This window comes from Leptonotus elevatus, chromosome 15 (assembly GCF_054856555.1).
Source record: "Leptonotus elevatus isolate MCC_2025b chromosome 15, RoL_Lele_1.0, whole genome shotgun sequence".
In the NCBI taxonomy this organism is placed as follows: domain Eukaryota; kingdom Metazoa; phylum Chordata; class Actinopteri; order Syngnathiformes; family Syngnathidae; genus Leptonotus; species Leptonotus elevatus.
The window spans coordinates 12,641,497-12,924,037 of record NC_141253.1 but is presented as its reverse complement, the minus strand read 5'-3'; the positions used below and the strand labels follow the sequence as shown (position 1 = coordinate 12,924,037).

Below are 282,541 nucleotides of genomic sequence, written 5' to 3'. Positions count from 1 at the left end.
ATTTAAAGTTCCTTTAACACCACAATTTTTTCTAACACACGATTAACGACTTGGAAAGCCTGTACTGGGAGAATACAGTCGCAAAGCTGCAGACACGTCCATGTCAAAATTTTGCAGTTATAAATTTAATAATAATGCATATGTTTGGAGACTAAGTTGTATTTTACAATTTTACAAATGTGCAGAATGTCACAAGTTGCTTCATGTTAAAGATTAGATAGATCTTAATATGAAAAGAAAAATGCACTAAGCTGTCACCAATGTCTTACAAATGCAATTATGCCATCTTGTAGCAGAATATAGATAGATAGATAGATAGATAGATAGATAGATAGATAGATAGATAGATAGATAGATAGATAGATAGATAGATAGATAGATAGATAGATAGATAGATAGATAGATAGATAGATAGATAGATAGATAGATAGACAGATAGACAGACAGACAGACAGACTTTTATGTGTTTTGTCTCAATCCAAATAGCTTTCAAAACGATCCAAATGCGTTGCATTGAACGCGTTCAAAACTGCGCGGCGCTGTAACTGCAAACGAAGCCGTTTTTTGTTTTTGCGAGGCTTTCGGGTGCACAAAAGCGTTCCAGTGCTCGTCCTACTTGCAAAGCCCTTTCCGCGTGCACGCGCAGCAGGGCGAGTGTGCGCGCCCCCGCCACTCTAGTATAGACAACAAAGCCTACCGTCTTCCATAACAGCGAAGGCTGCAGACTTGAGGAACAGCCGAATTTATTCGGGCAACGTCGCACTGAATATGGATTTACAGTGGGTGTAGCATCGCTGGAGACCGAACCTTCTCTGCTGGGGGGTGACGGACGGCAGCAGAAAAAAACGACGAGCGTAAACAACGATTTGCGTTGCTGTTTCAGGGGGTGCTTTTGTCTCGTCAACCTAACCACAGCAACCCCCATCAGTGGAGCCGCTTCAAGTGCGCGATATTCGGCTAGTGGCTCGGCTAGCTGCTGTCGGGATGCATCACCATGTTGTCACCGACTAGTAGCCTCTAGGGCGACGGACTACGAGGGAAACGCCGAAAGAGCCTTCCCCCATCACCCACACACCCCTCTTGATCGAGGTCCCAACGGGTCGTCGCCGGGGACCCCAATCCGCGTGAGCCACAGTAGCTGAGCCCAACTGTTGTCGGCGCTATGGCGGAGCAAGGCTACACATCTTGGTGAGTGCGCACGGACACCGCGCTACCCGCTAGCATTAGCCTCCTGTGCTCCTGGCAAGTGCCGTTCACCAGGGGACGCATTTTGACGTAAACATTACTTTTTTCCCCCGCAGCGAACTGTCGTATATTGCCCCCAACTTAAAAAAAAAAACCATGTCACTCGTTTTAATATTTTTGAGAGCAGCTAAATAAATGCGATTAGCCGGCCGCGGCTAATGATGCTGCCGTGCTAACGCCATTCAGCTGAGGTCAATTCCAACGGTGCTATTGTGAACGAATGCTAAGGAGCTAGCCAACCAGCTAACTGACCGGATAACCCCACTCACTCGGATTATCTGTGCTTAAATATGTATATTTTACTATATTTCTTGTGAGTTGGTTTACTAACCCTGGGGGCGACTCGACATTGCACGGGAGCGTTAAGCTGATTAGTGGTCAAACAAATTAGCGTTAGCTGATGTGTGAGAGAGAGAAAGAGAGAGGCCAGCATTCATCGACGAGCCGCACGTAATAACGATGGCTCAGTTTGTGGGGGGCTAAAAGCTATTTGCACCACAGTGGCAATCGTGTCCCAACTTGACACCCCTTTTCACATGGCGTGACACTCGACAGGTTGCCGCACATCGCAGTTTGAACAGGTGGTGGGAGATACGAGCACCTGAAGCTCCCTTGAATGTTGACACTCGATTCAGATGACGTGATCATTCAAAACGCCTCTTGAATGAAAATCACTTGCACTTTGCTGTGGCCTTATAAGATAAGCGTTTTACTAGCTCAGCAACTTTGTGTGAAAATGAGCACAATTTGCTCGTTAATAACATTATTTTTGCATTTAAGGTTTAGCTATCCCCCAGCTCAATGAGGAAGGAGACATTTTCAGACGCCTTTTGAAGTCATCCATCGAACATAAAAATGAACACAATTAAGGGCAAGATCCATGAGCATATAGCTTTTGATCAACACCAAGAAAATTACCTTGTTCTTTTTGCCAAGGGAACGACTAAGAATAATCCGATCGAACCCTAGTGGTTTGGTGAGTCAGTCTCAAGGGTTCGGCTTAGGTCAAGACAGAAGACACTCACTTAATTCAAATGATTTGGGATGATACACCCCACTTGGCCATCATTGGCTGCAGGTGATCATGCTATATTGCTTGGCCTATCTGTGCTGCAGGGAATTTGGTGCACTCAGTAGTAGACTTGTGGCTGTTGTGATGGTACATCGTGTGATTTTGTTATTATTGTAATCCTTTCATACTGACTATGTTGAGCAAAAAAAGGGAAGTGGTTGGAGGAATTTTTGCAATATGAATTCCCAGAACGTATGGTGTTCTACTGCGTTCAATTTTGGGTCCTCTGCTGTTTTCATTGTAATTGCTGCCCCTAGATTCCATCTGAACCCTTTAGGGCCTAAAGCGCCTGGCAAAACATGCCTCTTCTAAAATCTATGGGTGACTTTTGAGCCCCCCCAAAAAATACCCTGAAGTTTTCCTGAAAATTCCACAATATTAAAAATAATTGATATCTCGGCTCCTGAAGCAGATAGATACATAATTCCAATTTTTGTTAGAGCTTAGACCTGTGGCGTTCACAGTTTAAGTTTCTAAGTTTATTATTATAAACCTTCAATATATATATTTTTTTAAATCAACAAACAAATGTCGCATTTGCGGAGATATATAATAATAACCTCGGGGGATCGAGTGGTATTTATTTGTTGTCCATTCCGTTACAAAGCCGTTGAAATTTTCAACATCCTCATTGTCTACAAGCATATTTCTTAACAGTATGTACTGCCGACTGGTTACACTGATAAGAATTCCTCCCGCGCCGTTGTCAATCGTGTCATTTATTTCATAACTCCCGCGAATCTGCGTCGACCATAAATTCTTGAATAAAATTCCAGGACACGCTACGAGGCTCACATCACCCTCTCATGCATATTCTGATGCGTTTAATCGGCTAAGAGAAGAATTGGTCAAAACAAAACAAAATGACATATCCGCTCAATCTTACAGTGTACATGTACAAGTTTAATGATTAGTATTTTCTAAATTTGAGGTTTTTTTTAAATCGCAATAATGGACCTATAGATTCGTATCAGGATTAATCGAATCAAATCGTAACCTATGAATCGTGATCCAGATTTCGCTATTCACACCCCTATGGTCCCCATGGTCATAGTCAGGATGATACACCTCGGCCTCATTTTGAGCCAGGAAAAAGCCTGATGGGAATCTGCGTCCTAACTGAATGATTTACAATGCCAAGTTGAGCAATTCTAGTCCAGCACAACGAGTTATCTAGCAAAAGAGATTCAGGACTTAAGCATATTTGTTTTGCTAATGTGTCTGTTGTGTCCTGAAGCTCTTCTTTGCAAAGTGGCAGAGAGGACGGGTTTCTTCCTAGGACCTCTCAGCCCCTTTCTTGAAAGAGTATTTAAAAACTGCCTGAACATGGAGTACGTGTTGTTTACAATAGGCCAGCAGTTCATGTAATTTCCGTTTAATGTTGGAGTCGTCATCTCCGACTGTAATAATCCCACTTTTTCTATCTCGTTTCATCTCTGGCGCATGGTTTGAGCCACAGCATCACACATCAGTCCCACTCTTACACCTCCAGCACTCTGATGTGTCACACCGCCATCTTTTGCTGTAGCCTTCGGTGACATTTACTCAGCCAACAAAGTGCAGGAGTGTTGGTGCTTGTTCATCGTGGATCTTGCGCTCGTTCTGCTTGGAGTATTATACCCAAATCAATATTTTCGTCGAGAGCTCATGAGTGGATTCCTTTTAAAATATTTTCCATAGGACACTCTAAGAATCAGCAGCTCAACTTGCTAGTAGAGGAATCAACACATTTTGCTGGATTGAGTGGATTTCTATGGAGAGAGTTTTATTGAACTTGTAATTATCAATTAGTAGCGTATTTACAAGGGTGTTATGGCTTACTGTTCTAATGGCGGCAATGTAACCTGAATTTGTATGCATATGAATCAAGTAGCAGTTTTTATTCAACTCGGGGGCGGCCATTTTGCCACATGCTGATGACTAAAAATTACGTTAGAATTGCTGAGATAAGAACCAATCACAGCTCACCTGTTTTCTGCGTTTGGTCATGTGACGTTTGCGAGTTGCTTGCGAGCGTTTCCTCTGGGCACACTGGCTTCGTCTCACATTCCAAAAACATTGTAAGCGTGAATGGTTAGCTCGCCTTTCGCCCAAAGTCAGCTGGGATCGACTCCAGCTCACCAATAACGCTAATGAACACAGGTGAAGAAAGTGGGGGTGGCATGGCTCAGTGGTAGAATGAGCAGTTGTGGGTTCGGTCCCTGGACATTGTGACCATGTGGAAGTCTCCTTCAGCAAGAACCTCTAGTTGCGCCTAATGCTGCGTAATCAGTAGATAAAAGGAAGAAAAAGTATGAAAGCACTTTGAGTACCAAAGGTAGAAAAGTGCAATAGAAGTGAAAGCCCATTAACCAAAATGGACAGATTAGACTCTATTCGATCAGCTTCACCTTTGCGAGGGCCACACTCATCAGTTTTGCATCATTCTTCCTTTTCTTTGTTTTTATGCCTGCCAAAGGTATTGCTCGCACAATCGTAACGTTGCAATTGCAAAGTTTTGTAACAAACGGCATGCAACCAATGATGGTCAAGCAGAGCCTAAACGTCGCGAATCATACGAGTGGGCTGAACCGAATAGATATGCACATTCCGCGTCTGTCTTCTGTTCTTTCTCTATTCCTTCCACTTTCTTCTTCTTCTTCTTTTTTCAACTCCACCAAACCCCTAAGATTGAGTCATGGAACCCCTGAATTTCAAGCAAATCCAGGTTACAAACTACTGTATAAGAAGATGAGGCGCATCAAAAATTCGTCATTAATCGTTAAAGTTAAGACTGAGCGGATTCTTTTGTGTCTTAACATTAACAGCAGATTTGACATTTGTGACCATTTAAGATTGTTTACAAATGATGGGAATCACTGTTTCTTTTGGCTGTTGTCAGTTGGCTTCAAACAGCTTTGTGTAGAGGTGCAATGATTAATCGTCAACTAATCAGTTGTCAAATTCATCTAATTATGTTGGTAATTGTTAATTGATTAGTCATTTAGGTACCTTGTTTAATTTCAAATCTTCCCAATCCTCGGAGTTTCAGCCTCTAAGCAGTAAATATTCTGAAATTTCTGTAGTCCTCTGTGAAAGTAGACTTGTGTTTTTGATTTATTTTTTTTAAATAAGACATTTGCAAACATCTGCCTTTACTTTGGAAAACAGTGATCAACATTTTTGCCTGATTTTTTTTTTTTCTGGCATCTTACAGACCAAACCAGTAACTAAATCATAATTAATTTGTTTGTATATTTTCTGCACTGTCAATTTGAAATAATGCCCTGTTTCAGAAAAAAGGGATCGATGTTTAAATAAATAAAATAATCGACATAATTGATAGATTAATCGATGATTAAAATAATCAGTTGCAGCTCTAGTTTTGTTTTTAATTTAATAACCGTGCTTAACTTATTTTACACATGCATGACAGTTAAGAATGCTACTTAAAATTCCTGCACAGGAATCCCCCCCCCCCCCCCCCCCAAGTGGAAAGCATTCTGCAAAAAACAGTTTGACCTTAGAAGATCCTCTGTAGTCAACACATTGATAGTATGTTAAATTTATTTATGCTACAATTGATTTAAAAAAAAAAAATCTGTATTGCAGCAGTGTGGCCATCTTGGAGTACTGGAATGCGATGTCACGTGGTAGATTGCAGGGGTTTTTTCTGACCTGTGGCACATAAATCTGAATTTGGAATACAGTTCAAATTGTGAGAGGAAAAAATGTAGACTTATTCAACACTTATAATCCTGCAATTAATTAATTACAATGAAAAAAACTAGTTGAATGAATTTAACTTAAATGCAATTAAATTTAAAGTAATGATGTTTTGTTTTGTTTTTACTCTCCCCTTTCCTCTTTTGAAACAAATATGGCTGTTGATGACTACAAGTACCACTGGACATGGGAAGTGGAATTTTTTCTCTCTCCACTTTTTTTCTTCTTTTTACTACTACCCCCACATTGTAGTCACGTCTGCACTGAACTTATTTTCAGGCTTGAAGTCAGCGAGCTGAAGACGTGGCTTGATGTAGACATTCTATGCATAGAGAACATGAGTGTTGGTTCACATTGTCATGATCTTTCACACATGCCTGTACGCCATCTAATTATTATTTTTAAAAGTGACTGCGCGGCGCAAGAGTTGTGCTCTTGTAATTGCAGCCTGTGATACAAGGCCGAAGACCATATTTCCAAAATTACAGTTTTTGGATGTGAGGGAACAAATGTTGTTCCCATGTATGCTTTGTGTTGTTTGGCCAGCAGTGCCTCTGTGTAATCCATCATCATAATCATCATCATCATCATCATCATCACCACCGCCACCGCATTCATCACTGATGCGATCTGGCCTTGTTGTGCCACTGTTTCACCAGTCTATCGAGGCTAATGTCACAATTTGTGTGGCACTTCTGACCTCCTCCAAGGAGGTGTTGTTTTTGCTTGTGTGTTGTGAGCTGGGGTTTGATCCAAAGATTAGTTTGAATTTAGTTGGGGAATGGCTTCAAACAACTTAAATGTGCTCCAAAACTGTTTGGTCAAACAAACTACGAATTGAAACGATCACAATGTCAAACTTCAGCGCACGTAGCCCTCATGGTGGCATGACTGCTAGCTTAATTTACCATTCCAACGTTTCGGATTGTCTTATTGCAGTTTTTATTGACATGACATAGTTGCGACTTACATCAACACAATGCCATCCTGAAACACTAATTTAGGACGCTAAGAAGCCGCTGATGAATTACGCCGTCATTGTATGATACGGCACAAGTCTCCAATGTTAGTGGCTAGCGGCTAGCTGTTAGCATTAGCAAGTATCTGGCTGGCAACAGGAGTTCAAAAGCTGTTACTTGGCTTGCTTTCTTTACTTTAATCTTTTTCTATATTCTGGACCTAGGCGACTTTGTAATTCACTCTCCATGTTTAAAGGAAGGAAATGTCCCGTAAATTGCACTCTGACGTCTTTTTTATTAGTTAAAGAAAAAGATAAATAAATAATCTTTGTCTAAAACGCTTTTGTCCATTAAAAAAAAATTTACAAAAAAAATTCGACTGAAAATGTCAAATTTAGCCTTTTAGAGTTTAGGAACACAACTTTAAGCAATTAAAGCAACACTAAGGAGCTTTCAGTTTACGTTGATTATGGCGGTGCCATATGGACAAAAGTGGTATTGTTATGTCTGAAAGAAAATCACATTTCCTATGAGGACAAGCGCATTGCATAATTTTTTAGCTCACACCAGCGAGTGAAATCCGGGCTAATGTTGATCTTTGACTGTCCTTTTTTCTGGGACGCATCCATCCATTTTCTTAACCGCTCATTCCTTTTTTCTTTTGTTGCATCCTCAGACAAAACTTTTCAGTTGGTTTGCACCTTCTGCCAGGAAAGCAGTCGATGTTTCATCAAAAGAGTTATTTATGAAAACATTTTATTGAGGTTGAAAAGTTTTAGTGCTACATTAATACCTTGTTATTTGAGACAGTCCAGGTGCACGAAACCATCCCGACAATATCTTACAGCACACTTATTATCTGAGCATGTTGATCAAGTTTTGTTCTCATACAAGAACTTCTACATTTGGACAACACTCACTAGCTAAGTACATTTGAATTGACTTAAACCTGTCTTTTGGGTTTTTGTAGCAATTCATTTTATGTTTTGCCATTTGAAGGGATTCTGTGCAAAGTATTTAGTTTGAAGTAATGTTCATGTTTTTGTAAGTAGGGGCTAAAAAATGTTGTTACAGTTTGAGAATACAATTGGGTCATATGTACAGAATTAGACATTTTATGTAATGCAGGACAGGCTTTTTATTTTGCTGAAGATGAATGTACTGTTGAGCTGCAGATACAGAAACTGCAAGGGATTAATGCTTACCCAGACAAACAGAAATGTTTGTTGTAAAAAAAAAAAAAGAAAGTGCATCAATATAAATACATTAAAAAATGCATCAATAATCGTTTTATAATCGAATCGTGAGGTGTCCAAAATTCTCACCCCAAATCAATAGCGATACACTTATTATCCACTACACAACCTTTATTCCAGTACCATGTGCCTTTAACGTTCCGTTGGGGGACCGTATCGGTCTGCTCCATCTCCATGATGTGTCTGTGGTTAACCTCACTTGGATGCTAGAAGGTAACCTAAAATACCTTTTACAGTAACTAAAGGTTTTGGAACATTGACATTAAGTAATAACTCTGAAGTCAACAAGTGCCACAGAACTGATTGTGGTCATAAAAGTAGAACAAGATGTTGGTCGCTCCAGCAGGGGATTTGGTCGCACCTTTTTTGGGGCAGGTACAGCACAACCATTTTTGCCGATGGAACGTTGTCTTAATAGGCATACTGTTGATAAATGATGTAAAGATTGACAGTAACTCTATATATTTTCATATTTACTGTAGTAAGAAGTTTGTCTGCGACAAGCATTGCTTTATATAATAGGTCCATTCTTTTGCTTGGTATTAAAAGAAGATATAACAAAAAACAAAACAATTTTGTGTTACCAATAAGTGTTGGCACTTACAGTATTCTTACAGTATTCACACAAATAACCGCAGTTTTCACATGTTTTTCAGATTATGTCTGTGATTTACCCTTGTTAAAAAAAATTTTTTAAAAAAAGGTATGCATGTGTTTATCTTGACTTATCCATTTGTAAATATTCAATTCAGTTTGTGAATTATTGAATGCACGTGTGTGGATCAGAAATCAAGGAAAAGCCTGGCAAGCCACCAGGCTAAAAAAGTGCTAGGGGAAACCCTGAATATCTTGGCAACGTGAAGCTCGTTAGTAAAAATTAATAACTTAACCGTGTCACATTTGAAGATGCAGGGTTCAAAGCGTGGGGGGTGGGCAGCGACTTGTAGTCCGGAAATTGAATTATACTTCATTTCATTAAATATAAATTACTGTCTGCATATGAGAAAGACTTGAATGAAAAATGTAAACTAGTTCATTACCCGTGGTTCGAAGCCTCGGACCGTTGTGTGTTCATGCTGTTGTAAACGGACGACCCGCTTGTGCAAATGCCACATGAGACTGCGAACACGCCATACATCCAAATGACAGGGAAGGGGAGGTGAACATGTTTTAATGGAGGCAAAAAGGTCGCAGTTGATCACAAATTACATTCCTGTTCCTAGAGGCTTTAGCCCATTATGTCCATAATTGGATCAGACGATGGAGGGAGATGAATATGAATCCTCAAGGCAACTCCACCCTGTAGCTACTGCGAAAGGGTGTTAAATACAGCACAGTTACTACGTTCGATGCGGCAACGTATCATTTTCCCGGACACCCATTCCAGACTCGCTGACCCTTTGTGGTCAAGTCACGCATGTTAGCTTGTTGGGAGTCAGATTTGGAATTGTGTTATTTGGAAGAGAGAGAGAGAGAAAAAAAAAAAGAAGCAGCAAAAACGAGTCTGTCAGTGGACAAGGAGGGCTTATGGCTCCTTGGGCTTGCGTCCAGGCCCCAACAGTCCAGGATTGTATTTTGTTTTTAAATGTTCCATTCATCTATCTTGCCCATGTTCTGCGGGCATCTGTGCGTAGAATTCAGACGAACCAGCTTGGTGCTAGAATATGAATTAGCTCCGTGGTGGATGAAACTCGGCGTCTATCTAGCTGCTGCCGTGACATCATTAGAATCGGAGAGGAACAAGGTCAGTCTTTCTGAAATGCTCTCAGTAAATCTTCCAGACTCAGCCTGTTTTTTGTTTGTTTGTTTGTTTTTTTAAATCACCCATTTAAGATGACATCTGAATTGATGTCATATTTGAATCGTCCTCCTTGTCATGAATTCATTATGACCTACGTATTTCTTCAGGTACACTGAGCCATTGTTATTAAGGCGACGGTAAAGCTACTTAATATGCTTTCTATATATTTTGTCCGCTCACTCCTTTACTGTGTATTAAATAAATATTATGCAAAATTCTTGAAATATAAAAGAAAATACAGGTAACAGAAAATAGGGCTGCTCGAATATGGAAAAAATAGTAATCACGATTATTTTTAGCATTAATTGTAATCCCGATTATTCAAACGATTTCTTTTTTTGGGTACAAAACAAGAAAATGTTTAAGCATTTAAATATTAAGATCAATAAAAAAAAAACTAGGAACACTATAATTATGTAAGTTATTTTTGGACCAAATAGAAATTATGATTTTTTTATATATATATATATATAATCTTGATCACACTTTTTTGGACCCGAGTCTGAGTCACCTCGTTTTGAGATCGGCCGATTCCAAGTGCTGATCCAATCCCTCTGCATGGGGTGTGTATTATTCCTTTCCTCATCTCACATATTTCTCTTAAGACCCCCTTTTAAGGCAGTTTTCTTCTTTTAAAATAAGTGCATAAAAATCGATGAAAAAGCAAGCCACACACCTCTTGACTTGACCTTGCCGCCAAACTGAGGTTGCAGGATTTATGCTGACATCTGTTGAAACACTGCAATTTTGGAGGCAACTACAATATGCCCCAAAATATTCTAAATTAACTGATTTAAAGGATTTTACTCTGTTTATTATTGCTGTAGCTTGGAGTGGTGTCAAACTCTGCGTGGGCATTATTTTTAGAACTTTCTCTTAGGTATGTAACTACGGTTCTATGAGTCCCGAACGACCGCCAGCATTATTCGTCACTCAGAGCCTTTGTGTTGATGTGCGCGAGAAGGTTCTGAGAGACTCGGTTCCGGCTACGATCCCCTTTTATACATGAGAATCACGTCAGCCGGAGTCCTGGAAATGTCCTTTTATGAATTCTCGAGTGACGCATGCACCTTATCACCAAATTCTGATTGTTCCCATATAGCAACATGAGAGGCAAAATATCAAAAGCATTCTTTAATATAATGTGCTGGAGTTCTGCATGGCATTTCACAGAGTTTTACAAGAACAGTGGTCCGATGGCCAAAGGCCACGAGGTGACTGTCGGGCCACCTAAAGTTCACATTTCTTACATAAATATGATGAATTCAACACATTCTTGCTTTTTTGAAGGCTATTAGTCAATATTTTGAGTAGGGATGTAACTAATGATTATTTCAGTAATCAATTAATCTGTCAATTATTTTTCTCGATTAATGGATGAATTGGATACCAAAAAAAAAACATCCCATTTTTCAAAACAAAAAAATTACAGTGCACAAAATAATTATGATTGAGTTTCTGGTTTGGTCTTTAACAAGAGGAAAAGTAGGCAAATATGTTCATCATTGTTTTGCCAAAGCAAAAGCAATTGTTTTATTTTGGATCAAAACAAATGTAATCAGTCGGCTTTCATGGAAGACTACAGAAATTGGAAACTATTTTTTACTGCTGAGGAGCTAAGTATTTGGACTATTTTAAATTTCAAAAGATGTCTAAACAATTCAGCGTTTATCAAAAATAATTATCGATTAATCTGATCATCAATTAGTTGTCGATTCATTGATTAAATGATTTTCTTCCTCTCACACCTTTTCAGATTATCTTCCTCCCACTTTTCAGGCTAGGTTTAGTTGAGTTGAATATTGTCTGGAAAAATGTATATATTGTTTGTATTGGTTGCTGCCTGAAATAAATGAACAAATGAAATGTCACAGGTCAAATTTTAAGTTTTATCCACCTAAATTGTTCAATCATCATTGATCCTTTTACTCTATTGCAAATGTATATCTATCCTTCCATTGTGACTTGAACAAGATATTTAGCTTTAAAAAAGGGGAAATATTCAGTAAAATTTTGTACTGCGAAAAAAATTAATTAAAAAAAATGTATGCTAGAAGGCTTTGATGCAGCCTCTGAACTGAAGAGAACGGTTGAAGCAATGGTAGTTATTACAAAAACGGCCAGCAAGTGGCAGCAGAGTATAAGAGAGCAACCAGGGCTATGTTGCAAAAAGCTGTTTTCTCCACAGTTTTAACTCATTCACTCCCAGCTATTTTCACAAGCAATCCCCTTCGCTCCCTGCTGTTTTGCTGGATTTTGACTAATTTTGCAAGGCCCATAGAATATTGTGCTCTATTGCTATAAAAACATGGATCCTACCAAAAGAAAGATTAGAGTCTCTTCTTTCATCAGGAAAAAAGTACATTTATATCTGTTTCCATTTTGCGGCAATTAGCATTAGAATATAGCTACAGTCCTGCTCAATGTTATTGGCACCCCTTCATTTTTTGCATACAATATCTCAATATGTCTGCAATATCGTCTGAAATAAATTTTAATGTACCAAGTTTATATTATGAGAACCTTATAATTGGATGTCCAACGTTAATTCCACAAAATAAATTGTTTTTCAACTTGCATAATGTAATTCCATAGAAGAAATAAATATATAGCATGTGCAACAATAATGGCACCCCTCTTCGATTGATTGATTGATTGGTTGCACACTCTTTGGCAGTGACGACAGCTTTCAAACGCTTCTTGTAGCTATCTCTAAGCTTCTTGCACTTCTGCGCTGGTATTTACCCCCACTCTTTCTTTGTAAATTGTTCAAGCTCTTGAATGTTTGCAGGTTTCTTTTCCCAATGGCACATTTCAGCTCATATCAAAAATGTTCAATCGGATTGAGATTAGGAGTCATTACTGGCTATTTTAAAACAGTATTTTTTTGCTTTTTAACCATTACTATGTGCCTTGGGTCTTTGTCCTGCTTGAGGACCCATGACCTTCGACTCCTACCAAGTTGTCAAACACTTTGTAGGACATATCTCCCTACATTATCTTGATAATTCTCTGGTTTCACGATTCCTGTGATTATGATCAAGGCCTCTAGTACCAGATGTAGCAAAGCAGCCCCACAGAATGATGGGTCCTCCACCATGCTTAACTGTAGAGAGGGTGCTCTTTTCCTTGGAAGCTTCATTGCGCTGTCTGTAATAAAACTGTTGGCGCGCATTGCCGAAAAACTCTTATTTTTGTTTCATCCGTCCACAGGACATTTTCCCAAAAGAATTATGGTTTGTCCAGGTACTCCTTTGCAAAGGTTAGCTATTGTGTTTTTTTTTGTTGTTTTTTTTATGTCTGTCTCAGAAATGGTCTTGATCCGTGATCCATCTTTGGGACACTTAAAACATTTCAAATAGAACGTATTTATATGTTTTTGGGAGCAAATGAGTTAAACAGATTTGTGAATAATGATGAAACTTAGCTATATTGTAACGCTAATTGCCGCAAAACGGAAACCGATACAAATATTATTATTTTTTCCTGATGAAAGAAGATACTCTAATCTTTTGGTAGGTTCCATGTTTTTATAGCAATATAACACAATATTCTGTGGGCCTTGCCAAATCAGTCAAAATACAATAAAACAGCCGGGAGCGAAGGGGGTTGCTTCAGTGAAAATGGCTGGAAGTGAATGAGTTAATAATAATAAACATTTGTTCAATTGTTGCATTTTTTTTTCTTCAAAAATGTAGTAAGGCCCCCGAAGGATTTTCGAGAAACTAAAATGGCCACTGCTTACCAGTGGAGAAAGGGTTTGCCACACTTTGTCTGAGGTAAGGGATGTGGTGGTTATGCACACACTCCATAAAGTGCAATGATAATGTTATATAGAACATAGAGGGTTTACATACACTACCGCATTCCTCCCCCAAGAAGGGCGAGTTTGACAGGCGACTGACAGGTCAGCATCTCGGTCAGCGCGCCCGGGAGAAAGCAGTGAGCCACAATGGCCCCTTGTCTTTTTCCTGAGCACCAGGGCCTGCATTAGAAGGTTGCGGGTCAAGTCCAGACTGTGTCAAAAACATTCAACACTTCAATCAAGGCGCTTGATCTGATTTAAGCCCCCTTTGCGCATTCACACTCCTGGATGCCAATCTGAAAGGAAAGTCCTTGCATTAGTTCAAGGCGGTGCTCGGAAGAGAAACATTGTGGTTTTGTGTTTCCATTAGTGTAATATCTACACTAGAAGTTGCAATTCCCACAAATCGTCTATGCGAATGCTGAGAGATGCTGTCACCAAGCCAAGATGCCAAAGAATGAAATGAATAGAGAAGCAGAGCACTTGTTCATGCGTCACAGCAGGATATTGTAGCATTCCCTAGATGCCATGCAAATGTGTCCTCTCGGGGCTCGGAGCACGAAGACAGCAAAGTGACGACTGATGGAACTGATCGGACGCTTGGACAGTTACTGAACTTTCTGTAATATGTAGCTATGATTTCCCCTTCCCCCCCTCTCTTCCTGGAGTCAAAGTAAACTACTAGCGTTCCAATATAACCCGTCGCCAGTGAGCTAGAGGTTGTGTTAATTGATTGTAATCCATTCAGGATTGGAGCCGCTGTTATGTCGAGTGGAGGAACAATAGCGGAGTAAATGCTGAACGTGTGACTGCTTGTCAGTCTCGTCTGTTGCAATCGTGTTTAAAACGTTGTGTACTGCCAGTGCAGCTCTTAATTTCCTGACAAGGCCTTATTGATTGATTGCAGTCATTTTTAACCTCTCGCTTGTCCACTGTGCCAGAGGGGAGGCCAGCTATTGTGGAAGGGAAACTCCTACCGTTTGAAATAGAGATTGACATGCAGTATTTTTAGAAGACTTGCCTCATCTCACCAGTTCAGAAGGCCTGTCAGGTGTCTTTCTACTTCCCAAAACATACTGTTTGGAATTTTAAAGGCTGTTGAGAAAGTTGGAAACTTGGTCTTTAAAAAGGAGGAATGCGATTGATAAAGGATGCTTAAAATGTTCCAGGCATTTTTTTCCCTTTTTTTTTTTCAATTATTTTTCTTGTCAGTGATAGTAGCAACACCCTTTTTGTGCTTGGAGTTGAATGGGTTGGGCTAATTGATTTTTACAATCAATTCATCAGTTATTACTATTATTTTACTACACAACAATTTCTGCTTATTGCTTGCTCTGAATAATAAGGGCCAGTAGTCTCCCAGGGGAGAATGATATTTATCCTCACAGCAGCTGTTTTTATAGTTGGAAGTGTCACACTATGTGCTTAATCTATAGTGGTCACTTTTATGCTTATTAAGTTTTCAATTGAGCATTTCGTTACCGTGCTAATAATAGCTCAGCTTCAAATTGAGCTTTCCCAGTAGCTTTCATAGTACAGCTTCTTACGGGGGTGCTTAACCTGGTGGTCTTAGTGGTGTTGGTGTTATTCGTGTTGGGGCTGCAAGCTTAAAGCGATACTTGACTCATTGAGCCATTTTCAGCAGTAAAAAGATAATATTTTGAACATAATTAATTTAATAACTTCATTATTTTTCATGTAAAATTAATACATAAAAAAAAAAATCCAACTTGCTGTCGACAGGCGACAGCAAGTGGCAAAATTATTTTTTAAAGGTTTTAATTGTTCATGAAAAATAATAGACGTTATCACATTAATTATAGACAAAATAGTATCTTCTTACTGTTGAAAATTGTATCCCTTTTGATTAAAGCCTTGGAGGAAACCCTGATGACATTGATATTGTTATTTATTGTCATCTTAATCCAGTGGTGTCCAAACTATGGCCGGGGGCCATTTGCGCCCGTTGTACCATCTTCTAACAGCCCTCAGCATATACAAAAAAATAACTTTTGGCACAGCCTGCTTTTCTGGATATGCATAGAAACTATTTAAAACTAAAATAGAAATATTTGTCTTTTTAATTTAATTAATGAAGTCAGATATTTCAGTTTCAGAAGCAACAATGTTTTCTTCCATGTTCCACTGTCTGTGTCAAGGTCTGATTTGTTAACATATCACATTAATGATTAACTAGGATCCTCAAGTAAACACTACTTAAAAAAAAAAACATTTTGTTACCAATTACTCTTCCTTTGATTCTGAATGTAGAGATTGGCCCAGGGCTGGGGCGGATCTATTCTAGTGGGATATTGGTGTGTGGGCCACCCCAAAATCGCGAAAAATCCCAAACTGTTTGTCCCGTCTAAAAATAACTAAAAACTCAGCTAAAATAACTATAGTACATCATTTATTGATTTATTAGTTTTAGCGTGTTAAATAAAGTCAGACAATGTCAAAGTGGACCTGGCATCCTTCGATTATTCTGTATGAGGTCCTCAAAGGAAAAAGTTTGGACACCCCTGTCTTAATCGAAAAAGGAATAATCCATCATTTTAAAACTGTTTTCTTCTCTTCAGGGCGTACTCTTTAGTTGACTCCAGCCAGGTGTCCACCTTCCTCATCTCCATCCTTCTCATCGTCTATGGCAGCTTCAGGTAAGTGACGCTTGGTAAAACATCAGATTGTTTGTCAAGATGTGGCTCTGCATTTCTCTGAACACTTGGGTTTTACTTGGATTTCCACTGCATGGTTCAAGTGACACAATCATTTCCTACTCTCAAGTGTCATAGTTGAGATTTGCCGTGGAGGTGTAAGCGCAGAGCACAACATATAGGTGGAATGAGATATTTTCAGTTTGTATTCTGGTTTCTTCCAAATGGAGATAAAAATCCGAAATGTATCAGAAGTGCGGCGTAAACGCACAGATCAAATGTACGCCATCAACGTTACGTAAGCATTAATACCTGATGTTAATACATTCGCATCCGTCCAAAAATAATTTTAAAGAAAGAAAAAAAAGTTTTGGGAAATAAACTTGATGTTTTATTGCTGCAAAACTCTACCAACAGTATAGACCCTTAACGATGTCTTCTGGAGTTGCCATGGCAATGGCCTGCTTGCAATATAAGTTAGCGCATCATCAAAAATGATGCTCTTACTCTAAGGTCAAATTACTTTTGAGTTTGTTGCTCCTTTATCTGTATTTTGTTCAGATGTGTGTGTGTGTGGCCAGTTTTTCTCTCATTGGAGAAATGTTACTGCTGGGGAAACCTTGCTTAGTTGTTGCCATGTAACAAAATGCACTTTCACATAGCAGTATGTGTAATAAAATCAAGACCAGTCAGTTCACATAGGCCTTGTGAGTAGCTATGTGTTGAGTAAGGATTTATGGTGCTAAGGCGTCTTTTGGTTTTGCCACTGCATTGTGAAAATGTGCTGTATACACTTCCTGGGCTTCAACCACTGAATGTACATTTTCAGTTACATCTGTTTGCAAAGCTCTCACACAGCCCAGCTGCACCCAGCGCTGTAGTAGTTGTGTTGTAACATGATTTTGCTACATTATGAGCACGCCGAACCGCACCTGTAATGATGTTTTGATGGATTTAGTTGCATTAGGAAAAACACCCATAACGCGCTGATTTACAGCAGCCTCAATGGCAGGTACACGGCCTCACCGAACTTGGAGCCGCATACTGAATTTGGCTTTCCTTCATTTTGTCATCGAGCACACGATCAGCCCAGCGTCCGGATAAACTGCGTTCATCTATGTAAGGACACTGTGTGAGGGAGGCGGTCCCTTTTTTTTAATAATTATTTTTTTAAACCGATTCAATAAAGCAAGAACTATTGCTTGCTGTATAGTATTTTTTTACCAAAAACTAATTGTGCATAAATGTAAGACCGTATGTAAATGATTTTTCTTATGAAGTGATAAGTGATTAAAAAAAATGTTTGCATTATTGTTGGAATCTGACTCCAGACTTAGTGACTTATGTTTACACCATACTTTTGTGTGTGCGTGTGCGCGTGCGTGTAAAGCACTTTTGAGTTGTTTCTTTACATAAGGTGCTATATAAATGAAGTTGGCTTGGCTTGATTGGAGTTTTGTGAAATTGTTGTAGTGAACGCTTAAAAGACTGAAATTCAGTGTTCGTAGTAAGTTTAACAATTCATAATAAAGTCGATCAAAACCACTTTTATAGTAAATCATGGTTCATTTGCCTTTACTTTTTTTCCCAGTGTAAGCACATTTCTGTATAGGACCTGATATTGTTTATTGTTGTCATGTGTGTGGGTGTCAAGAGTCTCCAATAGGAGATCTATCATTTGTGCTATTACTTGCTTAAATCCATCAATGTGCAAATAACCAAGTAAACAAGAAGCCCGCCAACCTGTAGTGTGTCCGTGTTTATTGTCATTCTATAGCCATTATCTCGCCCTCATCATCATCCAATATTTCATATCTGGCATGCTGTTGTTCTAACCTAGATTAGTCCTGTTAGTGTCAAGCATGTGCATCCAATTGGCTTTGCTGTCTCTTCGAGTCTACCACCGAGGCTAACAAGTCAATTGCACTTCAGACCTCAAGTGTCAGTAATTGGTCCCAATTAAATTGAGAGCTGGGTAGTTAAAGAAGCTGTAAGTATGAGGCCTTCCTCACAGCTCTCTCATCCCCGCTGCAGGTCATTAAACATGGACTGTGAGAACCAAGAGAAGGACAAAGATGGCAACCCCATCGCATCGGGCTCCTTCAACGGCAGCAACACAAACAACAGTGAGTGTGGGTCTTCACACTGTTACATTGTTTTATTTGTGCGGTGTAATTCCAATGGTGGTGATTTTCCGTGTTGCTTTGCGCTGCAGGTATTCAGACTATAGACTCGACGCAGGCACTTTTCCTCCCCATAGGAGCCTCCGTGTCTCTGCTAGTCATGTTCTTCTTCTTTGACTCGGTCCAGGTGGTCTTCACCATATGCACGGCAGGTAAGCGCCGCATAGGCAAAAGCACAGCAAATGAGTGCTTTAAGGCTTACGCATACAGTGGTGTGTGTGTGTATTTTTTATTTTTTTGGTGCTTCTCTGATGGAAGTGCAAAGATCATTAGCTGCTCTGTGAAGCGGACACAAAAAAGGATGAGAACGAGCTGACTGTATCTCATTGCTGTTCTGTGCTCCCTCTTTCTCATCCTCAGTGCTCGCTACAATTGCTTTTGCTTTCCTCTTGTTGCCAATGTGCCAGTATGTGACGAGGCCCTGCTCCCCACAGAATAAGTAAGATTACATTTTTTAAATATCACTTCTTGGTTCAACCATCTGCATACCCTGGACTGGTCGCCAGCCAGCCACATAGCATAAGCATATAGAGAAGTGCCAAATATTCAGATTTTGCTAAGAGCAGCTGCCGGCCTAGTCCGTCATCCCATCATTCTGTCATCGTTATTTTAACCGTGTTTCTGTCATCGCTATATTTCAGTTCGTCACCGTAATTTTAGGGCTGTCACTTAAAAAAAATATATAATAAATTTACAAGGGTAACAGCACATTTTATTCATTTAGAAAAACATATAAATTGTTATTGTTCTTTGAGACTCGATTTTAATTTTTTATTATTATTATTTTTTTGCATTTGTAGAGCACTTTTGTGAATCAATGACTTTATTTGAGGAGCATCTTTTTTTCCCCACATTAATCCCAGGCACCTGAAATAAGGTTTTGCAATAAAAATATGACCATATAACGAATGAGCAAGTGGTTTTCTTCTTTATGTAAACGCAAAACAAAATTTATAAAAAATAAAATAAAATAAAAAATCTGACATAATGTATTTTGAGAACATTTAAAGTCAAAATCAAAACTCAGGACTCTATGAAAACAAACAATGTTACTGATATTATACATAATGATTTGAACTACGTGTATATTTTTCATTCATTTTCCAAATGGCTTATTAATATATTTTTAAGTTTTGTCTGTGAAAAGTTGAAGTTGCTCATTAGGGGTGTGAATTGCCTAGTACCTGGCGATTTGATTCGTATCACGATTCATAGGTCACGATTCGATTTGATACCGATTTATCCCGATACGACTCTATAAATTGACTATTGCGATTTATTAATTAAAATTTTTAAACTCAAATTTGGAAAATACTTATCAGTAAACTTGTACATGTACACTGTAAGATTTGTATGAAAATGTATTTATTCATCTGAAAATGCAGGCTTATAACTGAGCCACTGCATTTAACAAACAGGTTGCAGTCTGTTTCATGTTTGAACAGCGCTGGATAAAATATTAAGACTTAATGTTCCATTAATATAACATTCTTCCATGCTTAATGTCTGAATCCTAACCCCAAGTAAGATGTTTTGTTGAATATTTCTATAAAAAATGTATGTTTAAAAATCGATTCGGCCGCATATCGATTCGAGAATTGCACGCTGTAATATCGCTTCTTCTATCGATTTTCTCTAACACCCCTATTGATCATGCCAAGCCTTTAATTTCGGTGTTAAACACGCTAGCCGTGTCAATCTTTGGTTAGCTTAGCAATTAGCATGGTTTCTCCATCTTTCCACATCATCCCTTCGTGAAACCGATACTTGTCAGATGTGTAGCTTATTCACCGTCGAGGAGGTGATGATTAGTGACTCATTAGTGAGTCTGCAACGTGTTTAGCCACACTAGTAGCCAGCGAAGCTTTTTGGAAGCTAGCTGGTTCAAAATCAACTCGCTGCCCATACAGGTTAAGTTTAGCATGGTGTCTGGACTCTGCTGTTCCATTGCAATGGAGAACCACAAGGAGTGGCAACAACCCACCCACACAAAAATTCCAAACCTAACTTGCATTGTCACTATTAACCTGGGTCTTTCCACATGACATCTTTAGTGATCGCACATTGTTGTCAGTAATGTTGTCTCTAAATGTTTTTCGCCTGCCATTGATTGCAGGATTTCATTTGGCTGCTGTGGCCGCTTCACTCTGGCTGAGCTGCTGTCCTTCTCCCTCTCTGTTCTGTTGGTGCTCATCTGGGTGCTGACCGGACACTGGCTCCTCATGGACGGTGCGTCACCCTGTCACCACTCTTGTCCCAGTTGGGATGGTTCGCCACATCCAAGTTTACATAGCACTGCCCATTACGCACAACGCCTACCAGCATCATCACGGTCAAAATAGTTTTGGTTGTCTCTCTTAGTTAGCCACTATATTTGTTGTTCTGCTTCATCATTGCCCACACATAGTGCAAGAAATTGTGTTTTGATAACCAGTTTTTGAAATTCAAAAGATTCAGCTGATTCAGTTTACTTTGGGAAGGATTTTCAACATTCACACATACCAACAATTTCACATTGTTCACAAAAAAATTCCAAATTTGCACCCAAAAAATAAAATAGAAATGTATTATGTTATTCACCTCTATTTCTACATATTTATTCATTCATTTATTATTCACTGATTTACATTATTGCAATTTCAACATACTCCAAAAAATGCAAGTTAGTGCTGCTATTTTGTCATTCCAAAAATTCAGATATTTCACAAAATCCAAAATTTCTACTCCAGAAATTCCCAATTAATTCCCAATGCCATATTCAATTGGTTCCTATTTGAAATTTAAATGATTTAGCTAATTTAATTCACCTTGGGAGAGATTTTCAACAATTTCCCACTTGCATTTCCCACAAAAAAATCAAAATTTTCAACATTAAAATATCCACTAAAAAATTCAAAAAAATATGATTCATTATATTTACATTTTTTGTGTTGTTTTTCTCCCTTTTCTATATATTTTTTGGCCAATTCAAACCATCCCTACAGATTTTTTTTTTTAAACTAAAAGCCAAAAATGTGTTTGTTGTTTTTGTTCTTCCTCTAATTTAAATTTTTGGGGGCTGATCAATTCAACCCATTCCAACTTCAACCTGATCAGCTCATTCCAGATCATTTATATCATACTTTGTCATTCAATATCATGCCAAATCATGACATCCTTTTTCATTCAGCCTCTCTGCCTTCATATGCAATTTCTCCAGAAATTGCATTCTCTTGTTTATTTATTTATTTTTGGGGGTTTAGAGAAATATGCACAAAAAATGAAAATTGTTTTGTCTCTGAATGATGAACGCCTTAGAACGCAAATCAAGAGTGAGTCAGAATCGGCCCTGTTGAATCACTCTTAACTACCAGTAGTTTGCTTTATAAAGAACAACAACATGGTGTGAGCCTCGGGGAACCAGGAATTCTCTGGTCCCTTAAGAAATCCCTCTAACTGATCATGTAAAATTTGTCAAATGGCCATTTCTATTACAAATCTATGGATGACATCATATGAGCTCACACTGCCATTGAAATCATCTTAATAATTAGCCAGAGCTGTATAGTTACGAGTTCTTATTTATAAATAATGTTGCACTTTTTAACGTGTGGTTTCCCATCCCTGTAGCATTGGCCATGGGCTTGTGCGTGGCCATGATAGCCTTTGTGCGGCTGCCCAGTCTGAAGGTGTCGTGCCTGCTGCTGTCAGGACTGCTCATCTATGACGTTTTCTGGGTAAGCTGCTGACACACACTCGGGCTCATACACGCACAGTGCCGTGAGCAAATACATGAGGACAAGCTCATTGTCATCAGCTCACTGTCTCCCAAATTAGTTTGAGCAAAAACATTTGGATGCGGATGTCGCTGTGATTTATGAACCTCAAATGGCGTTATTGCTTCTGTCGATCATAGACGAGCCTGATTATGGAACATTAAACAGCAGTCAGTGAACAGTAGGTCTGCCATCTGATCCTTTAATATACCGGGAGATCCCTTTTTCTTTTTCTTTTTTAAACAATGGTATGGCATCACCATGTTTCGAACAGTAGCGTCACAAGATGGCATGCTACTTGCTGGTTTTCATTGGATTGTTTTATGTCCGCAAATATTTACTGTAATGATGACATCTTAAGCTTACAAACGTCACACAACAATTTTGTGTGTGTGTTAAGATCACATCACATGGCAAAAGACTGCACACTCAGCTGACAACATACTTTCTGGCTTTGGCGTTTGAGTGTTTTTAAATTTGTGGCCATAAGGTGTTCTTCATTTGAATATTTACTGTAATTGCGACTTTTCTGCTTGCTTTAGCATAGTATAGTGAGGATGAAACGACTGCATGCACAACAGTGACGTATTATCTGATTCATTCATTAAGTAATGAGTATTTTTTTTAATTGTTTCCTATAGAATGTAATTTGGGAGATTGTTGTCATCATTTCCATTCATTTTTACTCCAGGCTCAAATCTTCCACATCAGATAACATCCCCAAAAGATTTAGATGCCGTGCTTTCTTGTAATTAGGCAAATTGCATCATCATCATTTTCTTAAACACTGATTACCAACCACTATGCCGTGGCACATTAGTGAAGGATTCAGGTATGCTCCAGGACATTATCCAATTTCTCCTCAAAGGGTAGTTTTTTTTTTCTCCTGTTAAATATAAATGTGACCTTTTTTCCATCTGAAATATAGACGGAATATTTAAATTATCTTCCACTATAGATGGCAGAAGGTACAATTAACCTGTGTGTCCTCCTGTTGCCATTCAGAATAGCAGCTTTGTGCTCAACTAAAACCGTAAACATTTCGTGACCTTCTATATATGACCTCACTAGTCTAAACATTACATTTGTGGAATACGAATTATGCAGCAAAATCCAGCCATTTTTATCCATCTCAAGGGGCGGCCATTTTGCCACTTGCTGTCGACTGAAGAGGACATCACAGTTGCTCAAGCCAACGACCAATCAAAGCTAACGTGTTTTCTGAAGCTGAGCTGTGATTGGTTGTTACCTGAGCAACTGTGATGTCTTTTTCACTCGGTGGCAAGACGGCCGGCCACCTTCTGATATTGATCAAAACTGCTGGATTTTGCAATATTAACCAGAATACCATAAGACTAGCGGGACTGCATAGAACATATTATTGTCAATAATTTTTTTGGGGGGTTGACTTGCCTTTTAAACCTTGTTGGAGGTACTGAAACCCACCAGTTTCCTATTCGGATTCACCAAACCCTACTTTATTGGGGGGTGATTTTTATTTTATTTATTTTTTTCAAATTCAAGACCTAGGTATAGGGTTTACTGATGACCAAAATGAACAATAACAGTAGCCTTTTCAATTTCATGGAATCTGACTCTTCACTTTGAATTCAGAAAGTGTTGTGTTCCTTTATTCTCCTTCTCCATGCATCTTAAGGAAATGTTCCTTTATTTTTGCTAGATAGCTAGTTATGACATTGCAAATCATGCAGTTAGGACAGTACTGACTCCCATCACTCAACTATATTTGCAGAGCAGTTTAAAACAACCACAGCTGTTTTCTTAAGATGGAACCCAGGGGTAGCAGATAGAATGAAAACATTAGAGGCCCTAGAATAGAACCCTGTGGAGCGCCATACGTATCGTTATACATGTGAATTCATATCTCACATATTCCTCTGACCACTTTTTTTTTTTTTTGCCTAACATAGTTAATATGAAGGAATTACAATAATAAAGAAATCACACGATGTACATCGTTATGCCAGTACATATACTTTTTGGATTTTTCTCATTCAAATTGTGATTTGGCTCAATAAAAGAACAAGCCTAAATGTAGTTTACTTTTATCTGAGCTAGGTTTGTCTTAAGATAACTTATGCACACAAATGATGAAGGAATGTTTATTTCCAATGCATGATCTTAAAACACAGACGAGTTCTGTTGGCGCGTATACTTTTTGGCTCGTTTTAAGCTGTTTGCTCATGTCTTTATCAACAAAATGTGTTTTACTACTGTTGCTTAGTAAATTCCACAACAGTCGCGGAATCCCTGGAGCAAACCAATACTGTGTTTTAGTGTCGCATTAACATTAAAGTGAATTGGAAAAAGGATGCATCACACACAGTCACACACCAATAAAAGCAAATGATCAATCTCGGCCGCTGTAGTGCGTCTCGCATTTTCAACATACGCGGGCGGGCGCCTAGCAACCACCAATGGAAGCAGAGGAACATAACGTGCCAGTGCCTGTGTTTCCCTTTAGGTGTTCTTCTCAGCCTACATCTTCAACAGCAACGTGATGGTCAAAGTGGCCACCCAACCTGCTGAGAACCCCATTGACGTCCTGTCCAGGAAGCTACACTTGGGGCCAGGGATGGCCCGTGACGTCCCCCGCCTCTCCTTACCCGGAAAACTGGTCTTTCCCAGGTAGGAATGACAATAGATTCCTCTAGTTTCTTTTTAGTGCTGATTTTTTTGTTCTTCTTTTTTTTGTATTGAATTTATTTTTTTCTGCTTTTCTCTCCACACAACTTTTAATTTTCCGCTACAATGAGCATTACAGCCTCAGTGGGCTGTTAAAGAACGTTTCTCCACCAAATTGGTCTCTTTGTCCTTTATTTGCACACAATGACAAGATATTGAAGAATTTTAACATTCCAAACATGGCTTGTTTGTCCCATCTGTGTCGCAGCTCCACAGGAAGTCACTTCTCAATGCTGGGAATTGGAGACATCGTGATGCCCGGCCTGCTCTTGTGCTTTGTCCTGCGCTACGACAACTACAAGAAGCAAGCGAGTGCGGAGGCCTCGGGGCCCGGGAACGGGCCGGGACGCATGCAGCGGGTCTCCTATTTCCACTGCACTCTCATTGGATACTTTGTGGGTAAGTGAGTGATCCATGGGCGGGTGGCTGGATGTAAAAGACTTAAGGTGGGCATACATACTCTGTTAATTAAGGTTATTTCTAGACTCATTACTCACTCTTGAATGTCTGCACGCTTGACATGTCCACACACATCGTGATACGGCAAGCATGTTTTGCTGTTAGCATTGTTGGAACGTCAGCCTCCTTTAATTAAACAAAGATTCTGCAAACTAGCTGCAAAAGAGCCACCGCAGAAGAACTGCAGTTTTACGAGGGATCCAGTGAAAGGAAGTATTTGACTTGCACACAGTGACACAGGATCCTGAAGCCAGATGAAATTTTATTTTGCCTTAAAGGTGAAATCAACCTTAGACATTTCTTGACAGTTATATGTGGCCTCACTAGTCTAAACATGACATTCTGATTCATATTACAATTGTGGAATAGGAGTTATGCAGCAAAATCCAGCCGTTTTTATCCAGTCAGGCCGACCTGAAGTGCCTCTAAGGCGGATAGGGGTTGGGCTTGCCACTTGCAGCTCACCTGTTTTCTGAAGCTGAGCTGTGATTGGTTGTTACCTGAGACCTGAGCAACTGTGATGTCATTTTCATTAAAAACTGCTAGATTTTGTTGCTTAACCCGTATTCCGCTAACGCAATATTAACCAAAATACTGTATTTAGACTAGTAGGGCTGCATAGAACATATTGTCAATGAATTTTTGGGCGGTTCCCTTCCCCCTCCATACTATGTCAATCACCCCACCTAAACACAATAGAGCATGTATTTTACTTCAGGAAGGGGGAAACCCACAGAAACAAACAAGAACTCTGAAAGAAGCTGCAATAAAGGCCTGGAATAGCATTTCAGTGTTCACTAAGTTCATGTACCGTATTTTGACGACCATAGGCGCACCATATTAAAAAGAGCAGTCTTAGTTACGGGTGCTATTTCTGTATTTAACACACACATAAGGCGCACCGCACTATTGGGCGCAGGCACGGTTAAGCATACGATGGCTCAAAACATATGGCAGCATGCTTTCGCGCTAAAAATGCTAGCGTATGTTTTAAAAAAGGCAGCGGAGAAAAACTGAGTTCAGTTGTACTTTATTGAAGTATTTCACGATGTAAACAATAAGATCGGTGTGAGTATTTAACAATGTACTCGCGTTACTTTTAATCAACCCTCATCCACAAATCCCTCAAAGTCCTCATCTTCTGTATCTGAAACGAACAGCTGGGCAAGTTCTCCATTAAACATGCCAGGTTCGCTCTCGCCATAGTAGTATTGTAAGAGTCAGTCTCGTAACCGTGCGGCTCCTCAGAAATGATGCCGACTTTTGCGAAAGATCGAACATTAGTGCAAGCAGACACGTTTAGCCCAAGCATGCACAATCCATTCACAAATCGTGGCGTTACTCACTCGAGCAGTTCCATAAAGCGAAAGCAGAGAGCACAAAGACGTCCAAGTGTATCTTACAGGAAATCCGGCCCTGGTTGAAGATTGGCAAGACTCAGTCATCTTTCAGTTGAGTCTTTTGGTTTCTCATGCCTGCCAGTCTTCAACCAGGGCCGGATTTCTCGTAAGCAATAAGCAATGTGTCAGCAGAAATGCTTCCAGACAGACAGTCGAGCGGAACGCTTACCGAAGTGGCACAGCAACATATACAGATTTTGGAACTCGGCGCACGCAAAAGACGCACCTCACTATTGGGTGCACATGTCATTTTTGTGAGAAAATGTAAGACTTTTAAGTACCATGAAAATACGGTAATAATGTCCGTTCCAATACTTTTGCTCAGTTGAAAAGTGGGTGGGTTCAAACAAAAGGTGCTCTGTCCTCATTTTTAGCACATCTAGATGTAAATACTGTGAAATAAAAACTGGAATTATTTTTATGTGAGACCCTAATCTCTTCAGTAAACAACAAAAACAAAGGACCTATATATTTACTGTATATAAAATATAAAGTAACTGACCGACTGCAGCCTTTGCCGTTTTAAAATTACTTTCTACTACATTGTGATGTCAATTTGGATTTGATTAATTGTCCCCCCTACAGTTGGCATGGTTATGCAAATTAGGTACAGTTACGTAGCACAGCAGTGTGTTGGAGAACGAGCCAAAAATATAGTACAACAATAATGAATGCTCACAGACACATTTGCGGGAAAAAGCATGCAAGAAAAGATGCTGATGATCTATTTTCACAATCGAAGGCCCTCAAGATCACCAACAAGTACGCGTTCTCCTTTTCCCAGGTCTTTTGACGGCCACCGTGGCATCCAGGATCCATCGCGCTGCTCAGCCTGCTCTGCTCTACCTGGTGCCCTTCACCCTGCTGCCTCTGCTCACTATGGCCTACCTGAAGGTACGTCCGCGGCCAGTCCACTCGTCGATTAATTTGATCGATTGAGATGCGAGGCAGCGCAGCAGCAACCGGTGACTTCATTTGAAAGTCCGCAGTCGAACTCTTCTTGTGACTATTTAGAAAGAAAGAAATAACAAGCTACAAATCTCTTTTTTTTTCAGGGGGATTTGCGGCGCATGTGGTCCGAGCCCTTCCACACCAAGCCCAGCTCCCGCTTCCTGGAGGTATGATGCACCCAGGCAATTAGCGACCAGCAACCGGGGGGGAGGACAGCGGACCCCCCCACTCCCATGGAAGAGCGGGGGATGGAAGGGTAGAGGGGGCGCCCTCACAACGAGGCCATGTCGTCACCACTCGTTCATGCTTTCCACCCATCTGCGGAGAACCCCCAACCCCCCAACCCCCACCACCACCACCACCACCACCACCCCCGCTCAGAAGGACACAAGTGTGTGAGAGTGTGTTTGTGATTGTGTGTGTGTGTTGATCACAAACGCCCCAACACACATCTCATCTTCCTCCTCTTCATCATCATAGCACATCCTGCTCATGTTTCACTTCCCCTTCCTCCCGTCTTTCCTACGCATTGATTTGTCACACGAGATCACATGACCTCCCTCCTGCCACTCCATTTGTGGACTTGCAGTTGTGAGACATGGGGGGGTTATATATATTTTTTTAGCGTTGTCGTGGTCATTACTCTTGACATTATTATTCATATTATTTTGGAGCGATGTCAAACAAGCACGGAGCGTCGCCGTGGCGACGGGAGGGGGTAATGCAGTGAAGGAGAGGAGAGGAGTGGAGCACACACACGCAGACTCCTCCTCCTCCGGTCATCTGCTATCCTCACTCCCCATTCTGCACAGACAACAATGTATTTTATTTAGAAAAAGGTTTTATTCTCTGCATATACAGAAAAGGATGCATTATTAAATTGCAAAGCACACACCCGGCGGGGCGTGGCTTGCGTTTGTATATATGTGTACACTTGTATTTTTGCCATCTCTTGAGTTTGTATTTGTGTTTGAGAGCATGTTGAGCAGCGGGGGACTCGAAACTGACGGCCGCTTGACTCGGGAATCCATCGCGTATTTGCGTGTGTGATAGAAACACAAATGAAAAGGAAAAAGAAAAAAATCCATCAGTGTCGACGGCGGTTGGTTTCCTGTTCCTGATTTCAAGTGTGTTTGTGAGAGTGAATGATCATGATGTGTTTTTATTTGCTTTTAATTTGGACTGGCTGTGACAATAGTCAGGTTGGCATCCATGCGGTTGGACTACTCTGTGTAGACTTTTTTGGGGGGGGGTAAAATATGTACTAATTTCTTTATTTTTATTTTTTCACAAAATCGGGGGACAAGTCCAGACAGTTTAAAATATAAAAGCTTTTTTTTTAATATATATATATATATATATATATTTCTTCAAATAAATGAATGTTGAACTAATTTGAAGGTATGTTACGTTTATCCAAGAGACCTTTTTTGTCCAACTTTTCTCCTAATACTTTTTTTTTTGCACATCTTAAAGGGACGTTAAAAGGCCACCAACGCGGTGACGTTGGTACAGAACAAGCAAGCGAGAGCGATGAAGACCTGACTATTGTGATGAGTCGGTGCGAGATGAACACGTACCGTGGTTACATGTATAGATACAGCTGAATGTGTGTGTGTGTGTGTGTGCGTGCGTGTTGGACCTGAGGATGGGAGGAAATCACTTTAAAAATCAGAAATTGATCAATGGTAATTAGAACTAAATGCAAAAAGTAGGATGTTTTTACTGTAACCATTTTTTTATTATTTTTTTGTCTTACCACTGTTTGGTGGTGCTCGTCAGTTAATTTCTAATTTATACCGCAAGAGGCTAGAAAGCCTGCAAAGTTGTTGTTTTTTTCTTCCTCGATGTTCTTTTTATTTTTTTTACTCTGGACGTGCATGTTAAGTGTACATTGTAATCATTTTGGAGGGCTACTGCAGAACTTTTTTGGAGGCTGGACTGGACCTATTCTATGAAGCCCCCAATGTAAACAGCAGAGTTTGTACTCGGGACATTTGTGACTTGGGGGGGGGGGGGGGGTGGGAGAAAAAAGGCTCAGTATTTGGGACCTGAGCACCCTCTCTAAGCCTGAACTGTCGAAACCACAAACCCCATCACCTCTCCATGGACATGGCAAGAAAATATATAGATTTATATACATATATAAGTATGCATATATACGTATATATATATGTGTGTGTATATGTGTATATATACATATATAAATAGCTGAAGACGATCGTTGTGGACAACTTTTTTTATGGATTTTTCCCCCCGGCCCTTTCATTTTTTTGTCTCCAACAGAAGATTGCAGCTCTCTAGATATTGCGACTGAATGGATTCTGTATAGACAAATGGTGACTAAATAAATTAAGAACAGTGTTGTGATGAAACATGAATCCAGATGTGTTCTATCCACACACAAAAAAAATTAAAATTTTGTCTCCCTCCCTCGTTCAGGATTGTGCTGTAAATAAACATGACTCTAACTGTAAATGCCGTTGTGTCTTCATTTGGGTCAGATCCTGGAGGGTGGAGCCAAGCCAGCTAAGTAGATGGTATAGCATCACCACGCGGGAACGTGTTTGTAACCAGTCAAATAATAATAATAATAAATCCGCTGTCCATGAATTCATTGTGAAATTGGCAAAATTGTTCATTTCCTGTTCAAACATATAACTCAGATGGGAAGTGAAGCAGCAAGTAATTAGTAAAAATAACAAGGTTCAACAGAACCACCCTATTGGTAGATTTACTCGACCAAAAGGGATGTGGTTATTGGGAAGTGTTTGTTCTGTCGCTCTTAAAATCTTTTGAATTTTTTCCCCCCTACACTTGAAATATGCATTCTGATTTATTTTACGCAGCCTAATGTATTTAATACTATTTTACATATTGCTTGTGTTGGGTAGAATATTTTTATTGCAGGGCCTCCCTCCAAAATCATTACTTTTCAAGAGGCCCAAAAAAACGTTTGTTCAACCATTATTTTGAATGCATCATCAGAGACCGTTTTCAACATTTTAGATTGGTCAATGTGTAACTGTTACCAACATAAGTGGGCTGACCAATATTACAGATTTGAAGAAAAAATATTAAATTTCCCAAATTATAACAACTTTCGTCTCAAAGCCATCAATATTACATCGTTTTGCTTTTGCTGGTGACAACGCAGATAAAGATTGAAGAAAGGCAAACAGTCCAGTGCAGCCTCCTTTTGAGTGCCTGTGACAGCCTCACTGAAGGGGGCGTACGAGAGCACAGGTTCACGTTGGTGGAATTCTTCTACGCAGGCACCTAATTAGCTAGCTTAAAGGTTCTTTGACTTTGTAATATTAAAGACTGTTAGCATAGCTCAAATAAATGCAAAAATTCCCAAAAAGAGTTATATTTTGGGCTGAGAAGGATTTGGTCTTGACTGTACCAAAGGTGACAAAGTTACTCCACTTTACACTCAACTGTGCCAGCTAAAACCTTGTCTCTGGAATGATCATTGTCTGCATTAAAAATACTCCCAAGTACCATTTTGGAAGGCAAGGAAGACTTTCTTTACTGGATGTAACTTTCTCTATTTCGACTGAGAGACTTTTGAAGCTGAAAGAAAAAAAAAATAGGACTACAAGGAAGAGGTAAGACAATGAAACGTTTTTAATTTGACCTATAATGTGATCAGACTATGAAACAAAAATTCCAAAAACTTTCCTTTAAATTAGTTTTTTGTTTGTTTGTGGGGTTGTTGTTGTTGTTTTATAGAGGGGGGGGGGGGCTACATTTGAAATATTTGAGCATTATAATAAAATAGTTTCAAATATGAATGTAATGTTTCAGTAAAAGCCTAAATGAAAATGTATTTTTAGCAAAACATTTAGCAGTAATTTGATGAGTAAAATTTTAGAAAATAAATTCCAATGACTAATAAACTCTTTAAGTTGCTGGAAATAATGTTCTTTATGGCCTACCGTGTGTAAGTAAGAATGCACAATGCTGGTGTTTTATTTTATAATTATAATTATTTACAATTTCAATGGCTCATAATTTAATGAGTATGTCAAATACGCTCTGTCCGGATCATGTCAATCTGACTTTGATACCTTACCAGTTATAAACCTCACGCACGTCACGACAAAGACGGGCTGAAAGGCTCCTGGTAGCAGATGATGCGACCACTAATAAATAAATGTTCTTGTAAACTAAAGTACGTTGCCTGCCGCGTCGTAGGTTACGCTCCAAGAGCCCTGGCTGAAAATTAAACGGCAGAATTTCTCCGCACGTCTCTGGTCGTGAACAATTAAAAGTCTCTCATTTGTTGGAAAGATATACCACTGTATTGTGCACTGCATTAGCGCAGATTCCGACTAATTAAAAATGTCCGCCGTAGGGTTGATACTACGTCGTAAACCGGGACACCCTATAATCAATACTGAACTCTATATATAAGGTGAATGTGGTTTGGTTGTCCAGCAGAGGGAGACACAATACAAATATCCGCTTTCGACCGTGACAGAAATGGCGGAATCTCATATATACATATTTTAATGATTTAAAATTCGGCAAGGCCTACTATTATCACTAAATTATCATCCTGTGTATAAACATCTTAAACATCTTAGTCAACCTTGTTTAAAAAAATAATAATAAAAAAATCAGAATAACTTTGAATTTTTAAAGTGCCGTACCATAACAAATGTAAAAGCTTTTACGATATAAAGTGACAAATAAAAATAAAGGACAATGATTACGTTGTTAGAAATAAAACAGTCTTTGAATATAGTTGGTTTCTTCAGGGAGTGTAAAGTTGGCATCGGGTGGAGGGAGGGGTGTTGACTTGTCAAAGACTTCATGAGCAGAAAATGGCCGCAACAATGACAAAGCAAAGACGCTGAGTCAAGCGCTGCGTTTGCGTTCTCCTCTTGCGCTCGGTCGCTCACTGGAAATTCTTTCGAAAATGTTTATCGACTTAAATCCACTCAAGTGATTTTTTTTTCGTTCTTTCTTTTTTTTTTTATACCCCGCTCAATTCTTTACAAAACTATTAAGATTCCGCCCCCACGGAATCATAATCGTACCGTCCATCTGTTCGTCATCCTCCATTAATCTTTTTTTTTTTTATTAGTCACATTTGTCGTCACTTATCCCTTGGTGGAAGCCTGTGCTGTGTGAGAGAAATTGTAGGTAATATTGTGTATGTGCTTATTTTTGCTCACTATAGCCTTGATTAAAAACATTTTGTTTAAAAAAAAATGCAGAAAGGAATCAATCTAATGGTGGCCTACAGTATTGTGTAATATGACAACTTTATTGATCCCACCAGATAGGACACTTGGGTTATCACTTGGGTGTACAAATTAAATATGAACAATGTAAAGTGCTTAATGTTGCAGTAAATAACGTGCCAAAAATGTCTCATAAATAATTTTTAAATAATTAAAAAGTTATAAAATAATTTAAAACAATGAACTAACAAATATCTATGGTTTTGAAAAACAGCTTCAGTTCTACAGAGTGGTTAAAAATAGCAAAGTCCTTTAGCACAGTAATATATCGGTAAAATATCTGTATGAAACACTTCTTTAAAATTCTGTTCATATTAAAATACATTTCCAAACTTTCCTCTTTTAGCCACTCTGAAGCAGGAAAATGTAACAAATTACATGCTGAATGCATATTATACAACTCAGTTATGATCTATACACAAATATGCAAAACACAAAATGTCATTAATAACAGTAGCAAAAGTGTCGTAACATTTACCAGTAACCATGATGAATACATTACTGAATGATGTTATTTAACTTTAGTTATTGTAAAATTTAATCATTTAAAATTCCAAATATAGCTCTAGGGTTTTTGCTATTGTACATCCGTTTTCATGACCAATTTGCATGTCAAATATAACTGATAAAATATGATTTAAATCTGAGTTTCTGAAATTCTTTCTGTAGTTTCTGTAATTACGCTCTGAATTTGTCTCTTAACCTACCTATTGTAACCTTTTTAACCATCAATGTTTCCCAACCCTTTAGTGAGGCATGGCACATATTTCAACATCAGAAAAACTTTTGAGTTGTTGTTTTTTAAATACAAGCCGTAGATCAGACTTTTGTTTTCTTTTGCTTTGACTTGCATTTTACAAGTGGCAGTTTGGCAAGTATAATTAGTAAATAATCCCTCAAAAACAAGGCTTCAAGTCTCTCATCTGAAGTATACTGCCAAACAAAACATTAGAGAATTACACTTGTGTATTTTAAACAAATACATAGCCTCTGCTAGCTTAATGCTAACATACAATGGGAAACACTATAAAAGAAGCACACGAGCTAACAATTAGCATCTTTGCGGTGTCTATGTTACCAATATCCTGACACAAACGGTGCAGCAACACATGAACAGATATTTTCATGATACTCACAGGTATAAAGGACTCTTACTATTTCTACCGTATTGAAAAAAAATTGCTAACTAGCAACCTAGTGCTCTCACATTCTTCTCACATGTGGAGATGTACAGGTAACAGTGTGACTTGGAATCACAACTTCGAAGAATATTCAGAATGAAGAATTTCACTATAAAAAGCTACTTTCTTTCTTAGCAATGTTATGTTTGTTTTTTACTCTAGTTTTAAAAAGAAAGCTTCCCCATTGCATTTTGTTTTAAAGTGCTTGATAAAGTTGAGTTGAGTATGTGAGCTCCCTCTAGTGGTATACAAACGTATCACTAAATTAAATGTTCAAACAATTATTTTTTTTTTAATCGGGTTCATTACATTTATTGTGCATTGTTCAGCTGTATTTAACTTTTAGGCACAATATATTTGCATTTAATCTTTTAAAAGAACATTTATTTAGATGCATTTTTGTAGCTTAACCTTTAACCGCACTGGGCTAGAAGTTAAAGTATTATAGAAAGATTGTTATGAGCACCAGCATAATTGAAGTTCTCTCCACAACAATTTGTGGAAGGCGACAAAGAAATAGAAGCAAACAAACAAATACAGGTCAAATGTATGTTTTTTTTAAAAGCTAATTTAGCTTTTTTGTTTTGTTTTGTTATGTTGTTCTGTTGAGCACACAATGGACCTGTTGTCCATTCAGTCCTAATCAGAATTTAGTCCAGTGTGCAGTGATGTTTTTTTTCTCTTCACAGTATGAACACTTGCAAGTTAATAAAAGGATGCTATTTTGTGTGCAAATATAAATACGTTTTTATTTTCGTTGTGCCACGTTATCAAAAAAGGCAATTGTATATTATGTAAGTAAAATAATAATTTAAACTTTTGTACATAGCCATTTCAGATGCCATATTTTACATTTACTTAAGTAGTTTTGCCACCTTGGCTTCATGTTAGACCGCGAGACTTTGTACAAATTCCGATTACACTGCTGTAGGAACGGAATGCCGTCGTAAACTGAGGAGCCCCTCTCTATTTGTGGACAAATTAGTTTCAATTGACATAGCCTATTGTGTCAAGTAATTGCGATAAATTAATTGCAAAGCCTGTAATTGATTAGATTGCTTTGTTTGGTGGACTGCCAGCACTGGTTCAAAGTGACAGATGTTGAGATAGGAAGGCTCAAGTGACCAGTCATTAGCTTTTGGTGGCTTTACTGGCATGGAAGGTGGGGGGTTGAAGAGCATGACACTGGGTGGTGGGACGGCCGCACGGCAGAGCGGGACGGGGGTGGGGAGGGCGGACGGGGTTGGGTGTAAGGTCGGGGAGGTCAAGGCAGGCAGGGACCCGCCCCTCGTCCATCATTGGCCGCTGGGCCCGCTCGGCCCTGCGCCGCTTTGAAGTGGCCAGAATTCCACCACGGCCATGGGGATTGTAGCATGTCATTTGAAAGGAAATTTGGCGAGGTGGTCCTAAAAACAGAAAGGGGTGGGCTGGGTAGGGGGGGGAGGTAATGCTGGGTTTTTGTTGTCCAGAGGTGTCCATAAGTCACATGACCAGGCAGGCCAGGTGATGACGGCCAGCTGCTTTTAGATGCATTCATTTACATTTAGAGCACTGTTTCATTCATTGGATACTGACACCACTACCACACCACCCCCTGCACACCACACACACCACACACACGCACACACACACTGCCATTACCCTCAGCCCACACACACACGCAGCAATCAGTGAATTGATTCTTGAATTAATTGATTCATATTGTTGTAAGCTACAAGAGGGCATTTTTTTAATTGTATTCGGAGGACAAACAAAGTGCAGAATCAACTTAATCATTTAATAAAATAACTCATTTTGATATAATTGACTGTATAAAAATAGTATGATACACACAGCAGTGATATTGAATTCAGCTTTCAGTATAGGTGTTAAAGCGGCCATTTTGTGTAAAATCGGTTCACACCTAATACTTGACAGTTAATCCTGGAAGCTTTGTTCTACACGTTTCTAAATCAATCGTAAGTATACTCATGTGTATATATTAGTTATTATTTACTTTATTTTATTTCGTATTATAATGGGGAAAGATGGAGAAAGTAGTTTTAAAAGCGGCAGTTTCCTGCGTATGTGGTGTAAATGCACTTTCCACTTCAAATTAAAAAGAAACACTTTTTTTACACTTTTTTTTATAATGAAAATATAATTTATCACTATATATCAACAAATCTGATGGTTTTCTAATGTCACACACTATTGTTTAAATTCAAAAAGTCTTCCAAAGAGATTTAAGTTTAAGAGAGTATATAAGTTACAATTTTTTTTGCTAGTTATATCATAGTAAAAAGACTGAGAAATAATTATAAATCTCCATATTGCCCACTATTTTTAAATATAGGCAAATAAACACTTTTTGAATGTTTATATTTTTCTGATGCATTTTCTGTTTTTATATCTGTTTATATAGTAATAATAATAAAAAGAAACAGAAATAACCATATCCATTACATCACATCCAAACAACAAATTAAACAGTGTCCTAATATGTTGCACAATATACAGAAATTCATTCAAATGACTTTTTGTATTAACCACAATATTCACTTTAATGTGATGTTATTGAAGTTTGACAAACTCTCTTGATCAAAAGTGGCTGGTGTGTGGTCTTGGCATGAGGGCCTCTTTGAAAGGGGCCCATACCTCAAAATGGCTGATTCAAGGTCCAGAAATTCCAAAAGTGACACAAAGTGCACACAAATGAAAACAAATTTATCTTTGTGTGCAAAAATGTGAAAAGAGGATCTTCAGCAAAACCTGTTGTCGGGATTAAATTAAACAGAAAATGGCACTTATTGCTTATTGAAAGAAGAGAGTTGAATCAGTGATAATGCTAAAGAAGTGAGGCAATGTTGCATTATTTGTTGGGAACAATTTCGCAAGATATTTTGAAGCATATACGGCAACAAAATGGCAGTTATGAACAACAGCAGACAGTTTTATTGCTAGTTCAGTCACCGGCCACTTCATTAAGTACACCTGCACAATCAAATGAGATCCGGTACCTCAAAAATATGCTCACGATTGTAAAGTACCGTAATAATAATGGTTTAAAAACGGTTTGAATTGGCATTATACTTTGTGTAAAATTGACCCTATGTTGGAGTTAAAAATAACAACTCAAGTCATTTTTTTTCAGTGTGAAACTTCTGCTTACCTTGTGGGGTGTAACGATCCTTCTGTTCAGTTAATAAAAATAAAAATAATTGTTTTATTACATTTTTGTTTGTTTGTTTTGTTTTGGACGCTTGTAAACAACATTTTCAATGGGTCAAAACTGACCCAGGAGCATTACTGGTGTTTGTGACAAACGTAACACAAATATAACAATATGTTTATAATTGTAGCTTTGTACAATTGTACTGTGAGCTGCTTTCAAATATTTTGCAGCTTTAAAATCACTAATTACGGGGGGGGGGGGGACTGTGCAAAAAATGTCAATGTCAAAAAATGGTACATCATTTTGTTCCCAAAAATACAAGCACAATTATAAACACGTACCTCAGTGACAGTGTCAGACAAAAGTGAGCGTTGTGATCTTTTGCATTAGACGTGAATGTCGTGTTGAGCATCGACGCTCTCAACCAGGCATCACAGGTCATTTAAAGACTGCTGCTATTTATTGGCCCCTCGTGTTCCTGTTAATAGCAGAGAACTTCCTTCCTTCCTCCTCTCCTTCCTCTTCTTCTTATTCTTCTTCTTCATCTTCTTCCTGCACACCAGCTCGCAGGCATTCCAGGCTTGTTTAAATAAGGCCGGCCTGCCTGCCCGGGCCCGGGTGGATTCCCCTCTGGCCCTTTGCCCTTCGACCCCGAGTGCATTCCATATGTAAAGTGAGGAATTCCTCTGAAGTTCACTTAATGGGCCTGAGGGTTTTTTTTTCTCTCTCTCTTGGACTCTGCTCATGCACTATAGTTGAAGTGGAAAGGGGGGAGGAGGAGCCATGTGTGCATGTATGCATACCGCATGGAGGATGTAGACTGCATTGTGTTATGGACAAGGCTTGTTGATCACGTGCATCGCATGCACACTAAGAAATAATCGATAAGTAATCAATGCGCTCATCAGTAAGTGAGCTCGGGAGGGTTTCAGGGTGACTTTTGCTCCCTGGTCGCACTTCTCTCTGCTTTAAGTGTTTATTTTACCTCTTAAATGTGACGGCAAGGTGCTGTTATGTATCAATTGCACTTCATAGAGGTATACCGTATGTATGTGTGTTAAAGAGTCGACGAGAAGGCAAAAACGGACTACAATTGTTCTTTTCTATCTATCTATCTATAGGGGGCAAAAGTATTCATACTAAGTACAGAAATGAGAACATACTATGGTAACATTAGAAATACTGAACTCAATTTCTTTACTTAAGCAAACCGATTAAAATGTACCTAAAGTCCAGAAGTAAATGTGCATTTTTGTTGTTGATTATATACAATATCCATTTCCCTAACTTGGCAAACCAGACAATAAACTGTGCAGAATATAGTTACCTTCTTTTGGAAGTAATAATAAGAATTATGGGTTTATATACACAACTGAACTAGCTAAACACGTCCTGTATAAGCAAAACAAAACAACATAGCAAAAATGCTAATAATAACAACTGGAGAAAAAACAACAACACTTTACTTGCATGTTTTTTTTCTAATTGGATGGGGAACTAGTTTTAACTCCCGGTGCTTTTGATTTTTAGACATGACACAATGCATTCCACAAATGATTCTTTGACAACATTAAAGCAATTCTTTAAAATACCGCCATGGAAGCGGTCTCCCTTCCTTCTACGAATCGGCGAATCTGCTACCGTTGTGGTTAACGCTCTCTTGCTCACGGTCCTCCACGTTGCCGCTGTCACTGCCAGAGACCCCAAGATTTTAATCAATCCAGATCGTAACCGTGGTTGCCGTAACGTCACTCTCTTTATGTCATTTTCACATTGTCTTCTCAACCATAGAGGTTGACTATCCTAATTTGAGCAATGCGAGGAGTAGAAGCACAGACACTGTTCGGGGCAAAAGTAAAAAGTCGTCATCAGAAAACTATATTATACACATACGGCTAAACTTGTGACCGGGATGAAAGTTCATTTTGCAGTTGATGTCACGCATCATCATCTTCATTGGATCTATCTATCTATCTAGCTAGCTAGCTAGCTATGTAAATCAATGTCTAATAAAACTAGGCATTTAATGACATGGGTGTGTATAAAATGTCTATAGCCTACAAATATGAGTTTGTCTAGTTTCAGTGTCAAGAGGGTAATGATATGCAAGAGTTTTTCATGAGCGGTGATGGCTAATGTAGCTTCTTCTTTTTTTTATCCCCCAGAGAAAATGAACAAGTGTGGTATTGCGTGTTAAAACTAAACCCGAAAGATTCTTCTCTGCTTATACTTCTTACGTTTTGCACTTTTTCAGAACTTTTTAAGCTCTTCAAACTGCATTAAGTGTATTCTGTTTGTTTTTAAATGGACATTTCCTTTGTAACATTTTTGTTTACGTCGAGTTTTGGCTATGACTCTTATGTCATTGCAGCAGCACATGTTACTGAACGGTGCAAAGTATCACGTTGATGAACCGCAAAGCTGAAGTACATCAACTATATCTTGACTCTATTGTATATAGAAACAGCCTCTTGCTACATGAAAGACGACGTCAAAGAAAGGATTCAGCTCATCCAGACTTCTTATAGCTCTTCAAAGCTGATGAATGATTTCTTAATACTTGTTGTATGTTGTGGTTGTTTGATTTAAGTGTAGGAGTGCATCCACAATGTACTGATGTTTTTTTTAAGTGGCTTATATTACCCAGAATGCATCCTGTGTGCTCAGATAAAAAGGTTAAGTGTTTTCAGTCATTTATTTGTTGAAGGGTTAGGGTTAGTCAATATATATGAGTCAGTCAATACTGTATATATATGTATATATACCCACAGCCCACAATATTAAGTACACCTCTAAATAGATTAAATACAAATGTTATATACAAAATTCTGCATTGACAAAGATAATAATTCAAAGTTTTGGTAATGTGCAGAGGTGTAGAACTGTACCACGTGCCTCCAATGGATATTTCTAATATTTTGATCACTTTGTATGGCAAATATATACCCAACAATGCACCATGTGTGCTCCGGGGAATTCAAGATTTGAATAATTTCTCAAGAGAAGAATTGCATTTTGATATATTCAATATATTACTCACGTGTGCCCAGACAAGGAACATGGGGTGCCCACCAAAAAAAACAAACCAAGTTATCTTTTATTTAATTACGTACAAATGAACTAATGTAACTACCTACACTGAAAGCAAACATTTGGCATCAGATGCACGTTGACACCAATATTCTTGTTTTTTGTTATTTTTCTTATTTTACTTCCACCCTCCTTTTGTTTGTTTTCTTTTTGCTTGCCCTGATGATTACCTCACTTTATTTTCTTGTAATGAAGGTCGGTTCCAACGAAACTGCTAGAATGAAACACGAAATTCTAATTAATGTCGTTATTGTGGAATTTGAAATAAACAGCCAAATCCAAATATTTGTATCCATCTCCGGGGGCGGCCATTTTGCCACTTGCTGTCACCTGAAAATTACATCACAGTTGTTCAGGGCTCAAGTAACAACCAGTCATGGCTCAGTGTCTCATGACCAAACTTAGAAAACAACTGAGCTGTGATTGGTCGTTAACTAAGCCATGAGAGACTGTGATATCATTTACAGCCAACAGCAAGTGTCAAAATGGCCGCCCCTTGAGATGGATAAAAACAAGTGGATTTTGCTGCTTAATTCATATTCCACACACGTCATATTAATCACAATACTGTGATTATGCTAGTGGTGGAACATAGAACATATTTTAAGGACAATGTTTGGGTTGACTAAAGCAGTGATTTGTCAATGATTTGCGTTTGATCATTTCAAAGTTAACAAAAGGTTTACCATCATTTTTTTTGTAGCGTTGTACAACTGAACTGCATCATATTGAACGTGTTGATTTCTCTATAGTGCAAAATATTCCACATATGTGCTCTCAGTAGAACGTGCGGGGGTACCTAATGTTGTGACTTGTGAGGTTATTTTCAGCCGGTTAAAGAAAGGCAGGCGGATGTCGGGGCGGCGGCGGTTCCCGTGCTGTTGGGAGCTTCAGGAGTTGCTGTGTACTGTTGGAGACGTAGTTTCAAAAAAAAAAAAAAAAAAGTGCCACCCACACAGCTGGAATGTCATGCATGCAGTCCATAGAGTCTGTTTCAAGGGGGGAGGTGAAGGTGGTGGAGGGGGAGGAGTGGGGCTCGAGGTGGGGTCCAGTCACTGCTCCTTCACGAGAATGGAGAAGAAACCTCCCACAGCCACCCAAAACGTCACCATTAAGCTTCTTCCAAATTATCAATGACGATCCATCACACTGGTTTGGCCTGATGGGAGGAGGAGGAGGCGGCGGCTGTGTGTGTATGTATGCCGACGTGTGTGTGCGTGTGTGTGGTAGATGGAAATGGGGATGGGGGAAGGGAAGAGGTCAAAGTGCAGAGGAAGAAAGGAGGTACATTTTGGGAGGATGGGAGCTGGAGCTACTACGTGGAGGGAAATGCAGGAAAAAATAGACAGAGCGAGAGGGGCACAACAATAAGCAGCATCTTTTAAAAGGCTTTTCTCACCCGGCGCCCACGTGACACCTCTCACACACACACACACACACAGAGCTATACTACTACTACTGCATGCATGTTTGTAGCCTTAAAGCCCCCCTCCCAAACCTCCCCACCTTTTTACATCCCCTTAGGCTCCTTTTAAACAGAAACATTTCCAAAACATGAAAGTGATTTTTTTTTCCCCTTCCTCCCTCCCTCTCTCTTTTTCTCTTTATTTTTTTTTAAACCTCATCTGCTGGAGTCATAAAAACAACTTTATTTCCCTACAAATCTTTACTTATTCAATAGGTGTAAATACTTCCAATCTAACACTATCTTGTATGACAATTATTTAAAATATACTTGTGATAAAAACACACAGTCTTAGCTAACACATACTAAATAACACATGTAAGTCCTCTTAAAAAAAAAGTTGCAGAAAAGAAAAATGCATGTGTATTTTATAGGCGTAGTCCACCATTAGCTACTAAAATGTTTTACTTAGTTAAAAAAAATGTGCATTTAAACACACAAAATACACTAAAACAACTATTTAAATCATACTTGTTGTCATTTTTAAAATTTTACAATTATTACCCAATCATTTTAACTACAAAACTGGACCCTAATGAGAGCACAAGAATCAGTTAAACTGAATTCTAATTTGTGTCTAAGCAAATGAGTCAGAGTGTAGGTTTTTTTTTTGTATCAATGCATTGTTTCATTTTACATTTAGTTGTATTAATTATGTAATGCATATTACATGAGTTGACAATAAAGCAAATGTAACATTTTAAAGCAGGCAAAAGTCTATTTCAAAGCAGATGATCCATTTTTTAATTTCATTGATATTTTTGAAGTTATTAAAACACTTCTTTTTTTTAAAATACTGGATAAATTTTTGTTGTATTTGTATTCAAAAAGCAAACCTCATTCCTTTGCAACACTTATTCATCAGTTTAAAAAAAGTACAAATTGTTTTTATTATCTCATTAGTTTAATACAATTTCAACACTTTTAACATACCATGCTCAGTTTAATGACATTATTTTAGATGTGGAAGTTTTTTGTTTGTTTTTATACCAGCTTTCAAGTGAGATTATTGTCCAACAAGGTGATTTTTACCCCTCCTGTTCACATTTTCACTTTCACCATAGTTCTTTCATCTGATTGCCATCCAGTATGTGTGTGTGTGTGGGGGGGGGGGGGGGGGGTGAGCTCCCCACAGTAATGAATGAGCTAATCTGGCGTTTACAGCATTAATTCTCTGCACGAGTGTGCGTACTGGTGCAGTTTGTGTATTAGCAGCAGGACGCTGTGGACCACCAGCCGTCACTATCAGAACTTATTATTGGAACTAGATAGAGAAGAGAGAGAGCCAGAGTGGGTGAGTGCGTTCTTGTGTATCGGTTCCTTAAATTAACTTGTGTGTCTTGACGGGACACTTTTAGGAGGAGGACGAAGAGGAAAGTCGAACCTTCACGCTCCGCCTTACGTTAAAAAAAAAAAAAATGCACCGAGTGGCTGCACATTCAGATCCGAGTGGAGGGTAAGGGGGGAACGCTGCGGGATAATGCCATTATTTCAGCTCCTCTGGGCCAGGAATGCCAAATTTCACAGGCCGCTTCTCCTCTCTGGGCGTCAATCAAAAAAAAAAAACGAGAGAGAAAGGGGGGTGGGGGGTGCTGGCCGCGCTTCCATTTTGTGCACCGACCAGGGTGACAAATTCAGCCGTTCGATCGGTACAGTTTGTCACTGTGGTGGATTCTCCCCCGCGCGCATTTTCTCGAAAATGTTAGTTTCTATTATTGTTAATTTTTATTTAATCTGATCGGTTGCTTTAATCCAGATTTGTTCCGGACGTAAGAGAAGCGAAGCCATAGTTGGTGAAACGCCCACCCTCGCTAATGTCAATTAAGGCCTGATTATAATATCACAAGACATCCTCCTTGTTTTTTGAGCGCGCCCACCCAAAAAAAAATGAATAAAATAATTAGGATACCGAGACGGGGGGAGGAGGAGGAGCTTGGTTGGAATTTTGTGAATGGGACACAGTTAATCGGGGATTCGCTGCGCCGGCTGACGCGTCGTCGCTCTCGACCAATGAGCGCCGTGCAAGAAGCGGGGCGGGCGCCGCGTGCCGGCCAATCGGCGCGGACTAGCGCAGGAGGCAGCCAATGGGCGCGCGGCAATGCAAAAGCGGCGACTCGAGCCTCGCCAGCCTGTGAATGTCAAGTAGTCAAAGATGGAGTCCGGTATGCTCGAGGGCCGTGTGTGTTACGTGTGCGTGGAAGACTTTTTCCTCCACCACCCCCTAATGAGGAAGAAGAGGAGGTTTGTGCGGGATTTGATGCGCGTTTTCGGAAGCTTTTCGGCTCCGTTTTGTGCGGGGTTATTAACGACGCGGGGACAACGAGTACCGAAGCCATAGCTCCCCCCCCCTTCCCCCCCCCCCCCCTCCACCACCAGCTTTCCACGCGGCGTGATTTCGAGGAAAGGGGCTCGTTTTTCTCTTGTGTTCGTTGTTTTTCTTGGCCTATCCACGGATTCTCCTGCTGATAGTATTCCGTGGGAAGACGAGAGGTAGAAAAAGGGGGTGGTGTGTGTGAAGAGAGGAGGGGAGGAGGAGGAGGAGGAGGGGTTGTCTCCACGGTGAGTTGTAGCTTCTTTTTATGCGTAAATCTTGTGCGCAAACTTAATTCCACGCGTGGAAAACAGAGCGAGGTTGGGTCGGTGGAGTGGAGCGGGTTGAAGAGGATAAAGTGCACCTTATTTGGCCACCTAATAGGTATCCGATGATTGGGAGGAAGGGGTGGGAGTGAGGGGGGCGGGGGTGCCGTGCGGTGGGTGTGGGGTTACATTTTCACGTTGCGGGCGTGTGCATGCAGCCAAGCCTGTTGTGCAATCTAACAAGTCGTCAGTGTTGCGCCGTGGGCTGGCAGGAAAGAGACTCCGGGCTGGTTGGTTGCTCGGGTGTCTTGGCGTGGAGTGGAGGAGGTGCATAGGCCGCGCGCACTCCTTCTCCTTCACCTCCTCCTTTTGTAGACATGGCGGAGAGAGAGGAGAAGAGAGGGAGGGAAAGCAGGTAAACAGCACCATGCGACCACATTTGCTCTCTTTTTTTTTCGCCGTCCAATGGCTGTCGTCATGCTATGGATTGTGTAGGTTGTGTAACAGCCACGGACGGCGTTGCGCAAACGCCTCACGTGCACTTCTCCACTTTTTTCATTTTCTCCTTTTTCCAACTTTTTACGCCCGCCTTCTTGCTCTCAATACACTTTGTACTCGGTGAGCTGCAACTCGGGACCATGTCGGACTAATAGTTTAATAGTCAAGGTGTGGAAGGCTTTAATGTGCGCCCCCTCCCTCTGCTCTCATTTTCTTCCTCTCTTTAACCCCCACCTCACTCCTCCTCTTCCTCCGCCTCCTCCTCTTCCCCAAATTAGAATGCATGTCATTGACTGAAGAGAATAGTATGGGCCCACATGCTGGGAAATTCCCATTCTCCCAGGGCGAGAGTATAAGCAACGCTGTTAAATGTAGGAAGTTAATTCAACACTCAAGCAGCTTTTTGTTATTGTGCCCCTTCCTCAAACCACACACAGACATGGGCTATTTTTTTTTATATACAAAATGTATTTTTTTTTTCTGTCAGGTTTTTCTGTGCAATGGAGGCTCCATGGTTGTTGACCACTGCCCTTTTTCTGTTGCACTACTGGCCATTGGGGATGAGCAGTGCAATATTAAAAGGGCATTGGTTGATGGACCCACACCACTCTTTGACATGTGTATAGAAAAAAGAAAGATTGTATGTGTACCGGGGTGGGGAACCTTTTTATGTGTGTTGAATTTTCCAGTTTTTCAGTTGAAAGCCCAGTACTGATTTGATCTGAAAAATATGACTTTACAATCAAACACAAATGGTTATTTCATGTTGTGTGCATTTATTTATATGGTAGAGATGTTCAACACCATTTTTTTCCCAGGCTGATACCAGTATGAGTACTCAACTCTTGAGTAGTCACTGATACCAAATATGGATACCACAAGTACTTTAGATTCATGAAATTAAAAAATAAATAACTATATATCTCAATGGCTAATTTTATAGTCTAATAATTTCTCATTTCCTGATTGTAAAATTGGCAGCCATCATGAGTACCATCCCTATAGACGACTTTTTGTGTTTAGTGTACTATAGCTAAAATAACTTCTTACACATTATTTCAATTTTGGGTTAAAAGTTCAGACTGACCGCAAAAGATCCTCCAACCATAGCTTCCCCACCCTTGTTGTATTAGCTAAAGCAACCTTCCAAATAGCCTCTGAATATTTAAACACCGTCCCACCATTGCAACTAAACCTATTTAAATGTAGATTGGCAGCAAAAATAATGGCCGCCCCAGCCCCCAAACCCTCCTCTCTATCTCTTTATTCAGTCCGTGTGCTGACACATGCTGAGGTCAGCTGCTTTGACAATGTTGCACTACTGTACCATCCATTCTAGCAGTGCAATAGTATTGTCATAGCATTTGGCCTCAGAACTGGCCAGTGGAAGCGGACTGGTTGATTTGACTTGACGGCTAACGACAGGTGGTGGAGCCTCCTGCACTGTTTACTCACTTTTTTCCTTTTTTTTTTACTGTCCAAACTAAGCGAGACACCTTTTTGATGATCAATATCTTTCGGACCGATACCAATAAGAGCACTCGACTCTTGAGTAGTCACTGATGCCGATACCAAATGTTGATGCCACGTAATTTTTCTCCTCCAGCATAAACGAAAATATTTTTTAGATTCATGTGTTCAAATAAAATCTTTGAGATCTTACGGCAAACAAAAATTGGCGGCGGAAAAAAAAATCCTTGATAGGCACAACCAGGATTTTCACTAGTAAAACGTTTTTAAAAAGTGCTACGTTGGTATCATTATAAATGCGTGATATGAGTAAATTCTGTATAATTCTACAAACTAACAATGAGAATGTAATGAAAGTGTCCATACAATATTAGCAATAATGATAAATTAAAAAATACCCACAGTCCCACACCTTAGTTAAATTTTATTTTATAGACGAAGAAGTTATATTGACTGATTTTATGCCACATTTACAAAAAAATGAAAAAGAAAAAAAAAGCCACTTGGCGTTTGCCAGTGTTGGTTTTCTTGAGTGGTTGGGAATCCACACCGCAAAAAAAGAAAGTTTCGCGCGACTCGAAGTAGTTCTAGAGTGGCCTTAACTCCCAAACAGTGTAAACATGACCTCCTCATCTGAGGGAACCGTTTAGTTCCCTCCATTAAACAGTAACACGAGGTTTATTTACACCAACTGTGTGTTGTTGTATCATCAAACACGCTGACACGGGAGTGTGAGCTTATGCTAAAAGGAAGCCGAGGAGGGTGAGGGTGGTCCTCTGTGCTTTTGAGCATCCTTGTAGCGGGTCTGGGAGGGGGGAGGGGGACGTTCGGGGAGGAATGCGGGCCCCCTGGCCCTCCCCCCCCCAAGCCGTCCCTCTCGTCCTGCTCTTCTCTCTCAGGTTGTGTTGAGATTAGGTGTCAGTGCTCCCGTGTGCGCCTCATGTTTGAACCCTGAGGGCAACCTGCCGAGCAAAGAGCCTTGTTTGTTTGCACCGTGTTAAGAGACCCTTCTTTCCAGACCACCAGTGCATACTCACGGCTTAAAACCCCCCAAAACAAAACAATGTTTTTGTCACGACAAAAAGTGACTCATTTACTTGTTACTGCGATTGTACGTGGCCAAGGGAGAGGAAGCGTTGGTCGAGGGCCCCCACCCCGAAAAAGAAAGAGAAGCCGCCTGGAGTCGCTTGACTGTGTGAAATTCCGCCCCAGTGCAAGAACGTGACTTGTTTGGGCTCGCTTGCAATGCTTGCTGGGAAATCCTGGAATGTGTGGAATGGGGGACGGTGGTGCTTCTGCATCTGCAGGCTACACAAGAGCACACACTATCCTGCCATGCGAGCCACACATGGCTGCGAAGAAGCACTTTCAAGTGCAAAAGATTGACACAAACTGTTTTGTTTTTTTGTTTAAATAAAAACCTCTTTTAACTTTTTGTTTTTTTGTTTGTATTTTCACTTTTTTACGTGTACAGTGTATACTTCAATAAAACTATTAAAAAAAATTGCCTTCTGAGTGCTTTCAAACTCCTTGTTACTTATAAGTTAATTCATTCTATTAAAATATGTCGTAGACTCTGACTCATTAAAATGACAACTTTTATTTTCTTTTAATGGCCAATTAAATAAAACACACATTTATATGAGATAAAGTCCCAGGCAAATGCCACAGAAAATGGCTAACTTGCATTGAGAAAAACAAAAGAAATGATTTATTTGCTGAAAAACTGTGGATCGTTGAAACTCTTGCCTGATGCAACTAAATGCGATCTTTTTTTCTTACTAACTTCTAAAACACTCCAATGGTGATTATTCAGGATATGTACCTAACATGTAACTCCAATAATTGCGGAAGGGGGAGAAAACAGGGTGAGGACTGGGTTGGTAAAAGCAAAGTCCAAAGTGTATAAAAAAATAATAATATGGCCATAATTTTACTGAAGAAGAGAGAAGTGAAAGATTTTTGTCCTATTGCACTGCCATTTTGGGCCCCCGCCCCACCACCAACATACAATTTTTTTTACACGTTTGCTTGTGTAAAGTATTTTTAGTCTCTTAAATAATCCACAAGCCTTTCAAGAGTAAAAAAAAAACCCGAAAAGGAATCTTTATGTTGAAACATAAAAAAAGTGTCTTTTTGCACATTGAAAGATAAAACAATCTCGATTTTTGTATGTCTATGTACACTAGTGGCTTATGTGAACGAATCCTAGTTACTAAAATGAATGAATGTTTAAAAAGCAGATACATCATTTTATGTAGGTTATTGTTCTGTGATATTTACCTCCATTAATGCTTAAAGACAGTTAGTTGATATGCCACTAAAGTCAGATTAGAGATAGACAATTTCTTCTAAACAAAGGACTAAAATATATTTTTCTTGGACGAAAGTATGCAGAATCCGTTAAATGGTGTATCAAAAGAAGTGAATACAACTGGAAAAGTTGTAATATATATATATATATATTGAAAAGGAGAAGCAAAAACTGAAATGTGTGAATTTAACTCAAGTGGTACTAAAATAAAACAACACAATGATTATTTAAAAAGCGAGGGAAAAATGAAAGCAAACAGTAACAAAATAAATCCCGCCGACAAGCAGACAATGAAGAGGGAAATCCAAATAAACCGAAATAGCCCCTGATACAGGAAATGAAATCATCTGGGAAGTGTATGTGTCTGGAGTGTGTGTGGTTGTAGAAGGAGGCGGAGCCAAAAAAAAAAAGGGGGGGTATCCTCTTGAAGACTTTGCTCTCAACTTAGTGAAGAAAGTTAATTAAACCCACATTGCATCACTCTTATCAACTTATGATGTGTTCAGATGAAGGTGCCCACTAAATGAATCCACCTTGAAATAAATACAATAATAAAATATTAAGCTTACTTTTGGTTGTAATTAGCCACCAACCGCTTTCAGAATCTCAATCAACATGTCTCAGCATCCTCACCCACAGCCGCTGTTTTGTTATCTCTTTGTACACTAACTCCTGTTATAATCGTCAAGATTATTATTTGTATTGTCCCTGCATTATTATTTTGATTACAAAAAGACACTGACAAACTCCCACGCGCGCGTTGGAGACTTCCGCAGATGGGACACATTCCATGTGAGCACTGAACCAGCTCCCCAAACTCGTCTGGTGAAGTTTTGCAGCACACGTGAACAAAAAAAAAGGGAACGTCTCCACCCATCCGTCCATCCGTCTGTCTGTATATCTGTTTTTTTGGGGCGACACATTGTAATTGTCATTTTCCTCATTGGCATTGTGTTAGATATACACAACAAATGGATGGATAACTAGTTTTCAAGTCAATCAATGAAAATAGTTTGTTCATCTCGTTTAGTTAATTTTACAAGGGTGGCTTTTTAACGAAACAAAAATGCTTGCAATATTTCAATGTTTCTAAAAGTGAAGAACATTTGCAACTTTGGTACGACTTTTATTTTAGTGAAATTAGATGTGGTGGCCCCAGTATCTATTTTCAGTATCTGTCTCTCTGCCGTCACAATATTACAAAAGTATGAATACTGAACTAATTATGATCATGTCTTAATGTGCTGTGTCTTAATCGCTAGCCTCGGGCATTTATTTGTAGATGTTAACCTTCCCTTGGCCAGCCCCTAGTTTAACTAGTATAATATGTAAATCATTGTTGAAAATGCTTAAAAGTGACACATTTTTTATTGTTTTTTGTATAAAAACATTCATTTTAATAGTATGTATCACTGCAATATTACTATAATTAAACAAAAAATACGAATATTCACTCACTGCTATTTGCTTAATAACCTAAGGAGCTATTTTGAGTTAGTTTGTTTTCCTTGTTGCACTTTAAAATTGAGTTAGTTTGGCTGTGTTTTATTTAAATTAAACATTTATTTATTGATGTAAAATTGATTGTAGTCTGTTTTGCTCATAAAGTCTTAATAGATTGTGGTATCTTGGGAGACCATCTAAAGGGTTAGGAATCTCTTCATTGTAGTTTTGCAAACTAGGGCCCCCCCAAACAGCATCTTACCTAGGGCCCCCATGAAGCTAGAAATGGCCGCGCACATACACACAGGAATCCCTGACTTACTCTGTTGTATCTCTAGCAACAGGTGGATACGCAATTATTCTATCATCATTAATTACAGAAAAAAAAGCTTTAAAATACACTTTTCTAGTTCTGGATTTAGGTTTTGTTTACTTATAAAAAGCTCGATGGATGAGGTGCAACAAAGAAGGTCACAAAACTTACACCATAGCCTCGAATGTAAAACAGCTAGCACGGACACTACGGCTAATGTTAGCGCAAGTCGTTCTAGTAGGAGCAAGGCTAGTTCCGCTTCATACTGATCTCGAATGTTGAATGATTGCTTTCGTTAGCAGTGTTTTTAGCATTCGCTGTCAGTGTCCACTGTAGGTCGAAACTACCTTTTCATTTATTTGGAAACAATTTGAAAGTGTATGGCTTGAGTGGAACAGAACAGTAACAACCGATGTTTAAGTTCAAATTCTACAGGTAAGCCTCTCTTTTGTGACATTTCTAAGTTACAATGAAACACTTGTTGTGTATTTATGGCCTATATTTTTTTTCATACACTATTTACCCTGATTAATTAATTAGTTTAGTGATAGCCTATACACGTTCTGCCTTCTGTACAAGCAAATTACCTCTGTATATTGATTTCATTGTGTGAAATGTAAAAAAAAAAAAAAAATCATATTAGCTGAAAATGTTCAAAAGAAAACTGTGATATTAGCAGCATATACAGTATTTATGTATCAAATTATACTACATGCTCTACTCCCTCACACATACTAACTACCATGTAGTGTGTGCGCCTGTGCTAATGTGTGTATTTGAGATACAATTGGATTGCTGGGCAGGTTTGCTTCAGAGGTGATTTACCGCCACCCAGTGGACACCCAATGAACAACAGAAAATTATCTCAATTGTGGTTTTATCTGGAAATAGCCCCCTATCATTAATGTGAAAGTTTTTTTTAATAATCAATGAGTTCATGCTTCAACTTTTACAGCACCATAATTTAAAATGTATGTTTATATTCTGTGTTATTTCATTTCCACACTGTTTTTAAGTACATTGTAAAAGTGTGTCTGTGTGTTTAACTACAGCAATAAATAATCTTTTCTGCCACACTGACACTTTATTTAGCTGCACCAGTATTTTGGGGTTCACTCAATAGAGGGTGCATAGCAACTCCCATCCCACAGGAGGAGCCGTACATTTAGGCAGCATGTCGTCTCCTCAGGACTGCCAAACCATTCCAACATGCAAAGTCTTCATGCACCGGCTCTTTAGAAAGTGTCCTTCTCATGTCCTCTTGTTGTTAACGCTGTTAGAGACAAAAATATCCACAATTGTACTTAAACTGATATTTGAAAGATTTGGTGTGAAACAAAACAAACGCACGCTACCTTAGCGCCCGCTCACACTGGCAGTTGGTGAGCGGCGTCGAAGGAAAGTCAGCAGAGTTGAGCGTCGGGGCCTCGTGGGGCATCTGGGAAGAGCGACACATGACGTTTGCGGGAGAAAAAGGCTGCTTTGTACTTCTGCTGTAAGTAAAGGAGGACTGACCAGCACGGGAGAAGCCATGAAAAGGTAATTGAGGGGGAAGTGCAGCAGGCTGAGGCAGCTGGCCGCATAGAGGTCGGCGTAGCGCATGAGCTGGCTGGCAAACAGCGTCTGTCTGGAGCCGTTCCGAAGTAGGCTGCCCATCCGGCCATAAGACATGTCCATCCAGGTGGTCAGAAGCTGATTTGGAGGGGGGGGTGCACACACACAAATCATCATCAATTTCAACAATTGTCTAGCGCAAGTCAGTTGCAATACAAGCAAGGCCTAAACACTGACTTACATTTGACACGAAAATTCTATTTTTTTCTTGTATTAATTTATTCCCAGCCAACTATTTTTATTTATTCATTTATTTTTCATTTGATGTGTTTTCCTTTGCGGCACTGTTTTGAGTACATGCACGTATCCAGATTTCACCCTCTGTTACCATGTCAATCTTATCTGCCCAGGGCCTTCAGAACCACAATCAGATTTCTACTTCCTCTCAAGATGACATCATCATATTCAGCCCTGTGATTGGTTGCTCAGAGCAGCCTCTTGGGTGAGTATGACGAAATTTACAATTTTTTAAACAATTTTTCATCAGCTTATTCCAGATGCTGATTGTAAACTTCTCCAAACTGATATCGCACAGTTGTGTTCTGTTTAGCGCTGTCAAAGTTAAAGTGTTAACTAATTAATTAATCACAAAAAATGATCGCATTAATCATGTATTAACGCATTTTATATTATTATTATTATATTAATTTTGACAGCAGATGATCCTTTAGCTGACAGCGGGTGGTTACATTAAAGGTAGCACAGGTTGTGTTTGGGAAATAAACATAACTACATGCATTCAATTAAAGCATTTAATAATTGTTTACATATGACATTCAGAATATTTGTTCATGTCAAACTACTGGGGTCATTTTTTTCCATTTTAAATTATGTAAATAATTAACTGGTTAGAAAACAATGTGGATGAGAGTGTGCAGTGGATCAAAAAATGTTGAAGACATCCTCATAACATTAAATGTCGAAAGAATTAACACATAACAGATGCTCTTTAAAAAATTTAATTTGGTAGGCAAATTTTTTTGTTTTAATTAAGTGATTAATCGTGATTAATCAAAATTCCAAGATGTGATTAATCTGATTAAAAATGTTATCGTTTGACAGCTCTAGTTTGGTTATATTGTGTTTATGTTTGATATAGATTTCTATCATTTTAACCTAGTAGTAGTGTATTAATACACATCCTGCCTTTGATGGACACTATGGATAATTTAGTGTTTGTTTATCCAACATATGTGTCTCCAACCCAATTTGGTGTTACATGCTTTGAATTAAACAGATATACAAGTGATAAGATTTTTTTCTTCTTATGCAAAAAAAAAAAAAAAAAATTTGTGTCTTCATTTAAAATGACCAAATATCAAAAAAATTTGGAGATTATATTTATTTTTTTCGTGTTATTCAATCACCAAATAAAGCATTTTTATGTTTTAAATTTTTTTTAAATCTCAAAATGTAGAGACATGCTTTTGTTTATTTGTTTTTATGTTATTTGAAAAACAAAACCATTGTTTTTGTTTTTTTTAAGATTACGGTAGAAAAAAAATCATGACGTGTTCCTTTTCCCAGAATTGTTGTATTCTGAGAGTTTCTTTAATCCAAAAAAATAAAAAAAAATACTTAAAAAAGTATAACAAAAAACTAGCTATTATTTTTCTTTTTCTTTAGTGATTTAAATGTAAAAAAAAAAAAAAAGAAGTCACAAATGATCATTTATGCTTTTCAGTAGACAAAGTTTGTCTTTTTTTCTTTTCTTAAAAAAATATTAACAACTCATTTGAGTATACCTAAAAAATCATTTACTGTCTTTCAAATAAAATTACACTTTCACTGAGGGGATTATAATTATTATATTTACATTTTATCGTAAATGAATAATCACAACAAATTATAATTTCATGGTTTTCTATATGTGGAGAAATGACATAGAACTGATTTCAGTAGTTAAAGATGTGTTGTCAATGTAGCTTTGAACTCTTTGGAGGTTGCTTGCATGAGGTTGGTGATGATTTATTTTCTTAGTAAGGCCGACATTGTATGCATATTATGTAGTGATTTGAATAATTGTTTAACTTCACTGAAGACATGTAGGGAAAAAACGTAATCCGACCTAATATGTGTACGGTACAGTAGTGTGCTTTTCCATGTACAGTACCTTACCTTCATTCGGGTCTGAATGCTGCTGATGTCAGGAACGTCATCACTAGCACTGTCCAGGTGCCTGCATGCAAAATTCGAATTGAACCAGTGTGTTGGTTGTGTTGCTCGGTTGTGATTTTGCCATTTGGCTACTAGTTGTGCAAAAAGTACTGATTGTACAAAAGTACTGTTGGACATGTGCATTCCAAAGTTTAGCGAAGGTGAAATTATAGCCCAATAATCAGAATTTTATGGCAGTCTCCTGTTGTCACAATTCACAAAAGGCTCGGGTTAAAACTTAACCTACTTGTAAATCTCAGCTAGGAAAATGTCAAGACCTTTCAGCTCTTCAAACCAATCTGAAAAAAACAAGCAAAACCGTCAACAATTCAATCACAATTAATATCAGGAGCAAAAAGCGGCATACTTTTCTTGTCCTCCCACACTTGTATCTCTTTGGTGAGCTCTGGAACGACCAGGAACGTTTTCCAACCTTGGCGCTTCTTCGACTTGAGGATGTCGCCAAAGATGTGATCCCCCACGTAGAGGATGTCCTTACCTTTGACGTCCAGCAGGTGGGTCACAAGGTCCGACGAGCCTGAGGCCATAAAAATGATCCAAAGCCAATATACAAACTGACAAGAGCTGCTTGAGTGACAATTGAAAAATAGCAAGTCCTTAGTCTCACCTCCGGAGTACACGGTTCCATGCTGGAGTGCGCCGGTGTACGTCCCGATCCGAAGTTTCCCCGTGTTCTGTATCCCAAATAAAGTTACAATTTCAAAAGTTAATTAAGTTATATATCACTGATATTATATTCACAATGTTACAGCGGTATAAACTTTTTGTTCTTCTTTTTTTTGTGTGTTTTTTTTTAAGTATTTTAACTTCTTCCCCTAAGCATAGTTCCTTACTCACATACATTTACATGAATGCAATGTACTACTTTCCTATTGTACGGGGCTTTTTGACTTTGTGATAGTGAACTGAAATTATGCAGTACAATTGACTCGAAATTAAATTGATCTCAATTTGAAATGTATTTTTTAAATGGGCCAAATTGAGATTCAACCCACATTACGGCACTCTAATGTACTTTGCGTGATGCAAGGCATCAAAAAGGAATGACTTCATACCGTGTCGACTTGTCTTAGCACCGTGCCCCCCGCGAAGAACAGCGGCTTCCTCGTATCCACAACGATGAGGTCAAAGAAAGAGCGCCACGACGCTGGGGAATCTCCAGACTGCTGTGGGGCGAAAAAGTTCAGCAAGAGCATGTTTCCTCAAAATAAAAACTTTTAAGCCATGTTACATACTTATATATCTATTTTTTAAAGACCCTTTATGTTGTTGCCATGGTGACAATACCACACCCAATTAAGCAATATCTTTGATTGGTAGACTAGTCAGGATATAGTTTATGTGGCATTAGCATTAGCATTGGTGCTAACCTTACCAGGTGGATTTTTGTGTGTTTATACACCTAGCGAAGCAGTATCTTTTATTGGTAGACTAATCAGGAAACAGTTTATGTTGCATTAGCATTAGCATTGGTGCTAACCTTACCAAGGTGGATTTTTGTGTGTTTATACACCTAGCGAAGCAGTATCTTTTATTGGTAGACTAATCAGGATATAGTTTATGTGGCATTAGCATTAGCATTGGTGCTAACCTTACCAGGTGGATTATTGTGTGTTTATACACCTAGCGAAGCAGTATCTTTTATTGGTAGACTAATCAGGATATAGTTTATGTGGCATTAGCATTAGCATTGGTGCTCACCTTACCAGGTGGATTTTTGTGTGTTTATACACCTAGCGAAGCAGTATCTTTTATTGGTAGACAAATCAGGATATAGTTTATGTAGCATTAGCATTAGCATTGGTGCTAACCTTACCAGGTGGATTTTTGTGTGTTTATACACCTAGCGAAGCAGTATCTTTTATTGGTAGACTAATCAGGATATAGTTTATGTAGCATTAGCATTAGCATTGGTGCTAACCTTACCAGGTGGATTTTTGTGTGTTCATACACCTAGTGAAGCAGTATCTTTTATTGGTAGACTAATCAGGAAACAGTTTATGTTGCATTAGCATTAGCATTAGCATTGGTGCTAACCTTACCAAGTACACATGTGCGTGTGTTTATTTCAAGCAGATTTCTAGCCCAGATTTAGATGAGAATCCAAGCACCCCCAAAATCAGTTTATTATTTGATCATTTTGATGTAAATATTTGTACATTTTTGTGATCTATCTTCACATTCAAAACCACAAGGATGCTATATCTTCATTCTAGGCATCTTTATTCCTCTTAATAACATGATTTGCTATTTGCTTTATGTTGAGATTTGACGATTACAACCTTGTTTCTTATCATCAAGCCTTACCTTGGCACAATTTTCAAGAAGGTATGTCATTACGGCCTTGATGAAGAGAGGAAGACGTTCACAGTCATCGTTGCAGCAGTGCAGTATGGTTTGTGTCTTTTTGGACGACCTACCTCAGTGTAGTTGTAGTCACTGTTGGTGGCAAGAAAAACCTTGGCCACCTTTTTAATCCGGGTCAAGAGAGCAATAATATTGGGCTGTAAGAATTTTTTTTAAATATTTAGTAGGTTGCTTTATTTGTTTATTTGAATCAAATATATATATATTTTTTATGTGCTGTCTCACTAGCCAGTGTGTACTACATGTCTTGCTCTATATTATTTATTTGGTTGTTACTAACATAACTATGAGATTCATTTTTCAAAAATCATTTCCAGTTTAATACATTTTGTATTAATGTGAAACGCCTGTAAAGAAAGCAAGGTAAGCCTTTGTAACGTTCCTAAAGGGACGTTCAAAACTCTTGAATCTTTCAGGTGAATGACGGCGTGGGGGAGGGTGACTCTCCCAATCACATGTTGTTTCTTTAGCAACGCTACGAGGCTTACTTTGCTTTCTTTACAGACGTTTCTTATTGCTCAGCAGAGAGCCTGCCGCCATTCTACGTCACTACGCACTTAATGCGTTGCGACGTAAATAACAATGGCGGCGCACGTCCAAATAAAGTTTCTACAAAATGTATTAAACTTGATTTTGGGAAAATAAATCTCATAGTTAACCAAATAAATAATATAGAGAAAACTTGTCATGAAAGTTGGGGTGAGTCAAGTTTAAAAAAAATTCTTAACACTAATAAGTTATATGTGCACCCACTAGTCTAAACACTGTATTTTGATGAGTATAATCTTTGTGGAATATGAATTAAGCAGCAAAATTCACCCGTTTTTATCCACCCTTTAAGGTGCGGCCATTTTGCCACTTAGAAAATTACATCATAGTTGTTGTGCAAGGCTTTCAGCTTGCGAACGTCACAGAAAACAGGTGGGCCGTGATTGGTCGTTAGCTCAACAACTGTGATGTCATTTTCAGTTGACAAGTGGCAAAATTGACGACCCTGAGCTGGGCACTGGCATTGCACAGTAGTTTAATAATTGATTCACTCTCTTACTTTCATACTTTGTGTGTTTTCATTTTTATTTTACTACTCACGTCTTGGACAATATATTTGTCAATATTCTTGATGGTCTGGTCTTTGAGGATGCCCTGCACAAACAAAGAGAATGTAACTCACGCGTAATTATGCGTCCGAGGGAAAAGGCAACCTTGTTGTTGCGTAAAGGTCACCGTGTCGTGAATGAAGTCCATCGCGTCTCGAACATCCTGGAACATGCTTCTGTATGACATGAATAGGTCGCCGTGGTGGTAACCTTTTAGCACGCTGAGGGACGGGAAGTTGCGTTCTCTATCATTTTGGTTTGCAAAAGAAGGTGGTCGAGCAAGGAGGTTAATCGCAAGGGCGTGCTCACGGTTTGTATCTGCTGCATTTGGTGAAGAAGTCCACCAGGCAAGAGTAGAGATACGTCTCTGCAAAAAAAATAATAATAATAAAATAGGGAGAAAGTGCCGTTTAGCTAGGGATAGGCGTTTGTTTGTCCAAACGCATTTTTTGAGTAATAGCAAATAATACATTGCATCAGGCAGATGAGGGCAGCCAGGTGGTATAGTTCCCTGGAACATAAACATGGACACACATATACACACACAAGATTGTGGAGCAATCATATGCGAGTCTTTTGAAATGTTCATCAAGTGTCCACAATTTTAAAGTGGCTTAAACGTTTCAATCGGGCACACTACTTGATAGTTAATATTTCTATATTTAAGCGTAGTCTTGTAAAAGGGCAGTTGTCATCGTTTAGTAGATGTTAATCTTGGTCTCATCTGTCCGTAAAACTTGATTTCAAAACGTTCAAATAGTGGATTGAGATGTCACTGACTGTTGCTCTTTCGGTGTTTCTTCACAACTCCCACAATGTTTATGTCACCAACTGCTATTGATACCCTTGTTGATTCCAAATTGCTCTTGTAAGTTCTATGCAACCCCACTTGTCAAAACGCGATATTTTGGTTAACTCATTCCCTGCCATTGACGGCTATAGACGTCAAAAATTCATTTGAACTATTTCTATTAGTTTAACATTTATTTTTCCACTTTTGTTAACAAGAGTGTGAAACCTCAATTTTTTTTATTGTACATTTAGAACAGATATAAAATTTGTGATTAATCGTGAGTTAACTAGTGAAATCATGCGATTAATTACAATAAAAAAAAAAATCATCGCCTGATGCCCCTTTTTTTTTTTTATCTCATCAGGCGATAATTTTTTTAAAATTGTAATTAATCACATGAATTCAATAATTAACTCACGGTTAATCACAAATTTTATATCTGTTCTAAATGTACAATAAAAAAAATGTTTTAGGTTTTCATACTCGTGGAAAAAGTGTAAAACTAATAAAAATAGTTCAAATAAATTTTTGACGTCTATAGCCGTCAATGGCAGTGAATGACTTAATATTGCGTTAGTGGAATATAAATTAAGCAGCAAAATCCAGCAGTTTTTATCAGTATTACAAGGCGGCCATTTTGCCAGTTGCTATCGAGTGAAAATGACATCACAGTTGCTCAAGTCTCAGGTAACAACCAATCACAGCTCAGCGTCAGAAAACAGGTGAGCAGTAATTGGTCGTTACCTGACCCTGAGCAAGTGTGATGTCATCTTCAGTCGACAGCAAGTGGCAAAATGGCCGCACCCTGAGGTGGATAAAAATGGCTAGATTTTGCTGCATAACACCTTTTCCACAAATGTAATATTAATGAAAATGTCATGTTTATACTACTGAGGTCACCTATAACATATGATTGCCAAGAAATATTTAAGGTTGACTTCCCCTTTAACAACAAATGCTTCTTCTTCTTTTTTATAGTTTTCGCTCAAAAAGTGGGTGGGTTCAAACAAAAGGTGCTCTGTCTTGTTTAAATTAACACATTTAGCTGGAATTCTTTTGTTTAATATTTATCTTTTGAACTGAAACCCAAATGTCTTCAGTATACAACAAAAACAAAGGAATTGACCCTCCAGACCTCGCCCTTCCAATTCTATATATAAAATATAGCCTCTGCCCCATTTTTGATGTCTTTTTTGATGAACCACATTACTACGCTACTATGAAAAGAGTCATAAATGTGACACCTGAAAGGTTGAAGAGCGTGTTGAGAATGTAGAAACGGTCTGTGTCGTCTCTCTGGATGAACTTGTTGGGGTAATAGCGGTGAATCTCCTCGCTTTAAGGCACACACAAATAGAAGGACGTGTCGTTGTCGGAAAACCCCCTCGCCGTTTGTTTTCACATTACCCTTTGAGGAACCAAAAGCCGTGACTGCAAACAAGAATGTTCCCGTTGGAGTCCACCTTCAGGAGGTTGCCGTACGTGGTGTCGATCACTAAGCCCCTGAATGAAGGCGTTGAGACATGATTGGTGGCGGTAATGTGATTGAAGCCAGCCAATCACGACTGAGAATGTTGCTTAAGTGGGAAAACAACCTTGTGGGAAAGCTCGGGTCGTACGTGTAGCGCAGAATGTCATGAGGGTAGCCGACAGACACCATCCTGTCCCTTATGAGCTCGAACCCCAGGCTCTCATAGTCCGGAGACTTGTACACTATGATGAGAACATCAAAAGACTGAGAATTTCATCTGAACAGATTTTGCACACAAAGGCATGGAAGGCCTATCTAAGGGGTGTTGCATTGTGTTAGCATTAAGCTAGCAGACATCGCAAGAGCGAGTTAAGTGTGGGTTTGTTAAAAACACAATGTACAGAGTTAATTCTGTAGAGTACATTTTACTCTAAAGTCTAAGTCTATTTGGTTCCACTCTAAACAGAGTAAAATATTCAGAGTACATTTTATTCCAAGTATTTTTAGTACGTACAAGAGAATTTGCCTATCCCATGAAAAAAAACGATTAATAATTTTTCACTCAGAAATTCTAAGTACATATTGCAAGGAGAGATTTTGACCAAAATTTTACTAGTTTATTAAAAAAAATACACAAGGGTTGAGGAACAAATTCACGACCTTTAGCTTGAGAGACTGCCACTTTACCACCTAAGCTATACCACTCTTACTATTTGCTTGTATCCAAGAGGAGGCCAAAAATATTGTTTTTGGTCTCTTGGAGTTACAAAGATTCCAGCTGACACGAGCGATATACTAACACACAGTAGGAGCGGCATGGCTCAAGAAGTAGATTGGCTGTTGGTTTCTCAACCCTTAAGTGTCTTTTTTTTTCTCATGTAGTTTTACATTAAACTTCAGTTGGGAGTGGCAATAAACAAGAAGCCAGCACTTAGTTTTTTTTACTCAATTTTACTGTAGTAAATGTCTTTAATTGTGAATCACGTTTGGGAGTTATCCCACGGTTAGCATGTGAGTGAACGGTTAGCCCGCGAGCTAACAGCTCGCGAATTAGCAGCTATTTGGGAGTTAGCGTGCGGGTGAATGGTTAGTTAGCTCGCGAATTAGCCGTTATTAGCCCCCGAGCTGACCGGCTAGCTCGCAAATTAACGACTATTAGGTTAGCTCGCGGGCTTTTTTAGCGGCTATTTGGGAGTTATACCGGCGTTAGCGTGTGGGTGGATGGTTAGCCCGTGAGCTAACAGTTAGCCCGCCAATTAGCGGCTATTTGGGAGTTAGTGTGCCACATTATAGTTGGTGCAAAAGCTGATGGCAAACAAAAAACCTTTAACATGTTGCAAATCACAAAAGCTGTTTAACTATACTATATACTATAGACGTCATGAATTCATTTGAACAATTTCTATTAGTTTAACATTTTTTTCCACTTTTGTTAACAAGAGTATGAAAACCTAGATTTTTTTTTTTGTACATTTAGAGCAGATATAAAATTTGTGATTAATCGTGAGTTAACTAGTTAAGTCATGCGATTAATTCAAATAAAAAAAATTATATTTGCCTGACGCCCCTAATTTTCACAAATCTAAAAAATAAAATTAATTAATTTTAATTATTTTTTTAATTTTCAATCTTTTATTTTATTTTTTTAAGAAAAGATTATTAAAAATTAGGGGCGTCAGGCGATTACAATTTTTTATCGTAATTAATCGCATGACTTCACTAGTTAGCTCACGATTGATCACAAATTTTATATCTGTTCGATTACAACAAAAGTGGCAAAATGTTAAACTAAAAGAAATAGTTCAAATGAATTTTTGACGTCTATAGCTGTCATTGGCAGTGAATGAGTTAATAAACATGTCTTTGAAGGCATTTAAGCAGTCAAGTGCTGGAGTTTTTATTATAATTTTATAATCGGTATTGTATCGGCTCTGAAAAAAGCATATCGGTCTATCTCTAAATGTGAGCATACAGATAACGGTGATAATTTTGGTCACTATAAACGTTTTATCTCTGAAGGTCTTTCGGAGGCCAGCCTGTACTTACTTGCCAGCGTGTAGTCCATGTCGAAGCCGTAACATTTGATATTTTCCAGCGTCAAACTTCTGTTGACAAAAATCCTGTGACGAAACACAAGGACATCCAGTAGATGAGGTTAGCCAACGTGACAGTCCGAGATTTGCTGAGATGAATTGGGAAATTATTTGGGAAAGTCTGCCGGTATTTTAGGTTAGCCCGTAGATTTTCAGCGGTATTTCCCTTTTTTTTTGTGATTTGAATGTATGCCCTAAAGCGGAAAAGTCAAATTGCTGTTCAACTTTAGCTTGCTACCAAATGCTAAGAAATGTAGTGGCCTGTCTGTTAGACTATTAATATAAAAGTATGAAATTGATTTGTGACATTTCATATTCCGAGTTTTTCTTGCAGCGTTATGATCGCCTGCAGTTTTTTTCTTAGGTAGTCTTGGGCGGAGACAATACCTTTTATCATCTCCTCGGCATTCTCGGCCTCTCCTCAAATGACTGACAGTCACATATAGTCAAGAAAGACCGTTGTGTTTACCCCTTCGGGGACCAGGATGGTCCAGGTTTCAAGGTGGCTATGAATATTCAACACGCACACTTTTTGAGCCCTGAGGATCTTTCTTCCAAATGTTCCAGAGCATAACTTGAATTAGGTTGAGTATAAGATGATGACAGATGACCTTTTAAGGGCATGGCGGTAGACAACTGAAAGCAATAATTGGATTATACGAGTTACGTTGAGTGAAAATAAAGAAACTCTCCCAAAATGTCACTCACTCTTTTTGTCCATCGCTCCTGGTCACCTTGGAGTCATCGCAGGAACAATTTTCTGTGTCCATGGCGTCTAAAATTTCGGACAGGCAAAAATCAGCTTGTTGCGTTGATGACGAGGGATGCAACTTGACCTCAGTTCACATTTAAATGATCCGAGTGACGTAAATTGCAGAATGCCGCGACTCCTCCCTCCCGCAGTTTGTTTACTGCTGCACATGAGCGGGTTGAGAGGTATGCGGCCTTACAGATTGTCACGTCGATTGTGTTATCAGACTTGCACATGCACGTACGTGGTGGGGGCTGCACCCTTGAGAGGCGCCTGAAAACGAGGAGTTTGCCTTTTTGAAGAATCGTACGGCCGATCATAGATCCCTTTCAAACTTCGAGGAACTGTTTATTTACATTTTCTGTTAACTTTAGAAGAGATGCTATTGATCCCTTGTTTGAAATTAAAAGCTAAGATAAGTCAAACTAAACATTTCAGATGTTTAGTAATTTGGGAAGATTTTATTTACTGTAGAAAACAAGAGGGATCTATTTTGAGTTTTTATTTAACTTTTTAACTCACTCACTGCCATTGACGGCTATAGACGTAAAAAATTCATTTGAACATTAGTTGAACGTTTTTTCCCACTTTTGTTAACAAAAGTATGAAAACCTAGATTTTTTAAAATTGTATTAGAACAGATATAAAATTTGTGATGAATCGTGAGTGAAGTCATGCGATTAATTACGGTTAAAAATTGTATTGGCCTGACGCCCCTAATTTTTAATAATCTTTTCTTAAAAATAAAAAAAAGATTATTAAAAATTTAAAATTATATATATATATATATATATATATATATATATATATATATATATATATATAATTGAGAAAAGATTATAAAAAAATAGGGGCATCAGGCAATTAAAATTTGTAATCGTAATTAATCACAAATTTTATATCTGTTCTAAATGTGCAAAAACAATCTAGTTTCATACTCTTGTAAACAAAAATTTAATTTTTTTTTTAACTAATATAAATTGTTCAAATGAATTTTGGACGTATATAGCTGTCAATGGCAGTGAATGAGTTAAGATGTGCTAATGACCCTCGGAGTTGAAAGATGTCTATTGACAAGATAATAAACATAAAATAATGAGTTTTTAAAAAATTCAACAAAGAGTTTGGGTTTTTTTACGCCACATTTTTTTCTTTTCGTAAACATGAAAATCGGATCCAAATATCGGCCTCTTTCATGACTAATAATGAGTAAAAAAAACAGATCGGTCTATCTCTATGTTGTAACCAGGGTCAAACTATGCATAGCTTGAAGCTAAAGAATTAAGTTTGTCCTGCATGTAATGGCGTTCAAGATATTGATCTGTGTGATTGGTTAAGCATGATGAGGTTCCGCATGACAATGTCAATGACAACAAAGGCATTTATTGTTCCCTTAGATAAATCATAGTATCACATTGGATGACAAAATGGAATAAAATCACATTTATGCAAAGAAAAGCAGACTAAAAGTCATGTTTTATTTAAAAAAAAAATGGTGTCAACGAAACAATAAATTTGCCAAGCAAAAATATCTAACCTCATGTAAAGCATGCTGCGTACATGCACATACCCCCCCAAAAAATTCCTCGCTAACAAGAAGCATATTTGGTCGAATACAAACATTAACAAAAAGTTATTTTATTAATTTGTTCAAAGTATAAATAAGCAATTGCAATCATCTTAAATCATAGACATCACTGTATAAGTTTAAAACTGGTGACAAAATGCTAACAAAAAAGAAGATGGTTTCCTTCAGCCATATTTAACATTCACCGTTTAATTATATTAAAACACGTAACACTGCCACAGGTTGTCCTGCGAGATAATGTGACAATTTAGTAGCTATGAGTATATTAAATCATTTATAGTGGCTGATTAATTAAATCATTTTTATGCTGTGTTTGTATCCTGAAATAAAAAATGTATTTCGGACAACAAAATTTGAATTAAAAAAAGCAATATGTAGACAATTTAAGGACAATGGGAAGTTCACGCATCAAATAAGGCAAAGGGTTATATCATTAACTCATTCACTGCCATTGACGTCAAAAATTCATTTGAACTATTTCTGTTTAATTTGTTTCCCACTTTTGTAAACAAGAGAATGAAAACCTAGAATTTTGTTTAATTGTATTTTAGAACAGGCATACAATTTGTGATTAATCGTGAGTTAACTAGTGAAGTCACCCGATTAATTACGATTGAAAAATGTAATCGCCTGTCGCCCCTAATTTTTAATAATCTTTTTTTTAATTCATTCACTGCCATTGACAGCTATAAACGTCAAAAATTCATTTTGACTAATTCTATTAGTTTAACATTTAAGAGTATGAAAACTTAGAATTTTTTTTATTGTACATTTAGACCAGATATAAAATGTGTGATTAATCATGAGTTAACTAGTGAAGTTAAAGTTAAAGTTGTCGCCCCTAATTGTTAATGATCTTTTTTTGGGGGGATGAATTTATGGCAGTGAATGAGTTAAGAATTACAAAAAACACTCATGTAAAAAATAATACCATAATCTAATCTCCCTATTATCTTTATTGTTGAGATTTCAGTTTTGCAAGATGAACTTGACGAGTAAAGCTAAAATTTGGTCTCGTACGTTTGACAGTCTTCAAGTGGCTTTTCATCCCGTTTCCCCCACTTGGACTTCCCAACCTTGCTGTGCATCCTTTCATAGTCATCAGCGATCTCCAGAGCGGTTTTATTCCTAGTCTTGGGCACGTTGAAGTACACAAACAGCCCAGAAGTCAAGCTCACCAACAAGAATATGAGAAAGCAGAAGGAGTCCAAACTCGCCTAAAATGGAAGCAATTGCATCGTGGATGAATTTGCAATCCCGATCTGCATAATACACAAAGACATGAATGAGCTCACCACTAAGATTGGGAAGATCATCCCCACCGCAAACATGCCCGCCCAGTTGATGGCGAAGCCGACGGTGTATGCGCTCGTTTTGAACGCCTGAGTGAAAAGGACGCCCGGAAGAGGAGGTATTACTCCGCCTACGGGCAAGAACACAAACACAAATGTGTACCTGTGAGTATCGTTATGTTACCCGTGTGTGTCATTCATCTGTGAATATTCGTATTCCAAGGAATAGCACTCCTGAAGTCGATGCTAATTTTCTGCTAGCATGTCAATGGGATGTTACATTGACTTTAGCATTAGCGCTAGCGATGTTTTGAAAACGCACGTCTTGTATTTGTGGGGAATGCTGGAAGCATTTTTATTCTCCGCAATTTTTTGCCGTCAAACAACTCCCACATAATACTTTTACACCATTCAAATTTCAACTCCCTTCAAAAATTCACACTTTCCGGATTATTTATCTTCTGGTTGCACATTACTTACAGTATTCGCACAATTTATTGTTAAATATAAACTTTTCCCCATTCATTTTCAATGGGACTGACATCGAACTTTTTCTAAATCCCACTTTCCACACCCACTTCCATACATACAGCTGTCTGATACTTTTAATTGCCTTGTCCAGTAACCAGATGGCCGCAGGTTCGAATCCCACCTCAGACTGTACATTACAAATGTATCCATGGCAATTATGCGATTAAGAGATAAACATGTATACCAACTGACTATCATAGTTCCACTTTTCCATCTAAATGAATGGAGGGTACTGCATGGCTAGGTGGCGCTATTGAGTGATTTTTATTCATTTACATTGTATTTACACTTTTTCCATCTAAGTTACAACTTGCTTCAAAAATTCACACTTCCCGGGTTCAAGTGTTCTTTTTATTCATTTACCACAATTAATACTTAAGACAAATTTTCACATAATTTATCTTTCAATTGACTTCATAAGCGTTCAGCTATTAGCATTCCCACGCAATTTCTGCAGAAATTGCACTTAGTCTAGTTACATTTACAATTTGCGCAATTATTTTTGTGGCGTGTTTAGATTTACAGTCAACTCCAACTGGGCTGTGCCACAAGATGGCGGCAAAGTAATACCTTGTGTCAAAATGAAGCTCCAAGCCGACTTAAAGTGACATGTCATTTCACATAGTATCGCAGGACACTTTATTAGGTACACCTGCCCAGTTTACTCTCACTCTCATCCCTTTTCTTAAAAACGTACCTAGCCCAGTGGAGAAAGTGGCGAGCAGGGTGAAAACGAGGGCCATGCTGCAGTACGATAACCAGGAGATGTGAGGCTAGGTGAGAAACAAAGACATAAATGTCAGTTGTAGCTTTTTGCTTTGAATGTCTTAAGATAGAGAAATCCCATTTTTGGTGTGGCTCACCTGGAAATACAGCGTGATGGTGAGGAGGGTGAGTAGAACAGTCATGGCCGCATATCCTGTGACGAGGAGTACTTTGTTTCCTGTTCTCTCAATGATGATCAACTGCAGTATCAGCAAAGTTTTGGAGTACAAACATTACACGGAGACAAACTACTACGAGCTCCTGCTGTGTGTTTGTATTTGGCTCGTGTCAGCTGGAATCTTCCTACTCAAATAAATATTAGCCTACTCTAAAAACGGAGTCTTTTTGCTCCCTCTCTAAATAGAGTCAAGTGTACAAGTTGGGATAGAAGTTTAAGAAACCTCATAAAACGTCGAAACCTGTAAAACTCTTAACATGAATTTACATAATACAACCACAGGGTCATTTCTCGCTACAGTATAAAATAATAGCTAGGGCCAGGGCCAATATATAATCAGCTGATATTAGCTCTTAACTCATTCACTGCCATTGACGGCTATAGACGTCAAAAACTCATTTGAACTATTTCTATTAGATTCGTTTTTTTCCATTTTTGTTAACAAGAGTATAAAAACCTTGATTTTTTTTTTGCACATTTAGAACAGATATAAAATATGTGATTAATCGTGAGTTAACTAATGAAGTCATGCGAATAATTACGATTATTACCAGGCGAGTAGTATTTTTTAATCGTAATTAATCGCATGACTTCATTCACGATTAATCACAAATTTTATATCTGTTCTAATACAATATAAAAAGCACACTAGGTTTTCATACTGTTGTTAACAAAAGTGGGAAAAATGTTCAACTAATAGAAAAAGTTCAAATGAATTTTTGATGTCTATAGCCGTCAATGGCAGTGAATGAGTTAAAATGAGCAAAAAATCTGCTTTTTACTTCATGAGACAAAGATAATGACGTTCAAACATTACCAGTATTTTGTTTACAAAGTTCACTTACAACTGCAAGGTGAATTAACAAACAAATAGGCTGGGCACACTGTTTTTGTATTTTTTTTATTTCCCCGTATGTCTGGTTTGCTCCCCCTGCATGTATCTTAACACACTGCAATTGTATGCACAGAATAGCGATGAGGTGGCACTTACACACACTATCGAGAAGGTCATCTCACTCATCCCCGTTCCCAAAGTGGCGTATCCGAGCTGGTCTTCGTGAATGCCTGCTGCACGGAACACTTCGTAAGAATAGAAGTACACCTGCAGTAAAGCGTAACAGCGGAGGTTTATTTACGCGTTCATCCACTTCATAACCCCCTCCCCCAAAAGAAGTTATTGAATCTTATGCAACATTTCCGGGGAGACGAGACAGCTTAAGCATTGACAGGTATCTCTATAATGATTGCTTGAAATGGATCAACATTTAAACTATGCATGGACGAGTACTGATACGAGGTATCGGTATCGGGCCAATGCCCAGCCTTATTTCAAGGTATCGATACCACTCCAGACCAATACCAGTTCTACTCTTGAGTAGTCACCGATACCATGTACCGATACCACTGTACTTTTGATTAATATCATTTCCCCATCTCCCTCACTCCCCCATCCCCCAAAAAAACAATGACAGCTAATTTTAAAGAAATATCTCATTATAGCATTTTCTCGTAAAATTGCATGAAATTAATGCCAGTTTTCTGTTCTCATAATTTCTAATTCCTGATAGTAAAATGGCCTGATCGTAAAATTGTCATGGCCGATATCAACGCCAATTCTCATTAGTCAAGGATGCCGATAACCGATATTTATATCTAAAAGGGAAGATATTTGCATGAAAATTTAAAAAGAATGCTGAACATCTTTTAAGATTTACAAAATACGTGAATTTTTAAATTTATTTAATTTTATATTATTTATAAAAAATAGAGATACCCCAAAAAATTTGTCAGAAAACAGGACTTTTTTTTTTTCAAGTGAATGTAATTCCGTAGCTCTCTGTTTCCAAAAAAGTTCTGTTTTAGTTCTTCACATGACGTGACTCACCGCGTTAAGGCCACAAAGTTGCAGCGAGAAGAAGGTCACGACGACGGTGGCCAGCTGCCAGCGAACGCTCCTTTCCCGAAACAGCTCCATCACAGAGCGACTTTGGATGTTCTCGAGCGCGGCTTTCTCCGCCAGCATCTCCTGCACCTCCCCGCTGTGGTCCTTGTTACCCCAAAGCCTCGTCAAAGCTAAGCGGCCGTGACCGGACCAAGACGTGAATACAGTACGCGTGACTCCGAACGTGCGGACGCACCTTTCTCGCAGGCCCGCTTGTCTCCTCGGTTGAGCAGCAGGTATTTGGGAGACTCGGGCAGGAAAGGGAGGGTGACCAGCTGAAACAGAGCGGCGAATCCGCTGAAGCCGAGCAGCCAGGGCCATCTATCCTCCGTGCCAAGTAACTCTCTGCAAGGAGATCGTCTATGAGTTCGCATCAATGTGAACGACAACGTGTGATTGTGTGGCCACAGTTTTCCAAGCCCGAGCGTCCATTTTCTGTCCCATCCCGGCACATGCGAGGATATGTTACGGTCCGATCATTCCAAAAGGTATGTTTGGTGCAAACTCCATATTGCTCATTATTAAAAACAACACTGTACAGTGAGGCAACATAAAGTTGGGGGCTTAGTCGAGGTGGAGGGAAAATAAATGAAAAGGCTACTAGAGAACCCACGGGGTCAAATTTGGCCCCTATAAATTCTGCTACTCAAATAACAAAGACCTTTTTTTTTTTTTTTTACAAATTAAACTTCAAAAGTCCAGAGTGCCACTTCTGACCCCTGCATGGGGCCATCTAGTGGATGAATATTGCACTTACATGAGCCAGAGTGGCGGTGACAAAATGGCTAAAATGCAACAAATAAAACAAAAAAATTATATTGTTCAATGTAGCTATGTATTTGATTGATTATTTTCTTAAATTCTAAATAGTTTACTGACAGTTTTTGTTATTCTGATTTTTCGAAATGATACCCCTAAATCCCAAAGGGTCAAATTTCGCCCTAATCCTAAATTAGGGAATAAATTGAAAAAAACATTGAAAAAACATATATTTTGGTGTTCAGTGAACTTATAGCAGTCATTTAATGTATAATTCATAATTTTCCAAAGAAGAAAAGGGTTCTTGGGTTCTCCAGGGTTAAAAGAGTGTTAAAGGATGGCAGGTGTGCGCTTCGCACCTGAGCCCCAAAATCTGACCGCTCAACTTGCCCACGGCAAGTAAGGTGGCGATGGTCACCCCCAGCGTTCCTTGCAGAGTCTTCGGGGTGCATTCGATAATGTACAAGGCGTGACCAGAGAGACCGATTCCTGCAAGTACACAAACGGAACATTTTTTAGCAGATGTTTGTGACCAAAAAGAGGGTTAACAAAAGAGAAATGAAGCAGATTTAGCAGTGAATTTAAAAAAAAATAGTCGGGAGAGGCTCCAACTCACTTGTGACGATGAGCTGCATTAAAAAAAACAGATGGTTTTATAACCAACATTTTCTTTCAATCTCTCAACAATATTGTAACAAACTAAGTGTGTTGTGTGTGTATTTTGGGCTTGCCATTTCTGCTTAGCACTCTTATGTCTGACTGTTGGTGAACGCAACACAGGTCCCGCGGGAGGGGAGGGACGAGTACTCCAAAAAAAACAAAATAATAATAATTTGTGAGTTGTACTGTGTTTTCCGGCGTCGGCTATGACCAACAGTGGCGTTTTGGTGGAGAGAAAAAAAAGGATGACATCCCGATCAACACGTGCTGGTGGCGTTCTTACAAAACGGTACAATATTAAAAGTGAAGTCAACCCAAAAATATCTTGACAACAATATTATATGTAGCCCCGCTAGTCTAAATACGGTAGTCTGGTTGGTTAAGCAAGAAAATCCAGCAGTTTTTATCAATAGCACAAAGCAGCCATTTTGTCACTTTTCGTCGAGTGAAAATGACATCACAGATGCTCAGGTCTCCTGTAACAACCAATCACAGCTCAGCTTCAGAAAACAGGTGAGCTGTGATTGGCCGTTGCCTGAGCCCTGAGCAACTGTGATGTCATCTGCAGTCGACAGCAAGAGGCAAAATGGCCGCCCCTTGAGATGGATAAAAACGGCAGGATTTTGCTGCATAACTCATATTGCACACGTATTATTAATCAGAATGTCATGTTTAGTCACATATAACATAGTATTGCCCCAAAAATTAAGTTTGTCTTCTTTAAGTTTTACACCATGTGCTAAGGGATCGTCGTACTTTTCATTTTAAAGTGACCGTTCGGCACGTCACATTCCTATGTCCTTGTTCTCATACCTGCTGACATGCATTGTTTTATTGGTTTGGTTTGGTTTGGTTTGGTTTGGTTTTGTTTGTAAACGGACACAGCGTGAGAAGTGCGGGATTTGAAACATTTGATTTGGAAATGTGGGATGGCTGCAACACCAACATCCCTTACGGATACGATGCCACTACTATTAATGTTCATACTTGTAATACTACTACTAATTATAAGACTGCTAATACTACTAACTAGTCATACTAAAACTACTTACACTACTAACACTAGTACTACTACTACTAATAATAAAACGAATCATTTATTTGTTATTTAATTTATTTACAACTAAAATAGCAACAAAAAAAAAGAAACTAAATGATATTCCTAACACCCCAATGACTAAAAATTCAGTTACAGTAGCAAGCAGTAAATGGCTTTTGTTTGCTTCGATTATCAGATTAGTCGTGTTTACTCCTGTTGTAGTTCTGAATGAAGAGACAATTCAGGCGCTGTTCAGTTCAGGGGCAGCTCTAGTCACAATCTTTTCTTTGGAATAATATAGTATAAACACAACATTATGATTAATAATTGCTTTGGTGGAATATGAAGTAAGAAGTGAAAATGTACTGCGGCCATTTTGCTTACTGGCTGTCGACCTAAGCAACTATGAAGTCATTTTCAGTCAACAGCAAGTCACAAAATGGACGCTCCCTGAGATGGATGCTGCTTTATTTATATTCCACAAAAAGCAATATTAATCAGACTATCGTGTGTAGACGAGTGGGGCTTCATAGAACGTTTTAAAGAAAAATAGTTGGGTTGACTTGCCCTATGAAAATCCATTTCGACCATAAAAATCACGAGGCGTGTTTGCTTTTGATTCTCACCTGCATTGATACCATACAGAAATCGCCCCACCATGACCATCTCAAAGGACATGGCTGTTTGGCTCAAGAGCATCAGCACAGCTCCCATTATAGCCACAAAATTGTTTAACAAAAGACACGTCCTCCTAGATGGGATGGGAAAACAAAAGAGCTGCATGAATGCCAAGTGGAATTGTGAAAAGCCAAGCCTCAACGTGCGCGCTAACCTGCCTGCAACCGAGAGGCACGGCGCTGCCAGGAGCGAGCCCAGCAATCCCCCGATGCAAAAAATGGAGACGGTGAAGGACCAGATGAGCGAAAGCTGCCAGTCTTGCAAGTCGACGTGGTATCTCTGTATGCATGTTTGGTTCACCAGCTTCTTGACGTGCTGCAATTAGCACTTGGAAAATGAGCTCGCTGTCGATACTTTCGCAAACATGTCGGACTCACGGCAGACGCGGACGTCATCGAAGATATTCCAAATCCGTATTGGAATGTCCCGCCGATGCCCGAGATAAAAATGGCAACAATAACGAGAGGACAGTCCAGCTGCAAAGAAAAAGCAGGGATAATAACGATAGAAAATTCCAATAGGAAAAAGGAATGACCTACCAGGAGTTTTAGGTGCTGTAGCATTGTCGGTCTGTTCGCGGCCAACATGATCAATCACTGACTGGTGACTAATCTGGTGTTCCACCTTCAGAACGTTGCCCTGAAATGATTAACCTCAGCGTCCGTCAGGCTACGAAGAGCTCCCATGACACTCGTGTGTGCATGTGCGTGCGCAATTGTCTTGATAAACACTTCTACGAGCTGTAAGTAAAAAGTTATTTAAACTGTAGGCGGGGTAACACCCTGAACTGGTTGCCAACCAATTATTTAATCAACATCTACATATTCAAAACAAAATGCAAACAAAAGCCATCTGAGGATAATCTTCAGGGCATGTTGGAAAGCAGTCATGGAAATTAAGTCGTTGGCTGTACTTTTATTCAAAAGCATTTGACACTTTTCATGCCTGCCTTTGCTGTTGTTTGAGTTTGCAATATTTGCATCAGGTTTAAGCAAAATTTGATGGGACGCTTATTCCTATTTCTTGAAGTATGACTTTCAGCTGGTTACACATGACTAAATCAATTGCAAAATAATTTGTGTGATTCGCTCGCTGATGTGGCACAGCGGAGCCCCCGGTCCCAAATTGCCATGTCGGCACTACAGCAAGAGTAGGGGTGTGCCCAAAAAATCGATTCTCATCAAAAATTGCCATTCTCATTTAGTACAATTCAGAATCGATTTTAAATGTCCCAAAATTGACTGTATTGAAAATATTTTGCACTGTTTGTGTGTGCCTTTATTGGGCGCGTTGTTCATGTTGCTCACGATTTGGCCACTTAAAGGCTGTGTGGTTCCACACGTTCCGATACGCTGTTAAGTTGTAGCCACATTGTCAAAGTCACGATCAAGTTATTCCAATAAAAGTTGGGTTGCTGTTTTTTGCAGCGTAGGAAGAGCATATGCCGGTGAGTAACGTTAAGATGCTTCTCTATAGACATTCCTGAAGCATTTTGTATGAACAGCCGTTCTTTAGAGTGATAAAAGTGCCGCGACCAGCGCGCTAATTAGCATTAGCGAGTCAGACTGGAGTAGATTATGACGATTCTTTGCCCATCTATAAATTGAAGCAGAAATCATTGTCAATCAAATCCTTTTGAATCAAAAATCACTTCTGAATCAAATCACAGACCCAAAAATCGGAATGGAATCGTGAGAAAAAGAATTCCCTCCCCTAAGCAAGAGTGTGACTAAATTGTTCATTTTGTTGCTGTACCAGGACTGACCTGTGAGAGGCAGCATGGTGCCACAAGGTATTTAGACAGATAGGATATTGAAGTAGTAGAAGAAATGGAAGAAGATTGCCTTTTGGGGGGGCATGGAACCTTAAAGTAGCACTAAGGAACTTTTTAACCGTAATAAAATATTTTCATAATTCTCCTGATGAAACATCGGCTTAAAACGAGTTAAATTGTGGCCTGAGGGGGGTCTCTATCATTTTTACTGGCACAAAACAATTTTGAGTAGGATGGTAGGAACACTGCCACACAAAAAACTACAAATGTGCTGATTGCTTTATGGCATACGTCACTTTCCCCTTTACCCATTTATTACAAAGATGGAATTGAATGTAGTCGACGCACGATTACTGCTTTCCTGGCAGAAGCTGCAAAACAACTGAAAAGTGTTGCATGAGGAGATAAAAAAGGAAAAAAGGAAGCTACCCGGATAAAAGGACAGCCAAGGATCAACATTGGCCCGGCGTTCACTCGCTGGCGTGAGCTCAAACGTGACGCATGTGATCTTCCTTCAGGCATAACATTACCGCTTTTGTCCATATGGCGCCGCCATAATCAACATAAACTAAGAGTCCCTGTGCTTTCAAACTAACTTGCCTCCAAATGCAAGAGCATCAGTGTTGTACGAGGGTGACCAGACGTTGCATTTGAGCAGCATTTTTTTTTATAAATTTTTGTGCAGTAACAAGCCACTTATTCAAGCCGTGTGTATTTCAGTCACACAGTTGTCATAGCGATTCATACGATAAGCCATTTAGAACTTCCTCTTTGCATGCAAATAATAACAAAACTACCAGTCACAACATAGATTACATTTGTTATAAATAGTTCCCGGTGAGCATTTATTGCATATTTGATTTTCAGCAAAATGTTTGTGTCCCGGCTTTTCACTTAAAAAAATCTGATATACACACACACACAGACAAGCAAATAATAGTCGACTACTGTATGCGGTTGCATGCAAGTGAATTTGAAACTGTTGGGATGCTTAATATCAGCCGCCCACATCCAAAATGATGCGCTGTTCTTAAATGCTCCCCACATGCCCGTAACTGCTGCTGAAGCCATCTCCATGCTCCAGGCTCTGCCGAGCGTGCGCTTTTAAAGCAGATAAAAGTGCTCTCTCTCTTACGTTGTCAAGCGAAGCCTACATTTCTGGAGCTCTCTAAATAAAAATGTGAAGGCAGCAGCAAAGTGTATTTACTGCTAAACAGCGCTGATATGTAATGTTCGACCCGGTTTTACGCTCTCCCTGGCGCTGTGTATTTCAAGTCAGTGGCCAAGAAGCACCTCTGGCTTTTGGAGAAAATGAGTGCAATCTGTCCTGTCCCAATCGCACCCTCAAAGCTCTGAGGTGATGATTAAACCCATAAAGAGTTTTCATTCTCAGGGATGAGTGACATTGACCTGAAGAGATGGTTAGTAGATAAGTCAAAAGTTCAAGATTTCATTATTACGACAGCAATTTACGTATAGCATTAAATATAATGATTATCTGGTCTTGTCAGTTTTTATTAAAAGTACAACAATTTGTCCAGTATCTCTCTGTTCATTGTGTATGAATGTTTATATTAATGTGAAACATTCACTGCTGGTTAGCTGCGTTTTTTTGTTTTTTTTTGCTTACCCTTCAGTAGTTTCACAACTGGCCGAAAGGTTAGTAAAAATACCGACTCATTTCAACAGGGTTCTTTATTTATTAATATCTCTCATTAAAATTAAAATAGGTGATATATTTATATGCAGTTGTCCTGCTATCATTAACTCATTCACTGCCATTGACGGCTATAGACGTCAAAAATTAATTTGGACTATTTCTATTAGTTTAACATTTTTCCACTTTTGTTAACAAGAGTATGCAAATCTAGAAAAACAATTATTGTACATTTAGAACAGGTTTAAAATGTGTGATTAATCGTAATAAAGGGAAGTCATGTGATTAATCGAATCGATTAAAACAATTTATAACCGTCAATGGCAGTGAATGAGTTAAAATGAATTATTGCTGTCAAAGTTAAACCGTTAACTGATTAATTAATCACCAAAAATTATGGCATTAATTATGAACTAAGACAGATTAATCACACTATTAATTTTGACTGTAGATGATCCTTTAGCGTGACAGTGGAAAAAGATAGCACATGTGTTTGAGCAATAAACATAACTACATTCATTAAAGTAAATTATTTAATAAATGTTTGTTTATTTCATGTCAAAATATTGGGGTCTTTTTTTTTCATTTTAAGTTATGCAAATAATTAATTAGAAAAAGAGGGATGATGAGAAAATGCAGTGGATCAAAAAACTGCGGAAGACGTCCTCATAACATTAAATGTCAAAAGAATGAACACATAACGATTCAAATTTGGCGGGAAAAAAATCTTGATAAAAAGCCTTTTTTTATTAAGCGATTCATCGTGATGAATCAAAATTCGAAGTTGTGATTAATCTGATTTAAAAAAAATGTAATCGTTTGACAGCTCTCAAATAAATACACGCTAACCGTTTTGAACGTTACCTGTTATTTAAAACCTTGCCTGTATAGTAAGTAAAGGTTCCAGTACATAATTATCCAAGTTCACTCTTGGGGCGTCCATTCTCTGCCTACGGCCCTTCTTGCGAATTTGAATTTAGCAACACATCAGCACAGTGGCCATACATCAGTCTGACAGTGGATATAAACCTGCGAGTCCAAATCCCGCACGGTGCCATCAAGGCCTTGAGCGGGACATTTAATGCAGATTGACCGTAAATCTTCTGCTCAACGTAAATGGCTGTTATGTCAGTTGCAACGTGACTAAAAGCCAGCTGGATTTCAGGTATCAGACACGATATAGCAGGGGTGTCAAACTCATATTAGCTGAGAGGGCCACATGGATTACCAAGTGGTCTGGATCGGTAAAATCATTGTATGTAATTAAAAATAAATTTTGCCATCAATTATACGCAGATTTTTGCTATTTGCAAGCCAGCAGCTATAAATATATTGTCCCAAAAAATAACGCGAATGAAACACGGCAACACTTTGTCCATATGAGTTCCGGGCGTTATATCTACCTATTTTGCATAAACCTGTATATTGTTCACAGAATGCATTGTGTGGTGCCGTTAATGAAGTTATAAGGACGTTAATCCTTTTCATATGTGTCTCTTATTCAGCACGTTTGTGTTTGACTTATGTTTTTTTTTAAACAAACTAACTTTAAATTGCATGTCAAATAACGACATCCACAGCAACTCCGTGTACAAGTTGCATTGCTCATCTGAGGATTGCTTGTGAAATTACGAATTGATATGCTTTGATTGCGGCCGTCTGATTAATTGCCCAAGAGCTTTATTCTGACTTTGTGTTCCAAATTCCTCTAGCTTCGTTTCTTGTTTCTCACGTGAGTCTTTTGACACGTAGTTTTATGCCGTTGTTTCCTCGGCTTATTGCCCGAGTGCTTGTTAACCGCGCGATATTTTTGCCACGTCGCTTTGTATAGCTCGTATTGTATTTTGGGTTTTCTTATTGGCGTTGTGAGATTCTACAGCCCTCGGGTGTATTTTTGTTTATTTTCCTCGCATACTTTGCAAGCGACGTCTGTTTTTTTTCTCCTGGCTTCGTCCAGCGCTTTGTGTTGTAGAATTCCGTTGTGTACTATTACCATTTGTCAACTCGCACCCTTTGCGTCCCTGCGTTTGTGGGATTCACGAGCCGGTTATTCCGAAAATCATCACAGCTCCAGCTTGGTGTCTTCCGGCACTTTCAGGTGTGGCCTTTTATTAAAAAATACCTGATCACTTCCTTTCAAGTCTGCAGGCTGGAGAGGTGTTAATCCCCCCCCCCCCCACCACCACCACCTGTGCAGGTGTTAAACATAAGGACATTGTCACACACTTCACTAAGTCACCAGTGACACGTTCATGGTCTGTCAGCCAAACGTTAAATGTCTCATAAAAAAAAGAAAAAAAAGCAAGAACAAATTTGACAGGGGTGACCGTCCTGCCGCTTCGTCGGTCATCTCAGTTTTCAGACAAATGTCAATGAAGTACAGAGAAATAATGAACTTCATCATCGCACTCTTTACTCGCTTGGCTGTCGCGTCTCGTGTTTTAACTGATGCTCTTAATCTTAATAGCGATTATTCCTCTCATCCAGACTGACATATGCGGTCTTAATCATCCCGTTCCTCGATCTCCTTAAAAAGAAAGCCTCGAGCGAAAGAAAGGTTCTGTGCATAACAAGTGAAAGTAATTACTTGCCATCAAGGCCCCTCCCTCTACCGATAGCAGCGTCGGAATCGGACCTGGCGACATATTTAGTGATAATGCGCAGGTTTCATGATTAGACTTGGTCCGTTTGCATTGTGGCCGTCTGTTCCTCCTGCAGCATCGGAGTGTCATCTATTGGTCGTGAAAGGCAGCCATTTTGAAAGAGCTCTTGCGTTGGGAGAGCATCGTATGTTCTACTTGAGTTGTCCACATTTAATGCAGAGGTGACCGATCGATCGTGTAAGTTAAACAGAAGGACGGGACGTGATTTATTAGGCTCGATTGCCGTTATTTGAATTTTCCCATCAGTGTGTTTCAAAAGACGAATGAACAAACGTCTCTGAAGTGACAAAGTGCTTGGAAAAAGTGCTTTTGGAACCAAACGCGTAACTCTCGCTACTAAGCCTGCCTTGAGGTCAAAGGGTTCTTTCTCATAATGAACTGATACAAAGAGTAAGTAAATAACTCAACTTTTTCTCCCCCCTTATCTCAAAGCTTGTCCGAGCACGTCCACCTGCGTGTTTCTTCCCTTCCCGATTTTATTATTAATTGTAAACTTTTACTGACCTGTGCCATTCAAATCACTAAGCTAACTATATATATATTTTTAGGCCTATTTGTTTTGGCCATAAATGTTCTCTGCCTACGTCAGTGTTCAATTCAAAGTGGGGGGGGGGGCTATGTCAACACATCTGCCTTAACGGTAAATTGACACCAACAATTATGGACGGATGATTTTCACACACGTAAAGAGAGGCAGTGTCACATGATGTGATGTCCTGATCCAGCCAATCAGGACTGAGTGCCCAATACGACGCTGTGCAGAGGGACGCTCTTATGATCAATGAGCGAGCGTGTGAGAAGTTTGTTTGTTTGTGTACTGCACGTAAGCAACTTCAGCGGGACAACGTAACTGCGGAGAACCACAAATTGTAACGGCAGAGGGCGACGCAGTTGATCCCGCTTCCCTCACCCGGAGCCCTCATCATAGCCCTCGGTGTGATCGACGTAAACTTCACTTGCAATCGGTGTACGCAACGGCCAGCAGGCTGCAGCGGTCGAGTCAATTCGGGGTCCGAGCACTGGCAACTGAGCAACGCGCCTGCTCGCGTGACCAGCAGCCATTCAAATGAAATAAAGTCGCCATGGAAGAGGCCGGACAGGCGCGCGCTCTGTGGCCAATAAATGTGGGCGCGTGTGGAATTTATGAGGAGCCCTTGATGGGTGCTACATGCTAAACGACAGGTTGTATTTAAATTTGTCATCTATATTGATCAAATACGGCATTTGGTAAATTAACGATGGTTGAAAAAAAAGTTGAAAGTTAGAGTGGGATAAATAGAAAGGGCTTTATTGGGATGGATAGCAATATAAACAACTGGGTGGACAGATAATGGATACATATTTGATACATTTCTTAGATGGATGGATTAATATTTCATATACTAGAGATGGATAGATAAATAGATGGGTTGGTCGATTGCTAGATGGACATAGAAAGATTGGCTACTTCATAGCTAGATGGATAGATAAATATAGTCCTAAAAGAAAACAAAAGTTTTTATTGCGATGGGTGGAGAGATAGGCTAGATGTAGATAGGTTACTGTTTGTAGATTAGCCTATATCTTTTTTTTTTTTTTTAATCAATCAATCACCAAACAAGTGTTTTGGAGTTTTAGGGCGTTTATTGATACAATTTGGGAACAGAACTCCTCGTTAATTCATATATGTAGGCCTATGTGCAGAGCAAATTAATCCGCGTCTTAAGCGTTTCATGACGTCAAAACAGTTTTAGTACTCGTTCCCCAATCGAATCTGCTGTCTTACAGGAGCCGACATGGCTCTGTCCTGGTCCGAGTAGCACACCGCGGGTGCTCAGTGGTTGGCCGACTGCTGCTTTAAAAAAAAAAAAAAAAAGAGCCGTGACATGGGAAGCCCGTTGCAGCTGCGCAACCATTTCTACCAGGAGCAGCAGTCGGATCCGAGTCAGTGTCACCGGCACCCCTGCGGACAACCGCCGCGTTCCACCTGCACCTGCACCGACTACTGCACCTGCCATGCCCGGGAAAGCTGCGTCCTCGGCGGGCCGTCGCCGACGTGTACCGCGGTAACTTTGAGGACATCTTCGGAGACGTCTTCCAGGCGAGGCGTCCGCGACCCGACTCCCTCTAGTCATGCTACTTCCTCCAGGCATCCCCCTCCTCATCCTCATCCTCATCCTCCTCTTCCTCGTCGTCAGCAGCAGCAGCAGCATCCGCAGCATCCCGGGGCCAGCCACGCTTTCGCCTCCCGCCATGAGACAGCCATGAGTAGCTGCAGATACAACGGCGGCGTCATGCGGCCGCTCAGCCACTTGAGCTCGTCCCGCAGGAACGTGCACGAGTTCGATTCCGAGTCGCAGCCCCTCTCGGCCGCGGACGCGTCGGACACCTTGGCAGTCTCCAAGCCGGAGAACCACTCGGCCACGCTCATGCCGTACGCGTCCGGGGACGGAGGCGGGGGCTGCGGGAAATCGGGCAAGAAGAAGAACCAGAACATTGGGGAGAAGCTCGGCCACAGGAGGGCCTTGTTCGAGAAGAGGAAGCGGCTCAGCGACTATGCTTTAATCTTTGGGATGTTTGGGATCGTTGTTATGGTTATAGAGACGGAACTCTCCTGGGGAGCGTATGGAAAGGTGTGTATCTTGAAATTTTGGCAACTTTTTTGACAAACCAAAAAGTATTGCAGGGGTGTGTTCTGCCCCTCGAGGTACACTAAATCGTCATTACTGGGCTCCAAGGTTACTCTTACTCACTTTCCAGAGATGTTTACGGAGTGTCTAAGGCTTCACAAGCAACATCTTTAAAGGTGATGAGCCATTAATTGACTCGTTTTCCCTTGGAGCAAGCTAATTAAAGTGCTTTCCTAATCAGCCGTCATTTTGATTTATCCAGCCGTGTAACATAACGCTGTGAAATTTCTCCTTTTATGCCACAATGTTGTCTTTGGTTTTAGTGTTTCCGCTCTCTTCCAGGAGTCCCTGTATTCATTAGCTCTAAAATGCCTGATAAGCCTTTCTACAATCATTCTCCTGGGACTGATTATCATCTACCATGCAAGAGAGATCCAGGTAATGAAACACACCTTGTATTTTGTTTTTCTTTTTTTCCCACACTCGTTTACATGTTGATGTGGCCAAAGGGGATAGAGGTTCATATGGGATCGTCACAACTGATTTAAAAAAAAAAAAATATATATATATATTTTTTTTTTTTAATGGAACCTGACAACTATTTGTAGAGAAGGTACACCAGATTTCCATAAATAGTGGTTAGAGGCATTTCTATACTCAACTGCAGATGGGGAAGGCATATATTGGGGTTTGCTTCTTGTATAACGGCATTTTTTTTAGAGTGTGTTCCAATTGTGTCAAGTGAAAATGGAGCTAAAACTGCACATAAACATGGACACACTTTCTGGAGGGAGAGTACTGGAATGTTAATCATTATAATCATATACTTCACTTGGTGCTGCTGTTTTGGTTAGCAAGTTCTAATGGGCTCAGCATAGAAAAACACAAACACATGTATTGGGGAAAAATAATGATAAAAAAAAATAATTATTAGTGAATAGTGCATCCGGCGACTATTAGAGGACATCATTTGAGGAAATGCGGTAGTTTTATTTATCACAACTCAACATGCTCATGTTCAGGTGTCTCTTTAGTTGTTTCAGTTTTCATCTCTGGTCATTCACAAGCTAGCAAAGACCACTTTACAGTATGCGATGCCAATTGAAAAACAGATTCCATCTGATTCAAGAACTTAATGTGTTGAGTGCGTGAATAAAGCCGCCCAACCACCTTGAGAGTTTCCCCAACGCGTGCGGACAGTTTAATGACCTTGCCCAGAAACGGTGCTGCAACAGTTCATCTTAAGCCGCAGCACTTGTGCCTTTTGTCGAACAGCCACAAAATCAATAGTGACACATTCTGCAGCGAGAATCTATGTAGCTTTCACATATGCAAGACTTCTCCGTTTTAATTAACTTGAGAGGGAAACAACTTGAATGCAGGCCGCGTCGCCATCATCACTTTCAGACGTGTTTGTCCAACAGTTCAATACTCAATTCAGATTGATTGTCATATTTTGCGCCAGGCTTGTATTTTTGTAATTTACAATTCTGTGGGGAATATCTGTCATTGGAACAGCCCAACAGTAAAATGTCCCGTTGTAAAGCTTTCTTTTGTGAGCGATGATAGAAATGTTCGTAATGTGTATCCATTCCCTCAGAGAGCTTACGTTTGCATGAACGTATCACATACATTGTTTGCACCCTTTCTATATGTGTAAATTATTCAATTCATAAATGAGTCCTCCCTGAACCTTCTGTGCGTCATGTGGGGGTTTATTTGTGAATGATATCGTGCCTCTACGCATTCTTCATTAAAGCAGGTTTCCATTACTAGCATATAACAGCTTGGCTGGAATTGTTGGCGATGCCTCAGTGCACATTTATTGGCTCCATTCCCCATAAACACTTTCAGTGCATGTGCACTGTTGTTTGATAGTCTTTGACATCGTTATTAGTGAAGTTTAGGTTTTTTTTTTGTCATAATGGAAGTGTACTGATAAATATAGTCAGCATGCACACCTTGAGATCCAATGAAAATCACATTTCTGAATCATGCTATATATATATATATATATATATATACATAACGTACGAAAGCAAACAACCCAAATCCTGGGTCCTCACGTTAATCAACGACAAGATTGAATGGATTTGACCATTGACATGCAAAATTGAGGTAAAGTGGTTTTGCATAATCCTGCTCACGTACAGGTATAAGTAAGCAAACAGAGATTAAAAACGCAGCCTTATCATCGGTGGAATAATTAATACGCTAATGAAAAAAAAAACTCTGCAAAGGCTGCAAACTATATCTCCAATAATAAAGTATATGTTATCATTTTACAAGTAATCTCACATTTATCAGTTATCCCAACAGAAACACCCAATATAAATTGTATATATATATATATATATATATATATATATATATATATATATATATATATATATATATATATATATATATATATATATATAGTATATATGAGTCACATATAATCACATATAACACAAAGACAAAGGATAATTAAACTTTGTCCTGGAAAACAATCGTTGCTTATACGGTCTTTCTTTACTTGTTGTTGCCATCTACTGGCCTGGCATTCTTATTACAGAATTTGTAGTCATTAAAATACTGAACAATTTTACTGCCTGGAATCGTACGCCAAATGCACGTTCGTATATTCGTTTACCATTCAACCAGCAAATCCCGAATCCATCAGAATGGGTTACTAATTGCACTTTTGCCGAAAAACACGTTATAGTAAAAAAGAAAAATCCAATTTGATCAGAACGGTAAATGTTAAATGCGCTTATAAAGCATTTTATCTACAAAATATGTTGTCCAAAGCGCTTTGCTTTTTTTGAAGACATATCCGAGTGCACATATGTGACGGACGCGCTAACCCAGTCGCGTCAACCTACAAAAAGGTTTTAATTTTTAGTTGAAAATAACTTACTTTAACCCCCAGGACACCTCGTCGTACACTGGCCAAAGGGAGAACTCTTTTGGTCAAGTTTTTAATCCATCCGTGTTATGTTGTACCTGCTAGCTAGCTAGCATGAAGCTAACCTAGGAGGGTTTTGTCTTTCCGATCCAATGTCCAAGATGTGATATGCTGCCTAGATGGGCTTTGTTGACTGATTACTTGATGAAAACACTTCCAGACATTACCATTTAAATCATTCGTGTCACACTCGTACACACGACAATATTCTGTGATTCATCCTCACTCAAATCTGAAAATTCTGATTCGGCATCTCAATTCGAGTCACTGCTGATTCGTTCGGCCTTAGTCACAGTCACTAGGTTGCTCCAACCTGCTTTTCGTTGCCAAGTAAACTCCAGTGTTGCTGGTTTTATGAACCAGTAATTTTAGGCCCACCGAGATGTTGCCCCCCCTGCAATGAAATTCATTATGCATGCACGTCCCTGTGTATTCACAGATGTCTGTCACACACTGAGCCATAATAAGTCGTCGCTATGAAACGTTGCCCTCACCACTCCCGGCCCCTTAAAACTGATTCACTTGTCAAGCTCAGTAAATATTACTCCCGCTCGTTTATCTACTTTCTAACAACGTGAAATGTTTTTGCTCGCTGGAAAAGGTCACGTCGGACAGGGATGGATGCAACGGCAGCCTACCTGCTGTCACGGGAATGACTAGTTTGGGAATCGTCTGCCGTGCGCAGGTGGCCTCCAAAGGCAAGTGTGATATCACAAAAAAAAGAGGCGGGATGTCCGTGAACTAGATTGGTCTCGTCATCTCTAATCGCTTTCATGTGAAATCCTCCTTTCCCAATGCTGATGTTGAGCCTATTTTTAGTCCTCCTTGAAGTGTTAGCAGATGATCAAGTTGCCTTGATGCCTCTTGTTGACATGTGGCCATCCGCCAAAGGAATTTTTAGACTTTTTACTTTAGCTGCGGTTGCTGCGTTGGCAGGCAGCGACTTAGCGTACCAAAGGAGATGGTGTTGCGTCTCCCTCGACTTTGATTTGTCATTGTCAGCGTGCGAGCGTCATTCTGCTTTGTGATGGTCAGCGGGTTCACCTTCCTCCCCATGAGGGAGGGAACTGACATGTTCAAGTTTTTATTTTATTTTATTACTTGCACTCAATCAAAGGGTTTTTATTTGTATTTGGCCGAGGGCCATTTGTGTTCATGTTATCGTTGTGACGCTTTGTGATTGATAGTTCTGCTGAGTTTCTTAAATGTGGTCTAATGCTAAATTCTTTGGGGGCTCGTATGTCCTTGATGTCCATTTAAAATGTGCATACTATTAAAAGTTATTCTCACAAACAGCAGAAAGACAAAGGGCACCTTCTAATTTGGTGATTGGAGTAAAATTTAAGTTAGCTTGCAAGCAAAGCGACAGATTAACAAATTGACTTAATTTTCCTTGCTATGTTTACACAGTAACATGTTTCCTACGCAGAATTTGTGGGACATACCCTTTGTTTCTATGGCAACCTCGGTCTCTTTTATTTTTGTTTTGTTATTTATGTTTGTTAGCTAGCTAGAAAAGTGACAGATCAACAAATTTACTTTATTTTTCCTTGCTTTGTCACACATTTGCACAGTAACATATTTGCTGCAGAATTTATGGGACACTCTTTGTTTCCTTGGCAACTTTTGTTCTAGTTAGTTAGTTAGGTTGGTAGTTAGGTAGTTAGGTAGGTAGTTAGGCTAGCTACAATAGCGACAGATCAACAAATTGACTTAGTAGTTATCCTTCCATGTCACATTCACACAGTCACATGTTTGCGCCGCAGAATTTCTGGGACACACCCTTTGTTTCCTTGACAACTTTGGTCTCTTTTATTAGGTAGTTAGCTATCTAGCAGCTAGAAAAGCGATAAATCAACAAATTAACTTCAGTTTTCCTTGCTATATTAGAATTACACAGTCACATATGTTTGCTACGCAAAATTTGCGGGGCACCCTTTGTTTCCTTGGCAACTTTGGTCTAGTTAGTTAGTTAGTTAGTTAGTTAGTTAGGTTGGTAGTTAGGTAGTTAGGTAGGTAGTTAGGTAGGTAGGTAGCTAGAATAGCGACAGATCAACAAATTGACTTTAGTTATCCTTACATTTCACATTCACACAGTCACATGTTTGCTACGCAAAATTTGTGGGGCACCCTTTGTTTCCTTGGCAACTTTGGTCGCTTTTGTTAGCTAGCTAGCAAGCAAAGCGACAGATTAACAAAATGACTTTATTTTTTCTTACCGTGTCGCACAAATTTACTGTTAGAAATCGTTTCTTTGATTTGTGCGTGTTCAAAATAAAACTCAAAGTTGAAGTCTCATGGAGAAGTTTTTTGCCAACTTTATTTTTCAGAATTCTGAAGTCACTTTAGAACCTTGCTCAAACAGCATCTGGTCTAGAAGTGTGTCCTCTCTTTCCGCTCTCCCTTATTTATACAAAAACAGTTTACTTCCCCCTGTCATCTTGTTCTGTCAGCAGAGTGAAATACACAACTTGATTATCTTACTTCAGTTCCTATCTTAGTCCACTCCAGATGTGGGTAAACAATTGGCCCCCGGCGCCTCCTCGCACAAGGGATTTTTATGGACCGACCTCTGATTGCATTTACAAACATCCCCTCATTTAGATTGAATCAGAAACCTTACTTCCCCAGGGAAGAGAACAAAGACTATAGATTGACTAACATATGAATTAACTGTTGTCTTATTATTACACAGCTCTAACTAATATCAAAAACAATTAAAATATAAATTGAAACAGAGAAACAATGTTAATAATCTAACATTACACAGTAACATGTTTGCTCCGCAGAATTTGTAGGACACTCTTTGTTTCATTGGGAAGTTTTGTCTCTTTTATTAGTTACTTAGCTAGCTAGCTAGCTGCTAGAAAAGAGACAGATCAACAAATTGATTTTGTTTTTCCTTGCTAAGTCACGTTTACACAGTAAGATGTTTGCTATGCAGAAGTGGTGGGACAAACTTTGTTTCCAGTTCGGAGAATGAATGAATGAATGAATAAAGGAACAGGGCAAAGGATAAGCAGAGTGGACAGAGACAGTAAATCAGATGTACGTATAGTAGAAATTATTACGATTGCAATACCACGACATGGTTGTGGATTTAGGACAGCCCGACATGAGGTTTCAATGTTACGAGCAGCCCACAATGAAGTAGCATGTACAATGGCGTGAGTTGGAGTACAGCACCACTCGCCACACAAAAGCACACTCATTTCATTATTCTATAATTGATGGCCTATATTTGATTTTCATACATCTTACTTACCGTAATTGTGACATTTACTACTATTTTAGTGTGGGTAAGTAAGTGCGGCGCGTTCAGACTTATGTTTACATTATTTGCTGCAGTCATGGCAATCAGGTTTCAGTCCATCATGGACAAAATGGGAATATGAGATGACACGGTGGATAGGAAGAGCAAATGTCACTTCAGGACGATTGTGCAGCCAGAGGTTGAGGGGTGCTGCTGTTCCAGCCAGGAAAGTTCAATTGAAACATTTAATTTCATTCCCACAATTTGGAAAACGTAGCATAACACGTTTTGCTCACGGGCATTCAATCAGTTAGTTTGTCTGTAGCACCTTGTCTTTAATATTTAACAGGACATAAAAGCTAGCTTCTCCCATTCCAATTCAAACAGTGATGCTGTCTCGGACTACCTGAAACCTTTCCCAGCTAACCGTATTTAACAACATAAACGGTGAGCTCAAATGAAATCCTGAGGACTAGTAATGATAGTAAAGTGTCGATAAGGCACAGGTTGGAAGGTAAGAAATGTTCTAATAAGTCCGTTTTCAGGAAGAGGAGGTGATAGGTTTGAGTGGAACAAAACATTTTTGAGGAGGATGGGTGTTGCTGTATTTTTGTTGTTAAAATAATTTCTTTCAATTGCATGTACTCTAGCTTGTTTATTAAATAATGTATTTTTGAGTGGGGCTTGTTTTTTAATTATGGGTGTTTGGGTGCACTTTTTGGGTTGTTTTATACAAAATGACCCAATTTTTTGACCAATATTTATGAGTTGTTTTACGCTGAAAGACCCATTTCTTGACTCAAAGTTGGATCAAATCGACCCAAGTAGAGGATCGGTCCATTTTTCACCCATAGTTGGGTTATTTTTGACCCAACTGTTTTTATGCCTATAACCTACACCTTCTGCTTCCTTGAATGATGTTAATTTTTCCTGTCAGTAATGTGATACCATTGGTATGATTATAAAACACAGACAGACATTTTAAACTGAAAACCAGTTTAATGCGGTTTTGGAGCTTAAAAACAGAAAATGGTTTGTGAATCCAGTTGCCTTAAATGCTCTTGTGAATTTTCCTCTTTACTGTACTTGAGACTTCAGGCTGGTGTCAGGTGACGTCATTGGTTGCTGACCTCAATGTTTTCTCCGAACATACAAGCTTTTGGAGCAGACATACTTCTTTGCCTCCCAACCAGAAACCTAAAGATTATTTATTGATGGCGTCCTCTAAACCGTGCTCTGCAAGGCAATGTCAACATGCGGGGCATTTCAGTTTACCTGCTGTGTGCATCTGGGCTGCAACAATAAAGGAAGAGAGATTTATTCCGGTGCTTACTTTGCTTGATTAAAAAGAATTTATTTGCATACATGAAACTTGATTTCAGAATGGCTGCGGAGGGGGGGGGGGGGGGGGGGGGAATCATAGAGAATGTGCGACAGTTTCAGATTTACCGAGCAAAGTGGCCCCTTAGTTGCTCGCTTTGATATCATAAATAAAGCATTGCGTTAAAGTCTAATTGGGCCGAACCTCTCAACTTTGTTCGCTAATGAAATTGAGCGATTTCATTCTGGATGGCAAGATATACGTTTCCCACTCGACATTACACAGATTAAATATTGAGCTGGACTCCATTAGTTATATTGAGCGTGGTGAAGGCGGTAACCAGCCTAGCTAGCAGAACTGGTGAGCTGTCCCTAAGGAAACCAAAACTAAAATGTTCCCACTATCAACTATAAATGGCACTCAGTAGAATGCAGATCTCTGCTAAGTTTGACCTGTTAGCAAAAGTCTGCGCTGTTTTTTTGTTTTTTTTTTCGTCTGACCGTATTGTGGACAGCATGATGAAGTTGCAATTAACGCGTTGGCCTCATTTTTTGGTTATCTTGACTTCCTGTGTGGATTTTCATTGAAGATTCTAAATTGTACTGTACTGTAGTATCGCACAAAGGGGAGTAAACATCTCACATTTCAATGTACAGCTAATAAAAGGAGTGTACATTTTAACTCATTCACTGCCATTTACGGCTATAGACGTCAAAAATTCATTTGAACTATTTCTATTAGTTTAACATTTTTTTCCACTTTTGTTAACAAGAGTGTGAAAACCTAGAATTTTTTTTATTGTACATTTAGAACAGATATTAATGTGTGATTAATCGTGAGTTAACTAGTGAAGTCATGCGATTAATTACGATTACAAATTGGAATCGCCTGACGCCCCCAATTTTTAATAATATTTATTTTTTTTAATCGTGAGTAAGTAAGTGAAGTCACGCGATTACTTACAATTAATTTTAATCACCTAACACCCCTAATTATTAATAATCTTTTCTTCTTCTTCTTTTTTTTTTAAAGAAAATATATATTTTTAAATGATTATTAAAAATTAGGGGTGTCAGGCGATTTGAATTTGTAATCGTAATTAATCGCATGCTTTCACTAGTTAATTCATGAATAATCACAAATTTCTGTTCTAAATGTACAATAAAAAAAAATTCATGCTCTTGTTAACAAAAGTGGAAATGTTTTAAAATATAAATAGTTAAAATGAATTTTTGACGTCTATAGCCGTCAATAGCAGCGAATGAGTTAAAAACAAACAACTTTTTTTTGTTAATATATAAATGAATTAGGTTGTGCAGTTTTTGCCTGATCCTGTGGCCAATCTCTTTGGATTTCACTTCTATGTCTTTTAAAACTATGTTGTACAATGAACGGGATTAGCGTACGTCTCAGGTGAGGGAATGTGTTCTTCGTGAACACACGTCCACTCTTTACTCAGCTAAACTGCCAAGTGGATGTTACTGGATCCAATTGTGTGTTACAAAGAGTCAAACATGAGTGTCTGTCGTTGAAGCTAAAAGGATAAACCACTCACTTTCCTAATAGGCTGCCTGCATGTACAGTATCGTCAAATCAATTGGACTTGATACGTTCCTCGCCCCATGGGCCACAGCAACAATATTTCTGTAAAATTTTGATTTTCTTCATGTTTATTTTCTCTTATAGAAATAGAAGATGATGTAAACAATTTGGAGACAGATGTTTTTGTTTAAATGATAAATGTGTTGGCTGCCCCTTTAAATTAATCAGCACTGAAGCATCTATAAACAAAGCTATGGCATATGGCCTTCATGCAAATGTGCTGCGTTTTGTCGTTCATGTACGCAATTCATCAGGTCTGTGTTCAGTGCAGCTTGAAAACAATTCTTTTGCTTTCTCCTGCTCAAGTTGACGAGCTACACCGTTACAAACACACTCTATGAAAAAAAAAATATTTAAAAAAAATACATTAATTATTCTGCTGATGTGTGCAGATTCTTCCAGCCCGTAAACAAAAACATGAATAAGTGATTTCTCAGTGTTTCCTCACGCCACATCAGATTTTTACGGAAGGTCCCATTAGAATTTAATAGGAAGTGGTTTACACACGCTATATTGTTTAGTGTGTGTGTATATATATTAACTCATTCACTGCCATTGACGGTTATAGACGTCAAATATTCATTTGAACTATTTCTATTAGTTTAACATTTTTTTCCACTTTTGTTAACAAGAGTATGAAAACCTAGAATTTTTTTTATTGTACATTTAGAACAGATATACAATTTGTGATTAACCGTGAGTTAACTCATAAAGTCATGCAATTAATTATGATTTTAATTGCCCAACGCTCCTAATTTTTAATGGTAATTAATCGCATGACTTCAATAGTTAACTCACGATTAATCATACATTTTATGTCTGTTCTGACTGTACAATAAAAAACAAATTCTAGGTTTTCATACTCTTGTTAACAAAAGTGGAAACAAATGTTAAACTAATATAAATAGTTCAAATTAATCTTTGACGTCAATAGACGTCAATGGCAGTGAATGAGTTAATTTAAAGTTCCTGTAACGCCACTTATTTTTTAATACGCAATTAATGACCACCTATTTGGAAAGACACGTCCATGTCAAAACACGAAATATTGGTTCCGGTTCTTCCAGGTCGCGCTAATATGCTTTGTAAAATTACTGTACAAAGTATTTTGATGTAAACACAAATCAATATTGCACTCGTTTTTTACAGTACAGTACATCTTTTTAATTTGAACTCCATTTTATGAGTTATTATGAAATTACTGTATCAATGACTAAAAGGTACAGCCATATTTCCATTAGTTTAACATTTTTACCACTTTTTTGTTAATGCAAGTAAAAAACTTGGGTGGGGGGGTAATTATTTTGTACGTTTTATTGTACATTTAGAACAGATATAAAATTTGCGATTAATGCTGAGTTAACTATTGAAGTCAGGCGATTAATTACGATTAAAATAATGAATCGCCTGACACCCCTAAAATAACTAAACACATGAATAAATAAAAAGGGAAGGCGGCAATTGTTCTTTGATTCCAAATATACTTTTTATTTGATGATTTTACATGAATTCAAATTTTACTCAAGTAAATATCTATTACAAGCGTTGAAGAAAAAAGTAGAAACAGTAGTAGAAAAAAAGTGAATAATCGCGATTATTATGGAAAATTGTGCCTACTTTAAAGGTTTGATTAACCTCATAGATGGGGGGGAAAAAACAGTATGTTAGCTTGCACCCAACAGGACGACAGACTCCTCTTTTAGTGTTTGACTCCATGCTTTATGGCTTGATATGCACCTGTGTGTCATAACTGTTGTTCTGGTGCCACCCTTCAATACTTGATGCTCTGTGGTAAAGGGCCCTTGAGTGTTGTATTTCAGGTCAACCATTACTTTAATTGCTTTCAGCCACCATGTAGGCCCTCCTTATGCAAGCGGGGTCTAAATGTTTAATTACATTGTTTTGAGGTAACAAGCTCTGTAAACGCTTCACGCAGGGATGTGCGTTGTCTAAAATGTAAAATAAAACGCAGCTTGAGCTGCGTAGAAAACAGTGCATTTAGCTGGCGTAAAGTAAGTAATTAGGAGGCGGGAAGCAGGACGCCGGCCGCCATTTGCGTGTCTGCGTGTCTGCGTGTCTGCGTGTCTACGTGACATCGGGCTGGCTTGGCAGGTTAGGGTTACACACTTCTCTGACAGATGTCTGCTTGTCAAAAGAGCTCGGTGTCACACTGCTGATATGAACAACGGCCACTGAAAATTTAATTGACCCGTCTTCATGTGTGTGGGGAAACGGATTGTGGCTTTTAAATAATTATAGATGAGTGGAGCAGCCTTTGTGGGGCCACTCCAGGGAACTTGTAGCTTGCTCTGTTCTCGTTGTATCATACAAAGCAGACTTTGACATGCGTGTTGAGGCAAAGCGGGCGGTCGGTTGTGTATCCTCGTGTGAGGAAAGTAGCATTACTCTATTTTATTGATTTTTCTATAAAAAAAAAAAAAGAAGTGTCCTTGCCTTGAAAATGATGAAAAGGAGCTTCCAATTTCACATGGGGGGAGGGGGGGGGGGGGCTATTCAGCAATTTAATTTTATGTATCACTGCTAAATTTACAATCTAGGTCGCTGATCCCATTAGGCCTCCAGGACTGTTTTCACCTCCATAATGAGAAATCTCAAATTAGACTAAATGGAAAGTTGCTGGCAAAGGTCCGACATGAGCTTGCAGTGAGTGTTCCATATGATGGATATTACTGTATCTGCATACTCAAGATTGCTGTTTTGACCTCTTTTCAACATATTTTACGTGTGATTATAATGTAGGCTATGCCGCATAAGTCAAAGTAGTTTTAAGTGTGTTTGTGTACGCCTGCTTGGCTCAGCTAAGGCCAGGAGTTGTAAATTAGCAAAAAGCTATAAAGTCTTTGTACAGCGCCTCAGTTTCATGACCTGTCTTTGAACTATGGTAAATTGCAATGTCCCTATCAAATAAATGCAAGATGTAAAATACAAGCACAGCAGCGATCGTACAAAAAAAACATATTCATTCTTTTCTGATTTTAATATAGGAAATAACAAATAAGAATAGCAAATATTTTCTCAGCATCTACTGTCATTTTCATAAAACCTTTAACAATTGTACAGGCCTTGTTTGAAATTAGCGACTGTAAATCGACACAGAGGCTGGTTAGACCGCGTATTAGTAATTTGACACAATGGTTGGTTTGCACCGTTGTGGGCGTTAGCATAACCGGCTCAATTTGCCGCTAAACAAAGCAACTCATCTTAGTCCCTTTAAATGTGGCATGCTCATCTCAAATGGAGAAATCTTTGTGTAGAAAAGAACACAACCGGCCGGTTTGACAGCATAGAACATAAGCAGGTATAAATAAATAATAATAAATACAGAATGAGCTGGTGGTAGCGGACCTCGTGTATCAATCACTACCCCCAATAGGTGCGTGCTGGCCAGTAAGGGGATTTACCAAGTCAAGTCCAGTCAAGTTTATTTATATAGCCCTTAATCACACAAGAATCTCAAAGGGCTTCACATGCCCACAGTTGACAAATATTGATGACATCCCCCGATCGAACTACAAGAGGGCAAGGAAAAAAAAAAATTTAAACATCAGAGGAAAAATGAGAAACCAAGTACCGATAGCACTATAAGTTTTTATACATAAAATTTCCCCAAAAAAACAATGACATAATTTTAAATGAACAACTATATTTCCCAATATATAGCATTTTCCCTTAAAACTACATGAAATTAATGGCAATTTTCCATTCATCTAATTTTTATCATCTAGTTTCTGGTCGTAAAATGGCCACGAGATGCCTCCATCGCAAGTACCGATACCTTAAAATAAGGAAGCTAACGGCATCGATACGGATTGATCCTCGCCCATCCATAATAATAATAATGACAATTATTAGATCAATGAATTGATTTCTACAATGACTCAGAAAGAGGGCTGTTGTTATATTTATGAATAAAATACATTGACATCCACCACACACGTCCGTTTCCTTGAACAACTGCTCCACAACTTAGACCTTGTAGATTCAAGTCTAGTTTGTCACCAAATTGTCAGGTGAGCCGGGAGCGTATAATTGAAAACGTCCTCGGAAAGCCCAGCGAGGCGCAACGCGGTCGGCCAAATTCCCAAGCATGCTCATTTTTTTCCTGCCTTCTACTTCTACTGCCCACCGGGAATCCCCTTTAATTTTTGCTGACAGATACATTTTGTGAAATATCTGCTGCCAGTCCTGATAACATGTACATATAGACAGAGGAGGACCTTAATGGGACCTCCAATGGGAAGAGGAGGGAAAATCTATTTGCAGAGGTAGCAAATCCAGGTCCAGAAAGTAAAAACCCTGCCACAGCTACTAGTTTGGCTTTAACCATTGATACTAGCTAGCTAGCTAGCTCCCTAGCAGGTAAAACAAGCACCATAGGAGCTAGCTAGGAAGCTAGCATCCCACAGTTTGGCTTTATCCCCAGGTGCTAGCTAGTGTTAGATTATTAACATTGTTTTTCTGTTTCAATTTATATTTTAATCGTTTTTGATATTAGTTAGACATGTGTAATAATAAGACAACAGTTAATTCATATGTTAGTCAATCTATAGTCTTTGTTCTCTTCCCTGGGGAAGTAAGGTTTCTGATTCAATCTAAATGAAGGGATATTTGTAAGTGCAATCAGAGGTCGGTCCATAAAAATCCCTGGTGCGAGGAGGCGCCGGGGGCCAATTGTTTACCCACATCTGGAGTGGACTAAGATAGGAACTGAAGTAAGATTATCAAGTAGTGTATTTCACTTTGCTGACAGGAAAAGATGACAGGGGGGAGTAAACTGTTTTTGTATAAGTAAGGGAGAGCGGAAAGAGAGGACACACTTCTAGACCAGATGCTGTTTGAGCAAGGTTCTAAAGTGACTTCAGAATTCTGAATAAAAGCTGGCAAAACTTCTTCACGAGATCTCAACTTTGAGTTTTATTTTGAACACGCAGAAATCAAAGAAACGATTTCTAACACTAGCTAGCTCCCTCGCAGGTAAACGAGCACCATGGGAGCTAGCTAGGGAGCTAGCTAGCTAGCACCTGGGGCTAAAGCCAAACTGGCAGGGTTTTTACTTTCTGGACCTGGATTTGCCACCTCTATCTATTTGACAAATGTTGTGGAAGCCAATGCAATTTGATGGTCTTTAATCTGCAACAGGGTGAGTTCCAGATCATGTGTAAATGAGATAAGAGAGCACAATGATCGGACCGCCGCCATTAGTTCAGGGTGAATACGCTCTGTCTTCGTAGGTAGCTGTAAATTGCACTGAAAATGATGAAGAGTAGGGAGGAATGTGTGTGCGTGTGTTTGGGGGAGTGATGAAGGGTGTTAAATTACAGCCACACTGGAGTCCCCGGAGAGATGACTTCACTGGTGGTCACTGGCACCGTCCAGTCGGAGGCAAGCGCTTAATGTGGCGGCAGCAGATGTTCGCATCAGTGCAACTCGGCGTGCAGCTGAAAACGCTGACTGCACGCTGCTAATGTTGCACCTTTCTCTGCTCTTGTTTTATTTAAAGAGTCCAAGCGGTGAGAGAAATCACAGAAGTGGAAGAAAGAGAAGAGGGCCATTGGCGTTGGAATGCATGCGCATGCATTTATTGCATTTGAGTGCGAACGCCACTGGCCAAAGTGCTTATATGAAATATAGAAAACATGATTTAAAATTGCAAGGATTTTATTTTATTTTTGTCAGGACAGGGGTGTGAAATTTAATACATCACACTCACCTCTCCTGGCCTGTTGTGTTAAAAGCAATTGTGGCTGTACGACAAGTATTTTATACGTTCCAAAAGACTATGGCATCAATCAAATGATTCGATTGCAGGATGCCGTGTCTTTGAGTCAAAGTGCACACAGTTACAGCATTATCCCACTTGGGTGCGGTGTGCACAAAAGGCACATGTGGATTAATGGTGGAAGTGTGATTATCCAAATGTCACGATGCAATATTATTACAATATGAACCTCACGATGCGGTAATTATTACGATATTGTGTGGAGTTTGGCGATATAACATTTATTTATTGTAAAATCTCATGATATTGTTAAAAAAAAATCACAATATTGACAAAGAAAAAAGCTTGGCCAGTCATTTTATTATCATGTGCTCCTATTGGCCCAGTGGCACAAAGCATCATGGTCTACGTAGTTCACAATGCTGTGTTACGCTGAAGCGGGCGAAAAAGTCATGTTAAAAATGATTTGCAGGTATGACTGATTTATGGGAGCGATAACCGCTGCAGTATGTCCAGTTCGAACATATAGTAGCTTTGTCCATGTGAGCAATACTCAGACCAGGTTTTCTCTTTGGATTTAATTTGCTTGTCTGGGGGCGTGTTTGTAGTTTGGGGTTTATGCAGAACAAAAAAACTACACATTTTATTATTAAAAGAGCAAAATTGCGTGTAAATGTTTCTATACAATGCTAATTATTTATACATATAGCTGAGATAGTACAGGTAAGGTAACATTAACCTCAATGTACATAAACGACCTACAATTACTAATAAGATTTCATATTAAGGCACTTACTAATCGAGTCCGTTTGTGGAGGAAGTCAAACGTGTTCCGTTACCCTTCATCTGCGGTTAGCATGAGCCTTAAATTTAGGTGGCCAAAACATGCCTAATTAAAACACCAGAGGGTTTTGGAACTGCTCAAATGAAAAACAACTTGGCCTTTTTAACAAATTTGCTGCTTTAAATATCTTCACATCACATGACAATGACGATATTGTTGCCATTTTAATATCGCGATATCGCGACATTGCCTTTATCGTTACATCACGATATTTGACTAATACGAATAATTTATCGACACAATGTCAAAAAAAAAATTACAACTATTTTCTTGACTGAATTAGGTCATATCCTTTCCACCAGATCCGATCTCTCTTCTTCTCTGGTGGATAAGTACTGTACAGTCTTGGGGTTGTGTGTTCTTAAGTGGTCTTCCATCTAGTGGCGAATGTTATTATTACAACTAAAAACTGCTTCGCTACGGTAAGCTCTTAGTTGCCCTAAATCATAATTTTCATTTTATTATAATAATAATTTATATTTTAATAGTATTTTCAAAATTTTCAATTCATTTTTCATTTTAAATCACTTTTATTGATGTAATTAAAGTCAAATGCATGCCCCAAACATTACAATAACTACAATAATAAAAAATAAAACAATTAAATAAGAATTTATACTTATGTATAACATTAAAAATAATTATACTGTTAAAATATCCTCTTCCTGTGACAAGCGAATATATGCAAAATATGTATTGCACCATGTCGATGCAATATGCAGATTTTTTTTCCTTCATATATCTTAGATTTCTTTTTTTGCTGCCTTTCCTGAACGCTGGCTTGCATTTTTATTGGGTTGCAGATTGTCAGAGTGAAATGCTGTAAGCGGTTTTATTGATCATCAAGCAGGCACGCGATTTCTTGACGACGGGCTTTTTTGATTCCCATTTGTTGTAATACATTGGTGTTCTTTTCCATTAATTTATACGCACCTGTCGATGTTGGATCAATATGTAATTTATTCGTGTAAGTTAGACTTCTGGTGGGGAAATTTCTAATTTGGGTTTTGACCTGAAATGCTGTTTGTATTGGCTGCTGGGCAGGGATGTCGTGCTTACCCCCAATCAATTGTCTCCTGCGTATTGTCTTGGACCAAATCAGAAATCAGAGTAATGTGAGGTGAGAAATGTACTTTAATGACCCGAGGCCATTAGTGACATATTGTTTAGAGTCTTGAATGATTTCCTGTTGCCTGCTGTGTCACAATGATGAATATGTTGGCCGCTGTCCTCGCAGTTATTTATGGTGGACAACGCGGCCGACGACTGGAGGATAGCCATGACCTACGAGCGCATCTTCTTCATCTGCCTTGAAATCCTGGTGTGCGCCATCCACCCCATCCCGGGAAACTACACCTTCACCTGGAACGCCCGTCTGGCCTACTCCTACACGCCATCCCAGACGGACGCCGACGTGGACATCATCCTGTCCATCCCCATGTTCCTGCGCCTGTACCTCATCGCCCGCGTCATGCTGCTGCACAGCAAGCTCTTCACGGACGCCTCGTCTCGCAGCATCGGCGCGCTCAACAAGATCAACTTCAACACGCGCTTCGTCATGAAGACCCTCATGACCATCTGTCCCGGAACGGTGCTGCTGGTCTTCACCATCTCGCTGTGGATCATCGCGGCGTGGACCGTCAGAGCTTGCGAGAGGTTTTTTTCTTTTCCTGTTTTATTTTTCTCACGCTATGCTGCGCCTCTCAGCATCAAACATAGATAAGGCACAAAAATAGATCATCTCCATGCATCCAAGAGCTCAATTAGCATCCAGCAACATTTGAATCTGAAAGGTCTTCCGTTCTGCTTTAGTTATTTCATTTCATGATTCTGAGGTTTTTTTTACTGAGCGTACGGAGAGGTCTGAGCCAAGATTCAAACTCACAACCTCGGAATTGTGAGGTAGAGAAATGCAAAAAAAAAGAAGAAGAAAAGCTGCTCAGCCTGTTGCATGCATTATGTATTGCAGGTACCACGACAGCCAGGACACCAACAGCAACTTTCTCGGGGCCATGTGGTTGATCTCCATCACCTTTCTTACAATCGGATATGGAGACATGGTCCCAAATACGTACTGTGGGAAAGGAGTCTGCCTCCTGACTGGCATTATGGTGAGAACATTGTTATGACTTAGGTCAGAGGTCAGCAACCTGTATTGTCATCGGAGCCATTTTAGGCCAAATAAATAATAAAGAATCTGTCTGGAGCTAGCAAAACATTTGAACATAGTGATGAAGGAAACTGTGTGGGGCTTTAGAGCGCCACCATAACATAAAAATATGCAGCATCGAATACGTAGAGAACTTGTCTTCCCTTTTGGGATTTTTTGTTGTAATTTTTCATATTTTGTTTTTCACACATTTTTAGGCTTTTCTGTTAAATTTCTGACATTTTTAGCAATTTTATGAACATGGTAATTTTCTGCTTCTCTTCTTCCTTTTTTGGACAATTTTATAGCTGTGGTTTTTTCTGCCTTTTTTTGCTAGTAATTTTCTGACATTTTTGTGTACATTTTATGGCAATTTTCTGCTTTCTCTTGTTTTTGGACATTTTATTGTTACTATTGTAACGTTTTCTTTTCTGCCTTTTTTTTACTTCAATTTTCTGAAATTTTTTTTATTTCATGGACATTTTATAGTAATTTTTTTTTTGCTTTTTCTCTTCCTTTTTGGACATTTTAAAGTAAATTTTAAAACGTTTTAATCTATCTTTAGCCTTAAAATTTTTTTAACTCTGACATTTTGGGAATATTTAATTATTCTTTTTTTCTTTGAAATCAATTCATTAAAAAAATATTTTATCTAAAAAAAAATTATTAAATACAAATAATAATTTCTACAATTTTTTTTTTAGAAATCCACAGGGAGTCATGGGAGATATGGCCTAAAGAGCCACATGTGGCTCCAGATTAATAGGTTGCAGACCCCTGACTTAGACAAATAGGACAGCTAGAAATTACATTTACCGGAAGTGAGAATCCAAGAGAATGTGGAATTGCTTTTCACTCCTTTCCACTCCTTTACAAGATGTCGGCATGTGTGGGAAATGTTGTCCATTCATCCAGGGCAACATTTGTGAGGTCGGAGCAAAGGAATCTCTGTTGGAGTTCATTCCAAAGGTGTTTGGTGATTTAAATTCACAGAAAAGTGCCCTCCCTTAACTTCTGGCACAAATGAATGAACAATTCAACAGTCTGACACAACCCTAGATTGATTTGTGGTTGGGGGGAGAAGGGGGTGGGGGGTGCAGGATTATCACCATTAGGGATTATCACCATTCTCTTTAATATCAATCTTAGAAAGTTTATTGCAATTTATAAACAGCAAGTTATAGTTTGTTTTTATTTCGTTTTGACTTTTGTTTTCTAAATTCAGTTTGGTTGTAATTTGTTTTAAGAGCAGTTTTATTAGTTTCTGTTTGAGTTTATTTTTTTTGGAAATGCTTCATTTTAGTCCAGTTTTTAGTTTTAGTATTATAAAAAAATATATATGGAGTATTTGTCAGGTGCAATAATATTATTATTATTAATGTTATTTTTGTGTGTATGAAGTAAATTACAATTATTCTTCTCTACGGCCGTGCATTAGTACTGCAGTAAATGTTGTACATTTAAAGCGAATCCTAAAAGCTCATGCATGATATTAATTGACAAAGACAAAAAACGAAGTACATTTTCGCTATAATAGTTAATTTGAATTAGTTTATAGACGCAAGATAGTAGAACGTAGCTAATTTAATTTAGTTTTGTTGTTTTTTTAAAGCATTTTTATTTTGTTTCATTAACAATTTTTTTTTCAATTCATTTGTAATTTTGTTTTCGTTAACTAATGACCTTGGTCCAAACTATAGCCCGGGAGCCATTTGCAGCTCGCTGTCCAATTTGTAATGGCCGACGGCATATGCGGGACTAAAAATAACATTTCACACAGCTTGCATGTGATTTAAAAAGAGGCAAGTGTGAATAGTGTAGCTGTTGAAAAAGTGCAGAGGTTGCAAGAAACACATCCCGCATGCGTACAAATCCTCAGATTACTACTACAACTATTAATAATAATATAATAATAAAAATGTAAATAAAATAGTAACAAATTTGTCAATTTAGCACAGATTGCTGTTGTGTTGATTCCACTGATCTGAATATATAGCCGATAGCCCATGCACGCCGTCCGTGCAAGCCGTTGAAGCGACAGGGCGGCCTTTTTCTTTTATCGCTCAGTTCCTTAGACCCAATATTAGTTAGATTTGGCAGAGGCATCTCTTATTTATGTTTAACAAATTTAAAACATCATAAATCATGCTGTTTCTACTAAGTACTGTCTCAAATGTTCTCCAATTTCGATCCTGTAAATGTATAGGATCGTATGCCGAGAAACGTTTTTTGGGAGGAGCAATATGGCGGCCTCGCGGCTTCAAAAGTCTTGGCCTATTGGCTATCCAGTCGTATATTCAGATCAGCGATTGATGGATATAATATGTAATTTGGCTGCTGTGGGGCAAATGATGAAAAATCCTGAACTACTTACTGTTAAGCTTCGACAAAAATCTGTGACTTAGCAGTTTTTCAAAAGATCTAATATATAAAAAAGACTCAAGATTTGCTTGAGAGATTGACTTTTGTGTATTTAATAAATCAGTGGCCCTTGCATCCTTTGATTTTTCTATATGAGGCCCTTGGAGGACAAGGTTTTAGTAAATACTCTATACTACATCCACTACTATAGCACAGTTACATTAAAAAATTAATAAATAAATGAAATTGAATCAACCTCCACCCTACACCACTGCTTTACTCCACTTGCCTATTAAACTGCATGAAACAATGTAGAAGATACCCAGTTAGTGGTCATTGCATTGTTAGTTAATGAATTGAAAATGAGTTGCATCTTAAGTTTCTCTTTCCTGCCTTTTTCCCCAGGGTGCCGGCTGCACCGCCTTGGTGGTGGCTGTGGTGGCGAAGAAGCTGGAGTTAACCAAAGCTGAAAAGCACGTTCACAATTTTATGATGGACACCCAGCTCACCAAAAGAGTGCGTCACTCACCCCTCCGTGCCCGCTTCTGATCGCTTGCATCGGATTATGGGTCATCTTGTGCTTTGCTCGGCCCTTCAGGTGAAAAACACAGCTGCGAATGTTCTCAGGGAGACGTGGCTCATCTACAAAAACACCAAACTGGTGAGGAAGATGGACCACGCCAGAGTCAGGAAGCACCAGAGGAAATTTCTCCAAGCCATTCATCAGTAGGTGCCATGCTTCTCACACGCTATGTCCGCACCTGTCGTTCAGCCCAACCTGAATCCTGAATTGTTTGACACCTGTAGCAAATGAGCTCTCACATGTATTTGAAGATTTTTTTCCCCCTCCTTGACTCATTTTCATTTCACAGCTGAGGAGTTAACCTGGCTTTGTGTGGTCTCTGCATTGCAATATGCGTTCGAATATGCAAATTCCATAAATATATGTAAATCACTCGCCACCACTTAAGAGGTTCTTGTAATTAATTTATATTAACTCATTCGCTGCCATTGACGGCTATAGACATCAAAAATTAATTTTAACAATTTCTATTAGTTGAATTTTTTTTCCCCCACTTTTGTTAACAAGTGTGAAAACCTAGAATTGTTTTTATTGTACATTTAAAAGATTATAAAATTAGTGATGCGATTATTTTTTTTTAAATTCTAATTAATCACATGACTTCAATAATTAACTCACGATTAATAAAAAATGTTATCTCTGTTTTAAATGTGCAATATTTTTTTAAGGTTTTCATACTCTTATTAACAAAAGTGGAAAACTAGAAATAGTTCAAATGAATTTTTGACGTCTACAGCCGTCAATGGCAGTGAAAGAGTTAAGGGCAGCGTTGGAGTAGTCAGCGTAAAAGCTGTTAAAAATGCTTATTCTGGCAATGAGATATGTAAAAACATCCTTGCTGTGTGTGCGAGAGTGGTTGCGCAGATGAAACACCATCACAACTCATTTAGCCGCAGATTGATTCATGTGTTACTGTCACTCCCGAAGCGTGGAGTCCGGCGCCAGGCTGACCTGAGCGTTTTGTTTTGATGCTTTTCCTAACGGGCTCATTCACACTCCTTACCCGGCAGCCGCTCTTTCAGCCCCAGCCTCCGAGGACAGCCAAAGTGCGCTGTGACTCCACTAAAATATCGATCGTAGCCTCACCTTGCTGGTGTTTTTTCTCCATTGACACCGAGGCTTCTTTCAGCGGCAATCAGCTCAGTGCTTTGTTCAACTCAAGGTGACTGACTGTGCTCTTGTTTAGTTTTAGAACCGCGCTATGTGCTGCTGTTTGTATGTTTTGGTTGCTCCCTGTAGTTTGATGTCTGTAAATGGGCCTTTGTGTGTGACTTTCATTTGATATAACCGTTTGTGTTTTGAAGGCTGGTTACAACACAAAATGTCTGCTGCTGCTGCTGCTGCTGCTGCTGCTGCTGCTGCAACCCACGTCCACATTTTTATGTCCTCGCAGTTTGAAGCGATGACGTGATGATGACACACAGACCTCGCGCTCTTCTAATTAAGGAGTTCCCTTGGCGTTAAAGCGAAATCTGTAAAGGAAAGAGGCACGTCCAGCTCTGTGTGCTAGCGTAGCGCTCAGCATCCTGTACAGATTGTTACCCGCGCGGGATGTTGCGTACTAAATGTGTGTGTGTTATCTCGGAGCGCCTCAAGTATTGGCTGAACTGAGTGCGAGTGTGATGCTTGTATCAAGATGAAGGTAGGACAGGAAATGGCGGATCGAAGTAGGGAGTTAGAAAAAGACTGTGCTGCCCTGTACAGTGCATTCAGACAGTGTTCAGACGCCTTTCAATTGTAATTGTATTATATCAAATCCAAATTCTTTGCAATAATATTTTCTATGCGCCCCCACTAGTGCAAACACGGTGTTCTGATTAATTTTGTGTTTGTGGCTGGGGGCGGCCATTTTGTCACTCGCTGTCGACGGAAAATGACATCATAGATGCTCAGGGCAAAGTGGGAAGTCGGATTTAGCCCACTTGGATTGTCCCAGTTCGAGGCGAATGTAAACAACAAAGATGGCTGATAGATTTGTTGTTGTTCTGGTTAAGGCAGGCAGTCCAAATCACGTTGTTGTTTTTTAAGAAAAGTTACTTATTTCTAGGGCTGCCAGTTGATTACATTTTTAACTCATTCACACGTCCATTGACGGCTATAGACGTCAAAAAATCCTTTGAACTATATCTATTAGTTTAACATTTTTTCCACATTTGTTAACAAGAGTATGAAAACATAGAAAAAAATTATTGTACATATTGAACAGATAAAATTTGTGATATATACTATTGAAGTCATGCTAATAATTTTAATCGCCTGACGGCCCTAAATTTTAATAATCTTAAAAATAAAAATAAAAAAGATTATTAAAAAAATGTCTAGGTTTTCATACTCTTGTTAACAAAAGTGGGGAAAAAATTAAAACTAATAGAAATAGTTAAAATGAATTTTTTACATTTATAGGCGTCAATGACAGTGAATGAGTTAATTGTAATTAATCTCATGACTTTAATAATTAACTCATGAATCATCACAAATTAATCACACATTTTATATCTGTTTTAAATGTACAATAAAATATTTTGTCAAATTTGTCTTGCTAACTAACATAAAAGTGGAAAAATATGTAAATCTAATTCAAATATGGTTGTATCTTTTAGTTAATTCATACAGTAATTTCCTAGTATTTCATAAAGTTATTTGAAGTTTTACAAAAGAGAGTGATACATTGGAGACGAAATAGTCCAGCACAGCAAAGAAAAAGTATCCACTAGTGCTTGTGGTGTCAGGAAACAAAAATTCTGGAAAAAGGAAGAGGTCCACTGCACAGAGTTAAAAATTTAGCCAAAATTAGTTAACTTACACCAACATCGCGTTTTGCCTATGATACATTGATTTGTGTTCAGTTTATTTTTCTACCACTAGATGGCATTAGCGACCATACTGGCACTGTGGCATGGATAAAGCAGAAAGCTCAGAGGTTTATATATATAGTATTAGGAGCTTTTTTTTTTATATTGCCAACACCACCACAATATCCTGATAATTATTGTATCGTGAGGTTCATATCGTGATATCGTATTGTGGCATTTAGATATCGTTACAGCCCTAATATGCATTAGTATTATATCTATTACTGCTAATTGTGTTATAGTGACTCCTTTGCACAGCCTTGAATGCCTTTGATTTTGTTAAGTTTAAGTTTGACATGACGGGTAAACACTTGGCTCTTGGCTCTCAAAGGGATCTGAAGGTGCCCATGTAGACCTCTTTGAGAGCTGTAGCAACCTAGCTCGCTGCTAACTGCTAGCTGGGCAATACCAAGTGCGTTCTTTTGAAGCATGGAAGCGGTGCCAAATGGATCCTCCACTCTAGTATTCTGCTCTTCCTTTTGACACTTATTCCAAATAACTAAATTAATGTTATAACAAATAAAGGGAAATGTATTTCTAATCGTGTAAATTATGCTTTGTCATTAATGGTCTGTGTCTCATCCCATGCGTACTTCCTGGTATAAAGTCCGACTTCCCACCTTCCTAGAATGCAGCAATAGGTAACGACCAATCACAGCTCACCTGTTTTCTGAGTTTGGTCATGTGACATTCACAAACTGAGAATAGTTTAGACTAGTGGGGCCGCATCGAACTTAGTGGGGACCCTAACTCCAACTTAATCCACCTTTTAATATCACTACTATCAAGTTGCAGTTATACAAACCAACAATACATTATGATTTTTGCGACTAAAATACTTTTAGAAATAAAGCATTTGTGCCTTTAAAAAAACTAGATGTACGCTCAGGAGTTTCTAACTTAAATGTCACATTGTCACAAGCATTCGGACGCATTTCCATTGCCAAATACAAGCTCAGCTCTTCTTGCAGGTAATTGCAAAAACCATGTGGCTTTGAACGCATCGGTCAGAATGAGACACACTTAACAATCAACAGAAGTGAGGGAACAGCTTGTGTATTTACATCTCGGCGTGCGGCTGTTGTTATGCAGAGGAGACTGAGAGAAATATGAAAACGGACCGCAAAGTGGAGATGGTGGAGTGTAATTCTGCAGTGACGGCATAAGCTACCATTAGTATTTATTTTTATTTGACATTTCTAAGCATGAATTCCGAGCGTCGTGAATGTGCAAGGACGTTGTTGCGTTTCATTCATAAATATGACAACAGTGAGCCTCAAACCATCTGAATCATGGGGGGAACAAACGATCGATAATAGATACATTAGGTCCTCTGACATATGCAAATCACCAATTATCACAAGTTATCAGCATCTCATTTCATTTTAACAATGCTCCGTTGCGCACGGGTTGCTGCGTCCTTTTTCTCCCGGAGATGCACATTTAAATAGAATGAGACCAACCGCTTCGATTAGCCGCGAAAGGAGGCAGCTGTGTTCACACCCACAGTGGTGCAAATAGCCCTCCAGCTAGACCTGGCCCATCCCGCCTCTACACAGATTTGACTTTGAGCAAACGTAAGTCTCTAGCAAGAGGCTACTATTTTGAAGATGGACTGTAAAAAGCGCTCCTTCACACCTTGCATGCCTGTCATATTTATTTCAATAAGTTGTCACCAACAGTACCAATCACTCACAAGCCTTGGCTTACTAGTCTTTCCTAACTGTTAGGTTGTTTTAGTAGAATGTATAACATGAACAACAAAATAACTTAAATGATGTTGTCTAGAATTAACAAAAAAAATAGTGCTTCTGTATTTTTGAGCATCTTCATGTAGAAATAGAAATATTATTGGTGGCATGTTGCTTAAAATATTGCTGCAGTGAATAATTATAGGTAACACTAGATGGCATTAGCGATTCATGTTGCACATTGGTGACAGCACGGTGGTACTTCATCAAGTCATCTAGCTTAGATAGGAAAGAGAAGTTACTATGGAAAAAACTGAATCGCAAGTCAAGTCTAGGTTTCAATTACCATTAATACTGGCTGTCACTTGTAATGAGCTCTTCTTTTCTTTTGTGAGGGGATGTCTAAGCAGGGCAAAATATGATTGGCTGCCTTCAGACTTGAGTAAATGAGCTGCCTCTCGGCGAGCAGTTACGTACAGAGGAGGTGGGGGGGGGGAGCAAGACGGAAGAGATACTGCAAACATTGGTGCCTTTTTGCTCTGTGTGTTGTCCTTAAAAAAATAAAAACAATAATAATAATTTTTAAATCTGCCAGTGGGTACTATTTAGTCCCAAGGACAACATGAGTAGCCCTTGGGTCTGTTTTAAAAATAGTTCACCAGTGATAGGACACTATAACTTACTAAAAAGAATTATAAAACAGAATAATGTTAACTTATTTATTTATTTAAAAAAAAACTGTACCAAATAATTCTATATTTCACCCCCCCCCCACCCAAAAAAAAAAATTAAAGGTAATTTTAGAAGAAGAATTATAAAAGAGAAGGATGTTAACATTTATTTATTTATTTAAACATTATTTCTGTCCCAAATAATTCTATATTTCACCCCAAAAAATGTAAAGGTAATTTTAGAAGATGAATTATAAAACAGAAGCATGTTAACATTTATTTATTTATTTATTTAAACATTTTTTTTCTGTACCAAATAATTCTATATATTCACAACAACAACAAAAAATTTAAATGTAATTTTAGAACTGTACTTTTAATACCGCAATATTGTTGCTTACGGTCATCAGAATCGACAAGACTACAAGAGTATTAACACACTTTGAACCTGAATAAAATAGTAACTCGTAATACTTAAAGTAGTAGTGGATAACAAAAGAAAAGAAAAAGCTGAAGGAGTTTGGACTACTTGGAGAATGCACTGCGACGTGTGGAGCTGCAATGTGAAACATCAAATCACGTCGCTGTGAGACGTCCTCCCCTGTGGCAGTAAAGGATGCGAGGTGCAAACAGCTGTAAGGCCGTTAACGCTTTGAGGCACCGTCTGTCTGTTTGGCCAAGCGTAAGCGTCCTGACGTCAGCAGCAAGGTTGTTTTCCTTGCTCCGATGTGTGTGTGCGTGCTGAGTGTAAGAGGGGGATTGGATGCAGTGAAGAGATACAAGCGCAGCGGCAAACAAGTGAGACTGCGGAGAGATAACAGCGTGGTTGCTGAAGCAATAAGTCAAGACGTTGGAGATGAGGTTTGCGCAGCAGCCAGACTCAAGAGAAAGCGATTGTTTTGCCATCTGAATATATGTCTATAATGTTGCAATAATTCATTTGTCTACTTCATGTTTCCTTTTTTTTGTCCTGTTTGTTGTCCACACTCAATGCAATAGAGCTCGAAAGTAAGTGTTCGCCTCCCATTTAGATCCAGACCTGTTGTGTGCATGCTTACGAGAGCTTGTCCTCCGACACGATAGTGTGACGACAAATGACACACCCTCATTTGATAAGTGAAATTCATGCCACGGTTTGTTTCCCCTTGTTTTTATAACACATTTTGTGCTGCAATCAAATGGCTTCTCCACAGATGCTCGTCAAGTGAATTTCAATTATCAGTGATGGAGGGTGTTCTTCTTTCCATTTCTGCATGGGTGTGATGACAATTTGATCTTTAATCAGAACGCCACTGATTAAACTCCAATCAACTGTGCTTTCATGTACCAAAGGATGACGACTAGAGCTCTACAGTTAGCTTGCGCAACATCTTTTACCCAGCATACCCCTTGTGTTTCGTTCAACAGCCGGATCAGGGCTCGGGGGTCATCTTTCGGTGTGTGGAACCATTGTTTGGCCTGCTCCTGCATTTGCAGCCTACATTTCCTCTGTTTCTTTGTTGGATGGCACGGCCGCAAAGATGATCGCGGCACTTGTCATGCATTTCCCTCTGTTGAATTTTAAGTTTGAAGAACAAATCATTTTGTAGAAAAGGTTAATGTTACGCTCAAACTGGACTATGTGCATGAATAAATTAATCACCTGTGGATGAGCTACAGTAAAACATTTGATTCTGCCAAGTAAAGACGATGTTTTTCTATTATTTTGAAGCAGTGAAGTGGTTAGGTATTTTTTTCTAAATTCATCAGCAAAAATACAAAATCTTAATAACACGTCACTAACCAGGGTGTATTCCGCCTCTCACTCAAAGGTCAGCTGTGACCCTAATGAAGATACGCAATAAAGAAAATGGGTGGATGTAAAAAAATGCTATTAACTCATTCGCTCCCAGCCATTTTCACTGAAGCAACCCTCTTCGCTCTTATACTGAATTTTGACTGATTTTGCAAGGCCCACAGAACATTCGGTTCTATTGCTATAAAAACATGGAACCTACTAAGATTAGAGTCTCTTCTTTCATCAGGAAATATATATATATATATTTGTATCTGTTTCCGTTTTGGAGCAATTAACATTAGAATATAGCTAAGTTTCATCATTGTTCACAAATCTTTTTAAAACACTGGGGAAAAGAGCCTTTTTGCATCATGATCTCTTATACTCTGCTGCCACCTGCTGGCCGTTTTATGTAATAATTACCATTGCTTCTAGTGTTTATCTTCAGTTCAGAGGCTGCATCAAAGCCTTCTGTATGCTCTAGCATGAAGGGAAAAAAAACATTTAAAAAACGTATAAATACATTTTGGGGCTAGTGTAATATTTAAAATAGAACGTATATTTATACGTCTTTGGGAGCAAATGAGTTAACAGTTAATGTGGTTATCGTACAAACAATTTAACAATCTGGGCTCTATTTTCACAAATCTGGTAATGCGCAGAGGCATCTTAGACCTGGTGTTGGTAAAAAAAAAAATAAAGTTGATTTTGCGCCGTTATGGGAGTGAACACAGCCAATTTGATTCAGCCAATCGAATCCTCTCATTCCCTTTAAATTGAAAATGAAAACGGCACAGCGATCCGTGCATGACCGGAGCATTGTCACTGCTCTTGGTCGCTGTGGCATCAGGTCATGTACTGTATGTAGGCTAAATAGAAAATGAGCCGGTGATTACTGCCGGCAACTTAAATATGTTCACCGACCTCATGTATCTATCATCACCCTTGATCGTTCGTGTTCAACCCTTCACACATAGCTGCGTGCTGGCCAGTAGAATGATTTTAAAACTATAATAATGACATTCGACCCTTCTTAAAATGATCGCCTAAGTCATTGTTTTCAGATTTTTCGGGAAACACAAAAAATGTAACTATTTGCATAATGAGGAGATGATTTAGGCAAAAAAATAAATATTTAGTAAAAACATTCAGGCAATTATTTTAAGAGGGTGACGTAATAATATTATTAATAGTAATAATGATATTAATGTTTTAATAATAAGAAGAAGAATGTGTTCAATTAATTGCTTTCTACAATGATTCAGAGGGTTTGATGACTATTGTTATCATATTTATGAATGAAATATGATGCATTCAGAATCTGTCTACTTGCACTAATAATTAGACGTGGTCTGAGCAGCCTCAGGCATAACTTTATTCCAACTTTCTGCCATCATTGTCATTCCTCTGGGCGTATCTTCAAAGCCGTCACAACCCCGAAACGCCCAACATAACGAAAATCAGGTTACGCCGCAATTCCAAATGCGCCATCTACGAAAATAGAGCCCTTCATGATAATGTTCCAAATCTGAATTGTACAACCTCTGAGCTGTTCGACTTTAGAGGTTCCATTATCAGAGCCGCTGTCCCTTCCCGTTCCCAAGGTTAATGCGGGAGTCAAGGCAAGGCGAGAGCCACATCAGTGAAATGACTATGTGCCTTTTAGCTGCGAGATATGCGAGGAGGAACGTGACCCGAGAGGAAGGTCAGGCCAAAGCCGGCCGCCCATCATTTGCACGGCCGAGTGACAGATGTAGTAAAACTGTCAGCTAAGATAAAAATATAACTCGGTGGCGCAAATGTCCATGTCGTCCTTTTATGCGCGAGACAAAATAATGAAGAGGGCTACGATAAAAGCTTAAATAAATAAATAGCAGGACAGCACTAACTGGGAGTGACACGCCGTGATGCTTTGTGTTGCCGCGCTGTCCTGGTGAATAGCAAGCAGATTTAGAGAAGCCGTTGCCATGCACAAGCGCCCATGACGAGTGATTGACGGAGGAGAGGGGACGCATAGGTAATGAAAGGCAAGGCGAGGCGGACTCCGTGGGTTGACCTCCACAGCGTTTTCACTGATGTCGGTCATTCAGCCGAGTCCTACATCAATTGCAGTCAGATTCGTGTAACACTGAACGTTACATATGGTCTGCCACACATTTGATTCATAAAGAGCGCAGGAAAGGTCACATTTTTAGTTCCATGTGAGGTATTTTGGAGACGGGGTGTCCTTTGGCGCCCCCTGGTGGCCATGTGCGCCTCTGTCCAGCTTTAACATAAGAACGCGTATCAGCACATTGAATTCCCATGTGGTTGTTCCCCCATTTACATAACCAGATGATCCCCGTAAATACATTAAATTCATCTTGTGGGTTATTTATGGAGGAGGGTGTTTTTTTTTTTCCAAAGGTACACACGCGCAAAACTCAACAGCTGTTTTTAAGGTCACTGAGAAGACAATAGCGAATTAATAAACAGGTCAGGTGAAATGTAAAGTTGCAGTAGGCATAGTTCAGATATGAGAAATAGAAGTTTGGGGTGAACATTTAAATAATGTGTTCCTGAGAAAGCAAATGAAAATTAATTAATAATTAATTAATAATTAATTAAATATCAGATTCAGTTTGGTTTTTGCATTTATTAATTTTTAGAAAATATAATTATATACTGTAAAAAAAAAAGTATGAATATAATTACTCTTAGCTTTACTTAGATTTATTATTATTATTATTATTATTATTATTATTTATTGTTATTATTTATTTAATTTACATTTATTTAAATTATTTTTTACTCTAAATTAAAGTAAACTAAATTTCAGGTAGAGATTGGGTTTAGTTTTAGTAATATAATTAAACAAATATGTAATAACGCTCAATATATTTTCCTGAATCCTCCAAAAATAATGTCATATAAAGGAGCAGATGCAATATCCGTATTTTCCTCTCTTTAAATGAAATTGATGAGCATATTTAGTAGGGATGTTCGATACCAATTTTTTCTGACCGATACCAGTACAAGTGTTCAACGCTTAAGTAGTCACCAATACCGATACTAAGTACTGCTACCACAAATATTTTCGATACATGAGAACCCCCCCCCCCCCAAAATAACCAAACCAAACAATGATAGATCATTAAAATAAGACCTTTAGATCCCATTTTTTCCATAAAATGGCATGAAATGAATGGCACTTCTCTATTCTTCATCTTTTTCACTTATATTTCCTAACGACCGCCATCGCAAGTACTGATACTTTATCTGGTATCAGTACTCGCCCATCGCCAATATTTCGTCATGTGTTTGGATGCACTTTGCTTAAATGAGGTCATGTCAAAACGTCATACACTGTCAATTTTAGCAAACCTGAGGGCCGTAGATATTAAGCCATTGCATTCAAAAATGCACATTTTAAATGGCTTTTCTAATCCTCTTTGTCAAGTGTCAGTTGGACCTGTGCCACACTAAAGTGCACTCATGCCCCCATTTGAGTCCACTTCATCGCTGCATTAATGAAGCGATGGGCCGGCCGTAGAGTCACTCGCGCGTCCCCTTCTTTTCTCGGCTCCTTCCCACTTGCATGCAGCTCCAAGCAAACAGAGTGACCCCTGCATTCTCTCTACACACACACACATCCTTGTGCATGTCCCGGGACCGTGCTGCGTGTGTATGCTAACCCCACCCCACTTATTGATGGCAGCGTTCATTTACTGGCCTCTGGGTGGTCTTGTGTTCAGATTGAGAAGTGTTAAAATGGAGCAACGCAAGCTGAATGACCAAGCAAACTCTCTAGTGGACCTTGCCAAGGTAAGCTATATGGACTCACGGTTTTCTGCTGCATTGCACATGAGGAAAGACTGACGCTTCTCTCCCCGATGTGCGTGTTGTTGTTGTTGTTGTTGTTGTGACGCATGCTGCTTCACTCCTCAATCAAAGTCTACAGGTGTCAAATGAACAGACAGGCCTTTCACATGTGTGCCAATTTACTCACCTCTTGTCTTTTCTTCCACAATGTTTTGACAAAACAACCCCCCCTGTGTGTGTGAGTGTGCGTGTACTGTGTGGGTAATCTACAAAAAAAAAGAAAAAAGTTTATCTCCAGATGCGCTAAACAGAACCTTTAAGGCAAAGACCGGGCAACGAGCCAACCTGACACAGCAGAACCAGTAACCTGGGAAAAAGACTTTCTGGGTACACAGATAGAAAAAGAAGGAGAGTGTTTGACATTCAACAGAACACTGCAGTCAAACTGGATCAGGGCCAGCCAGTGTGTCATTAAGTCTAATATTTGGCAATGTATTCCGCTATAAGAACAGCTACAAGATGTTTTTTTATGCACACAGCCGCTGATTTTTGGCCCCATTGTTGGAAGAGTGTGTCGCCACAAGAGGGCAGTATAGATGACACCAGCCTTTCGTAGCGCTGCAGTCCAGCAGCACTTTTCTCTCTACAAGATTAGTCTAAAACTCTCTCACTCTCCTTTTCAAGAGTTCGTTTTTCAAATGTTTCAAAACACCTGTGCATATATTGTGTGAAGGTGTGTGAAAGTGGCACCATTTTTTTGTTAAGTCAAGGTCAGACGGGCTACCGTGCTCAGACATGAGTACCTGCTCATATAACACGAGCCCTTTGTGGCCCTCGTCTCCTCCAGCAAATATTCTGCTGCTGCCTTTCTGTGGAGGGCTGTAAAGATAAGTCATGTGCCGGTGTTATTGAATGTGTCTTCAACCCTACTGGATGTGCTGTTCTGCTTCTAACCTTTTCTCCTCTTTGGATACACTCTGTTAGTTCTTACGGCTTCGGGGGTTGACGCTTTTTACTTGGCTTCGCTGATCGGCGGTTAGCGTTTAGTAGCAACAAGGTTATTTTTAATAGGTGGCGATAATCTGACAATGACTGTTTAAGTAGACTATGGTGTGTTCTTTGCCTTTTTATTGGGCACTGTGCAGTTAAATATGATTTATTTATTTATATATTAGTGTGTAACGTTTTCATAATACAATGGAACAAAACATTCTCCATGATGACCATTTAGGAAGTGATGGAACGTGAATGAGGCTCAAGCCATCATTGTACGTTTAAAGTAATTTTATCATGTCATACAATTAGAAAAGACAAGTTCATCAATGTGTCGTAAAACTAAAATAAAGTAAAACTGCTCACTCTTTGTAGACACATGAAAGTCAAGTAATGGGATTTCAATATTTGCTGGATTTCTAAGTCAAGTCAAGTTTATAGCCCTTAATCACAAAAGAGTCTCAAATGGCTTCACGTGGCCACAGTTGACAAATATTAACAACATCCCTTCATCTAAACACAAGAGGGCAAGGAAAACCTTAGTGTTCCCTCAATTTTCTTCCAAGATTTACCAAATGATAAATATATTTTCTATTTGATGATTTTACATTAATTCCAAGATTTTACTCAAGTAACTATCTGTTCCAAGCTTCGAAGAAAAAAAAGTAGAAGCAGAAGCAGAAAAGTGTGATTAATCACAGAAAATTGTGTGATTAAGTAGTTAAAAAAATGTTATTGCTTGACAGGACTACTTTTTTTCCCGGTGGCTTTCCACCTCTATTAAGCCTTTATGAAACCCCACACATGGCTCCCACGCTTCTAAACACTTATTACACTTAATGAATTCAACTTTTAGCATGCAAAATGGAGAATAAATCCCAATTTGCTGATGTTTTTTTTTAAACCTTAAAACGGCCTAACTTAACCAGAAACCGGGTTACAAATTTGTCACAAATTGGTCACAAATGCCACAAATTTCCGCTTCAGTAGGTGGTGCTAACTTAAATGTAGCATTGCTAGCTTGCTTCACACTTCGACAATTAACTAATTCACTGCCATAAATTCATTAAAAAAATATATTATTAAAAATTAGGGGCAAGAGGCAATTAAATGTTTTTAATTGTAATTAATCACATGATTTCACTAGTTAACTCACGATTAATCACAAATTATATATGTTCTAAATGTACACTAAAACAATTCTAGGTTTTCATACTCTTGTTAACAAAAGTGGAAAAAAATGTTAAACTAATAGAAATAGTTCAAATGAATTTTTGACGCTTATAGCCATCAACGGCAGTGAATGAATAAAAGAAAGAAAATATTATAAAAAATTTGGGGCGTCAGGCGATTAAAGTTTTTCATCATAATTAATCGCATGACCTCACTAGTTAACTCGCAATTAATCACAAATTTTATGTACAAAACTAAATGTACAATAAAAAAAATCTAGATTTTCAACAAAAAAAGGGAAAAAAATGTTAAACTAATACAAATGGTTAAAATTAATTTTTGACGTTTATAGCCGTCAATGGCAGTTAATGGGTTAAAAAACAAACTCACCAGATAAGCCGACTTCCATGCTTCTTCCTCCAAACAATCTCCTTTTTGGCCCGGTCCCGGTACACTTAGAACGCCGTGCCGTACAGACCCCTGCACGATCTGTGACGTGCATGCGCGGAAGATCGGCCATCTTTGATCGCTAACTACGGCAACAACACTAGAACAAAATACCTTCGTACCTTTGCCTGCGTGTTATTGCGCATTTGTAAAATGATACATGAAAAAAAATCTTAGATTCTTGATGAATTTTAAAGTAACTAAGTAACTTTTGATCCTATACGTTTTAAAGATGAACATTTTACTTTTGACCCCATTATATTTCCAGTAAGTTTGCATTGTAACCCTAAGATGTTGTTGTCATTTCCGGAGGCTGGGTAAAAGGCGGGCTACAAATAGTTTTGAGTTGATGTTTTCTGGCATCTTCCTGCTTAATTAACCAGACAAGGCAGGACAGGATTCAAGCATGTCTTTCTTTTATTTAACTCTCTTCTCGAACGAGGCCCGCTCGGTTGCATCTCTCTCTCCTCTCTCTGCGCTCATGACATGCCCACAAAACACTTTAGCATGTAAAACTAAAATAAATATAAAATAATTCACAAAACAAATACAAGTCAATTGCTAGTAAATAAATAAAAAATACACATTTGCAAACGTGTTACACTACAATAATGGCCACACATTGTTCTAAAAACCGCACCCACTCTACTGTTGAGCTAATGACAAGCCTGACTTTTGTTACCATGACAACCAGGGTTGGAGCCTGAGTCTTGCAAGTCAATTCTATTTCGTCCCTGCTGACCTCCGGAGACATTGCTAAAGCACTGAACGTTCCCTTTGCGCTTGCAGTTGGAGTTATGCATACCAGAATAGTCACCTGTGACCGCTGGATGACCCCAGAGGATTATAAGTCTAGTAGTATAAGTTACGTTGTCACCAGAGGTTTGTTTGCTATGGAATTTTATCACGTGAAGACAAGGTTAACGAGTGACAGGACGCTCTCGTTCAACAGGAATGAAATAGAATCATATTTAAAGTTGTAACTTTTGTTTTTTTCTGCTTGTGGCAGCAGTTCATATACTACACCAGGGGTTTGCAACCTGCGGCTCTGGAGCTACATGTGGCTCTTTAGTCCCTCTCCTGTGGGAACCACAGGAGGATCTCAAAAAAAAATATTTGAAGATTTTTTTTACATATTTACTTTTTTTGGGGGGGGGATAAAATATTCTTCAAATGAATTAACAATTAAATGAAAAATTAATATTTAAATATTCAAAAATAAGGTCAAACTTTTTAAGTTGTCGGAAAAAGAGAGACAAAGGGTAGATAAAAAAGTTTTTACAAATGTCCAAAAAGGAAGAGAGGCATAAAATGAGGATAAAATTGCCAAAAATGTAAGAAATTTAACAAAGGCAGAAAAGTACAAAAATGTGTGAAAAATTAAGTATGCAAAATTGCACAAAAAAATCCAAAGTATTCGATGCTGTACATTTTTTTAATGTATTTATTTATTTTTTGAGAGAGCTCAGTATTGTTCATTCGGTAATCTTACCGATTCAACATGTCATCATCATTGCTCTCTCTTTTTTTTCTTCTCTTTTTCTTTTTTTGTATGTGCGTGAGTATATGCATGTGTGGGTGTGTGTGTGCATATGTACGTGCGCGTGAGTGTGCTCATTATTTCACCTAAAACCTATTAAAAGAATATTAAGAAATTTAACAAAGGCTGAAAAGTTCAAAAATGTATGAAAAATTAAGTATGCAAAATTGCACAAAAAAAACCAAAGTATTGGATGCTGCACATTTTTCTATTATGGTGCATCTCTAATGAGCTCTTGGCCCCTCAGTACATTCGACTAACACTAACACACTGTTTTCGTTCAAATGTTTTGCGGCTCCAGACAGATTTGTGGTTATTTATTTGGCTTAACATGCCTTTTTTGACAGGAAAGGTTGCTGACCCTGTACTACACGCACAGTATATAATGAGTAATGATTATATCATCAGGACCTATTTAGGTATGTTTCATGATACAATTTCTAATGATGTTGTTTTTCTGCTATGTTCCTACCTTTCTGCTCAAGTGCAACCTAAATATAATTCTTATTTCCTTGCTTTTCAGAAATCCATATTCCGCCAGCTGCATGCATTTAAGTCTCATTATTAAAGCAAAATGTTAGCGAGGAGCAGGAAAAGCTAACGTTGCGTTTCCCTCTGCCTTGTTGTCCCAGACGCAGAACATCATGTATGACATGGTGTCGGACTTGAACGAGCGGGGAGAGGACATGGAGAAGCGGATCGCGTTGCTGGAGACCAAGCTTGAGACTCTGCTGAGCAACCTGCAGACTCTGCCCGCGCTCATCAGCCAGGTGATCAGCCAGCAGCACAGGGACTTCGTGAAGGTGCAGCTGCAGCCTTACGACAAACACAGCCCCGAACGCTCGCAGTCGGCGTCGCGGCGGCGGTCGTCGTCCACGGCGCCGCCCACCTCCTCCGAGAGCAGCTAGGGTCCGAAGGGAAGGCCTCCATTGAAGACTTTTGCCATCATATGGCCAAGTTGCATTTATCTTAAAGCCTTATGGCTTCAATAAGTATTATCCAAATTCTGATGACAGAATCCAATGATAGTGGATAACTACATGCAGTTTATTTTTTATTTTTTGCTTTCTATTACCTCAGTGTTGGCATGACGCTTCCCTCAGTAAAGGCCTGTCATCGGGTGGGAAACTACTGCACTAAAATAGTGCTTCTCACTGGAAAATGACAGCGATAATGGGGGAACTTGTTTGAGCAGGATGGGATTGGGGTGACAGCAGACGGCAAATACAAGCAAGTGTAATCTTTTAGATTAGAAACAGCATCAACATCAGCGCCCTGTTGAACAGTGGCGTGCAGCAATGTAGTAATTGTAGAAGTCTTAGTACAGCGAGCTCCTGCATATTTGCAAATTCACCTGTTCACTGATTGTTTTGGGGTAACATATGCTCCGCTTTGAGCTGAAAAACTCACCTTTTTGCTGTTTTGTGTTCAGGCCAAATCAGTGTCTAAAAGTGTCACTTTGACACCATCTGTTGGAATCTTGGTGCCGAGCAACATGAACTGAGGGGAATAATAGGACAAAAAGTGAATTGCTGCCATCTTGTGGCACCTATAGGCAATCCTTTAAAAACCTTTTACTCACGGGTTTTTGCTATTTGTGGTAAGGACTTGGCTACTCATTAACTCATTTGCTCCCCAAAATGTATAAAAAATAAAATTAAATTATGCTAGAGCATACAGAAGGCTTTGATGCAGGCTCTGAACTGAAGAGAACGCTTAAAGCAATGGTAGTTATTACAAAAACGGCCCGCAGGTGGCAGCAGAGTATAAGAGATCAACCAGGGCCATGTTGCAAAAAGGCTCTTTTCCCCAGTGTTTTAAACAGTATTGTGAATAATGACAACCAGTTCAGGGTGTACCCCGCCTACTGCCCGAAGCCAGCTGGGATAGGCTCCAGCAACCCTCGCAACCCTTGTGAGGACAAGCGGTACAGAAAATGGATGGATGGATGGATGTGAATAATGATGAAACTTAGCTATATTCTAATGCTAATTGCTGCAAAACGGAAACAGATAGAAATATACTTTTTAATATATCTAATATTTCTTTCGGTATGTTCCATGTTTTTATAGCAATACAACACAATATACTGTGGGTCAAAATCCAGTAAAACAGCCTGGAGTGAAGGGGGTTGCTTCAGTGAAAATGGCTACGAGTGAATGAGTTTATAGCAGGGGTTCACTGTACTGAGACATGTTATGAAAAAGATCATTTGAATAAATAATTCTAAAAATATACACCAATTAACCAAGTTAGTTTCCTTTCTCCAAATGAGACCTCCCCCCGTCACAAAACTTTCTAACTCCTTTCGACAATTTTTACCTCAGCTTTAAGAAATTCATTTTCATTGCTTATTGGTCAGTCACTCCTATGACACTTAAGACCTGAGTCCTGAGATTTATTCATTCCGATTTTGAAAATGACATTTTGCAATTTGCAACTGGTGTATTCATCTGCAACTGGGCATGCAATTGATCAACTTGATGGTGAGATTTTTAAAAGCTGTAATTTGTACTGTGTGGCCTCCTTAAAAAAATGGCACAATATTTCAGTGAATGTAGTTTATTTAGTGCTTATAGTAGTCTATATACTCACTATATTACTTAGATATCCAGTGTACTTAATGGAGTAGTGTATAGTGACTATACCCACAATACATTATATACACGTAGATATTGTGATATTATTTTAAGGACATAACACACCGCATTTTATCACAACATTTTTATTATGATCGTGTTGGTCTGACGACATTAACAGAAATACAGATCGAAGACCGAAGAGAACACATCCAAGTGGTTGCAAGCAAATAAGCTAAAGACCGCCTTGGTAGCTAAGCTAACGCAATGTGACAACCCCTTTCTGAGCCATGTTGCAGATGGATAAACCATATTACATTTCTTTCCTTCCTTTGTATTATCAAATTATTTATTCACACTGATTTTCTGCAGTTGACTTGCACATTAATGGTATCTGTATTTAAATATTAGCATGTTCCCCAATAAATATTATATTAAATATCACCAAAAGACCAGGTAAAAAGTAGTTGGTTGGTATTCTAGAGCTATGCTAGAGCTATTCACTGATATGAATCGAGAACTAATCTGGATGCACAACATTTTTTTGTGGAAAGTGGGTACACACATACTGACAATCGGAGCAAGTTGGAGCATTTTGCTACTGTTGTGGTCAGCACAGGCCTGATTCTCAGTTGTCTGAAAAGGAACATCCTGTGGTGTGTGTTGTGATTTATCTTTATCCGCTCGGCGAAAGTCAGGATAAAAAATGTTATTATTAAAGATGCCAAATCTGGACTCCTTGACCGGGACGTGAAATAGAACGATAGTTTGACTTGAAGCTGACGCTGTTGCCCGACAGAGTGCCATTCAAGCTCGGACCGCCACCGCACACACATTAAAATTTGACATCGGAAATATTGGACATTTTCAAAATGTGTGATTTTCCAAGTAGATCTGAAAGGAAAAATCACTCTTAACACACCCCACATCACAAGATAAATGTCAAAAAAAAATGTTTACAGACAACCAATGGGGCCTTTGCATATGTTACCAAAAGAGAGGAAAAATGCACAAACTTGGTCTGATTATCTGTACGCATGTACAACACGTTAATAAAAATCCTCCAGCCCAAGTGAATGCATCAAAGTCTGTAAACTGCACTTTTATTAATCAATGCACTTCATTAATGACTGATGTTTGGTGATGTATTCTAATGAATGAAGAGTTTGAGTTATGGCAAGGGTAGATGACTTGAGGCAAAGCCCCGCGTTTGTGTTACACAAGCTAAAGTTACATATCTATACAGTACCGATGTCACAAACTCAGTAATAATGAATCTTGTCTTGTCTTGCTGTGTTTCACTTCCTCTTCCTCCTTCTTCCTTCGTGTGCTCCTCATACTCAGCTGGACAACAACAACTGATGCTGAACAACTTGCTGAATACCGTATCTACCTTATAGAAAAGTACTATTTTTGTATATTTTGATGAGGACAAGCACACCTCCTACTGTGTAATAATAATGAACCGCAACAGGGATCTGGGCACAACAGATTCAGCATACCAAGCATGTGGTGTTAGACTCATCAGAATGGAGTACATACATATATATTGAGTATGAAATAAAATCTGCAAGGTTCTTTACAGAATGTAAATATGGACCTGTTTTTGTTTTCAATTATATCGTCATTCAATTTGCATTTATTTTTACAGGAAATGGTTCCGCTGAGGTGTATTAAAGAGCAGAAATGATAACCATGGCTGACAACTGATTTGTGGTGTGTTTGATTTCAATTCATACAGTACTCATCCTCTTGAAACATACACTGTACTGTCATTCCTCAAGTAATTGAAATAGTAGAAGCAGTTATACATCTTCTGTATTTTTGTGTACAATGAGAATATGTTAGCATCAAATTTAGACAACTATAAATTAATAAATACAACATATTATATTTCTCTGGCATTGTTAGACAAAATTTGCGTCATGATTTGACGTGTTATTAATATTACACTATTAAATCGAAACGTATGTTCAACCTGCGAGTTCAGGCCCAGGGCAAAGCCGAAACGCATTATCGCGACATTTGGCACTAGGAAGTGCACGACGTTGACGCCTGCGTGGTAGCAGTGTGTTAGCCGCCGGCGCCGCATACCTTTTTTCACTTTAGACACGTCCGTTTGTCATTTCTCTAACGATTATAGGTAACAGAACTGTGACACAAACCTCAGTCATCATGAGCATACTCGCCAAAATAGCAGAGATTGAAAATGAGGTAAGATCGAAAGGAAACGTGGCGTTCGCAGATGAATCAAGCCCCGTTGTAGCTAACGGCTAGCTTGAAATGCTAACAAAGTAGCCACGCTCACACGGCTGGGCCTTACGTTTCATTACGTCGCTCTTTTATGACAGCCTTTTGTCTTATTTTTTCTCTCCTGTAATCATTATGTGATTGTAGATGTATTATTCGGTGTAAGAGCGTATCTTGGGGTTATTGTTGTCTTCGTAGAGAAGTTCGCCGTTAAACGTTAACTGGAGATGGAACTGAATTACAGTGCACAAATAAACCAGTCACATACGAAAACGAGTGTTATAAATAGCCAAAATCTAATATGTATTCTACCTGTCACTTGTTTACTCACTGGATGCTGGACATTTAATAATCCCGGTGGTGTCTGATATTTGAATGAATCCTCTTTAGAAAAAAAAAATAAAATAAAAAAAAATAGCTTTTAAAATGCATTAATTCTTCTTGACTTAAATATTTAGAAAATTCAGAAAGTGTTCCGATTCCGGATAGCAAAAATCTACCAGTAATTGACCCAAAGTTCAAAATGTCCTGTCAACGCCACAAGATGGCGCAAAGTAATTGTTTCCCTATTTGACAGGGAAATTAAGCTTCTTTCACTAAAACATAGTTAGGGTGACACTAAAATAATTAAATACAATGCAGTCGTAAAGTCATAGTTACAGCAACTATTTGCATGAAAAACACTTCTGCATTATAAAAATTAGAAAGTCAAATGGTGAAACAGCATGTCTTGTACGCATGGCGAAGTATTTTAATGCTACCATGCAAATCAATTTATAACACTCTGCATCCTTGAAATATAAATGCACTAAATATTGCATGACAATCACATCATGGCTGTAAATATAAACCAATCAAATTAAAAACGGTAAATATTGCGCACCGCCTCATGCAGCGTGATTATGTTTTCTTGTCAGACAAATTCTAGGACTGGAATCACAAAACATCAATCTACAAAATTTCCCCTTCAATGTGTGTGGAACATTAGTTCAATGTAAATAAACGTAAATGCAAATAAAGTGAAAAATAATGGCATATAAAATGTGTGATTCAAAAATATTATAGCTAGGAATGTTGGTGTTTTTTTCTGGAATTGTATATTTCTGTGTAATCTAAGTGGCATAAGAGACCTCACGGGGGGCTGGCACTTCCGTTCTTGCTCTGCTTTGTTGCAGATGGCCAGGACGCAGAGGAACAAGGCCACCGCTCACCACTTGGGTCTGCTCAAGGCACGTCTGGCGAAGCTCAGGCGAGAGCTCATCACGCCAAAAGGAGGCGGCGGCGGTGGCGGCCCGGGAGAAGGTAATGAGTATGGACTAGATAACGGCTTGTTCCAACTTGTATATAAATGTAAAGCATCACTTTCTCTGTAGTGTAATATTTTAAAGCAAACTTTTATTTGTTGGTGCAAAATCGTCCTGACACAAACCACCTCTTATTTGCTTGCCATTAATTCGATTTTAGTGGTAGGTCATTTAGGCATAAAACTAGTTGGGCCTGAAATATTGTCACCTCTACTGTTTACTGTTTACTTTCTGACTACACAACAAAACTGTCTTGATATGAATATTAAATAAATTCAATATTGTTGACAAAATGTAGAGTATCTTTGTATCCAGTTACACTCTCTGATGTTATGTATGTCTTTTCAGGTTTTGACGTAGCAAAAACCGGCGACGCCCGTGTTGGCTTTGTGGGTTTTCCCTCAGTGGGGAAGTCAACATTGCTGAGCAACCTGGCGGGGGTCTACTCTGAGGTGGCCGCCTACGAGTTCACCACCCTCACAACGGTACCTGGGGTCATTCGCTATAAAGGAGCAAAAATCCAGGTACATGAAAACGTACCACTGATTAGCACTTATGATAAGTGTCAGTGTGTGATTTTATTTTGACTTTTGTCAACTTACTACCTGAAAGCTTCTGGATCTCCCTGGAATCATAGAAGGGGCCAAAGATGGCAAAGGCAGAGGCAGACAAGTTATTGCAGGTAACACCAACTTCTTTACACCGTCAGTTTAAATCAAGGGTCTGCAACCTGCGGTTTTGGAGCCACATGTGGCTCTTTAGTCCCTCTCCTGTGGCTCCCTGTGTATCTCTAAAAAAAAAACGTAGTAGAAATTATTATGATTTTATTATTATTTTACATATTTGTCTTTATTTTTAGATAACACTTTCTTTAAATAAATAAGTCAGCCTTTTTTTTATTCTCAGAAAAGGAGACAAAAGGTAGATGAAATAGTTTTTAAAAATTACCTAAAAATGTCCATAAAGTGACCATAACATGTCCGAAGAGGAAGAATGTCCATGAAAACTGCTCAACAGTCACAAGTTTTTTTTTTAAGGTAGAAAATAAAACGTTTAAAAAGTAACTGTAAAATGTCCAAAAACAAAAGAAGAAATGCCAAAAACTACCTTAAAATGTTTAAAAAATTGCCAAAAATGTCAGCAAGCAAATAGCAAAAAAAAAAAAAAAAAACGTTGTTATCTTGTTTTTCCCCAAAAAAGGAAGAAGAGGCAGAAAATTAGAATTTAAAATCATTTTTTCAAAAGCATTTATGGAAACAACATGAATTTCAAAGTATTGGATGCTGCTTATTTTTCTGTTATGGTGCAGCTCTAATTAGCTCTTGGGCCTTCAGTACATTAGACTAACACTAACACACTTTTTCCTTCATCACAATGTTCAAATGTTTTGTGACTCCAGACAGATTATTTATTTATTTGGCCTAAAATGGCTCTTTTGACAGTAAAAGTTGCAGACCCCTGGTTTAAATAAACAAGACTCTGTATTAGTGCTGTGTACAAACTCGGGTTATGGGGCAATCTTGAGAACTTGTAAACCAAGCACGCCCTTTTTGTTTCTGTTACATTTTTAGCAGAGTGGGGGAAAAAAGCTTGTACCAGCCATACTACTCTTTTGTGCATCACTTAACGCATGTCTCCCTCTCTCTGTGCGCTAGTGGCTCGAACTTGCAACCTGATCCTGATCGTACTGGACGTTCTGAAGCCTCTCTTGCACAAGAGGTTAATAGAGCACGAGCTAGAGGGTTTTGGCATCCGACTGAACAAGCAGCCGCCCAACATCGGTTTTAAGAGAAAGGACAAAGGCGGCATCAACTTTACTGCCACCGTGAGTGTCCTTTTAAGTGCATTTAACAGCACCGCCCTCTAGTGGACATTTAACACATTTGAATTCTACACAATATTAATATTTGGTCCTTATGTGTTCTGATCAGCAATGTGCACAAAGCGAGCTGGATGCCGACACGGTGAAGACCATCCTGTCCGAGTACAAGATCCACAACGCCGACATCACCCTCCGTGGCGACGCCACGGCGGATGACCTCATCGATGTGGTGGAGGGAAACCGGTGAGACGACGAGCCGCCGGCGGCTTTCCTTTGTCGTTCCCTGTGGGCGTGGCCACTCGCCAGATCATTGACGCCGGCCGTATGCTCCTAACAGGAATCGTCTCAAGTCATTTGGGGGGTTAGGGTTAGGGGGGCACACTGGGCTATTCTGTCATTTTGAAAATCGGCAATAGAATGTTAATATACAGTATATTATTATTATTATCATGTATGGGTTAAAAAAAATATATATATTGAGCATTTTTGACTAAGTGATCAAATATTTGTGATATCATTTGAGACTAAAACGGTGGAAGAAAAGTTATATTATGAGTAATCATAATGATGGTAAAAAAAAACATTTATACTGAGTGTTTGTAGCTAAAAAAAATATATATATACTATGATGTTTTGTGGGTAAAAACAAGGCAATGGTCACAGAAATGTTTATTAAATATTAGCATTTTTGAGTAAACATTATTGAACAGATTTATTTTATGAGCAATCTCTTATCACAGGTTTTATTAATTTTGCACAGGTTCAACACTGCTGTTTCAGATGACCCAATAAGACAAAAAATGTACATTTAGTTTTTCATTAATACATTCTGCCCATAGTGAGAGTATTCTGTGCTCCCTACAGGGTGTACATCCCTTGCATTTACGTGCTGAACAAAATCGACCAGATCTCCATCGAGGAGCTGGACGTCATTTACAAGGTGCCGCACTGCGTGCCCATCTCGGCCCACCACCGCTGGAACTTTGACGACCTGCTGGAGAGGATGTGGGACTACCTCAAGCTCGTGCGCATGTAAGCGTGCGACAGAAGCGCCGCGTCTGATTGATTTGATTATTTTTTTAAATATATATATATATATATATATATATATAATATCTCGCCCTGTCCTTGCTTAAGCTGAGGTGTGATTATGACGATGTGTTAACGTGCAGCTACACCAAGCCCAAAGGCCAGCTCCCTGATTACACGTCTCCCGTCGTCCTGCCTGACGAGCACACCGCCGTCGAGGACTTCTGCTTGAAGATTCACAAGAACCTCATCAAGGAATTCAAGTAGTGAGTACTGCAACACTCCATTCACATACAACACAGATATACGTGTGTTAAAAAAAAAAAGGGATATTGCCACTGAAATTATATGAGTGAGACAAAGGTGATAGCGCTCATTTTTAATTGACAATTGATTGTGTGTCCCAAAAATGTCGTAGTCTAATAACCTATCCATTTCTTGCTCAAATTTAAACAAGATGTATAAAATCAAGGTTAAAGTTAAGTCAACTTAAAAATGTCTTTACAATAAAATGTATGTGCCCCACTAATCTAAATTTATGATTAATATTGTGTTTGTGGAATATGAATTAAGCAGCAAAATCCGCACATTTTTATCCAGATCAGGGCGGCCATTTTGCCACATGCCGTCGACTGAAAATGACATCACAGTTGCTCTAGTCACGGCCATTCGAGGCTTACCTTTTTTCTGAGTTTGGTCATGTGACGTTCGTGATCTGAGCTGTGATTGATCGTTACCTGTGCCCTGAGCAACAGTGAAAATGTCTTCTTTTTTTTTGACAGCAAGTGGCAAAATGGTTGCCCTGATATGGAGAAAAACAGATTCATTTTGCTGCTTAATTCAAATTCTACAAACACAATATAAATCAGAATACCGTGTTTAGACTTGTGGGCACATACATTTTATTGTAAAAAATAAAAATAAATACATAATTATTTTTTTTTACTACATTTCCCAGGTGTCTTAATAACATGTTTATGCTTTTCTGAAAATACCCCCAATATCAAGAATTATATGTTATAAAATCTATCTATTTGAATATATTGATGACATTTTGATAGAGCTTTCCTTTTTCCAAAATGAAGCCTATTTAATTTTGTTTTTCTTTCTGGGACATGAGGACACAGTTAATCAATTTGATACTTCAAATGACGTCCAGTTTTTGGGGGCCCTCGGTGTGATGCTAATATTGAAGCTAAACACGTTTACCAAATGGCCGTGCAATTGTACACACTAAAACCTCAATATGAGACATATTGTGAAATAAAAACATCTTTAAGTCGTCACAATTTTTATTTCATTAGATTGTGCCGGTGTACATAGTGGATTGTCCAATGAGCGCCACAATGTCTCTCTATTGTCAGTGTGATTACGTTTTCAGTAAAATTAGGATTTTAGTGCATCATTGACACTTGCCAGAGAAGTCCGTACTATTGCAACAAAATATAACCAATTACTTTGCGAGATTGAGAAATCCTTTTATGCTTAGTACTATATAAAATAAAGGCAGCATATAGTCCCAAAGCAACCACTAACCAGGAATCGCAGTAATCTAAAAGAGCCCATTTAACCAGTTACAGCCGTCGGTCACTTTTATGCGCAGATACTGCAGAGACGTATTAACTGCCGGCGTTTGGATCGGGGGGTCCGTCTCCAAATGGTAGCGCCCGGGTCGTCAATCAGTCGATACATGAGTGCGGCCGAGCATTAGCGATCCTCCGGGGAGGCGACGGGGGGGCCAAGCGGTGTCACACCACATTAGCGAGGATCTTTTGTGTCACTGACGGCTGTCCGTTTGTTGCTGCTCACCTTTTTGCTTCCGTCCCACTTGAATCATGTGATGCCATCAACTTCTTTTCAGCGCGCTCGTGTGGGGATCGTCTGTCAAACACAACCCTCAAAAGGTGGGCAAGGACCACGTGATGGAAGACGAGGATGTTATCCAGTTGGTGAAAAAGTAATAAAGTTATGGGGGTGGGGGGGTGTAATATGGAGTGCATGGTATCGCAAAGGCAAACAAACCATCAGAGCTTCTGTGTGATGTGCTTGTCACTATTGTCTTATTTGAAACTCGATGACATGAATGTACATGTCACATGGAAACACTTCAACACCATGATTAGTTCATATTGAATATTGGTTAACGCTTGCATTGAAATGGAAACAAAATAAAAACAAACAAGTCTCACAACTTTACAAGAGTTTTACTTTTATTTGTCAGGGTTATTATAGTATTGGAATTGTCATTTTAGTTTGTTTTTATTTTGTTTTGTTTTGTTTTTTAAATTTAGTTTTAATTAGTTTCAGTATTAGTTTTCGGGGGGGGGGGTTACGTGTGTTACTTGTGCGCAATATTTAATAAACACCATGGTAAAATGAAAACAGTCATGCATTTTTTTCCCTAGCATTGCATTTCGGCTGAGTTAAATGAAAAAGCAGGCAAGCCGAGCCATTGGAGCCAAAAGTCAAGCACGCAAAATTGTCGCCTAACAGCGATGTCATCTGAAGGTGCTTTTCTATTGGCTGCTATTAGATGACACTTTCAAACGTCCTTATTCCAGTTAATATCTAAATCGATATACTTAAAATCACATTTAAAATCATCCTCAAAGGCTCATGTTTTAAATAAATGATTAAAGACTAAAACGGAGGACATTTTCGCTATAATTATAATTAGTAAACATAAAATGTAGTTTCAGTCAGTTTTTGTTATTTAAAAAGCATTTTTGTTTTTATAGTATTTCATTAACTAAATTGTTTTTTGATTTTTTTCTTTTAAATAACCTTGGTCTGCAGTACACACCTATTTTACAGCACAACCTGGCCCATTTGTCTTGTTAACTACGATAGATTATAAAAAGTCTACACACCACTTTCTAAGTACTGTAACCCCTTTCTAAAGTCAGCATTTTGTGATTTGAAGTATTAAACCAAGATAAAACAATTTCAAAGCTTTTCCCTACTTTTCATGTGACTTAAATACCGTGCAATGCAATTTAAGCAAAAATTCACCCTCAAACTCATGTTTAACTTCCAACAAAAAGTGCTTTAGATTAACCTCAAATAAAGTTAAGATGTTCTAGTAGGATTTCCCTTACAGTTTTTGGCTATGACACTGTTGTGAATGTCAGGAAAAGCTTACTAGAGCGTCTTAAGTTTATTAGGCGGCTATCAAAAATGGTGGCAGGTGTGACTGCTGACTCCCATTTAATATGAGCTTGAATGTTAATTGTGAACACATCCCCTGTTCCTGCTCAATGGCCACAACATTAGGTACCCTCATTTCTTCTATTGGATGTCATGCATTCCGGTATATCTAAATGTTTAGGCCAATTAAGTCCAAAAAAATGTTGCATCAGCAAACACAATGCACTATGGTAGTCTGTTATATATTTGATGGTTTCCTTGTAATGCAAAGACCTCTCCACTGCATCACAACCACTCCAGTCCAGCTCAGTGAAGGGAGGGGGGGAAAAAAAAGTCCAATTTAAAAGGCCTGTCCAGCTCAGTGATTTACGGGACATTGATGATGAAGGCACTTATTCAGCCCGGTGCCCCCCCTCCATCCCTGCATCCCCCCTTTTCTCCCTCGCCGGTCGGGACAGCCACTCAGGTTAATCAGTTCATTCACTCAGACGCAGTTTGGGGACATCATACAGCAGATGTTCACAACTAACACGACTCCATGGAACGCACAGAAATACGTGGAAAAGCATTTCATCAGAGTGGAGGCGTGCGCGGGAAGACCGGCGGCCATTTTATGATCAACGATGGACTGTGCCCATGTATCGACTATTATGAGGCTGATATAAAACATGAATATCACTTAATTGTACGTTGGCGCAGATAGATGGAGGCTGTGGTCTAAATTTATATCACCACAATAGATTTAAAATAAAGCAAATTAGCATGATCAGGATTGCAGAGCTTGTTGATGAGCTGATCATTTAAATCAGGTATGTTGGAGAAGGAACATTTCTAAAACATGCAGGACTGCAGCCCTCGAGGAACCAGAGTGAAGTAACATTATTAAAACTGCAAAAAAATAGTTTACAGTCATCCAAAAAATGTGATCCAAACACCAGGAATCATCCTGACACAAGCACTACAAATAGTCTATATCCTTTTTTAGAAATACAATGAAAAGGAATGAAAAAACGGATTGGCTGCCGACCAATCCAGTATGTCGCCCGCCTCTCACCAAAGTCAGCCGGGATCGACTCCAGAACACCTGTAAGTGCCTAATGACAATGAGTGATGAAGAAAATGGATGGAAGGAAGGAATGCAATAATAAATTATCCAAACAAACTTGGCTTGCAATCGTTGACAGAATGGTAACAAGGCATTCAAAAATAATCTGGATATTAACCACATGCTGCTTCACCAGGGGTTGTGATAAATTTCCATAAATCAATCTTGCATAATGTTGCCCCTAATTATGCGGCAAGATTGTTGTGTTGTTTTTCTTCATGGGTCAATATAACCCACTGCATATTAAGCATTAAAATAAATAAATAAATTGGGTTTAATATACTGAGTGTATATTCAAAAATTAAAAACTTGAATCTGGGTCAATTTGACCCATGATGTAACAGGAGGGTTGAACTTAAAAAAATGGATCATACCGCATGTTTAGTAGTATATTGGGTAATTTAATTGATAACTTTATTAATTGTTTTACGGATCAGTATGACCCAATACATATTTGACCATCTAAAAATGTGTCAAATCATTTTTTATAGACCACATAGTTTAAAACGGACTATTTTAATGTATTATTTTTTAGTTTTAAACTTCAAGGTGGGTCATTTTGACCCGTACAACAGGAACAGGAAGGTTAAGAAAGAGTCAAAATGGATGCCATGGACCATGCGAAGGGACTAATAAAAATGGAATAAAAAAACTTTGAAGATATAGACGCCAGGGCACAAACAGACAAACATACAATCTCACTTGCATTCACAACAATAAACCTATCATGCTTTTGGCATGTGAGAGGAAGGGTGTAAAAACACACACACACACGGAGAACATGTAAACTCCACATGTTTAGAATCAACCTCTAAACACAATTGTGAGGCAGACAATGGGGTTGGGGTGGGGAATTCTGTTTCTTGAGGACCAGAGGATGGTTCCTTCCTCCAACACACCTGATTAGCAAGCCCTGCAGAAGCCTGATAGTGATTCTGGTCATTTTAATGAAGTGTGTTGGAAGAGGGGAAGCATCTAAAACGTACAGGTTTTAGATGGTTCCCTCCGCCAACACACTTGATTAGCCAGCTCTGCAGAAGACTGATAATGATCCTGATCATTTTAATCAGGTGTGTTGGAGGAGGGGCACCATCTAAAATTGTCAGGTTTTTTAGGATTAGCAATCTATGCAGAAGCTTGATGATGATTCTGATTATTTTAATAAAGTGCATTGGAGGAGGGGAAGCATCTAAAACTTGCAGGTTTTAGGTGGTTCCCTCCGTCAACACACTTGATTAACCAGCTCTGCAGAAGACTGATAGTGACGCCGATCATTTGAAACACCTGAGAATTTTAGATGGTACCCCTCCTTCAACACACCTGATAAGTAAGCTCTGCAGAAGCCTGATAATGATTCTGATCATTTTAATATAGTGTGTTGGAGGTAGGGAAACATCTAAAACTTGCATGTTTTAGAGCAGGGTTCACAAATTCCAGTCCTTGTGGTCCGGAGTCCTGCAGGTTTTAGATGTTCCCACCTACCAACACGTCTGAGAATAAATATCAGGATCGTTATCAGGCATGCTGATGAGCCGATTATATGAAGCAGGTGTGCTAGTGGGCGGAAACATCGAAAACCTACCTGACTCCGGACCTCGAGGACCGGAATTGGTGAACACTGTTTTAGATGGTTCCCTTAGCAAGCTGATCATTTGAATCTGGTGTTTTAATTCCATCCATCTGTTCTTTACTGCTTGTCCTTACCAAGGTCATGACAAAAACTAAAACTAAATTACATTTAAAACATTTTCGTTAATGAAACAAAAAAAACAAGTAACTGAATATACATTTTACAAATTAATTTTCATCTTTGTCAATTAATTTCATACATGAGCTTTCAGTGTTTATTGCTGTAGTCGGAAGAGAAAAGTTCAAACCACAATTAGAGAATTGTAATTTACTGTATTACACAATAAATAGTGACTTTTTTTTTACACTCCACTATATGAAAAAAAGCTCAAACTAATACTTAAACTTGTACAACAACCTAACTAAAACAATTTTTTTTATAAAAACTAACCAAAAATGAATATAAAACTAAAATAAAGACTATATTGAAAACTATTATAAACCTGATCCTCACTCAAGACAATCATTCACACTCACATGAACGGATGGCCAGCTGCCATATTTGAACCGACGACTCCTGAACTGCGAGGCGAATGCGCTAACCAGGCAGTCACCATGCCGCTTACATTAGATTTGTGTTTTTTTTTTTTTTTCCAATATTGTCACCATAATTTGTGGTGGTCTTCATTTGTTTTAGCAAGTATGAATCCAAACACTTGAAGGACTTTCCAGTCGGCCCAGCATCCTCAGCGATCAGACGCGGCCTCCAATCCACCCCCCCCCCCCCCTGTTTCTCCCCCTGTAAATTATAGCAGCACTTTAGCTAATGAAAGAGTTGAAGACCGGCCACTAATAAAAGCCATTTAGTGAATAAAGCACCCCCCCCCCACCCCTCCCCACTAACAAAATTAAAGAAACTAGCCATTTAGCGAGGGCGGGCACGGAGTGAGGCCTCTGTATTAATATTTATGAAATGCGGAATTGGAGCCATCCTCCAAAAAAAAAAATAAAAAAATCCCCCCCCCCAATCCCATCACCATCCCATGTCCAATGGTAGCGTGTAGCAGCGCCCCTTGGCAGCGCACCTATCCCGAGAGGAGAACATCGCTGACCCCTCCTTTAGCTGGAAGGAGGGGCAGGAAGGCGATGGTGACTTGAAGGGTGCTGAGGACGCAGTCGGGACAGTCTGGCTCCAGTAGAGCAGCCTGGAAACATCTCAGCAACCACCGGCACCGACAGCAGCGTCCCAGACGTAGACACCCTCAAGGCCGTCGCAATGGATAAGGTGGGTCTTTTCTCAGATAAAAAAAAAAAAGTCAAAGTTCTCTTGATTTGTCATTAATGGCTCATTTTTTGCAGCGCCACAGGTGAAATGTTGGGAAACAACCTGGTAAGAATGCGTACTTCAGTATCACAATCATCCATGAAATCATCATCCATCCCGTGTAATTATCACCAAAGTCCTTCCATTTTGCCATTGGGTCACCTCCAACCGTTTCACAAAACATCCCACAGGAGAAGAGAAATACTCAAGGGAAGGTAACAAGATTGTCTTTTAACAAGGTTAGCAGGGAAATGTCAGGAGAACGTCTCGGACATCTTAGCTAGTTAGCTTGTCTAATGCCGAAGTCGATTGGCGAGCCTGGGAACCATTTTAAGGGGCCATCGGTAAAGAGGACCGAAAAACGTCAGAATTTACCGCAATTTTTTTCTGTAAAAGTCGGCACAGATGAGGCGTGGGTGGGGTTTGACGCAGTTTGTCCGCAAGAAGGGCGGAGCCCCGCTCTTTTTACCGCAGTGAGACGCAACCTTTTACTCATCTTTTACTCGTTCAAAAAAATGATAAAATCTGCAGATCAAAATGATTCACTGCCTGGTAACTTGTTTTTTCTTGGTTTTGAAATTTTTGAAATTCATTCACTGACTTTTTTACGTAAAGTTGTAGGTCAAATCGACTAGTTTTTCAGTTTTTTTTTTTTTAGGATGGGTTTGGTCTTCTAGTAATTTTTGTATTTACAAAAATATATACATCTATAACAATATATATTTTTCAAATATGTTTTAAAATACATATATACAAAATATTTATATTTACTCCTTTTATCATTTATAATTTATATATTTTTACGTTTACTCGTCAATTTCAATTTAATTTAACGTAAATTAAAATCTTAAAACTTACAAACAATAATAATATTCAAGTTTTTCATTACATATGTTTTAAATGGTATTTTATTTATTTTTTAAATTAAAAACGTTTTTGTTTTTTAGTCGGCAGTGACACATAGAGTGGACCACAGTGGCATGCTATGTTGGTTAAATTGACCTTAATAAAAAAAATAAAATGAAGAAATAATAAATGAAAAAAAGTTTGAATATTTTTTTTTAAAAAGGTGTAGATTTATTTCCTTCTTTACACTAGATATATATTTCCCAATTCATTTAAATGGTTTATTGTAAAAAAAAATATATATATATATATATATATATATATATTACTTTATACAGCTGGTCGCATTGATCCATGAACTTTTTTTTGGGGCACATCAATGAGGAAATTGAAAGCAATTAAAGACACCAAAATGTAAAAATAATGGTTTGTCTTTTGACACTTTCTTGTGTCTAACTCAAAATGGTAGGAATGAACCCTTTGGGATTTACATTAAACCACCAATATACCTATATACATGCATATGTGTGTTACTGTTTTTAATTCCATCTGTGTATTTTTAAAGTTTTTGTCTTCCCCATTCCTACTTGAACGTCACCTTGAAGATGTCGTCGACTGCCGCGACAAAAACATTCCCCTATCATATCGGGGTTTTTTTTAAACCTGACTTAAGTTGTGGCCAATATTTGCTGTTTTTTTTTTTGTCTCCGTGAGCTCCCGTTGCGATGATTATTGTCTGATTCCCTCCCTTTGACCGCCGAGGGCACCATTGTGCTTGATCTAACCATGCAGTGCGTCTCTGTCCATGGTTGTGCCAAGCACTTTGGAGCCTTGCGAGCACTTGCAACATCCGAAAAAAAGAACCTCGTTCTTTTTCTCGACACCACTTGAGGATCCTTTAGGCTGTTTGTCGTTTTGCTTCTTCTTGTGTATTGTAATAAATATCATGCAAACATCAAGTGTCTTTAAACGATGGCCGTGGGCCAAAGCCAACATGGCAGATTTGTGAAGTGTCTCAATTAGAGTAAGTGCCTCAACCGTCCGGCTAATAAGTGCAGCCGGTGGAGGTCGTTTTATCAATGCTGTTAGCGGATCCATAAATCAAATCGAGCAGACGTTGCGTAATGAGACATACAAGGCAAAGTGTGCGCTTATGGAGATGATCAAATGTTATTACACTACTCCACTTGATAGATTACACACAGCTGGTTGGAAATGCAAAAAGCACACTTGGAGCATCATGGATACATGTTTAATATAGTAAAATGATAGTGAAAGAATGAATAGTAAGTCGATTTGAATGGGGAGCTCAAGTGGGAATAGAATACGCTGTGTTTTGGTGTGCCCCGCCCCCAGTTAATTTTTTTGTTGCATTGCAATGGACTGAGCAACACATTTCCAAATTATACAAAAACATCATTATGGACACTCACGCAATCAATACAAAACTGATTAAAGAGTTCTGGCTTTTATATTAAGATATTAGCTATTCAGTGTTATTTGACATTGACAGAGGTATTTATTTAACACTCTGGATAATGAGAGTCAAACTATTAGGAACAGCTTTCAATTGGCTACCTCTGTCAAATGACAAAAATAAACATACTATACTACATGAATACCACTGACGGTGTCAATCAAAATTGAGCCTTATATTATAGCATAGCGCCAATAGTTCCACAGAAAGTTGCAAATTGCAATAGTACATTGCTTTTTTTTATTTATTCTGTCTTCTTATTAATGAAGCACACAATGCTTGTAGTCACTGTGTACTGTGCCTGCCTTGACCTTTATTCCAGACTCCAGACAGGGAAAACAGGCTTTACGCACATGATCCCATTAGGCGGCACTACGGCAGCTGTCTTGGACAAACTAAATGCTAATTGCTCACGGTGGGACACGAGCTTGCTTGTCACAAAATGATTCAAACTCAGTAGAATACCATTTGAAGGTTAGAAATTTAAATGAAACCGAATGAATCACAGTCACTCAGTGGTGTAGTGGGTATTCTCTCAATTTTCACGTTTTTATTTATTTATTATTATTATTATTTTATTTATTAAAAAAAAAAGTTTTAAGTAGTCCAGTAAAATAAAAAATCCCTCATTTGTATTTGCTCACAATAATAAAGTATATGTTATAAAACAAATTACATTATTTAGTGAACAATGAATAAAAATTGTCTGGTGAGACTTCAGTATTGCTTTGTGCTGGCTTAAACTATTTGTCCCCATTCTTGTGTTTTAATTTACCGGTACTTAAAAATCATATAAAACGTATCTAGCGGCCGGATCGAACCCACGTCACGATCAAGCATCCTGTGTTCGAGAGCAAATCAGTTCACCTGAGCAAAATGTTCTGGGTTACCATTGTGTGGCCGACTACGATTGGCTCATCAGTCCTCAGATGCCAAAAGTGAGCCAATCTAATCAGTGTAGGCAGACGGTACCAGCCAATTAGAAGCAGAGGAGTGACTGGAAAAGAAGTGGGTATACTCCGTATACCCGCGTATACCCTGGACTACACCACCGGTGTCACTCTTCCTGTCAACTCTTTGACGTTGCTATGAAATTTTTCACATAATAAAAACTTCATTGTAAGATTTTGACCTTTTTCTAATATTACAAGTTTATGCTTCTAATTGCATATATAATGCGGAAGTTAAGTCAAAAATATCAGTTTTTTTTTTTTGCTCTCATTTTTAGACAAGCCCCCACATTTGTTATGACCCGCTCACAGCCAAAAGAAAGATTTATTTACAGAAAGCCAGATCTGAGATAAATGAACTAAAGCTAACATAGACGTCCTGTATAAGGTAACTTAATGTGCAAATGGGAAACAAAGTCTTGGCGCTCACAAGGCAGGCAGCAACGGCGTCCTGCTGGTCGGTGATGGCATCGGAAGCACGAGGAGGAGGAGAGAGAGAGAGCATCCGCATTCAGGTGGGCTTTTCTTTCCCACAAAGAAACAAGCGGCGCTGCAGTGCAGGCAGGATGAATGTTTGTGTTATGTTTTTGCCAACCTCCCGGTAATGACTAATCACGGCTCACCTTTTTAAGAGTGTGGTCATGTGATGTTCACATGCTGAGCCATGATTGGTCTGTGATGTCATTTTCAGTCCAGGCAAGTGACAAAATGGCCTCCATGAGATGGGAAAAAAAATGGGCGGATTTCGCTGCTTAATTCATCTTCCACAAACACAAAGTTAATCAGAATGTCATGTTTAGACTAATGGGGCTTCATTGTATATATTGTCAATGAAATTTTTCACTTTAATCTTTGTAAAATTATAACATCTGATTTTTTGTTGTTTTCCTTTTATACAGTTGGCCTAAGTCATTTTTAACGTACTGTAATAAAATAAAAATACTAAAAAGCTTCCCTGCTTCGTAAGAAAACGTTTTCATCTGTGTATTTTTTTTTAGTTATTCAGATCAATGCTAATCCATAAATGTTTTTTGTGGTCCGAAAACTTTCAAATAACACAGAGGCAGCTATGCTACTTGGTTAACAATATGTTCTCAGAAAACTGTGACTTTATTCTTGAAAAACTGTCATTACCGTATTCATGATCAAACTTGATGCTCATAACATCCAGGCTACTTTCTTGTACATACTTCTTGCAAAATTCTTACACCAAAGTTGCAGTTTCGACTTTAAGGTAACTTTTTTGTAATATTACAACATAAGCATTTTTATTTTTTTCCCCGTCACAAAATTAAAAAAAAAAAAATCTGATTTTTTCTTTTTGGTAAAGACTGCATGAGCTCCTTGATTTTAATTACGCTTCAGCTCAAAATACAACAGAATTCCACAACTTCAATAAGTTGTCATAAGAAAAAAAAAATTGTATTCATGCAAATATTGTCTCATTGGCCCTTTCAGTTGTTAAACTTTGTGCACATATGATGACAAATAAGCGACTTAATTTCCACACCCTGCACCGATGAGAAAAAAGAGCAGGAAGCTGCTTTGTGCATAATACCACATGAACACATGAATAACATGCAAATGCATGTGTTGTCTGCCACATCGCCAGACTGTAAACGTTTTATTTATTATCTCGAAGAGGATGCATTATTTGTACATTCATTACAGGATGAACACAGCAGAATTACAGAGAACAGAGCTTGTGCATGTTATTTCATTCCAGTTAGGGACAAAGTCGACATGTGGATAGTCACAGTGTTAAAATGTTAGCCTGCTAAAAAAATAGCTGAAATGGGATAACCTTGTATTTTCTTTTTAAGTTCATATCTATCTTAACCTTTCCCGCTTGTGAAATGATACGTGAACGGATTTTGAAGTGCTGTTTTCCCCCAAACAAGTGCATGTGTACCATTGGACGTGAGGATTTTCCACGGTTGTTATAAGACACTGCGCCCCTGCTATGGAAGGACTGGTTTAGCTAGTTTTTAAAGCCCTCTCGTCGTGTGGACATAACCGCAGAAAAAGCATCATTGTGAGTCATATGAAGAAAATAAAAAAAGGAGCAGACCAGTGTTGTCCCATTTAGGCCTTCATCTATCAGTGCAGACGTCTCTATTCTATTGGAAGTACTGCAAAAAGCATGTCCGCCAAAATGTCAATAATAACCAACAACGAATGCTTTGGCCAGAGCGTCATTGGGACCACACGTCACACATTGGCCGAGGTCCGTTTTTCTTTTCAACACTTCATCTAAAAAATAAAACAAACACCTTGACACACATCGTACCCACAAAGTAGGTTTTGGAGGGTTTCATTTTTGAAAAGTCATCCACTTCGTCGTCCGCGTCAAGCGAATATCTGACCGGGACCGCCGGCATGTTTCTTCTCGGCGGTGAGGCGCTCCTGGTTCTGCTGGCGGCCCGTGTTGTCGTTGGACTTGATGACACCGGCGTAATCGTGGATGCCCACCTCCAAGTTCTTGGCTTTCAACGTGGCCATGTGGAGCTTGTCCAGGAAGGCCGGCATGCCTGTCAGGTCGTGATAGGACACATCTGTAAATGTGCTGTTTATGTTGTACGTGTGGCTATAAGCCATTTACTTTTTTATTCAATTCAAATAATGTATTTTTTTTTAACCAAAAATTCCAATGTAAGAATTTCCCCCCCAAAATGTTATTACCTGTTAACAAAGTGTTTGTGCATAATTGAAGTCTGGTCAGTCAAATGAAAATTTGTATCAATTTAATAAAATACAAAAAAACTACAACAACAACAAAACGTTAAAATACAATTTTAACATTAGATTACATTAAATCATTTTTTTAAATTATAATTTTTTGTCAGTGAAAATTATAGAAAGATACACTTACTGAATTTTAAATGGAGTATGGCATTTAAAAAAAAGAAATATAAATTTAATGTGTAAAAATAAAAACTAATGATCAAGTTGATTAAAAACAATACATATTTTTTTCTCTATTTTTCATTAAATTCTTAGTTTTCAAATTAAATCTTAAAAATTACACTTCAATTAACTCATTCACTCCCAGCCATTTTCATTTGCGCTCCCAGCTGGTTTACAGGATTGTGACTGATTTTGCAACGCCCACAGAATATTGTGTTCTATTGCTATAAAACATGGAACATACCAAAAGAAAGATTAGAGTCTCTATCTAGAGTTTCTATCCGTTTCCGTTTTGCAGCTATTAGCATTAGAATATAGCTAAATTTCATCATTAGTCACAAATCTATTTAGCAATATGAGTAATGAGGCTCCCCCCCCCCCTTTTTTTTTTACATGGCCCCTGGTTGATCTCTTTTGCTCTGCTGCCACATGCTGGCCGTTTTTTGTAATAACTACCATTGCTCTAAAGGACCTTTTCAGGTCAGAGGCCGCATCAAAGCCTTCTGTATGCTCTAGCATTAAAAACATTTAAAAAATGTATAAATATGTTTCGGGGGACCATGGCACTATTTAAAATAGAGCATTTTAACAAATTTTTAGGAACTAATGAGTTAAATATAAAAATGCAAACACTAAGTTGAACCTCACTTTTCAGGTAACGTACAAGGTTAAAATAATACAATTACAGTTTTCACAATATTTTTATTATTCAATGGTATAGCAAGATTACACATTATTTTATATTTGTCTGTAAAATTTTGATTTTTTTATGTAAATTAAACACGAGAAACACATACAATCAAATGTAAAAACACTTAAAAATTAAAAACAAGCATTTAAAATATATATTTTTAGGTTTTTAGGACTAAATGTTGATTTGCCCTTATAGGAGCAGTCGCTAAAATCTAAGAATTCCACAAGTGATATGTGTTATTTATGTTTGAAATTGTCTTCAATACATCATTCATTCATCAATACTTCCACATCCACATTTGTTGTATGTATCTCATTATTGCTGTGTGCGGGTCCATACTGTGCCCCCCTTTAAAGAGCACAGATTGGGCCTTGGTTTTTCCCCTCCCTCCTTTCTCATGTTTCCTTTTTTCCCCCCATCTAAGAAACTTGGGGCGCTAATTAGCGAACCGCCAGGCTTCCCATTTTTATTATGGTTATTGTTATTTTTCTTGTTTCTCGGACGGGTTGTGACTGTGAAGACAAGTTGCTTGTGTGTTTTTACATACTTGGCTAGTGAATCTAATCCAGATTGTGAACACATTGGAGATGTGAAATGAGAAGCTCACCACTTGACACCATCCAGCTCACACAGTAACGAGGGAAGGCGGTCTGAGGGTCGTCACTGTACGTTAGCAGGTAGTCAAATCCATTCTGTCAACATCATCATCAACAAGTGATTAAAACAATTAACTTTAGGTTATGTATCCTGACAATGCGAATGTTTTATCAGGGCCCAAAATTACCCAATTTGATTCTAACCTCATCGAAGGACTTGTGAGGACGGATGACCATCTTGGATTGATACGAGTGAACTCTCACAAAATCCTTGGACTCTGGAACTCGGGGATGCTGCACGGCTCTAATGACAAGTAATTTCAGGAACTTCATTTAAAAGAGACGTGAAAAATGTCCTTTGCATTGCTTGTATCATAGTCAAAAAGTCAGAAGGGCTGCATTTAATTTTCTTTGAATGGAAGGTTTCGTAATGTGTCTGCTAAATTACACAATTTCAAATAGGCAATTATTCTTGTTAAAATAAACAATTTTACATACACATTTTAGCTTTTTTTAACCTCATCTGTCTGATTTAAAAAAATGTGGCCCTTGAGCACAAGAGTATAGTAATAACAATAATAATTTCTTACCTGGACACTAGGATCATCAGGTTGTTTTCCAAGTCAACTTCATAGCGTCGTACGTACACGTAGTCCCTGGAGTACATGGGATACTGTGGAGGAAGGGTTGACATCATTTTGAAAAGAAAAATGAGTGGTTCAGAACAGAGGTTTTCAAACTTTTGACACCAAGTACCCCCTAAAAAAAAATCTTCAAGTACCGCCATCATTGCCTAAATGTTAATGAAAAACGAGACAACGGGCACTGCGCTCAAATGTACACGTAGGATTTTTTTTTTATATCTTCGAATGTATACAAAAAAGTTATTTAAAATGTACCTACAAACCGCTCTTAAATTTTAAATGCAAATGTACTGAACTTAAACGTGAAATACAACCGAAAGATAATTGGGCAGCAATTCTTTCTCATAACACTAGAAGGTGCCCGTGTACCACTACCACAGTTTGTAAATCAGTGATTCAGCAAGTAGCTATATTAAGAAAGTAAATAGAGAAGAAGGTGAAGAGGAACTAACAGGAAAGTGCGTAGCCCAGTGTACAACTTCGGAGCCCGTGTTGATGTCACGATCCATCACTTCCAATTTGATCACCAGAGCGTCCCACTTCTTCCTGTACTCCGTATCCAACTTTAGCCAAAGACAAAGCAGCGGTTAGTCAAGTGTAGTGCTATTTATATTCCGTATATTAGTGCCAACATGTTAACATTGCCTTGGTGACAAGCAGATTGCACAACAGGTGACTCTACAAATACACAACCACCTTCCCGTGACATGTCACGCATGTGAGAGCCTGCTCTGCTCAGTAGTATTCAACACATTTTCAAATAGCTACTGTGCAAATATCGCTAGCTTTGATGTTAAAGTTAATGAAACTTTAACATTTAGTCATGTGGAATAATGCATACATATCATTACAAATAACGCAAAAGGAAAAAAATTGCATTATTGTATTTAATAATGTATATAAATACTAAAAATACGTTCAATATATTACTACTACCATAAATAAATAAATACAGGCATCAAGCCAATGCATTTGTAATGGTAAAAAACGCATTAAGTATTACAAAAAAAGAAATAATACTGTATTACCAGGATTTATTTTATAATGAATATACTGTAGATTAATTAAATAATTAACTGATTACTTAATATATATATTGATCAAATTGCTCTTCGTGGATTTTTTTATTACTGTATAATACAGTAAACATGTTAATAAAAACATCATACTTTGTATTAAATACTGTATAATAATAATGCATATCAAGTGTAACTTAAAAAAAACATGCATGCAAAATTATAACTAAAACAGAAGAGAAATCAATCTAAAATTGCCATCATCTAGTTTACTTATAAAGATAGAAGGATACAATTGCCTTGTACCAATGATAACCTTTATAATTGATTACAATTTTAATAAAATAAATATAAATTAGGTGCATTAGTCAAGACAGGATTCGTGTGTACAAGTTTACAAGACCATATCTGTACTTAGAGATTTTTGTTTGGCTTTGAAGAGTGTGATGATGACAACCATTGAACCAGAAAAAAAAAAATTGTTTACTGCGATGCAGCAGTAGCAAAGCAATGAATCAATAATCTGGACAGGACAATGATATCAGAGTGTGTATTTATGATTACAACTAAGTGGTTCATTCATTTTCAAACATTTAAGAATATTGTAATGCTAAATATCCCGGACAGTTAGTAAAGGGTTGAAATGTGAACGAATTAATCTTACCCTGTAGTATTTTTCAATTGCTTTTTTTGTCATGTTTTCCAAGACTAGTGCCATTTTATTGCGCGTACAAGTCTTATGTCTATCATGGACCTCGTGTGACACCAATGGCCCATTTCAAACCAGAGTGACGTCATAGAAAAAGACGTTAGTACCTGCACATTGAAAAACTGCCTCGGTGTGACATCGGTGTATGAGCCCAGCACTGCAATAAAACACATACAAACGAATGTTGACATCTTAAATAAATAGTCTGCATGCACGACAAGCCACTTTTTCTATTGCTTACCTCTGTACTCGTAGAGGTGGCTGTCGGGGATCGGTCGCTTCCACACTCGGAAGTCCTTCTTCTCCATTACAACTTCCCAGCCAGGCTCGGCGCGACCGCTCAAAGCACCTGCATGTGCATTCAGACTCTGCACAGCCTCCGAGGCCTGCAGCTCCAGCCCGCATCTGCACAAATGTACAAAGGTTCATCCCTTTTCATAGCTTAGGTTACTCATGTGGTCCTGATCCCCTTGTTGGTTGTCCCTGGTGTGGATAAAGATAGGGTAGAATGTTAGACCTATTATAAGAGCTTTCAAACCTGTGCATTTCCTCATCTTGAATCTTGTCATGGTCCCACACGAAGACCCCCGCCAGGGCAGCGATCAGCTTGCCCGGGGAGGGATGCTTGCTCTGGAACCTGCGCCATATACTGCTCACCAGGGTCCATCGGGTCCTCTCCGAGTACAGGTTGGAGTACAACTCGGCGATCCGACACGCACGCCGCAGCCTCTGGCCGGTAACGAAACCGCAATGGTCCGCGAATATGGACAGCAAACCCTGGCTCCTGTGTCCCGATCTTGTGACGGTCTCTGCTGCGAGGACGCCCACCCGATGTAGAGTGGACAGGAACAGGCCCGCGGCCCTGCCCAGCCACGGCGCTAAGCCTCGGCCGTCATCTTCCTGCACAACCCGCCGGAATGACCGGACGCCTGGGAGCCTGAGTGTCCTAACACCGACCTCGGTGGTGACACGACGGGGCACTGAGTGAAACATGACGACTTGCTGCGACCGTGACACAAGCTCCCAACAAACAGAATGAATCTCCAAAACTAGGGTAGCGAAGTTGATACTACAAATATCTATCTATAAGCACTAGACAATTGTTTACATTAAAGGTTTATATGGCAGATTTGTGCTCGCAAATGTCCATTGCATTGTTGCTAAGCGAACACGCGACATTTAGCATCGGCTAACGTTAGCACACTTGCACAACTTGACGAGTTGAGCTTATTCTGAATTAAATGTGCTACTACCTGCACTTGTACGTATGATAACAGCCTCAAATCCAGTACTGTATTGGCAAATTCAAATCTGATAATATCCCAGAGACGCGCACTGTCGCACACGTTTCGCATCCTCAGCAGCCCATTTGACCTCTTCTCTCTATCGCCTTGTAGACACGCCCACCCGGAAGTTAAAAGGCTTATTACCGTTTATAACAAGCGTTCTGATTGGAAAGGAGTAAACGTTAAAGCGATTGATCAAGATGGGTCTAAGATGTATTGTGCTGCATTCAAGGATGGTCGGAAATCGGATATATCCGAGTTGTTTTACCCAGTTCCGACCTTACAGCGTTCAAGGCTAAAGTAAACAACGAAAATGGCGGATAGTGATAAATTGTTTTTTATTTCGGTCCCTAAAACTCTCCTTGACCTCCAGCAAACTTGCTTTCTCGCAAATTTGTGTTTTACCATTCACGGTCTGTGTTTCCAAAGAGGTCGCCATTGTAGAGTGACGTCATATTATAGTCCGTCGGTGAAGTCGGGGTACTTCTTTTTTCCCGACTTTACAAGTGGAAATTCCGAGTTCAAGGGGGCGTTTCCGTACACACTTTCTGGTTTTAAAGCGGAAAATTCAGATTTCCGACTACACACGAATGCAGCATTAGCTCAAGCAGACGAACACAAAGCATGTGTCTTTGGTCACCTTTTCTCAAACTGTTGTTCAGATTTTCCACAGACCAGCTTTTATGCCCCGTCTCATGTCTACTATCTGTTATAAAACAAAATCATCGCTTCATGCATGACAAATAACACAATTACGGCTGTTGTACAAGTATTATTTAAAAAGGGGAGTTCGCAGAGACGCGCTGATCTATACGTCATAAATGTGGGTACGTGTAGCGGACGTTACGTATGCAGTGCGGTTGTCTTAACAGTGATCATTTTTGGTATTTATTTTGAATAGAGTTTATTTTGGTAATGAATGAATGAACATTCAGGGGAAGTTATAATAATAATAATAATAATGCATCAGATTAATATAGCGCTTTCCTCGACACTCAAAGACGCTTTACACTGGAATAGATACATTAGTCACGCACTCACACATTCACACGGTGGCGCGCTGCCCTGGGGCAGGCTGACGGAAGCGTGGCTGCTTGTGTGCCCCGCCGACCACCACCAAACATTCGCACCTTCCATACACCAGTGTGAGTAGCACTGGAGGCAATGTGTGTGAAGTGCCTTGCCTAAGGACACATGCGGGGATCGAACATTACGACCTTCTGGTTAGTCAACGACCGTCTCTACACCTGGCTGCCACTTTAGGGAGGTAATACATCAAAATAGGCGGCAGGTGGCGCCAATTGTCCAAAGAAAGAGCAAGTTTATTTGCCGAACATACCGTTATGATGCGAAGATATCAGATCAATTATTCAGTGTGTATTTTGATTAAAATCATTATCTAATGGCCTTTTGTAATTTAACTTTAAAGACTTCCTCTCTGATATGCATGGTTTTGGCCGACGGATTATGTTGGCGGCACTCAACGCCCAGCTTTTGTAAAAGTACCCTTCCCGTCCTGATTCACCCTGGCTGTTTCCGGCACTCTTTGCCAAAGTGACGACACGACATTGCTAAACTATCCGGCAAAGTTAAGTAAATTTCCTCGAAACGCTGCACGTCATTAAAGATGGATAAACTAGAGGGGCACCGACAAAGCGCATATCAAGAAATGCCAAATTTAGTTGTTATAAATTGATATAAAATAATCGTGGATTATGACAGTGTATATACATTTCCACAAGTTAAAACCAATTTAGAATCAATAAACGTTTCAACATTTGTCCCGTGGTTGATGTATTTTAATACTGCACATTTCTTCTTAAAATAATGATTGGATGTTGGGCTTTTATTGGAACCATGGGTGCATGGGAAGTAATGGTATGAGCAAGAAAAGCCAGTCACTTTTAGACTAAACAGTCAAACACACAAATACACTGTGAACACTCGCACGGAGCTGTTGTTGACCACAACTCATTCGGCCAACCTGATTACAGTACTTTAAAAGACCTTATAGGCTACAATCTCTCACAAAAGTATTGGAACGGCAAGGTCAATTCCTTTTATTTTTGTTCTATTCTGAAGACATTTGGCCAAGATTCAAAGATGCTTGGAGCATGCAAACCTACCTGGGAATTTTTTATTTGTTTATTTGTTAAATGTTGGTAAAAGTCAGTTTTAGTGATTGTTTTAGTAATTGTTTTGATATGACTGCTGTTAGATCAAAACAGAATTAATGAGCTAGGTTTCGGACTTTGTGTTTAGATTATCTTGTGTTTTATTATGTTTTAACAGAATACTGTTTTTCTTTCTTTATTTATTTTAACATTTGTCCTACTCTTACCGGATTATTATTATTATTATTATTCCTCCTCCTTCTGCTACTACACAACCATATTTAGTTTTAAGTAGAGAGTGCGAGTACTTTTTAGACTAACAAAAGTGACTCATTGAATTTGAAAGAAGTCCTGCTGTCAGCTGGGTGGCGGTAGTGAGGCGATATGTGTGTGCGTGTGCGTGTGCGTGTGCGTGTGTGTGTGTGTGGGGGGGGGGGGGGCAAGCCAATGATAAAAACCTCACTCACCCGCTTGTTCGCCGGCAACAGCGAATGCACACACGCGGTGGTGAAGTCGGGTGAAATTGAGACGGTTCTGGAAAGGAAGACGCTGCTATCTCGTCGTGTCAGATTACGTCACGTACAGAGTTATTTATTTACATTAGGTATTTTTCGGTGGACGCATTTAAATTGTAATTTGAAATCTTTACGGTCCCTCCCTCGCGCTCTCGCAGTGTTCCAGTGGGCGCGCGCGCCAGCCATCCTAATTAGCTTACCGGCTTCAAGAACGACATTCTTTAAACGAGAATTGACAACTGGAAGTGCGGTAAGTGGATTTTTGTGTGTGTGTGGCAACATTAAAAGTACGGAACCTGTGTGTACCCCCACCCGCATCTCGTAACCGGCGTCAATGGGCTCATTGTGGGTTGTTAAGCTAACTGTTAGCATCCATCGTATCACCCTGAAGCATTACTTCAATGACACGTTAGCTTGAATAAAAAGTGTTACTAATGCTACTGCTACTTATTGAACGCCGCCGAGAAACCCAACCGGGAATATGTTTGTCGTTTGACTACTACAAATGTAACCAAGAAAGCGTTTAGGTGAATGTTTGAGTCGCGTTGTAGTATCTGTATCTGATTTTTTTACGACAATGAAAGTCGTCGTTGCCGTTGGGATACTATGAGTGGTGGCACTGGTGGCTATTTGTCCAGCACTTGGCAGGTCATTGAATGCGACATGGCACCATTTAGCTACTGGCCACATCCGGGTGTCTACATTGCCTTACACCATACCTCTTATCGCATTAAACAGCAAAAAAGACTGCGGCTACCACCGCGGTTCACTTGACATGAATGTGTATTGTGAGTGGATTAAACGGACTGAAGTGTCGCCCGGGTGAAGATGGTGGGGTTTTAAGACGTATGAATGGATGACGACACGTGCGCATGATAAAAACGTCTCGGTCTATAGTCTCTATTTTCCACCGGTAACACACAAAACAGTTGGCTTTGTTGTCTATAGTCGAGCAGGATGGGATTCAGTTATTTATATATGCATACACGGATTACACGCACATAAAAAGACTGTTTTGTGTGGCAGCTGTAACCGAAAATGGCTACCCTGCGGCGTTGTGCGTGTCTTCCTTCCTATATAATATTGTGAGACGTTTATGACTTCAGGTTATTCCATGCTTCCCTCTGTCACTAGCCTGAAGTAACTCTTATCGAAAGTGTATTCCCGTCCTCAAAATGTTACGGCACACAACCAACCAAAATTATCACAAAAAATAGATTCACTGAAATAATCTCGTTTTAATCTACTCCTAAATGTACTTTGTGTGACCTATTTAGTTGAACACAAAGTAGTTTCTTAAGTTTGAATGGCAGCAGAGGATATTCAAGTCAATTGTACTTTCTGCCATCTAGCAAATCAGCATTGTTCTGCCCGTCATTATATGTTGCTGGCATTGATAGATGAACAACAATGCATTATACTGTGGGTCAATTAAATGTAAATGGTAAACGAGTGAGTCGCTGATGCAAAGCAAATGTCTTTCTTTCTTTCAGGATGTTTCCTGCTCATCTGCTGCTCTTACAGTTGCACAATGGCCGCCTCTTCACGCTGCGCACTAGCTCAGACCCAAAGAAACTGTAACCTGTTTAGTATAATTATAGGATAGCAATAAGCCCCATTAATTGACACACTGTACCTCTGTTTTCTTGTCTGTGCCTGATAGTCCTGTACAACAGGTGGGCCTTCAGGAAAATATATTTATTTCCTTGTACCTCCAATAGTTGATCTGTTTGTATATTATAGCATTAGTAGTGTTTTGAAGTAATCTACAACAATGGTTTCGACAACAGCAACCATTACTGCAATCGTGGTAGCCGCTACTGTAGCAACACAGGGCCCCATGACGGATTACTTATGGCTGCTGGTCATTGGCTTCATCATCGCCTTCATCTTGGCCTTTTCGGTGGGTGCCAATGACGTCGCCAACTCGTTTGGCACTGCCGTGGGCTCCGGGGTGGTCACCCTAAAACAGGCTTGCATCCTGGCCACCGTGTTCGAGACGCTGGGCTCGGTGCTCCTTGGTGCCAAGGTCAGCGAAACCATCCGCACGGGCATCATCGATGTGGGCATGTACAGCAATAAATCCGAGCACGTGTTGATGGCCGGATCTATCAGTGCCATGTTTGGTAAGCATCTGCGCCGCATTTGTAATTAAACCAGGGCTCACTGACCCCTCAACAAAATACGAATTGGCTCTCTGACCATGTTGTGTCTTGATTATGCAAGCAGCTGGGAAAATATTACTAATATAGAATATCCACTGTTGATTGTACTGTGCAAACTAGAGAAACTGTTATGTGGCTTACTTTGTATGTTCGTATGAATCTCAATACGTTAGAACAGTAGTGCTCAAACCTTTTACAACCACCAAAAAAAAATTGCTATCTAAGTACCTCAATAGTGGCTAACATTAAATGCAGAAAGAACCGTAGCAATAAATGAGGCAGGTTGTATTTCTAAAAGGTATATTTAATATTTGTAAGCAGCCTCTGTAATGTTATTCAGTGGGAATGTTCACTTAAAGGTGGATTCAAGGTTTATTATTATTTTTGTGTCGCTGCGCCTTCCGGGTGGATCATTTTAGCAATTGTTTCTCGATCTTGTCAATCAATCTGCCATAACGACATCGTGCATGCTCGTTCCTAGCAGCGCACTTTGAGTCATTGTAGCCACCTGAGCTTCGGTTTCAGCCATTCATTGTTGTAGCTCCACCGAGCTCACTGCGTGCTTTGAAAATAGCGTCTTTGAAGCGAGGCCGGCTGCAGAGATTAAAGAGACAGATGAAGATGAGCTCGCACGTTGGCGACGTTTGAGAGGCGTTTCCCCCGTGTGAAGCCGAGAGCTGGTAGAACGGTCTTCCGTATGTGCAGGGTTTTTTTACGCGACAAACTGACGTTTAGCTCCTATATTTCGAGAAAATCCTTGAATACACCTTTTTTTTTTTTTAATATACAAAAAATTAAAAACTACTCAATTTAAATGTATTGCATAAGTAAAAAATTTTACCTACATGTTTGAAAACATAGTTATAAAATATTACATGTAAATGTTATGTACTTCAACCTTAAATAGAACTGAACTGAATGTAACATGTTTTGTACTGGATAAAAAAAAAAAAAAGTTGAAGTCACTAACATTTCGCAGTTTGTTTTGTTCAGTGATTCTTTTGCGTACCACTAGAGGGAGCCTGTGTAGGACTAGCGGTGCTAGTACTGTATCACACTTTGAGAATCATTGCGTTTGAATATCGAGGAAAACTAAAGAATACTATAATGAAATATTTCATTTTTTTAAAGATATAATTTTGATGACTATCTTACAGCAAACAGAACCCCAAATTCTCAAGAAATTAAAATATGTAGAAAAAAATGTTTTCATTTAAGTCTTTTTTTTATTTATTTTTTGTTGATGACCATGGGTGTTTATTTACTCAAATGCGAAAGGGTACATAAACCAGGCCTAAGTCCCGCCCCACTAAAGAAATACTGCTATATTATGGCATGTACAGTGCAATTAAATTTTTCAAAAAGTTGTTTGCCAAGTCGAAATATAGCTAAGATGTCTGGATTGTCTTCAGGTTCCGCTGTGTGGCAGCTGGCAGCCTCATTCCTCAAGCTGCCCATCTCGGGAACACACTGCATTGTTGGTGCTACCATCGGCTTCTCTTTAGTAGCCAGAGGCCAGGAGGGAGTCAGGTGGCTCCAACTCCTCCGTATTGGTAAGTCACGCATGACTCATTGGCAGCTTTTCATAGCCTTGGTATTGGTGATAATGGCCCATGGTTGCTTTATTATAATGGAGTATTGTCAGCGTTTTTGTTCGAAGTACAAACTGTCCACGGTAATGATGGTGTGCACAAGACACATGAGAACCTGCAGCATTACTGACACCACATTGTAAATTATTAAACTTGGTGAATATGTCCTCTTAGTATACATCAGAAGTTGTCTTAAAATTGTACTGTATACACCCGAACACATGTTTTTATGCCATCCCCGCCACACTGACGCAAAGCCACGCAGTGGGTTCTAATTACTAATGCTGGCGGTAACTGATGTAACTCGAGACACTGAACAAGCATTTCCTGTTTGTAACCTGATGGGTGTCAGTTGCTAACTTTTTTTTAGGGGGGGGGGGCAGGACAGGACAGGACAAGTAAACAAGGAAGAATTGATGGAAATTCCACATTGTTGCCTAATATTCTTGTGCGCCTGCTGCCCCCCCCCCCCCCCCTAGTGCGACTGATGTTTAACTGGCCTGTTTGTTTGTTTATTTGCAGTTGCTTCTTGGTTTCTGAGTCCCCTTCTGTCTGGTATAATGTCTGCTGTGGTTTTCTACTTTGTACGCGTGTTCATATTGCACAAGGTAAGTTCAAAATTAGCTCTCAGAGCGGTATAAGAGTCATTCCAGAGTATGTTACATTTTTGGGGGGTAGAAAAAAAACATGAACAGTAGAGCTCAGACTTGACCCCCCAATCCCCGTTCCCTAATCGTGTGATTTAAGTGTAACTTGTAAGGGTGGGTCTAGTTGTGTTTTTTTCTGATTTGTGATTTCTCTCTGCAGAAAGACCCGGTACCGAACGGATTGAAGGCCCTGCCTGTGTTCTATGCCATAACCATGGGAATCAACCTGTTCTCCATCATGTACACTGGAGCTCCGAGTGAGTGTCACTGTCTGGTTCACTTCTCTCCCCATGTCTGCCCCTCAGCCACAGCTTAAAATAAACTGCTCCCTCACGCAGACTGCAGGTTGCCCACGCATATTCCAGACTCCACCAGACTGTTTATCCTTATAACACTGTTTGTTTTCACATGTTTTTCGGGGCTTTCTTGGTTGCTTGTGGTTAGAAGTGGGTCATAGGCAGAATGAAAATGTTAAAAGCGGAGCACGGCAGGCAGATGGAAATAAGAATTCACTTTAAGTCTTGGCGTCACAGTCTGTGGCCTTCAGACATGGAAGAGGAAAGGAGGAGTAATAAGGGTGTTGTCATTTGTCATATTTTCACTAATGCTCATAGTCTGAAGCTTTTTCTTAGTACATGTTGCCCCTTTTTAACGTCATAAACACTTTAATTAAACGAGCAACTTTTGCTCCTTCTGTGTTCTTCTCTCTACAGGGCCTAACGAGATGTTAGCTGGCCTGGGCCATTAAATGGTGGCCACAGGCCAGAGTAGGACCCGATATGGTGCGCTGATGTGCACGTACACATCAGCGCACTCAGAGGCAATCACTTGTGCTTCCATCATAACCCATGAGCCTGCCTAGCCAGGCACATTCTGTACTATTGTCCTTGTACTTGGGTTAAAAAAAAAAATACAAAAGGTGCGAGAATGCATTTTAGACACATCAACAAATCCCTAGTGCAGCCTTGGGCACACATTAAGCAGCAGTTGTCTAAATCCATTTGGATTGTGTTTTCCACTGGTGGTCAACTGTGTAGCAGCAGTAGTAGCTAAGCGAGGACGGTCCACTTCAGATTCTATCGTAGTGGTGCGATGTGATCCCAACCATTCCAGCACTTAATATACACGCATAAGTGGCAGAGACCAAGTCAGCAAGGGCAACGCGATCGCAGGGCAAACAATTTGTGGGTCAGATGTCCATCTTTTATAAGGAAAGTCTAGGAAGATTTCCTGAAATATATCACATGGCTTTGTAAATAAACAAAAACGCTACGCCAAACATTTCGAATGAAAGACCACGTTATCTATCAGACAGTAAACAAATCCTCTTTTTGCACACCAGACAGAGTGAGCGTGCGTCTGAGTCGGTGTCATTGTGAGGGTACAATCTGACCCCTCGCACCAGCCTCCATTGATGGGAGCTCAATGGGTTTGGCTGGATGGGGATTTTCTGCTTGAGTTACTCTGAAAAACAAACACCCCCCCACCCCCGTCATTTGTTGCTGTGGTGACAAAAGCAGCAAAACAAAACGGACTTTGTTTTTCAATTTTAGCTAAGTTCCTGGAAGCTAATTTTAGATATTGATATATTGTGTTTTTGAGGCGCTAATGCTGAACTCAAAGACCTTTTTCTCAGTTGTTAAACACCCTGCAGGAAGTTAGGCAAACGTTAGGTCAAGTCGCCCACGCGTCCATAAAGTATCACTCTCGCTGTCACTTGTGTAATTAAAGTTGGCAGCTCCCCGAAGGGTGGAAAAAAAAAACACTCATTGTAATTGTGTAACGTGTGTGGAGGTTTTCGGGGAGGAGTGTAACGTAGCTGTGGTCAAAATTCCATTTCCTGCCCAGTCCCATCCATCCCACTTAATGGCTGCGGCAGGCCTGTTTTGCAGGATGCTCGTAACTGAGTCATTATGACACACAGACTGACATGAATAGCGGCTAGCCCCCAAACCAACTTTTTTTTTCTTTTTTTTTTTAACTGTTTTTTTTCCCCCAAGGTTTTCTGGCACCTGTTTGTGACCATCTCATGCTCCACATGAGCCCCGTGAAGGGCAGCGAGCTCAGCTGTTCAGAGCCGTGCCCCTCTGGTTATTCTCCTCATGCCACGCCCACCCCCGAAGGGCGCGCGGCGCTGTTGCGTAACTGAATAAACAGCAGCGAGGTGCTCTGCGGTCTCATGCTGCAGCGTGACCGAGAGCTCCACCGCGGCGGACTCTGCCCTCGAACGCTTATCGCTCTGTTTGTCTTCTGCGAGAGCTTGTTTTTTTTGTTTTTTTAATTAAATTTATGTATTTATTTTTAATTTAATTTAATTAATTTTTTAAAATTGTAATCCTTTAATTTAGTTTTAATGCAACCAACCAGGTTGCTTTGCAGCAAGGTGTCTGCATCCCCTGGGAGGTTGAAGTTACTTTGTGCCCATGCACTGCATCATGCCGACGTCCGCTGCACCAGCTTGCTGCAGCGTTGGCATCGAGTTGACTCCCCCTTCCCTTCCCTTCCCTTCCCTTCCCTTCCCTTCCCTTCCCTCGCACTATTGTGGAAATCATGTAATGTCCACCTTTTTAAGGAACTCCTTGTCTCTGTTCTCGTTAGGCTTCAAGCTAACATTGTGCGTCCTCAATTATTAAAAAAAATTTTTTTAGATGTTACATAAGTGTTCACATCAAGGGGGCACGTATATTTAACTAGAACTGCACAACGCCACTGTGTTAATATTTACATACGGAGCAGAGCGATGGCGCGTGGCCGCATGTCAAAGAGTTGCCAGCATTAGACCACAGAGGTACTGCTGCGGCTCAAATCAAAAGATTCCTCCATGCCTACCACATGGTTGCCATAGTATTGAACTAGTTCATTGAATTGAGTGCACTACCTGGCTGCAACCAGCCGGGTTTAAGTGGCGCTGCATCCACACTGTTTTTCTGCAATACAAGCAGGAAGGAGTTCACAAAAGTTTTTGTAGGGGTGACCCGAAAGAAATCGAGGCCCAAGTTCATGCATCAAAAGTGTGAGTTGCCCATAAAGAAAGGTGGCGCCCGCTGCCTGTTTGTTTAAAAACTTGCTTCTTTTTTTTTCTCTCTCTCTCTTCCCCCATCTCCATTTGTGTGTGTTGTGTGCGCCCGGTGGTCCTCCAGTGCTGGGGTTCGACAAGCTGCCCTGGTGGGGCCTCCTGCTCATCTCGCTCGGCTGCGCGCTGTTGACGGCCCTCATCGTGTGGTTCATCGTCTGCCCGCGCCTGAAGAAGAAAATCGAAAGTAAGCGGTTGACGAATGAAAATGGGTTCCTTGCTGGCCACACCATTACGATTAGCTGTGTAGGTCAAACTACTTTGGGTTAGGTTCTTTTCTTAACCCACATTTGCAATGTGTAACCCCCGCTCTGGTCACGCCCGGTTTGGATGACATACAGAATATTGGCGGGCCTGCTCCTGTCTGTATTGGGACCCATTGAACATTTAAATACATGTCCAGATTTCTGTTGCATCACACAAAGTTCCTTCTTTCTTTTTTTTGGGGCTCATTAAGTTTAATTGATTTATTGTATGCTAGTATTAAAATATTGGTCAAAGTAGTTATTTTACGAACAGTGAAAGTCATCCCCAAAATGTTCTTTGTCTAAACACGGTATTCTGATTAAAATTGCATTTATGGAATTTGAGTAAAGCAGCAAAATACACTTGTTTTTATCAATCTCTGGGGCGGCCATTTTGTACTTGCTGTTGACTGAAAATAACATCACATCACGACCAATCAGAGCTCAGCTTGCAAACATCACTTGACCAAACGCTGAAAAAAGGTGAGCTGTGATTGGTTGTTACATGAACCCCGAGCAACTTTGATGTAATTTTCAGTTGACAGAAAGCGGCAAAATGGCTGCCCCCTGTAATGGATAAAAACAGGTGATTTTTAATATTCCACAAGTGTAAAATTCACCAGAATGCCTTTAATGACCTTTTGGGTTAATTATTTAAACCAATTTTTTTTATATTTCTGTAAGCATTATTAACAGAACATTTTTAACAGTTTTTTCTTTAACTCCACTATAAATGACCTTGCTAACGGATTTGTTCAGAAGGGGAAAAAATGTAACACTTGAGCGCATAACTCCACTATAAATGACCTTGCTAACGGATTTGTTCAGAAGGGGAAAAAATGTAACACTTGAGCGCAAAAGTTTCCCCTCCCCTGCTGTACCGAATCACCTCGATTCCACAACTTGTCATGTGAGACACAAGTCAGCTTTTATAAGGGAAGCTGTAAGCGGTATTGTAAATAAATTCTTTGTCACATGATCCTTTTTTCTTTTTTTACCGTATTTCCCCTCCCTTGGTCTGTACTTGCACGTCAATGCATATGTTTGGACGAATCCCAAGCAACGTCTCACTCTCAACTGTCCTCCCCTTCCTAGGCGAGAGCAAATCTTCCAGCCCCTCAGAGAGCCCCCTCATGAAGAGCGACGTGAGGGAGCCCCACTGCCCCATCCTCAAACACACCGACAAGGAGGCGCCGGCCACCCCAGCCGTCGATCCAAGCCCCGCGGCCCTGCCCCCTTACGAGGAGCGCCACGTGGCGTTCGACATCGGCGACGGTGACGAAGGCGATGCCGTCAAAGAGCGCAAGGTGGCCTTTGACGTCGGAGAGCCGGATGAAAATGAGTGTAACAATGCAAATGATGGTAAGTGTATGAGTTGTTTTTTGCAAAACTGTATTGTGATCCTTCCACCATTGTGAAGTCAACGTCTCATCGGACTTGTCTCTCGCTCTCCAGTCGCCAAGCAGCAAAGCAACGGTTCTGCCCTCGGCCCCCATCACGTGCAGTTCAACAACCGTCCGGCCCAGATCCCGAGCAACGGTTACAGTCAGTACCACACGGTCCACAAGGACTCGGGCCTCTACAAGGACCTGCTGCACAAGCTCCACCTGGCCAAGGTGGGCGACTGCATGGGCGAGGGCGGCGAGCGGCCCATTCGCCGCAACAACAGCTACACGTCCTACACCATGGCCATCATCGGCATGCACGCAGACTTCAAGCAGAAGGACGGCGAGCCCCAGGACGGGGACAAGGCCCCCGGGCAGGACAAGAAGCGCATCCGCATGGATAGCTACACCAGCTACTGCAACGCCGTGGCCGAGCACGCCGCGCCCGAAGCCCTCGGCGAGGACGACGTGACGCTGGAGATGGGCAAGGAGGACGCGGGCAGCACGCAGAGCTCCCTGGACGAGGACAGGCTGGACGCCGACAAACCCGAAGTGTCCACGCTCTTCCAGTTCCTCCAAATTCTCACCGCCTGTTTCGGCTCCTTCGCCCACGGAGGCAACGACGTCAGGTAGGTGTCCGTTTGTCGCGAGGCGTCGCGCTCTCCGAGACGCCGGTGCTGACGTATCTTTGTGGTCGTGCAGTAACGCCATCGGCCCATTGGTGGCGCTGTGGCTGGTGTACAACAGCGGCAGCGTGACGTCCAGCGAACCCACGCCCATCTGGCTGCTGCTCTACGGAGGTCTGGGCATCTGCATTGGTCTGTGGGTGTGGGGCCGCAGAGTGATCCAGACTATGGGCAGGGACCTCACCCCCATCACCCCCTCAAGGTAAGCTCCGCCTCCATTCCAACAACGAAAGACACAAACAGCAGTAAGCGTGCCTTTTGTAATCTGCAGAATTTGCATGATCAAGAATCCGGTAATATTTGCGTCATTTGACTTTTTTTTCCTACAAAAGTTAGTTTAAGATGATTATTTTGCAATTCATAATTTAAGGAAATAGCAAAATAATCTATTTAAAATAGACTTAATAACTGAGAAATTATTTTACCTTTAATAAAAAGCCATATAATTAGTCTTAAAATAATTGGTTAATTATTACTGAAAATAAATATGAATCCCATCAAAAAACTTTTATCTATGCACATTTAATAACAAAAACTTGAATTTTAAAAAGTACTCAATATAAGAAATAATTTTACAAAAAAAAAGCCATACAATAAAAAAAATTGGTTAAGTATTACTTAAAAATAAATTCCATCAAAAACAATTGTGCATGTTCATTTAATAAAAACTTGAGTTTTAAAAATGACTGAACTAAGAAATATTACCAAAAAAAGTCATGCAATTAATCTTAATAAAATGATTGGTTGATTATTACTGAAATAAATATGAATTTCATCAAACAATGATGAATGTGCATTTAACAAAAACTTTAAAATTATTTTACCATTAAAAAATAAATACAATTAATCTTAATAAAATAATTGGTTATTACTGAAAATGAATATGAATTTAATTTAAAAAAATATGCATGTGCATTTAACAAGCTTGAGTTAAAAAAAAACTGAATAACTACAATTATTTTAACATAAAAAAATAAACAAATACAAATAATCATAATGAAATAATTGGCTGATTATTACTGATAATATAAATTCCATCGACAATTATGCATGCGCATTTAACAATTTATGAAATGTTTCTCTTGTTCCGCAGTGGTTTCAGCATCGAGTTGGCGTCAGCTCTGACTGTGGTGGTAGCTTCTAACATCGGCCTGCCAGTCTCCACCACCCACTGCAAGGTAGGCTGCACTCGCACCGGATTTAGTCAAGTGTGGCCGGCTCCAGTAAACAAGTCGGCGAGACTCAAGAGGAATGTTTTTGTCAGGTGGGCTCCGTGGTGGCCGTGGGTTGGATGCGCTCCAGGAAGGCGGTGGACTGGCGTCTGTTCCGCAACATCTTCATGGCCTGGTTCGTCACCGTGCCCATCTCGGGCCTGATCAGCGCCGCCATCATGGCCATCTTCATCTACGCGTTCAACGGCACCGTGTGAGCCTTCGGCCCCCTGCCGGGGAGAAGAAGGAAGACGACGACCGCTCCGGCGCGCACCGAGAGTGGAGTGAAAGTTGGGCGGGGTTCATATCATGCTTACCTCAAGCCAACAGAAGAAGAAAAAAAAAAGCTCGATGTTTAATGGGACTTGTGATTTTAGGCCTTTTGGTTTATGGCTGATTTTTGTCACAGCCCGCAACGTGTTGCTTGTTCCCAGTCGGGCCTCCCGTTGAGAACGTTTCTTTGTTCTCACTTGGCTGTTTCATATCATTCTGTAAAAGGCAACAACTTGATTTTCTGAAACATTCTTTTTTTCCCTTTGCAGTACTGTAAATACAACTGTTCCGTTTTAGTCATGTATAAAAAAAAAAATACAAAAATTACAATTAAAATGCAGTATTAGCGTTTTGCAGATGTAAGTTTGCCGTTTTTACATGTGCTGGAGTTGGCATAGATGCAAAACTTTGAAAACCAGGTTATGTTTGTGAGCGGGATTCTACCCGACTTATTTTCTATCAGTCTTCTCCTGATGTATTCACTACATTAAAAAAAAATGCTGGGGAATAGAAACCATATTTATAAACATTTGGACCCATTGCTGAAGAATGCGGAGAAAGCTAACTGCATCAAATTGAGGTTGTCCATGAAGAAATGCTTTTAAGGACATTCTTCACCTTTCATTTATGCTCAAAGTACGTTAGTGAGTTAACATAAGTTAAGTGAAATACATTCAACGGCCTACGTCTCAGCTTTCTGACTAAGCATATGGTTAGCGTGGTATTCGATAGTGTCATTGCGTGTGGCATGTTAAATTTTAATTTTTTTAAAGAATGCCACAGGCCAATAACAAACGAGGTGCGTAAAGCACATGACTAAAACACGCACCTCCTTCAAAGTATCAGTGCAGCTATTTAAACACTGAACAATATCGTTACTTGAAATGGATGTCAAAAACGAATGTTGAAATCGTTTGTTACATTCACACGTCCAAAATGCCTCTACAGCCGGGTTAATTGTTTTGGTTTCCTCCTTTTACTTTGCAGGTGTGTTGCATTCCACTGTTGCCATTTGACCCTTTGCCCGTAAACTTCAAATGCTTTTCACACCTGTACATGCTCTAGTTGCCTTAAGTGTTTCAGTTGCCCTTTAGGTACCAAAGAATTTTCTATTTTGTGTGTTTTTTTTTTTTTTTTAAATAAATGCACATGAACACACTGAGCCACATTCTGGATGGAAAAAGTCAAAAATTGAAGAAACAATGTGTCTCTTAAGTTCTCCAAATAAAAGCTGAGTTCTGAGTTTTGAACACCTTACATGGGAAGATATTGATTAGCACTGTTCCGGGTTTGAATCTTGCCCTTGCCGTGTCCAATTTCATGTCCTGTGCTTGTGTGGATTTTCTCAGTACACTCTGGCCCCCTCCCACATTCCAAAGGTGTATGTTAGGTTTACTGACATCGGCATGTATATGAGTGAACAGTTGCCTATGTGCCCTGTGATTGGCTAGTGACCCCGCCTCTCTCCTGGGTCAGCCGGGACATACTCAGCTCGCCTGTGAACCTAAGCTAATAGAAAATAGTCAGACAAGACACTTGATAGTGTTTCAACACTTTACTTTTTTTGATTAGTATTTAATTGGGTTGGCGCTGCCAAGCTGTAAAAAGTGCTCCCATCCGCTCAGGTGTATGCGCTCACTCGAGTTCTTCTGTTAGGCGGGAAGAGAACAACAAAAAATGCAACGGTTACATTCCCAGCACTGCAAGCCATTCATTAATTAATATGACTTAAGTTCAGCTTCCTTCTGGATCACTACTCACGCAACAGGTTTTATTCAAACAGGCCCAGTAAGTCTGTTGACCTAGTTGTGTGTATATAAGCTGCAAGCGCACCATTCATTCACTAAACACTGCTAACAGTAGCACAAGCAAATATAGTTACAGTAGAAATCCAGAACAATAACTGAATGGGGACAGTGGCCTTGAAAAAGAAATGTCCTGGTTCTACATGTGTCCTAGATTTGCAAGCCGGTCCAAAAATGTGGTAATCTGTGCAGCGTTCACATTGTTGTTGGCACTTTTCAGTCATCCAAAATAATAAAAATAAATACATTAGTGTGGCATGTGTAAATGTTGTGTTCTCAGCCAAGGTCTATAAAAGGCTTTTGACTATTTTCAGCGGACTTGGCTGTGTCCAGTTTCCCCCTACAATGTGCTGCATTGCATAAGATCACATTCACACAGACACTGACAGTTTTATTGCAACGGGCTACGCTGGTGCAGTGGACGTGTCCGCTGAGGTTACATTTACCCTCATGAATGCATGGCGAGATTTTGAAAATTTGCCATGGCCGTCACGGTGTGGATGGCGCACGCTACTAAACCTGGCATACATATTACAACTTGTAGGCGGGCCTTTTCAATTTATACGTCATGTGTTTAATATATTAAAGTTTTTTTGTCATATGGTATCAAGAATGAATATTTAATATTTTAAATAAACTATTTTACACACACACACTTTATATTATGTAGGTATTGTGTGTGCATGGGGTCACCTTGTTCCTTGGTTGAATCTTTGCTGTCATCTTCTGCATAAACATGAGAAATAGGCCACGGCATTAGGTACACCTGCGCAAGCTGCGTTACTCAATACACACAAATTACAATACACTACATCAGTCCTCAAAGAATGTACAGAATTGTACTAAAATAAAGTGCAATAGCACCTCCACTAGAGCAGGTGGCAGTAGCGTAGTGTTAGCTCGCATAGTAGCTAGCATACTTACAAAACAATAACTAAACAGCCCTAAACTACATCTATGTGATTGTCTGCCTATTTATTCACTATGAATATGTCATGTATTACACGTTTGTGTATTGCTGTGTACTCTTTGTATTGTTCAAGCGTGTCATTTAGTTATGTCGAGTTACGTCGCACTTTTTGTTTTATAGTGCTATAATGCGGGATTGCATTATGTAACATTGCGTAGCATAATGTCATGCTGCGATGTACAGTGTCATGTTGTGTGCTATGCTGCGTTATGATACATATTATGTAGTGTCATTTTATGCCACATGGTGTACCTATTTATTTTTGTTTTGACATCCATCTTACCTGTGCTCTCTGGGTGTGCAGGTGGCTGCTGCTGTTGTTGCTCTGGAGGACAACAGCAATTACATAGCATCATTTTTAATAACTTTCTAACTTGAGTCGTGTGTGTGTGTGTGTGTGTGTGTGTGTGTGTGTGTGTGTGTGTGTGTGTGTGTGTGTGTGTGTGTGTGTGTGTGTGTGTGTGTGCTTCTCACCATCTGCCACCATCTCCTCTGAAGACTGACAGTTTGCACCTGCAAAATGACGCCACAAGGTCATGTGATATTTCACGCTACACAAATGCTGGACTTTATCAGAGTGGGCTTAGTCGCTACCTACAGGTCTTACCCTCCTCAGCAGCTGCTGCGTCAGAAGAGCTTCGTCCTCCCTCTGCAGGAGGAACAGGGGGATTGTGGGAGTGTTATATAATATGGTAGGAGTGTGCAGCATCTTAGCACGTGTTGCACTCACCTGCTGCATCGTTCAAAATTTCGCTGCGGACCTCGACTGTGGAAATAAATGCACCAGGGACACTCAGAGGGTTGTATGGGTGCTCATAATGTTGCTGTGCAGGATGCTGCTGAACTGACAATTTTTAATGCTTTTGTTTACATCTACATCTGTGTATATTTTATAGTGGGGAAAAATTGCCATATCAATCTGATGCATTGTTATTATGTAGTTCTCATGCTGCAGCTGATAGTAATGCGGATGTTCATTCATATGATGCTGACTGACTGTTTTGGCTGCTGCTCACATTCAATTCTGTAAGGATGGTGTCTATTTATGTACAAGTGACCCAGAAGTGCCTCAAAATAACAGAAATTGACCCAAAATGAACAGGATGTGCTCCAAAATCAACAGGAAGTGACCTGCAATTACCTCAAAAGCAACAAGAAGCAGTCAAAAAGGAACAGGAAGTGACCCCAAAGTAAACAGGAAGTGCATCATAATTGACAGGAAGTTACCCGGAAGCGCCCCAAACGGAACAAAAAGTGACCCAGAAGTGGCTCAAAAATGAATGCCTGAAATTTAACAGAAACTGACCCGAAACTCCCGAAAGAGAACCAACATCAACCGGAAGTGCCCCAATTTGAACAAGAAGTGACTTGGAAGAGTCCTAAATAGAATTGTGACCAGGAAGTGTCCCAAAATTGTCTTTCTCTTCTAATTTCTATATTTTTTTGACCGATTCAAACCTTTCTAACTTTAAACTGTTAATTTGATCCCTAGCACATTTTTCATTTCAAAATAAAAGTCAGATTATGTTTTCTTTTTTGGTGTTTTTCTCCTCTTGACCGATCCAAACCATTGCAACTTTAAACTGGTCAGTTTATCACTTCTGCAAAATTTCAAAATAAAAGCCAACATCTATTAACCTCCCCCCCCCCCTCAAATTTTAAAAGTTTTTGTCCAATTCAAACAGTTCTAACTTTCAAGTGTTCGTCTTATCCCTAATTCTAAATTTCTACATAAATTAACAACCAATCCAAACAATTCCAACTTCTCAGCTATTCCTGGTCCTTATCATGCCACATATTCATAACATAACATATTCAATATAATTTCATCAAATCATTCCACAATTTTTCATACAGCCTCCACATTTTATAGTTATGTATATGCATTTCACTATATACAATGCTTCTGACTATTCTTGCTGCTGTTTACATTGTATTCTTTCTGTACATATAATATACAATCAACACCTGTGTTCTTTAAGTTGCAAATAAATGTAAAATTTTTCATTATTTATTTATTTACTATTCTTGCTTACTTCCAAATGGAGTTGCCAGCGAGTTTTACTTTATTAAATTGTATTCCACATGCACCTTTATTTGCAAGTACTATTGGTTTATATTTACCTGTTGCATCACTGACTGAATCCTCACTGTGCACTTCCACTGTGGAAATACCGGTAACACTTATTAGACATATTCACAGTACTGATTAGCAATGTGATTGTATTTAACTATTTACCAGAGTCATCAGTAGCAGCCTCTGTTTAGAAAGATCACACAAAGAATTACGTCATCACACAAACCCGGATGATTTATGATAAGTGTTGCTAACGAGCTCCACTTACCGAGGTAGCGTCCGTCTTCTTCTTGCTTCTCGGTAACTAAAAGACAGATGTCCCTTGAATTCAATATATTCACACACGAGAAGTGCGGTGCACGTTATTTTATTAGAATCGTACTATTCAGCTGAGCGGCTTCATTCTTCTGAGCAGCCTCAAACTCCAGTTGATCTGAACAGTCAAAAAAATAATAATACTTATATACTATAATACTTTAAGTACTTACAAGTATCACACGTTAATATTAACACAATTCAGATTATATTACTAATACGTGTAAGAAAAAAAAAAGCTAACAAATAGCTAAGCTAACTAAGCTAATTTTATTAAGCTAACAATTACATTGATAAAAACTATCATCATCATTCTGTGGCACGTTTTACTGCACAAGCAGCAACTGACTATAAATAATAAAAGGAAACTAAATCAAAGTGCACACTATCATATTTCATCTTATTTACATGTAAAATATGAAAAACAAAGGACAAACATCACCTATTTTCCGCAGTTCTGTCAGTGAATCTGCAAGAAAAAAAAGTTTATATTTAATTGTGATTAACTTAATGATGATCAGCACTACTCACCATAATTAACCTTTTTGTCCTTTTCAGCAGATTGCAGCGACGCCGAGAAAGCTACAATACGAGACAAACACATTTATAAGAATGTGCGCCAACACAAAGTATAACTGTTGATACGACTTGATGAAATTCCCATGAAATGTTTTCATAATCTTACCAGACTGCAGAGCTGCCGCAGCAAGGACGACAAAAAGCGGCGCGAGAAATCTCATCTTAAAGCGTTAAGTGTGCGTGCGTGCGTGCACAAGCGGCCTCAATGCTTATATCTCCTCTGATGGTCCCGTCACATGTCCGGCTTGGATTCTGGTACCATTGTCCCCCTGCACCCCCTGACTACCTGAGTCACATCAGCACAACAGACTCATCCTTATTCAGCGGCTCAATGGAAAGCCATTGTTAGGCCTTCCATCACACGGGCCTTTATTGAGGGAGGGTGATCAGAGGCCACCCCCACCACCACCCAAAAAAAAAAAGAGTGCAAAGACACCGTTGACAAGTGAAGACAATGTTTATTTACTTTAAAAAAAAATCTCATTTCATTTGGCTGTAACTGACAGCTCACATTGATCACAAAATAGGTTAAAATAGACATTGGCAGAGGGTACCCTTTTTTTTTTTTTTACTACATTGATTAACATCAAATCACAGCTGAAAACATAATTGTAAACGTTATTTATATATATATATATAAAAAATAAATTTTTAGTTGTGCTCCCAACTCTTGTAGTTCTTGGATTCTGTCAATTAAAGTGCACAATTAGCCCCTTTAAAAGTGCATTAGCAAATGGTTCGCTTTTAAAATATAGCTGTCAATGTATTACAAAAGTACAACATGGCAATATGTATAGAACTACATCTGACAGATGCAAAACAATTTCCTCCCTTATGATGGGCCATCATCGTGAGATTTTACTTACACTGGTTCTTCTAATAGCATTATTAAAGACCTTTAAAAAAAAAAATGTCTAAAAATAACTCAATAGTAGTTGTTCAGGAAGGTAGAAGTTATCATTAATTAACAAAAATTTACATTGGAAGTATATTTACGGATTTATATAAGTGTGAAGAGTTAAGGTCAAAGGGTACAAATTAAGGCGGGTTCCAACATGAAGCCTTTTGAGTGGCCCTGTCAGAACCACTATTGGTGATATATTCGTAGTATTGGTTATGATTGCAGCCATCAACCTTTCGAAAAGCCCCTCTTCGAAAAGTTATGAGTGAAACAATATTGACAGCTAAAAGGGGAAGTCAGCCCAAAAATATTCTTTACAATAATATGTTACATGTGCTCCCACTAAACATTTTGATGAATATCACGTTAAGCATCAAAATTCACTCTTTTTTTTTTTATCCAGCTCAGTGGGAAGCCATTTTGTGGAACCAATCATGGCTCAGCTTCAGAAAACAGGTGCGCCGTGATTGGTCGTTGCCTGAGCCCTGAACAACTGATGTCATTTTCAGTCGATAGCAAGTAGCAAAATGCCCCCCCCCCTCCCCCCCTTGAGATGGATAAAAACGGATGGTTTCCATAAACACAAACAGAATACCGTGTTTGGACTAGTGAGGCTGTATAGAACATATTATAAAGAATGCTTTGGGGGTGACTTGAAACTTCCCCATTAATGCTTGTAGTGCATCACTTAATTGCAGTGTTTCATGACTTCATGTCACGACAGCTTGTGCTTTTTAGTGTTAATTACTCCTCGTCACTCACGATAGCAATGCTTGCCAAACTGAAACCGGACAATCAGGCCACTAATAATGTCGGATCCTGTAAGGGCAATTATTTACACCTGCACAACTCAAGCCAAAAATAATAATAATAATAATAATAATGAAAAAATACAGCTCTCAGTAGTACTTCTGTAGATCACTTGTACACCAATATAAACAACCACCAAAATAACAAACATGAAATAAATAACTCTAAATCAAGATTGAGTATTATTATTAATACAACCCTTGTATTAAATTGCATTATTGTAATAGAATTACTTTATGCGGGTATAATTCAAGTTTGTTGACAGCGTGCACGCCGCACTGCCGCGTGACAGACAGTGAATCATTGCAATTCATCTCAGTGCAATGTGGTTACGCCTGTTGGTACCGAGAAAGGGACGCCGGTTCCTGGTAATGACGCTCGGCGCTTGATTACTTCCGCAAACGTGACTTCCATTATCGTGCGGCCCGCTTCAAAAGAGAGCGAGGCCATCGTGGCGCAATGAAAAACGTGCAAGGTGGAACTTCCAAAGTGGTACAACCAAAACATGAAAATTACTTTTTAAATGGCTTATATGCAAATAGTCGGATCTCTGGCGTGCCCACTCCTCAAGTGTGACATTAAACACCGTTTCTGAAAACGTGTCTGTGGTCAGGGCTAATTTGCATGATAATTAAAAGCGGGTTACTACGCCCTCATTGGGAAGCTGCAGCAGAAAGGTAGATCTAAAAAAGTTGCTTTAAAATAGTCTCTAGAGGGGTCGGAAAGTAGCTCAACAGAGCTTTGCAACATCCTAACTTCGTCCACGGTTCCGTATTCTGCATTTGCACGAAACAGAACTACAACCAAATCGGAGTGATTTGAACCGTGGATATTTGGGATAGAAAGTCAAAGATATTTCAAATTGGGGGGGAAAAAATGCATTATGTCTTCAGACACAGATTATTTCTACTTTGCCTAAGGGACTCAATTAGCGACCAATCACGGCTCACCAGCTTTCTGAAGCTGAGCTGTGATTGGTAGTTACTTGAGCCCTAAAATACTGTGATGTCACTTTCAGCTGACAGCAAATGACAAGATGGCCGCTCCCTGAGATAAATGTAAAAAAAAAAAAATGCTGCTTAATTCATATTCCACAAAGGCAATATTAATCTGAATGCTGTACACTAGCAGGGATGTATAGATCATATTATTGCAAAGTAAATGTCTATGCTTTACATGAAGTTCATATTTTTGTGGCTGTGAATTATTAAGCAAACTCATTTGATGGGTCACGTCTTTTACTGATGGGACAAAAAAAAAATTGAAATAACTAAAAAACTATTATTACTAACTATTAAAATAATCAATAATTTTTAATTTTAGCATTATATAATTCAGAATTATATATATATTTTTTTTACAAGATGCATAAATAATATTACACTTATGAATGAAATTGTTTATTTAACCAATATTTTCTTATTGTATGTACAATCAATGAAAAGTATAAATATTTAGTTGGGCCATTTTAGGAAAAAAGCCTAGATGAATGCAACAAATATTTTAATGTAAATGACTCGGTGAACCTAAATACTTTGCCTACGCTGTGTGTGACTCTCTGTAGACGAGCAGTTGACCTGGAAGTGATAATAAGACAAGTTTGGGGCAATTAAGCACTCTAAAACAATGTTCTCATCGAAAATAGAGTCTGACCCTGACACCACCCAAATACCTGACATTTTCCGAGGGTACGAGGCCGTGTGTTTCAGAGCTCGCCCCGCAAGCGCGTGTGCAGGTCCTCCTGGTCGATGCGGCCCGTTTGCCGGTGCCAGCGGTGGTGCGCCAGCAGCGCCACGTTCCTGGCCGAGATGGCGCTCATCTCCATGGAGCTGGCCGCCCACTCCACGGCGCTCAGGTAGTAGAGTTTACCGTGGAGGATGAAGGGCGGGGTCTGGCGTTGCGAGGGGCCGTAAGCGGGGTAGGCCAGCCACGGAGTCTGCGATACCGAATCCCACGACAGGAACAAACGTCGGAGGTCCTCATGGTCCAGCCCTCTGGGAGAAAACACTTTCCACACTTTGCTGTGGCTGGCGGGGGGTCGGATGTAGCCGGGCGGGATGTGGACCGGGTCGACGGAATGCAAACTGTACATGATGTTGTCTTTGGAGTCGGCGGTGAGAACTTCCGACACCGTGAACTCCGAGGCGGGCCGCGTGACTCCGAGGTAGGACGTGTTGAGCACGCCGTGGACCAGAATGGAGAACACCTGGTGGTAGATGCCGGGAAACTGCGACACCATCGGCGAGGATAGACCTGAGAAGGAGATGTCGGACTTGCCCTGGTGAAGCGGTGTTGCTATGACAACGATGTCATACATGGAGTGCCCCGCACCACTGTCATCAATATAATTGACCTCATAGAAGCCGCTGCCGGGCCCTGCGAACAAGAGAAGCAGTTTTTTTTAAATTGGCTTCTACACAAATAGTTGGGTATCTTCACCATCAATGGTGAAAATAAACAAAAGTAAAATCAAACTCATTTGAATAAATTACCAAAAACTCTAAGACGCTGTGGAAAAACAATTACAAATTACCTGCGGAACATTACAACCAAGAACTCCCTTTACCCGAAAAGCAGCTCTTGTCTCCCACTTCCAACGCAGGTGAGGATCATTACTAGGCTTCAACAGAGCTTGCTGGTGAGCTGTCATTAGAATCAGCTGCGTTGGAATAGGGAGACATGGAAAAAAGGCTGGATAGTGGCCGTTTCTCAATATCAAGAACGTACTTCCCAAGCACGCATATACATTTCGTACTTCAAGGAACGAATGGCAGCGGAGGAGCGTCACGTTTGTTCTTCTTCTTTCATTTCCGGCATAATAGGCATGGCATGTGCGTCGCTGCCCCCCACCAGCATCACATAAGTAATTTACAACTTTATTAAATCTAGTTGTTTTTTTCTACATAACTTAATTAAACAGCTGCAATTTACAATATTATATATACATATATTAACATACATTAAACATGAATTACTATATATTCAAAGACATTTTTTTTATAGATGTACCACAATTTCAGGAGAATCAAATCAAAACCTGCAACTCACATCGGTGTCTTTCCAGAACTTTTCCCCCCCCAATATAACCCTAAATTGGATAAATCCCATGTATAATTTCAAATGATACTTCTGTAATATATCACTCATAATGATACAACATCTAGTCACGTGGTACACAGTTACGGCAATGCGTCAGAACTAGGAAGCTGGCAGTCAGAATGACATCTGGGTATTATATATATAATTTTTTTAATGAATATGAAGTACGCAATAAACACTAATCAATAATTTTTTTTAATGAATATGAAGTACGCAATAAACACTAATCACTGGTTAATAAACAGTAATCGGGGCCGGGGGGGTGCTTTTGTCACACAATTTAAAGCTAAATTAAAATGAATCAAATTAGTCGATTAATCGGTTGAATAATCGATCGATTAATCGATTCTAAAACTATTTCGTAGTGACAGCACTTGACTATAGTCACTTCTTAACACAAACTAAAACGTTCCTATTACACAGCGCATTGTTGCTATTATGGTGAGATGTTACAGAAAGAGCACAAAATTACACACACATGGGAGGCTAGGTTCCACAGAAAAAAAATGGAGGAATTTGGAGGAGATAGGTAAAGCTTTAGTTTTAAACAGACGTTACGGAGAGTCGTCGCCACATATGCAGCAGGTATTGTAATCTTCATAGGCTTTTAATCATGACTGAACGGGGTCCATTTCCTTATTATTATTATTTTTTGCAATGTTATATTGATGATTAGTGGCTATGTTTGTTCAAAACCGTCATGTTTTGTCTCACATTCGCCATTTTAAAAGGTGCTCCCAGTGGGAAGCATAAACAGAAATTCCTCTGGTCATATTCATTTCTTCGGAGAATGTCATTTGTTCTGTATTTCCTCAACTTTCTCTATCGCAGTAGTCGTTCACTCTCTCCCCTACTTCCTTTCTCGGCGTATGGCGGTCTCGTCTTCGCTGTTAAGTCAGTGTTGACTGTCTGAAATGCACATTTGATTGGCTTAGTAAGATCCCGCAGGATGGCTTAAGTCGCATGTAATTGGTCTGCACGCTTGGCCTGGCACTAAAGTACTACCGGAAAGCTCACCAAACTTTGTTTTCACTGTCTGGGTCCGAATGGAATAGCTTCTGGGTCTGGGTGGGGTCCGCCAGTTAGTGATCTCTGGTTTACACATGAATATGGGCCAGTGATTGAGAAATGTGGTCTACCTCTAGTTGTAAAATTAAATGTTCAAACTGTTTGAGTGGCTTCAACTTGGAAAAAATATATATATAATTCAGGACAGTAGATTTGTTGTACTGTTGTTATAGTTCAATTATATTTAACTTTTAAGTACAATTTGCATTGAATCGTTTACAAATTATTGTTTTCATTTTAGCTTTTTTATTCAGTACATTTTTAAAGGGGGCGTCCATCCATCCATTTCGGGGGCAGCCATTTAAGTCACTTGTTGTTGATTGAAAATGACATCATATTTGCTCAGGGCTCTCGTACCAATCGCAGCCCAGATTCAGAAAAGAGGTGAGCCGCGATTGGTCGTTTCCTGAGCCCTGAGACACTGCAGCAAAGCAAAATGGCCGCCCCCTAAAACGGGTGGATGTTGCTACTTAAGTCATATAACTTAACTTACAAAGCCAATGTTAAAGGGATAGTTTGGGTTTTTGGACATGAATCTGTATGGCATCCTCCCCTCAAGTGGTGTGCAATCAGTACTGACTTACCGCTGACAGTGACCTGTGACCCGAGACCCGGTCCGGTTTTGGTCGAGACGAAAGTAGTCCGGCAAGTTGGCTGGGGTCACGGAAATACAGCGTTTTTCTTCTACAAACAATTTGTGTTCAAAAGAGTGATGGTCTCGAGGCACAGGTCGCTGTCAGCGGTAAGTCAGTGCTGATTGCAAACCACTTGAGGTGAGGATGCCATACAGATTCATGTCCAAAAACCCAAACTATCCCTTTAATCAGAATACTGTGTTTACACTAGCGGGGCTACATAAAACATATTGTCAGGAACATTTCTGGGCCCCCTTTAAGCAGTTTTTTTTATTTTCCTACATTGAATCACGGTGTTATTGCTCAAACAAAATAAACATTTTAAGGGGGAAAAACAACTTCTTCCTTATTTTGAACACTTGGGACCTATTACATGATTATTTTAGTGTAGGTCACGTTGGTGGTACTTGGTGTAAATGTTTGAAAACCACTGATATAGGCAGTTCTAAAAAAAATAAAAAAAATGTTTGTGTGTAGTTGGGTGTTAATTACTTGGTTCCATTCACAACTGCTGAATAGTACCTGTCTTGGACGGGCGGACTTTGAACGAAACGTTGGTCACTCTGGCTCGGATGAGTTCACTCTTGCTGTGGTAAAGAAGTCCAGAGCAAACTCTTTTGTTCCCTCCATCCACTGCCCACAGGCCCGAGTCCGCCCCTGCCAGCGACACAGCCCCTGGCACGACAACAAAAAAATGGCGACAAAATTCCTTGACCGGCAAGCGCGTGTTGAGGCGTGAAATTCCAAACCGGCGAGGGCGTTGATACGGACACTTTGTCCGTAGGTCTGGCGCGTGAGGGGAGACACAACGTCGTTGAGGAAGACCTGCGTAAATCCTTCGGCCCTCATGGTTTCCTCCAGCGAGTGATTCATCAGGCTGAGGAAGTCGTCCCCGCCCATGGCGTGCAGGAGCCTCTCCACGCTGGTGAAGGAGTAATCGTACTGCTGGTACTGGTAGATCCTGTCAGCATAGGAAACTCTTACACTTCACGACAAAGGATATATTCGATTTATCTCCTCCGTCCTCACCTCATGAATTTATCCATAACACTCTCCACCCACATCTGCATGAACAGATAATTGAGCCCGTAGCGCCACAGCATGCGCAAGAAGTTTACGATGAACCAGTCACTTTCCTCGAAAGTGAGCTCGCTACCGTCGAAGACTGCCTTTTTCGACGAGATATCCTGACGTGTCGCGATGCCTGAAGAAAGATACATTTGATAGATGAATATAAAAAAAAAGTAAGTAGGCTTCATTTAGGTTGGAAAAGATCCTATTGACTCAACGGCATTACCTAATTTGTCAACAAAGTGCTTCATGTGGAGGTTAAGGGGATGGATGACCACGCCTCCCGTCTCATATTCCTGATTTGCCATCTGCGTCGTCGCCAGTCGTCCACCGACATCGTTGGGTTCGAACACATCTATCTTAACCGTGGGTCCGAACTCCTGCCTCAGGTAGAACGCTGCGGCCGTGCCGCCGATGCCTGCTCCCACCACAGCTGGACGGGAGGAATGTTAGGACTGTCAATCAATGGCATGCATCCATACATTGTGAAGTACTATTTGTGAAGGTCCACGTGTACAATCCGTGCATGGGGTGTGAAACTTGCATGGGGACTGAATCGTTAGAATAGACCCGGTTATTGACCGTAAATGTAAAAAATGTCAATACGCAAATGAGGGCGAGTCGTCATGGGAATTCTGTCTGATGCACTTGAGTACAAACGTTGCATACTGTGTTGGAAATCAGGTATTACAATTTTTATCTCACTAATATGATTCATCGTGACAATACGACTTTAACCTTGAAAATAGACAACTTTTATTTTGAAAATATACAACAAACTGATTCTTGTAATTTTTCTGACTTTAATCTATAATATCTACAACTTTATTCTTGCAAAATTATAACCTTATTACTGGAATTTTGGAAATATTCCAAATTATTCCTGGAAAATATATGCATATGTAATTATTTTATATAAAAAAATATATAATCTGCTGAACATAATTGCCTAATTAATATTTCAATAATCATTGATTTAGGTAATTATGCTATGTGGCCGACAATATATATATGGCGTTTTTCTATGAAAATAAATATTGTTCATGACTTTAATTTTACAAATTATGACTTAATCTTAAAAAAATATTTTTCTCAAGTATTTACCATCTTATTCTCATACAATTTACAACAGAAATCTAAAAAAACATATATATATTGTTTTACTTATTGAAAATGAAACGACTTTATTCTTGTAAGATTAAAACTTTAATCTCATAGTGTCATTTTTTTTCTTATTTTCTTCATACCAATAGAATCGAAATAAATGTCAAGTTAATTAATTTCCTACAATTAATGTGGTGGTCAGCGACCACCACATTAAGTCTGCAAACTCTGCATAAACTTGATAACGATCGTGTTGATTGGAACAGATGCGTTTGAGCAGGGAGCATAGAGCATCCCAAATCTGCAGAACCGAGCTTGGACACCCATGCATCTAGATGAAAAGATTTTTATAAAATCTTACCAATATTTGTGGGTGGCCGGTGCAGCTCCGGACTGGAGGCCAAACATCTACTGGCGTAGTGACAGATTCTCAAGAGCAGGAAGGCTCTCATGAGTGTCCCAACACTCATGATGCACTTCGTGGGCCGAAGACGTCTGAAACAAGATGAAGCAAACCAGTCAATGATTTAATTGTCTTATCAGTCATGTCTCGAAGTATAACCTGACCTAATTCATATCATAACAAGATAGACGGACGGCGTGTTCACTTCAGTATAATTTCAGTAAATTTACGTTGCATGCAGTCAAGTGGGAATGTCAGATTAAAAAACAAAAACAAAAAAAACTCGACTACAAGTCTGCAGTTGTTTTAACGTTACTCTAACTCTTCGTCATAACATACAAGTTGACTATTAAGAATATTTGACTACTTACACAAGACGGGGGGATTTATAAAATATATCCAAGAAGCTTGGCTTGAAGCAAAACTGAGAAAGGGCTAGCCCTTACTGGCAAAACTAGTAACCTGCTAGTTTGAACAGTTGAAACGACCTTCCATACGTCATTCCGGGTACTTTTCCCCCCTCGGTTTCAAAATAAAATAAATTTAAGCTTTTGCATACATTCGGAGGCCAAAAATGAAATCTTACTTATAATTTAATTATAATAATTACATTTATAATTCTATTATTTAAAATTGCATTAAACAATTACGTCATAACGTGGTAGAATTATGTAGCATTTATTTTTGTAGCCACTGTTCACGTTTATTTTTGTTACAAATAGAAAATAGAACAAAAATGCTGGTGCGAAAAAATTTAAAATCATAAATTGTCTTTTTTGTTTTTTAACGGACTGACTCCAAAATCCGGAAAAGGTTGTCTTTAGCGGAAGTAAATCGGAAGTGACGAAACTGCCTGCTTTTCTAAAACCATGCTTGAATGGAGGTGACCTTAGTGTCTAATAGCTAAGTAAAAAAATATATATTTCTGACAATTCTCTACTGTTAGGTGCCTGCCCCGTACAGTTTAATACAAAAGTTCTTACAGTATTGAGCGAGACGAGTAGACATGGCGGAGGCTCACCAAGCACGCGTTCAGGCTGTGGTGGAAGAAATGGTCCAAAACTTGGAAAGGGATCACATCCGCAAAATGCAGGTAGGTCTTAGTTCTAACTGTGCACACTTCGTGGAGTACGTACAATTATTAACGATGTGTGTTCGTGCTGGCAGGCTCGCATGTTCAAGTGCAGCGCGGACTGCTGTGATCGACCCACGGACTCCATGACTCAGGTGCATCAGTGCATCGACAGGTGTCACACTCCTTTGGCCAAAGCCCAAGGCCTCGTCACCAACGAGCTGGAGAAGTTTCAGGTGAGTGATAGAAGTTGCAATTATTTATTTTTTTCATAATTAGACTAGCATGTCTGACTCACAGTTCTGAGGCTGTGTTAGAATCCAGATTCTTCCTGTGAATAATTTGAATGTCAATCAACTGGTATTAAAATTACTTTTTTTTTTTCTCACCGCCAGGACCGTCTGGCCAGATGCACGATGCACTGCAACGACAAGGCGAAAGATCTGTTCGACTCAGGTGCCAAGGAGCCTGCCGTCCGGTCCCTAATGGAGCGATGCGTGGGCAGCTGCGTGGACGACCACATAAACCTGATCCCCAGCATGACCCGTAGAATCCAAGAGAACCTGGACTCGATACCTCAATGACAAATGTCAACACTTGTGCTGAGCCCACTCGGAGCAGTGACTATGAAGTGGAAGTGAATAAGATGGAGGCATGGCATCCAGTATGCCTTGCAGTTGGAATCATGCACAAGGTGTTCTGTCACACATATTTAAGTTTGTCATTTTTAATACAAGTAGGATTACTTCCTTTCACGGAGCGGTATGTTTCTGTAAAACATTAAACATGGAACACACAACTGCCTTTTGACTGCATATTTTGTAGAGCATGGCAAAAAATAACCAAATGCATACCTAATGAGGTAATAACCAGTCATTCAAACCGGTGAAAATATCTGAAATACATACTACGGTAATCATTGTTTGTTTTGGGGTGCAATGACATACTGTAAGGAAAATTTGTTATCCTTGCCATTGCATCAATAGTTTCGAAGTACAAGGTGTAGTGGGCCTCCCCTCACAGATCATATTACACCTGTGTACAAACATGAGTTGTCAAACCCCATTATACAACGGAACCTCTGGAGTTTATTGCACCCAGTAGTACAATTAAAACTGATTTTTTTTGGGGGGTGACTAAAATGTCAAATCCATTACAGTTCAGTGAGAATTAACTCCATACCTTCTTTGCAAAGCCTAAAATTGTCACATGTAGAGACAGAAATGGAATTTAAAGCAACATGAACGAATCAGCCTGCTCAGCACAATATGATCTTTACACTTCATTTATCACTAGTATTCTTCTCCATTATGTGTCAGATGAGTTGTTTTACTTAAGAAAATGTTTTTCAATCCATGCCCGACCGTACAGATAAAGATGGTGGCAATTTGAACCCTTGGACAGGTTAGTTTAACTCAATTTTTTGTTGTAACGGTTCAACAGAAAAACTTAAGTCAACTAGTGTCCTAATGAGAAAGTGGCATAAATAACAGAAGCAGATGTACGTTTAGATATGATAGCACCACAGCCCACCTCATTGGGCAGTTTTATTGGCAATAAAAAAATCTTGTATACATATTGTTTTGCCCCCTCCAAAAAGTAAAAAAAATATGTATATATAAATAAATGTGGAATAAAAACAAGGGATGCCAGTACAGCCTGAGTGTCTGTCAGTTTGTATTGCCTTTCTTGGCATTATGTGGCCATCTTGGTTAGCGCATAAGCAGGTGAAGAAGTGTAGAAAAAAAGAACCTGACATACAAGTGCTTAAATACTGAAAGTAATTAAAGTGATTTAAGTTTGTAAATGTGATGCCATAGTAAGAAAACAAGTGGACCCTTGTGGTGAAGGAAACAAGACTGCTGGCTCAGTGTAGAGCGCATCATCATTTGATGACTTCAAAGTGGTGACTACTATTTAATTTACATATTTTAGGTGTACTGTATTTACAAGGTGAAAACAAAAAGCTGCTCAGTCGTAGATGTCCACTAACACCAAATCTTCAATACACAGTAAATTGTGACAATTCCTCTTATTTATTAAAACAGCTACTGTTGTTGAAGTATTTTACCTGTATAAGAAAAGAAAAAAAAACGCAATTTCAGAAATTCCTGCTTTGGTGAAAATTCCCCCGTTTTCTGATTTCCAGAAGTTCCATGGGGCAGTCCCGTTAATGTTCCCATCAATGCGGTGACTGCTTTGTGAAACACTGTCATCAACGTATATGCACAAATGGAAAAGTTCCCATGCCGAGGTATGCACTTTCCCACCACGGTGGAATGACACCATCCTCCAAGTGATACATCAGTGATGTATTCCCCCACGCTGGCTTACAGGTGATCCATTCGTGATGTTGAAGGTGCCGGCGGAGTGTACAAACAGTGCCAACGTTACCGCAAGAACGGGTGGCGGCTACCGTGTGCCGATCAGGAAATGCTGCGGGCGCTTCCCTCTTGTTCCAAGGGGTCCAGCCGGTGGTCTGCGTACGTCGACGTGTACAAGAAGTTGCAGCAGATGTATAGCGGGAAGGACAGCAGGCGGCTATCCAGGTTCATCACCACGTACTCCTGAGAGGAGGGACATTACCGGTAGTTCAACATCTCACTTCCTGTGAAGATGGACCACGCTTACTGACCTGGTCCTTCTCGAGTGTGAGAAGCTGGTAACCGGTCGAGCGGCTGCACACCATCTTGCCAAGATGATCGAAGGAGGCCAAGCGTAACCTGGATCAACAATAGCAGCAGAAGTGGCACATAGTGATATCTGTAATAATCTTGTCTACCTACCAACACATCTACTTAAGTACATTGGACACTGGATATAAAAAGTCCACACACCCCTAATCAAACACAAGGTTTTTGGGATGTCAAAAAAAATGACCAGATCAATCATTTCACCTCGCCTTTTCAACAGATGTGCTGCTCTTAATATCGTGGCAATTTTAATATCGTGATATTGCCGTTATTGTTACATCCTTAGTGAGGATAGGAGAATACAGCGTTGACACAAAGCCAACCGAAAGCAGACAGTAAACCCACTAAAAAGAGAACAAATAAAACGTTTGAATATGCTGCGTGACTGAGCCACAACAGGAAGTGAGCGTGTGGCCCCTGCTGCTAACCTGTATGCCAGATGTCGCCGTGGCTGCAGGCTCACAGCGCCCCCGCATGGCTGACTTAGCGTGTTCCTTTTGAAGATGATGAAGCGGTTGGTGTAGGTGACCAGCAGGTCGAACCCGAAGTTGAAGCCGGTCCATCGCCAGCAGTACTAAGGATTTACAAAAATAATTATGAACCTATTATAAATCACATGATGTCATATGTATAAAAATAGTATGCATTTATTATTACTAAATTGATGTCAAAGTTAAAGCATATCGCATTAATCATGTTCTGATGCAGATTAATCACACTATTAATTTTGACCGCAGATGATCCTTTAGCTTGACAGCAGATGATTATGTTGAAGGTAGCACAGGTTATGTTTGAGCAATAAACTTAACTACATGCATTAAAGTAAAGCATTTAATAAATGTTTGTGTATGACATTCAGAATATTTGGGGTCATTTTTTTTCCTCATTTTAAATTATGCAAGAAATTAACTTATTAGAAAAAGAGGAGGATAAGAGTGTGCAGTGGATCAAAAAATGTTTTAGAAGCCCTCATAACATTATATCTCAAAAGAATTAACACATAACAGGTGCTCTTCAAATTTGGCGTGGAAAAAATGTTGATAAAAAAGCCTTTTTAATTAACCAATTAATCGTGATTAATCAAAACTAAGATGCGATTCATCTTATTAAAAAATGTAATTGTTTGACAACTCTACTAAATATATAAACATATTAAAATCTATAGTAGCACATATATGCCCAAAAAATCCCTCACATTGACACCATGAAATTACACTAATTTAAAAGGTTGCATTTAACCTAACATACATACACAGATAAATAAATAAATATATCTATATTGTAAAAATGTGCTGTCATCACAATTATGTGTCACTCACATCTCCATCTTTGGTCAATTTCCTGCCACACCTCATGCTGCTCAACTCAAATTCTTCTTTGTTGGCTTCCTGTGGACTAATGGTGGCTAGCGTTAACAATTTAATGAATTCAGCTCAGTTTGAATACATAGGGCACATGGATTTAACCCAGAGGAACTCTTCTTACCCATTATCATTGTCAAATTCAGTCCGCAACATGGCAAACCACTGTGTTTTGTATACTGCTGTCAACCAATCTGGAAAAGGGGGTCAATGAATCAATATGGTGAAACTGCACTGTGCTTTATATTGACATCTGTTTGCACTGTTGTAAATGAAATGAGATTAGAATTAGCATTGAAATGATGTAAACCTGGAGGCAAAATGTTGTCCCGCTCCAGGATGCGCGCAGAAGCGAGGTCGTTGACGATATACTGAAGACGCACATATTTGAACACGGAACAATAGGGGGCGCCCTCCTCTGTGTTTAGGAAGGCCTCCCTCTCACACAGGTCTGTAAGGCAAATTCAAAACCACAAAAAAAAAAACATCTTAAAAATAATATGCAAAATGAAACATATAGTCTTCAATCATATTGCAGTACCGGTCCTGCGTTTGCACAGCCAGGCGTCGGCGTCAGGCAGAAGCTGCTTTATGGGTCCGTCCCACGTGGGGTTGAGCTGCAGGAACATCCACTGACGGGGCCAAATAATACAAGAGTCAATAAATAAAAAGCGCAGTTAGCAAAATCAAACAAATGTATACCTTCTTTAGAGCAGTGTAGACATCCATCTCCACCTGCATGACGAAAAGGTCGAACGACTGGATGAGCTGCTCCATCATCTCAGTTCTGAACAAATACAAATAGGTATGTGAGAGTGCACGTTCACTGGTCACAACATAACGTACAAACATTTTAATTGACAACTAATGTGATTATATGTACATTTTTAATGTGTACATATTATACAAAATACACAAATATTTAATTAAATAAGAAAAAACATGTAAAAATGCATACCTACACTTATTTACAATAATTCAATTAACCAACTGTTTATTAGATTAAAAATCACAAATAAAATAAACTAACATTTTAATTGACCAATTTTAGTGTGGGAAAAACATCTAAATAGATGCAACAAATATAGAAAAAATTAGACTAATCTTTGTTTTTAAAACAATAGTTTGATGAAAAATATAATTTGATCTATATGTAAATTATTGCTACATTTTTTTTATTGTAGTTGCTCAAAATCAATTAGTCAGAATTTTTTATTAACCAATTTTAATTTTAAAAATATAATACAACAAATATTCATCAATAACGATGTGAAAAGACGCTCGCACCAGATTCTGCAGAATATTTCTATCTGCAGTCCAGAAAACATTAAAGAAAAATAAACACCGATTGGGGTCAAATTTTCTGGTTTTCTTAGCAGATGATTTTGCTGAAATTAAGTGATATATTGCTCATTTAATATTTTTTTCATTTTAAGGCCAGATTTAGTCGCATAGTGTTCTGTATACAATTTCCAGATTTTTTTATTTTTATTTTTACTTTAGTGGGCTACTACAAAGATCTAGCGTACCAGATCTGGCCCGCAGGCACTAGTTTCACACCTGTGCTATTATGATCTACAATCCAGCCTTGACGGTTGCTGGTGTCTTTCTATTTCTCTATTTCCTTTGCATCGTGTATTCTATTATCTATTACAGCTCCCTTCGGGCGGTAAGTTGGGTACACCCTGAAAACCGGGGTACCCGAATTTGCTTCTCAAATGCCACTATTTTCAGGGGGGGGGTGGAATTGAGGAGTGCAATCTGGTAACCATAGAAACTAGTACAACTGGTTATGTAAACCCCTGTTCATCACACAGATTATGTTCCAAACCCACCAAATACAGGTAGAACATCAATGATATACAGATGCTTCATAGTTTTATCCCTCACACACTCTTTAAACCCGTCTGTTAGATAGTGGACCTTTGCACACTCGCAGTTTTTTCAAATATTTCCCAAAGCATTTCAATGGGTGTCAACTATACGTGAATTTTTGCTATTTGTGGGGGTACACTGTGACAAGAGGTTAATTTAACACCACATACCCAATTTCTTTCATCAAGTCCACATTTTGGTGCGTCATGAGGTTGCTTAGTAGCCACTCCAGACATCTGCACAAAGACGCACACCAGCAAAAATTAGCAGAAATTCTGTAGCACAAGACTTATTTGTGGAAGAAGATCTGACAATGTCAGGAACTTCCTCATAAGCATCTTCTTTTACATCATCTTTGAAAATTTGGAATTAAGACCCCGTGAGCTCTGGTGGAAAATAAGCACTGACTTTTTCATGACGGAGTCCAAGCCGTAGACGCAAGACGACGCGTAATAGCTGCACACTGTATTTGCGCTGATGTTTTCCTTCATGGTTTCGCCACACTGCTGGATCAAACCATCCTGCCATCACAACAAGCAAAGACTGGCTTCATTCCACTGTGCTTGTATATTACAGTAGCACTAGTTGACAATTCCATTTACTGACCAGCTGTAGCATACAAGCAGCTGCAAGGATACTGACAACCCCACTGGGCTTGATGAGAACGTCATCGCGGTACAAAGATCCAAAGACTACCTGTAGAGCTAAATATACACACACAAGAGAACATTTTAGTCAGATTAACACATAACCAATATAATGTCATTTACATATCACTACATTCATCCATTGTTGTCCCTTTTTTCCCCATACTGCGGTTCAAAGGCAGCGCAGTGCCCTAGTGGTTAGAATGTCGGATACACAGTAGCGGAGAAGGATCATATCTATTCCTGTATGGCATTTGCAAGTTCTCCTAGTTTTCACACTCAAAATTCAATTCTCCCGTAATGTTGTATTTAAAGACAATGTTGCCATTTGTTCTGTCTTTTATTTTAAGAAAATTGTGAACCGCCGTACAAATTCACCACCTCAGACGCCTTCTCACCTTCTATACCAATGTTCTGGTCAGGTATCTCCAGGTTGATTTCCATCATGTTAGACTCCTTCCATGAGCCGCTGAACATGCTGGAGAAATAACCAGACTGGCAGATACAAAAAAGAAAAGAAAAAGTAAGTGTTAAGATAAAAGGTGACACACTAAGGCTGGATTTACATTGCATTGTTGAAGTGAGATCATTCAGATTTTTTTGCTCCCAATTGGTATACGTGTCAAGACAGCGTGAATAGAAAAAAAATGCATGGAATTGGATATACCGTGGGAACCAAGAACCGGTTCCAACTTGGACCCCCTTTCACTTTATCAAATCGGAATGGTACTCCATTGTGATCGATTTTTCTCACGGGTATTGTCGCGTGTCGCTTGAAATAGACATGGATGCACACAGACCCCCCCACACAAAAAAAAATCAGATGCAGGAGTTCAATCAGAATTGAGCACTTCAACCAACAGTGCAAATACAGCCTTCGAAGGCATTTGAAAATGAGGTGTGTGATGTTTTTAATCTCCGTTTCACCTGGCACAGGTACAGTTTATGAAGGTTCCACTCTTGTCCCAGTGCGCAGATGCGAATGTCGCTGTTTTCTCCATTGAGGAACAACGTTTGAAAAATGTAATTAGACGTGCTTTTCAGTTTCTTCCTGTTGAAGATTAAAGAGAAAACTGTACTGTAAGATAAGGACAGCTTGCTAATTCACTGACGACGGATCTTATCACTTGCCTGCGTGGTGTATCCAAAATGGTGTCGTCATCTTCTTTGTCATCCTCACAATCACACTGTGTGTTCCGTTTCCTCTTCCATTCGCACCCGTGTTTGCGGCTGCTTTCGCCGGTTTCCTCGGGTCCCTTCGAGGACTGAAATCTGCTTCCCATATTCCCCATCTTTGCCTGCACAAACAGAAGTAACAAACACACCGAGTGACTGGAAATCCACTTCGCAAAATTAATATTTGCGCTTTTTAGGACAATGCAGCTTACATTTTACTCATTTAACACAACTACTAACATGATTTTAGTCCAATATAATTATCTAACAAGTTAATTAGGTATTTGTTGAACCAACACAATAGCACTTCCAATCAATTCCTCCACAATAGACATTAAATGTCCCTGTATTAAATCAAATACAGTCCCTGTGACATTATTACGTGGGTTCTACGTGCACAACCTACAAGTACTGAACACCACTTATCCATGCTGCAGTCAGCTAAAAGGCTGCTCTCTTACAAGTAACCGTACATCTATATGATGTTTGAATTAGCATATTCAGCACGAACATGTTACTTTACCTTTTGACGCGCGCTGGGACAGTCGGGTAGTTTTGACGTGGACTTTAAAACAAACCCACGTCTGTTTATCACCTCACCCAACCAGCCGAGGATGGGCTAACTCTACGAATTAACATACAAAACAAAGTCTCCAACGACGAAAGCGTCATCCGTCACAAGCTACGCATTCACAAAAGCTGATAAACTAACATGTTCTCCCCCATCCAAAAAAAGAGAGTATAAATGCAAATTGGACGTATGAAGAATAACAATACTGAAAATCTGCTGCTGTGCTCTTCTTGCTGCTCCTCCTCCTTCTCCTCCTCTTCTTCTTCTTCTTCTCCTCCTACTTCTTCTTCTTCTTCTCTGGTCACGGGAGGCTGGAGTTTCTACAGCGCCGCTTTTGTCAAATCAAAGAACTGCACTTGTAGAAAAATAAATGGTATGGGAGTGTTTCCGCAGCTCAAATTATTTAGCTAAAGTTTGCGTTACGAATAACGCTGATTTACGCGTTTCAATATTTTTCGAAGTAGTAGTAGTTTCGGATGTAGGATAAAATTGCCACGCCACAGAAAATGAGCCAAATTATGCACGATCACACTCTGTACACTTTTGTTGAAAGTACTCGTGCTCTCTCCTAGAGTCCAAAGTGCACAGACGATCAATATTTGGCATCTTACCTTTTTATAACGCATTTTTGTTTTACATACATAAAAACAATTGGAAAGAAATTGCAAATAAATAAAAAAGTAAAACAAAGTTTATTTGAACGGAAATCGTGGATTGTATATGATATTTTGCAAGTATTCATCTAAAACATTTCTTTCAACTCTACCCGGATATGACGTGTTATGGAAGGGTGGGGGGTGGGTGTTTACAACGAAAACCATCCAATAGACATCGAGTGTCTCTGACAACATTTCCAAGGTCCCGCCCCTGGTCAGCCTGTGGTTTGGGTCTGCGTGGGACTGTGACACGTAAGTTGGTCTGTCTCGTTGACTCCACTGGGCAGCACACCTCCACCTGGGCCTTAGATAGCAGACCGAGAATTTTTTCGAGCCTCTGCCACGAACACAGCCCGCCATTTACTGCTTTTATTTTAATATTTGAACCATGGAAACGAGAGACGTGAGTGCAGGTGAGGTATTAACCTGGCTATTTGTTGTAGTTTTAGTCAATGTAAACACTGAGAATATAAATATACTGGTATTTAAAGTCCTGTGTGATTATGCAACTTTATTTTAACTATAAGTAAATGTAAGATCTACCGGTGTATAATGTGTGTGGAGTCCGTCCAAGGAGGTTGTTTTGACTTTACTATAATACCAGGTGCTTTAGTGGGCAGAGATGGAAAGCAAACAACTGCAAAAAACGCTGCAGCACTTAAGAAAAAGGACCAAACCGCACTTCAAAGTAAGATGGAGCAGCTATTTGGCTTCAAGAAGGACGATCTGACCTCCTGGTCCAGCCTGGTGGCCCTTTTGAACCGGCCAACGGACCCTGCATCCTTGGGCATCTTCCGCTGCTTGTTTGGTGACTAGTAATGCTGAAAACTATGAGAGGGAAAACCCCAATCTTTTGTATCAAACTGATCAATATCATGATCTTGTGCAGGTCTGTTGATGGCCATTGACATCACACAGGAGCGTGGCCTCAGTCACGTGGACTACAAGTACCTGGACGGTGCCCCAGTGTGCCGCTTTCCGCTCTTTAATTTCCTGAAGCCACTTCCCATGGACTGGATGTACCTGGTCTATCTGGTGATGTTCCTCGGTGGGTTGTACATTTCCTTCCCACCCCTCACTGGCAATCCCCTCTCTAGTTTTAGGGGGAAAACTCTGCAGGGGTTGCACTGTTGCCAGACATGAAAGCACATATGCAATTTGTTGCTTTTGAACCTCCCTCCCAAACCTCTTCATGCAGTCACAGTTTTTTTTTTTCAAACAGTGATATTGTGAGAGTAAGTAAAAAAAAAAAAAAAGGGAAATTATGCTATTAGGCTCAAGATTGCTAGCTGTAAATATACAGTATATACATGTTTTGACAAGTGTAATTTGGTGTTTTGGTGATGAAGTGCTGCCTTGACCAATGAAAATGCAATCTCCTTTTCCCCGCAATCCGTGCGTTACACCTCTAACTTGCATATACAGTAAAAGTTGTACCTAATACAGAGCGGCAATTCACATTTGATCAGCCCCAAGTTACAATATAGGTGTAGCTTTCAGTCTCTGCTTTTGCAAGTAAATTGCATGCTTTATAGGGTTTAAGTCTGGAGATTCACTAGGTCAGTCTAAAACCTTGCACTTATTGCCCTTGAGGTCCTTAGTTGTCGGTTAAAAAAAGAAATTGAGGATCATGTCTATTTAAAAAAAAAAAAATTAGCTATCAAAATTAGCCCAATGATGCTAGCATAATCACAATTACGTTTAGATTTGTCTTGTTCTTGATGTCCTCGCAAATGCAAATTGTGAGAAACAATGCACCAAACTGTTGTGTATGTTTGATCATTTTTATTTGTGATTAAATTAAATTATGTGTGTGCGTGTGTCTCTCTGAAGGTGCGTTGGGCATCATGCTGGGCTGTTTGTACCGTCTGTCCTGTCTAATGTTCATCTCCACGTACTGGTACATCTTCTTCTTGGACAAAACGGCATGGAATAATCACTCCTACCTCTATGGCCTCATCGGATTCCAATTAACACTCATGGATGGCAACAGATACTGGTGAGTGTTCACTTTACGCAAAAGCAGCCGGGAGGATTTTTACGTTTACGTTGCTACTTTTTAGGTCACTTGACGGCTTGAGGAGACCTTCCATCAGAAACGCACACGTGCCGCTTTGGAACTACACCCTGTTGAGGACGCAGGTTTGAGCACCGTGGCCATTCATGTTCATGCATGTCATGCTTCGAGTTGTCTAATGGTGTCTCTTTATAGATATTCATAGTCTACTTCATCGCCGGCGTGAAAAAGCTGGATGCAGATTGGATGGAGGGATACTCCATGTCGTACCTGGCGCACCATTGGCTGTTTGATCCCTTCAAGTAGGTAGCATTTAAAAACGTGCCGCTGAAGTCCCAGCTCACTTAAACTCATCACGTCGATCCTATTTCAGGGCGATTCTTCCCGTGGAGTTGGTGAGTTTGCTGGTGGTACACGGGGGCGGCCTCATGCTGGACTTGAGCGCCGGCTTCCTGCTCTTTTTCGACGCCACGCGGCCTTATGTGATGGTCTTCGTCAGCTACTTTCACTGCATGAACTCTCAGCTCTTTAGCATCGGTGAGTTTGTCTGTCTACTATTATTGCCACTACTAGTCTATATAGTACTGCATATATCCTCCCACCTACCATGTCCAGTATACGGTGTACACTCAGAGGTCACATTCTTAAGTGTTATTGCATGTCAAATAAAATAATTTAAATGCACATTTAACTTAAAAATAAATCCTGTATGTTTTGGAATATAAGCCACATTTTTTTCATAATTTATTAATTTAAACAATTTATATTCAGGCTCGTAGTAAAATTAGAGCTCGGACAGGAAATCAAAATCCCCGTTCCCTAAACTATGGTTTGATTCAAAACTTTGACTCCTAACCAAGGAATTAATTTTTTATTTTTTTTAGTTTAAAATGGCTGACCTTAACTAGAATGCAATGCATTGTGGCCAAACGTAAAATTGTGGTTGGCTATTGTGCCTCTTGGTGCTGTAAACAAATTGGATCTTTGTTGTGGCGGATACTGCATGCTAAATTAGTGATAAGTCTTACATTATTTGTTTCCAATTGACTTTTTGACTTTTTCTTTTTCTACTTTCTGTTGGCGATTGGCAAATACTTTTGGTGCATTTTTATACTCTATGGCATAAAGTGGGGATTTTGTGTGCAAGTCAGAGCTCTTTTGTTCTTGGTCTCGGTTTTTGTAAAACAAATTTCCCCAAAAGATGCGACTTATACTCCGGAGCGACTTGTTTTTCTTCATGATGAATTTTTTGACTGGTACGACTTCTACTCTGGAGCGACTTGGTGCTAAAAATACAGTATGTTTTTAAAAAGATAAAGAGTCGTATCAAAATTATTTCAATAAGTACAAGTGGGTGTCATGAATTCACCATTTTGTTTTGTCCAACTATTTGCTGAAAAATTCAGCTATTCACTGTAAAACTCGAGCTATTTGCGGTTTTGTGACAGCGGATTACAGTACATCATTTGATTATGCAGTTGACAAATGTTTCCATGGCTTGACTGCATGTGTTGTTACCTTCACATTCACCTCCCAAAGGCATGTTCCCGTACGCAATGCTGGCAACAAGTCCGCTCTTCTGCTATGCCGACTGGCCGAGGAGGTTCTTCGGCCGCTTCCCGGCGTGCCTCAGGGTCGTCCTCCCGCTCACTTCGGCCAACCCCCAGCACAGCTCCTCCTGCGTTTACCACGAGGCCTCCGGCAGCAAACGCCAGCCCATGCCGGCCACCTCCAAATCTCCTAAACTACGATTTAAACACAAGCTGGCGGCTGTTTTTACTTTGGCCTACATATTGGAGCAGTTCTTCCTGCCTTACTCCCACTTCATCACTCGGGTACAAGCACTTATTGGCATTAACAGCATGTAATCACTTGTTGCATCAGGCTTCTGGAGCTTCAGTTTACTGTCAACAAAGCCTTATCATTACTCACAGTTGAGCAATGATGGTCAGCGAGGTCGCTCGACCACTGATAAAAAGTTCATCGTTCTGTGTCTAGTGTCTAATCGTTTGCTTTTGTCTGCCAGGGTTACAACAACTGGACCAACGGCTTGTACGGATACTCGTGGGACATGATGGTTCACTCCCGAAGCCACCAGCATGTCAAGATCACATACAAGGATGGGAAGACGGGAGACGTGGGATACCTCAACCCCGGGGTGAGTTTGTAGCAAAATAGCACGTTACTGTGTCAGGCAATTAAAAATGTTTAATTGTAATTAATCGCAGGACTTCAATAGTTAACTCACGATTAACTCATTTGCACCCAAATTTTTACACTAAATCATACAGAAGGCTTTGATGTAGCCTCTGAACTGAAGAGAACGCTTAAATCAATGGTAGTTGGTGGTACAAAAACGGCCAGCAGGTGGCAGCAGATTATAAGAGATCAACCAGGGCCATGTTGCAAAAAGGCTATTTTCCCCAGTGTTTTAATTTGAATGCTAATTGCTGCAAAATGGAAACATAGAAATATACCTTTTTTTTTCCTGATGAAAGAAGAGACTCTAATCTTTCTTTTGGCATGTTTTTATAGCAATAAAACAATATTCTGTAGGCCTTGCACAATCTGTCAAAATCCAGTAAAACAGCCAGGAGCGAAGGGGGTTGCTTCAGTGAAAATGGCTGGGAGTGAATGAGTTAATCACTCATTTTATATCTGTTCTAAATGTGCCACACACAAAAAAAATACTTGTTAACATAAAAGTGGAAAAAAATGTAAACTAATAGAAATATGGCTGCATCTTATCGTCCTTGATCCATTCATAAAATTAAATTAAAATTAAAAAGATGTACTGTACTGTAAAAAAAAAAAAGTGTGATATTGATTTGTGTTGGTCATTTTACTGCCACTAGATGGCATAATTGCATTTGTAAGACGGTGGCAGTTCAGTGCCTTTTTCTTTTCATATTGATCATATCTAATCTTTAACATGAAGCAACTTGTGAAATTCTGCACATTTTTAAAACTGTATAATACATCTTGACCCCAGTCTCTGCAAATATATGCATTAATATAAATAAATAAATTAAAAAAATATATATACATATATGTATATATATTTAAAGCAATAGGGACACCTACTATTAATATGGTGGCGTCCAAATCAAGTTATGTGCTCAATGAAACAACTACAAAATCCCGCCAAAATGAATTGACTTTTTTTTCTTTTTAAATCTGACTATAGTTATGTTTTACAATATGTACACCGTGTGTGTTTGTGTCAGGTGTTCACACAAAGCCGGCGCTGGAAAGATCACGGCGACATGCTGAAGCAGTACGCCACGTGTCTCAGTGACCTCCTGCCTCGCTACAATATCGCCGAGCCCCAGATCTACTTTGACATCTGGGTGTCCATCAACGAACGCTTCCAGCAAAGGTAACGATTGTAGCTCCGGGCCGGACCAAGCAACAATGTCGGTCGGCTTTGTTTTGGTATAATTCTGTAATGACTGTTCATTGACTGAAACTAATCCAATAAAAATCTATTAATCAATGGCGGCCGACATACAGCGTTTAATACTCACTCTGATCTCCTCCAAGGATCTTCGACCCACGTGCGGACATCGTCAGGGCCGACTGGTCGCCGTTGCGACCAAACGGGTGGCTGATGCCTCTGCTGGTGGACCTGTCGCCTTGGAGAACCAAGTTCCAGGAGATTGAGAGCACTTTGGACAACCAGACCGAGATCGTCTTCATCGCCGACTTCCCAGGTTACACCATCTCCGTCGAGTTAGTGAAGTGTCGTGTTGTGCAGTGTTCGTAACTTTCTGCATGCTGGTTACCTTGCAGGTCTCCACTTGGAGAACTTTGTCAGTGAAGATCTGGGCAACACCAGCATCCACTTGTTGCAGGGTAGCCTCAATGTGGAGATAGTGGAGGAGAAAAAGAACTATTCGCTGCAGGCTGGAGAGAACATACAGGTACAAAGTGGAAAAAAACACAATACATTACTGCACATTTGGCTGCTTAACGCAATCATGTATTGGCCTTCATGTGTTATATGGTGTAGGTTCCTGCCGGGGCTTACCACAGAGTGTACACAGTGTCTGAGGAGCCATCTTGCTACATGTACATCTACGTCAACACTACGGAGGCGGCACTGCAGCAGAACTTCACCAAACTGCTGGACCTCCAGGAGCGCATTCGCAACGGGACAGGTGACATTTGAAATGACGAGTGCCAAACATCCATCAGTTTTAGATAATGCTGTTACACACTCGGTATCTATTTTATTTCAAACTAATATTAATTAAAAAAAAAACACACACATTCATGCTTACATTTTTAAATACATACTTTTACATTTAAGATTAAAACTCATTACATGGTGGAAATATCAAGTCAGAGAGTTTCTGCACATATCAGAGTAATTGCTGACACTAATCAATCTGTTTTCTACAGTGCATGTCCTCAATAGGGTCGCGGATGAGCTGGAGCCATAAAAAGCAAAATTCAGCACTTTTGACAGATAATGCACATTGACACCTATTGATAATTTAGAGCAAGGGTCTGTAACTTGCGGCTCTGGAGCCACATATCGCTCTTTCGTACCTCTCCTTTGGCTCCCTGTGGATCTTTAAAAAAAAAAGAAAAGAAATAAATATATTTACATATTTACATTTTGTTCTAGGTATTCTTCAAATGAATCAATGATTTAGATTTAAACACATATATATTCAAAAAAATGTCAGTCTAAAATTTTAAGTTAGCAGAATTATGAATGAAATTGCCCCAAATGGCAGAGAAATGAATTAAAAAAGGGCAGATTTCACTACACTACAAAATGTGCCAAAACACAAGAAGGTAGAAAATTAAAATGTTTTGGGAATTGACAAAAAAAAGTAAGTACATTGATTTAAAAAAAAGGCAGAAATATAAAATGTCCAAAATCAACATTACCATAGAATGTACACAATTGCAAAAATTCAGAAATTTGATAGAGAAAAAAAAAGACAGGAAAAAATGTCAAAAATAGTGATAAAATGTCCCAAAAAAAGGGAAGCAGAAAATTACCACATGTCTATAAAATTGCCCAAAAAAATGTGAGAAATTTGACAGAAAAGGCAGGAGTCTAAAACTGTATGAAAAATACCCCAAAAATAAATTAATCCAAAGACAGAAGATGAAAGGTATTAGAAAATGAATCTCAAAGTATTTAATGCTGCATATTTTTCTGTTATGGTGCAGCTCTAATTAGCTCTTGGCCCCTCAGTACATTAGACTAACACACTGTTTCATTCATCACGATTTTCAAATGTTTTGCGGTTCCAGACCGTTTTTTTTGTTGTTTATTTGACCTAAAATGGCTCTTTTGACAGTGAAGGTTGCTGACCCGTTCTAGAGTCTTTAGTCAACAACAGCACATACTATATGAAGTATAACTAGAGATAACCAACACAAGCACACATGATTTGACTTTGCAATCCCAAAAAAGCTGACTTCAGTCTTACCTGAACAGAAACGGAACCTCTTCCGCCCGAGCTGCAGCCTCTCATGTCGACGGACGACGAAGACGGCGCTGAAGTCAATGCAACCGACCCCGTTGTGAGGCTCTTCCTCAAGAGGCAGCGGCGTATTAAGGAAGTAAAGAAACGCAGGCAGGCTGGCGTGCTGGAACGACTTGAGCGCTTCAGCGTCAAGAAATACTACGCCATACGGCGAGGGTGAGTAAAGCGGCCCAATCGTCAGCAAGTGTGCAACCCGCATACGCAAGTATCTAACCATTTGTCATGAACCTTTCCTTGTACTATTAGATTCTTGATGACCGCCATTGCAATGCGAAACCTGCTGGTGGGTCTGCCTCCGCTTGAGCAGCTGACGCAGGAAGTGGCGTTCGCCAACATGAGGGAACCCGAGGAAGAAGGAAACCAGAACAAGCAACTTAAATATGAAGTCAGTCATGAAGAACTCTAAAGATGTTACTGCTGGATGCCCTGGATTTGGAGTGTGTGTTTGTTGGTACTACTGGACTGTTACTATGGGAAAACAGACACACGCCCAGATTGACAATGGACAGTTTTGTAAAAGTATTTGTCATTTCAGATTACATCCAAACGAGGAAAAGTCTGTATTTTTGCCTAACATGCAACCCAACACTAAAAGATTTTACTTTGGCTGAAATAGGACCAGTTTCTTTAAAGGTTTTAATGCTGTAATTCAAAATGAGTTAAATAAGCTGATTTTAATATGTAGATTACCGTATTTCCTTCAAACAGCAGCCAGGCTATTTTACTCAACTGCAAAGACTGCCAGTCGGCGTTTATTAGAGCAGAGGTCGCTATTTGAGGAAATACAGTATATGCAAGCACGCTTATTCCTGCTGTTTTGCGAGCGTGTATGCAAACCTCAATACTGTGAGTAATACTTTGTCAAGACAAAGCCTTTTTAGTCACTTTTATAAGAATAAAAAATAAAAAGCCTGTGATGTCAGTAACATTGTGGTTTTAATCATAAATTATTCAGTTTCATCCATCCTATGGCACATTGTGACTCTTCACACATGGGAGCACAAACAGTACAATAATACTTACATGAGGGTACACTTGCACCAGGAGGACTTAGTTCAATGATGATTCAGTACATGATGAAGATGAGGTTTTTCCAAAATTGCTGTCTTTGACATGTGACATCAATTCACAGATTCAAGTTCACAACATTGACTACTTCCGGAACATCTATTTTCTCTTCATGTAACAACATTCAGGAGCAGCTCAACAACAGAATATTTCATAGTGGTTCAATTCAAAAAGTGAAATTCATTTGATAGATTCACGACTACACTCTGATTGAAATGTACCATGATTTAACCCCCCCCCCCCAAAAAAAACAATGAAGAAATTACACTTGAAACAATCCAAATGATTTTTAATCTAGAAATGAAACGGGAATTGGTGTTTTACTTTTTAAAGTGAACTGCAGCATTATAAGTCATTGAGATGTGTATGTGTGGCAAAGTATTTGATTTCTTATTGCACAAAAAATTATACTTGCACTGCCTTCATTATTTGCATCCCATCTGGGACATTACTGGTACTAGTGTCACAAACTGGCCATTAAGAATGAAGTGTTATAATGAGCATTTTAGTAAAAAAAAAAAAAAAAGCATTTCATAAAAACAACAATCTCATAGGTGCAAGTACAAAATTGAGTAAGGTCAGTCTACGGGGTTTAAAATGAACCCAATGTCCCTTTAAAGTCCTCTGTGACCCGGGCGCTGGTATTTTAAAGGGAGTGGCACCTCCCTGCTCTGCATATTTTTTTTTCTTCTTCTATTTTTTACCAGGAGGCCTTCAACGCCTCATTTCTCATGTGGCTCCTCAGAGCAGCTTGTTTCCCTCAATCGTTTTACTCGAGTTAAATAAATCTCTCCCCTGTGATCCGCTTCTTTTCCTCCATTTTCTCGTTGCTTATGAATACATATTTCACAGTATAAGACTACAAAGACTGCAAATGACCATTTTGCTGCTTCAGTCAGTCAAAACTTCTTGATTTATCTTTATCTGATTCGAATGGCTCAGATCTAACCTGAGATAAAAGTTTAAGCAAAAAAGAAAAGAAAAGATTACGTAATGTGTTCTATCTTGAAGATAATGTAGATGAGGTTTAGTTTCTCCACGACTTGCTCTCCCACCCCTTGTATTGTAGCTCTACCTTGGTTGAAGATCAGCGTAGAAAATTCCATGGATGACACCTTCAATCACGACATTTGAAAATGCATCTAAAGCCAGAAAGGGGGGGGGGGACACTTAAAACCAGGGATCAAAGGGAAAACCTTTCCTGGTTAGCACTGTTATCTTTGTAAAGCGATAATAATATTAATGATAACCTAATGTTGTGGCCTGGACTCACCGTGTGCTTCGGGCAGCAGATAGGGGTCATTCAGAAACACCATGACGGGCTGATGTGAAAGTTTACTGAAAGTCACACAAACATTTTTTTTTTTATTAATAACTTGAGAGACTAACTATTACTATTAAATATACACACACAACAGAACTGACTCACCTCGATTCCATTGAGTCTGTATCGAAAGACCTTAAAAAAGGCAAAATGGAGGGTAAGGCACAAAAGCCTTCTAGTGGACAGACAACAAACTTAACACGGAAAGCCACAAAAACAAGCATTTTTTTGGGGTCTGAATTCAGTTTCAACTTACCCACAGCTGTCCGTCTTTGGCAGGGAAGGGAAATGGCGGATATTGAGGAAGTCCAGGAATATCTTTGGAAGAGCCTCGTTCTCCATAATTATAGTCTGGCAAGACGGAGAAAACAGCAAGGGGAAAAAAAGTAGTGTTACCCTGCGTGGCAACTTGTTCCGTGTTAGATGACCAAAATCTACATACCCCACCAGGCCCATAAAAGTTATTCAATCATCCTTTCTCCTTTTTTTTTTTAAATTAAAATAAGATAATAGATGTGTTGGTGCAGCGTTTGTGTTCAAATACCCTTTCCTTAATAAAAGTTTTTTTTCATAGTTTGGCTGGTCCTGTGACTTAGTTTATACAAGGATCCTTGCAGCTAAAACTACTAAAATATTCTATCTAATGCGCCTTTTGTTTAGACGGTGACGGCATTTTGAGTGCTTGACAATTTAAAGATTAAAACCGCCCTGCAGAGTGGAAAAGTTGAATACGCTCTACCATTGCGTTCCCATATACGCGTCCCAAAACTCAAATCTACTCATGTCGCGTACCCGTTTACGTCACATACATGTGCCAGTACAGGGAAGTAAACAAACCCGTGTTAACGACCCAAAAGGAATCCTTACCACAAATTTAAAGTAATGTCTTTTGCTAGTAGCCATCGTTTTGGTTTACGCGGTGCAGATCATTGACGTAGAACGCAGATCAGAGATGAAGGGAGAATTTACGCATGCGCACGGATATGGCGTAGTTACATCACAGCGCCACCTAGCTGCCTGGCATGTACACACACACGTGCGTAATTATATGCAACATAATTTTTCTGATAAACTCTTGTCCTGAATAAAATGTGGAGACAAGACACCACTTTTGCGTCTTCTGTTCAGACCGTCACCATATAAACCCTTAACCTGCGTCACAAGTCAAAATGGCAGTGTACTCTGTGAAATGACGCGCTCCATCGAAAAGCATTGGACTTTGGATCATTGTAATTTAATTATCATTTTGATTCCAAAATGTGATGAAATGTCATTTGACTACTATAACAATCGGCCTGGTTTGTATGCTAATCACAGGTAAAAGCAATACAATGTGTAAGCAAGCATTTGCATTGCGGAAATATCAGAAATGCCCAGATTTGTTAATTAAAGTTACAGCTCGGACTCGCACCCAAAATCCCCGTTCCTGAATCGTGTTGACAGCAACAAACGAGTTGGATTCAAAATGTACGCATCTAACTACGGACACGTTTTTCTTTTTAGTTTAAAATGGCTTATCCTACCTAGAATCGCACAACGCATTATGGCCAAAGGTAGAATACGAGTCGGTTACTGTTACTGTACCTTTTTCATGCTGTAAATAGTAGATTCTTGTTGTGGCAGATGCCACTAAACTAGTGAGCTAGCGGGGAGATGGTCACTTTATTTGTATGAGCCGGCAGCAAACTAACAACATACATCATACATTAGTTGCCGCGACGACTACTTCTTCTTCTTTTTTCTTTTGATGGTTGGCAAATACTTTTGGTGCATTACCGCCGCCTTTCGAAATGAAGTTCATGTGACAATATTCAATTAGTGACAATTAGCTAGTTCAGTATGTCCAAAAAAACAGTAATACTCTGTAATACTTTGTTTAATAATTCAACTTTAACTGGGACTGACAATAAACAACCTAAAACAAGCACTGTGTACTGTTCACTACATGCCAAGTAGGCGCCATCATCATATCAATTAATTTTGGTCTCATGTTGAGATCTCAAGTACTGTTGCGAACACAAAATGGCGGACAAGTAGGTGTAGTGCTGACAAGTACCTGCAGGTAGAGCTCCAGTCCTTGTCTCCTCTGCTCCAGCACTTTGGGAACCCAGTTCCTCACATGCTTGGACGGCATCTCCGGCGGTTTTATGCTCTTCTTCAGCTGGAAACACGAAAGAAAAAAAGAAAATAAGGGAAAGAAAATAAGCAAATCTCACAATATATGAAAGTTTAAGATACAAATACAATACAAAATGCATATCTAATTAACCCTCCCCCCTTTTTTTCTTTTGCTCCTTTCTCTGCTTGTTTATTTATTATATCTGTAAAGAGCCCTATAAATAAACTGTCATCTTTATCATATTATTCCTTCTTGTCAATTATTTTTGGAATCTAAGAAGGCCAGGAGGTCAAGATAATGCAAATAGACAAGCTCACGTGAACAACAAATGTTCTGTTGAGTGGCCCTGTTTAGAATCAAAAAAGGGGAAGAGGAAGTACTTATTGGCTGTGAGTGTAAACAAACAGATGAACAGATTTTTTTGTGGCTGAGATTTCCTGCGTGCCAACACGCCATCCATTTTCTATAGCACTCATTAACGATCCCTATCTCAGCTGACTTTGGGCAAGAGGCAGGGTACGTCTTGGACGAGTTGCCAGTCAATCGCCGGACACATAGACAACCATTCACACCTTTGCGCAATTTAGGGAGTTCAATGAATGAATGAAGAAAATGAGCAAAGATGGATTAAGTCGGTTAAGTAACGCAACTGGTACATTTTCTACAACTTCTGTCATCCTCCACCGACCACTAATTAGCCTTTTGAGTTGTAATTATTACGATAATACGGACAAACGAAGAGAAATGCAGCTCTCTGTTTTGTCCCCACTTTTTTACACTTCAACCTTGGCTTAGTCTGCTCTTTCTGCTTTGTAATTAATATTTCCACAAGTAAATATATACTGCTACTAAACAATAAAAGAAAAAGCAGAAACCTAAGCCTATACATTCCACCCAAATTGTCATATCTGTCGACTAAACATTTCTTAGTCTGCTTGATGACATCATCGAAGCGTGTGATGCTTAGTCAGCTCACCATTTTATGCAAGGAGTGGAATTCACTGTAACGCTTCTCGACAGCATGTTGCCTTCCGCTTGTCAGCACGTCGATTCGAAACACCTGAAAGAGAGGAACGACCATGAAAAAAGGGGGATGTGTGCATCCTGATCCACTTCTAGTAAAACGAGAATGACAGCTGATGTGTCAGTGATTATCAGGAGGAAACATGTGGTGATCACGGTTAAACTTCCTCCTATAAACCCCATTCTTCCCTGCTGCTTGAGAAAAGGAAAAGTTACTATAATGAACATAAACAATAAAAAAAAGAAAGAAAAGACAAAACCTGCAAAACTTTAAATCAGTGTTTACCAAACTAAATTGAGCCAAGACACTTATTTTACAATAGAAATAATAACACAGATTGTGACTAAAGGATTAATGACTTAGTGAAAACTAGGGTTGGAGTCTACCATTTTTAAGTAACAATATAAATACCTGAATTAAAAACAACAACAACAACACTGTCATATTAAAAAATGGTTAAAAAGACATTTTAAAGACAATTAATTGTAATATAAAACAGATGGAAACTGAATAAATCGAAAGAACCACAGAAGGCGAGAATGTTCATTTACCCTGAACTAAATGAATAATACAGTGCATTCTGGGAATCGTAGTTTATCCAAGAAGCGACCCTTGACCCATGAGCGTTTTTACCATTAACTGACTGGCGTGTCCTAACCTTCAGTTTGGAATGTCACGCGGTCGGGATTGTTGTTGTATATTAAAAAAAAAAAAAAAGCACAAATAACTGAGAGTGTATGGCATTAAAATCCAAAAGTATCAAGAAAAAAAGCGGATACATTTCGCTGCATAGACATCACATAAGCACAACACAAATCAGATATAAACTCACCGTGTAGCCCCTCTCGATGTGGTTGTTTTCTGAACGAAAAGACGGAATGGACACGCTGATAGGATGCATAACGACTAGTGTACAACTAAGATCCCGAGTGACAACATTTAATGGCAAACACACGAGCGTGAGCTGACACTCTTGCACGCACACGCGTAAACACACACACAGTTTGCGTACAATTTAGCGGCTAGCTAAATGGCCGCGCATTAAAATAAGTACGCTAGTTCGTACTTGCGTGCTAGCTCGCTTGACTTGAGGGTACAATCCCACAATGCATCGCGTGGTGGACGCTTCTCGGTGGAGTCTGGACATCCGGGTACTTGGGACACACGCTGGCCGTCCTTGCCTTGAATAATGGGCATTGATAGAATAACAAATATATATTTCAATATTCAATTTCAATTTTATTCCAGACTCAGGGTCCACTCTTAAAAACAAACAAAATAAGCACAAAAAAAACATACAAAGATTAAGAAAAAATACACTTACACATTAAGAAGACGTTTCCATATGTTTGACTGGTAGCGAATTGCACTCTATCCAATATTCGTGAGTGACACCAAAATTTCATTTTAAGACTTTCTCAGTCTACCAATAAAACTATACATTAAAGTTCTTAGCACAGCTTGCAAAGTGTTCACTCGCGCAGAGACCAACATCTCAGTTGCACTAGTCCATCGTAGCCTTCTTGAAAGCAGAGCATCATTAAAGGCCACTTGAAGCCTATACATACTAGCTTTTTTATAACTATGCCAAAGGTTAGCTGTATACAAAGGTGTACAAAATGATTTAAACAGGAACAAATTTACATCATCAGAACATGAACCAAACTTGCGCAGCAGTGTATTAGCCTGGGCATACAATATCCTACACTGTCTGTAAATATCATCATCATCATCTGCCATATCGGCAGTGATGATGTGTCCAAGATTTTTCACCTTAAATGTTACATTTAACGAATACAAATCAGGATAGTTCATGTGCTTGTCCTCCTTAGTTCTACAAATCATAATCACACTCTTAGTCGTGTTGTTCTTGATGTCAAACAGCTTACCATATTCTGCACAGATATTAATAAGCTGCTGTAGGCCAGCAGAGCTCGGGCTAAACACAACTAAATCGTCAGCATACAGTAAATGATTCACGAGCAAATTTACAACAAAACAACCAGTTTTACATGTCCTAAGCCTTGTTGAGAGTTCATCCATATACAGGTTGAATAAAATTGGGGACCAAATCCCACCCTGCCTGACTCCATTGCTAACCCTAAATGGGGCAGACAAGGCATTCCCCCACTTAACCTGCATAGTTTGCTTACTGTATCAACAAGCGCACAATGTATTTGGGAACACCTTTGTATATCAGCTTCATAAACAGCATTCGGTGATTCACCCTATCAAATGCTTTAGAAGCATCCAAGAAACACATAAAAACTGATGAGTTTTGCCGTTTGTATGTATAAAATCTACACCAGGGAGATACTGTCATTGGATTGCATGAAAGAGTCTTTGTAAACAGAAGTTATTATTATTATTATTATTGCATGTTGTTTTTTCACTCGATTGTTGATGACGCCAGAAGTCTACACGGACACAAGTACAACCCCCACACACAAGGTAGTCTCGTTAGCGCCCTCTGGTGGCGATTGGACGGGGTAAACAATGTGTAATACATTAATTGTACTTGTTTGTTGCCTTTTAATCAACATCAGACAGATAGATAGATAGATAGATAGATAGATAGATAGATAGATAGATAGATAGATAGATAGATAGATAGATAGATAGATAGATAGATAGATAGATAGATAGATAGATAGATAGATAGATGCGCGCGTACGCGTACACAGAGAGAGAGAGAGAGAGAGAGAGAGAGAGAGAGAGAGAGAGAGAGAGAGAGAGAGAGAGAGAGAGAGAGAGAGAGAGAGAGAGAGAGAGAGAGAGACTTCAAATTGATCTTGCAGATGATACAGTATCACAAACTTTTATTCAAATAATATTAATAGTGAACACATTTTGCTATTGAAACAAACAACTGGTACACTTTCATTGTGATTGAAAAATTAGGCATGTTATTGTGTTAATTGTAATGGTCATTTTAATTTGTTTTAATGGTCCTTATTATAATACTTCAAAGGTAAAAAGAGAACAATCAATACAAAAAAATAAAATAAAAAATAAAGACCTTTCAGAAGGAAATTAGAAAACAGAAAGAAAGGAAGAAAAAGTAGCATCCAAATCTTAAGAAAACAATTATTGAAGGGACATGGCATGCAATGAAATTTTTTTCTAATTATGTCTAAACTATATAAACTATGAGTATTCCGACGATTTAAACTGTGTTAAACAATGACTCCTTTGGTTGTAAAATGTTCAGTCATCCTCAATGTCAGCCCCACAGTTGAGATGCTGTGAACGATTCTCCGCCCTTAATACCTGGAAAGTAACATTGACTCATGATTAAGAGAATATTTAAAGGATGGTGTGTAAGGTATGGCAAATCGGTTCTTACGTTGCTATGTGACAACCAGACAAGTAGGCGTAGTTGCCCGTGTAGCGGACGTCACAACGCACGATGTTGTTGGTGTAGTCTTCCTCTGGCACGTGATAGGAAGGATTCACGCTGACCTGCGGACAAAAAGTGACGAAGATAACGATGACGATGAGGATGCAGGAAGTACCGTACATATTTGGTGACGCTTCCTTGCGGCACACCTTAAGGACGTATTTCCCTGGTTTCACGTCTGTGATGTCAATCCACTGGCAGTCGATGTCTGCGTTGTAAGTGTCGTAACATCCTGGACTCAAACCCTGGAAAAGAAACAGCACCGGTATGTATGATCAACATAAGCAATCATTTTTAATACAGTAATGTGTTTAATAGCAACTCTAAAAAACTGTGACGGTGAAAGTAGAGAAGCGACAAGAACAAAAAAATATATATATATATCGTTTATGAACTTAGGCTACTCTATTTTACCGGTGGAGAACTATTTAAGTGAGATGTCTACTAAGGCAGAGAATTAGTTAATTTTTATGTTTTTTCACTTGTATCGCACTTTATACCTATTAAGTTGGGAGACAAAACAGATAAATATCAAGAGGTAACACTATTTATATATATATAAATAAATAAAAACTCAACAAGCGCTCACATTTTCAAATGATCACTTCTACAACATACCTAAGTTATTTATATTTGGTGCCCGTGGGCACGACGTTGGTGACCCCTGTTTCAATTAACCAATTATTTAATACAAACAAATAAAACACTTTAAAAGGAATATGTAAAATAGGTTTTCTTATTTTTTTATATTTTAAATTAATGATTTAATTAAATAAATATATTTTATTAATAGTTTTATATTCAAATCAACCAACCAACTATTTAATGAGATAAATAAATAAACAAAAAGCCTTTCAAACTAACAAATGATGTCAACAGGACTTTTGATCATGTAAAGGCCACATAGTCCACCCTTGCATTAGCTAATTAGCAGCACCTGAGTGTGTGAGGTACAAGCGTAGCGCCTGTAGTAGCCGTAGTCACAGGATGTGTCCTCCAGGCAGAAGCTGACTTTGTGGCCCTCGGCGACCGACCGCTGCGTGGCATGATCCAGCAGCTCATAGCGACTGAACTCATCCATGCTGTGAAAGTGCCTGTGGGTCCACACCGCCATGTTATTACTCCCAGTAAATACATTCTTTCACACCTGCACTCTCTAATACAGGGATTGTCAAACTTTTTACTCCATACGCCACCTCAAAAAAATACTTACCAGTAGCTCTCCTTTTAACACCGTAATGACCAACATGAATACAAAGTAGTGGAGTAGGCGTAAGCAATCATCAAAAACAAGGAGTGTACTTAAATAATGATTCAATTAATATTGCGCATTAGTTAAATAAAAAAAATGCTTATGTAAAAGTAAAAAAAAAAGTTTTGTACTGGATAAAAAAGAAGAAGCTTAAACAGGATGTATTTTTATCTACAATAACTTAATTTAATTGTACAGGTAGACATTATGTTGTGACCATAATACGAATGTGTTTAGCATAAAGTACATGTGAAATGTTCAATGCAGAGATCAGATGACTTTGTATCCCCCCAAAATCTACACAGCGTACATCGGCCGTGTTTTGGAGCGTGTCACATGCTCACCATTAAGAAGGATTTGTACAGAGTTGATTTTTTTCCCTGCTCCACACATAACTTTGGAATTAGGTCATTTTTTATGCGGAAATCTAAAAGCCAGTTACTTTTCCATTTGGAAAAAGGGCTCATTAGCTGTTAGTTTTACGACGTCTGTGTCTGCGCTGTAAATGAACACAACTGACGGTTCATATAAAGTTCACTCACATGAAAATGTTAAATTTAGAATTTGCGCATTTTCCCCTCCTGATCCTGCGATTTCTCTATAAACAACGACGGCAGGCGATTGGGATATTGGGATTTACTCTAATGTGCAAATTAATTATTGAGCATATTTCAGTGTTAATTTACCTCATTTTACCAAAACGTTTCTCGTAAGTATTTATTTGTGAGCTAATATGTTAAAAACACACACACGCGCAGTGAAAGTAAAAATGGGGTACAAACATACTGATAATAACGCAAACAACTCCAATGTAGTTACCAGGTAAGCTAACAGCTAGCTTAGCGTCATCTCATTTCCTCTTCTTTGTATTTTTTGGCAGCCTGATCACCATGCTGCCTCTCACAGGTCAGTCTTGGTTCTACAAGAGCTATCCGGTTTCGAGGATGAAAGTTTTCAATTTTGTTTGTGTCCTAGTGTCTGACGTGTTGACTCCAATGGACCTTATGCCACGGAGGAGCCGGGACTTCCGACTTCCGGGTTTTCACCCATCAATTTGGTTTCCGTTTCCGGTTTGCGACATGTGGGCCGCGTCCCAGTACTAGCGCTTCCGCCTTTGTGCCCCTCGGTTGCGCGTTCCCGTCGACGGGTGCGAGGCTGCGAGTGTGTAGTGTCTGTCTCAGTGTCCGAAGTATTTCAGATCGCCGAGACGCCCTCCCACCGATGAGCGGGAGCGCGCGGTTGTGGGGCGCAGGGGTGGGGGTGCGAGTGTTGGAACGCGGCCAGCAGTGGCCGGAAACGCTGATGTGTAAAACCCGGAAGTCGGAAGTCCGTGGCATCTACCTCATAGACTGTACATTGTGCGTTGACTGGTCAGTAATAACCCTATTGTAGCACACCCTCTAATTAAGCTTTTTTTTTTGTGATCTATTTTTATACCCTTCTATTGTCTGTATTTATACTTTGCCGCACGTACATTGAACAAACACAAATCATTTGTGAGTGTTGAGAACGCTTCACGACTGAAATTGGATTTTAATTATTTATTTTTTACAGCCCTGCCACTTGTTGCTAGGCAGAGTTCTGACAAACAAGTGTCTGGTGGTGTTGAACCTTTTCAGATAATTACTTTTATACAAAGAAACTTTTCAGTTCAAAGTGTTTAAAGATTGGAGAATTTGGCCCCACAATTCACACAAACACCATCATGGATCTTGAAGTCAGTAAGCATCTAAAGGATTAAATTTGGTCATGCATGTGTATTTTTTTTTAAGCGCAAAAAAACGCGTGATGACAATGACAGAACCATAATTGGAACATATTGTTGGAAAGTGGTACACGTCACTGTCACTGCTCAGCAAAATATTTTAGCGACAAAGAATAGACCATACACCGCAAGGTCATCTGTTTGGTCTTAAAGTGAAGAGACTCACCCTCAATGTATGCATAGTAATTGCCCTCTGCTCACATTATGTACCCTATGATTGGTTGGTGACCACTCAAAGGTGTACTCCAGGGGCGGTTCTAGGATCTTGGCTAATTAGAATATACACATGATAACAGCTAGCTTCGCTCATTCCGATTCAAACACAGGCGCTGTCTCTGACCACCTGAAACATTTCCTATCTAGAAAAAACGTCAGCTAACACCTACCTAACAACATTAACAGTAAGTTACCATTAAAAGCAGCAACAATAAGGAATGGTAATGGTAGGAGTGTGCTAGTATTGAGTGGTAGAACCCCCTATCCTGGTTTAAACCAAGTACTTACACAACATCTATATCACTGGAAGGCCACTGCCTTTGACCTCAAATCATTTTTGAGGCAAGGGGGTCGTTTATTTTTTGTTAAAATACTACATTTCACCGAGGTGGCCTACTGAATTATATTTGTCGCTTGTTTTTAAAGGGCATACAAAAAAAAAAACTTTTAGGGGTTGCTGGGATTAAAACGAGGGGTGCTTTGGAACACCCCCAAAAGCACCTATGCCCAAAGTCCCCTGTCTGTCTATCTGTCCATCTATCTATCTATCTATCTATCTATCTATCTATCTATCTATCTATCTATCTATCTATCTATCTATCTATCTATCTATCTATCTATCTATCTATCTATCTATCTATCTATCCATCCATCCATCCATCCATCCATCCATCCATCCATCCATCCATCCATCCATCCATCCATCTATCTATCTATCTATCTATCTATCTATCTATCTATCTATCTATCTATCTATCTATCTATCTATCTATCTAAGATAGCTATCTATCTAAGCTAGCTATTTTAGCTAGCTGGTCTCACTGATTCCCAAAGTGTGGTACGAGGGCTCCCTCTAGTGATATGCAAAATAATCACTGCCGAATTTCAGCTCAGTTGTATTTGATGAACGCTCAACAGTCAGCCCTATTGTATTTTAACGTCACGAAGGCGTTACTTGGAGAGTAAGAGTATTTGTTTAGGCGGAACTTGGTGTAAATAGTTTGAGAACATTCAAACTAACAACGTTTTAAAGTGACCCCACACTTTTGAACAAAAAGTGTAAAATAAAGACAGGGCAAACAATAACTACCTCATCCTGCCCCTAACCACCACTAGACCTAAAGAACCAGATACTGTACCCAATATTGTGGTGATGAGCTACTATAATGTGTGTATACCCACTGGTGACAGCTGTGCCATTCCCAGGCGTAACGCGGTCTGCTGGGTCGGAAGTCAGCCGTGCCCTGGTTTTTGACCCTCTGGGGGAAGCGCAGCAGCATTCGGGTGTCATAGTCTCGGGCCGAGTAGGCCGAGCTGCAAAGAAGAGGGAATATGTCTATTTTTTTTTTAAATACATCAATGGTGTCCTGACCTGGTGTAGCCTCTGAGGGAAAACAGCCTGAGCTTAAATGGCGGGTGGAAAATAGCACACAAGGCACGTGGTTGTTTGGGTTCGCTGATGTGTTTACCATTCTCGCTTCTTTTCCTCAGGCAAACTATGATTACATTTACTCCAATCCACCCCTTCAGGCCCGTCACTGGCTGGATTTGGCTCATTTTACCTCCTCGTTTAGCCGCAAGCACTTTAAAGTCATGGCTCTGACTCTGAATCACACTAATTGCCGTGTTGTTTTGTTTTATTTCAAAACCACCCATGGCTGAAAATGTTAACAGCCTACCTTGACAAGCAGTTCTCCTCAGCTGCACATCTGAGGTTGTACATGGGGGTGCTCTGCACATAAGCAGCAGTCTGAATGTAGTATGGATCGAGCACCAGGTCTGGAAGACCTGCAAGAAAGACATAGTGATTTCAATTGAAGTACATTTAGGAAGATACAGGTCATGATGTAAATTACCAACCACATCGAAGAGCTGCCTTTACAAAGATTATAAATGACAATACAATGTTACAATATGTATGTATGTATGTAATTTAACCCCGTTATTAATATAACAGGAATTATCATTGTGAAATTCAAATTCACAGTACAAGCAGGACATTACCGCCACCTACTGGACTCAGGTGTTGAGCCTTGGCAGAGGTCTGCGTTCTACTAGTGACTGTTTTAAATGCAGACGTTTGTGATACAGCAATTCTATTTTTATTATAGATGTATTACATTTTCAGTATGTATTTTTCATATTTATTTTTTGACCTAATAAAATTGCTTTCATAAACAGAATTTTTTTTGTTACATTATTCTTATTTGTTAGGTTTAATTTATGAAAACAATTTATTATTCAATACTACGATTTATTTTTAAATACATTAAATTAACACATACAATATTCACATTTATTATTGTCTATTATTTAGTTTATTGTATTTTATTGTAAAAATAATATCACCACCTTATTATTCAATAAGATTTAATAAAAGTATTGTTTAAGATTTTGCATCTATATATTTTATTCATTATTATTACAATATTTTTGATTTTATACATTATTTCTCATTGATTATTGTATATCTAATTGTATTTATTTTATTGTAATTGAATATATTGTTTTATAACTATATTTCTTTATTATTATTACTATTATTATTATGTTACTTCCAATGTCACTTTAAATATATTTAGGGTAAGGGTTGTTATAGGATGTTATTGAATTGTGCAGGGGTATAATTAAGTGTCCGCTGAGTGAACCTGGATTCATAAGACTGTCTCGATGGTGTCCTCAGAACCGAGCCCTCCCTCTTACCGTACTGATGGTACCTTGTGCCATATCCGGGTCTGGATGATCTGGAGCTGGGCCTCTCGTACACGTCATAGTGATTGTAATAGGGATTGTCGTGGTCCATGTCGTACTGCTTAGACGGGTCGTAGGGGTCGTCGGCGACCATCACATCCTCCCTCCTGGGCTGAGGCGGGCTGACGGTCACTTTGGCCTGAGTGTCGTTGCTGCGCTCGCTCGCGTGGTCCTGCGCCCGGACCTGGACCCGGCGGTGCTCCCTGCCTCTCACCAGCCGCTGGAGCGCGGGCGGGAGCGCCTCGGAGCCCGGCCGGTCAGCGGGGGGCTGCTGCGGGGTGTCCGACGCCCGCTGCTGGGCGTCGCTGATGATGGTGATCGGTCTCTGCTGCACTTGCTCCTGCGGCGCGCCGCGACGCCTGGCCGGCTGGTACTCGGCGCCGTGACTTAAAATGCTGAAAATGTTGCCATTGTGAGACCACTGCAGTGTCTGCCTGGGAGCGGCTTCGGGGTTATTCCCTTGGTGGGGCGCCGGGTGTCTCTGGCAACGCGCACCTCGAAGGGTCAAGACGAATAAATAGACGCAGACGAATGCGTAAAGCGGCGTGCCAATGCGTAATCCCATGTTGGACTCACTTGCAGTTGCAACCCTGGCACTTGTCTTGGTTTTTAATTTACAAATCCACCATGTCAGTTGGAAAGATGACGCTGAGAGCACACAGTAGGCAAGGAAAAGTGTGAAAGTCACATTTCTCCACTCCTGTAGTCTGCACATGCACTTAGAGATGGGAAGGAGGAGGCGGAGTTGTGAGTTGGCATTATGGGATGGTTACACAAGTCTGCTGGTCATATAACAATTGAATACGAGACGTCTGTCTGTCCCTGCTGTCCCAAGTGTCTTTAGCACAAGTCATTTCTTTGTCGTTTTTGCACCACAAAACAGACTAATTCATTGAAAAGTGAGCACTTGTCAAGTCCGACACATTTTGGCTCGCAACACTAAGCAAACATATCAACCAGGTCAAGGCTCATAATTTCAATTCCGAAATTATGTCACAAGTCAAAATGGCGGTTTTATGGTGCATTCGATGAGGGTTTGAAGTCGGATTTATACCATTTGGAGTGTCCCATTCCACCCTCAAAGCATTTGAGGCAAATGTAAACAACAAAGATGGCTGATTCCAATAAATTCTTTGTTGTTATAGTTAACGCAACCATTCCAAATCGCATTGCGTCACGTGAACATATGTCTTGTATGTACATTTGTCTCAAACGCTTTGTGGTTGGAACGGATTGTATCCGAGTGGGATAACTCCGATTTACTACCTTCCTCGAATGCAGCATTTTTCTCAGTGAAAGCATTAGATTTTGAATCGTTGTAATTTGATTATTTTGACTTGAAAATGTGATAAAATGTTGTTTGGCTACTATAACAATATGCTTGGTTTGTATGCTAGTCACAGGCAAAAGCAATTCAATGTGTAAGCAAGCATTTGCATTGCGTTGCATTGCGGAAATATCAGAAATACCCAGATGTTCGGAATTGTCAATTGCTACTTTAATTTACTTATTTGACGCAGCTAACTTAACACAACGTGATTTAACCAGACCAACAAACAATTTATTGGAATCAACCATATTTGTGGTTGTTATAACGCTTTAAGGTCGGCGCTAAGACAATGCGGGTGAGATAAATCTGACTTCCCACCTTCTTCGAATGCAGCATTACAGTCGACTACGACAGGCTTAAAATGCGGCAATGTGGCGGCCATGTTGGTAGGGTAGCGAGTCTCTTCAAATTCAACGGAAAGGGTGGACGTTAGCTTAACTCAAAAGGAGCATGCTGTATCTACCGAATCTTTTTTACTCAGGCGCGAGTTGCGTTCATGTCTTATCAATGGTACACAAAAATGTAGCAAACAATATGTTTGTACTTTATTTGGTGTTTTTAGGGCTCTTTTAATTCTACATTGTTGATAAACGGCACTAGTTTTACTGAAAAATAAACACCTCTGCATTACTGTGTTCTGCTGGCAAGAGTGGCCAGCTTTGCTAAAATCCTATAAAATCACAGCCTCTGCAGTTAACGCCAGAGCTACAGTATAATACTCAGTTTGGGAAACATTAAAGCCTTTAATTTTCCTTTGTATAGGAAAAAAATCATCTATACAAGCCACCGCAGGATGACTTGGGCTCAGCTATCGTGATTTTGGTTTCACGCAGCCCCTCGCAAATCAACAGCAATCGGATTCACCGCAAACTACAGCTGCGGTCATGACATTTTGACCCCACATGCATCCTTCCTATCCTCAAATGTGCTGGCGACTGTGTGGCCACCAGCTCGACTCGATGCCTGCCAACGCTCAGTAGTTTTTAACTTAATTGCTCATCAGACGCTGGAGCAGGATGTGGAGCTCCCTCTGCTTGCTACGTGATCCCAACACAGCGAAGAATGTCTCGGAAGCTTTTCGGCTGTTGCATGCATTTACAGGAAATTTAGCTTTTCTGGCACGTGGATGCAAAGGCTTTGATCGGGTTCCGTTTAGCCGTGATCACTGGGAAGAGTCCCGTTTGAGCCACAAGTGAGCCATGAAGACGAATTGAAGAGTCGAGACCGTGACGACACCTGCAAGCTATTAACATATTCGCCCGCTGCTCTCCTATTGGCTGCCAAGCTTGCGTCAACTGTGGTGTCGCCGTGCAATCTTAGAAACTAGATTCCCGGAGCACTGAGAGAGATATTCTTTCTGCCAAATTTTCAAACTTCTGTGGTGTTTCTTTTCTTTTTCTTTTTTTTACTTTTGCCTTTGAGGACGACTGGAGAAAAGTCATAAATGCAGTAACCAGCTGCTTGCTGATTTTACCAGCTAACCATTGATAAACTATAAAGGCATATATTGGAATAGTGAGATGAAAGGGAAGGACACATATGCTGATATATTGGGCCAAATTTAGGTTCTTGTTTACAGTGCTAATGTTAGCCTAGTATTGCTAGTGCTGCCATTTTGTTGACGCTGCACAGTATTCTCTGTGACTGTTTATCTCTACCACACACTTTTACAATGAAACATTTTACCAATTGAACATAAAAAGTCATGTACAGTGGAATCTCAAGTTACAAACATCCCTTTTCAAGCACAAGAGTTTCATAGAAAAATGACCTTTATAATTCGCTCTAGCATGGAGGAGCGAATGGATCTATGTTGTGTTTCTTGACGTGCTGCGTAACCGTCGTTAACAATGTGCATAATGCATTGCTCTAAGCTGAAAACGTAGTTGTATCCCTCCATTGCATAAGGCGGAAAGTTATTATGTAAGCATGATGAGTTCCACCTGCGCATCCTTGATCATCCAATCACACATTTAATAGCGGCTGTGTTTGTGACTAATGTGGTGAAAGAATTATGAAAATAATTAAAACATTTTTTTACAGTGTATTAAAGTGTAGCGTTTCTTCAATTACAACAAGCGGTTAATGTCGGTGCAATCACGTCAAAATTGTCGTCCAATGTTCCACCTACGTAGAATCCATTCAGCCAATCACAGATGCCAGAAGCAGCTGCGTTTTTTGAATTAATGTGGAAGCAGACATGTCAAACTTTTTGCCAAACATGTAAATGTAGCGTTAAACAGTCAGAACGGCTCCTAACAAAACAGAAATATATGAAAACCATAAGAAATTTGTAGCGAATTCATCTTTTAAATGACAATGTGACATCCCAGTTTGTGATTTTATTTTATTCTTTAAGAGAAAAAGACAAGTTTCCCTGGATCGGCATACCGAAATACACCAATGAATTAGAAAATAAATAGACATAATAAAATTAAAAAAATATTGAAGTGGGAGAAAAAAAATCCCAATGTTGCTAGGGTGGAATAATTTTAGTCCTCTTAAGAGTGATAATCGTTATCATATTTTTCAAGTGTTTTATGTCTTTATAATAGTGTGGACGGATGGACGTTTTCATTTATTTAGATATTTCATTATATCTGTTTTAATCACACACTGATAAATTTTTTTTTAAAAAAGAAGAAGTATAAGTTGGTTTGGGGGTGGAACGATTAATTGTATTTCCATTATTTCCATTAGCTCGATTTATGGACGTTTCAGGGCTCATGGAACCGTTACCAATTAAGTTTATAACTCGATTTCAGCGAATTCCCTATCAAGGGTTAACGATAGCCAGGACCGAGCGGTAAATTACTCAGAGGCAGTCTTATGCTTCTCAGATAACAAAAGGACAGACATCTTCATCTTTTACCATCACGTGAGGCTGCTGGTCCATCTTGTGTAAGCCGCGGGCCTGAATGGAAGCCAAATGGAGTCACAGAAGCGTCCAAAAAGCTTTCCTCCCTTCAGAACCTCTTGGACTGCGCACACAGAAGATAAATATAAGTTTATGCTTCATAATTATACACGCAGATTGAGAGAAGAGCTGGAGAAACACTCAGTGGGAAAAAAAAAGTTCTTAAGTGAACATTTGAATGACTTTCACATGCCGTGCTGCTTTATTGTGTTCCTCTATTAGCAAGCACTTTATTGTGTTTCATTTCTTTGATGGTGCGTCCTAAAAAGTGGAAAAACATGGCACAGTGAGGCATAAGGAGTCCGATCCAGCTGAAGAGGGTCACTGATGTTTTTTTTTGGTGCTTATAATTCCCGGAGCTTTCACTTCTCCTCTCATTCCCTTACACATCTGTAAGGAATTAGCCAAGTTCTCTTGTTGCTGGAATCCACCTAAGGTCCACATTTTTGGCTGTTCCATGCTGCAGGAATTTGAATCAATTCTTGCCTCTGATGAATTAGAACTGGCAGAACACGGGGATTTCTTTCTTTAAAAAAAATATATATTTAGTAAAAATATCCTGTGGTGTTCCACAGGGCATTTCGTAGGGCCACTTTCCTTCTGATGCTTTATGAATGATTTATCATATGTTTGGTAAAAATCCTGCTGGAAAACATATTCATAATGCAAGAACATTGCTATTTTAGGGAAATATTCAATGTTACTTCCAAATTCTGTTATGGTCATTTTGGCTTTTCAAAGAAAAACAAGGAAGAATGCAAAAGGAGGTAGAAGGGCCTCCTGCATTAGACGTGATTAAAGTCAAGCAGGAGAAGGGTCTCCATTTTCCCATGATGCTAAAATCAACATCAATTTAAAGTGCCCTCATTTGGTCAACATCTGGCAGACATTTTGTTTGAGTCCAATGTGCAGACAGAGGAATTTTATTGCGTGTACATTTTAAGAGCATTACACCCTTTAACTCATTTGCTCCCAAAAACATATAAACATGTTCTATTTTAATTGTTGCAAGTGTCCCAAAGACGCATTTATACGTTTTTAAATGATTTTATTGTTTTTTTTATGCTAGAGCATACAGAAGGCTTTGCGGCCAGCAGGTGGCAGCAGAATATAAGGAATCAACCAGGGCCATGTTGCAAACAAGATAGTTTACCCACAGATTTGTGAATAACGAAGAAACTTAGCAATATTCTAATGCTAATTGCTGCAAAACTTTTTTCACGGATGAAATAAGAGACTTTAATCTTTCTTTTGGTAGGTTTTAAGTTTTTATAGCAATAAAACACAATATTCTGTGGGCCTTGCAAAATCAGTCAAAATCCAGTAAAACAGCCGGGAGTGAAGGGGGTTGCTTCAGTGCAAATGGCTGTGAGTCAATGAGTTAAATGCAGCAAATATTAATTTTTGGATTCCTCTTTTGTAAATATGTAAATTTGTTAATTATGCATGTTTTTTTTATTGGAACCTCATTTCACGAGGAACATGTTTTTTGTTGTTTTTGCCATGCTCGAACAAAATGTAATTGCATATCCACGACAGTAGGTGGCAGTGGCACTATCGTTTACATTTTTTTTTTAATTCATAGCAAATTAATACACTTCTAATCTTTTCTGTCACAGACTAAAAAACAATGTTTTTGTTGTAAGGTGGTCTATATTTATTTTACGTTTTCATCAATGTGAATAACTTTATGTAGCACTTTGCCTTTCACATGGAGACAATGCAATGCAGAGCTGTATTTATAGCAATTTTAGAAACAAATGTTTTCTTTTTCCTTGGGGTCCTTAACAAAAAACAATTGAGAATCAATGCCCTAAAGTCATACATTTACAAATGTAAACATTACGTTAAGAAAAAGGATGTCGATTTGGATCATGGGATGCTTTCCTATCTATTTTTTCTTTAGCAACAACTGAGCCCATTGAAACACATTTAGGCCAAGCTAAAAGTTTTCTAACAGACACAGATCATTCAAATATTTCCTCCTGTTTCATAAATACTGGGTTTCCATTACTCCGGGAGCACTGTGTCGGGGGCCTGCACCGCATGCACAGACACAGAGGCACACACACACACACACACACGCACACGCACACACGCACTTACACACGTACACAGTCTGGTGGACTACGTGGCACTCGTTTCAAACCACTGGGGGAGGAGGAGTGAACGCGCAACCCGGCAAACTTTACATATACAGTACTTGGACTCATACTGTCATGCAGATTTATAGATTTACAAAAGAAAATCCCACTGTCTCTGTTCGTCTCACTAGTGAAGGAATGTGGTGGGAGATCTCATTTGTCCAACGTCTGCGCAGTGATAACGTTACACAGCTGTAGTTTATGATGTACTGATAAGTTCTGAGAGCTGTAGAATGTTCTTGAAAGCATCACTGACTATCCTTGAGGTCCAACCGGACAGCAGGTCTATTCAGGTCTGGCTTTCATTCATTCGTTTGCCGAATACTGGTATCCTACATTTCCCATAATTCAACAGGAAATGTATTTTAATTTCATTCCCAATACTGTCTAGATAGTCAGCGTTAAAACATTGCCAGCCCAATAATATTTGCATGAAGCCGCCTCCAGAGTTGTCAAAAATATTGTGCTTTGTAAAATTAATTTCAAGAAGATTCACAATATTTGTGAACAAATATGAGATTAGGTTTCACAAAGACTATAAATATGAGAAATGAAATGGAAAACAAGCCAAATGTGACCACTTTCCTAAATCAGGAAGGAAACAAGTAGAAGATAGCGCCATCTCCAGGACATTCTACGTTATTGCATAATCCAAGATTCCTGTTTTACCACTTTTAGAAAGTTGTCATCTGCATTTGCACACCCTCTGTTTATGTATCTTAACTAAATATAAATAGATGTATCACAACAGATTATTCGTTATGTTTTTTATTTATTTAAATTTAGATAACATTTCTAGTAGACTTGTGTTTAATTTGGAGATTTTATAAAAACCTGACTTGACGACCGACCTCAAATTAAGAACACAAGCATGAACCACATGACCACAGCTGTTTTTTTTCCTTCTGTTTTTATTAAGTGCAGAACAGAAACAGATGACGAGGATTCGTTATAAAAAGCCTTTGTGCATGCCTATGCTTCATTAATCATTACATAAATAATCATCACGATACAAACAAAAACGAAGACAAATTGCATGCTGTAACAGAAAGGGCAATGTGTTAAAAAAAAATTCACCGCATGTATCATCGTCAGCCGCCCATGTGCATATTTGAGGGAGGACTAAAAAAAAAGAGCTGGTGTCGGTCGGACGGAAGAAAGTGACGCACAAAGAACGCAACGTTCACTCCACGCCGACAGTATTTGCATGAAAGATGGTGGAGAAAGTTCTGCTCTTTGGAGATAACCCGAAGTGGAGATTTCACTGAAAAGAGGACGATGAGGGCAGACAGGCGCTGGGTTAAGATGATGCCGAGTGGCTGGGGCTTTCTCAATCAAAGATAAACTGCAAGAAAACAAAATGAGGACAACAATGATTACTTGGTCCAGCAGATGGTGCTGTTTCTCTTTTGTCTGTTGTACTGTTTTGTATTCAATACAGAGTCGTGGCCATTTGTGTTACCCTTGCATCCTAATTTTACCTTCTACTGTGGCGAAGAAAACTATATTTAAAAAAAAAATCAGTGTTACTGGATTAAATTGCTCAAAGAGGGGTAAAATAAATTTTCATCTAGACTAGACCTTTATTATATTTTATGTTTTAACTACCAGATTACATCATTTATCAATTTATGGACAAGAACAAATTTTACGTAATAATCTCAGTTTCCAAATGAAGCGCTTAATGGCTTTCTCCTCTCCTGTGAAAGACGCAATTTAGATTTGACCTTCCATGGAGCAAGAAGAACTACAATTCATTTAAAAAGTGGAAGTTATTGGGAGGGAAATGGTACTGACTGACAGTATACTGGTACTGTATACAAATGTATTTTTGATGTTGATTTACACCCTGATGACAGACAGCTCTGATCACTCCCACAGCGGCGTCCGCCTGAATTTGTCTCAGAAAAGACTAAAACCGTTCTGACACGCCATCAGCACAGAATTAGCACTCATTCTGTAATAGGAAAAAAAACTCAGATTCAGCCAATGCGAGCAGTTATTGATCCGCCACATATTGGCCACTCAAAATTGACATATTTATGTTTTTTGTATTAGCTAGAAATTTACCTAGTTGCTGTGGAGAAAATAATTCGCCCCACTTAGGTGGGTGTGACAATCAGTGGTACTTTAACATTAACTTTCATGCTGAGGCCAAAGCCATGTCTAAAATAAAATGATTTGCTTTGGCGCCGTCTTGGAGTCAAGGAATTAAGGGGGGCAGGAGCTTAATTTAGACTGTCTCATAAAAAAGTAGTGCTTTGCCACCATCTTGTGATTGACATAGAGAAGACCAAGTCGAGGCCAGCTAAATGGTAAGAAATGTCAACTGTATTATTTTATTGTTTACTTTTGTGTTGTCACTGATATGCGTCACGTGAAATGTACAAAAACGTAAGATATAAGTACCTCGTTATTCAGATCATCCTCTGGAATCTTGCGGAGTGAATGTCAAGAAAGACAGAATAAAAATTAGTTTTTAAACCCACAATTAAATGTCGTACACTTGATTTGCCAAATTGCTACTTTTATAATAAATTAATAAAATGTGTGATAACTACCATGTTATCCAGTTCATCCATGGGAGATAGTTGCTGCATGTCAAGAAAGAAAATAAAGTTTAGACATTTTACAATAGACTCCAAATTAAGAGACATTTATTGTACGGTATTAGAGGGAGGATGGTTGAAGAATGTGAGCACTGACTTCATCTTCGGGATCGGGTGGGAGATCAGGGCATCTACCATTCTCTGCAAAATCAAACATCACATAATACTTATTATGTTATTATGATTTCTATGTTGACGACTACTTCTTAAAAAAATTGGGGGGGACTAAATGTGATGAAAGAATAATGAAATATGGGGAAAAAGCTGTGATATGAATTTTCTCACCAAAGAAATCTGTACAGCTCCTCTCTCTCCACGGCGCCAGGTTGAGGCGTCGCACGTTGTTGCATCGTACAATCCGGTTTGTCCTTGTTATGGTATTGAAGGCGTCTCTGGGGACCGCACTGATGCCCGTGTTGTCGCAGATGATCCTGGACATGGTGGCGGTGGACAAGGAAGCTCGCTGCCTTGCTGAGAAGACGCCAGGTTTCTCGTACCACAGCCTTTGGATTTTGGGAAAAAGATTCATTAGCTGATAGGAAGTATGATCGATTGATCTATCTATCTATCTGTCCGTCTGTCCGTTCATCCGTCCATCATCTATCCGTCTATCTATCCTTTTATTTATCCATCCATCTAACTGACTATCCATCCATCTATCTATCTATCATCATCCGTCTATCTATCCGTCCATCCATCATCCATCCGTCTATCTATCCGTCTATCTATCCTTTTATTTATCCATCCATCTAACTGACTATCCGTCCATCCATCCATATATCCATCTATCTATCTATCCATCATCCATCCGTCTATCTAGCCATCCTTCTATCTATCCATCTATCTATCCATCCGTCTATCTATCCGTCTATTTATCCATCCATCTAACTGACTATCCGTCCATCCATCTATCTATCCATCCATCTATCCATCCATCCATCCATCCATCCATCTATCTATCTGTCCGCTCATCCATCCATCCATCATCTATCTGTCTATCTATCCTTTTATTTATCCATCCATCTAACTGACTATCCAGCCATCCGTCCGTCCGTCCATCCATCCATCCATCTATCTATCCATCATCCATCCGTCTATCTATCCATCCATCCATCAACCATCCGTCTATCTATCCATCCGTCTATCCTTTTATTTATCCATCCATCTAACTGACTATCCATCCATCCATCCGTCTATCCATCTATCCGTCCATCCATCTATCCACTGACCTGTCCCCCTGGCGGATGCTCTGGAACTGTGTGGCGATGATGCAGGCAAACAAAGGCCCCACACGGCCGCCGGGGACAAATGGCTCAGCCACGCCGCCCATCCAGACGTCGATATTGGCGGGCGTCCCGTAGAGTTGCAGCAGCCTGCGGGCCAGGTCGGGGTTATTCAGGACCTGAGCCAACTGGGCCTGGTTCCTGGGCTCGGACAGGTTACAGAATTTGCGCCATGCGTTGTAGCCTAGAGAGGTAAAGATAGAAAGACAGGGTATGAGGAAATGAGAATGATTGATGAATGAGAAAAAGGGGAAATCGCGATTCCTGGAGGTCAGTGTGTGACCTACCGGGCAAACCGTGGTCGCGTCCCCTCTGCATGTTGAGGGCTCCCAGGTCCAGAGCCAGGTGCTGCACAAACTGGAAGAGCCTCTCCCGCAGAGCGTCCACCAACATGTTGTCCTGAGTGTTCAGTTTTGCAGGACGGCCCACCAAACCACGCAGCAGTGAGTCAATGCCACCTGAAGGGATATAAGTAACAATGGGAAGTCTTAACATTCACCAGCACCCTGAGGGTAGGTGGGCACAACCAGATCCAGCATAAGCAATCATTTATTATAGACTGTCATTTAAAGGGGAAGTCAATTTTAAATATTTCTTGACAATAATATGTTATATGTGACCTCACTAGTCTAAATATGACATTCTCATTAATACTACATTTGTGGAATATGAGTTATGCAGCAAAATCCAGCCATTTTAATCAATATTCCGGGGCGGCCATTTTGCCACTTGCTGTCGACTGAAGATGACATCATAGTTGCTCAGGGCTCAGGGAATGACAGCTCACCTGTTGTCTGAAGCTGTGCTGTGATTGGTTGTTACCTGAGATCCGAGACACTGTGATGTCTTTTTCACTCGACAGCCAGTGGCAAAATGGCCGCCTTCTGATATTGATTAAAATAAACTGCTGGATTTTGCTGCTTAACTCATATTCCACCAATGCAATATTAACTAATTTGCTCCGCAAAAAGTATAAACTCGTTCTATTTTAAATATTGCAATGGTCCCCAAAACGTACTAGTGTTCTCTCGTTTTCCGCTGGGGTTAGGTTCCAAAAAATACCCGAAATAAATGAAATCCGCGAAGTAGTTAGCTTTATGTTTTACATTTATTATAAATATTTTAAGGCTCTAAAACCCCTTACCACACAGTATATACACTTTTCTCATCAAGGCATTTACTTTTTTTTTGTTTAAACATTCTCAATGTTCAAACCTTCATGAATTTTATAAAATAGGTACATTACTGAAAAAAAAAATGCATGCAAAATTGTACCAAAAAAAAAAACCGCGTTATAGCGAGGGAACACTTTGATGTAGCTTCTGGCATGAAGAGGTGGCATAAAGCAATGGGAGTTATTACAAAAAATGGCCACCAGGTGGCAGCAGAGTATAAGAGATCAACCAGGGCCATGTTGCCACAAGCTCTTTTTGCCAGTGTTGCTGCAATACGGAAACAGATACAAATAGAACACAATATTCTGTGGGCCTAGCAAAATCAGTCAAAATCCAGTAAAACAACCGGGAGCAAAGGGCTACCCCCTTCAGTGAAAATGGCTGGGAGTGAATGAGTTAATAAAGGTGTACCACAAGCTTCAACCTAAAGTCCTCTTTTATTCTCCAATTTAATCAAGGACCTCCCAAAAGTCTGTTGTGGTTGTCAGATTAATCTATATGCCGATGACAGAGTTAGATACTGTTTTATTATGGTTATCCTACAAATTCAGCAAACCCTTACAAACTGGCAGTGATAGCAGTGAGCTTCTTTTAAATAAAATCATGTCAAGGTTTTTTGCACTTGACCAGATTCTTTGCCTGCACAACTAAATTGGTACAGTATATTAATTTCTATGATATGATGATATGATGACGTTATACTACAAGAAAAAGTGGATAAATTTGAATATTTAGCCCTTTCAAATCTCATATTAACTCAATGTCAAATAAAATATATAGCCATTTAAAGTCACTAGATCACTTTGCTGAATGTCATGACTTGCAAGTACAGAAGAGAATTGTATATAACCGCTAACTCTCCCTGTCATTTATCTGTACGCAAAGAAATATCTGAGAGCTAGCTAGCGTTAGTTTGGTAAAAACAACAACAACAACATTCTCAATCCATTTTCTATAGTTCTTGTCCAGGTAACCCAAGACCTGATGAGGTATAGTAGGGTTGCGGGTCAATCAATTGCAGGGCATATAGACATATAGATAACCTACAGTATGGGCATTTTATCCATGTATCTATTTTCTATATTGTGAACTTGCGGTATTCTCATTTTGGTGCAGCTCACCTTCAAATATGATTCTCCAGGGGGTGAAGAAGGCTTTGAACAAAGGGACGCTGGGGAACTGAGTATCTTCTCTGAAGTCCGGGCCCAGGCGGGATAAGGTGGGCTGTATGGCCAAGTGAGCAAAACGGTAGGCTGCCGTGGCGAAGACATTGGAAATCCTGGGGTCCACGTTGGGGTTGTAGCCGGGATAAGGTCCCAGCAGCCTGCGCATGGCCTCGTTGCCCACAATGTGCGGCAGATAGTCGCGGAATACAAACACCTAAGACACGTGGATGAGTTAAGGATTCCCATTTTGGAAATAAAACCGCTACGGCTGGCCTGCTAAATGGATCTGACCTGTGTGTAAGCTCCCATGATTTTGCGTGCCTCTTGGTAGATTGTCTCGCTGTCCCATTGTGGGTTCAGCCTCTTCAGAGCACGGGCTAATCGGTTGTGTTCTCGCAAGAACATAGTGTGAATGCTGGTCAGAGCGATATTCTCATCGACACGGACGTCACCTGGAAAACATGAAATCATTCATCCCATTTCGCAAAGTTTCTTCCACTAAAAGGCCAAAAGCAGAATTGTAAATGTCAAGATCAGCTTAAGATCTCAATAAAGGTTGAGGAACGAGAAGCCGTTTACAAGACGACTGACCTGCAATGAAACAGGGAACCTCTCTGGCATTGGTGTCATTGGTGACGCGCGCGCGGGTGGCGCACATGTTGGCCTGCAGAGAGTGAAAGGGCAGCAGCTCGCGCCCGTTGTCACGGAACTCGGTATTGACGCGCATAAGCCCGTCGCTGTCCAGATCACGGAGGCTGAGGGCCAGCTTAGTCTCAGAGCCGTACACCTGGCCCAGATCCAGGAAGGAGGTGAGCGCGTTAATCTGCTCCCGCTTGTTGGGCTCCCCTCCGAAGTTGTAGGCCGAAAACCCCGTTCCGCACGTGGGGGCGGATCGGAAGGAGGGGATGCAGCTATCAGAGCCGGTGGGCAAGCGCGGGTCGCCGGGAGGAATCTTTAACGGGAAAAGATGACAAAAGTTAGACAATGAATTAATTTCGGGTTTATTATTTGAGTTTCAGGGACTGACTGGGATGGGGATGCAGGGCTCGGTGCGCTCGCAGCTTTCTTCACAGTCGATCCCGTTGCTGAAGGAGCGGATGCTGGGCGAGAAGGGCGTGAAGGAGAGGTCATGGTCGTTCCACTGGCCAAAGAAGGTCACCATGTGCGAGTACTCCCTGTCGTTGACCACACCCGCATCGGTCGTTCTCAGGATGTTATTAGACACCTGGCGGACCTGAGGGCGCAAAATATGCGATTGGATTTTCGTTCAACTGAGCAGATGCGAGCGAGATTCTGGTTTCAACGCAAGTACCAGGGGAAGCAGAAAGTTGTTGAATGTTCGGTTAAGCTGCCACCCTTTCGGTTCCGAGATGCCATCGTCATACTCGGCAGAAAGCCAACGGGAGAAAGGGGTGTTGGCGGCTCCAAGGCGGGGCTTTTGGCTACAAAGCAAACATTTGTCCCTTACAAACCGAGCTTGAGAAACCTCAAAGGAAGTCTATACATTCTGTTATATATGGCCCAACATGTTACACAAACAACAGTGCCGTTTCAACACTTGTGGTTTTCTTTTCTTTTTTGTGTCTTTGCAAAATTGTTAAACACGGTCAGTTTCAGCAGCGCAGTTTGCATTGTCAATGAGGAGAAAATGAAAAGGCACGAAATAATAATTAGGACGCTTACAGATTGTTGCAGACGCTTGTAGTTGTGCGATATTTGTCGAGGTTTTGTGTGCTGCTGCAGGGCGGAGGCCTGATTTGAGCTGCGCAACCTGTTATCTTGCCGAGTCTCTCCAGATCCTCCATGGAGAGCAAATCTGTGACGATGAGCCATGTTAGCAAAGTTGAATTTAGAGGGAAACTGTCACACCGTCTGCCCTGAAACGGCCAAGTTCTCTGCATCTGACCTGTTGCATTGAGGGAGCGTTTGTGGATGCGGTGCACCCTCTCCCGCACAAGGTGCAGAGTCTGCGCCATGTAGTCGGCAGCCCTCACCGAGGAGCGGGTGTCCCCACGAGGCTGCTTTAGCAGACGCAGAGCATCGTGAGGACTCACCACGTCCCTGCGCACTCGTCTCAGACTCCTGTTAGTGACAAGAAGGTACCCAGGTGGATTCAACTTAACATGTCCTGGTTGAAGTTCTGTCACTTTTGCCAACCTCCTGCAAGGCGCTCATTTTTGACTGACTGTCTTTAATGCATTTTCTTGGTTGATTAACGACTATTGTCTGGTTGGTTAAATGTATTATATTGTATGTTATTTAAATCACTGAAGTCTGTTTGTAAAGTCAATAAAACAACGTTACCTTGATCACACAAAAACTCATTAGTTAGTTGGGTTGTCTGACTGCATTTAGGTATGTAACTAGCGATAGCAGTGATAGCATTGTTAGTAAATTAGTTATAATTATGTGAACTAATCTAAGTTAGTTAGCCTAACGCAAAATCCTGTTTGAACAAAGCATTTAGCTAATGTTGTTTGGCTAGTTGGTAAACATTTTTACATAAAAACACTCAATCTTAGATAGTTATTTAGTCATTAGTTAGCTAACTAGCTAGCTAGCTACCGATGATACACAACCAGCCTTTATAGTATAGTTCTGTTTGGTTAGGTTATGGGGTATATATGCCACAGAGGAGGCGGGACTTCCGACTTCCTGGTTTTCACACATCAGCTTTGTTTCCGTTTCCTGTTTGCGACGTGTGGGCCGCGTCCCAGTTCTTGCGCTTCCGCCTTTGTGCCCCTCGGTTGCGCGTTCCCGTCTACAAGTGCGAGTGTGTAATGTGTCCGTCTCAGTTGTCCGAAGCATTTCAGAGAGTTGAGACGCCCGGTTGGGGGGCGCAGGGGTGGGGGTGCGAGTGTTGGAACGCGGCCATCAGTGGCCGTAAACAAACTCATCTAACTGAACCTAACTAAATAAAGCATTCAGACAATATTACTTGGTTTAGCATGTCTATATAAAAACACTCGACTACTGTTAGTTCGCTAGTCAGTTGGTTGGTTAGTTAGCATAATTACACAAAAAAAGCTAGGTTAGGTTGGTGGTTCATTTTTTAAATTAACCTGATTGGACAAAGCATTCGACCAATAAAAACTACAACGTTAGTTAGTTAGTAACAAATGCTATTTATTTAGTTAACCTATTTGTACAATTTAGCCACGTTAGCAAGTTATTTAGTCAACCTATTTCATTCCACAAGAACATTTTAATTTAGGTTAATATAAATGATCACTTAACAGTGTTACATAAAAAACTTGAAATAAAATTAATAAAATAAAAAGTATGCACGAAGTGTCAAATTACTGTAGTTTCTCATTCAAATTGTTGAGCCCTGCCAGAGGTCTATGATCTACTGACTTTCATTATAGTTTAACATGTAAATTTTTAAAAGTAGTTGTACTTACACTGCTCTGGAGTATGTGTAAGCATCATCAACAATCCGCTTGGCATCCTCAAAACATTGTTGAAGGAAAGAGCTCCCGAGATATTCTGCAAAGAGGAGGGGGAAAAAAAGTCAAACACATCCTTCATTTGACCAAATTAGCAAGATTGAGAAAGCATTTCTGTGTAAAGAAGATAATATTCCATCTACCGCTTGGTTTCAAATGTGCAGGCACCAGGCAGATGCCCAGCACGAGGAAGACAGGAAAAAGCATCTCTAAAAGCAATTGGAAGAAGAAAAAAAACAGTATGTACGGTAAGCATCAGCAGTTAATGTAACTAACAGTTCTAGAAAGAGAAGTTAAGGGTAGAATGTCAGAGAGTGTGAGAGACAAGATTACCTGTGAGAAGTGTGTGTGAATGTTGTCATGCCCATCTTTTTATTTCCTGGGGTGAGGAGGCCTCGCCCCTTGAATTGCTTAGTGAGGTCACAGAAATCCCATGTTTTCCTTGTTCCTTGTTCTTTGTTGTATTCTTGTTCTATCCCGCCACTTATTATGATGGGATTTCTTTTTAATAACCTCCAAGTTATATACTTATCTCAAATTCAAAAAGAAAAAAGAAAAAGAAAGCCTCATAGCACGACATCATATCAAGATGCTGCATTATTTAAAAATGTAACAAATATATTTCTCCCTTATTATTATATTTTTTGTGTGGAATTTTGAGCTTTGGTCATAATAGCAAACAAAGTGACTTATTGTTGTTGTCCGAAAAAAAAAGATCATAGTTTTATGAACAAAATATTGTTGTACATTAACTTCACATTTTGTGATTTAAATATTACTTCATAACTAGTAGGATGTACTTTTTTTTTCATTATATGTATTCATGGCATTATGATGACATTAATGATATGGTTTTACTGCCTTATTGTGACGGTGTGTTTCCATTTAAACTTGGGCTGAATGATTTGGGAAAATAATCTTCAGATTTATTTAAAAAAAATTGTTTTTGTTTTATGTATTAGGCTTATGCTAAAATAAGGTAAATAAACAATGAATGAATATGAAAGTTCATTTATCTACTTCAATTAGTTATTAACTTGCTAAACACTTCATATCAAGCCGATCCTCCGGTTTCGTGGAACATGTGTGTTGAATCATGTGTATCAGTATTTTTTTTTTTTATATTTTCGGGGAGATTTGAAAAAAAAATGTAACCCCTGCCCCAATGTATTTGAACAAGCATCAAATATACAGCCCTGCTCCCTGTTATTGGCACCCCTTCATTTTTTGCATGATCTCGACAATATCTTCAGAAATCAATGGAAATGTCAATCATCAGGACCTTTTAATTGGATGTCCAAAGTAATTAAACAAAGGAAATTATTTTATCAACTTGTATAATGCAATTTCAAAGAAAAAACGTGCAGCAATAATGGCACCCCTCTTTGATATTTGGTTGCACGCCGCTTCCAAATGCTTCTTTACAGCTATCTCTAAACATCTTGCACTTGTCCGCTGATATTTCCCGCCACTCTTTTTTTTTTGTGCAAATTGTTCAAGCTCTTGAATGTTTGCAGGTTTCTACCAAAGTCTTTGGAGATGGCTCTATACTATTGTTTTCACGATTTTGACAAATGAAAAGGGGATAACAGGTGGCTTTTAAAAACATCGAAGTCATCATTCATTGGTTAATTCATGTCAATTGAGCACAGACAATTTAAAACCATGAATTCTCATTTGTGATTTACCAAAAGGGAGTCACAATGTGTTTCCATATTGATTTACAGGGAAGGGTGTCAATACAGACAGAGGACATTTTAAGATTTCAATTTTTTTCGCCCAACAGTTTTTTAATCATTTGGTTTTTAGGATAAACACAAGTTTGCTGTAAAAAATAAAAGGATTTACTTGATTCATTTTTTTCTGAAGATATTCCACATTATGAACTTTATGGGTGCTAATAATGGTGAGCAGGACTGTATGGAGATTTTTGCTATTTGCAGTAGTCGACTGTATTATACAATACATGAATGAATTTAGAAATACAAATAAGTTTGTATTTAAAGCTACCCTTTCTAAATGTGTTATATAAATAGTTTCACTTGACAATGTCGTGCAATGTGGAAAAACAAGTGTGAGCGGCTAAGTAATTACGGCACATTCTTTCCGCCGCCGTATAACCGCCGGTGCCATTTAAACTCAGACAAAAGTACCTACTGTCAAAATGCGTGATAAAATCAGTGGCGGCACAATCATCCATCTACTAAAAGAAAAGAACTGAAAAGATAAGACTTTCTATATATTTTATTGCACTTCTCATCACAACACCTCACCTGATGACATAAAACAAACATAACAGGTGAAACCGCCATAAAAAAGTGACATGCACACAACAAGAGAAATAAACTTAAGACCAATAAACAATTCAGTTCTTGGAAGCTGCCAGAGTAAATACAGTAAAATGGAACTTTTATCAATGTAACTGCTAATGGCTAATATGCCCTACTTTTTACTCTATACATGACTCAAAGGTCATAAAAAAAGATTTAGAGTTAAAGTGATTAGTCATTCATGAGCACACTTCAGGCTTTTAATGACATTAGAATGTGTCAGAACACTGCAAGAAGTTGTGATTTTTTTTAAAGTAAATAACATCCCTGATTTTAACAATTTTGAGGAAAATTAAATATTGCAACATCACACTGTACATACAATACAGTTCCTTATGCTGGGTTTTTAAGTGGGAGAAAATATTGGACGTTTTTGAGTTGCTTGTTGGCTGCATTTTCATTTAGGACACATTGTATGAATAATTTTGGACATTTTATTTTTTGCATTAAAAAATTTGTTAAGATAATTTTTTTTTTTTATGTCTATCAAATTTGCTAACATAGGGAATACATATTGGGTTACTGTTAGCTATAAGCGATAATTATAAAAAATTCTACACAAATAAAACCATTAAAGAGCTACACTCTTTGTAATGAATCTATACATGAGTTTCACTTTTTTAACTACAGAAATAAATGGAGTTTTCCAAAATAAAAATTGAATCTACAGAACAGTATCATGACTCGGGTCATGAACAGGCTCGATGTGTGCAAATATACTTTTTTTTTTATGAATAAAAATACATAAATACATAAATGATAATAATAATAATAATTCATTATGTTTAGAGTTGCCTTTATTGGCTTGTATGCTAGAAGAAAGACCTCTCAAAATACCTCACTAAAATAAGTAAGCTGTAGCTTTGCGCCCTTCGTTATTTGCAACATCCCACGCGGTTGCATGAAGTCAGATGAGTTCCCGTTTAAGGGCCCTCGAAAAGCAGAAATGTGCAGCGCTGGTTGAAATGTCGTTGGTCAACCTTTGAGAATGTAGTAACGAGCAAGCAACATTATTTCACCAGTGACCCTGTTAGCGAGCCGCCTCCTTTGTCATTCTTGGGAAACAGAAGCAGCGTTTTACAGCTTTTAATTGTCAAAAGTGAAAAAGAAAATGCGTGACCCAAATCTCAAAAGGTTCACTTAACCGTATCTGGAAATACAATGGCTTTGGACATTGCTCAGCATTTATGATAACCGTTGCTTGCGTCTCAAATTCGTTTATTCTACTTAATCATTCCTTTTCCTGAACATAACAAGGAAAGAAGCATAATAAACCCATAAAGTCTTAACATCACAGATGGTAAAACATTCAAGGAAGACTTAGCGGAAAACCGAGAAGGTGAAATCTCTCCCATCTCGTAAGGAGCTTCACAATTACAATTACATACATGGAATAGCTGCTGCTTTTATTTCCAGATGAATTGACACAAGCTTTTCTGTGTGTGGAGCAAACACTTTACTAACATAGCTTGGTTTTAATGGACACTTTCTATGCCACAACCACAATAATAAAGTGATCAATAATAGCTCAGAATCAATGTCTGTTAACAATGGGCTCTTTGCACAACTCAACTACCGTACTTTCTGAACGTAATGCCAGTTTCCTGTCTTTCGTGAGTGGACAAACTGATTAATCCAGGTGTGCCCGACCTCAATAGAAATGGCTGAATTTTGTATTTATTTATTTATTTTTTACAGTGTACAGATGTTATATTGGATCCCTTTGTATTGTCCAACTAGTGTTGTCCCACTTGAGCTATAAATAAATAAAAAGAAAAAAGAAAAAGAAAATAATGTGTACATGTCATTTTATTTTGTGTTGTGACATTGATATTATGATGTATATGATATTTAAAATATACATAAATGATGTGGTGTGATTGTTTAATCACGCCCCACTATTTTGTATTTTACTGACGAAGCACTTTCCTCATGAAGTGACCTAAGTTTCGGTAGTGATCACCTCTAAGGAGAGGAAAACTCGATAAAAGTCATAAAAACGATAGTTTTAATATTTTCAGTGCAGGTTGATGTGCGTATAAATAGAGATGTCAACATGAATTTGGGTGATGATTGATCGCAGGTTTTGGATGTTACGCGACTTGTTTTTCATACGTTCCGCATTTAGACAGCTATAAATCAAAGCTAGAAAGCTTTGACATCTAAAACAAAGCTCTTTTTCTTTTTCTTCCTTTTTTTTCCTGCTGCAGATGCCCGTTGAACCAGGTGGCCCATTTTAAGCAATATGCTAGCATTCAAGAAACATTTTTAATGTCATCATCGTTGTCTTGTGTTGTAATGTGGGAAAAAAAGAAGCAACAATTGTCAATCATATTGAAAAGAGCTAATAATAGCCAGATGATTAATGGGTCGAGCCCTAGTGTGTATGAACACCCACACACACACAGAGGACATAATTATGAGAAATAAACGGTTACGGAGTAGAATTACCGGTACGGGTACATGCATTTGTGTGACCGCAGGGTCACCTCATGGTCCACGTAGTATCATGCTGTGACTGACATGGCAAAATGTCAATAAAAAATGTAAACAACCGAACACACTGAATTTACTTCCTGCTATCAAACGCACCAACTGTGACAAAAACCTCCCTCCTGGCATGTCAGTTCAATGGAAATCCAGTTGGTTGCCATTCTCCTGTGCTTTAACTGATGTTGGCTCCCTCAAAGGATTGTGAAGATGTGCCAATGCTTTGCTTTCGCCATCATGATAACATTGTGTGTTAAACTTTTCGCTGGCATTTCTTAATCTCACTGACCGCGAATGGACACCTAATCAAAAAAACGTACTGTTGTTTTAGTTTACGCCTGTTACTATTTGGCATTAAAGTTCGTTTGGATGCTGAAACTAAAGTATAGTCCATTCTAGCTGCAGTTACTGTACGCGACTGAATTCTCATTCAACTATTAAATATAATTTTTCATGACTTCCTGACAGCCTGCAACTAGCTTGGCTGCGTCTCCGAATGTCAAATTGCAAGAAAATGGCGTCGCAACAAAGTTTATGAGCAATCAAAATGCCATTGATAGAAATTACGTTTGGGGGTACCAAGTCGCACCAACACACAGAATTTCACAATGTGAGTACACCCCAACATCATTTTTGTGCAGCAATACAAATATGCAATTTTACTTACTTACTTTACTACTGCACTAGACTTATGTGAATAAATAATAATAACATATAAATATAAAATCAAATAAAAATAATAATAAAATAAGAAATCTTTTTTTTAAATATTGACACCTTACATTTTCACTTAGGGGTGTACTCACTTTTGTTGCCGGGTATTTAGTAAATTTACAGTATAATACAAGCTGTGCATTGACTACTTCACATTGTAGCAAAGTATCATTTCGTCAGTGCTGTGCCATGAAAAGATATAAAAAAATAGCTGGCGGACTCAGTAACAGGGGTTAATTTTCACAAAGAACGCTGGGGTGACGACCGGGGCCTTCCCCCGCTGGGCCTGGGGTTCGGGGGTGTCGGCCGCCCTCCGGTGCCCCCATCTCCCCCTTCTGCCCCCGGTGTTCCGTCCTTCCACACGGCGGGGGGTGGGGTGGGCGCGGTTGCCCTCTCCGCTCCGCTGTCCGGCCCCTCTTCGGCGCCGGTGCCTGGGTGCGGGTGGTCCCCGGGGGCTGGGGGTCGGGGGTTGGGGGGCTGCCGGTTGGTCGGGGTGGGGTCGGGGGGGGGGCGGCTTTGTTGGGGGGGGGGCGGTGGTGGGGGTTGCGGGGTGGGGGGGTGCCGGGGGTGGGGGGTGTCTGGGGGATTGGGGGCGTGGGGGCGGCTGGGGCTGGGTTGGGGTGGGTGGCGGGGGTGGATGGGGGGCGGGGGGTCGTGGGGGGGCGGGGGTTGGGGGCCGGTGGGGTGCCTGGTGGGCCTGCAGTGCCCGGTCCTGCTGCGTTGGGCCGGGGGCGCGGGCCGTGTTGGGGCGGGGGGCGCTCCTGCTCCTGGGTTTGCTCTCCGGCCGGTGGCCCTGGTGGGGCCCGGGGGTCGTCCTTTGGCGCTGCCGCGGCCTGGGGGGCCCTGAGGTGTTGCGCTTGCTCTGTTCCGGCGGGGGTCGACGGCTCCCCTCTTTGGTGGAGATTTTCATGCATGCCAGATCCACCACACCAGCATCTATCGAAACTCAGACGCAATCTGTTTCTTCCTCAGGTTATTGAATCGGTGGAGGCTGGTGTCTGCGGATCTCACGCGGCTTCGTCTGTCCTTCCTTCCTTTTCTCGGTCTCTCCGTTGGTCTCTTGAGGCCTCCCTGATTTTATGTTTTTTGGATTTGTTGGGGTCTGGATGTTTCTTGGGCTGGGAAGGAGTTCTGGTGGGGGGTGTCTGGTCGGTGCTGGATTTCACCTTCCTTGGTTTTCTTCGGTCCCCTCGGGTCTCCTGGTGTTCGATTTAGGTGAACGGTATGAGATTTTTTTCTAATAGGTTTTCTGGTGAGCTAACAAATACACGCACGCACGCACGCACGCACGCACGCACACACATACACATACTCACCCACACACACAACAAAAAAAAAAATATATGTATATATGTATGTATGTATATATGTATATATGTATATATATATGTGTGTGTATATGTATATATATATGTATATATATATATTTAAAAAAAAAAAAAAAAAAAAAAGATATAAAAAAATATTAACCTAAATGTGAGAAGGATACTCATACCTTGTGCACATATGTATGTACTGGTACTTATAAGGATTGGATCTGTCCAGTAGTGCCCCCTGCTGTTATGAGTAGGTATGGCATGTACCTCGCCCTCAAAGTCTTCCGTTTACAGGATTTGTAGCCCTAAAGATGACCCTGGTCTTTTTTTTAAATCTACCGTAACCGCAAATATGTGAGAACATATTGGACGATCGTGCTATTCTGCTTTGTAATCCCTTCGCAAATTTACTAACGTGATATCTTAAAACTGTGTTGTATCATTTGGCAGAGCATATCTGGCTGTTGTTTAGCCGGACAGAATGTCAGCAGGTGACTTCACCTGAATGTAATGTGGGAAAGTGATTTTGATGCAGCACGGTGCACTAGTGGTTCGCACGTCTGCCTCACAATTGTTGACGTTTGTGATTTATATCTGGATGAAAGCGATCCCCGTGCGAATGTTCTCACAGTTTTTGTTTTTCTCCGGGAGGTACTTCCTCCTACATTCCAAAACATGCATGAGATGCTCACCGAAGACTCTAAATTGTCCGCAAGTGTAAATGTAGAACGACTCAATAAATGCTCTGTCGATGGCTTACTTTCTTTAAGGTTTACGGGAATTAAAAACATTACAAAGCAAGAGTATTTTTTTGGGTGTTGATTATATCAACTTTATTGTCATAATCTGAGAATGCTAGGGATACATGTAAAGAACAAAAAAAGGCATCGCTACCAGTCCTATAATCAATGTGATAACTATTGAGTACCTGTTGACTCATTCACACCTGACCGTTCCCCTGCTCTGCAAATACAAATTTTTTATCAAAAACGCCAGAGTTTTTGTTCTCGCTCAAGCCAGTAAGGTTGAAGCTGGAGGCGTCAGGTGGTTGCTGTCAAATAAAAGCTGCGAGTCGGGGACACTTTTGACACATTATTAGCCAAATTCAAGCAAAGATGAACTCCATCACGTTTGCATTGCTTCTCATCACCGGTCTCCAAGGATGCGGTGAGTCCGTTTGAAAATGTCACATTTATTTTGTTAATATAAATATAATATTCATCATCTGCGGTCATTCCAAATGATTAGATGAGTCTCTTTTTTTTTTGCAGCTGTGACTTTGAATAGTGATGACTTGAATAACGGACCAGATGCACTGATGGCAGTAAGTTTCTTTTTGTATTTGCATTCAAATCATAAATAATAAGGTTGGTTGTAATGGACCGATGCAGGCCTTATTTGAAGGCTTTTTCATTTGAGGGCTGCATGCATAAAAATGGAAATTTATTAAGCCCACAACAATCTGTAAAGTGTTCATATTTTCTATTTAATTTGATAAACTGCTACATAACAGAACAGCTTTAGGCAAATAGTTAAGGACTTTTCAAGATTTTGGGGTGGCCAACGGCCCTGTATCCCACTTGACTAGCTCCGCCCCTGCACTAAACAGCAGCCCGATCCCATCTCTATATTCAGAGCCAAAACACGAGTATTGAGGAAACTGTAATAAGATGACCATTTTTAAAACAGTCACTTGAGGATCTTTAAAGCGATTCATAAATCGGACCTTGGCACACTGCAGAAAGTGAGGCAAGCTGTTCTGAACAGAATTATCTTCATTCTCAACAGTGTTTTGGAGAGAACATTTTCGTATTATTTTAGTCGTTTATAGTTTATGTGTATTTTTTGCATATTTAGAAAAGCTCTACAGTATATAAACCAATTTAGTAGGGGCTTTTTTTTTTCTTGCAGGCCGTGTCAAATGTCATTTTTAGTATACATTATACCGCAGGCCGCTGAAAAATGGATGACAGGCCGCAAAGGGCAGTTTAGACACTCTGATTTAAGGTATCGGGTTATGTATGGAGCCTGCCGATACCAGCCACTGATACTTAGCAAAAATATCTGACATCAAGTCAGTCTCCTTGGTAGTAGTTGGCACTCTACTACGGCAGTTTGACACACTGGCGAATCATCATCTACATCCGAAGAAACGACTTTCTTCCCAAATTTGATGTCATTGTGCTAAATGAAGTAAGAGGTATCAGTACTCTGTAACGGCGAGTACTCAAAAAGTGAATACTCGTACTGGTATCGGTCTGAAAAACAAGTGGTGTTGAACATTTCTAATAAATAACACACTTGACTAATCCATTAGCAATTTACACTGTAAAAAAAGTATGAATTGTAGTTTAAAGAAATATACTGTATGAGAGAATACAGTCAGAAATGATATAGTCGTCCCTCGCCATATCGCATTTCTCTTTTTTTGCTGCTTCACTGTATCGCAGATTTTGATATTGTACACATTTTGCTGTGATTATGCTATCAACGCGAACCAGGAAAGAAGATAAAAGACAAAAAAAAATAAAAAATTCCTAAATTTGGGATCATTTGATGTATGTTACAGTAAAATGAGCAGATGTGTATCTAATGTCGTGTCCGGGGTGTGATGACAAGCAGCGCATTCACACATGTTGCTGGCGTGTATTCATTTCTACTGTGGTTCTGTGCCCAGGCTGGGAGTCCTTGTGAGGACTGCACAAAAATAATCAGCCTCTTTGTTGACCTGCTTTCCAACTCAGACCTCCAGGTGAACACATTCGTTATCAGACCTTCCTTATCTGCCCATTGTGTATACAATGCTATCACATCAAGTTGTTTTTATTAAAAAAAAATAATAAATCCCAGCAAATCCCTGGAATGTTGGTCAGCACACATGTATATCAGTGGGAGTGCAATGATTCATAGTTAGGAATTATAGCCTTATTACTGGTTATCTTAAACGTGCCTCAGACGCACGTACGCAGCACCAGGCAATGATTCGGTTGGCCTCATAAAGTTCAGATTTGAAAGCAAACATGATTCTTGCTTTATTTTCCGTGACTTCATTCCAGCAGTGTACAGAGCCTTGCAAAAGTATTAGTCCCCCCTTGACTTTTGTCACATTTTTAGCTTCAATTATTGAGATATAAAATTGGATTTTTTTGTGAAGAATCAACAGCAAGTGGGATACTACGAAGTGTATTGCATTCACTTGAGAAAAAAAAAATAAACTCCTATATTTTTTTCCTGACTAGTTTTTGGGCGGGGCTTTATTTTTCTGTTTAAAAAAATCTGTTCTTCGGAATAATTGTATTTTGTTTTTTATTTTATTCTATTTTTTTAATTTATAGCGGAAAAAATTTGAAAGAAAAAACCCAGACAAATAATTGTTTTGAAAAACGGGAAAAAAATATTTTAAAAACAGGGGGAAACATTTCAGAAAAACAGAGCATCAATTTCTGTTTTTTTCGGAATAATTTCTAGTGATTTGTAGACTCGTGAATGACGGACACCTTCTTGCATACCTTCCACCCACATACCTTACTGGTTCAATTAAGGTAACGCATGCGCTGTAATTAATTACACACACAATATTAATTATGTTTTCTGCTTTAGCGAGTCTGCAACAAATAATTTGGAGTTCAGAGCTAAAAAAAAAATGAAAAAAAGGGGTGGGGGGAATATTCCATAAACAAAAAAAGGAAAATACCCCCCCCCCCCCAAAAAAAAAATTCTAATAAAAATTGGAAATTTCCCCCAAGGGGAAGCAATATGCTTAGGATACAATTGGGAAGTGGAATGAAATGTATATGACATATAAAACTTTAAAAAAACAACAACTTTGAGTTGATTAGGGTGGGGGGCAAATTATACACCCCCTTTTCTCTGAGTGCAGCTAACTGACTCCAGAAGTTCCCTGATGATTTCTGAATGATCCAATGTTGTCACTTTATGCCAGACGGCTGTTTTAGGACAATAAAAACCACACAACCATTTTTTTACAGAAAAAGATGTGGGCTGTTCTTCTTTTTTTTTTGTTTCCATCAAATGAGCCAGATGCAGATTTCTAGGATTGCTTGGCCTTAGTCTGTGCTCCACTAAGTACCTTATGTTGCTATAGGATCAATTATGAATTGAATGTTAAAGAAAGTAAACCTCCAAGTTTCTTTCAGAAAAAGATCACACATGGCATAGGCAACCTGTGTGACCACCTGCCTGGGAAAGCGAGCATGGCTGCGTTCTGCAAGGAGGAAGTGGACAAGATCCTCCCAGTGGCCATCAGCTTGATTACTGTTGTAGCAGTACGTTGCAGGGCCGTAATACTATTTTCATGCACGCGCTTCGGCATGTGAACATATAATCAGTTGCCATCTATCTGCCTGCAGAAGCCAGGGGACATCTGCAAAATCATGGGAGTGTGCGGCTCCAACGAGCAGCAGAAAACGTTTGGTGATTTGGTCAACGGGATCCTGCAGCTTGCTACAATGCAAGCAAATGTCAGTGAATAAAGAGGAGCGCTTAAAAAAAATGAGTTTAGTACCTATTATCATTTAAATCTGCTGTTTTGTTAGGGGAAGCCCACGTCTCCGTGCTCATTCTGCATCTTTTTCATCAAGACACTGGATGACTTATTGCCCAAAGAGAGAACTGAGGTAGGTCAGCATCACAAACTCACTGGACACTTTATTAGGTACATCTCACCAACACTACAGATTTATTTTCCTTCAATTTACCCCAAGAGACCGTCCCACAATGGAGTGGGAGTAGCCCATTAATTAATTTATATTACAGACCTAAATCAACATGTCAGTGCCAATTTTTTTTGTGCACGTCCAACCCTGAATATATTTGATTGAATTCCATGTTTTAACTTTTTTTAATTTTAATTGTATTTAATTCAGTTGTTATTTTACATACCACTAGTGGGAGCCTGCATGCCAATAGTGGTACTAGTAGCAAACAGAGAATCTCTGGATTTAACTACTAATATAGGAACTAATAAACAATATTGTTCAAAGTCACTGTAAATGAAAAATATTTCACCTGTTTTCTGAATCTGAGCTGTGATTGGTTGTTACCTGAGCCCTAAGCAACTGCGATATAATTTTCAGTAGACACCAAGTGGCAAAATGGCCGCCCACTGAGATGGATAAAATCAGGTGGATTTGCTGCTTAACTCATATCGCACAAACACTATTAATCAAATTGCCGTGTTTAGACTCGCGTGGGCACATACAACATATTATTGTAAAGAAAATGTTTGGGTTGACTTCCTCTTTGAAGTGCCCAGTCTAATTGCTTAAGTTGCATGCTAGGATGCCGTGGTGGAGGTGATGGAGAACGTCTGTCACATCATGCCCATCTCCTACCGCGATCAGTGCGAGGTGGTCATTGGCCAGTTCAGCAAGACGCTTCTGGACGCCCTTCTAAGCTATGCCACCCCGAAGGCCATCTGCGCACTCATCCGTCTGTGCCAGAGTCAGGAAGGTCCTCCCGCTGGTGAGTCACGTCAACATGCACTAAAACAGTACCCATTAATCTAAAAGAGAAATATAAATTCCATGATACCCATGTAACACTTGCAGTACATACAGACCATAAAGAGCATTTGAGGAACACAGGAGGTTTCATATTCTATTCCTAGATGTATACTTTCAAATGCACTTTTTTGGCTTAACTGCTTCAATAAATGTTAAATAACAACAACAACGTTATGCAACTGTATTATATTAAATATAAGTATTATTCTTTACTTCTGTTTTGTCAGAACTTGTCACTAGTGTACGTGTTGCTGTAAAGTAGGCCTTCATGTAAATCTTCTTTCCCTTCCGGTTTGACCCTATTCAGAGCTCGCCACAGTCCTCCTCTTCCACACCCTATCATCTGTGTCTTCTGCTCTAACTCCAGCTATCCGCAAGTCTTCCCTAACCACATTCAAAAATCTCTGGTCTTGCTCTTTAACTCTTGCCTGGCGGGTCCATTTGCAGCTTCATTGAGTAAGCCCTGGATGCAGAGCGCAGTTTGAGGCGTGCCTCAACGTCAGGTGGACCAAATGTTTGACTCCGCCCACAGGGATTTTCGACCTCGAAGCGCCTTCTTTCTTTGTTGTTAAACCTAACCCTAACCATAAACTTAACTATACCCATAACACTACCACATAACGATTACAGCAAGTTTTGAGCACTATATTGAACAACGATAATTAAAAACTGACCGAAACCTAAATACTAACCTCAACCGTCCAGGGATGCGCTATCTGCTGAGGACATGTAGTACTAATGTGTTTAAAAAAATACATTTGCATCATAAGACGGCGCATCATTATATCAGCACATTTTGTGGGGAAAAAAATATTTAAACCATTTTGAAAAACCCGTGTGAAGCGGAGTCAAATGTTTAAATCCACACGACGTTGAGGCACGCCTCTAACTGCACTCTGCATCCAGGACTACTTGGCTTCATTAGCCAAACCATCTAAATGTCCTCCCTATTTGTCACAAACCGCCATACAGTATTACTAAATACAGTTGATCGTCAAAAAGTTTGATGTAGGCCCTAAATCGGGCAGTTCAATCTGCAGTGTAACTCTAACCAAAGCAGGCGGTAATCTCCAGAACCACGCAGCAATAACTCCCTTTACAGTACAGGCAGTAAGCAGAATAATGTTTTCAATCAGCGGCAAGTTACTGTACATATAGAAAGGACTTCCATAATAAATAAATAAATAAATAAATAAATCATAAATTTACAAACTATTTGAGAACACCACCCGAAACAGGTACATTCCATAATTTTGGTTTACAGTAAGCACCTCCAAAATGGCTGACTAGCTGGGGCGCTTCTACTGTACATCATGTCGTAATTTTCACTTTTGTTTCAACTGGAACATTCACACAATTAAAATATCATGTAAGTGGAGTGAAAAACACGAAACTATCATGTTATTTTCAATGGGTTACATACACATTCCCGCTTCGAACCCCGTTGCCGAATTGACATTTTGGCTTTGACGATGGGACTTTAACCCCTTATAAAGACAATCTTGAATATTTCGATTAGATCAACTTTGTGTGTAATGAATGAATATGCCCGCTGTCCACAACCCAACAAGCTAGCTAGAAATCAAATAACAAAGAAAAAAAAAGCTTACCTTCAAGTTACGTTCCGATATGGCATAAGATTGAGTCCCATGGAAATAATGGAGAAAATATAAAATATACTTTATGCATGATGTTTAGAACCAAACTGATACATACTATACATTTTCTCCCCCCAGACCTCTGCACTTTGGCAACCTACAGGTGCAGGGACCTTCAAACTTCTCTGAGATGTGGGGTAAGTCATCAATAGCTCCTCACCTCATGGTACAACTTTTGATGGATTATCATATAAATCGATAATTATTTTTGATAATTAAAACAAAATCGTTTAAATAACTTGTTCAATTTAAAATGGTCAAATCCTTGGAATTTCAACATCTCAACAGCAAAGGTTCTCAAATTCATATACTCCTCCTCCATATATATATATACATATTCATATATATTCATATATATATATATGAATACAATGATAAATCTTTTTGCCAACTTTTTACTGCTCTGAATCATAATTTATCTTTGTGCATTGTCAACTTGAAATAATGTGGGTTTTTTTAATATAGGGATGGAAATTAAATGTTGAATAACTGTTTTTTAAGTTTTAACATTATTTCCATCCTGTGTAGTCTCTGTTCTACTGCCAAAGATTTGCCTGGAAACCCATAAACTACAAAACTCTTTGAAGAGTTGTCAGGTAGGTGTGAACAAAGCCTTCAAATATTTAATGACATGCAAACAATAATGCCTTTTCTTTCTTTTTCTTTTTTTTGTCAGGCTGTAATCGACTAAGCGCGAGTCAGCACTTGTGTCTGAGTCGGGTGTCGCGGCGATGAAAACCACAAATATTTCTCTTAACTATATTAGTCCAAATATTCATGCTATGCTTCTTTTCTGATTTGATATCTCAGGGCATTCTGTGTGTGTTTTTCCTTCTGTGTGGATTCCTTTTCACAGAAGGCATGTGGCATTTTGTCATTAAGATTAACAGGATGAAAAGACAGCATGAGAATGAGAGCGAGCTTGGCTCTCTTATGTAGTAGAGATTTTGTACTAACCTACTACATCTTTTACACAAATCTGTAATTGTCTGCATCCTTGAATAAAAATCTTCTCAAGGTCCTAAAGCTTGCATCCTGATCTGAGTTCAGACTTAATTCTGATCATTTGTGTTTGTTTAGCTTAGATTTTAAGCAGGTAGTGCTATAGCTCATGCATCTGCCTCACAATCGAGAAGTTCTGGGTTCAAATTAATTTGGGCTCCCGGACTCTTGTGTGGAGCTTACATATTATTTGTGTGTCGTCCAGTGTTATGTGCCCAGCGATTGATTAGCAACTAGTCCATAGTGTAACCCGCCTCTATAGTCAGCTGGGCTAGGCCCCAGATCCTCCACAACCCTAATGAGGGCAACAAGGCAAGCGCTACAGAAAACGGATGGATAAATTGATTTTTAGACAAAGGTTTGAGGCATTATTCTTTGTAAAAAGATGTGACACAAAATCCAAAATGCATGAGCAACGCATGCGGTTTATTTTGAGGGTATGAGGGAGAAGCTCAACAGCAGGTCAGACTTCTTAGGCGGAAACAGTGAACAACCAAGGTAAAGGGGTGGTCGGCAATGCAGAAAATGAGAAAAGGCACTTACACAATCGGCAAGCAGACAACTAACAGGCTTTTTTTTCTTTACATAATTGAACAAGGGAGATCCCATGTAAACAGGCTGGTTTCTCTGTACAACACCAGCCAATTAAGGTCTCTCCCATTTTGTGGATGTAAACAATGTCAACAGTCATCGGGAAGTCTTTTTACCTCATGAATTAGCATACTTTGTCTGTGCACACTCACCCAAGCTGCCCTAAAGTTTTTCTGTAGTACACTCCAGGGACCACAGGGTGGTGTCAGAGACTAAGAGGCCATGCCGAAGCCCCTTTTACACTGCCTGTTAAATCCTGACTATCAGTTTTTCTTATGTGTCGCTGTTCTGTATAAATTGCACTGATACGGGACAGGGGAACAAAGTTGACCAAACGTAACACAGGCAGACAGTAGCGAGGACATTTCGCAATGTAACATTTCACTTAAATAGACGCTTAAGCATTGCCCGCCTGTATCTTTTACGCACAACCCAGCAAGATGGAATATTACCGCAATATCTGCGTTCTGTGTAAGAGGCATAGGCAAGTAAGTAGCTTACCGGCGAGGGGTCAGGAGCATTTTAAAATGCAAACAATCTCAAGTGGGCGGAAAGAAGGATTATCTTGTGCTTTGGAGCCAACAAGCGATTAATGCAATTTGCTTGACTGTTGGGGGAAAAAAAAAAAATAATAATAAATAAATAGAAATACTTCAGCCGCAGCTTTGTTGACGGTAACAGTACGGGTCACATTTAAATGGGCGCAAAGTGTAAGGAGCGTATCGCAAATTCAACGAGTTCAATCTGATCACATTTTGTTAACAATGCAAAACTAACGTTTATTACGTGGGATTTAACAACAAGCAGGAAATCGACACAACTTTTCGGTTGCCCTTGACGACAATGTCGGTCCCACAAGTCGAAAGACATTCTATGCTTCAAGTACGGGGGCAGTGCCACATAACAAAAGGTAAGCTACACTGAAATGACCCCCAGAATACTCAACCTTGTTTAGAATTGCCCCCCTGACATTTCGAGTGACAAAATAAATTACATTTAAAAAAAGATGGAGTCAAGTTTACGTGAAACCCAACACAGCCGAAACGATATTTAGCAGCTTCTGACTTCTCTGTAAAACGTCAGAAAGAAAATGGCGTGAAGGGACAGCACGCAGAAGGAACTGACGATGGTCGTGCGCTTGATTGGCTTAAGCAGAAAAAAAAAATCTACAAACGCGCATCTTAAATGAGCTTGAGCCAGCAGACAAAATGGCTGCAGACTGAAGTAAATAGTGCAGCAGATGCGGCGGTGATGGGGTTACTTGTGCAGAGGAGGGTGAGAAGAGATGAAACACGCAACTTTCGGAGGGAAACAAAGGAATCGGAAAGGTGGGGGGTAGGATTGACGGAGGGGTTAGAATTTGAGCTCCTTGGGAACCTCCCATGGAAAGAGGGCACGGCCAAAGTGCCCGTAAACTGCAGTGCGCTGGTAGATTGGCTTCTTTAGGTCCAACTCCCTACCATAGAAAGCAATACAAATGTGAGCAAGTCATCAAAATAAAAACGTGCCGACAGAAAGATGAGAACGCCGCAAGGATACCTCACGATGACTCCTGGACGCAGGTCGAAATTCTTCCTCACGATCTCCAGCAGCTCGCTCTCATTCTTCTGGGACGTCCCGTAGTGGAAGATGGAGATGGAGAGCGGATGTGCCACCCCGATGGCATACGACACCTGTAGCAGTTTTTAGCCAACAATTAGCCACGTTATGCTTCCATATGCTACGGTATGCTTCGCTCTCACCTGGACCAAAACGCGCCTGCATAGTCCCGCTTTCACCAGCGACTTGGCCACCCAGCGAGCGGCGTAAGTGGCGGAGCGGTCCACTTTGGTATAGTCCTTGCCTGAAAAAGCGCCGCCGCCGTGGGCCCCCCAGCCACCGTAAGTATCAACGATGATCTTGCGCCCTGTCAGACCAGCATCGCCCTGAGGGAAGCAACAATAGTGTTAGCATTACGAAGACACGGATTAAAAACTCTGCAACTGTAGAGTAGTGCTGTCACTACTGAAACTTTTTAAAATAGATTATTTTATTGATTATTCCATTTAATCCATTAAGGTAGGTCCTTAGTTGAATTGAGTGAATACAAGTACTCATAATTTATTATCTTCTATACATATGCAATATTAAACACCCAAAAAATTAGCCTATGCTAAACGGTTAGCAATAGCGATTAGCATTAGCGCGCTAGCGATTACCACTAAAGGTTAACATTAACTACTATTTAGTTTACACATACATAATTATATCTACATTACACATGTCATAGTGTCTTAAAAGTCACTTTCAGACGATGCTTCAACGATATTCCGTGAGTAAACACGGTAGAGATAACTGTTAACTACATGAGGTCAATAACTTCCTGTTCCTGTCTTCTTCTGGGCATGTTTAGTGCATGACTGCCGTCTACTGGTTAAGAGATGAACACCTAAACTGAAAGGTGGGTTATATTTTGGAATAATTATAGCCCCAGTGCTTTTGGAAGTTCAGAACTTCCTTTCTCGTGTTTTGGGGAAGCTCAAAGGGCTGTATTGTCTTTAATAATAATAAAACAAAACATTAAGTCAGTGAACGTTTTTAAGCAGACAAATACCATTCGGCCACTAGATGGTGCACTAACAGAACAAAATAAAGATTAGATCACAGCCACCACTACAACACTGTGTGCGTCTGCAAAAAAGTTCCGGCGGGGCATCAAGACAGAAAATTGAGTAGACCTATTTTAAAAGTTCACTAATCCGACTTGGTCGACTTCTTTCCCCAGCTCTACTACGCAGTGTTCAGCGTGCTTTAAGATTATTAGGGATTAAGACACAAGTCGCTACACGTGAGGAAATACAGAATTTCTGGATCAATGGCCTTAAATGAAAAGCGTGACATGTCTTACCTGTGGCCCCCCGATGACAAAGCGACCACTGGACTGCAGGTGATAGACGGTATTATCGTCCAGATAGCCGGGAGGGACCACCGCTTTCACCACCTGCTCCTTCAGACTGTGACGCATCTCCTCCAGGCTGACAAGCTCGTCGTGCTGCACGGAAACTACGATGGTGTGGACACGCAGCGGAACCACGGCGCCGCGGTCCTGTTTGTATTGGACTGTCACCTATCAGAAAAACATCGTGGCAGTCAGTAGACATGAACACTATTGCAAACTAGATGAAGCAATAAAAAAAACAAAAAACAATTTATTTCACAAACAATTAGTTTCCTTTTAGTCAACAGATTTTAGTTCATGTGAATAACAGCAAACTGCATTTTCTTGTCTAGAAACATTTTCAGTGGAGCAATTTCAAACAAATACAAATTTCAGCTTGAACTTCAGTATTTCTGAATGGGCTGTAGCATCTTTTAGCAAAGCTAAAAATATATATATTTTTTAATGTAGTTTATTCTGCAGATCTCAAAAGTCAAAAACAAAACATGACTTAAAAAAAAATGCAAATAACATATAGCGTTAATATGTATTATATTCTCTCCCAAAAAACCCAGAAAATTGTATTTTATTATTTATTTTATTTAGTATTATTTTTAATAAAAATGTGGTTGTTCCAAGTTGCATACGCACCGCTTCAATTCAATTCCAGTGTTTATGTCAATCTTAGGTTAGCTTAGCAATTAGCATGGCTTCTCCATCTTCTGTTAATTACTCACCATCATCCCTTTTTGAGAACGATACTAGTCAGAAGTGTATCTTATTTACCGCCATGGAGGCGAGGATTACTGATTAAGGAGCGACTCCACAACATGTTTAGCTGCACTAGCTAGCCAACCAAAGCTCTTTGCTAGCTAGCGGTGCGGCGTAGATCAAGCCGAACTTGGCAGTGACGTAATGTTATGCCAAGACGCATGTGCGTCCAGCCTAGCAAAGCGTTCTGGAACCGATTCTGCTATTCAATTTTGGGAATTAAAAAAAATAATAATCTGTGATTCTGTTTTGCTATTCAATGTGTTTTGATGATGATGAGCTGATTACACATTTATATAATTTTCACAGACATTACAGTCTGCTATGTGGCCCGTGATGAAAATGAGTTTTCCTCCCCTGAATGGACTGACAGGAACTGAACATATGGTTCCGTATGTGACCTGAGTTTTGGAGTCTGGTCGGAGCCACGGCAGCGTGCCGTCACGGCGTAACTCGGCCATCTTGGCGTTGAGCTTGTGAGCCAGGACGATAGTGAGTGGCATGCATTCCTCCGTTTCATCGGTGGCATAGCCGAACATCAGACCCTGCGGGAGTCGTCACGGGATCAAGTTACACATGAGAGCATGCACGTTGTAAGTCCGTGCTCGTGTGTCTTCAGACCTGGTCGCCGGCGCCCACGTCCTCCTCTTTGCGGTCCAGGTGAACGCCTTGAGCGATGTCGACGGACTGCTGCTCTAAAGCCACAAGGACATTGCAGGTCTTGTAGTCAAAGCCTGCAGTGGAAAAAATAAGCCTCAATTAGATAAGTAGGCCATGGCGATACATCAATTAATTATATTGTTTATTTGTCAGAACAGTTATTTAAAATCAATGTATTCGGTATCTTCCGTAGCGCAAAGCACAAAGTCGCTAACGTGTACTGCTTTCAATAAAAACATAGTTGTAAATAAAAGGTGAGCTAAAAAGCAGCCAGTGCTGCCAAATTTTTGTCTTTGTTGCCATGTGTAGCAACTTTTCCGAACCCTCTAGCCATAGCCACTATTTATAAAAAAAAAGGGGAAAAAAGCCACCAACTCATTCACTCCGTGATTTTCACTTAAGCAATCCCCTTCGTTCTGTTTTGATCTGGATTTTGACTGATTTTGCAAGGCCCGCAGAATATTCTGTTCTATTATAAAACAAAAGGAACCTACCAAAAGAAAGTAGGGATGCACGATAATGCTATTTTCAACAGATACCAATAAACCAGCAATTTAGAAAGTGCTGATGTCGATAACTGATAAGCCGACAATTATTTGCAAAATTAACTTGAATGCAAATATACTTTATAGTCTTTCAAAAAGTCTAACATGTTAAATACATTGTGTAAAGCACCATGAAGCTGAATTTGATTGATATCTCTGCTTCAAAGACAACCAGTAACTCATTTTGAGTTTGCCAGTACAAAACAGTCATGTATAAAAACGGCAACAAAAAACTGCGATGGTAACATTTTGGGGAGACACAGTAAAGAAAGCCCACACTGGCGACTACCATTTCACCATGATACATCTTCTGTGAACATGATGCGCACATTATGACTTCATAAATCTGCGACACAACCATAGCAGAGGGGAAGGGTTGAGGAGTTGGGCACAACTTGAACCACAAACACAACAGGTGGACCGACGTGGCATGTCTATTATTATCGGTGGATTTCTATATTTTCTGGTTTATCTGTTTGATGTCTAATTGTTTGATGTCTAATTGTTTGATAATTGCCGATATTTATCGGAAGATTTCTTTATTATCTGTTTTATCAGTTTGACGTCAAATTGGTCGATAATTATCGGTCATTGATATTATCGTGCATCCCTAAAAGAAAGATTAGAATCTCTTCTTTCATCGGGAAAAAAACTTACATTTCTATCCGTTTTGCAGCAATTAGCAATAGAATATAGCTACGGTTCATCATTATTCACAAATCTGCTTAGAACTGTGGGTAAATCGGCACATGGCCCTGGTTGATCTCTTATACTCTGCAGCCACCTGCTGGCCGTTTTTGTAATAACTACCATTGCTTCAATCGTTTTGTACAGTTGAGAGGCTGCATCAAAGCCTTCTGTATGCTCTAGCATTGAAAAAAAAACAACATAAAAATGTATAAGTACGTCTTTGGGACACTTAAAACATTTTATATAGAATGGATTTATACGTTTTTGGGAGCAAATGAGTTAAATGTTGCTAAGAAACAGACATGAGTTGAATCATTTCACATTGTTTTATATATGACAAGAAAGGACGCCAAGGAAATGCAATTGCGGAGTCAATTATGGTGAACATTACCCGGTTGACATGGATCCCGGTAAAAATGACAAAAGCTGGGATTTATTGACATGTTGCAAACTATTGACCTGAGACATGCGCTAAATTTTAGCGCCTGCTTGCCAGTTCAATACTGTAACTTGAACCCTGACAACGATCCAGTCGCTCACTTGCATGAAGTGGGGGCCGCACACTGAAAAAGGCTCATTTCAGCAATACAAGAATTAGAGTGTGTAAAGTGTATTGATCTTTTTCACTAAAGTATTTCACATGGTATTAGGGATACCTCACAACTGTTTATAAATGTAAAAAAAAACAACGTCTTCTTTACAAAAGACACCTTCCTAAACCTACCAAGATTATTTTTTATTCCAGGCATTAAATTGTTGCTAACCAAAACAGCAATACCCACAAAAGCAAATTAGACTTTCAGTGTTCTGCATGTCCAGTTTAAAGTGTCTGTAACCAAACGATCTGTAATTTTACAAAACCCTCACGAATGGAAGCGATCATCACATTGCAAAAGGTTTGTTTGTGAGGGTTAGTAAGCTTACCTTTGGAGGAATCGTCATAGCCGATATGCTTGATTGTCTCTCGCACAATCTTCTGGTAGTCGACGACAGCCTTGGAGGTGATCTCCCCAGCCAGGAGGATCATCCCTGTTTTAGCGACCGTCTCTGTTCAGGTGAAAGAGATTAACTTAAATCTTAAGTGTGAAAGATCCTTAAGAAGAACATTCTAGCAGCACATGCATTCAAAAGACGTCAAACATGTTGAACGTTAAGCTTGTCTGGGATGTACACTTTCGGAAAACAGAAAACAATGTTTTTAAATTACGTGACTATCTGTCATATCAAAGGGCCACATTGGAGAAAAGATTAAATGACAATAAACTTACATCATTACAATATATGGGAATAAAAATACTGAATTTTTTCAAGAATAACATCTTAAAATTACACGAATAGAAGAAGAAAAACAATGAGGAATGACTGAGAAAAGTATTGAAATTTGATGAAAATAAAGAATAAAAATATTCTACTATTATGAGAATAAATGTGGACTTTTAATGACAACACATTTCAAATATTACAAGAAAAAAGTCCAATTGCAATTTCATCGGAATAAAGTTACAATATTAACTCATTCACTGCCACAAATTCATTTAAAAATATATTAAAAATTAGGGGCGACAGGCAATTAATTTTTTTAATTGTAATTAATCGTATGACTTCGCTAGTTAACTCACGATTAATTGTAAATTTTATATCTGTTCTAAATGTACAATGAAAAAAATTCAAGGTTTTCATACTCTTGTTAACAAAAGTGGCAAAAATGTTAAACTAAGAGAAATAGTTAAAATTAATTTTCGACGTTTATAGCAATCAATGGCAGTGAATGAAAAAAAAAAAGGAGTTAAAATTTTTGGGGCATCAGGTGATTCAAATTGAATCGTAATTAATCACATGACTTTACTAGGTAATTCACGATTCATCACAAATTTTATATCTGTTCTAAATGTACAATAAAAAAAATTCTAGCTTTTCATACTCTTTTTAACAAAAGAGGGGGAAATGTTAAACTAATAGAAATAGTTCAAATGAATTTTTGACGTTTTTAACCGTCAATGGCAGTTTATGAGTTAAGTGAAAAACAAGAACTTACCACACGCTACTTTGGCATCTGGGTCTTGGGTGAGGTGCGCATCCAAAACAGCATCACTAATTTGGTCACAAATCTTATCTGCAGAATAACAAACGTGCATTTAAGATATTCTGAATAAAAAAATATATAAATTGAAGCAGCCTTGTTCTTGCGAGTAAATAAATTCACTGGACAGAACACTTTAGTTCAAATATATTGATGTTCTCTATTTACCAATATGTTTATTGCTGTGGTACATAACTTCACCATTTCATGTGGAAAGTCATTGTGTACTTTTCGTCTTAACGTGATGCAACACAGAATTATTATTACGTACTCCATGCTGCCTGGTGTAGTTATGGGACAGGTTAAAGCACTTTCAAAAAAAATAGAGCTGGCACATTCCATTCTTTAAAACAAGTCAAGCCAAGATAAAGTGACTTCATAATTGCATCGACATCCCATTCTCGCCCTCCTCACACCAGATTAGTGGAAATGGCTTTGAAATTAAATCGTTTAAAACGCTGATGTTTGATCGGCTGTTTTGTTTGCGTGCCGCAACAATTGTCACAAGACTGTGTTGAAATCTGTGACACTAAAACAAAACAATCAAATCCAAAATGAGTGTATTGATATGATTGTAACTTCACATGATTCAAAATAGAACATTTAAAAGCATTTACAAACAAAACAACTAAAGACATTTTAAAGCACAGTAAAGTAAACTACTAAAAGAATGTACAGCGCAAGAAAAATATTTTGTAAAAATTATTTTTTAAATGCTTTAAAAAGGCCTCAATCATTTCAGCCACTCCACTAATTGAGTCTGCAGACCTCAGAGCCCTACTAGGTTTATATTCCACTTTTATATACAGTATTCGGGACCTAAACCAATCAGTAGCACAACATTTTGTACAGCTAACTAGAAGCCAGTGTAAGAGCCTTTACGATTGGAATAATATGTTCTGACCTATTCTGGTCATAACCCAGGATGCACTGTTCTGAGAGAGCTGTAGCTGTTTGATGCTTATTTGAGGGAGTCCAGTCAGAAGACCATTACAATAATCAAGTCTACTGGAGATAAAAGGATGGATAAGCTTATCTTGGCCTGCTTGGAACATGCAGCCCTTTAATCTGGATATGTTTTTCCAGATGGTAAAAGGCTGTTTTAGTGGTTGATTTGATTTGACTGCTGAAAGTCAGATCCAAATGTATCAGCAGACCAGGACTTCGGACTTGGTCTTTATTTTTGTTTGGTTTTTAAAATGTGACTAATGTGTTTACTAACCGCAATGCTCTTTTCTTTATTTGTATTGTTTGGGTTTTGGTTTAGTTCAAGGACATTTTGGTTCATCCAGTATATCCAGTTTACACAACTCCTTAATTTAATTGTAATCACCTGGGGACATTGCTTGGATGCGTGTCAACTGTCAACTGCTTAACCATAATAGACATTAGAGAATTCAATTTGATCCAAGGACTGACCCTTCAAGGACCAAATATCTGTAGATAAGATCAAACATAAAGCACATACTACATTTTTTTTTTTAATTTATAACATTGTAATTATAATAACAACAATAATTATAACAAATAGAAAAATATCACATATTGTGTTTCACTTTACAAGAATTGTAACTGTTCCACATACGTTACATATACCACACGTTCATTTTCCTGTCGTTACGAATGGAGCAGAACGCCAACCGGATACTAACCTGCCGATGGTTGTCGAGAACGGAAGTGGGGCTGGAAGATGTTGCAACGCCATTCAAACGCTTATAAATCCCCTTGAACTCAACTAAATATGTATGTCTCGTACATAGGCCGCGATTGCTGAACCACTTAGACAAATTAGCCCGACGAAAAGTTATAAAATATATTCAATTTAACTACGTTTTTGTGATTGACATTTACATTTCGTATCCAACTAGCTAGCTAACAGCCGTGTTGCCGCCGCGGATGGTTTGATGAAAGTGAGTGAGTTAAAAAAAAAAAGAAGAAAAAAAGTCCTTCCAAATGTTGCAAACGCATGACAAGAAGCATAAAAACTCCATGCCTCACAAATTAAAAGAGACGCCACACTTGTCTCGCACACTTGAAACGAGGCGCTGTCAAACCCATTGGTGATCATGTTTTATTATTTATTTACTTTATTGTAAATTTTAAAAATAGCGTTTCAAACTCACCGGAATGTCCTTCTCCTACGGATTCGGACGTGAAGAGGAAGCAGTCGTCGGAGACGGGCGAGTTGTTATGGAAACCGTTCAGCTGGCCGTTCATCTTTAACACTGTTTAGCTAACAAGCTAGACGTTCGGATAGCCTCCTTACAATATGGTCGATTTAACCAAACACGCAGCCTGTGTATGCTGTTCCGACTCACGCTAAAACCCAAACGACCAGTCCGCGTTGTGCTTCACGCGACCCGCCGCTGGTAGTGATCTGCAAACTAGTTTGGACAGTCTTGGACTGCCTCGGTTGTTTCATGTGTGGAGGCAGGAGTGGCCTATGTGGAGTGCAGCCTATTAAGTTTGCTAGTGCTACCATGTGGCGCAGATGGGTGTGCGCATGTAAACAACACAGAGCTTAGGGGGCCAACGGTGACATGCAGGCTGCCCACCAAAGCCCTTTAGATATTTTTTTCTTTATGTCTGTGTAGATTCTCAGTCATCCATGTACTGTATATACAAAGGGTATTTTTTATTCTATTTAATTTCAGGTATAGTTCGGATAAATGTGAGGCCATCCATCAGCATGTTCCTTGGAACATCAATTGACATTGAAGCAGCGTTGCAAACCTACCACCTGGCAAGATTTTTTTTCTGTCAAATTACACACACAAAAATAATTGACCAACTTCAGATTGTGGAATATTATGATGCTCAACAACCTGAAGTTTGTACAAAGCTTTATCACTTTCTGAAGCGCATCTGCTGAATTGAACTTTTGATGATGCTGGGTTTGAGTGCAGTCCTCCAGAAAGACTTTCCCTGGCTTTGCGTTAATGGATGGTGCCAACAGTTTGTTTTCTGTCTACTGCTGATTATAGGCTCGCTTTTTGCAACACATGTCTTGTTTGCATTTGATACACTCTACACACTTTGCACTCAACACATGTGGACAAACAATCATTCACACTTACATCCAAATCAATGGACAGCAGCTGACAGGCATGTCTCACATGTGGAAAGAAAATGGAGAAACCCTCCTTATACAATGAGCTGAGCATATTGATAATGGAATGGTTTGAATCAGTCAAAAAAAAAAGAAGAAATTATAGGAGGGAAAAAAGTTGTAATTTTGGCTTTTATTTTGAAATGTAAAAATGTGGTAGGGATAAGCGGAACAGTTTAAAGTAGGAACTGTTTTTGAATCAGTCAAAAAAAAAGGTTAAAATTAGAGGAAAAAAATCATAGCTTTTATTTTGAAATTTTGACATTGTGTGTGGCTTACTGGTAGAGTGGTCATCTGCCAACCCGGGGGTTGTGGGTTCGCTCCCATGCCATTGTGACCCTGTCGAAGTATCCTTGAGCAAGATACTGAACCCCCAGCTGCTCCTGATGCTGCGTCATCAGTAGGTGAATGAGTAGTCGAATGTAAAGCGCTTTGAGGGCCTTGTAAGGTGGAAAAACGCTATACTGTATATGTAAATGAAGTACCATTTAATGTTGGAACTGTTTGAATAGGTTAAAAAAAACAACGTAATTTTGGTTTTTATTTTGAAATTTTTGCTGGTATGTATTAGGGGACGAGAGGACCATTGGGGATGCCTAATCACAAGAACCCAGCGTGTAGCTAATGTTTTGGCCATTATGTCTGCCCCAACACACGAGAATCTGCGGCGTACCTAATGTTTTGGCCAATGTGGCCGTCATTTGGGATTCCCGCACATAAAAACCCGGGGCGTACCTAATCACGAGACGCATGAGAATCCAGGGTGTAACTGATATTTTGATCATTTTAGACACCTCATTAGATACACAAGAAGCGGAACAATTTAAAGTTGGAACGTTTTGAATCGGTCCAAAATTTTGCCCACCCCTACTCTAATAGTTGCTCTCCAAGTTGCAATTCCATCCATCCATCTTCTATACCACTCGATTTATTCAATAAATTAAATGTTAAATCTGATTAATGTTATGAAAACCGACCAACAACTATGTTTACATTTGAAACTAACCTAAACCCAAATGCGCAACTCGGTTCGAGACAAAGAGGGCCTACACATACACCATCTCCAACACACACATCAATACACCTGATTGATTTTGACTTGCCTGCATATTTGGCCTCACATTCAATGTGTGTGTTTCTACACATTGGAGCTTGTGAGTCTATAAAAGCACTTGTCAGAGGGATGTCAATCCCAGATAAACACAGTGTAAGATACTTCGGAAAGAGAGCGTTGCAAGGTTGCACGCGTTACATTCAGTCCAGATCCATCTTCTCTATGAAGGGTTGTTTCTCCCTGCATGTCCAAGCTGTTTGAGCCCCGTGGGGCTTACCTGAGCAGGCCTATGGTCCCCTAACATGGCGGCAATCAGGGCCTCCGGTGCCGTTACCCCACCGCCCGGAGACACGGGACTCCGGGGACTGAGCGGGCTGATGGCCGGGGACGACAAAGAGCCAGTGGAAAAGAGTCGTTCCTTTCTCGAGGCGGTACACGGTGAGCGGCTTCCTGTCTCTTTGGGCAGGGGACACAGGCTGAGGCCTTGCAGGGAGGGGAGGGGGTTGGACGAGAGAGCTGGCACGGCGGGGCTGCGGCTGCGCCGGTGACGGCAGTGATGGTGCTTAATGGGTTTGGGACTCGGGCTGCGGGAGTTCGGAGCCAGCAGGACGAGGGTGCTGTCGTCTTCCGAGCTTATCTCGGAGCTGTCGGAGCGGTGCGCTGACGGGCTGTGGATTGGAAGCTTAATCTGTCCAGGAAGAAAATAGAATTGAATGCATTGCGAGTCATTCAAGAGACATAAATGCTAAAAGAATGGGCAACATTATATAAACAATGTAACTGCTTGCTTGCTTAATTGATTGTTTTTTAGTATGTTTATACGTTAAAATAAAAACATTTCAAACTTCCTTCTATTTTCTTGTATGAGGCCCACAGACAAAAAAAAGTTTGGACACCCCTGTTATGAAGTATTTAAATAAAAATATCTAGATGAGGTGACAAAATTCAGAATTCAAGCAAAATGGTCAGCTAAAAAACACGTCTAAATTATTTTGAATGTTTATCTTTGAATTAATTAATTAAAAAAATTTGAGAACAGGGTTATTATAGTTTTGGAAATTTCATTATAGTTAGTTTATATTTCGTTTTTGAGTTTCGTTTTTTAAATTGAGTTAGTTTTAATTACTTTTCAGTGCACCTCTGTTAATTTTTATTAGTTTTAGTTTTTGTTAAATGCTTAGTTTTAGTTTAGTTTTAGTATTAGTTTTAGTTTTTTTATTTTATTAAAAATGTATTAAAAATTAAAAAAAAAAGGTATTACTTGTGCGCAAGATTTAATAAATACTATGGTAAAATGAAAAAAGTAAGACACTTCTTACCTAGCGTTGTGTTTCTATATTTTATAAAATGAAAAAGCAGGCAAGGCAAGCCATGGGAACCAAAAGTCCAATATGCAAAATTGTCGCCTAGGAGCGATGTCATCTGAGTGTGCTTTTCTATTGGCTGCTGCTAGATGACATAACTTCTGTGTGACACACTTTCAAACGTCCTTGTTCCGATTGATATCAAAATAAATATATTAAAATCACATTTAAAATCGACCCCAAATGCTCATGTAAATTAATTACCAAGACTAAAACGAAGAACATTTTCACTATAATTATAGTTAGTTTCAGTTAGTTTTAGTTTTTTAAAAGCATTTTTGTTTTTATTTTACTTCGTTGACAAAAATGTTTTTTGAATTTTAGTTTAAGTTACTTTGTTAGTTTTAGTTAACTAAAATAACCTTGCTTGACAATAATCTGTTATATGTGACCTCAATAGTCTAAACATGACATTCTGATTAATATAACATTTGTGGAATATGAGTTACGAAGCAAAATCCAGCTGTTTTTATCTATCTCAGGGGGCGGCCATTTTCCCACTTGCTGTCGACTGAAGATGACATCACAGTTGCGCAGGGCTCAGGCAACGACCAATCACAGCTCACCTTTTTTCTGAAGCTGAGCTGTGATTGGTTGTTACCTGAGACCTGAGGAACTGTGATGTCATTTTCATTCGACAGCAAGTGGCAAAATGGCTGCCTTCTGATATTGATAATAACTGCTCGATTTTACTGCTTAACTCATATTCCACTGACAGAATATTAATCAGAATGCCGTATTTAGACTAGTGGGGCTACATAGAACAAATTATTGTCAATATTTTTTTTTGTGTGTGTAGGGTGGACTTCTCCTTAAAAGGAACTCCGACTGTAATGACAAGTTTGCTCTATATTATTTATTTGGTTGTTACTAACAAAACTATGAGATTCATTTTTCAAAAATCATTTCCAGTTTAATACATTTTGAAACTTTATTTGGACGTTGTTATTTACGTCGCAACGCATTCAGTGTGTAGTGACGTAGAATGGCGGCGTGTCTCTGCCGAGCAATTTGAAATGTCTATAAAGAAAGCAAGGTAAGCCTCCGTATCGTTCCTAAAGAAACCCTACGTGATCGGGAGAGTCACCATCCTCCACGCCGTGTTCTCGTCATTCACCAGACCCTTTAGGAACGCTACGGAGAATGAACTTGCTTTTCCGCCGCCATTCTACGTCACTACGCACTGAATGCGTTGCGACGTAAATAACAATGGCGGCGTACGTCCAAATAAAATAACTGGAAATGATTTTTGATAAATGAATCTCCTAGTTATGTTAGTAACAACCAAATAAATAATATAGAGCAAACTTGGCATTACAGTTGTGGATCCTTTTTAGAAAGGGCATTAATTGGTGTAATAGCAATACACTATACCTGGATGTTTGTTGACAATCCAACAATGCTGTTCATATTATGACTGTAGAAGCCAAGGATGTATTCACAATCCTCTCTTGGCAAGTCCTCCTCTGAAAAAGACACCTGGAAAGTGGGGACAGACATGATCCCGAAATCCATGAAAATTATTATGAAAATGAATATGCGACCCACCTGCCCTAAATGTTCCCCCTTGGCCCACACATACGCTTGGTAATCTTTGTGGTGTCTGAATCCAACCTGTGTGCAGATGTAAATGTTGTTAGGTGACAACACAGGCAATCAAATGGAAATACAGAACAAAGCTCCTTACCTTGTATATTGCTACCCAGTCCCATGAGCTGCGATGATAATTGGACACAAATGTGAACTTAACTGTGGCATCGGAGACTTTGAACCATTCTTTGTTGGCCTGCAACTCCACCAGAGGCATGTCCACCCGGAATGGGAACTACCACACAGAAGAAAAATTCCTAAATAAAGCTGCAACATTAAGAAAACAAAACCATTTAAAAAAAAAAACTTTTTTTTTTCCAAAACTCCCCATAGGAATGAATGGCGGGCAACAAGGGGTCAAAATCCCCCATAGGAATGAATGGCGGGCAACCAGGGGTCAAAGTCCCCCATAGGAATGAATGGCGGAAATCTCCCATAGGAATGAATGGGTCGATTTAAAATTTTATTTTTATTCACGTAAACTTTTAACTTTATTCTTATTGTAGTACTACTTTTTCTTCTTAACATTACAACTTCACTCAAGTGAATGGACAACATTCATTCTATTAATTCCATGTTTTTGCTTCTAAATTTATGGTACTGTTCTTGTAAAAGGATGACATAAAAGGATTTTTTCCTCATATCATTACGTTACTCCCGTAAAGCTACAACTTTTTGTGTGTAAAATTATAACTTTCTACATAGATATTATTTAAGCTTAATTTGTATAAAATTCCAACAATTGTCTCATTCAATTACAACTTTTTTTCTTCATGACATATAAAAAATAGGGACGGGCGAATACAGATACCAGGTCTTATTTCAAGGTGTCGGTGCTCGCAATGGCGGCCGATTTCAGTATCGGCTAACCTATAGCGACTGTTGTATGATCATGAACTTGAAATTAGAAATTCAAAGAATAGAATAGAAAATTGACATTAATTTACTTTAATATTAAGGAAAAAATGCTATGTTGGTCAAAGTCTTTCATTAAAATTTAGTATTTGTGTGTGTGTGTGTGTGTGTGTGTGTGTGTGTGTGTGTGTGTGTGTGTGTGTGTGTGTGTGTGTGTGTGTGTGGGTGGGTGGGTGGAGAGTGGAGGGTAGGGTGGGGGGGGCTTATTATCTAAAGTACTATTAGTACCATAATACTTGGTATAAGTGGCTAATCAAGATTTGAATACTTGTACTTGAAGGGTCTAAAAAAAGTGGTATGAACATCCCTATTAAAAAAAAAAGAGTAATATTACAATACTGTGCTGTAATGATAAAATATTAGTAATGCTGGTAAAGGTACGTCTTTTTTCTTGTAAATTGCCACTTTTTTTGTTTGTTTTTTGTTTTCTGTGGCTATTTGCTCCTTAAATACTTTATTTACGGCAAGTTCCAACTTTATTCTCATTAAAAAAAAAATACACTTTTTCTTTTCTGACATTACAACTTTCTTTTCTTTTCTTTTTTCTCTTACATTACACCTTTACTGATTAAGTTGTAGCTTTATTCTCATAAAGCTACAACATAATCATTAAATTCGGACTTTGTCCTCATGAAATTCCCGCTTCATTCTACCTATGTTAGTCTTGGAAAATTCTGACTTAAGAAGAAAAAAAACCAGATCTCGAAGTACAACCATCATGACTAACTTTAAAACACAGAAGTGCTGTAGGCCTAAGTGTCCCTCAAAAGGATTTATTCCTAAAAAAGTAATACACAGTTTGAACATTGCGCTTAAATATTGGAAAATAAACAAAACTGTGCTTAAATAATAATTTAGAAAAAAAATTACTGCACATGAACAGCTAAAAAAATAAATAAATGCGAATGTATGTACTACTCCTAATACTGAAATTAAATTCATAAAGCAATCGAATTTTAATAAACAAAAACATCATAGCAACATCCTGCAAATAGGTGACATATTCACTCACATGCAGGGAAAACATGGCCGACACAGGCTTGTGATCACTGACGGTGAATCCCATGTGGCTCTCATAAGTGTGCTGCGTCACTTTGGTGGCACCACCCAGCCAGGAGGTCAGACCCCTCTGAAGTGCTGCATTGTGGGTAGGAACGGGGGAGCCGGTGCGGCGGAGGCGCCAGAGGATACGATCGGTCCAAGCGGGCTTCCTCTTTTTTGCGCTGAACCGCATGTGGAAACATAAAAAATGTCGGTTAGATGAAAGGGTAAGTTTCTGATCCATCCGATTGATGAAGGGCAGACCTTGTGTCATAGGTGTGTGTGCCCACATCAAACTTATACGTAGGCGGGAATTTCAGTGGACCCTCCAAGAAGCCTTCCAGGATGGATTCTGTGCTTTTAGCCATGTTGAGCTGAGTAAAAAAAAAAAAAAGATAAAGATACACAATACTGCTCCACATAAAGGCTGCTTTACTGCAATCTGCTGCCTCATTCTTGTCAGAACGCAGTTGCTCAAAATGATGATGATGAAGATCCTCACCTGATCCCGCTCCCACAGGAGAGGAAGCTTATTGCTGTCAATCGCACACTTCACCACATGGATGTCATAGTCCTCAATTCGGAAATTTAAATCGCCGAACCAAAACACGACGCTCGAGAAACAGAAAATATTCCTTATAGTATTCCAACATTTTCTGTAGTGTTCTCTTTTTTATTTTTTTAATATATTTTTTAACAAAATCCACCCACTCGTGATCCAGCACGCCGGTGGCCGCCCCGCCTTCAAACTGCTGCTGCTGCAGGATGCTCTCAAAGTCCTCCATCCTCTGCTCCAGGTTCCTCATGTGAGCGGGTAGATGACAGTTGAGGAAGCACACGGGGTGTCCAAACACGCTCATCCTGGCACTCACGCCACCTTTGTTACCCTGCAGGGAGTGCACAGAGCAGCAACCTCTGGAGTAGTATGAAAAGCACCAACACATCCTCATAAATTCATTGACTTTTTTTTTTTTTTAAGGGACTAAATGCTATTTTTGTCCACTATGCAACATATTAATTAGAGAGCATTAACTCTTGCCTCCATCTGTTAATTAACATGTTTTTTGTCTTTAAGTATTCAGGAAAGTCTTTTGAGACATGAGCAATCATTCGACCAATTTTGCTTTGACTTGAGAAGAAAATTCTGATCTAAGAGCATTTTATGGTAGTGCCACTCCTAGTTGAAGTTTAATGTAAAGCTTAACATAAAACAAAGGGAATTACACTTTGTTTGCTGTATTTTTTTCCCCTGTATTTAAAACAACCATATATGTGCGTTATTAAACCCAAGATAATGTAACAATACTCATTGACATAAATTCATTATCTTTCGCGCAGAACAATATCATTGCAGTTTACAGAGCAGTAACTTGTGACCATTTTCATGTAATGTTTGTATAATACTGCCCCCATGTGGTCAAAGTGCACACATCAGAAGGAGCAGCATATTGTCCTTTGAATTGTAACAAAATGTGGCAAAAACTGTTAAATTATTGACATTCTATTTAATTAGGTTACTACAGAAAGTACAATATTATAGTGTAATTTTTCTTATTGTAAAATTTTTGGGGGGGAGTTGCTACTCATTTAGACTTAAAAAAAACAACAACTTTAATTAAGATGTATTTATTGGTTTTTATGTGTTATTCATTTTCTATAATGTCTGGATTGATTTATGATCAATAATTTAGTAAATAAGTAGTATAATAAAAGTTGTGCAAATACACTAAATTTGTATTTATTTAAGTAATTGATTAATAAATCGTACAGAAAATAAATGATAAATAATTCAAAAAATCAAAAGGGAAATTAATTATTATTTTATCATTAAAACAAAAATAATTCAAATGTTTTACAGAACAATTTTTTTCTTTTTCTTTTCTTTTTTTCTTTTGTTTACCTCATCTACAAAAATCATCATATCATATATATATCATATATATGTGTGTGTGTGTGTGCTATAATCATTTATTGTTTTAATTTAACCTATTTATTAATATTAATATTAATATTAATATTAATATTAATATTAATATTAATATTAATATTAATAAATAGGTTAAATTAAAAAAATATTAATATTAATATTAATATTATTCTGCCCTGAGATTGGCTGACAACCAGTTCAGGGTGTAACCCGCCTACTGCCCGAAGCCAGCTGGGATAGGCTTCAGCACACCTGCGACCCTTTTGAGGAATAAGCGATTAAGAAAATGGATGAATGGATTATTATTTGTATTACACAGTATAAATAATTGAATCAAATATGGGCCTTAGACACAAAAGTTTGCCTACCTGATCAGACGGTTTAGCAAAAAAAGAGAAATGCAGACTTCAGGAATAGGAATAAGAAAGGATGTCATGTTTACAATTCATTGCATGCGAAAGCCTTGGCGGAGGTATGTGCCCTTTGAGCGCTCTTATTTTCAAACCAGCAAGCCAGACGCCTGCTGCAGCACTGACCTCAAAAAGAAGGAGACTGCAGCATCACACCGGTGTGACGCCGACATCAACACTGTGAGGAAGGTCACACTATGACATATCCACACTCACGTGCAAAACACCTGCTGGCGTGCTTCATCTTTCAAAGCCTGCTTGACGCGCTCGTTGCACCGTACTGACGGTATCACGCCATAGCAAATTGTGCAAGGTCATAAATTGAAGAGCACCGTGGCACGTACCCAACATCCGCCGAGTCCTGTACGAGTGCTCTGCGTCTGCACACCTCGGAGGAACGGAAGATGGATGAATTTGGAGAAGACTAGCAGCAGCACGCCCTGCATCCGCTGGGACGCCACCTAGAGTCCAAAACAGTAACACAAATTAAAACAATAGTTTACAAAAAGTAGGCCATCACTGATTTTTTTAAGTACTTTGTTCACTTTGACACACAAGAGTCAAGTCAAAAATGTTTTTTATAGTAATTAAGCTGCAAATTCCACCCCTTTTAACGATCTCAGGGGGCGGCCATTTTGCCACACTCAGTCAATAGCAAGTGGTAAAAGACTTGGAAGATAAAATTAAACAACTGACGGATGAGTACGCAATAAACCCAAATAACCAAATATGGACTGACTTACAAAATACAAAAATACAGTTAGACGATATGTTAACTAAAAAGACAGAGTTTATAATACAACAATTGAGATACAACAACTTTGAATATAATAACAAATCAGGTAAATTTCGGGAAAACTCGCTTATAACGGCTATTAAAGGTACAACTGGTGAATGTACACAATCACCAGAAGAAATTAATCAAATTTTTTATAATTATTATCACAACTTATACTCAGAAACTAATAAACCTAACCCAGAGCATATTGAGGCATTCCTCAGTAGCTTAAGTATACCTCAGGTAACTACTGAATATAAAGATATGTTAGATGCACCACTTACTATAAACGAGTTGTACAGTGCTCTAGATAGTATGCCAAATGGCAAAGCACCCGGCCCAGATGGTTATCCGGCTATATTTCTAAAGCACTTCTGGTCAATGCTTGCTCCACTATTCTTAAGAGTAGTAACAGAAATTAAAACTAATGGTCACATACGCCCACACATGAATACAGCAGCAATTAAACTTTTATTAAAGCCAGAAAAAGACCCCACCCTTCCATCAAGTTACCGTCCGATTTCACTAATTAACACTGATATTAAAATTATCACTAAGGCTTTTACATCTAGATTAGAAACAGTAATCCCGACAATCATTCATAGCGACCAAACAGGCTTTATTAAAGAGCGTCACTCTACTAATAATATTAGAAGGCTCTTTAACCTTATTAGTATGTCACAGCGGCATGATAAAAAGGCAGTTATTATATCATTGGATGCAGAAAAAGCTTTTGATAAAGTTAACTGGTCCTTCCTCTTTGCTGTTTTAAATAAATTTGGCTTTGGGAAGTCATTTATTCACTGGGTGTCAGTATTATATGATTCTCCTAAAGCTACTGTTACTACTAATGGGATTATATCTAAGAGTTTTACTCTACAGAGAGGCACAAGACAGGGATGCCCACTGTCGCCTTTATTATTTGCAATATTTATTGAACCGCTTGCATTAGCCATACGCCAGGAAAGAATGATTCAAGGAATTCACTCTGGGGTAACAGAACATAAAATTAATCTATATGCCGATGATATTTTACTTTATTTAGAAAAGCCTGCTATTTCATTAGGGGAAGTATTTAACTTAATAACTAAATTCTCACAGTTATCAGACTATTCTATTAACTGGACAAAATCAACACTTCTACCTATTACAGAAAATTCATGGAACCCTGCAAGCCAGGACCCATACTACTCATTTCCTATAGGTAATTTAAAATACTTAGGCATAAAAATCTCACCTAAATTAACTGATTTAGTTCATTTAAATTTCACTCCACTTCTGGATAGCATTTATAGTGACTTGGAGCGCTGGAATAATCTTCCTATTTCTCTAATAGGACGAATAGCCACTATTAAAATGAAAGTTTTACCCAAAATAAACTATTTTTTCTCAATGATTCCATTTAAACCTACGGCTAACTGGTTCCAGTTGTTGGACTCAGCCGTTACAAAATTTTACTGGAAAAAAAAAAGAAGCAAAGATTAGTCTATCTACTCTTCAGAAAAATAAATCCAAAGGAGGTCTAGAGGCACCAAATTTTATGCACTATTATATAGCCAACCAGCTACAATATATTATTTTATGGGCACAACCCAATAGAGATACTAACTGTTGGCTGGAACTAGAACAGAAGGATTGTAATAACCTCAGACTCCTAGATTTACTCTTTATTACAACATCGATTAAGCGCCATAACTGCTTTAAAAATCCAATGATTTCCGCCACCCTGAATGCCTGGTGGAAGGCACTAGAAATGACAAAAGCCAAAGTGGAGCCCAGCGGGCTTTCTCCCCTATGGCATAACCCCGACTTTCAAATTAACAACCAATCGTTTTATTTGAATGTGTGGGAGCAGAAAGGAATTACACATCTCCACCATCTCTTCTCAGATAATATGTTTATATCATATACATCCTTGCTCCAAAAATATAAAATAAAAAACGGAAACTTTTTACATTATTTGCAAGTTAAAAGTATGATAAAGAAACAAATTCCAACACTCCAGGGTACGCTCCAACCGCCTGTTTTAGCTAAAGATATTACCAAGCTTTCTCCGACAACAACAAAAAAACTCTCAAAAATATATAAGTTACTTTCATATACTGATAAAACGTCTTTACCCATCTCAAAATGGGAAACAGACTTGTCTATAGCTCCGGAATCTGTCTTTTGGATTCAAGTTTGTGAAAATGTTTTTAAAATGACAAAACACACAAATTTACAACTTATCCAATATAAAATTATTCACAGAACATACATTACTCAATATATGATGAAGAAAATGGGACTCTCAGACTCCGACATTTGTCTCCAGTGTTTACAAAACACTACAGACACTTATTTTCATGCTTTATGGTTATGTACTCCGGTTATGTGTTTCTGGACTAAAGTCTTAGAAAAACTTTCCGCTGTCTTGGACTGTAGGATACCGTTCTCTCCAAACTTGTGTTTGCTAGGTGACTTAACAACAATTGACTTACCACATAAACAATTTCAATCTATACTTGTAGCCCTTACTATCGCAAAAAAAACAATTCTTGTTAACTGGAAAAATAAACAAACTTTGAATATCGACCAATGGTCTAACCTCCTCATAAATCATATTTTAATGGAAAAAATATCTGCCTCAAATAAAAACCAAATGTCAAAATTTAAAGAAACATGGTCTACGTATATAGAATTTTTTAACCTAAACTTGGATTTTAATTCTGCCTGTTAGCGAGAGCCACAGCAGCGTTATAACTGGCATTGATGTTTCTGTATTAGGCAATTTGTAACTAATGGTTGTGTTTCCATAGTCAGGAACCCGGCTGCTGCCAGCGGGATCGAGCGGATTCACCTCCGATGGGCACCAGGGGTTGATATTCGGATTCACGGCATGCCAGTGGGTTAATTCTGTGGGTGCTGTCCCCCCTGGCGGGGAGTGGGCGGGTCTGCCCCTCTGTTGGCTGCTGGGTGGCGGCTGCGTCTTGGCCGTTCCCTGGGTCTCTTGGGGGGTGCTGCGTTGCGGGGCTTTCCCTGGTGTCGGGGGCGGCGCCGTTCCGGCGCGGTCCGTCGCTCTGGGCCCGGCGACGCGGTTCGGGGCTTGTGGGCCGCCGGGGTGCCCGGTGGTTCCCTCTCCCCTCCCCCTTCCTCCCCCTTGCTGCCTCTCCCTCCTCGCCTCTCCCCGCCCGTCCTCCGCCTCCCTGTCCCCTCTCCCTCGTCGCCCTTCCTCCTCCTGCCCCTTTCCTTGCGTCCCTGCCGCTGCCCCCTGCCCTTCTTGTCGTCCCCTTCCCTCCTCCCTTCCCCTTCCCCGGTACGCCTTCCTTCCCCTCCCCTGGGCCGGGGGCTCCATCCATGGCCCGGGTCTCGGTGCTATGGGGGCCGGCGGGGGTGGCTGGGGTTTGGTGTCGTGCCCGCCCCGCTCCGGTGGGCGTCCTGACACCTCGGGCGGGACCCAGTATCCGGGGGGCGAGCCCTATCGCCCCGCCGGACGGGTCCCATATGCCCGCCGGGGTCCTGGTGGGGTGGATGGGGGCTTGGTGGGCCGGTGCGCCTCCTGCCCCCGCCCGGTTGGGGGGGGCCCCGCTGGTCACACCTCTTAACTCACTACACTAGGTTTGCACAATACACTTTTATAGACATATAGGGCACATAACACACTTTGGGGGGTGGGGTAGGGTGGAAACACCGTCTTCACCCTACAACTCCCCTCCAATTTTAATACACCACACAACTTGTGGGTGGGGGGGGGGGCTTGTGGGGGTGCCATCGGTTGGGGGCCGCAGTATAGAGCAGTGCTGCGGTCCCCTGTCCGTGTCGCCACCCCCCCCCCCCCCGCCCTATCTATTTTTTTTAATGCACCACATACACTCAGCAACATGCTTGGGTGGCGGGTGGATCGGAGCGTGGGAATATCATTTCCATCGGCTCCGGTTCACCTGCTCCTAATTTTAATGCACCACACACACACACTTGTATATACACTGGGTGGGGTCACATTCACGGTTTAGGGGTAGAGTTCGCCAGTCCGCGAGCTGGCGGACTCAGTAACAGGGGTTAATTTTCACAAAGAACGCTGGGGTGACGACCGGGGCCTTCCCCCGCTGGGCCTGGGGTTCGGGGGTGTCGGCCGCCCTCCGGTGCCCCCATCTCCCCCTTCTGCCCCCGGTGTTCCGTCCTTCCACACGGCGGGGGGTGGGGTGGGCGCGGCTGCCCTCTCCGCTGTCCGGCCCCTCTTCGCCGCCGGTGCCTGGGTGCGGGTGGTCCCCGGGGGCTGGGGGTCGGGGGTTGGGGGGCTGCCGGTTGGTTGGGGTGGGGTCGGGGGGGGCGGCTTTGTTGGGGGGGGGCGGTGGTGGGGGTTGCGGGGTGGGGGGTGCTGGGGGTGGGGGGTGTCTGGGGGATTGGGGGCATGGGGGCGGCTGGGGCTGGGTTGGGGTGGGTGGCGGGGGTGGATGGGGGGCGGGGGGTTGTGGGGGGGCGGGGGTTGGGGGCCGGTGGGGTGCCTGGTGGGCCTGCAGTGCCCCGTCCTGCTGCGTTGGGCCGGGGGCGCGGGCCGTGTTGGGGCGGGGGGCGCTCCTGCTCCTGGGTTTGCTCTCCGGCCGGTGGCCCTGGTGGGGCCCGGGGGTCGTCCTTTGGCGCTGCCGCGGCCTGGGGGGCCCTGAGGTGTTGCGCTTGCTCTGTTCCGGCGGGGGTCGACGGCTCCCCTCTTTGGTGGAGATTTTCATGCATGCCAGATCCACCACACCAGCATCTACCGAAACTCAGACACAATCTGTTTCCTCCTCAGGTTATTGAATCGGTGGAGGCTGGTGTCTCGGATCTCACGCGGCTTCGTCTGTCCTTCCTTCCTTTTCTCGGTCTCTCCGTTGGTCTCTTGAGGCCTCCCTGATTTTATGTTTTTTGGATTTGTTGGGGTCTGGATGTTTCTTGGGCTGGGGAGGAGTTCTGGTGGGGGGTGTCTGGTCGGTGCTGGATTTCACCTTCCTTGGTTTTCTTCGGTCCCCTCGGGTCTCCTGGTGTTCGATTTAGGTGAACGGTATGAGATTTTTTTTTTCTAATAGGTTTTCTGGTGAGCTAACAAACACACGCACGCACGCACGCACGCACGCACGCACGCACACACACATACTCACCCACACACACACAAAAAAAAAATGTATGTATGTATGTATGTATATATGTATATATGTATGTATATATGTGTATATATATATGTATATATATATTTAAAAAAAAAAAAAAAAAAAAAAAAAAAAAGAGCAATGATGATGACATTTCCGAATGAACAATACTGAGCTCTTAAAAGTAGAAAGAAAAAAAAAAAAAAAAAAAAAAGCAAGTGGTAAAATGGCCGTCCCCCTAATTAATATAGATATACGGGTGGATTTTGCTGCTTAATTCATATTCCACAAATGCAATTTTAATCACAATACCATGTTTAGACTAGTAGAGCCGCGTAAAACATATTGTAATTGTAAATTGAATTTTTTTTAATTTGGGGTTCAACAATGGAATTAATTTTATTACATTTTTAAAGAATTAATGAATTAATTAATGTTTACATTTTTTAAAAATAGTAAGATTTTTTAATGTTAAAAAATGAAACCACAATATTATAGTTTTATATTTCCTTGGAAAAATGTCTTTAAAAAAATAAATACACAAATGTAGTTAAGCTGTCTACCAACCAAGACATATCCAAAAGGACTAAGCGTGTCCATGCAGAGTTCACTCCACTGATCTGAGAAAAGAGCATCCTTCAGCCGCTTATTGATCATGGAGTTCACCTCCTGGAGCCTGCACAGTGTGAGAATTGAGATGGAACCCAAAAAAAAACAGTCATCAGAAGAGCGACAGATGAGCGAGTGGGCACCCTGGCATGACCACCCTGCTTACCCAATGACAAACATGTCAACACTCCCATCTGACACATTAGGCCCAAACAGAGCGATGACATCATCCGGCGGGACGGCCGAGCCCACGTTCCATGTGGCGATGTGGACCCTGTGACAGTGCACACGCCGCGTTAGCTTTCAGTTATAGTGAACGTGTAAACTCGAGCTCTAAGTGCAGCTGGTTGGAGAGGGGAAAAAAAAGGTTAAGCGTTATTAATCCCCCTTTTCACCTCAGTGATTTAAAAAGTGTTCTCTGTGCATTTCTTACATAACACAAACCAGGACAGCAAGTAATATATAGGTTACAGTGGACCCGGGCCTTCGATGGAGATTTAAGTTATTTAATCCACCTCTTGATAACAGCCGTTTTTTTCCCTCTTCTGGGGTTTGCGGTGAGGGAGGCTTAACTGATATGAGGGGGCAGGAGGAAATGAGAAAATAATTGATTTTCATCACTTTCTTTATTTAGAGGTTCTTGTTTTTACAATGAAAGGATGATAAACAGCATAAACATGCTCAATATAAAAATACTTTTAACTATGTTTGGCCAAAGAACATTAAACAAAATAATTAAGCTCAGTTAACTTCTTGATATTGTTTAACCTTCTTTTATGAGGTTTGTATTTCATTCATCATTTTATTGTTACTAAATTACTACAGTATTGGTATTTTATTTAAACATTTTTTAGTTGTTACAGCGTTTTCGGTGGTGGCACCGTAGCCTTGTAATTGTAATATACATTTGTAAGTTTCAATGACTATTTCATATGTTGCATCTTTGTACTGTATTATTTAAGCCAGTGGTGTCCAAACTATGGCCTGAGGGATATTTGTTGTCCACCGTCCATGTGCTAGCGGTCGTTAGCATTTATAAAAAAAAATTGTCTTGAGGGCTTGCGAATGGGGAGAGGGTTGTGATTGTGATTGACAGCAGCAGTGAACGCTACTATCTAAATCATTTTTATACTATGACAAGCTATGCTAAATAAACGAACCAAATTCTATGCTAATAAATCACTAACTTGAAAATAAATATAAAGATGTTTGCAAAACGCTACTACTCCAACTCGCTAAGGAGGCGTGTACGAGATTGTGCGTGTGGGCTACGTCATGTTCGAGAAGTGACGTAGTAAATCACTTCTGGTCCAATGAGAGGACAAACAGACAAATTGTGTTTAACCTGAAGATGGTGCCACACAGACGGTGTTTGCTCCAAAATTCTATCTTTCAACAAAATGTCAAAAATAATGACAAAGATATGTAGACAGCATTAGTAGACACCCATTTATACAGTTTATCAGCAAAAAATAAAAAAATAAAAGTTTATTTAGTGTTAAGCATCCCTTTAAGTTTCAGAAGCAAAAATGTTTTCCTCAATTTTCTGCTGTCTGTCTCGAAGTTTGAGAACATAGATCAATGATGAACTAAGATCCTTCAAGTAAACACTAACCTCCAACCAGATAAAAATAGATCATTGTGATTCACTCGAAACAACGCCTGATTGGTCAGATCATAAAAAGATCGGCTGCAAACGTATCAGCGGGAGCCACTGATCTATATGAATGACTGGATAGCCGATAGGCCAAGACTTTTGAGGTCGCGAAGTCGCCATATTGCTCCTCCCAAAAAACGTTTCTCAGCATACGATCATATACATTTACAGTATCGAAAATTGGAGAACATTTGAGACCGTACTTAGTAGAAACAGCATGATTTATGATGTTTTAAATTTGTTAAACATAAACAAGAGGACTTCAGACATTTTACCACTTGCCTTAAATACATGTAAAAATTATATGCTTAATGATGTTTAGTACAGGAGGAAACTTGTATATTTTTTATTAAAGAATCATAACTGTAATTCAACAAAAGATGCCTCTGCTAAATCTAATATTGGGTTCTAAGGAACTGAGTGATAAAAGAAAAAGGGGGTCTTCAAAGCAGCACATACCATCCACTTGTTATTTTATTTTTTATTTTTTGTTAAATAATAGTGACCACCCACCCCGCCTCACAAGATGGCCGCCCTGTGACTTCAAGGGCTATCCAGTCATATATACAGGTGACTGGCGGGAGCGGTACAATATGTATTCTCCGGAGTTTGTGAACTCACAAACACCGCGAGAATTCATCTTGCTGGCATCCCAAAACCATGAAACATACCCAACTTTACAGAATTGTTTGATTGATTGATTTTAGAATGTTTAATATGGTCAGACAATGTCAAAGTGGGCTTTTTCTGTATGCAGCCTTCAAAGGGAAAAAAAAGGGATTTAAGCCTTTAAGCAAATATATGGAAGCGTATTGCATTCACTTGAGAAAAAAAAAACTCCTGTTTTTCTGACTAATTTTTTGGGGGAAGCTTTGTTATTTGAGTATTTATTTATAAATGTTTCTGTTTTTCCGAATATTTTTTTCAGTTTTTTAGAAAAACAGGGAAACATTTTTTTTTTAATTGAATTTTTTCCCCCAGAAAAACAGAAAAAAATTACCAAAAAAAAAATCTGAAAAACAGCTGGTGTTCTGAGTATTTTTTTTAAAAAAAATTTAACCACTGAACTCCAAGTGACTTGTTGCAGACTCGCTAATAACGAAAGCGGACACTTTCCCGCATACCTCCATATGCAATAAGATGGTCATGTTGACTTACTGGCTCTCAATAAAGGAATGAATGTGTATGCTATATTGTAGTTTGTTTTCTAAAAAACTGAGGAAAAAACCCTTTAAAAAAATATTCAGAAAAACAGAAAAATAATTATTTTATTAAACAGGGAAAAATACTTTTTAAAAAAAAGGAAAAAAATATTCTGGAAAACTGAGAAAAACATTTTTAAACAGAAAAAAATACTAAAAAAACCAAAGCTCCCCCAAAAATGTGTCAGAAAAACAGGACTTTTTTTTCAAGTGAATGCAATACGCTTCCGTACAAATATTACTTCAGTGTAGTTTTTATTTTATTAATTTTTTACATGTTGTTGTTGGGCTTGTTTTTCTTTTTTTTGCAGTATAAAATCTAATTTAACATTTGCCATTTTGTGGGGTTTATATCTTCTTCAAGACATGAAAGAAGGATCCAACCTGATGTTCAAAAAATTTGTGTAGTGCTTTAAAAAGAAAATCAACGATGACCAGTTTAAGTATCTACAACTCAAAATATTCAATCTGAAATATTTAAAAAGCAAGAATGTGCTGATACCGATCCAGTTGGGCCAGTGTCTGTGAACTTAAGTAGCCCCTGTTCTCTGCGCCTCTGTTAATTTAGGACCCTGTGTTACATGATTAACACTAAAATGTGAAACCTATCGCCTTAAAGCGTAATAACTTACTAAGCTGAATCCACGTTAAATGTGATCAATTTGGCTTCCGCGTTTGGCATAACATGACGCCAATGTTTGAATTGTCGTTGAAACCTGGCACTTTAACAGGGGTGTGTAGACTTTTGATATCCTATCCACTGTAGCAGGCATTTTCAGACCCTATGTCGTCCTTCCTCCGAAGCGAGCTGTACTGTATTAAAAAGCTTCTGTTTGTGGGAAAACTGCCAAGTAGATTTAATGCAGCTCTGTCACTCTCTCAGCAAGAAGCTTTTAGACAAAAGAGCCGTTTGATTCGTATGACGCCTTTGGGTGCATATTAGCTTGCTTACTGCGGTTGCATTTGAACACAACAGCTGGACAGATAGCACTTAACAGACGCAAGTGTCAATGGAGATGCCGATCGCTATCGTCTCACCTGAAGTCTTTGTCTTTGGTCTTGTCACTCTGCGCTTGTGTTGTATTGGCAGGTGGCGGAGGACTGAGACTAGATTGTGGGCTCAGGGAAGCCTGAGGACTGTGAGGAGACACCGAGGACTCTGGCGGGGAACGGGGCAAGGTGTTGGCACTCTGCGGTCCCGGGATGCAAACCGGGATCAAATCTACATCCTTGGTAGGAACCCTGGTGGGTCGAGGAGCAGGTTTAGACCCGAGGACGGTGGGTCTCGGTCGGCTTATGTTGGTCAGCGTCACAGGTGCCGACCCGGTAGGGAGTCCTCGAGGTGGACCTGGACCTGGTGTGGTTCGTGCACAGGGTCCAGGATGCACTTTGGGACCATGAGGAAGTGCAGTGGATGGTTTCTGCCTTGTGTCATCCATTAGCCTGCACAGAAAAGCATACGATAAACGCTGGGAAACAACAAGAGCTGTTTTCAATCAGATACATTGTATTGAGCACAAGTTCTACAAGGTCTTCTGATTCACGCCACAGAACAGCACATAGACCTGTTTTACTGCCACTTCTCCTCCCCTGCCTGCTCCTCTCCCGTTTGAGTGATGATGACGCGGATGCTGTTGCTGTACAGATTCTGACAGTTGAGCGAACATGCAAACTCCCGACATAAGAACCGCAAGACAGACATGCCACGTAGTGTCTGATTCTCTTTTTATTTTTTTATATAACGCCACGGACCAATTCCTCCAGACATCCACTGATGATGCCATCATGAGTCTGCAAATGGGGGCTAAGGAACTAAGTTTGGACTTCTGTCCTGTTCCTGAGCAATGTTAATTAGAGCCTGACCTCCTTTTCAAAGGCAATGGAGGACAGATGCAATGTTGATGAGCTCAGACAGGTCAAAAGGTAGGACCCACCATCACCACTCTTTTGTTTACCCGAGCATCTTTAAATTATTCATGATATGCAAATTAGCATCCAGAAAGGCTCAAATCCACCATCAACACAGCACTGTTATCCCTGCGAAGGTAGAATTGTAAAATACTGCTCCAAATTGGACCTCATGAGACAGCGATGTTGAAATGTAAAAAATATTCATATTTGTCCTACCTTTCATGTGTTCTGCTGCAAGGTGAAGCGCTGAGGACTGCTCATAAATTCCTTATGGGAGGACAGGACCGGACTGGAGAGAGAGAAATGTGGCGGCGGTGCGCGGGCCACCCGGCTGTCGGGACGAGAGGCGGTCACGTGATTTTGTGCATGTTGACTGATGATGGTGATGGTGATGATGAGGAGGAGGAGGAGGAGGAGGAGGAGGATTGGAGCTGATCCGACTTAATGTTGCGCCGTGCAGCTGCACACAGCATCCTGCACGTCAGCCCCACTACCTCGCTCTACCTCTTTCACTCTCCCGGTGACGCATGCATCTCATCGTGGAGATCATCATCTTACCACAAAATCGACATTAATGTTACGCAAATGATGACTGCGAAAAAAACAATAAGTTATCCTAAAAGAAAACCAGATGTCAATATTCTACAAATAAAATATAAAGAAATACTTCAAGAAAAAAAGCCTATTATTATTATTATCCAAAAATCATAAAAACAGATGAATTATTATTCATATATATATATATATATATATACACACACACACATATATTTTAAAAATCGATTCAGCAAAATATCGCGATATCACAGCGCGCAATTCTCGAATCGATTCCATATGCGGCCGAATTGATGTTTAAACATCAATTTTTTTAATGGAAATATTCAACAAAACGTCTTACTTAGGGTTTGGGTTCACACGTTAATCATGGAAGAATGTTATTTTAATGGAATATTAAGCCTTAATATTTTATTTCAATGCTGTTCAAACATGAAACAGATTGTTTGTTTCAGGTAAATAAATAAATTTTCATACAAATCTTACAGTCTACATGCACAAGTTTACTGTATTTTCTAAATTTGAGTTAAAAAAAATCACAAAAATCTATTTATAGATTTGTATCCGGATTAATCGGTATCGAATCGAATCGTGACCTATGAATCGTTATACGGATCTAATCGCCAGGTACTAGACAATTCACACCCCTAATATATATATATATATATATTGTATGTATATATATATATGTATACAGTATGTATATATACATATAGTATATATGTATGTCTCATCCATCCCAGCCTTTTCCCCGAAACTTTCCACATACCGTCTATTTTACGTCTTTTCATTTTGCAAACTTGTCTATTTAGCATCAGCGCTATGTGACTGAGATAATTAGCATTTCGACATGCGTCAAGGGTCCGTCGTATCAGAGAGAATCCAGTCTCTTTTCAAAATAATATATTTTTAAGCCTTAGCTCATCAATTAACCGGAAGTACAGTACATTTTTTATTTTATTTGATTCTTTCAATTATGCGGCCCGCCGCGGCCTGGTGCAAAGTGGCCCACGGCCCGGTGGTTGGGGACCACTGCTCAATATGATACAGTGGATAGGTACACCCCTGCAAATTACAACTGTTATAATATTGAAGTTGAAGGAGACATGTTAATTTCTGAAAATGTTTCTGTGAATTTTAAATGTTGTCAAATTGCGACGCCACAATTAAATTCAATTAGCCAGTGGTCACACCAAGCAAACACAACTCATTTGCAAAAATCTCATGCTCTTGTCTGAAAGGAGTCTCTGGAAGTCACAAAAACGCCACAAAAACAGCCGCTTTGCTAGCCACTTTTGTGAAAAATAGTCATGAGAGACGATAGCATGTAACTAGTAACAACGCCCTAAACTCTGTCCTTGGTAATCAAGGTAACAAAAGCAGTACTTCCACGATGAGACGGAACTGCCCCTCAAAAACGAAGTGATTTCAACCTGACTTTGACAAGTAGATATTAAGTATGTTGTAATATGTTATCCTCTTGTGAATTTTGGCAGAAGAAAGTCGCAGGTTATGAAAACCCCTCGGAACCCTTTTAAATTGTTGTACAAATTGCATTATGTAGTGGGACCTCATTGAAGAGATAGTTGCCTGCTGCCACACTGTGGTCACTGAGATAACTGCAACTTGTCTAAAAGAGATCCCTAATGCCAACCTGATGATGACGACGATGATATTGATAGTGCCTATCATTTGTTTGACGTGTGACTCACTCAATTGTAGTAATCTCATGTGTATTATTTCATAATGTGTGATAATGTTAATATGTATGTTTTTACTCCTGGAAATATGTTGTTCAAAATTTCCAATGAATTAAAATATGCATGACAGTAACAAAAGACATCTTTAACGTTTTCATACTGTATTTAACGGTTACATTTCCTTCCTGGACACGTCTCTTAATATTATTTGAACAATATTGTATCGACTGAGATTACTAATATAGTCAAAATATTAGAAACAGCTTTCAATGTGACTGCGCACGGACTTATATATAACTTATATAAGTCCGTGCGTCTGCATCGTAAACCAACGTCACGTTTAAACCAGTTTGCGTGGAGGCGACAAGAACAATACGTAATCGTCACGCAACACTGCAGTGCTCACTGCACAAATCAATTAAATAGCAAAGACAAATTGTTTTCTTTCCATATTATTGCCTTTTATTTACAGCCTATAAGTGTTTTCCATAACTATTTATTGTGAATATGACTTTAGCACGGCGTTAGGGAAGTAAAATAAAAAGTCATGCACTTTAATGTCATCTTTAGTAGTAGTTGTGTAAGTATATATAACTGTACAGTAGCCTACGTCGTCACACGTCACGCACCAGCCGACCCAAACCAATCAGCAGAGTAAAGATGCTCCAGTACAGAGTTGGCGAATGTTAGTGATCAAGATTACGATGCATACGTAGAAAAGTTACGTCGGCGTCGTAGGACTGTAACTCCGCACCGAACTCGTGTGTGGTGGCGTAAGAATACATGGTTTGCGGGACTCCACCCAAACCATGTATAGCCTGGAAGTGTTTTTCATACGACTATGTACTGTAATTATGACTTTTCGAAAGCGTTAAAGTCGGTTAAGGGCGGAGATTAAAACTTGTTTTACATCCACAAAGTTACGCTTTAGAAACCGAACTCGGCGTCGCCACGCGTCACTTGTTCCAAGCAAGCAACACCAGGTAAAAGGTAAGGGATTTCCCACCCGCTTTTATAACTGTATTTCATGTTATTATCACAGAATTCTAGCATAGAAGCGTTGTTCATGCATGTATTTACTGCATGGCTCGGTGTGTGTTATGTTCGTACAAAAGTTACGTCGGTGTCGTAGAATCGAGTTCGGAATACGTTGTCGCGTTGTGACTCAGGAGCAACTTACAGCACAGCTCCCACTTTCCGCCGTTCGCCATTTTGGTTTGCTGTGCTTACATTTACTTTTTTCCTCCCCGCATAGTCACTTTCTATCCGTCGTCATGCCCCCCAAGGTCAAGGCAGACTCCTCCGACGGCCGCACTTCGAAGAAAAGGAAAGCCATCACCATGGAGGTGAAGTTAGACATCGTGAAGCGCTCGAAACGGGGAGAAACGCCGACAAACATCGGCCGCGTGCTCGACTTAAGCCGCTCTACCGTCGCTACTATCATTAAGGATCAAGATCGCATCCTGGAGCACGTGAAGGCATCGCCGCACATGAAATCGACCATAATAAGCAAGCAGAACTGCGGGCTGATGATGGAGATGGAAAGACTACTGGTGCTGTGGCTGGAAGAGCAGCACCAGCGGCGTCTTCCTGTGAGCCTCGCGCTGATCCAACAAGAGGCGAAGCGTCTTTTCGAGACGTTGAAAAGTCAAAAGGGAGAAGGCAGTGAGGGGAAATCGTTCGTAGCCAGCAGAGGTTGGTTTATGCGATTTAAAGCTCGCGCCAATTTGCACAACATGAAAGTGGAAGGTGACGCCGTGAATGGCGAAAACGAAGCAGCGAGTGATTTCCCCACAGCCTTGGCGGACGTAATCAGGGAGGGGGTGGACAAATGTTGTGCTCAACAGGTGTTGGGTGAGGGTTTGTCGTGGAAGTCTCCGGTAAGCACCAAGCAGGAGACGGACGCGAGCCAGGGAGAGGAGCAGGAAACGCCGACCCCAGAGCCCAAGAGGTTCACATGCAAGAGCTTGTCGGCTGGGTTCTTGCTGATCGAGGAAGGCTTGGCCAAGTTCCAGGCCGAGGATCCCGACACGGCCAGGTACGCGACGGTCTTCAAGGGGGTCATGGATAACCTGCGGTGTTACAAGGACATTTGGGAGGAGGAGAAGAGGGTCTCCTTCCAGTCAAACTTGGAGCGGTTCTTCAAGATGGTAGAGCGGCCCCTACCGGATCCCATACCGGATCCCATGCCCTCAACATCAACTGCTTCATTACCTCCTGCGGCCTCATCGTCTCCTACGAAAAAGTAGACCGGCCTGAAAGTTTATGTACTCTCTCTACCTCATCTGCTTTTTAAAATTTTTATAAATGCCTGCTTCACTATCTCCAGCGCCTTCTTTATGAGCCTCCTCAGCATCTTCATCTTCTCTACCTCCTGCAACCTCTCCGGCAAGCTCCTCCTCCCTCCTAGCTCACATACTCACGTGAGTGGGCATGCCAATCACAGGAGTAAAGAATTTTGCATCCAAATATTTTTCTCACTTATCTATGATGTTATCTATGATGTTGCATTTGAACTTAAAGTGACAGTGTGTAATCTTTAGCGCCATCGAGTGGTGAACTAGTAATTCATTCAATTTAAAAAGCCACTATGGATTTCTATATATATATATTAAAAAAAAATCTATCACATCAACGTACATTTTTTGTCTAATAACATGATGGTGATTTTTGGCACACAAAAAAACCTTATTACCAGCGGATTAATTAAAAAAATATATATAACACATTACCATAAAATGCATCTCCCTTTTTAAAAGCCCTCTCCACAAGATACTTGCTCAAGACGTGATAATTGGAGCGTTGTTGACTTTTATCGGAAATTAGAAATATTAGGCCTGATTATCAATGTGTACACCACTTCTTGTACAAAAAAAGTCATTAATTAGATACCTCTTTGACAGAGTCAATCCAAAGTGCACTTTATTATATTTGTAAGGACAGAGTTTGAATTCTCATATCTCATTCCGACTGTGTGGGTGTACCTAATGTAGTGTCCAGATATGCCGTGGCGTTGAAATATTTTAAAAACTGACCGAGTGTGTCTACTCGACTTGATGCTAATGTCCGTAATAGCCAAACCCTAAGCCTGCTTTTTGGTTTTGACCAGGCCTTTTTCCACCAGGCAGCGGTAGAACTCCTGGATGTACGTGTAAACGCACTTCCAGTCGGGCTCCGTCATCCGGACCAAGTCGTCTGGGTCCAGCAGTGGCGGGCAGCCAGCCAGCCTCCTGCAGACGGAGAAGCATCCACGCCAGAGTCATCAAATCAGAGGGTGCAAAAAGCAAAGCGGACATTCGGACAATGCGGTGGCACGAGGACGTAGTGCTCACTCTGCGGTGCTGAACGCCAGCTGGAAGTTGTCCCTGGGCTTGTGAGGGTTCAGGGTGGAATACTCAAAGGCGTCGGGAAAGAAGCGGTGCACCAAAGCGCAGAAGGCGATGCCATCCTTCCAGCTGGAGGAGAAGTTGCGGATGTCCACCCCCTAAAAGAGCACAGACATTTGCGATGACAAAAGACAGAGCGGAGCAAGAAGAGGACAGCGGCGACATGATGACCTCATATGGCTCCGTTTTGGCTTTGCACCAGCCCAGAAGCATTTGTTTGACGTTTTTAGCATTGGGTGTTGCAGAGGGGGGGCATTTCTGGGCGGCTTGAGCGGGACTCGCCTTCCTGAGAAGTCGAGATTGCACATTGAATAACAAAGCAAATCCAGGGGGTCCTCGTTTTACCACGGCAAAACATTACGTGGGCACGCCGCACTCACTCAAGACAGCAATTCGGGTTTTTCATCGGATTGTGTTATATTTAGCCCCAGAAGTGATTTTCATACCAATATTTACTCTTCATTATGAATTTATCACCAACCTATGCTAATATAAGAGTTGACTATAAGCATTTTCAGATGACAGTAGAAACAGAACATCATTGTAAAGCGATGACTCCCTGGACACACAAAGGAGGAATTCAAGTGCAACTTGTGGACATTATCCTACATGAAACATTTTCTCAATGCGGTTGACCATATTTTACAAGACCAGAATGTTATACTTTTTTACATATAAAATAAATGATTTATTTCCTCATACAGTGGTCTCTACTCGAATTTATACGGTCTGCCAATTGATCCAATGATAATTTTTGTATTGTAATTTTTTTCTAATTGAAATTGACATGATAACCTGTACAAAAAAAATTGGGACTACTGTTTTTCATCAAATAGTGACCACCATCCTAATAGATGTTGTGCCCCAAATTGCAAGTGATTTAAAAAATATATTATAATAATAATAATAAAACTGCTCAAATAGATTCCATACCCTAAATGGCCAAGAGCATATTTTTAAAGAATTGTAAGACAGCATGCCAAATAATTGCTAGGTGTGATTTCATTTGAAAAGAATTGTACAGTATTACCATATTTTTGTTTCCTATATTAATATTTTCTCAAATAGTTGCCTCTGCGCTCATGGACGGCTGCCCCAATGAATTACCCTGTCACCCACTCAAATAAATGCCTGACCTTAACTCAACACATTCCTCAGGAAAATTAAATGGCAAGTGTGAATAACTTTAGTGTTAGTTGGGGAAAAAATATCTCATTTAATCTTTAGATGTAATTTTAATTATTATTTTTAAATTATATTTTATTTAATTATAATTGTAATAATTGAATTTTAATTCTTTAATCATAATTTAATTTAATTTGAAATAAATTGCTCCAAATAAATGCCGCCCCCTAATAATAGCCTTTAAAAAGTGTTGTTAAAAGTTGATATGTGAGAATTGATGGTGCCTTTGCACCATGTGACTCACCCGCCTGTTGTCATGCAGGAAGCTGGCTGACCTAACGAAAAAAAAGCATTAAAAAAATCAAATCTTGCAAAAACTCCTGCAACAACACTGAAAGAGCATCTTGGAAGATATGATTCACTGTTTGTTGTAGGCTGCTGGTTGATAGGTGCCCTCGCTGCGCCCACGACCCCCCCACCAGGTGCGCCTCCTTTCCTCAGGCCTTGCTGCCTCAGGTCCTGCTGCCGGGACCCTCGCTCCTGCTCCCGCTTGTCTGACGAAGAGATTGGAACGTTGCGTCATGTATGTTATGTTTATGGAGCTATGCATCTCCCAGAGTTGAGCTCACCTCGCTTCTTCTTCAGCAGGTCCCTCAACGCAGCACGGATGAGTCGGCGCTCTTCAAATTCAGCAGTGTTATCCAACTAAAAAAAAAAAAAGTTTGAGTATTGAATTTAGGTTCATAATTTCAGAATGTGAATTCTTAAATTTTTATATACATTTTAATCATCTGCTTTTAAAAAAAAATTTCTTCAAATTAGGTGTTATTTTTGTATGGCGTGCATAATATAAAGTGACAATCAAATGGGTGTGCCTAATGTTGTTACTAGAAGACGATACATACTCGCTCACCATCTTGTTGAGAACGTCCTCATCGTCAATGGCAGCAAGTTGCTCGCTGGTCACGCTCGCAGTCGGTCCGTGTTCATAGTGAGGCGTCCGCTCCATCGCTGAGGCCAGATTATAATGTTCTAATGTATGAAAGAAATGGCGTGGGGATACAAATGGGACATTCCCGGCATCCCCTCCGTCTTCAGCCTGTGTTAGTACAAAGAATGTAAACTGAGAGGAAACATGCAGAAGTGGCTCTCGGCGTCACTGCAGCGACTGGCCCAGTGTTTGGAAAACACGTACAAATATAGTAATAGAGCAGAGCGAGGGCAGGAATCAGATAAGGGAGTCCAGGGAAAGCCCTAATAAAGTAATGGGTGCAAGAATAATGACATTAGAGCATTAAAGCTCCATGCAGGAGGTTCTCACCTGATTGAAGGTCTTTCATTCACTGCTTTCCTCTGATTTGAGCATTGCTCTTCACTACAATGCATGTTTGGAAGGAGGACGCTTACATGAACCACCTAAGAAAGGAAGGAGAAGCACCATCCGTCTCGCGCATCTTCCTCTAGTTTGGATCCTGCCTGTTAAAACAGTCGAAACTTTTTTTTTTCATTTTATCATATTGTATATCACTGTTCTCTCTCTAGATATCTTTGGGTACATTAGATGATAGCAGGTGTGTGCTCAGTAATATTTAATGTGATTGGATAATTCTGAAGTGAACACCCTCTAAATAATCCACACTGAAAAGACGGTATGCACAGTAAATTTATAGCTCACATTAATGGCGGTGGGATTTTTTTTTCATTGTTTACCTTGTTTTAATCCACTGACTATGGCTACGTTCACATAGCAGTCCCCCACCACCACCACCACCACCAAAACTGACCCAGAACTCTTTATGTGGATGCTCAGGTCAGGTTAACTGTCATATAAGTACATAAATGTAAGAAATACCCACTGTAAATAAATACAAATTCAATGAAAAATACTACTCACCCCAAGATGGCGGCGCGTTACAGCCAGACACCTTCCGCTGCCACGTTCAATTTAATGTCGTTCTTTCTGGTAACCTTTCGTGGTGACGAAGAAAAAAAGGCACACAAATTTTGGTTGATCATCAAATTATACAAATTTTAGTGTTGTTTCGTTTTAATATACAGTATATATTTTTTTTAAATTGAGGGTTATAACTTAGACAGTATTATTTACGTTGCGTTAACGTTACTAAAATAGTTTGGTAAATAAATATAAAAATACTCACCCTTTGTCGACACCTAACGGAGAAGGAAAAAATTAACATTTTATCGCAGTGCTCATAATAAGCCGTCAGATACGTCACGTCACAAAAATGTTTGACTTTATCGTTATGACACTTATTGCTATCATCCAAACTTTGGTGGTAACATCAGGAAAGAAAAAAACCACTACATCTATGTCCAGTTTTGTTGCGGCATTATTTACAGGGTTAGTGTTCCACTTTTAGGACATTCCAAGTGTTACTGGTCCCTTGTGGTTTTAGTATGTTTAATGTCACCGCATACATATAGCTAAAAACCAATTATCTGGTAAAAAATACCTACACAATTGGACAAAATAAACAAATTGAAACTGAGGTGTTTGAACCAGTTCCTTTATTTCTAATGAAGAAACAAACAAAATGGCAAACCTCTCTTCTAAAGAACATCTCTCAATAAGGCCCGATACATATTGAAACCGGTTGCCCCGCCACTTGGGACAATAAAAAACACATTATGTAAATAATAATAAAACAACAAGTACATCCAACCAGCAGCTTGGAACCTCAAGAGTGCATGCACTATTAGAGTAACCCAAAGATGAACATGCGTGCTTGTAACATGTCACTGAAGCAGTTCTACTTTCATCTTCTCAGTGGCGTGTAACAAAAGCTGCTTGAGGTATTCAATAGTCTTGAACAAGTAGATTGATAAGCCTAAAACCTTTTTTCTTTAAATTATATATTTTTTAGCTCAAACCATCTAGATAACTACAATGTATTTAAACAGTTTACGTATGGATGAGGCATCCTAAACATACCGGTACATGTGCCTCTTAAATTATAATATGGTACAAAAGTGAATTTACTGAAAATGCGTACAATTCAAATGGATTCTGATCTGAATCAAGGTTTAGTTCCAATTTTGACATATAGGGGCAGTCCTTTATTGCACTCAGAACTTTTGAGGAGTTTCACTTTTTTAATTAAACTACCAAACAAAATTTAAAAAAAAATTAGTTGCAGGATACACAACTATTCAGACGGTCATTTTGTCAATTAGTATTAAGAGTTAAATGAAATAAACTATGACAAGATTGGCTTTGGCGATCCTCTGGCGTGTAACCAGTTTGACACCGCACTGCAATATAATAAACGCAAACAAAAGTAAACATTTTGCTCATACACACACACTTACATGTGAGGAAGGAATCTCCACCAACATCCTGGGACATTTGCCTTCAGGAGAAGCTGCATTCAGCAATCCGTGCGACAATAACAGCAACGCCAACACTTGTGCAAGACAACATTTCAAAGCCAGTGAGTGCTATGAACATTCAAAAATAAATACTTTTTTTTTTTTTCAAATAAGAGGATGGAGGCAAAATTAAACATTGAAGGAAAATATTCATAAACTATATTTAAAGAGGCATTGTCATTGCCTATCAGAAGTCCAGTTTGGACGATGTGTCCAAATATAAACCAATGTCCTCTGTGTAGCTAGGGTTCAAAATGGAAGCTTTGAGGTCAGCTCCGTCTTCTTTTTGATTGACACTCGTTAGGGCCACAGAAAATAATCCAGTTTCACTCAAATGGTCTGAAAATTATCATTCCTATCTAGAAACAATACATCTTTGTTCATCTATTAATGTCAGCATTTTAATAAAAATGCTTTATAACATATTTTTGTTAAGTGGTGTGCCTTGAGATTTTTCTAAATATAAAATGTGCCTTGGCCTAAGTATGCTATATTAAACACATGCTTGTTGTGTGGGAAGGGAAGTTGTGCATCATTCGCCACAAACTGTCTTAATAAATGTACTGGGAGAAAGCTGCCAAAATTCTAGTCACCCATTTAAGATCAAGAACCACGGCGTTGTGTAACAGTCCATCGTACACAGTGCTGAAGCGTCCGGCTTCAAATATCAACGTTTGCTTCACAGTGGAGTCAGTCAGGCAGTCTAAACAACCACCTGTGGGTCGGAGTTGCATTCAAACGGAGGAGTGGTAACTGTTCAGGATAAAATAAAATAAATAAAACAAAGGTCACCACTTCCGGTCAGTAGAATTGGCACAATAATCCCCCACCTATTCTGATTATTAAAAAATAAAAAATAAAATGTCAGTTACCCCCCAAAAATGTGATTGCTTGAAATAGTGGTTGATTCCTGTACTCCGGCACGTCATCATCATCATCATCATCATCAGTGAGGATCACCTTATACAGGTCAGCCGCTCTCCACTTCTTCAACAAAACTTCACTGGCTCTTTTCCTCTTTATCCTGCTCTGTTCTTTGCCGGTGACATCTCATTTCAGCGGCATCCATTTTGATCTCCCTTTGCGAAGCCTCCATTTTGGCCCTGCGCGTGTCCATGTAGTCGACGATGAGCTCCGAGTTCTGATAGATGAGCATGCCGGAGAGCGTGAGCGCGATGCCGGCGCAGCTCAGCGAGGACAGCTCGCTGCCGAAGAGCAGCTGGGACAGCAGGAGGTTGCCCACCACGCTCAGGTTGCCCAGGATGTGGAGGGTGACGGCCGACGTGAGCGTGATGACGCAGCTGCTGGCCAGGTTGTACAGGACCGAGCCCAGGCAGCTGAGCAGGATGAAGACCCACAGGCGCCGGTCGTAGTGCAGGGGCGACTCCAGCAGGGCCCAGTTCTCCAGCGCCAGGGCCGCCACGGCCAGGATGCAGAAGCTGGGGATGGACATCAGGTAGAGCAGGAACACCGAGTTGATCTTCTCCTCCTGGAGGAGGATGCCTGAGGGGGGAACCATAGTTCGCTTGTCAACAGAAAACTCTGACAATCATGTCATTATGCTGCCTTGCATTTTTTTTTTGCAGCTGCCTGCGGCACATACCAAACCATGTTACAGGAACTAATCTACTCACAAACTACGCTCCTGTTCAAGAACATGAAACCTAAATAAGTTGAGCCTGTGGCAAATGTTTCAAAAGAACATGAGATCAATGTGAACATTGGGTACATTTAGCGAAGGAGCTATATCAGTCCACATGACATTAATTCCACAGAGGAATGTGTCGCAGTCCCACCACTTCCCTGCTGGAACTTTTTTGTGACAGCGATACAGCCCGAAAGCTGCACCACAGTTGCCAATACCAGTTGTGGACACAATTTGTTCTGCAGTTACTTTTTTTGGTAGGAAAGTTACAAACAGAGGAAACGCATAACTTATATTGCAAAAGGGATAGCAAAAGACTAATGCTTTCTTAAATTGTTTCTTCACTTCCTTCTCAAAGTTAGCTCCCTTAAGATGCCTCAAATTCTAAATGCAATTTTTAAACAAAAAATTTGAGTCCCTAAAAAAAGTCAAGCTTTATAAATAAAAATTTAATAAAAAAATTCTAGCTTTAAGAAAATAAATAAATAAATAAATAAATAAATAAATAAATAAAAAATATATATATAATTGGCTAATTAACCCATTATGTGACACAATTAAAAAATGTTTTAAAGATAAATGTTATTTTACCAAGCTGATGATAAACCATCTAAATGAATGCAACCAATATTACCCCACTCTTGATCTGTAAGTGCTTAGTGGGCCAGATTGAAGAATGAAATGAGCCATACTTTGTACATCCCTGGCTAAATCCAGTAGCTTTCTTGAATGGAATGGCAGGAGACAGATAACATTTATTCCCAAAAAATTAAATAAAATTAAAAAAAAGATCTTACTCTGTTGAATGGATTTGACGCCCCTGAACATGGTGGCTGCGATGACAAACAGGCAGCCGGTCTGGTCGTACTCGACCTCCCCCATGATGCTGAAGGAGGCCCCCAGGCAGATGGGCATCATGGCCGTGTACTTGAGGATGTGATGCTGCTTGCCCAGGATCAGAGTGGAGATGGCCAGAGTGAAGAGCGGCGTGGTGGTATAGATCATTTGCGCGAAGGACAGCTGTACATAGTTGAGACCCATGTTCCCGAAGGCGATGCTGGCGCAAAACGTAAGACTCAGCAGGAAGACTTTACATTTAGCCCCGGGGGTCAAGTCCTGCTCCGCGGCCCCCTGGTGGTTGATCACTCGCAGTTTGATCAAACCGTAGTCCACCACGATGGCCGTTAGCATGTGCAGAGCCGACAGCAGCAGGGGGTACCTGAAGTTGTACACGGCAAAGATCCATTTGTTGAGGCTGGAAATTGTGGTGCCGGTCACTAGCCAGACAATGACCGCAGAGAGCAGGTGGAGCGTCTCGGTGGGGGGTCTCCTCCTGCCTTCCAGTTGCGCGCTCGCCTCGTTCTTGGAGAAGCCATCGGTGTGGGTCATGATGGGATCATCGTGCTCGCTGTTGAGGAAGCGTTGTTACAATACATTAAAGGGGACGGATTACGGAAATTTGACTTTTAACTTATTTGCTGCTGTGGACATTTATATTTGCCAACTGAAATCCAATTATTTACTGCCACCAACGAGTGTGGCTGGCGCGGAAGAGGCACAACCAGTTCAAGCTTCTACATCACTACAATGACAAACAAATGCCAGTAGATGGAAGTGTTGCATCACTTTGGATTTGACAGAAAATGAAAAGAGTGGTGCTGAGTTCAGGAAGTAGTAGATTTGTGCAAAGAGCCCATTCTGTCCTTTGAAAAGCATTGGGCTTTATTTTGTCCTGAATGGTCAGGATCTTCATCTGGCTTAAGTTTCACTTCCAGAAGCCAAAGAAGATGGAGGACGCTTGAGTGCCATTATAAGACTCAAAACTAAACAAAAAAGGTTCAGTCTCTTCTAAATTATAATTCATGATCCGTGTTAAAAAAAAAAAGTAAGGTAGATATATCTCTTTGAGACCCCGCATCTTTTTAAAATAAAATTTTGAGAAAACTGAGAATGCAGTACTGTACTGGAATCTTCTCTTTTGCCCTGCCCACGTGCTTTTATTTTGATGACTTTGATGACGTGTCCAATTACGTAACAACATGTCTGGTAAGACTGTATGCTTACATCCCAGAAAAACACACAAGAACCAGAAAAGTCTGGAAATGTAGCGCTAAGGTTCCTAAATTGTTTCACGACCTGACCAAACTCTGCCCCTGACACACCAGAACGGAAAAGAACGCGAATGACGTAATGGGAGGAATGACACCGAATGACCGTCTATAGAAACTCCATAGTTGAATAGCAGCTCATGTTTATTGCCTACAAAGCTCTCAGAGGTCTCCCAGAATCATATTTTAACAACAGCAGATTAGTAAATATTCGATTGTTTTTAACGTTTAACAGCTTTAATCTAACGATTATTCGCGCCGCTTCAAATAGACGTGGTTTGATACACCGCGTGTTAAACGCTAAATATGTACATACAATACAACAGTAGTTTGTTGACTATAAAACTCTGAACGCTTACCTATTTGACCTTTTCAAGGTGCTGGACTCCCCACGTTCGTGTTGTCATGCTAACGTTAGCTCGTGGCTAGCTAACAGCCTATCAAAAAACAGGTTAGCCTTATACTTCCGGGTTCGTGACGTCGTCTGCCACACTCTCTCGTTCCAGCGCGTCTCCCCCCAAACATACAAATTTCGCTGCTCGTTATTTTGTTCTTCCACTAGCCAGCGCATTCAGTCAAGAGACGGTTGGACAACATCTGAACCTCACTGACTGCATCCGGGCGGACTAAAAAAAAAAACGTCAACTGCATTGCGTGTGTGTTTTTGTTTTCTTAAAGGGGCAGCGCGCCAAATTTACAGCCAGGGGTGCAGGTCAAAAGCTAACCCAGTCAAGGAGTCTTCCACATCAGTATGCAGCAAAAATTTGGAAAATTAAATGATTATCAACTATCAACAGATTACGCATTTTGTTGTGTTTTTAAGTGCCAAAATTAAGACAAACCAAGAATAACCTTTGGCTTAAATCTGGCCGTAGACAGGAATCCATGATGTCTGAGTCACAGCCCCAAATTTTCCTCAGAAGTCAAATAGTTTTTCAGAGAAATCGCAAGACTGCATGTCATAGAAATAACCACTTAATAAAGGACAGATTAGGAACCAAACATCCATCATCGAGTTTGATATAGGCATTTGTCTTCGAGTAATGAAAACAATAATAGCTAGCCTAATAGCTCAAATCAGCTCTACATTATGCTATGCAAAAAGCACTAAATTGTCAGTACGCCAGTCCCACAATGATCATGTTATGA

The 282,541-nt window shown here is 39.6% G+C and overlaps 21 protein-coding genes across 33 annotated transcripts in view; 8 read left to right on the top strand and 13 right to left on the bottom strand.

Annotated features, from left to right (window-relative positions):
- Positions 1 to 620: 620 nt before the first annotated feature.
- Positions 621 to 30,429, top strand: sppl3 (signal peptide peptidase 3). 2 transcript variants are annotated; one of them, XM_086097095.1, is made up of 11 exons: positions 621 to 1,188; positions 16,423 to 16,500; positions 18,532 to 18,629; positions 18,713 to 18,832; positions 19,041 to 19,119; positions 20,797 to 20,909; positions 22,290 to 22,396; positions 24,921 to 25,084; positions 25,350 to 25,540; positions 27,785 to 27,894; positions 28,056 to 30,429. In XM_086097095.1, the coding sequence occupies exons 1-11, from the start codon at positions 1,163 to 1,165 to the stop codon at positions 28,122 to 28,124; spliced, it is 1,155 nt and encodes a 384-aa protein (XP_085953221.1). In that variant the 5' UTR covers positions 621 to 1,162; the 3' UTR covers positions 28,125 to 30,429. The 2 variants fall into 2 exon arrangements, with proteins under 2 accessions (XP_085953221.1, XP_085953222.1); XM_086097096.1 differs by having other exon boundaries at positions 623 to 1,188; positions 18,532 to 18,623.
- Positions 30,430 to 48,347: 17,918 nt separating this feature from the next.
- On the bottom strand, positions 48,348 to 63,196 carry nt5c2l1 (5'-nucleotidase, cytosolic II, like 1). Of its 5 annotated transcripts, XR_015097250.1 has the most exons (19): positions 63,033 to 63,196; positions 62,278 to 62,351; positions 60,356 to 60,473; positions 60,168 to 60,263; positions 60,005 to 60,096; positions 58,277 to 58,334; positions 58,095 to 58,188; positions 57,960 to 58,013; positions 56,924 to 57,007; positions 56,811 to 56,846; positions 55,559 to 55,669; positions 55,111 to 55,177; positions 54,850 to 55,020; positions 54,730 to 54,781; positions 54,444 to 54,504; positions 52,227 to 52,403; positions 52,067 to 52,149; positions 51,875 to 51,984; positions 48,348 to 49,856 (listed from the first exon to the last, which is right to left on the bottom strand). XR_015097250.1 is itself a non-coding variant. In XM_086096650.1 (18 exons), exons 1-18 carry the CDS (start codon positions 63,092 to 63,094, stop codon positions 51,963 to 51,965), a joined length of 1,512 nt encoding a protein of 503 aa, XP_085952776.1. In that variant the 5' UTR covers positions 63,095 to 63,196; the 3' UTR covers positions 51,613 to 51,962. The 5 variants fall into 5 exon arrangements, 4 of the variants coding, with proteins under 4 accessions (XP_085952776.1, XP_085952778.1, XP_085952779.1 ...); XM_086096650.1 differs by lacking the exon at positions 48,348 to 49,856 and having other exon boundaries at positions 51,613 to 51,984; XM_086096652.1 differs by lacking the exon at positions 48,348 to 49,856 and having other exon boundaries at positions 51,613 to 51,984; positions 55,559 to 55,666.
- Positions 63,197 to 64,781: 1,585 nt separating this feature from the next.
- slc2a11l (solute carrier family 2 member 11, like) lies at positions 64,782 to 73,191 on the bottom strand. The gene is made up of 12 exons (XM_086097141.1): positions 73,047 to 73,191; positions 72,885 to 72,983; positions 72,662 to 72,822; positions 72,456 to 72,580; positions 70,490 to 70,619; positions 69,568 to 69,716; positions 69,315 to 69,502; positions 68,421 to 68,531; positions 67,350 to 67,451; positions 67,184 to 67,259; positions 65,959 to 66,086; positions 64,782 to 65,880 (listed from the first exon to the last, which is right to left on the bottom strand). Exons 1-12 carry the CDS (start codon positions 73,092 to 73,094, stop codon positions 65,665 to 65,667), a joined length of 1,533 nt encoding a protein of 510 aa, XP_085953267.1. The 5' UTR covers positions 73,095 to 73,191; the 3' UTR covers positions 64,782 to 65,664.
- Positions 73,192 to 80,448: 7,257 nt separating this feature from the next.
- On the top strand, positions 80,449 to 121,214 carry kcnn2 (potassium calcium-activated channel subfamily N member 2). 2 transcript variants are annotated; one of them, XM_086097139.1, is made up of 9 exons: positions 80,449 to 81,213; positions 81,553 to 81,648; positions 98,158 to 98,576; positions 98,890 to 99,031; positions 101,836 to 101,946; positions 102,029 to 102,156; positions 108,227 to 108,235; positions 112,739 to 112,808; positions 117,591 to 121,214. In XM_086097139.1, exons 1-9 carry the CDS (start codon positions 80,467 to 80,469, stop codon positions 117,864 to 117,866), a joined length of 1,998 nt encoding a protein of 665 aa, XP_085953265.1. In that variant the 5' UTR covers positions 80,449 to 80,466; the 3' UTR covers positions 117,867 to 121,214. The 2 variants fall into 2 exon arrangements, with proteins under 2 accessions (XP_085953265.1, XP_085953264.1); XM_086097138.1 differs by lacking the exons at positions 108,227 to 108,235; positions 112,739 to 112,808 and having other exon boundaries at positions 117,591 to 117,771.
- Positions 121,215 to 121,582: 368 nt separating this feature from the next.
- On the top strand, positions 121,583 to 128,133 carry drg1 (developmentally regulated GTP binding protein 1). Its single transcript, XM_086097624.1, has 9 exons — positions 121,583 to 121,751; positions 122,963 to 123,089; positions 123,440 to 123,615; positions 123,704 to 123,773; positions 124,747 to 124,916; positions 125,023 to 125,156; positions 125,778 to 125,945; positions 126,086 to 126,208; positions 127,804 to 128,133. The coding sequence occupies exons 1-9, from the start codon at positions 121,713 to 121,715 to the stop codon at positions 127,901 to 127,903; spliced, it is 1,107 nt and encodes a 368-aa protein (XP_085953750.1). The 5' UTR covers positions 121,583 to 121,712; the 3' UTR covers positions 127,904 to 128,133.
- A 9,816-nt stretch (positions 128,134 to 137,949) lies between these two features.
- On the bottom strand, positions 137,950 to 144,397 carry stard7 (StAR related lipid transfer domain containing 7). Its single transcript, XM_086096461.1, has 8 exons — positions 143,465 to 144,397; positions 143,168 to 143,331; positions 143,034 to 143,083; positions 141,654 to 141,764; positions 141,148 to 141,230; positions 140,762 to 140,861; positions 140,569 to 140,653; positions 137,950 to 138,891 (listed from the first exon to the last, which is right to left on the bottom strand). The coding sequence occupies exons 1-8, from the start codon at positions 143,917 to 143,919 to the stop codon at positions 138,710 to 138,712; spliced, it is 1,230 nt and encodes a 409-aa protein (XP_085952587.1). The 5' UTR covers positions 143,920 to 144,397; the 3' UTR covers positions 137,950 to 138,709.
- A 2,409-nt stretch (positions 144,398 to 146,806) lies between these two features.
- On the top strand, positions 146,807 to 159,375 carry slc20a1b (solute carrier family 20 member 1b). The gene is made up of 12 exons (XM_086096457.1): positions 146,807 to 146,905; positions 147,000 to 147,091; positions 148,335 to 148,967; positions 150,419 to 150,559; positions 151,121 to 151,206; positions 151,406 to 151,502; positions 154,386 to 154,505; positions 155,659 to 155,925; positions 156,019 to 156,577; positions 156,651 to 156,836; positions 157,728 to 157,812; positions 157,899 to 159,375. Exons 3-12 carry the CDS (start codon positions 148,616 to 148,618, stop codon positions 158,061 to 158,063), a joined length of 2,058 nt encoding a protein of 685 aa, XP_085952583.1. The 5' UTR covers positions 146,807 to 146,905; positions 147,000 to 147,091; positions 148,335 to 148,615; the 3' UTR covers positions 158,064 to 159,375.
- A 283-nt stretch (positions 159,376 to 159,658) lies between these two features.
- LOC147161985 (uncharacterized) lies at positions 159,659 to 164,177 on the bottom strand. Of its 2 annotated transcripts, none has more exons than XM_086096463.1 (13): positions 163,971 to 164,177; positions 163,817 to 163,867; positions 163,728 to 163,754; positions 163,353 to 163,403; positions 163,239 to 163,274; positions 163,133 to 163,153; positions 163,018 to 163,056; positions 161,624 to 161,659; positions 161,492 to 161,542; positions 161,368 to 161,406; positions 161,177 to 161,218; positions 160,617 to 160,649; positions 159,659 to 159,767 (listed from the first exon to the last, which is right to left on the bottom strand). In XM_086096463.1, the coding sequence occupies exons 1-13, from the start codon at positions 164,023 to 164,025 to the stop codon at positions 159,754 to 159,756; spliced, it is 495 nt and encodes a 164-aa protein (XP_085952589.1). In that variant the 5' UTR covers positions 164,026 to 164,177; the 3' UTR covers positions 159,659 to 159,753. The 2 variants fall into 2 exon arrangements, with proteins under 2 accessions (XP_085952589.1, XP_085952590.1); XM_086096464.1 differs by having other exon boundaries at positions 161,501 to 161,542; positions 163,971 to 164,175.
- A 125-nt stretch (positions 164,178 to 164,302) lies between these two features.
- pcyox1 (prenylcysteine oxidase 1) lies at positions 164,303 to 173,455 on the bottom strand. Its single transcript, XM_086096458.1, has 7 exons — positions 173,327 to 173,455; positions 172,914 to 173,047; positions 171,675 to 171,881; positions 171,407 to 171,581; positions 171,127 to 171,338; positions 170,900 to 171,052; positions 164,303 to 167,951 (listed from the first exon to the last, which is right to left on the bottom strand). Exons 2-7 carry the CDS (start codon positions 173,020 to 173,022, stop codon positions 167,281 to 167,283), a joined length of 1,527 nt encoding a protein of 508 aa, XP_085952584.1. The 5' UTR covers positions 173,023 to 173,047; positions 173,327 to 173,455; the 3' UTR covers positions 164,303 to 167,280.
- Positions 173,456 to 173,795: 340 nt separating this feature from the next.
- timcc (TIM double twin CX3C motif chaperone) lies at positions 173,796 to 175,684 on the top strand. Its single transcript, XM_086096465.1, has 3 exons — positions 173,796 to 174,048; positions 174,123 to 174,263; positions 174,423 to 175,684. The coding sequence occupies exons 1-3, from the start codon at positions 173,962 to 173,964 to the stop codon at positions 174,609 to 174,611; spliced, it is 417 nt and encodes a 138-aa protein (XP_085952591.1). The 5' UTR covers positions 173,796 to 173,961; the 3' UTR covers positions 174,612 to 175,684.
- On the bottom strand, positions 175,540 to 182,912 carry gmcl1 (germ cell-less, spermatogenesis associated). Its single transcript, XM_086096459.1, has 15 exons — positions 182,303 to 182,912; positions 181,731 to 181,901; positions 181,531 to 181,650; positions 181,002 to 181,098; positions 180,563 to 180,660; positions 180,365 to 180,477; positions 180,127 to 180,192; positions 178,784 to 178,868; positions 178,623 to 178,713; positions 178,392 to 178,532; positions 178,206 to 178,275; positions 178,040 to 178,115; positions 177,149 to 177,294; positions 176,663 to 176,750; positions 175,540 to 176,594 (listed from the first exon to the last, which is right to left on the bottom strand). The coding sequence occupies exons 2-15, from the start codon at positions 181,893 to 181,895 to the stop codon at positions 176,454 to 176,456; spliced, it is 1,497 nt and encodes a 498-aa protein (XP_085952585.1). The 5' UTR covers positions 181,896 to 181,901; positions 182,303 to 182,912; the 3' UTR covers positions 175,540 to 176,453.
- Positions 182,913 to 183,216: 304 nt separating this feature from the next.
- Positions 183,217 to 191,459, top strand: ggcx (gamma-glutamyl carboxylase). Its single transcript, XM_086096456.1, has 15 exons — positions 183,217 to 183,419; positions 183,611 to 183,814; positions 183,896 to 184,054; positions 184,840 to 185,005; positions 185,070 to 185,148; positions 185,219 to 185,325; positions 185,397 to 185,560; positions 186,563 to 186,858; positions 187,050 to 187,181; positions 188,251 to 188,402; positions 188,567 to 188,736; positions 188,816 to 188,946; positions 189,036 to 189,183; positions 190,485 to 190,689; positions 190,780 to 191,459. Exons 1-15 carry the CDS (start codon positions 183,395 to 183,397, stop codon positions 190,937 to 190,939), a joined length of 2,298 nt encoding a protein of 765 aa, XP_085952582.1. The 5' UTR covers positions 183,217 to 183,394; the 3' UTR covers positions 190,940 to 191,459.
- On the bottom strand, positions 191,451 to 197,192 carry snx24 (sorting nexin 24). The gene is made up of 7 exons (XM_086096462.1): positions 196,901 to 197,192; positions 196,021 to 196,104; positions 194,982 to 195,086; positions 193,182 to 193,276; positions 193,031 to 193,060; positions 192,875 to 192,939; positions 191,451 to 192,743 (listed from the first exon to the last, which is right to left on the bottom strand). The coding sequence occupies exons 1-7, from the start codon at positions 196,967 to 196,969 to the stop codon at positions 192,673 to 192,675; spliced, it is 519 nt and encodes a 172-aa protein (XP_085952588.1). The 5' UTR covers positions 196,970 to 197,192; the 3' UTR covers positions 191,451 to 192,672.
- A 1,678-nt stretch (positions 197,193 to 198,870) lies between these two features.
- On the bottom strand, positions 198,871 to 206,177 carry loxa (lysyl oxidase a). Of its 2 annotated transcripts, XM_086097598.1 has the most exons (7): positions 205,405 to 206,177; positions 204,381 to 204,489; positions 203,884 to 204,015; positions 200,406 to 200,562; positions 199,618 to 199,713; positions 199,415 to 199,530; positions 198,871 to 199,338 (listed from the first exon to the last, which is right to left on the bottom strand). In XM_086097598.1, the coding sequence occupies exons 1-7, from the start codon at positions 206,165 to 206,167 to the stop codon at positions 199,332 to 199,334; spliced, it is 1,380 nt and encodes a 459-aa protein (XP_085953724.1). In that variant the 5' UTR covers positions 206,168 to 206,177; the 3' UTR covers positions 198,871 to 199,331. The 2 variants fall into 2 exon arrangements, with proteins under 2 accessions (XP_085953724.1, XP_085953725.1); XM_086097599.1 differs by lacking the exon at positions 198,871 to 199,338 and having other exon boundaries at positions 199,411 to 199,530.
- Positions 206,178 to 212,734: 6,557 nt separating this feature from the next.
- mpx (myeloid-specific peroxidase) lies at positions 212,735 to 221,836 on the bottom strand. Its single transcript, XM_086096798.1, has 16 exons — positions 221,669 to 221,836; positions 221,481 to 221,565; positions 219,983 to 220,158; positions 219,760 to 219,892; positions 219,389 to 219,518; positions 219,104 to 219,310; positions 218,668 to 219,028; positions 218,368 to 218,528; positions 218,032 to 218,290; positions 216,023 to 216,193; positions 215,682 to 215,919; positions 214,738 to 214,955; positions 214,550 to 214,593; positions 214,405 to 214,437; positions 214,253 to 214,279; positions 212,735 to 213,188 (listed from the first exon to the last, which is right to left on the bottom strand). Exons 1-16 carry the CDS (start codon positions 221,730 to 221,732, stop codon positions 213,174 to 213,176), a joined length of 2,322 nt encoding a protein of 773 aa, XP_085952924.1. The 5' UTR covers positions 221,733 to 221,836; the 3' UTR covers positions 212,735 to 213,173.
- A 7,654-nt stretch (positions 221,837 to 229,490) lies between these two features.
- Positions 229,491 to 236,359, top strand: sftpba (surfactant protein Ba). The gene is made up of 10 exons (XM_086097334.1): positions 229,491 to 229,542; positions 229,647 to 229,699; positions 231,053 to 231,127; positions 232,533 to 232,661; positions 232,746 to 232,856; positions 232,932 to 233,012; positions 233,676 to 233,859; positions 235,637 to 235,695; positions 236,087 to 236,154; positions 236,235 to 236,359. The coding sequence occupies exons 1-9, from the start codon at positions 229,491 to 229,493 to the stop codon at positions 236,141 to 236,143; spliced, it is 801 nt and encodes a 266-aa protein (XP_085953460.1). The 3' UTR covers positions 236,144 to 236,154; positions 236,235 to 236,359.
- Positions 236,360 to 236,960: 601 nt separating this feature from the next.
- On the bottom strand, positions 236,961 to 247,306 carry mat2aa (methionine adenosyltransferase 2Aa). The gene is made up of 9 exons (XM_086096639.1): positions 246,938 to 247,306; positions 244,770 to 244,847; positions 243,659 to 243,781; positions 241,461 to 241,573; positions 241,241 to 241,384; positions 240,039 to 240,257; positions 238,894 to 239,076; positions 238,691 to 238,824; positions 236,961 to 238,607 (listed from the first exon to the last, which is right to left on the bottom strand). The coding sequence occupies exons 1-9, from the start codon at positions 247,029 to 247,031 to the stop codon at positions 238,505 to 238,507; spliced, it is 1,191 nt and encodes a 396-aa protein (XP_085952765.1). The 5' UTR covers positions 247,032 to 247,306; the 3' UTR covers positions 236,961 to 238,504.
- A 213-nt stretch (positions 247,307 to 247,519) lies between these two features.
- Positions 247,520 to 267,982, bottom strand: inpp5ja (inositol polyphosphate-5-phosphatase Ja). Of its 2 annotated transcripts, XM_086096638.1 has the most exons (13): positions 267,700 to 267,982; positions 266,611 to 267,015; positions 262,880 to 262,987; positions 262,672 to 262,780; positions 256,569 to 256,685; positions 254,599 to 254,774; positions 254,390 to 254,501; positions 254,152 to 254,261; positions 253,859 to 254,069; positions 252,029 to 252,166; positions 251,890 to 251,955; positions 251,716 to 251,820; positions 247,521 to 249,665 (listed from the first exon to the last, which is right to left on the bottom strand). In XM_086096638.1, exons 2-13 carry the CDS (start codon positions 267,009 to 267,011, stop codon positions 249,198 to 249,200), a joined length of 2,121 nt encoding a protein of 706 aa, XP_085952764.1. In that variant the 5' UTR covers positions 267,012 to 267,015; positions 267,700 to 267,982; the 3' UTR covers positions 247,521 to 249,197. The 2 variants fall into 2 exon arrangements, with proteins under 2 accessions (XP_085952763.1, XP_085952764.1); XM_086096637.1 differs by having other exon boundaries at positions 247,520 to 249,665; positions 251,716 to 251,955.
- Positions 267,983 to 270,751: 2,769 nt separating this feature from the next.
- Positions 270,752 to 272,925, top strand: LOC147161974 (uncharacterized). 2 transcript variants are annotated; one of them, XM_086097606.1, is made up of 2 exons: positions 270,752 to 272,161; positions 272,863 to 272,925. In XM_086097606.1, exon 1 carries the CDS (start codon positions 270,809 to 270,811, stop codon positions 271,985 to 271,987), a length of 1,179 nt encoding a protein of 392 aa, XP_085953732.1. In that variant the 5' UTR covers positions 270,752 to 270,808; the 3' UTR covers positions 271,988 to 272,161; positions 272,863 to 272,925. The 2 variants fall into 2 exon arrangements, with proteins under 2 accessions (XP_085953732.1, XP_085953730.1); XM_086097604.1 differs by having other exon boundaries at positions 272,848 to 272,911.
- smtna (smoothelin a) lies at positions 272,644 to 276,352 on the bottom strand. Of its 2 annotated transcripts, XM_086097607.1 has the most exons (9): positions 276,144 to 276,352; positions 275,571 to 275,725; positions 275,163 to 275,348; positions 274,879 to 274,954; positions 274,672 to 274,803; positions 274,554 to 274,584; positions 273,296 to 273,410; positions 273,071 to 273,222; positions 272,644 to 272,968 (listed from the first exon to the last, which is right to left on the bottom strand). In XM_086097607.1, exons 3-9 carry the CDS (start codon positions 275,256 to 275,258, stop codon positions 272,821 to 272,823), a joined length of 750 nt encoding a protein of 249 aa, XP_085953733.1. In that variant the 5' UTR covers positions 275,259 to 275,348; positions 275,571 to 275,725; positions 276,144 to 276,352; the 3' UTR covers positions 272,644 to 272,820. The 2 variants fall into 2 exon arrangements, with proteins under 2 accessions (XP_085953733.1, XP_085953734.1); XM_086097608.1 differs by lacking the exons at positions 275,571 to 275,725; positions 276,144 to 276,352 and having other exon boundaries at positions 275,163 to 275,504.
- Positions 276,353 to 276,761: 409 nt separating this feature from the next.
- Positions 276,762 to 282,541, bottom strand: part of slc35e4 (solute carrier family 35 member E4) — a 5,925-nt gene continuing 145 nt past the window's right edge. The window contains exons 1-3 of one of the 2 annotated variants that reach the window (XM_086097656.1): positions 281,752 to 282,025; positions 280,082 to 280,692; positions 276,762 to 279,142 (exon numbers count right to left, since the gene is read on the bottom strand). In XM_086097656.1, the coding sequence (XP_085953782.1) occupies positions 278,640 to 279,142; positions 280,082 to 280,673 (1,095 nt within the window). In that variant the 5' untranslated portion in view covers positions 280,674 to 280,692; positions 281,752 to 282,025 and the 3' untranslated portion in view covers positions 276,762 to 278,639. Of the gene's footprint in view, positions 279,143 to 280,081; positions 280,693 to 281,751; positions 282,026 to 282,541 lie in introns of those variants that run through there. The other variant, XM_086097655.1, reaches the window with a different exon arrangement.

What these genes read in the sequence shown, in the direction of transcription:
- sppl3 (XM_086097095.1), top strand. Translation starts at nt 1,163, where the DNA reads ATGGCGGAGCAAGGCTACACATCTTG. An exon ending in ACACTGGCTCCTCATGGACG is followed by an intron (nt 20,910 to 22,289) that starts GTGCGTCACCCT and finishes CCATCCCTGTAG; the next exon opens with CATTGGCCATGGGCTTGTGC. An exon ending in TCTCATTGGATACTTTGTGG is followed by an intron (nt 25,541 to 27,784) that starts GTAAGTGAGTGA and finishes TCCTTTTCCCAG; the next exon opens with GTCTTTTGACGGCCACCGTG.
- nt5c2l1 (XM_086096650.1), bottom strand. Translation starts at nt 63,094, where the DNA reads ATGGACACAGAAAATTGTTCCTGCGATGACTCCAAGGTGACCAGGAGC. An exon ending in TTCTTGAAAATTGTGCCAAG is followed by an intron (nt 55,670 to 56,810) that starts GTAAGGCTTGAT and finishes TTCGCCCCACAG; the next exon opens with CAGTCTGGAGATTCCCCAGC. An exon ending in TGGAACCGTGTACTCCGGAG is followed by an intron (nt 55,021 to 55,110) that starts GTGAGACTAAGG and finishes TTATGGCCTCAG; the next exon opens with GCTCGTCGGACCTTGTGACC.
- slc2a11l (XM_086097141.1), bottom strand. Translation starts at nt 73,094, where the DNA reads ATGTTGGCCGCGAACAGACCGACAATGCTACAGCACCTAAAACTCCTG. An exon ending in TACAGCACCTAAAACTCCTG is followed by an intron (nt 72,984 to 73,046) that starts GTAGGTCATTCC and finishes TTTTCTTTGCAG; the next exon opens with CTGGACTGTCCTCTCGTTAT. An exon ending in CACTTTCTCCACTGGGCTAG is followed by an intron (nt 66,087 to 67,183) that starts GTACGTTTTTAA and finishes TCTTGCCCGTAG; the next exon opens with GCGGAGTAATACCTCCTCTT.
- kcnn2 (XM_086097139.1), top strand. Translation starts at nt 80,467, where the DNA reads ATGGGAAGCCCGTTGCAGCTGCGCAACCATTTCTACCAGGAGCAGCAG. An exon ending in CCTGGGGAGCGTATGGAAAG is followed by an intron (nt 81,214 to 81,552) that starts GTGTGTATCTTG and finishes GCTCTCTTCCAG; the next exon opens with GAGTCCCTGTATTCATTAGC. An exon ending in ACCGTCAGAGCTTGCGAGAG is followed by an intron (nt 98,577 to 98,889) that starts GTTTTTTTCTTT and finishes TATGTATTGCAG; the next exon opens with GTACCACGACAGCCAGGACA.
- drg1 (XM_086097624.1), top strand. Translation starts at nt 121,713, where the DNA reads ATGAGCATACTCGCCAAAATAGCAGAGATTGAAAATGAG. An exon ending in GCATCAACTTTACTGCCACC is followed by an intron (nt 124,917 to 125,022) that starts GTGAGTGTCCTT and finishes TGTTCTGATCAG; the next exon opens with CAATGTGCACAAAGCGAGCT. An exon ending in CTCATCAAGGAATTCAAGTA is followed by an intron (nt 126,209 to 127,803) that starts GTGAGTACTGCA and finishes ACTTCTTTTCAG; the next exon opens with CGCGCTCGTGTGGGGATCGT.
- stard7 (XM_086096461.1), bottom strand. Translation starts at nt 143,919, where the DNA reads ATGTTTCACTCAGTGCCCCGTCGTGTCACCACCGAGGTCGGTGTTAGG. An exon ending in GGCAGTTTTTCAATGTGCAG is followed by an intron (nt 141,765 to 143,033) that starts GTACTAACGTCT and finishes CTTTGGCTAAAG; the next exon opens with TTGGATACGGAGTACAGGAA. An exon ending in GAGCTGGATGGTGTCAAGTG is followed by an intron (nt 138,892 to 140,568) that starts GTGAGCTTCTCA and finishes ACGACCTGACAG; the next exon opens with GCATGCCGGCCTTCCTGGAC.
- slc20a1b (XM_086096457.1), top strand. Translation starts at nt 148,616, where the DNA reads ATGGTTTCGACAACAGCAACCATTACTGCAATCGTGGTAGCCGCTACT. An exon ending in ACCCCCATCACCCCCTCAAG is followed by an intron (nt 156,837 to 157,727) that starts GTAAGCTCCGCC and finishes CTTGTTCCGCAG; the next exon opens with TGGTTTCAGCATCGAGTTGG. An exon ending in TCTCCACCACCCACTGCAAG is followed by an intron (nt 157,813 to 157,898) that starts GTAGGCTGCACT and finishes TGTTTTTGTCAG; the next exon opens with GTGGGCTCCGTGGTGGCCGT.
- LOC147161985 (XM_086096463.1), bottom strand. Translation starts at nt 164,025, where the DNA reads ATGAGATTTCTCGCGCCGCTTTTTGTCGTCCTTGCTGCGGCAGCTCTG. An exon ending in GGCTGCTACTGATGACTCTG is followed by an intron (nt 163,057 to 163,132) that starts GTAAATAGTTAA and finishes GTATTTCCACAG; the next exon opens with TGGAAGTGCACAGTGAGGAT. An exon ending in TTCAGTCAGTGATGCAACAG is followed by an intron (nt 161,660 to 163,017) that starts GTAAATATAAAC and finishes TTATTTCCACAG; the next exon opens with TCGAGGTCCGCAGCGAAATT.
- pcyox1 (XM_086096458.1), bottom strand. Translation starts at nt 173,022, where the DNA reads ATGAGTGTTGGGACACTCATGAGAGCCTTCCTGCTCTTGAGAATCTGT. An exon ending in GCACTTTGTTGACAAATTAG is followed by an intron (nt 171,582 to 171,674) that starts GTAATGCCGTTG and finishes ATCTTTCTTCAG; the next exon opens with GCATCGCGACACGTCAGGAT. An exon ending in CCGTATCAACGCCCTCGCCG is followed by an intron (nt 171,053 to 171,126) that starts GTTTGGAATTTC and finishes TTGTCGTGCCAG; the next exon opens with GGGCTGTGTCGCTGGCAGGG.
- timcc (XM_086096465.1), top strand. Translation starts at nt 173,962, where the DNA reads ATGGCGGAGGCTCACCAAGCACGCGTTCAGGCTGTGGTGGAAGAAATG. An exon ending in ATCACATCCGCAAAATGCAG is followed by an intron (nt 174,049 to 174,122) that starts GTAGGTCTTAGT and finishes TCGTGCTGGCAG; the next exon opens with GCTCGCATGTTCAAGTGCAG. An exon ending in ACGAGCTGGAGAAGTTTCAG is followed by an intron (nt 174,264 to 174,422) that starts GTGAGTGATAGA and finishes TCTCACCGCCAG; the next exon opens with GACCGTCTGGCCAGATGCAC.
- gmcl1 (XM_086096459.1), bottom strand. Translation starts at nt 181,895, where the DNA reads ATGGGGAATATGGGAAGCAGATTTCAGTCCTCGAAGGGACCCGAGGAA. An exon ending in GCTGTGCAAACGCAGGACCG is followed by an intron (nt 178,533 to 178,622) that starts GTACTGCAATAT and finishes TTTGCCTTACAG; the next exon opens with ACCTGTGTGAGAGGGAGGCC. An exon ending in TCACACTCGAGAAGGACCAG is followed by an intron (nt 176,595 to 176,662) that starts GTCAGTAAGCGT and finishes CCCTCCTCTCAG; the next exon opens with GAGTACGTGGTGATGAACCT.
- ggcx (XM_086096456.1), top strand. Translation starts at nt 183,395, where the DNA reads ATGGAAACGAGAGACGTGAGTGCAG. An exon ending in CATCTTCCGCTGCTTGTTTG is followed by an intron (nt 183,815 to 183,895) that starts GTGACTAGTAAT and finishes GATCTTGTGCAG; the next exon opens with GTCTGTTGATGGCCATTGAC. An exon ending in GCGCATTCGCAACGGGACAG is followed by an intron (nt 189,184 to 190,484) that starts GTGACATTTGAA and finishes TTACCTGAACAG; the next exon opens with AAACGGAACCTCTTCCGCCC.
- snx24 (XM_086096462.1), bottom strand. Translation starts at nt 196,969, where the DNA reads ATGCATCCTATCAGCGTGTCCATTCCGTCTTTTCGTTCAGAAAACAAC. An exon ending in ACATCGAGAGGGGCTACACG is followed by an intron (nt 196,105 to 196,900) that starts GTGAGTTTATAT and finishes CCTCTCTTTCAG; the next exon opens with GTGTTTCGAATCGACGTGCT. An exon ending in TCTGCTGCCCGAAGCACACG is followed by an intron (nt 192,744 to 192,874) that starts GTGAGTCCAGGC and finishes TTCTGGCTTTAG; the next exon opens with ATGCATTTTCAAATGTCGTG.
- loxa (XM_086097598.1), bottom strand. Translation starts at nt 206,167, where the DNA reads ATGTGCAGACTACAGGAGTGGAGAAATGTGACTTTCACACTTTTCCTT. An exon ending in CACAAGGTACCATCAGTACG is followed by an intron (nt 204,490 to 205,404) that starts GTAAGAGGGAGG and finishes TCTTTCTTGCAG; the next exon opens with GTCTTCCAGACCTGGTGCTC. An exon ending in GAGGAGAACTGCTTGTCAAG is followed by an intron (nt 204,016 to 204,380) that starts GTAGGCTGTTAA and finishes TCTTCTTTGCAG; the next exon opens with CTCGGCCTACTCGGCCCGAG.
- mpx (XM_086096798.1), bottom strand. Translation starts at nt 221,732, where the DNA reads ATGCTTTTTCCTGTCTTCCTCGTGCTGGGCATCTGCCTGGTGCCTGCA. An exon ending in ACGCTCCCTCAATGCAACAG is followed by an intron (nt 219,893 to 219,982) that starts GTCAGATGCAGA and finishes TCATCGTCACAG; the next exon opens with ATTTGCTCTCCATGGAGGAT. An exon ending in ACAACTTTCTGCTTCCCCTG is followed by an intron (nt 219,311 to 219,388) that starts GTACTTGCGTTG and finishes TTGCGCCCTCAG; the next exon opens with GTCCGCCAGGTGTCTAATAA.
- sftpba (XM_086097334.1), top strand. Translation starts at nt 229,491, where the DNA reads ATGAACTCCATCACGTTTGCATTGCTTCTCATCACCGGTCTCCAAGGA. An exon ending in GACCAGATGCACTGATGGCA is followed by an intron (nt 229,700 to 231,052) that starts GTAAGTTTCTTT and finishes TTCTGTGCCCAG; the next exon opens with GCTGGGAGTCCTTGTGAGGA. An exon ending in GCTTGATTACTGTTGTAGCA is followed by an intron (nt 232,662 to 232,745) that starts GTACGTTGCAGG and finishes ATCTGCCTGCAG; the next exon opens with AAGCCAGGGGACATCTGCAA.
- mat2aa (XM_086096639.1), bottom strand. Translation starts at nt 247,031, where the DNA reads ATGAACGGCCAGCTGAACGGTTTCCATAACAACTCGCCCGTCTCCGAC. An exon ending in CGTAGGAGAAGGACATTCCG is followed by an intron (nt 244,848 to 246,937) that starts GTGAGTTTGAAA and finishes GTTATTCTGCAG; the next exon opens with ATAAGATTTGTGACCAAATT. An exon ending in GCAGGCGCGTTTTGGTCCAG is followed by an intron (nt 238,825 to 238,893) that starts GTGAGAGCGAAG and finishes AAACTGCTACAG; the next exon opens with GTGTCGTATGCCATCGGGGT.
- inpp5ja (XM_086096637.1), bottom strand. Translation starts at nt 267,011, where the DNA reads ATGGATGACACAAGGCAGAAACCATCCACTGCACTTCCTCATGGTCCC. An exon ending in ACACACACCTATGACACAAG is followed by an intron (nt 254,070 to 254,151) that starts GTCTGCCCTTCA and finishes CATGCGGTTCAG; the next exon opens with CGCAAAAAAGAGGAAGCCCG. An exon ending in CGGCCATGTTTTCCCTGCAT is followed by an intron (nt 252,167 to 253,858) that starts GTGAGTGAATAT and finishes TCTGTGTGGTAG; the next exon opens with TTCCCATTCCGGGTGGACAT.
- LOC147161974 (XM_086097606.1), top strand. Translation starts at nt 270,809, where the DNA reads ATGTATTTACTGCATGGCTCGGTGTGTGTTATGTTCGTACAAAAGTTA.
- smtna (XM_086097607.1), bottom strand. Translation starts at nt 275,258, where the DNA reads ATGGAGCGGACGCCTCACTATGAACACGGACCGACTGCGAGCGTGACC. An exon ending in CCAGCAGCCTACAACAAACA is followed by an intron (nt 274,585 to 274,671) that starts GTGAATCATATC and finishes TTTTTTCGTTAG; the next exon opens with GTCAGCCAGCTTCCTGCATG. An exon ending in CTGGCGTTCAGCACCGCAGA is followed by an intron (nt 272,969 to 273,070) that starts GTGAGCACTACG and finishes CTCCGTCTGCAG; the next exon opens with GAGGCTGGCTGGCTGCCCGC.